The sequence below is a fragment of the Lutra lutra genome, chromosome 10 (genome assembly GCF_902655055.1).
Source record: "Lutra lutra chromosome 10, mLutLut1.2, whole genome shotgun sequence".
Classification (NCBI taxonomy): Eukaryota; Metazoa; Chordata; class Mammalia; order Carnivora; family Mustelidae; genus Lutra; species Lutra lutra.
The window spans coordinates 74427022-74670814 of record NC_062287.1 but is presented as its reverse complement, the minus strand read 5'-3'; the positions used below and the strand labels follow the sequence as shown (position 1 = coordinate 74670814).

At 38.2% G+C, this 243793-nt stretch overlaps 2 protein-coding genes and 2 non-coding genes across 7 annotated transcripts; 1 reads left to right on the top strand and 3 right to left on the bottom strand.

The window, feature by feature from the left end:
• Window positions 1-12793: 12793 nt before the first annotated feature.
• On the bottom strand, window positions 12794-143082 carry PRMT3 (protein arginine methyltransferase 3). Of its 2 annotated transcripts, XM_047690512.1 has the most exons (17): window positions 142646-143082; window positions 142260-142395; window positions 140600-140682; window positions 138962-139011; window positions 138212-138314; window positions 130754-130913; window positions 129277-129421; window positions 125253-125318; window positions 116275-116396; window positions 99463-99562; window positions 68736-68814; window positions 54246-54433; window positions 52163-52249; window positions 31923-31993; window positions 25014-25064; window positions 24729-24816; window positions 12812-12919 (listed from the first exon to the last, which is right to left on the bottom strand). In XM_047690512.1, the coding sequence occupies exons 1-17, from the start codon at window positions 142671-142673 to the stop codon at window positions 12908-12910; spliced, it is 1569 nt and encodes a 522-aa protein (XP_047546468.1). In that variant the 5' UTR covers window positions 142674-143082; the 3' UTR covers window positions 12812-12907. The 2 variants fall into 2 exon arrangements, with proteins under 2 accessions (XP_047546467.1, XP_047546468.1); XM_047690511.1 differs by lacking the exon at window positions 31923-31993 and having other exon boundaries at window positions 12794-12919; window positions 142646-143074.
• LOC125080209 (U6 spliceosomal RNA) lies at window positions 116549-116655 on the top strand. Its single transcript, XR_007121245.1, has one exon. It is a non-coding gene; the product is annotated as a U6 spliceosomal RNA (small nuclear RNA).
• Window positions 143083-145317: 2235 nt separating the features above from the next.
• On the bottom strand, window positions 145318-161419 carry HTATIP2 (HIV-1 Tat interactive protein 2). Of its 3 annotated transcripts, XR_007120832.1 has the most exons (7): window positions 161064-161268; window positions 160502-160697; window positions 157879-157986; window positions 149276-149413; window positions 147187-147248; window positions 146193-146469; window positions 145318-145533 (listed from the first exon to the last, which is right to left on the bottom strand). XR_007120832.1 is itself a non-coding variant. In XM_047690514.1 (6 exons), exons 2-6 carry the CDS (start codon window positions 160694-160696, stop codon window positions 146244-146246), a joined length of 729 nt encoding a protein of 242 aa, XP_047546470.1. In that variant the 5' UTR covers window position 160697; window positions 161275-161419; the 3' UTR covers window positions 145755-146243. The 3 variants fall into 3 exon arrangements, 2 of the variants coding, with proteins under 2 accessions (XP_047546470.1, XP_047546469.1); XM_047690514.1 differs by lacking the exons at window positions 145318-145533; window positions 161064-161268 and adding an exon at window positions 161275-161419 and having other exon boundaries at window positions 145755-146469; XM_047690513.1 differs by lacking the exon at window positions 145318-145533 and having other exon boundaries at window positions 145755-146469.
• Window positions 161420-217869: 56450 nt separating this feature from the next.
• On the bottom strand, window positions 217870-217975 carry LOC125080243 (U6 spliceosomal RNA). Its single transcript, XR_007121272.1, has one exon. It is a non-coding gene; the product is annotated as a U6 spliceosomal RNA (small nuclear RNA).
• Between the last annotated feature and the right edge of the window lie 25818 nt (window positions 217976-243793).

The following is a 243793-nucleotide window of genomic DNA, read 5'->3' as shown; positions in this document are numbered from 1 at the left end:
CTCTTAAAGGCTTCTTTCTTTCTTTCTTCCTTTCTTTCTTTCTTTCAAGATTTTATTTATTTGACAGACAGAGATCACTAGTAGGCAGAGGCAGGCAGAGAGAAAGAGGAGGAAGCAGGCTTCCCTGTCGAGCAGAGAGCCCCATGCGGGGCTCGATCCCAGGACCCTGAGATCATGACCTGAGCTGAAGGCAGAAGCTTTAACCCACTGAGCCACTCAGGTGCCCCCCCACCTTTGCCAATTTTAGAATGCACCAGATCATCTACTTTTTGAAAAGGATCAACATGCAAGTAAAGTAACAATCATTAAATGTGGGTGAGTGCGACATACAGGCTTCCAGTTACGGAATGAGCAAGTCACAGGAATAAAAGGCACAGCACAAGGGACAGTCAGATATTTTTTAATAGTGATGCATCAGGACAGATGGCAGTCACACTAGTGGTGAGTATACCATAAACTTGTGGAATCACTATGTTGTATACCTGAAGCTAGTGTAACATTGTGTGTCAACTATACAGAAAAAAACAAAAATCAGTCCTAGCTTGTTGGTTCAGAAAGCTTCTCTACTGGTAGCTTGTCCCCAAATACAGGTCTGCATGTTCTGGGGAGTTTTATTGAAAATGAAAATTCAGGGTTTTCCTTTGGGCTTAGAACAATTTGCTCGCAGAGGCTCTGAAGTTTTGTGTTTTCTTCTGGAGGGGGAGCATGACTGGGGGAAGGGATGGAGAAAGGGAGAGAGAGAGAATCTTAAGCAGGCTCCATGCCCAGCACAGAGCCTGATGTGGGGCTCGATCTCACAAACCTGAAATCGTGACCAGAGCCAAAATCAAGTCAGACACTCAACCAACTGAGCTACCCAGGCACCCAGGCTTTGAAGTTTTAAAACATCACTGTGATTGAGAAAAAAGAAACACTTAAGTGTGTACTGATGATATGTAAAAGGTCTAATTCGGAGAAGTAAAATGAAGTATTTCAGTATCACTGGCTAATTGTGGCAGACTACCAGTGTAGATTATAGGTCATAGACACTGCATTCATTTTTTTATTCAACAGATATATACTGAGGTCCTACTATGCGCCAGTGCACACTACAGCAGTTAATGAAATGGACAAAAATCCCTGTCCTCCTGGAGCTTACATTCTAGAGGAGGGAGAAAGACAATAGAAAAGATAAACTATAAAACATATAGTATATTAGAGGCATTAGGGCTCTGAGAAAAATAAAGGAGGGAAGAGAATTGGGATTGTGAGCGTGGGTTCTGCACCTTTACTCTGGCCTGGCAGAGAAATGGTGTTGAGAAAGTGACTCTTGAGCCCAAACCTGAAGGAGATGACCGAGTGAGTTAGCTGACCATCTGTGGCAAGGAGGCCCTTCAAGTGTGAGCAGCTGAAGATGAGTGGGTGGGAAAGTGTAGGAAACGGTTCCAGGGAGGGAAGTAACGGTGTGAGACTACAAAGCATTTTGTAGGTGAATGTATGGATTTTAGCTTTTACTCTGAGATATGAAGCTTCTGGGGGTGTTTGAGTAAATGAGTAACAATCTGATTTATATCTTAAAGGGATTACCTCAGCTGATGTACTGAGGACAGAAGGGGGAAGGGTAGAATGGGTCAGAAGCACAAAGGAAAGTTAGGAATGTCTTAAAAAAAAAAATCTCAGTCAGTGGTTCTCAAACTTTCTTAGTTTTAGGACCCCTTTACATCTTAAAAATCACTAAGAATCCCAAAGAGCTTTTGTTCATGTGGGTTACATCTACTGGTACTTTACCATATTAGAAATTTAAAATGAGAAACATTTACATTTGCTTATTAATTTACTGAATAATAAACCCACATGTTAAAAAAATTAATATATTTTTATGGAAATAACTATATTTTCAAGGCAAAAATATTTAGTAAGAAGAGTGATGTTCAGCATTTTTATAAATCATTTAATTTTCTGGTTTAGCAGAATACAGCAGGATTTTCATAGCTGCTTCTGCATTTAGTCTGTTAAGATACATTGTTTTGGTTGAGGTAGATGAGGAAAATAAGGATTTGTATAGATAATCTTCTTCAATACCCAACCCAAACTTGACAAGCTGTAGTTTCTTAAAGGTCATTTGCAATGTGGAATCTGAAACTTATCAGTAAACTTATATTGTTTCATTAAAATCCAGGGTTTATTTTATCCTTAGAATGAATATTTGTAACCTTACACATTTTGAGTGGGGGAGAATATTAGTTCACAGAGTTACGCAGATCTTTCAAATGTTGACACATTTCAACATTGTATAGTATCAACAATCAAGGATGTTATTATTACTTTTGATCAGGTACAGAACATGCTACCTGAAAATATGGCATATTGGCACCCTGAGTATTTCAAGCTGAAGGAATTTGAGAAATGGCATGTGCAGGAAATCTTCTTCCTCCCTCCCTTCCTTCCATTTTGTTAGCTCTGCTTGTGATTTGTTGCTTCATCAATAAATAGGTGAACTCAGTGTTCAATAGTGGCCATTAGAGTGAACATATATTTGACTGTTCTCATGATTTCTCCCACCTTCAGAAAAAACTCTCTGACTTTCTCCTTAAGCAGGTCATAAAACCCTCATGTGAGAGGGGCTCTCTAGTCCTGGGAAAAGAGGAATAACTCCAAAAACGAAGGAACACAGAGAGTATAGGCCTCAAACGAACAGGCCTTGCTGTTTCCCCCAGTTTACAACATTTAGCTTACCTTTTGTCCTATCACATCTTCCTACAACTTGCCACTCTTCATCAAACCTAGCATGAAACCCTCAGCCTTTTCTTTGGGTCTTCCTTTACTTCCTTGTGAAGGCTCCTGTGCTACGTAAAACTTAGAGGCATACATCAGAGATATTGTGGGTTTAGTTCCAGATCACCGCGCAAGAAAGCGAATATCACAATGAGGCCAGTCAGCTGAATTTTTTTTTTTTTTGATTTGTATAAAAGTTATGTTTGTACTCTACTGCAGTCTAAGTGAGCAAAAGCATTACATCTAAAAACAACATACATCCTTTAAAGATACTTTATTGCTAAAAAATGTTAACCATCATCTGAGCTTTCAGTGAGTCGTAATCTTTTTGCTGGAGAGTCTTGCCATGAGGTTGATGGCTGCTGATGTAGTCAGGGTGGTGGCTGCTGAAGGTTGGGGTGGCTGTGGTAATTTCTTAAATAAGACAACATTGAGTTTGCTGCATTGATTGACTCATATACAAATGATTTCTCTGTAGCATGCGATGCTACGTCAGCATTTTACCTACAGTAGAACTTCTTTCAGAATGGAAGTCAACCCTCCCGAACTGTCACTGCCTTATCAGTTAAGTTTATGTAATATTCTAAATCATCTGTTGTCATTTCAACAACCTTTGCCAGGGCCAGATTCTATCTCAAGAAACCACTTTCTGTGCTCAGCTGTAAGAAGGAAGTCTTTCGCTCTTCGTTTTATAATGAGATTTCAGAAAGTCACATCTCCAGGCTCCACTTCTAATTTTGTTCTCTTGCTGTTTCCACTATCTCTGCAATTTCCTTCTCTGCTGAACTCTTAAACCCCTCAAAATCATCCATGAGTGTTGGAATCAACTTCTTCCAAACTCCTGTTCATGTTAATATTTTGACCTCTTCTCCTGAATCACAAATGTTCTTAATGGCATCTAGAATGGTGAATCTTTTCCAGATGGTTTTCAGTTTACTTTGCCTAGACAATCAGAAGAATCCCTATCTGTGGCAGTTCTAGCCTTACAAAATGTGTTTCTTTCTTTTTTTAGATTTTATTTATTTATTTGACAGAGAGAGATCACAAGTAGGTAGACAGGCAGGCAGAGAGAGGAGGAAGCAGGCTCCCTGCCAAGCAGAGAGCCGGATGCGGGACTCGATCCCAGGACCCTGAGATCATGACCTGAGCCGAAGGCAGAGGCTTAACCCACTTAGCCACCCAGGCGCCCCACAAAATGTGTTTCTTAAATAAACCTTGAAAGTTGAAAGTACTCCTTGACCTATGAGGCTGCAGAATGGATGTGGTGTTAGCAAGCACGAAAACACCGATCTCGCTGTCCATCTCCATCAGAGCTCTTGGGTGCCAGGTGCACGTCAATGAGCAGTAAGTAGTATTTTGAAAGGAAGTTTTTGCTTTTTTTTTCCCCCCTGAGCAGCACATCTCTGCAGTAAGTCATGTTGTAGATGGATGTGCTGTCATCTAGGGTGTGTTGTCCCATTTTTAGAGCACAAGCAGAGTGGATTTAGCATAATTCTTTGAGCCCCTAGGATTTTTGGAATGGCAAAAGAACCCAGCTTTAACTGAACGTCACTAGCTGCATTAGCCCCTAATAAGAGAGTCAGCCTGTCCTCTGAAACTTGGAAGCCTGGCACTGACTTCTCTCTAGCTGTGAAAGTCCTAGATGGCACCTTCTCCCAACAGAAGGCTGTTCTGTTGCACTGGGAATGTTTGGTGCAGCCACCTTCATTATTATGCTAGCTGGATGCTCTGGGTCACTGGAGGCAGCTTCTCCATCAGCACTGTTAGCTTCTGCTAGCACTTCTCCCTTACAGAGAGGCTTCTATCCCTAAGCTTCACCACTCAGCCTCTGCTGGCCTCAGGCTTTTCTTCTGCAGTTTCCTCACCTTTCTCAGCCTTCACAGAGCTGTAGAGAGATAGGGCCTTCCTCTGCATTAGGCTTTGGCTAAAGGCAATGCTGTGTTTGGGTTAAGCTTCTATCCAGACCACTGAAAACTTCCTCCCTGTCGGCAATAAGGCTGTTTCACGTTCTTACAATTTGTGGGTGTGTACACGGGAGTGGCACTTTTAATTTCCTTCCAGAACTTTTCCTTTGCATTTACAAATTGGCTAAGTGGTGCAAGAGGCCTAGCTTTTAGACTGTCTCTGCCTCTGACATACCTTCCTCACTAAGCATAATCGTTTCTAGCTTTTGACTTAAAGTGAGAGACAGGTGACTTTTCCTTTTATTTCAACACTTAGAGGCTACTGCAGGGTAATTAATTTGCTTCATTTCAATATTGTTGCTTTCAGAGACTAGGGGAGGCCCAAGGAGAGGGACTGAGATGGGAATGGCTAGTCCATGGAGCAGTCAGAACAATCACAACATTTATCAGTTAAGTTCATTGTCTTCTATGGGTGCAGCTTGTGGTGCCCCAAAACAATTACAACAGTAACATCAAAGATCACTGACCACAGACCCTTATAACAAATATTGTAACAATGAAAAAGTCTGAAATATTGTGAGCGTTTCTGAAATTACAGACAAGAAGTGAGAAAATGCTGTTAGGAAAAAAAATGGCACTAATGGTGGTTGTCACAAACCTTCCATTTGCAAAAAATCTGGAGAGCACGATAAAGCAAAGTGCAATAAAACATATCAGTGTTAAGTAAATTTGTATGCTTTTCTTTTGTTAGTCTTCTTTCATTACAGAGGTCATAGCTGAGAACTCAAGAAAAGAGCATAGGAGCACCTGGGTGGCTCAGTGGGTTAAAGCCTCTGCCTTCCGCTCAGGTCGTGATCTCAGGGTTCTGGGATGGAGCCCCGAGTCAGGCTCTCTGCTCTGCAGGGAGCCTGCTTCCTCCTCTCTCTGCCAGTCTCTCTGCCTACTTGTGATCTCTGTCTGTCAAATAAAGAAAGAAAAATCTTTAAAATAAAAAAAAAGAAAAGAGCATAAAGTTGTTTTTCTTCCCCTACACCACTAATCTTTAAGTCTTTAAGGACTGGGAAGCCCTCAAGCTCATAGTGATATAGATTTTTAAAAATTCCAATTTTAGCTTGAAAACCAACATTTTATCATTAGCAACAAATTCTACCACTTGTTCTATTTGAAGTTATTGATAAGCTCATTTTTTTTCTCTTTTGCAAGATAATGCCTGCCATAGTTTGTCAGTCATTCTTCCAAGTAAAAATAATATTTCATGGAAAAAAGTGGCTAGTTTAGGTCATAAATCAATTGCATAAGTGCTTTCCCAGGAGACAAATATTATATTTTAACATGCAGCAAGTGTTTTATTAGTATCATTAAGAATATTAAAAGACACATATTCAAGGGTCAAGATCTAATGAAATTAGTATTTATCACATCACCAAGGACATTTTAAAGAGAGTATGTGGTAGTGAAGAGTAAAATGATTAGTATAGTTGGTGCCTCAATTTGTGCTAAAGGGCCAGCACTTTTACCTATAATTGCTTTTGCATAATCCGTGTAAATGCCAATACAGTGAAAAAGGCAAACAATGTGTCAGTATTACTGCAAGAGGAGTTTTGTTTTGGAGTCACCAGGGGTCTGCTGGCCACATTTTGAGAACCAATGATTGAGGTGAAAGATGATGCTGGTTTGGACCAGGATGTGGTGGTACTTAGAACTATTTTGGCTCTGGATATATTTTAAAGGTAGATCCAATAGTTTGCTGGCCAGCTTGGATGTGGAGTTGAGGAGAAAGGTCGAGGATGACCTTAAAGTTTCTGGCCTGAGCTAATAAAAGAAGAAATTCCATTAACTGAGGTAGAAAAAGACAGCAGGAGCAGGGTTTGGGGATGATCAGAAATAGTTTTGGAACATGTTAAGTTTTAAATGACCAGGAGACATCTAAGTAGACATGGCATGCAGGCAGCTGGCTATAGTCTGCAGTGGAAGAAAGACGGCTGGAGATACACACTGAGAAAATATCAACATCTAAGTATTTAAAATAGTAAGATTGGATGAAATCACCAAGGGAAGGAAGATGGGCAGAAAGATGGGAAGAAAAGAGATCTCAGGACTAAGGTGACAACATGAAAAAGTGAAGTGGTGAGGAAAAGCCAACAAAGGGGACTGAAGAGTGGTCAAGGAGGAAGAGAGTGGGGAAGGCCAAGAGCGTGATCCTCAGCATCCACTACTACTGGTAGCTCAAATAAAATGAGGGCTGAGAATTGGTCACTGGAATTATCAACATGCACACTTCTCAGGTGACCTTGATAAGAGTAGTTTCAGTGACGTGATGGAGGCAGTGCTCCTGGTGAGCACAGGCTTAAAAAAGATTTCTACACCAATGCTCGTAATGGCTCCAGCCTGGAAACAACCCAAATGTTCACCAGTAGGTGAATGGACTATTGACAAAAATAAACTTGATGAATCTCAAAAAACACTATGCTGAAAGACAGAAGTGAAAGAGTACCTACGATATGACCCCCCCCTTACATGAAGTTCTAAAACAAGCAAAACAAATTTATCTTGATGGCAATCAGGATAGTTTTTGCCTGGAAGAGGGAGTGGGGATACATGTTGACTGCAAAGTAGCAAAGGAAAACCTTCTGGGGTCAAAGAAGTGTTCTAAATATTAACAGGGGTGTTGAGTATATGCATAAACTTGCCAAGTTGTTATACTGTACATGTAATGTGTGCATTTTATTTTATATAAATTATACCTCAATACAGTTGTTCAAAAAATGGAAAGCAAGGCAACAGAGACCATGAACATGGACAACTCTTTGAGTGGCCTCAATGTAAAAGAAAACCTAGAAATGTGGCAATAGCAGAGGGAAAAGTGGGGTTAAAATTTCTTTCACCATAGGGGTACCTGGGTGGCTCAGTCAGCTAACTGTCCCACTCTTGATCTCAGCTCAGGTCTTGATCTCAGGGTCATAAGTTCAAGCCCTGTGTTGGGCTCCACATCCAGCATGGAGTCTACTTAAAAAAAATTACCATGGGTGAAATAATGGCCTATTTGTATGTTACCTTGAAAATAGTAGAGGGAAAATTTGATGATACAGAGAGACATGCTGAAGCAATTATCTTTGAACTACTCAGAGAAGGAGATGTGGGACACAGGGAGAGAGGCTAGCTTTGGCTAGAAGCGGTGGACGTCCACTTAGTGGGGAGGCAGTATACAGGCATAAAAATTGGCGGGGCATGTTGTATGGAAACCTGTGGAAGTTCTCAGATTCATTCTATTTTTCCTGATAAAATAAGAAACAAGGACTTCACCTGAAAGAATGAGGGAGGAGGTTCTATGGGCTGGAGGAGAGAAGTGTAAAATAGTCATTGAAGAGACTGTGAGAAAAACAGACCAGAAAATAAGGAATGACTTCTGGACACTGGAGATTAGGAGTCATAAATTTAAGACCAGACCATCAGTATGGTTGAGTGCCTTCCTCCAGCCTTACTGAGCTCCATATGTGCAGTCATGGGTTTGAACTAGAAGCAGAATTGTGGTTTAGCTGAGTACAGAAAAGTGAAAGAAGAGGTGAAGAAGTAGCAGTGACATGAAAGGGGGGCGATTACAATGATGGACTAGATTTTAAACTGATCCAAGAGGGAAGCGTAAACAGGAAGGGGTGAGGGACAGATGACATGTGGTATGAATGAGTGGATTTTGCTCAGTGGAGTTGAAGGACTGCTGGAATTGGATCACAAAAGAGTGTGAGCTGAAAACAGAGGGAGTTAGAATGATACTTAATGTTGAGATTTACACAGGAGTTTTGAGTTCTGGGTATGGCCAGTTCTACAGGATGACCACAGGAATGGCTGAATTTAGGAAAAGGGTAAGATCACTGGATGAGGTCAATGAGCCAAAAGGTCAGGGTATAAAAGGATCATTCACATGAAATCTTAAACTCACTGATTAGGCAGGAGCAGTGTGGGGGCAGTGGTGGCAGTTAAAACTTCAAGGAATGGAAATTAATCTGGAGATGGAGAGTTTGTGTTACAGTCCTGTTGACAGAAGATAAAGATGGGACTCTGAAGTCTTTCCTACTTTGGAGAGAATGGTCCATAACTGGCAACCAAAAGCAGGCAAGTCATCTAATGCACACCCAAGTCTAGGGAGATAAGTGGTGTGGGAGAGGACAGTCACTATTTAAGAGGTCTTCAGGGGAAGCAATATCCTCAGGAGGGCAAGGGATTTCAGAGAGAAAAGAGGAGACATACAGAACTGCACAGGGATATGAGCCTGGGATGCAGAACAAGCGGGAGGCTGGGGTTTCATCTTCCTTTACTATTTAAGTTACTGTTATCTTAATTTTAAAAAATTACAATGAACTCAATGATAAGACTATTTTTACAATATATTTAGCTATACTCTAGAGCTAAATGAATGCTAACTACTCCACGTTAGTCAAGATGTTGAGGCACTATACGAAAACCGTTTCTTTGGTAGGCTTTTTTCTTTTCTTTTAACACTGAAAACTTTATTGGAAAAGACAAGTGAATTGCTAAGATACTTTAAAAGTACTTTGCTTATTCATCATTTTGTTTGGAAAAATTTACCCTAACTTTATAGTAAGGAAACAAACACAAAATCATTAAAAATACATGAGCCTCCAAGGCTTGATAGCTGGGCAGGGTCTTTACATAGCTTCCCATGGGGCCTAGTGATTAAACACCACATTCTAGAGTGAGAACCAAGCAAGGCAGACATTGGGAGCCTCAAGGCATGTTGAAAAGTGCTGATATAAAGCAATTTCCCCAACTGTCTCTCCTAATGTTGGCAGTTGGTTTTGGGTCCAGAGCCCTCTTAGAAACCCAGAGGTTAATGGGATTCACAGAAGTCCTTCATTAGTTTAGTTTGTAGCTTGTGGGTGAGGTTCAACCATCTCTAACTTTGAAAAAGTTGTTTGTTACCTCTCTCTGTCTCATTAAAACTGTCTAGCTGAAATTGATAACCAGCTACAAAGTTTTAGTGTACTAATTTCCTTTGCACAGGACACTGTTGCAATTCCAGACATGTCTCAAGTATGTAAATACTATATATATGTATTTTAAATTAGGGTGAAGTCTTGGTTAATCCTCTAAGTTTCATAAATGAAGTACATCTGGTTGCTTAGCTTCAAGTTTATATAAAAACTACAGTGTTTGTAATGTGTTCTATTAGGTGTATATTCTCTGCCACTGCCGTTAACGAACCTTGTGAAGAAAGTCTACGTACACTATTAGCTATCTCTGCTCCAATAAAACTTTATCAAAATGGACCATCGGGTAGATCTGGCCCCAGGCCATAGTCTGCCAACCCACTGTAGGCAATGCTTGGCCTCAGCTATCTCACTGACCTTGCCTTTCATCACAGATTCAAATTCCATGACAGCAGGGTAGATTTAATACTGTTTTTGAGATATTCGTCACAGAAAAATCTGAATCCCTAGATGTTCTGGATCTATGTACAGCTTAAAGGATCATTTCTGGCATGACTGGCAGGAGCTAAATGATACATGATCCTGTTTTAATCTTTCTTATTCTAAGTTTTTAGCGGTACTGTCAGCAAGCTCGCTCCACCTGATAGCGGACTGCACACCTCAGCTCGGTAACTTCACACAATTCATTTTAGATGTTCCACTTTAAAAAGAGAGAAAGGTAGGTTAATGGAAAACACAGGCGGACCAGATTGGTTAACCTAGATTAAGTGGTAAGAAGCAAATAACCCTACAGGACCAGAATTACTTGCCCTCCTTTTCAAACAGGGGTTATTTCAAAGGGAAATGACAGCTCCCTCATTTATAAAGTGTTATAAATTTATAATGTGCTAGCAGTTGGGGCTCCTTACTGGACTACTTTGTGCAATGCTGTCCACCCTCAAGAGTTGTTTTGTTGAAACACTCCTTCCAAAATGCTCTGTTCAAAAATTACTCTTTGACTGAATAGAGATGACTAGTTGGATGAATCCTATACATTACAATGTAACAATGTTAATCTTCACAAAGAAAAATAGGAGGAAAAATGTATTTTCTTAATGGAAATGAAACAAAATCCTTGGGACAGAGTAGTTTGCTATCCCTAAATGTGCATTGGTCACAGCGAAAGGACAGTGCATTTATCACTGTCAGGGGCTATGAAGTTTTAATTGTTTGTACCAGCTTAACAGCTGAAATTCCAATCAAAGAGCTAACATTTGGACTCTCATGGTCTCATAAAATGTTTAGGTACACACATTAGAATGTTTTGGCCTGCAAAGGCAAACAGAGACATACCAACTATCGTTGGCCTATTTATAACCAGGAGAAAATCAAAAGAGCCACTGGATGAAAATCTAGGCACATCAAACAAGAGTTTTCAAAAAAAAATCTTTTATGAGAAATGCTTTTTTAAATAGTTGAAAAATTTGTTACTCACTTACATGAAGGAAAAATAAGGCAAAAAAATTATGCAGTATTTGGTTACTTTAAAAATCCATTAAATCTTTTTACAGGGCTTCCTTATTTTTATCACTCTACTATACCCAAATTTGTACCTGAAGTCTTTCCAGACAAAATTTAAAGTACTTTGAGCTAAATTATCAGCACCACACATTTCTAATAATGTTCTAAATTCAAAAACAAGCTGGCCGGTTTAACCCCGTGAAAACAGAAATTACGCTTATAGAAGAAGCCAAGACTTAAAAGACTATGATCTGAAATACATCATTTGAAGGGGTTAATTTTGCCATTACTAGTAGTCCAGTTCCCTAAGACCAAAAGACAATTTTTAAAAGAATTTTGCTATATTAATTTCTGTCAAAATATTCCCACCCATTCATGTACTTAAGGGCACTATTTGATGAAGGAACAATTCCCAAACGAATCTAATGTAGACAGCACATATTCCGTGGAAGGGATCCTTGACTGACTAATGATACTATCACGTAGCATTTAATGGATGTCTTCTATGTGTCAGGCACTGATTGAAGTAGCTAGAATGTATTAACTCATGAACTGGCGTATTCATAAAGGGAGAGAGAGGTGAAGGAACAGGACTACGATCCAACAGCAAGTAAGAGCTGTCACCAGAGCCTGCACCTAGGCACCGACCCCAGAACTCATGCGGCTCAACACCACGCCATGCTGCCTTGTGTAGGTCTTATTTTGAAAAAGAACCAGCTGTCAAACTGAAAAAAGTGTATGAGCCAGCTGTCCTTAAATCCCCGTTTTCTTAAAGATGATTCCTTTGATAAGACTTTTTTAAATACTTCTGATCTTATAAAAGGCTTTAGTATGTTAAAACATTTTATAATGTTAATGGTTGTTGTACACATTTTATTGAATGTTTTCTATTCTGCCTTTCAAATTGAGTCAATAACTGTAAACAACACAACTGTAAGTAGATTAACAGTTACATGTTTAACTTTGCATGTAAATCTAGTTTGAAAAAGATATATTAGTAAATAAGTACTTATTTTTCCTGACCTTTAAAAACTTGTATGAAACCTAGGATAAACACATTGAAATTAGATTTCCTGGGCAGTACTAGAAAACTGGCGAAATAACATCTGCAAAGATGAGAAGTTCAGAACTAGAGGGTAATCAACTAAGCTGTCTTTCAAATATGATTTGTGTGATGTTCTTTTCCATATTTTAGTCCTCCCACTTGCTCTTTATTTATACTCTAATATTCTACCAAATAATACAATTAAAAACTACTCCTCAGAGTAGAAATCTGCAATAAAATGTACAATAGTTTGTATATAGTTACTAGTTTAATAAAACATTACCCAAATAACTAATCAGTTACTAGTGTTTAAAATTTATAGTAAGAAACATTGAAAACAACAAAAGACTACTTCTTTTCAAATTTAGGCCTATTTAAATATTTTCAGTATAGCTAAACTCAGTGTAATGGTTACATTCGTAAAATCTTGCTGAGCAGACTTCCAAGACTGTGATAATAATATAGGTGGTCCACTAGGAACTGTTGTTCCCTTCCTTAGCTGAATTATATGAGATTCCAACCACATGTCTCTCATCTTGAGTAGACTCATTAGGAAAGATCCATCAGCAACATGCTCACATAAAACCCCCTCTTTCCACTCCTACCCATAACCCACTCCCATACTAAAAACTGCAAGTTAGTTGTGCTTTCGTAGCCTTTTCACTGGAGACCATAAGTTTGAGTTGAATTATTCAATGTGAGGGTCACAATGAGAGAACGTGGATCTTTCTTATTCTTGTGGACTGTGATCCTTCCTTTCAAGGCTTCACCTATGGAAGAGAGGCAAAAGATGTGTTTAAGAATTCAAGGAATACAGTATGGCAGGGAAATAATAATGTATATCTAGTACTTCTTGCTTATCATTGTGAGACAGTTCACTCATTTTGGAAAAAAATTAATAAATTTTTAGGACAATTTTATGTTTAATTTTTGAACAAAGCAGATCTAAAAAAATGAAAAAAATTAAAATTAATTTAAAACATAACTGAATATTTAAAGCATGAATAACAACAACGTATTGGGAGATAATCCATGTATAGCACCATCTGGGGAAGTGAAATTTTTCTAACAATTGCTCAAAGGATTGGAGGGGGTAAATGGAAGTAAATTACTGAGAGTCTTAAGTTATAAATGAAATGGCATACCAATGTTTGATGGTAGTCTGGTAAGCTAAAAAGGCATGCTGGGACTCTCGAGCAACAATTATAAAAACAAACCCAACACATATAGTTAATTAGCCAAGGGTGGAGATAAAATGAAATAATAAAGAGTATTCAATCAAAAAAAAAAAGTAGGGGCACGTGGGTGGCTCAGTGGGTTAAAGCCTCTGCCTTTGGCTCAGGTCATGATCCCAGGGTCCTGGGTTCGAGCCCCACATCGGGCTCTCTGCCTAGCGGGGAGCCTGCTTCCTCCTCTCTCTCTCTCTGCCTGCCTCTCTGCCTACTTGTGATCTCTGTCTGTCAAATAAATAAATAAAATCTTAAAAAAAAAAGTAACAAGGAAAAAAGCAAGAAATAACAGGGATACAGGAAAAAAAAGCAAATGACAGAATTAAATCTAGTATCACCGATACTAATATTAACTTTGAATGTAGAGACAGCATCAAAGTAAAAGGAAGGAGAACTATTCTATATAATATTCTATATAATGTAATGCTATATTAATCAGAGAGTCTGAAATGGCAGTATTAACGTCAGACAAAAATGACTTCAGGAAAAAATATATAACCAGAGATAAAGAAACACATTTCAAAATAATCATTCAAATCATAGAGACCTAATGACTTTTATGTATGACTATATGACTACAGAGCTTTAAAATGCATGATGCAAATCTGACAGAACCACAGGAAGACACATATAATCCACAATTATCACCGGAAATTTCACCTCTCCTCTGTCAATAATTGCAATAACAACTAGACAGAAAACCAGAAAGAATATGGAAGATTTAACACACTATTAACCAACTTGACCTGGTTGACATCTACAGAACCAAGACAGATTACATCTACATATGCTGGCTCATAAAACAGATCTTAATACACTTAAACATAAAGAAATCATACAGAATATGTTCTCTGACCAAAACTGAATAAAATTAAAAATTAACAGAAAGATACGTGAAGATAACTTGAATAGTCCCAAAACATTTAGGAATTAAACAAAAGACTTCTAAATATTCCATAAATCAAAATAAAAATCACAAGGAAGATACTCAAAGAAAAGTAACTTGAGGCCCCTGGGTGGTTCAGTAGGTTGGGCAATTGGGCATCTGACTCTTGGTTTCAGTGCCTATTGTGATCTTATGGATAGTGGGATGGAGCCCCCTGTCAGGCTTCACGCTCAGCAGGGAGTCACCTTAACAATTCTCTCTGTACCCCGCCAAAATAAATAAATAAATCTTAAAAAAGAAAAAAAAAAGAAAGGTAATTTACTTTCCTTTTTTTTTTTTAAAAGATTTTATTTATTTATTTGACAGAGACACAGTGAGAGAGGGAGCACAAGCAGAGGGAGTGGGAGAGGGAGAAGCAGGCTTCCTGCTGAGCAGAGAGCCCCATGCGGGGCTCCATCCCAGGACGCTGGCATCATAACCTGAGCTGAAGGCAGACGCTTAACCGACTGAGCCACCCAGGCGCCCCAAGAAAGGCAATTTAAAACACTATTACTTTGGGGCACCTGGGTGGCTCAGTGGGTTAAAGCCTCTGCCTTTGGCTCAGGTCATGATCCCAGAGTCCTGGGATCGAGCCGTGCATTGGGCTCTCTGTGCAGTAGGGAGTCTGCTTCCTCCTCTTTCTCTGCCTGCCTCTCTGCCTACTTGTGATCTCTGTCTGTCAAATAAATAAATAAAATCTTTAAAAACAAAAAAACAAACACTATTACTTATTACTTTCACTTCTTAGAATAGCGAATATTTAAAAAAACTGAATTTTGATTTGATTCCTTAGGATGAATGATTAGAGGTGGAATACTTTCAAAAAAGGCATAAAGTATATTCCAGTTTTTAATTCCTGCCATCTTCAACAACGCTGGTGTTACTTGAAACGAAACAAAAAAAATGAGTAAAAGAAAACAATACAATACTTTTGTTATTTAAACACTGCCAGAATCAGACTACTTTGATTGCATTTCAGTGTTGATCAGTGGTGATGGGTATCATTTCAAATGTTTAACCACCATCTAAAAAAAAAATCCTTTGTGCATTCAAGTTAGTGATTTTGTTGATGAGGATATGAGGTATTGTTGCAAATGTTTCTTTTTAGTGCATGTTGCTGCTGTTTGATTTAAGTTCAATCCTTAAGATAAGGGTCAAAATGGAAGTGTTCGATAGAGCTTATGAAGCAGGTCATCAAATTCTTCATTTCAAGTTTAAAGGATACATTGAAGCGTTCTATGTAGCACAAGTCAAGATGAGCTAGTTATGGATACTTTTGATAAATTTTCATGAAAGAAAAAAAATTTAAGCATCAATAGTAAACAAAACATCTGAATAATTAAAACGTCCTAACAGTAATTCCCTTATAAACTAGTATAATTTTCATGTCTTAAAATGAAATACAGGGACGCCTGGGTGGCTCAGTTGGTTAAGCAGCTGCCTTCGGCTCAGGTCATGATCCCAGCGTCCTGGGATCGAGTCCCACATCGGGCTCCTTGCTCGGCAGGGAGCCTGCTTCTCCCTCTGCCTCTGCCTGCCATTCTGTCTGCCTGTGCTCGCTCTCTCTCCCTCTCTCTCTCTGACAAATAAATAAATAAAATCTTAAAAAAAAAAAAAGAAATACAAGCAAAGTAACTATTTCTATAATAATCCTAGTTTCAAAATGAGGGTGCCAACAGCACTTATTTAAGTTAATTAAATAGCATGAAGGGTTGCAGTAATAAATACATAATTCACCCTGCTGAACTCCAGTCAATTGTTTAGGCCTGACAAAAGTGCCAAGTCAGTAGGTGTAATACCAGAAGGGATCGTAGTAATTAATCAGTGTCAAATAGATATAAAATGACTGATGCTGTGAAGCATGTGTACTGTATGGAAGCTACAAAGGACTCTCTCTGTGGAGCTGAGCGGTTACCACCTTGTTTTTATCATCGGCAGACGGCCATTAGTACCACAAAGCAGTGTTGCAGTTCAATCAAGAGCAAAATTGATTTCATTTCAATTCTGTTCTAGTGGCTTTTTAAAATTAATTTCTTCCAGAGCAATGAAATTTCATTTCCCCAGAAGGGGGAAAATTTTAAAATCATTATTATCACTATTAGAGCTTAAAGAACGAAAGAGAAAAAGAGAAATGGATTTTCCATCATATAAAAGCTTAGTAGATACATATGGAGAAAGAAAAATAAATAGCCTGACTTTAGTCATATTTTCAAAGCGAAATTACATGAAAAAGATATGGATTTTTACAATAAACACTGCCATATAAGTTCATACAGTAAAAAAATTGTACATTAAAGGAAAGGGGACAAACACATTGAATTTAAACTTTAAAGTAAGTGTTCTCTAACTACTTTAAAAGTATTAATTCTGGGAGGATGGTCTGTTACTCCCAGAATGCTAGAAGTGCTCAAATGTTAACAGCATTTCTTCTGAAATATTTTTAGATCTAGGCTGTGAATAAAATATAATAAAAAAGCCAAACACCAAACAAAACAAACTAGGCTCATTATTTTATACTTCCATTTTGCTTTTGGCCAAATGTACAAGTCTTAGTCTGAGAAATTCCTTATTCACACAACATCTTTTCTTATTTTCTAAATATCAAGTCTGCCCTTAAGGGTGGAAAAAGAGATTTACTATTACTGAAAATATTCACACACCTGCCCCCATGCCCCACAATCTAGGCAGCATAATGAAAGACATATTTATAATATTTTATTTAAAAAATCTTATCATATTAGTTTCTAGATACTAAAACAAGGCTTATATGTACAGTAAATTATTCTGAATAGACACTCTTGGCTTTATTTAATTTTATCTAATAATTTTAAAGCATATGAGTCCAAAATTACTTTTAGTTTTAATTAAACACAACTACAGAGAACTCTTCAAACATGCCAAGATAAATCTGAACACCAAGCTATTCAAGTTCAATACTATGATGAAATTTTTGAGAACATCACAGTTGACAAAATGGGACAACCAAATAAAATGGCCAGTACATGCCTTTGGCATGATGTCACCCAAGGTGATTAGAGGAAATGAGATTTCAAAACAATGCATATTACTATACTTATTGGTACATTCAGTAAAATATTTACAATATGGCAAATACTACCATCAGATCAAAAAGGAGAAAGACAACTTATCATCTATTAGAGAACCCTTTATCACAGCATACTGAGATGTACTAACACAGATGTATGCATGAAATTATCTAGGAGAACAAAGAAGACAGCAATTAATTTTCTAAGGTGACGGAAGATTTACAGAAATAAGCTGGGTAATGCAGAGAAAACTGAAATTTATCAAGTGAAAGAGGTCAAACAGCTTTCTAGGTAGACTATCTTAGACTAAGGCAAGGAGTAAGAAAAGATAGGAAAGTTAGCTAAAAAATGTGTGGTCTGTATAAGTCCATATGAGCTGGAGCATATTATGGGCTACTGATGTGGAATGTAACACACTGGAACTGGAAATGAGGAAAAATGGTCAGATTGTAAAGGGCCATGGAAAGAAATTTGGATTTTATCCTGGAAATATTGACAGTCCAGTGAGGGTGTTTTTTTTTTAAATTAACTTTAGTAAGGCATAACTGATGGTAAAACGTGCACATTTTATGTGTGCAGCAATGGGTTTTATCATTATCTCACCTTCCTAAACTTTTGCCTACCCCAAGTCTCAAAGACTATCTCTTACGTTATCTTCCAGAAGTTTTGCAGTTTTATACATTTATATTTAGGTTTTTGACCCATTTAGATTTGGTTCTTGAATACAGGATAAGGTAAGAATTAAGACCATTTTCCTGTACAAATACTTAAGTTGTTCTAAACATTATTTCTTGAAGATTATCATTTTCCCACTGAATACAGTGACCCTTTGGAAAAAAATTAACTAACTATACAAAAGTGGGTCTATTTCTGGATTCTCTACTTGTTATAATAATCTCTATGTCTATCTATAGTATAATATCTTACTGTCTGGTTTAATATAACTTTTTAGTAGTTTAGAAATCACATAGTATAAGGATTCCAATATGATTCTTTGAAAAATTGCTTGGTTACTCCAGGTCTTTTGCGTTTGCATACAAATTTTACAATCAGCCTGCCAATTTCTTTTTTTTTTTTCAGCCTGTGAATTTCTATCTTGCTGAGTTCTCTTACTAGTTCTGTAGTTTTTTTAGATTCCTTAGAATTCACTGGGGACACAATTATATTATCTATAAATAATGACAGATTTATTTCTTCCTTTCCAATGACTTTTCTTTCTTTTTTCATTCCTATCACACTGGCTAAGACCTCCAATATAAGAAAATAGGACTGGTGAATGTGAACATTCTTGCCTTGCCCCAAACAGAGGGAAAGCATTCAGTTTTGCTCCATTCAGTATGACGCTAAGCTGTGGACTTTGTGTGGATACCTTCTCTCAGGTTGAGGAAGTTCTCTTTTATTTCTAGTATGCTATGAGTATTTATCATGAACAGATACTGAATTTTGTCAACTTTTTAATTAAAGATTTTATTTATTTATTTGACAGAGATCACAAGTAGGCAGAGAGGCAAGCAGAAAGAGAGGAGGAAGCAGGCTCCTTGCTGAGCAGAGAGCCCGATGTGGGGCTCGATCCCAGGACCCTGAGACCATGACCTGAGCCGAAGGCAGAGGCTTTAATCCACTGAGCCACCCAGGTGCCCCTCAACTGCTTTTTTTGCATCCACTGATGTGACCATGTGGTTTTTCTTCTTTAGACTGTTAACACGGTTGACTGAGCCTGGTGGTAGATGTTAAGGAGGGCACATATGGCATGGAGCACTGGGTGTGGTGCACAAACAATGAATCTTGGAACATTGAAAAAATAAAATTAAAAAAAAAGAGAGACTATTAAATGATTCTAAAATACTTTTGAATTTTATATTATTGACTCAGTTTTGGATTCCTGGACTAAACCCCACTTGGTCCTAGTGTATTGTTTTTTTTTTTAAATATTGCTGGATTCAATTTGCTAGTATTTTGTTGACAATTTGTGTGTCTATATTCATGAAAGGTGTTGTTCTATAGTTTAATTTTCTTGTACAATTTTTGTCTGGTTTTTGGTATCAAGGCCCTTATAAAATTAGTTCTCTTTTATTCTCTGGAAGAGATTGTATAGAATTGGTGTTATATCTTTTTGAAGTAGCTGGAAGAATTTGCAGTGAAGCAATCTGTGCGTGGAGATTTGTTTTATGCAAGGCTTTCAGGCTGGCTGCCTGTTTTTGTAAATAAAGTTTAACTGGAACACAGCCACACCCACTCATTTACATACTATCCCTCAGAGTTTAAGGTGTTTGTGGATCCCTACTGCAGCCACTGTGCGGTTATTTGGGGGCTAAGATATAAGAGAACAAAGAGGGAAAAAAAAGAAAAGAAAAATGGGGATTTCTCTAAGCATTAGGAGATCCTTGCCCCATTCCTCAAGTTAGAATTAGAGGAGCTAGTTCATCTGTGCTGATGCCTTAATTCTGAGTTTCGGGCTGCCTGAGACCAGACTGGGGATACTGGAAGCAAACACATCATAAATTTATCACCAGTTCAGGGTATTCGAATTCTGGTTTTCTCCAATTTATGTGATATTATTTACTTTTCAGGGATCTCAAACAGCTGTTCCACGCATTCTGGTTTATTCAAGGTGCATTTCGGTGAGAAAGCTTATTTTTACTGCCCTAAAAATCCTCTGTGCTCTGCTTATTTGTATCCCCTGCCCTGGCAACCACTTTCCCACCCCCACTGCCTCTACAGTTTTGCTTTCTCCAGAATGTTATATAGCTGGAATCACAGTGTGTAGCCTTTTCCGATTAGTCCTTTCACTTAGTAACATGCGTTCAGTTTCCTCCATGTCATTTCATAGCATCAGAGTTTATTTCTTTTCAATAATATTCCATTATGTAGATATACAGACCATTTAGTTTTAATATAGTTATTCATGTTTGAATATGTCTACCATCATACCTTTTCTTTTTCTTTTTTTTTTAATTTTATTATTTGACAGAGAGAAAGAGAGAGAGAGAGTGAGAGCGAGCACAAGCAAGGGGAGCGGCAGAGGGAGGAGGAGGATCCCCAGCAAGCAGGGAGCCCAATGCTGGGCTTGATCCCAGGACCCTGGGACCAAGACCTTAACTGACTGAGTCACCCAGGTGTCCCATACCATTTGTTTTCTATTTCTTTATGATTGTATCTTCTTCTTCTTCTTCTTCTTTTTTAAGATTTCATTTATTCTTTTGACAGACAGAGATCACAAGTAGGCAGGGAGGCAGGCAGAGAAAGAGGAAGGGAAGCAGACTCTCCGCAGAAGAGAGCCGGCTCGGGGCTCGATCCCAGTACCCTGGGATCAAGACCTGAGCCAAAGGCAGAGGCTTTAACCCACTGAGCCACCCAGGTGCCCTGACTGTATCTTCTTTTGAACCAAATCTTTTTCTCAAGATTCCATTTCATCTTCACTACTAGCTTATCAGTTATATTTTGTGGCTTAATTAAAAATTTTTTTTAACTTGTTCCTCTGGTGTTTACAATATACATATTTATCATGGTTTACCATTAAATCAGTTCATGTGCAATGTAAAAACTTAATATATTTCCATTTTCTCATTAATTTTTTTGATCACTGCCATACATTTTATGTCTCTGTTTTGAAACCCGTAATATATTATTTTTGCTTTAAATTATCTTTTACAAAATTAAAAAATGAGTAAACAAAGTCTTTTTTTTTTTTTACAAAGTCACACATTTACCATTTCTGACATTTCCCATTCCTTCGTTCAGATTCCACTTGGTTATATTTTCCTTTCACTTGAGAAGCTTACTTTATCTTGTATTGACAATCTGCTGGAGATGAATTCTTACAGTGTTTTTCTTCTGGAAGAGTTTTATTTAGGCTTCATTTTTGAAATACATTTATTCTAAATATAGAATCTAGATTGACAGTTTCTTTTAGCACTTCGAAAATGTCATTTATCATCTGGCTTACATAGTTTCTGAAGAATATTCTGATATTATTCTTTCTTTGTTCCTCTGTTTCATTTTTCTCTGGTTCATGTTAAGACTTTTGATATTATTATCACTATTTATTGGCAATTTGTTTGTGATATGTCTTGGTGTTGTTTTCTTTGTATTGAGCTTACTAGGGTTCACTGAATTTCTTCAACCTGTGGGTTATAGCTTTTATCAAATGAAAGAAAATTCGGTCATTACTGTATCTTCAAATATATTTTCTGTCCCTGCTTCTTCGAGGGACTTTTTATGACATTTAAATTAGTGTGCTTCATACTTTCCCACTGGTTACTGTGGATGTGTTCATTTCTTTAAAAAGTCTTTTATCCCTCTCTGTGCTTCATTTTGGATATATTTTATGCTGCATCTTTAAGAACATGGACCTTTTTTTCTGTTAATTGCATCGAATGGCATTTTCACTTCAGATACTATAATTTCCATCTCTAGAAGTTCTATTTGGATTTTAAATATCTTCTCATATAACAGCAGTTATGTTTCAATATGCCTGTGTGCTTATTTCATTTCTGGATCTGTTTCTTTCGATTGACATTTTCCTGCATTCAGCATTTGATTGGAAGTTTAGGCCATGATGAATTTTATGTTGTTCAGTGTTTTTTGTTTTCCTTTGTTGCCAATAAAGTTACTTTGGTCCAGTTTTTTTTTTCTTTCTTTTTTCTTTTTTTTCTTTTAAGGCTTGTTTTTAAGCTTTGTTAAGGAACATGCAGGTTAGCCTTTAGTTTAGGGATAGTTTATTCCTACTATGAAGCTATGGTCCTTCTGGACTGAAGAGAGTCCAAAAGGAGTCCCCACTCTAGCTGGTTGAAACTCAAATACCCAGAGCTACATGGAATCTCTGAGAACTGTTTGTTCACAGCTGCCTCAGATGCTTTGCTTGACCTCAGGCATTTCATCCTACCTCCGTGCATCTTAGTACTCATCTAAAACTCAAGGGGCAAAAAACCAAACCAAACCAAACAAAAGCAAAAACCAAAAAAACTTAAGGGGGCACTGTGTGTAGATTTCTGGAGGCTTTTGCTGATTAGCATGTCTTCTTTAGTACTCTGCCTAGCAACTTCTGCTTTCTACTCACTAGTACTACCACCAGCGGTATTTAGGAGGGTTTAAAAAACAAAAAACAAAAAACAAAAAGGTGTTGTATTTCCTTATATAATCCCTTCTTTATACTATCATAGCTGAGAAGGACAATATTTTCCTTACTTTGAAATTTCCCTTTTAAGTTTTTCCTGGTTGTATTTTAGGGGATTCCAAAATTTTGTGGTGTACTGGTCTTACTATTTAAATATAAGCACATATACAATGGCAATGAAAGAAATACAGAATGTAGACAAGGCAATATTAAAATCATAAATCTCCTTCACAGTACTCTGAAAAAGCTAAATCAGTTACTCTAAGGATTACTGGGTAATAAGTAGTTAGGATTTGAAAATTTCACTAGAATAAAATAATATTTTGTTGTAATTAGGTAGGAGAAAATTCAAATGCTATCTTAAATCTCTCTCAAGATTTAAACATGAATGAATTAGCACTACCTTTAAAATTTAGCACTAAGATAATAAAGTGGGAACTGTGAAGAAAGCAACATTTTCAAGTTTCCAAGTATCAATCCAAATACCAAAGCTATACAAAACCCAACCAAACAAAAATAAATGAAAATGTAATAAAATTTCATTTGTGCTCATCACACTTCAGTTTTGCTGTGCTCAAGCTTTTTGGAGAAAGAGAAAATGAGACCATCAAGGTTTTATTTCCATAGCACTACAATCTTAAAGTGAAAACATGACAACAAGGTGCTGTTTTACTCTAATAGTGTTTATGTGCATTTACCAAATTCAATTTATGCACCAACAGGGAAATCAAACTATACCTGAATTTTATGGAATATTTGAAACACATAGAGAACAGTATAATGACCACCCAGACCCACCACTCAAGTTTTGTCAAATCTTAACATTCTCCCACAGTTCCCTCAATTTCTAAAAGGAATAATTCAGGTCTATGACACTGAATCCCCTTTAAAGCCTTCCCTGATCCTATTTCTATTCTTCTGCAGGGGCAGCCACACTGAATTCCCCAGTTATCATCTTTAAGTATTGCTTCTTACTTTGACTATGTGTGTTTGTACAGGAAACTGTTTCACAGGTCTTTAAACTACATATAAACAATGTAATGTAGGAATCACTCTAACTTTTTTTGCTTAACGTTGCTTCTGATATTCACAAATACATGATTAATCTGTTACAGAGATTTTACTGTATGCAACTATCATATTTATCTATCTTCTGTTAATGGACATTCAGGGTGCCTCCAATTTTTCACTTCTACAAACCATACTGTTGTCAAGATTGTTGTAGACAGGCTGCAGGGGAGACTGTTCAGAATACATCCCTAGAAAAAAACTGTGGTTTTAGCGATGGATACTTATACATCTATACTTAACTTGAAGGAAGGAAACTGTTCTCTAAAGCTGTACCAATAAAGACTATCAGCAGAAGAGTATAAAAGTTCCATTTGGCTACATGATTGCAGGTACTTGGCCTTGTTAAATTTTATGTTTTTTTTTTTTTTTTTCCCTCTAGTGATGGATAAGAAAGTTTCTTACATAGTTTTAATTGGCTTCTCTCCCTGAGTTCCTAGTGATTTTGAGTTTCTTTTCGTGGAAGTTTGTTATACATTCAGGCTTCATACAGTCAGAAAGCTTTCTGTAAAGGTGGGGGAGGATAACTTATATGTAATAAACAATTTAAATAATAGAGATTCCACAGTCAAATTCTAACTTTTGGAGCTAAGGGTATAGGTACATAAGAACTCTAGATGCTCATCATAGTGAGCAGTCGATGAGGTGCAAGACAGAAGAATGCAAAATTGGGCCAGTCCTTGAGCACCATGTAAGATTTGAGTGGGTACAGACTGGGGAGAGCCCTCTAGACACATATACTGAACACTGTAACTACTGACATATACTGAACACTGTATCTACTGAATAGCATTCTTTTAAATTTACACTTCACCTCTATCAGTGATATTTCTCTTTAGTCACTTTGAAATTGGAAGCATTTTTACTTATATTTGCAACTTAATATATACTACTAGTTAATACTTAAAGAAAAGTTGTCAGAATTACTTTGTGGTACTCAAAATAAAAGCCACATATTAAAGCATATTTTAACTGGCAGGAATTATAAATCTAATCTAAATAAGAGTTTTCTTTAAATCACTACTTTATTGAAATGATATGCCATCTAAAATTTATGTAGCTCTAATAACATCTTATCTTACTAGCATGTTGCATTGTTTCGAAGAGAGTGGGCATAGAATAAGTCACTGTAGAATGAAGGAATAATGTTTACTTCAAAAAGAATAAGACATTTCTCTCCCTTTTCTTTCTCACCTGCTTTAACGGAAAATGGCTTTTCCAATAGAAATATTGTTTGTTTCCAGTGTGTTCTGGCACTCTGGGGGCCCGTGGAGAACACGATCTGCATTGGTAAGAGTTCAAAAGTTTCTGATGAAGTACAAGATTTTTAATATCATGCTACATTAATCTACTACATCAAATACAAGCTCCGATTGCTAACAACAGCAAAATGGTTATGATCAAACACCTTGGGGCACAAAAATAAAATACAATGTATTTCACATAATTAATTCTTATGGGAAAACTCATGATACTTACCCTGCTGTGACAATTTTTCTCAAAATATATATCAAAGTAGCCAGCAATTGCCTGTTTAAAAAAAATAAATAATTATTAAACTAATTACATGACATAACAATTATTCAGTCTTTCAAGATCATGGCAAAAAGAAACCATTTCAAAGAATAGATAACTCTTATACTTATGACAGGTCACTATTATCTCCTGGAAAAGATGTTACATGTGAAAATGAAGTCATATAATTTGGCTTTCCCCACAGAAACAATATAATAATAAGGGCAACAAGGCTAATCAAATAACCAATATGTGTTTTATTAGAGAAATGACTGTGGTAGACTACTGAAAAGTGAGAGACCACATGAAGGAAGAAGCCTCAGCCAGCCCCAAGAGCTGACCCATGTTCTCCCAAAGACAGCCTGCTCTGCAGGCGGGAGCCATCTTGGAGCTCTCTGCTCCAGTCAAACCAGACAACTGCAGCAGCCTGAGAGACCTGGGGAGAAACCAGCAGAAGAACTAGAGGACAAGTCCAGTCCGGACTGCAGAATCATACACAAATAAATCTAAATGATTGTGACTTCAAGGTACTTGGTTTTAAGGTGGTTTGTGACACGGCAATAAATTTAACTTAAACATACTCTTTTATACAAAGATCTCATTTAATTTCTTCTGATCTTGTGCATCTAATTTTATTTTATTTTATTTATTTTTTTTAAAGATTTTATTTATTTATTTGACAGAGAGAGATCACAAGTAGACAGAGAGGAAGGCAGAGAGAGAGAGAGAGAGGGAAGCAGGCTTCCTGCTGAGCAGAGAGCCCGATGTGGGACTCGATCCCAGGACCCTGAGATCATGACCTGAGCCGAAGGCAGCAGCTTAACCCACTGAGCCACCCAGGCGCCCTGTGCATCTAATTTTAAAGCAAAGTACTATGAATATATTTGTAATGAGATCAACAGAATTTTTAAATGCCACTTTTTTGCTGAAGATAAACTAAAAATATAAAATAGTACTCAAATAAAACGTATGTTTAAGCATATACCCAAAGGAGAACCTCTGAGGTAACTCTAAGGGTTACTGTGATAGTATAAAACGGTCTCTAAAAGACAAATATTCAGATGAGGATATGTAATTTTCATTTCTTTTTAAAATTTAAATGATACCATCCCTTTTTATTTCACTAACAGCATTAGGTTTATCTATTTTTAAAACTGGGATTAAAAAATAGCTTATAACATATTAAAAATAGGACACCGATTATTGAAAAATCACTATAAAGCTAGCTAATTTGTGTACTCTGCTGCTTTTGTTGAGAATGTGAACTTTTATTGATCTGTGAGGTTAATATGGATTGGGCCCAAAACAAGTTCGATATTTAACACTGAGGTTCATTACGTTTTAGATACCGAGAGAATCAAAATACTATTTATAATTCCATCAAACAGACTAAATATAAAACAATGTACTACTCAGGTACAGATTATTATAGAAAACTATGTAGTTACTCAGAACATTTCTAAAACATGACTTCTATCAGTTGATTTCCTGGTACCCCTCCATAGACTAATTCAACTATTTTCTTAAATTTATTCCTGTATGCCAGTCTTGTTCACCAGTGTCCAGAGCAGTGGCTGGCCCATAGTACACAATAAATATTTGCTGAGAGAATGTGCTTATTATATACAATTCTATTATAGAACTTACCATACTACTTATAGTTAATTGTGCTATCAGACTACAATGTGTGTGTGTGTTTTTAAAGATTTTATTTATATTTGTCACAGAGAGTGAGCGAGTGAGCACAAGCAGGGGGTGCGGCAGGGAGAAGAAGCAGCAGGGAGAAGAAGCAGCAGGCTCCTGGCTGTGCAAGGAGCCCCATGTGGGATGGGATACGATCCCAAGACCGATCCCACGACCGTGGGATCATGACCTGAGCTGAAGGCAGTCGCTTAACCAACTGAGCCACCCAGGCCAGGCGTCCCAGACGGCAATGTTTTTTTTTTTTTAAAACAAAGCCTATGTGTAATTCATATTGTTGTTCTCCTTAATTTGCACAGGTCTCTCATGTAGCATGTTCTCAATACATTTCAGTTAAGATTTTCAGTTTTCAATTTCTTAAATTCAGCTAGTCTTACTGTGTTGTCAGGACACTTTATGAAATCAGTGAATAACCAGACTTAGAACTTATAATTTTCAACTGAAAAACTGAAAAAAGAGAATGTGGGAATCGTGGGGGGGAGGAGAGGAACCCTACTTTGTAGGGACCCGAAAAAGTCTCAGCCTGACCTCTGAACTACAGATTAGTTCCAAATCAACATAACAAAGGCTGAGAGAATGGAACTAAAATCTCAACCACCGGCACAGGCCTTGAAAATCTCCAATCAACAAAGATCTCCAGAACATAAGAGAGATTTGAAAAAGCTGTACAGAGTTAGACTAATCACTAATCAGGGTATGTGTAGAAGAGCCCAAAACACTACAGCAAATGTTTAAAGAACTGGACTGAGATGTGAACCACTGCCTGCCCAGACACGGTTGACAGGGCTTATGTTTTGGCTTTAACTGGGTTGACTGCCCGCTCACACCAAACACCAACAACATTCTCTAGATAATTATAACAGGACCGACAGTACGTACGACATAACACGCACAACATCCAGAAAACAATCCAAAATTATTCAACACACAAAGAACCAGGAAAATGTCTTTAAGAAAAGAGATAATCCACAAATGCCAATTGTGATATGACCCAGAAGCTGGTACTATGAGACAAAAACTTTAAAACAGAATTATAACCGTTATGAGGCAACAGAAATGGGGTTATAGAAAACACACTGAAATGAAGTGAAAGAAATTCTTGTAGAGAAAAAGAAACTACTAAATAAATGAATGAAAGAATGAATGAATAAATAAATAAATAAAACTAATGGAAGTTTTAGAATTAAAAAATGTAATAACCAAAATAAAAAGCTCCCTGGGCTGAACTGCAGAATGGAGATGACAGGGAGAAAAAAAAAAAAAATCAGTGAATGTGAAGATAGGTCAATAGTAAGTATCTAATTTGAAAAATCAGCAGAAAAAGATTGAAATACAATGCAGGAACCTCAGGGGCCTGTGCAACTAACATACGGGTAAATGGAGGTCCAGATGAAAAAAAATATAGGAGCGTGAAAAACCTTTCAAAATTCTATATCCAGCAAAAATATACTTCAGGAATGAAAGCAAAATAAAGACATTTTCAAGTAAAGGTAAACTAAAAGAATTCATTGACAAAAAACTTTAGAAGAGATGTTAGGGGCGCCTGGGTGGCTCAGTGGGTTAAAACCTCTGTCTTCAGCTTAGGTCATGATCCCAGGGTCCTGGGACTGAGGCCTGCATTGGGCTCTCTGCTCAGCGGGGAGCCTGCTTCCTCCTTTCTCTCTGCCTGTTTCTCTGCCTACTTGTGATCTCCGTCTGTCAAATAAAGAAATAAAATCTTAAAAAAAAAAAAAAGAAGAGATGTTAAAGGTAGTTCTTCAAGCTGGTGAGCAATAATACTGGGAGGAAACCTGAAACATTAAAAACAACAGAAAAACAACAGAAATGATCAACAGTTTAAGTATAAAAGATTACTTTTTCCCTCAGAATTTCTTTAAAATACTTATGAGTTTTTAAGACAAACATGATATAACATCATTTGGTGGGGTTTTCCATGTATGCTGATGTAATCACAAAGATCAGTGCAGGGGGATGGGTGGTTAGGAGGAGGAAGAGTAAAATCCCACCAACATATATAAATGTTTATAAAACTGGGATGTGAAGAAGGCTTTCTAAGCATCACACATAGGCAGAAACTTAAGAGAAGCTTAAAACTTTAGTAACAAAGCCATAATGAGATATTACCTTACACATGTCAGAATTGCTAGAATCAAAGAGGCAAGAAATAACAAGTGTTGATGAGGATGTGAAGAAAAAGGAATACTTGGCTTTTGGTGGGAATGGAAACTGGTACAGCCACTATGGAAAACAGTCTGGAAATTCCTCAAAAAGTTAAAAACAGAAATATTAAATGATCAAGTAATTCCATTGGGTATTATACAAGAAAACAAAACCGCCAATTTGAAAAGATACATGCACTCCTATGTTTATTGCAGCATTATTTACAATAGTCAAGATATGGGAGCAACCTAAGTGTCCATTGATAGATGAATGGATAAAGAAGATGTGGTACATATAAACACTGAAATATTCAGTCATAAAAAAGAATAAAATCTTGCTATTCACAACAACATGGATGGGCCTAGAAGTTACTATGCTAGGTGAAGTAAGTCAGAGAAACACAAATACCACATGATTTCACTTACATGTGGAATCTTAAAAAAAAAAAAAAAACAAAAAACAAAAAACAAAGAAACAAACAAAAAAAACCCAGACTCTTTCTAAAAGATTTTATTTTTTTATTTGAAAGAGAGAATGAGAGAGAGAAAGTATGAGCAGGGAGAAGAGCAGAGGGAGAAGCAGGCTCCCCCGCCAAGCAGGGAGTTTCGGTGTTGTACACCCAAAACTAGTATGACACTGTATGCTACTTATACTTTCATAAAATAAAATTTTAGTGTCAAATTAAAAGATGAAGAAACCTGAGAGTATTTGCAATATATATATATATATATAACAAAGGGACACTGTCTTTTTTTACATTAAGCTTACAACAAATTAGTAAGAAAACCATGTCAAAAGAAATTAGAAAACAAAGCAGGAAACTTATAAAAGAAAAATCAAATAATAAGCATAAGTAAAAGATGTCTGACCTACTTAGAAAAATAAGTAAACTAAAACAATCAGGTACAATTTTCCTTGATCACGATGGGGAAAACTTTTTTTTTTTTTTTTTGGAACTTTTTTTTTGGAAGATTTTATTTATTTGACAGAGAGACAGGTCACAAGTAGGCAGAGAGGCAGGCAGAGAGAGGGAGAGAGGGAAGCAGGCTCCCTGCTGAGCAGAGAGCCTGATGTGGATCTCAATCCCAGCACCCTGGTAGAGGCTCTAACCCACTGAGCCACCCAGGTGCCCCGGGGAAAACATTTTTTAAAAGATAATATTCATAGTTAGTGGGGAAAGTAGCATGCATACTGGGAAAATAAACTGAAATGACCTTTCTAGAGGGAACTTAGCAATACATAATAAAAGACAAAACATCTGTATTAAAAAGTAGTCACAGAGAAAATGGTACACACGCTATGATTCGATCTACATACAGAATATTCAAAAACAGCACAATTTACAGTGTTGTAAGTCGCAATAGTAGTTACCCTTCAACAGCGGTAGAAACTAGAAAGGGGTTACACGGAGGGCTCCTGGGCTGCTGGTAATATTCTGTTTCTTCAGCTGACTGCTGGATACATGGTGGGTATTCACTTTGTGCAATTTTATCAAACTACACTTAAGATCTGTGTACTTTTCTGTTGTGTAAATACATGTTATGGGCTCAGTCAAAATGTTTATATAATGCATATACTCACTGACCCAGTAAATCTTAACTTCCAAAAAATATTCTATGGAAATTTATCAAGTATGCTTGCAACGATTTATCTATAAGATGCCAATTTTAGCCCACATTTTCAACAACAGGTGACCAGTTAACAAATCATAATACCTCCATAAGATGGAATAACATTTTGGCCATCAAAAGTAATCCTATAGGTAAATATTTATCAATTTGGAAAAGCAGTCACAATATACTATTGGGTAAAAGAAGAATATAAATATTATCGGCACTTATTACATGCCATGCAAATGTGAATACATATGTACATATCTGAAAAGATATTCACCAAGCTATTGAATGTAGATGATAGATTTGGAATGTGCATATTCATCAGCCTTACCTATAATTTAGATTTCCCATAAAAATGAACAGCTTCTGTGATAATAAATTATTTTTAACACTTGAGTTAAATGATCTATAGTACTGCATGGAGAGACATTCAATTTAATTATTACCTTTTATCAGTTCCCTTAGCAACGCCCACCTCTGTACACCCAAAGGCTAGGGCAATATCTAATATGTAATAGGAACTAAATGAACTTGAAAAAAAAATGACAAGTTTTTCCAACTATAATACAATAATAATATTACTATAATACTAACAATTTCCATTATCAGGAAATGTGATCTAAATACAAATATAAATATGAATCTGTATAAAATACACAAAGCAAAACTTCATATATTTAACTCTGGTAAAAGACAGACTGGCAATATTACTATGATAGAACAAATGTAATTATAATAGAGTATATAGGTCTAAACGAAGAGGGGAGACTGATGCATGAGTTTGCAACAGAATTAAAAAAATCAAAGTATTTGAGAATACAAAGATATTTTAGAACTGTCTTCCAATCCCCAAATTGAACTATCTATGAAATTCAGTTAAAAATCAAAGAAACTCGTCTTCCCCCAAGCCCCCCAAATACAGTGAAAAGAAATACTGGGTAGTTTGGGGTAATAAAACAGTGCTAAGCCTCAAGACAATAAATAAAAATAAAGATATAATTCACTTTGATTATGATAATTTGGCAGGGGCCTATGACAAAGATAAATCTGAAGTCACATCTACTTTATAGTTCCCTCTGAAACGCATCATAGTTTCTTCAACTCAAACAGATTTACCTCCCTAATCATGTCTGGTGGAGGGTAATACCAAAATCAGTTCTACAGCACCCATGAAGCAGAAGCACGAGAAGCTAGGAAGAAATTCACCTGCAATAAAAAACTATGTGCAAACCACCCCCCCCAAAAAACAAAAAAAAACAAACTATGTGCAGATAATTGACTCATCAGACTGCTAAGATTCACATAAATGGGGCACCCTGGTGGCGCAGTTGGTTAAGCAACACACGTTTGGTTCCAGCTAGGGTCATGATCTCAGGGTCTTAAGATCGAGCCCCACCTGGGCTCCACGCTCAGTGTGGATTCTGCTTCAGATCCCTTTCCTCTGCTCTTCATGCTCCTGCTCTCTCTCTAAAATAAATAAATAAATCTTAAAAAAACAAAAACAAAAACAAACCCAAACCAAAGAAACCCCACAAAACTCCAGAAAGATTCACATAATTGAACAAGTAGAAAACTCTTGCTCTAAAAAACCCAAAGGGCATTTCTGGTTTTAAAATGGGTATTAACCCTCAAGCAGAATGCTACTGAAAGGGAAAGGGCTCCCCCCAACTTATAAGTGGTCCTTAATAATTAAAATAAGATATTAGACAAAAAGAGGAAAAAATGTCATTAAACTTGAATCATAGACTATAAAACCCAACTGAACTACGATTAGTGTTTTTATTCTCTGCGAAGCCATTACAACCAAATACGTCAGCTGATTTAGGGACAAAGCTATTTATTCTGGTGAAGAACATAAATATGCCACTATTTTTCCATCAGTTTCACTACCTTGTTACCATCACTTTGACAGGCTACCTCTAGGTCTGTTGAATGTTAATTTCACTGAACTTACACTCTCTCTGTGGAAGTCATTCAAATGTAAGAATAAACAACAACCACAGGAAACTGAAAATGATGGCTAATAGGCAATGGTAATAAGTAGTACAACTTGACATGCGCTTAAAAAAGATCAGATAGGGGGCGCCCGGGTGGCTCAGTGGATTAAGCCACTGCCTTCCGCTCAGGTCATGATCTCAGGGTCCTGGGATGGAGTCCCGCCTCAGGCTCTCTGCTCAGCAGGGAGCCTGCTTCCTCCTCTCTCTCTCTGCCTGCCTCTCTGCCTACTTATGATCTCTCTGTCAAATAAATAAATAAAATCTTAAAAAAAAAAAAAGATCAGATAGGTTATAAGGCCTAAGACTGGATACATTTCTCTTTTGTTCCACATGTATATGTTGTCAGGGGCAAAGGGAACTGCTGAGGGGAAAAAACAAGCATTAAAATAAAACATCTGTAGAAGTTGGACTAATCTGTAAAGGCAAGGTCACAGTTAAATAAATAACATCTCACTGATTATACCACCGTCAGAAAAATTTTTTAAAAAGTCCTTAGACTGAGGGGCTCCTGAGGGTGGCTCAGTCATTAAGCATCTGCCTTTGGTTTGAGTCATGGTCCCAAGGTCCTGGGATTGAGCCCAGCATCGTGGGCTCCCTGTTCAGCGCGAAGCCTGCTTCTCCAGTCTCCCACTCCCCCTGCTTGTGTTCCCTCTCTCGCTGTCTCTTTCTCTGTCAAATAAATAAATAAAATCTTAAAAAAAAAAAGTCCTTAGACTGAGAGAAGGGAGAGTCTGTGGTAATTAAGAACAACAACAGTGCTCATTGTAGAAGAAAACAGAATAAAAGAAAAATACATGCATATGCAGCAAACTTCTGGGACAGTCTGATCACATTTGTAATTTGGAGGGAATCCTCCACATATATAGGAAAATAATTCAGGCACGTAGCTTTGTTGTTCATCTTAAACATTCCTAAGCATTAGAATATAGTCTTTCAAAATGAACTGTTTCTTCTTTGTGGATTTCACAAAGAGGAAGAAAAAAACTCACAGTATGTGTAAACTGAAGATTTAAAAGTCTGTTTTAAGCCACGTTTTGTTTATCTCAGACACACAAAGGTAAATGCACTTCGTTTTTATACATGCTCATCTGAAGAACAATGACTTGGAATAAAAGTAAATTATTTTCTCATGTATTTTGGTGAGATGAGTATTTCTTTAAAGAAAATGCATCATGTGTGTATGGAACAGGATGGCAGCCAATGAAATAAGATCAGACTAGACCTTATGAGGAAGAAGGAAATTAAAAATTATCATTATCACTATCACCTGCAGGGAGTAATTTATCATTTCTGTTCTTCATTGGTATCATGTTCCAACAGCGTGTGGTTACAGCAGATACAATTAGGCAGCTGGCCACAGAAGTAGGAGGATAATGTGCTTTTGATGGAGTTTATCCAAGCATGGAGATAGAGTGTTTGTAATCCATGCAGCAGAATCACTATAACAAAAATACAATTCATTTTTTGTTGGAGTATTCCTTTCAAAATCTTAATATAAAATTCAAAAGCCAACTGATGACGAGTCTGAAGCAAGTAAAGAAAGCGTAAGAAGAAAATACATAAAAATGATTACTATAGCTTACATCACTGTCTATAAACAAGATGATAATATAAACATAAGCCATGCAAGCTGCTGCATAAAGAGTATGAACTCTGCTGTAATAACTGGTATTTAAACTAAGAAGATGAAATCAACAAATATGAAAATTGTGTATGATTTTCTCCCAGTATTAACTATACCTTAAATCATGGACTCTTTCTTCTTCAATTAATTTTCTATTTTATCCCAAGAGAAAATTTGCATCTTTTCTTTCTTTCATGATTCCTCTAGGGAACAATACATATTAAGTGCCATATACTCCTCAAGGGATATTGCCAAATTGAGTAGTGTTTGGAAATAGACCAAGCAATAGGGGAAGTAGCAAAACAGACAATAGGTCTAAAAATATTTTTAAAAAAGTATTTTTACCAAAAAACTCAATAAAATTAATTTTTGACCTACTTAAAATATTTCCAGGTTGTAACTGAAATTTCTTTTAAATTTACTTATCTGGGTCCCTTGTAATTTCAAAATTGCTTATTAAAGTGCTTTTAGCAGGAAAGAAGAGATCACCTCTTCAGAGCCTACAACGTAAGTACTTTAATTCTGACATTTCATAAATTGAGAGCTTACATGCCCTAACTGCTCAACATTTTTTCCTAACTATAAACACAAGATACTGTTCTATATACTCAATAATCACTGACATTTACTAATATTTTCACTTTTAAAAACCTTTTAAAGTACAGTGTATATGCAGAAAAGTGCACTTAAGTGTACACCATGAATTTTAAAAAAATACAACCATGAAACCCAGTTTAAGAAATGAAACTCAGATCAAGAAATAGAACATCCCAGCACCCCAATAATCCACCCAAGCCAATCCTAGGCACATCTGGCCCAAAGGGTAACTACTATTCTGATTCCCCCCACCAGCTTTATTGAGATATAATTGACATATAACATATAATTAACACACAACAATTATAAACTTAAGGTGTGCAATGTATAAATCAGATACACATATATTGCAAAATGATTACCATTAATCATTAATTAATTGAGTAATTAACCATTAATGTGATCAGCATTAGTGAAAACCTCCACCATGTCAAATAATCATCATTTCTTTTTTGTGGTGAGAATACTTAAGATCTATTCTCTTAATAACTTTTAATACTTATAATACAGTATTATTAACTGTAAGCATAATGAGGTACACTGGATCCCCAGAACTTACTCAGTTAGTATCCTCTGACCAATATCTCCCCATTTCTCCCACCCTCTATCCCGTTATTACCACTTTACTCTCTGTTCTATAAGTCTGGCTTTTTTAGATTGCACATGTAAGTGATAGCACGTAGTATTTATTTTTGTCTGACTTATTTCACTTAGCATAATTCCCTCAAGGTCTATCCATGTTGTTGAAAATGGCAAGATTTCCTTCTTTTGATGGCTGAATAGCCCTCTGTGTGTGTATATATATATGCACGTGTGTTTATCTTCTTTATCCTCTCATCTACTGATCGACACTAAGGTTGCTCCCATATTTTGGCTGTTCTGGGGGTATAGCTCAGTGGCAGAGCATTTGACTGCATATTTTGGCTGTTCTAAGACTGGAATGAATATGGCAGGGCAGCTATCTCCTTGAGATTCTGTTTTCATTTCCTTTACATATAGTCAGAAGTGGGATAGCTGGATCATATATTAATTCTATTTTTAATCTTTTGAAGAAACTCACACAGTTCTCCACAGTGGCTGCACCAATTTACCTTCCAGCCAACAGCGCACAAGGGTTCTCTTTTCTCCACATCCTCACCAGCACTTGTTAGCTCACCACTATACTGATTTCTAGATCACAGATTCATTTTCCCTATTGCATATTTCAACATAAATGGAATCATACATCATGTAGTATTTTGTGGACTGGCTACTTTCCTCACTATTGTTTTTTAGATTCACTTACACCGTTGCACATTACTTAAACTGTTAAAAGGCTGTAAGGCATATCTGACTAACAGTTTATCCAGTCTAAGACTGACAGGCACTAAGTAGGTTTTTTTTTTTTTTAAGATTTTATTTATTTATTTGACAGAGATCACAAGGAAGCAGAGAGGCGGGGTGGGGGGGAGCAGGCTCCCTGCTGAGCAGAGAGCCCAATGCAGGGCTCGATCTCAGGACCCTGGGATCATGACCTGAGCTGAAGGCAGAGGCTTTAACCCACTAAGCCACCCAGGCGCCCCTCTTCTCCCCCTTTTTGAGATATAATTCACATACCATAAAATTTTCATATTTAAATAAACTGCATAATTCAGTTTAAAGAATATTCAGTTGTACAACCATTGTTGCAATCTAATTTTAGAACATTTTTATTACCCAAAAAAAGAAATTCTGTATCCATTCCCCCTCTAATCCCAGACCCGTCTATAGATTTCCTATTCTGAACATTTCATATAAGTGGAATCATACAAATGCAAGAGCATATAAATGGAATGCTTTCATGGTTAGCTACCTGTACTTCGCATAACCTTTTCAAGGTTCATCCATGTTGTACATACAGATACTACTTCACTGTATGGATCTACATTTTGTTTATTCATTCTCCAGGTGATGGACATCTGGTTTGCTTCCACTTTTTAGCTATTATGAAGAATGCTGCTACGAGCACTCATGTGAAAGTGTTTGTGTGGACATATGTTTTCATTTCTCTTGGGTATGTATCTGGAAGTGGATGAATTTTTAAGTTAATCTTATTCATAAACTCAAAATGGATTAAAGACCTAAATGTGAGACCTGAAACCATAAAATTCTTAAAAGAAAACATAGGCAGTAATTTCTTTGAATCAGCCATAGAAACATTTTTGTTGATATCTCTCCTCTGGGAAGGAAAACAAAAAAATTAAATAGAACTACCATATTATCCAGTAATTCCACCACTGGGTATTTACCCAAAGAATATGAAAACACTAATTTGAAAAGAAATATGCACCCCTGTGCATTATCTACAATAGCCAAGATAAGAAAGCAACCCGACTGTCCATCCGTAGATGAATGGGTAAAGAAGATATGACATATTTATACAACGGAATATTGCTCAGCCATAAAAAGGAATGAAATCTTGCCATTCGCAACAATATGGATGGACCTAGAAGGCATAATGTTAAATGAAGTAAGTCAGAGAAAGACAAATACCATATGACTTCACTCATATGTGGACTTTAAGAAACCAAACAAAGGAAAAAAAGAGACCAAAAAAGCCAGACTCTTAATTAAATAGAGAATAAACTGGTGGTTATTCTCACCTTCTTTCCTTTGGTGCTCCCATTTAAAGATATATTAGGACTTTTCTTGTATCCTCTATATCTCTTGCCCTTCCCAAATCTTCCTGCTTGTATCCCTCCATGCTTCCTTCTGAATATTTCCTTTTGACCTAAAATCTAGTTCAGTAAACCTCTCTACCTCAGTGTGCTAAGATCTGCTGCTAAACTCATTTTAGTTAAGTTTCAGAATATGTTTGACTCTTTTTCAAATCTGCTATAATTCTTTTTAAATGTTTTCAATTGTGGCTTGAAATTTACAATTTCTTTTGTCCTTCAACTTCGTATGCATAGTTATTTTTATTTTTAACTTTTTAAAATAGGCTCCATGCCTAAAATCAGGTGTGAACTCACGACTCTGAAGAGCCAAATGCGCTAACGACCGAGTCATCCAGGTCCCCAAAGAGTTATTTTAAAGTCCATATCTGGCATATCTAAAATCTGGAGCACTTGGAGCTCTGTTTTTATTGCTTACTATTTCAGCTGGTTATTGATTTATGTTGTCTTGTGTCCTTGTGTGACTGATTACCTTTGATTATAATCTGTACCTTATATCTGAAAAACTGTAGAAATGATTTAAGGCCAATGATAATGATCTTCTAGAAAGAATCTTTGTGCAATGAATCTGGGGGTGCTGGCAACCCTAAGATCATCTTAATCTAATAATGGGGTTTGAGAATGTCCTGGGTCACCCAGATGATGTGAAGCTAGGCTGCAGTCCATGGAAGGGTTTATTTATCCTATAATTTTACCCTATTCTTGGGTGCAGTCTTTCATGGTCACAATGCAAAGCACTGGGGAATCACAAAGGCCCGATGTTTATATTCCTATCCATGTGAGGCTATCAAAGGGCTACGCAAATCTTAGCTGCTACTTCTGAATTGGTAAATGCCTATAGGGCAAACGCAGACCCAAACGTCAGTCTCATTTCTCTGGATTGTCTTCTTTTCTGAGTTTTAGCTTGATAATGCTTTATTAATTTATCTCTCTGATACCTTCAAACAGATAGTGTTTTATATTTTCTTTAGCTTTTGTAGTTATTCTCAGCAAAAGGGTCACTCCATTTTATGTAGTCCACCACTATAGGGGGCAGATTTATTACTGCATTTTTTCCTTGCTACTTAAGGCTCCCTGCCTATAATACTCCCCCATTCCCTAAACTAGCTTCTTCTCATTTACCATGTGTCTGTTTACACATTATTTCCTCTGGGCTTAGTCTTCTCTAATCCCGCCGAATAGATGTTTCTCTATTTCTCTCTGTAATAACACATTCCATGCTCAAAGTGCTTTTGGTTTAATTACAGAGCCCAACAGCCCTTAAGGGCAGTCTCACTACGTCTGTGCTCTCCTCCGTATCCTCACTGCCCAGGCACAACACCTGGACATTCTACCTCAACAGTGATGGCAACTGTGCAGTTACAAAGGCATGAAAGAGCCAGGAAGTGCAGGCTCTATAGAAAATTAATAAAGAGTTGCTAATTGAGAGAACTAATAAATGAATAATGAAGTGATATTATATGCTCAACTCCTGTCAGCCTTTGGGAAAAGAAAATCATGATGCTTTACTTCTCTTATAACTTCCTATTTTTTAAATTCAAAATTGCTATTAGATGTCAACTACTTTAGGGAAATATTCTTTGAAGTCTACACTGACAACAGTTATTTGCTCCCCATTAATCTAGTGCACACGGTATTAGGAAGGCTTTCGGGAAGAAGCCATGCCTAAAGTAAAACCTTAAGTATGAATAGGATTACTGAGGAAAAGCAGATAAGAGTGTGCCAGGCCAGGGGTATCTTTTATACGCCTCTCTTATTAAAGTTCTCTTATAGAATACCATAGTACAATTATCTATTTATACATTGGCCTCTCTTAAACTAAGGTCTTGGGGATCAGAGATTATATTGTGTTGTACTCGCAGTACCTAACACAGAAGCCAGAACTAGCATCCTAGTATACACAGGACTAGTATTCAATACATGTTGCTTAAATGAAAAGTTGTCTTGGAAAGCATTTCTGCATGTGTGTGCTTGCCACTAAACAACGTGCAGCCCACTGCTTCTCTAGATTTCTATCGCCTACCTACTTCCTGGCATAGCATCAGTTTCTCACTGTTTTATACCAATGCTTATTGTTCCTTATATTCCATTTTTCATGCTGCTTTTTAATGTTCCCTAAAAACTACCCACCTAAAGGCTCTATGGCCCATTCCTAGTTCCTCAAAAGGCAGAAAATAATATCAATGATAAGTAAACATTCTAAATTTTAAGCACAAAATAGGATATATATTGAATTTAAAAATCAACAAAAAACAAAAGAAACCAGTTTAATGATGGCTGAAGAGGTTTAAAACTGAAAACTCTTAAAACCCATTTTTGTTCCTAGGTGATCAAGTCCTACCAAATGCTACTTGTTTTTGTTTGTTTTTGCAGAGAGAGAGAGGGCACAAGCAGGGGGAGCAGTAGACAGAGGGAGAAGCAGACTCCCCACTGAGCATGGAGCCCCACAGAGAACTCGATCCCAGAACTCCGGGATCATGACCCAAGCCAAAGGCAGACATTCAACTGACCAAGCCACCCAGACATTCCAAATGCCACTTGTTTTTACAGGCCTTTGGGACTATAAATTGAGAGATCAAACACTGAAAGAAACTCCGACAGACAGGAAAAAGGGGGCAGGTAGAAGATGTGGTGCACTTTACTTTCCAGAAATGAACAGGGTATTTTCTCTTTGGAAAAGTGAGGTAGGGGTACCGGTGTGACTCATCGGTTAAGCATCTGACTTTTGATTTTAGCTCAAGTTGCGATCTTAGGGTCCTGGGAACCAGCCATGCATCAGGGTCTGTACTTGGTGGGGCACCTGCTTGAGATTCTCTCTCCCTCTCCCTCTGCCCCCGACTCACCCCAGCTCATGTGCACTCTCTCTCAAATAAATAAATAAATCTAAAAAAAAAAAGTGAGGTAAAAAGATGGTTTCCTCCTCCCCATCTGAGCCCTACTAAAAAAGGATCCAACAGCTGAAGTGAGAACTAAGTACTTGGTGGCATTCACTGATGTTTGCCCTTGTGGAGGCTGCAATTTTCAAAGAAGGTAATTATACCAGGTGTCATAAGTTCTGCCTTTATATCTGTAATTTCAGTGTTTTTTGACTGCTTCCTCTGCACACTGCTGGGTGAGACAATAACTTACATTTCTGGGGCCACAGGACTGATTCTGGCCCACCCTGTATCCATGAGGTTGGATGCTGAATTAAAGGATGAGCAGAAAAGAATAAGAAATCAGGTGGAATGCTACGGTGCAATCTTTTGGGACAGCCAGGACATATCCTTGTTAAAGCGAAGGGCATTCTGTAATAGCTAGGTCACGGTCTTTGTGATCTAGAAATTTAAAATGTGACTCTTTGCAAAACTGCAGGTAGAAAAGAAGTGATTTTGCTTTTAGAGGCAGCTTATTTGCATAAATGAAGCATTTTGAAGAAAGGTCTAATTTCCCCAATACATCAGATAGTCAGGTATATGGACAAATTAAAGAGTTTTCATTGCATTACCTTTGCCTGTAAAGAAAGTAGTCTTTGAGGGCGCCTGGGTGGCTCAGTCGATAAGTGTCTACCTTTGGCTCAGGTCAGGATCTCAGGGACTTGGGATCGAGCCCCACATCCGGCTCTCTGCTCAGCGGCGAGCCTGCTTCTTCCCACCCCCTCTGCCTGCCCCTCTATTTGTGATCTCTTTGCAATAGATAAAATCTTAAAAAAATAATAAAAAAATTTAAAAAAAGTACAACCTTTTCATTGAAAGTGCAACAAGGCAGGAAAACAAATGAAATATTAATTGGCTTATTTTATGGAGACTTTCTATGTGCCAGGCATAGTGGTAAGTGCTTGTGTGCATCATCTCATTTAGCACACTCAAATAATGAGGTAGGTATTGCTGTTATGATCTCCGCTTTTCAGATGAAAAATCTGAAATTCAGAGAAGTTAAATACTTCTTTCTAAAGTTATACTAGTAAAACTCAGTTCACTGGGTCTAAAGCTGAAGCTTTTTTTTTTTTTTTTTTTTTTTTATTTGACAGAGAGATCACAAGCAGGCAGAGAGGCAGGCAGAGAGGCAGGCAGAGAGAGAGGAGGAAACAGGCTCCCCAAGAGAGCAGAGAGCCCGATGCGGGGCTCGATCCCAGGACTCTGAGATCATGACCTGAGCCGAAGGCAGCGGCTTAACCCACTGAGCCACCCAGGCGCCCCCCCCCTCCTTTTTTTTTTTTTAAAGGAGGTTCCACACCCAGCATGGAGCCCAATGCAGGACCCAAACTCATGACCCTGTGATCAAGACCTCAGCTGAGATCAGGAGTCGGATGTTCAACCAACTAAGCCACACTGGCACCCCTAAAACTGAAGCTTTTAACCAGTTACATTAACACTGTTCAAACTTTCCTTTTTGATTTTAATCACTTTTAGAAAACTCTCTACTATTTCAAGATTGGCCTTTTTCTCATTCAGTCTTCTAGAAAAGAGAAAGATGGACTGATTTTGTTAACTGGTATGTTCTGAGCCATATGGTATTTGTAACAAGATTTATTTTTCCAATTCTTGATTCATCTTCCAATAAAGACTGATCCTTCCTGTGAAGACATATGCATACATCAGACAGCTGGAAACATTAGGTGCTTTAGGATGTTCAGGATTTCTGAATGCCAATTTTCGTGATGGCTTCTGCCAAAGCATGAGTCGAAGGAAATCTGAACTGAGAAGATTACTTCCTTATAGGTCATTACTCTGGGGATAACTGCCTAAATCAAAGAGGAAAATACCTGGTCAAACTCATTTATTATCACAACGTAATAATGCTAATTGGCAGCCTCTGAGATAAGTCTGGGGGAACTCCCCTGACACATCCAATAAAGAGTTCACTATTATTGATTGTGTAATAAATAAGCCATTTTTATGCTTATTGCTGTGCTTGAGATAAGTATTTCGGTCCTGCTTGAGTGTGATTATTTCTCTCAAATTTATTCTGACCTTTGGCATTGCTGATTTCAAGCATGACCCTATTCCTATCTAGAATTAAATTATGATTGTAATGCAACAGAAGAATTTCAACACTCTACTCAAATTCTATTTTAGAACAATATGATGTTCAAATCCTTTTATAATATAACTCAACTGGAGGCTTTAAAACCACTGTTAATGAACTTTCAAAAATGCAGATTCAGAGGCATTATTTACAGCATGGCTTTCAAAGGAGGCTCAAGCATAGGAATCTCTTCGCTCTAAGGACTCAAGTTCAGGGTTTCTCATTTTGTGGACTTCTGCATTCTCTCTGAGCAGGTTTAAATAATGGTTTAATACTGCAGGTGATTCATCCCGCTACTCTACTCAATGAATATATACCTCAAAGTTATTAGGAAGTGGGAAACATATCTTTTTAAAAAATTAAATTTTTCTTAATGGTACATTTCCAAGGAAAAAGTACAAAAATAGAAAGGAAGGCAACTAACCAAAAAGTAAGTGAAAAAAATCCAGATTTTAAAAAGGCTAAAATCCTCTGGGTTTTAGCTCAGAAGGCTAGACTCTGTGGTTGGGAAAAAGAAAGATACGGGGTGGGGGTCAGACAGAAGTATGCAAGATTTTATAGGCAATGCAATGGGTACACCTGGACTTTAGTCAAATACAAACAATATCAGACCTAGATAGAATCCCTCTGAATATGAGACAAAGCCCCCTTTTATAGTAGAGTCATATATTACATGAAGAATTAAGTCACATAATGGTTAAATCAAGTAATCAAAATTACTCTGGAAAATCCCTAATGTATAAACCATCCCTCAGTAAGTTCAATTCAACTAGTTTTTCTGGCAATGGTACAAATCATTTCTGGGCTCCAGATGAAGTAGACAGCTTGTAACAGAGTGCCATGTTGTATTAAAAAATATGTTTTTGTTTATTTTGTAAAAAGATTTATTTTAGAGAAAGTGTGTGCGTACACACACGCGTACATGCATTAAAGTTGGGGGGAGGGGCAGAGGGCAACAGAATCCTCAAGCAGTCTCCCCACTGACCACAGTGCCTGATGTGGGGCTCGATCACAGGCCCTTGAGATCATGACCTGAGCCAAAATCAAGAGTCGGGTGCTTAACCGGCTGAGCCACCCAGGCGCTCCATGGTGTATTTTTAAACTTTCCAGATATTTTTCTGTTCATGAAGAATTCATCCATGTTGCGGCGTATACTCAAGATCACCTTTTTTCATTGACATATACTACTCCATAAATATACTACATTAATTTATCCATTTTACTGCTGATAAACATTAAGCTTGTTTCCAGTTCGGGATTATAATCAAGTAGGCCACAATGGACACTTGTGTACATATCTTTTGGCAAACATGAGCACACTTTTGTTGTGTAAAGACCTAAGAGTGAAACAGTTAAGCCACAGAGTAAGCATGTATTCAGCTTTGGTAGCTATAATAGCAGGTCGCCGTGTCGTATGGAAACAACTTAGCACAGTGCCTTATCACTCTTACACATTTCTTAGTATGCTGTCATTAGTATTTTTCTTTAAAAACATCTACGTATAAAACATTTTAAGCACACACACAATTATAGAACCTCTGAGTACCTGTCACCCATATTCAACAGTTAGCACTATTTGGCAAATTTACTTCATCTAATCTTCCTCTGCCCCCTTATCTTTGCTGAACTGTTCTGAAGCAAATGCCCGATATGTCATTTCTCCCCGAAATACTTCAGTTTACATCTCTAAAAAATATCGACACTTTCTTTTATAACTAGAATGCCATTATCACATGTAACCATAAAGTGAATTTAAATATCAGTCTCCCTCATTTATGCTTTGTGAATAGAAGAACTGTTTTGGCTTGTTATTATATCCCCAATGCCTTCCAGCTCTTAGCACATAATGCTACTCAAAAAACAGTCTGAGAATAACTGAAGAGATTTAAGTACTGTCACCGCCACCGAGGCCTAACTACAAAGGTTTAGGTTTCAGAGAAGAGTACAAAGTTATGGACCATGCTCTAGATCTTATGGTCATTTATATAAGGAGAAATCTAAAACTGACGGAGAGGTAGAATCACATAATTAGAAATGTCCTCCCCCCAACACATAAAATTTACTTAATGAAGCCTATTAAAATATATACCAGATGTCCCACTAAAATCTATGATGCAAGTTCAAAACAAATCTTACAATTTCTAAGCAGCACAGATGTGTTTTAATAATTAGTTTCCTTAGCTGATTAGCTTTGCAAGGTCAAAATTAGGTCAATTTACACCTAAAAGTACTAAGAGCTGATTTAATACCCAAGAAATGAATTTGGAACTAGCAGGTTTCAACTGTCAGAGATTTTTCAAAAGCCTTGAAAAAAGACTTAAGAACACAATTACAAAGAAATAGGCTCATCTTAAGTTTATTTGTAAGCTATTGGAAAAATTTAAAGCTTAATTAAAAAGTAAAATAAAAACAATACTATGAGTAAGGAATCATTAAAGTTTGAATTTTAAACATTTTAAAGTTTCATTTAATAACATTTGCATTAGCCTTAAAAAAAACTGTAAACCAAAGACTTGTTTTGACTCCCTCAAAAGAATTATCAGTGTCTCTCAAATATATCTATCATTTATCAAGTATGTCATTTAAAAAAAGGCGAAGAAAACCAAAATGAGAATTGGGAGGTAACATACAATTTATTTTTTAGTTCATGGACTGAATTTATGTTCATTTACTTTTCCCAACTTTCAAAAATCTTTAACACATAAGCCCAGATTTTCCACATTGGGCTTTTAAAAACAATGCAGGCAGGGACTTCTGTTTCTAGTCAGGATGTAGAGGTTTGCAAAGGGTCTTCACATTGATATTAACAACAAAAATAAAAACACCTTCACTAAACTAAGCAATCATGTTTTTCATTAATACAGAAGAATCTTGAAGGCAAAGAAGTCTAGATTAACTATTTTCAGAGAGGAATAAGCCAGCCAGCCCCCTTTAATTGAGCAGAGAGAAACAGTGGCTTTCATACCTGAGGGCATTTATCCAATGTTGGGACCCTGGGTGGGAAAAACAGCAAAAAATGCTGTAGGCACAGCAACCTAGCTGGAACAAGGAGAACCCAGTCAATTTTTAATGGGCAGGTCTGAGCTAGTATGGTACACTAGAGTCTGGAAAAGCCTGATAGGTAGAGCTAGCAAACCCAGAAGGTGGACGAAGCTGGTAGTTGTGCTTCGAAGCAGGCAGAGGTTTTCTTGCAATGCTTAGATCCCAAAGCCAAAATCATCTACAAGCACACAGTTCACTGTCCCCATCAACATGACATTACTACTCAACTCTGCCATCTGCCTAGGAGATGAAGTTGTTTGTTTCAGGCACCTTATGAAAATCTGTCTACACCAACAGACCTTTCAACTAATCCCGAGAGAGCAAATGCCTTCTTCTTAAAAGAGAAAGCTCAACTAGACTGTTTACTCTTCAAGATACACTTTCAAACTCACCCTCTCATTGCATCTATCAATTCTCAACTAGATCATGAGCCATGCCATAGCCACATGAGGACCTTTCCTCCCGTTGCCAACTTCCTGCTCGGTACTGACAGATCCACTGATGATCAGATTTTCCAAACCTCATAAATATCCCGACTTTGTCTTTCTCCCTAAACTCAGCTGTATTTTGACTGTCTTCCCAAGAAACTGTGAGAGAGAGAGGCCTAATCCTGTGCCCCTAGTACCTAGCCCTGACCAACCTCAATTCCAAATTAGGTAAAAGGTATCAGCCCTTTAAACCTAGCTGCCAGGCAGAGGTAAGTGGAACCCCTTCTAGGGGAAAATATTACCTATTTAATCTGTATTATCCTTTCAAATAATGGCTAACACAAAATATAAAATTATGAAATATGAGAAGAAAGAGGAAAATGTGACCCATAATCAAAAGAAAAAAAGCAACAGGGGTGTGCCTGGCTGGCTTAGTCGGAGGAGTGCACAACCCTTAGTTTCAGGGTTGTGAGTTTGAGCCCCACACTGGGTGTAGAGATTACTTACGTAAATAAAACTTAAAAAAAAAAAAAAAAAAAACAGAGTAGAATCACAGTTGGCTTAGGGAAGTAGCAAATAGATCTTAAAAGAGTGATTATAAATATGTTACGAAATTTAGATTAAAAGGTTGACCAAACTGGTTTAAAAAAAAATGAAGGAATGATAACTCAAAAAATGAAAATAGAAATTATGGAACTGAAAAACATGATATTTAACATGAAAGTATTTAGCGGCTATCTTAACAGCAGAAAGACTGTAGATGAAGAAAAAAAAGTGAATTAAATAATAGGTAAACAAATTATCCCAAAGTGAACTTCTTAAATGGCTACTATACTTCAGTCTTTTCCTTCAACCTTTTCATCCTTGGAATCAGGTTCCCTCATTTAAAATAAAATCTTCTGGGGAGCGACAAAGTGTTTTTTTCTTCCTCATAGAATCTTGGCTATAGAATTTAATTACCAACTACAATATTTCCTCCAGAAAATATCTCTTTTGTGTTCCCGTTCCCAAACCACTCTGTGTATACATCTATACTCAGAATTTTATATTCATACTGAAATTTTCTTAGCCCCTGTCTCCTGTCACTTAAGTGCCTTTTCAGGACAGAGAACAGGGATGTGTGTGTGTGTGTGTGTGTGTGTGTGTTGCGTGCGCACACCTTTGTACATAGATTTCAGACAGGTGCCTGGGACATAGTATTTAATATTTGTTTAACTGAAAAATCTGTTAATATAAATCCTTATATTAATGATTTTTAAAGTTATGATAAAAATTAAAAACCTCTCAATGCCACCATACTCATATTAGTGTACTTTGATAAAATCCGGAAGACTTTACTGTAAGAGGTTTTTAAGTACAAATATAAAAAAAGGTCTGTTGGTTTTTATTTACTCCAGTGGCTCATCTTTAATTTAGCAACTGTAGTAAAAGAAAAATGCCTAGGAAAAATATTGTTCTTTGTTAAATGACGTTTAGGAATATATTAAGGGAAGTTTATGCAAACTGAACACTGTTGTACCAGTCATTGTTAGTGCACGCTAGCAGAGATGCAGAATAAAAGAAAATATAATGCTGAAATTAAAAATATAAAAATGACTGCTCTAAGAGTTAATATATCAAATAAAAATCTTTACATGTCATACACACAAGATTTATACATGTAATCTGATAAAATCATCTTAAATATTTTCCTTTTAAAGGTAAACAACTCATTTGTTACATAAAAGGCAGTATGAAGAGTCATTCAATGCATATGCTTGCCTCTATCTTTAAGGAGCTTATACACACAGATGCCAGTATAAACCCTGATGGAACACAAAGGGAGAATATTACACAATTGCATAAATGACAAAAATACACTAGAACTCACAAAATATAACATATTAGTTCTAAGTTGTATGGCTTTAAACTACTTCCCTTTGAACACTTGTAAACTTTCCACATAATAATGGACTTGATTGCTCATTTACTGCAATGTTAGGCAGCCTGTTGTCATAGTCAGATGCTAACAATTCATACCTCATCATAAAAGCAAAGGCAATTTGACCTAAACTGTCAATAATATAAGATACATTAAAAATGTTAAAAAATTGCTATGTATGTGCTACTAGTCATTGGAAAATTATCCTTTAACCAAGATCCAAGACACATATAATTATCATAACCTGTTAAATTCCCCAAAACATAAAAAAGTTTATTAATACAAAAACACTACATTAAAAATGCTATCAAATTTCTTCTGTGGTGTATGTGCCTGTGTGTGTTGGTGGTGAACACTGCAAAGAAAAGATGTTTTATTAAAGGTTCTAACAAACTTGAGAAAGCCATCTAAAATCACTATCAGTCTACAGCACACATGCTTTTGAAATTAAATGCAAAGGGGGTTTTCTTAGTATCTTGTTACTTTGAAAAATCCAATTTCCTCTAATATTTTAATTAGGCTACAAATTTAGAATCTCATTAGAAATAAATGGTTATGCATATATTTAAAATGGGCTTAACTACTCAGAGAAATCCATCTTACTTTTTGGCTATGCATTCAAGTTTTAAGCAGGAGGATTTTAATATTTTTTAATATATTTGAAGGTTTGTACTCAGCAGTAGAAAAGCAGATACTTTTTTCTTTACACTATCTAAAGAAGCCATACCTCTTCCTCCCCAAAGTAACTTTTCCATCTCTTTGGCAGGTACTGCCTTTTTTTTTTTTTTAAGTATTTTCACTAATTTTTCTTACACTATAAAGGAGAAACAAAGTTCCAATTAGGCACTCATCCTTTTTAATACCTTTGTTGTGGATTATTCCCAAGTAACCAGGCGAATAATCTATCTATTTAAAAGTAGCCTTAGAGACTAGGCTTGTATAATAGCTCCAGATGGTTGGTAGCAGAAGAGTGTACGGAGTTGGCACCACCTCAAAGAGCAAAAGATAGTTGGAGTAGATATGATGGATAGTTGGGACTCACAAATAATGAAACTGTAATAAAGGTATTACAGGCCACAAACCCTTATTCATGCCAGGATCAGATTAGGGTAAGCATGCTGGGAGGGAAAGGAAGTTCTTAAGACATGTAGATGCTTGACTGAAAAACAAAAAATACACTCTGAAAATATGAAGAAAAAAATTTTTTGAAGATCTACTTTTTCTTTGCAACAAAGAAGATGGGCTATGTCACTTACTTTATCATATAAATCTGTTAGCCCTTTCTCTGAGAAAGAGCGTATTTTGATCACACTCTCTCTCTCCCTACCAACAACTGCGAGACTATTAGCTGAGAATCACATTTTTCAGACCTGTTTCATATGCAACATATTTTAGATTTTTCAGATCTGTTTCAAATGCAACAGGCTACCTCTCTTCTTCCACACCTCAAATATCTCATTCATAAGTTTCTGTATCTTCCCTTAATAGCTTGTACAATCCTATCAGAGTTGTTTTTTAGGGGGGTCAGGATATTTCACAAGACACAGTGATTTATTTTTCTTCACCCCAAAAATGGGAATATTAGTACCTACTTCAAATGGTTATTAAGAAGACTAAATGGAAAAAAAAAAGAAGACTAAATGAAATAATCATTTTAAAGTGATTAGCATGTTGTCTGTCATGCAAGTGTTCAATGACTAAGACATTATCACTAAGACAATTTTTGTTGACAAATTATTTGACAGAATAATCTCAGGGTTAAAGTTGAATAAGTACTAAAATTTCTATGTTCAGTACCTGGCATGTATCCAATAAATATGGTTTGAAACTATACATTCCTCTCAAAGGTGATTACAGGAGTATGTTCTTCAGCAGTGATCAGACTTGTACACAAGTCCACTTCAACCTTCTACCACCTCCTACCTAAACATTAGACTTACCTCGTTTCCAGAATTTTATACTGAAATCATTCAGGCATGCTGGGAATAAAAATATTAATCTAAAAGGCTCTTTAAAGAAATAAGGTAATATAACAGTTTCTTTTGGATTTATCTTTCTTACGGAACTCTTTAGGGGAACAAATGCAGCAAGTACCTACTTGATATGTTCTTTAATACAAAAATTTCTATTACAGTTTTTGTGTTAGACTTTATGAGCTTTTTTGTGTTTGGTTTCTATTTTATTCTTTTAAACATGCAGAATAAAACCAAGATCATTAAAACGTAAGTACAATTTATTTCAACAAAAAGCTTCTTTTACTCTATGGCAAGTAACAGGAACAGAAAATAATTCTATATATGCACCGTGAAACTCTTCTGTAGCACAACACTACTGCAGCTAAAACTGCTTGCTGAGACTTTTTAATCACTAGTGTACAACTGGACCTATGTGCTGCCAGAGGTGCTGAATGAAGATCTGGACAGAGGAACTGGACAGCATGACGTGGGCAGGGGGTATAGGAACAGGATGGGAGTGAAGAACTCTGCTCATCTGGGTTCGTCAGTGGGGCCTACCGCTCACTGAGAGGGCCAAGGGCTCTCAGGTTTACAGGGTCTGCAGTGGTACAGGCCTGCTTTGTGGCCAAGCTAGTTCTAAGATGCGGTTTGAGAGTATTTTGTCTATTCCTTTAGCTCTCCCAGTATGTCTGGAATTATGTTGCTTAACTCTTCAGTAAATCACCTTTTGCTTTAACAAGCTGATTTGGACTTTGTTGTCTAAAACTAAGAACCCTGACCAATAACCCAAAAAATAAAGAACATTTCAAAAAAACTCAGTAAACTCCTCTGTCTACCTAAAGCTAAAAAATATCCACAGCTAAAAACAGCTTTTCAAGTCTTCACTACAGTTTTACATTTGCTCTCCTCTGATTCATGTGAAGGGCACAGAAAGATGACCTAAAATAATATTACTTAATAATACTGGTAATATGCCAATTTCTATCTAAGAATTCCCTTATAGATCAATCAACTGTCATTAATCAAGACATCTTTTTTTTAACTCTCAAGGATTACTAACATCAAACACAGAGCTTAACTCTAAGACTTAAAACCTTTAGTCTATAATTTCAATTGAACAAATTATTTCAGTTACTATAAAGGACAACTGGAAAATCTGGGAGAAATGAATGGGAAGAATGAAATTTTGTTTTTATCAGTTAAACAAATATAATAGGTCTCCCCAAATAAAATAAAAATAAAATAAAAAATCTGGGATCTAGATAGCTACTTTTTAAAAACTGTAAAAACAATTTCAATGAAAGGAATTCCTCAAAACATCAAAGCACACTGTTACTCACTTGATATAAAATAATTATTAGATCAAAATGAACAGAAACAATTTTTAAGAAGTCATAAAATCTTTTGTATGTCTATCTTTTAAAAAGTCAGGTTCAAGAGTCAAAGTCAACATGACTATAATCTGTTTCACACAGTTATAGATTATACAGTTTTCAGTAAAATTTTAATTTGAAGGTACAATTAGTATTTCAAAAACTATACAATTAATTTTTAATATAAATATTTGTATCAATACCACTTACATAAAATCATACTTTCTTAAGTAAAGGCTCACATTTTATTAACATTCTGAGTCTCCTGGTAAAAAATATTGTTATCTTAGTATTAATAAACAGTTAGAAAATATTTAAGAAAAAAATTAATATATTTTAATAACCTAACATTTCTGGCTACTTTGTAGGTGCTTCCACATATATTAATTCATTAATCTGTGTAACTAGTCTACAAGATAGAAATTATTACTATTTCTCTTAAAGCAGTTGATTAGTCTGAGGTATAGATTACCTAGGTAACTTGAGCAAAGTAAGGAACTAGTGAGTGCCAGAACCAAATGGGAATCCAGACTAACTTTTCTAATGCCCATTACACCAGGATGCTTCTTTAAAAAAAGGTAATTCATCATTTCTTTCTTATATTTTACAGAGGAATATAAAATATTATACCAAATGAAAATATTTTACTTCCATCTATATTGAGTGTTAAGAGTTATCAGGAGGTGTAGGACATGAACTTGTCTATGAAGATAAAGACGAGTACTCTCAATTAGTTACATGAGAGGCAATGAGGAAGACTCTATAAAGAAAAATCATTGCAAACATGGTGTCCTAGTACTTTCTCCTCTCAACTAAACTAACTTTTTTGAAGTCTACTGACCCATCAAAACAGATCTGTTCAATAGCCTAACAAAGGCAAAGATAGACTGTCGAAGGCAATAGTCTTTTTCATTCATCACAGGTCCGGTAATTAATTCATTAGCCTGCCCATCAACTGCACTGCTAGTGAGATTTGTGAAAGGAGATGAAACCGCTTACCGTGCACATGGATGTCTTTGTAATTTGCAGGGTAAAATCTGAAGAAAACTCCAAAGCTGAGACAGATGTTGTATGGCAATCTATTTGCTACCCATTAAGAAAGAGTGGAAGGAAGAATTTAGTAAAAATAGTGAAAACAAACCCAAAACCAAACAGATAAATATTTCTTATGCAAAAAGGATTACTGTAAACCAATGGTTTGCAAAGTTTAATCATTCGAACCTCACTTCTGGGTTGGTTTTTTTTTTCCCCTCTTTTTCTTTTCTGGGGTTGTTTTCAAATTTAAAGGCTACTAGCACTATCATTTAATTTTTGTATAAACCAAATGAGTATTTTTTTACTTAGACTTCTTGTAAGAACACTATATATCAAATCATGGCTCTGATGTGCTAGAGTTTTTCTGAGATACAGTAAAACATCTTCAAATAAAATTCTTTTCTTGTTTTCCAACTAAAATAATTTTGTATACCATTAGTGGTACACATTTGCTATAAATTATACATGATAAGAGTCAACATTTTTATAGAAAATGCCAACTTGAAAACATAGGCTAATGAAAAGGATAAGGTATTTTAGAATTCCTTTTTGTAACTGCATTTGAAGGAAAGTTTGTTAGATATTAGGAAAAACCGTAACAGATAAAATCAAAGAGCCAAGCCAAGGAAGAAGATTCAACTCAGGAAAACAATGGCCAAAGAGCCTTATCTTTCTGTTCTGCCCTGGTTCAATTCCTTCTTCATTTCACTTTGGAGAGCAGGGAGGTCATGAAGGCCTGACTTGCCATGAGTAGATTATGACACAGCATACACAATTCATAGGACTATGTACTTGAGCCATTACCCTCTTTTAAATAGCTTGAAAAAATTTTAAAGAAGTTACAGTGTGGCTGAGTTTTATTTATAGAGCATTGTGGAACATGGAACAAAATATATTTACCCAAGCAAACAAGTAAATAAATACTGATTAATGTTTAAAAAAAAGAGAAAGAGTATGTGTACTTTTTGAACATCTTTGTTATAAGTCTAAAATCTTCTATTTCAACTATTTATTCATAGAAGTTTTGGGCATTAAAGAGAGAGCACTATAGAGAAAAATAGTCCCTCCCCCTACTACCCTCCTCTTTCTGCACAGCCTTGAGGCTGAGTTGGCTGGAACTGTACACTCCTAGCCAGAATCAAGGAATGCAAATAAATCTCTTATTATCAGTGTACCACAGGATTCAACAGTACTATAATCATTAACCAGGTTACAGTTTTTTCTTAAAAGCTAAATGCAATTTTAATCAGCTTGCTCTTGTTGAGAAACTTTTTAAGTTTATTATAATATGCCAACTTTAAATATTTTATCTATGAAGAAAATATACAAATATTTATTGAATATCCATTCTATGCAGAGAACAATTATTGATGCTATGAAAGTGTGACAACAAATATCAGACAATGCTCTGAACCTAAAACTGAACAAACTATATCTAATTAAAACAGACAAATTAAGGATTTTTTAAGAAAAGCAATGACTTTTCACTGCAAAGTTATTATTTAACCTATGTAAATTTGACACAGCAAAATTCACAATAAAACTAAAGAGTAACATGATGAACGGTAAGATTTTAAAACACAAAAGGAATTAACTGAGAAATCTGAACAGAGTAGGGCTTCAGCTTCATAGGCAAATTCAGTGTAATTACTTAATCTGAAAAGCTGGAAGAGATTTGAACGTGAGATGTTAAACTGCATAGAACATATGACATGAATGAATAATCTCACTATAAATGAGAAACTAGAATAAGGCCATGGAGGTAGTGATGAAGCATAAATGATAATACAGCAGGACTTTTCACCTTCAAACCCCTCAGAGTAAGGAACTGTGATATACAAAAAGATAAGTGATTCCAATGGATGATACAGTCAACTGGTAAATACTGTAACCTCAAGGTACATTAGACTGGTTAATATAGGAAGGATAACCACTGTTTTGAAAGCCCATATATAATATCAATATGTTAATTTCAAATACTGAACTCATAAATGAAAACTGATAAAAATGGCAATTCTGTTAAAATACAATTGGTAAAAACACCTACCTTAATACTACAAGCATCTGAAATAAGAGTGTCTGGATCTAAAACTTCCACAACAGCTTCTGGAATAACTGCTTTCTTCATACAGGACATGTTGAAGCCATATACATTATCCCAAAAAGCAATTCTATCGGCATGTTTATTCATATCACTTACTGCCACAAGGCTGATAGTGCAAATATCAGGGTAGACTGTAACAGATAAAATTCCCAACAATTTATCATTATCTCCCTTTGTGGCAAAATATACTTTTTTTAAAAGGCTAAATACAAATCCCCAAATCATCAGTATGAATTATTAGCAATTGATTACTAGTAGTGGGGGATTAACACAGATATAGATCAGGGAAAATAACCAAGTTCCATCTTGTAGCCTCTTTAAAAAAAAAAGATTTCCATTACAGTGATGGCAAGACTAAAATAAGGATTTCAACAATGGGTTCTTATTACAATAATTAAAATAAGAGAGCATAATCAAATAAACTGGAAATGAAGATATCTGTTAATATTAAACTTATAATATGCTAACTTTACAAAGATACTAAATCTTTATACATTACTCTGAAACATGTAGAAAGAGACAAATCATTTAAAAAGGGGCAATTACTGGTGATGTAATAAATAGTAAGAAAGGGGAGGTAGAAGATACTGAGGGAGTACACAGCAAAAAATGCTAATTCAGATATGGCTATAGCAGAGCTGCAGGATAGTATATAAGAACTGAAGACCACATGAATTAGGAGCAGGGAGGGAGTGTTCTAGGCAGAGTGAGCAGCGTGCATATGGGGTCACAATTAATATACACTCCAATTGAAGAGAATGAGATATAAGGTAAAAGGTAAAGGTAAGCAGGGAGGAAAGAAAACACGGCTGGATTGACCATGTTAGTAAACTGGATTTTATTCTAAGACTAACAACAAGCCTGTGAACAATCTTACACAGAGTTACAACCTGATCAGATTTTGGTTTTGGAAACGCCAGATTGAATACAATGTGGAGAATGAATGGAAAGATGCAAGATTAAGACAAAGACAAAGTGAGACAGTTGTAATAACCTGGGTGATCTGAAGTAGAGTGATGGCTGTGGGAAAGGAAAGGGGGAGATATAAACAGCCGGCCCTTGAACAAGACGGGTTCAGTTACACATGGATTTTTTTTTTTTGATAAATACAGTACAGTACTGTAAATGTGTTTTCTCTTAGGATTTTATTAATAACACCTTTTCTCTGAAAAGTACAGTATATAATACATATACAAAATGTAATGATCAACTCTTTATGTTAAGGCTTCCAATCAACAGTAGGCTATTAGTAGTAAGTTCTGGGGGAGTCAAGAGTTACAGATTTTTGACCACACAGAGGGTGGGGCAGTTGATGCCCCTAACTCCTGCACTGTTCGACAGATATTTAGGGGGAAGAACTCACAGGATTGGCTGGCTGTGGAGGTAATGAAGGGGGAAAAGTCAAGGACAACAGTTTTTAGCTTTAGCAGTGGGGCAGATCTTGGTACTAACCCTTACATTAGGGAATAAATAAGGGCAGATTCAAGAGGAACAAAAGAGTTCAGTGCTTATGGGACAAATGGGTAAAAATATCCAATAAGCAGCTAAATAAACAGGACTGAAATTTAAGAGATGATCTGGGTTCAAGATATAAATCTGGGATGATGATCATATGAATGGAAATGTGAGTTACAGGAGCTCATGAGGTCATGTAGGGAGAGTACACGATGAGTACTAGAATTTAAAGGTTGTATAAAAGGAAAGGAGGCTGATAATAAATGGCTGAGAAGCTGGGGCTACCTAAGCAAGAAGAAAATCAGGAGAGTATTAAGAGAGGTGATGGAAGACAGTGATTTGGGAAGAAACTGTTCTAATAACAAGAGTAAAAAGTATGGCATCAAATTAAAAAAAAAATATTGGGGGTACCTGGGTGGCTCAGGTCATGATCCTGGGGTCCTGGGATGGAGCACCACATCAGGTTCCCTAATCAGTGGGGAGCCTGCTTCTCTCTCTCCCTCTGCTCCCCCCCACCACCTGTGTTCTCTCTTGCTCACACTGCTCTCTCAAATAAATAAATAAAAATAAATTTAAAAATATTTTTCTCTGACAAATAAATAACAAAATTAATTTTGTCCGTCAAATAAAATCCAGGGGATTCATATATTAAAATAGAAATCACATCTTCTTAGATCAATAAACTGAAAGCAAGTATAGATGTATCAAAGAAATGCAAAAAAGAAATAATTCCATGATTACTAACTAGTTTTTACACTTAAACAGCAGAGAAATAAGCCTCCCCTTCCTCCAAACTTTGTTTCTATCCACGGCCTTCGGAATTTATCATTCAATCATAGCAGTACTAAACTGTCTTCCTAATAAAGCCCATGATAAGATCTGTTGGCATCAAAGCGATTGCTCCTCTCAAGCCTGATGTGTGAGACACCCAGAAAAAATACTTGGTGCTATGTCATGATAAGAACTTTCTCAAGTCCTGCCTAAGGGGCACGTGAGGCAGATGTGATCAGTGCACTGGGCCACAGGACTGGGTACTGGGCTACCATGGACTGTTGAGTTACTTCTACTGTCCTCTTCCACCCACATGGTTAGGTTTCCTGACTGTTTAAATTCCTGACTAATACAAATTCTTCAAGGTATCTGTTTTGTTGCTGACTATGCTGAGCCAGCAAGAACATTAGCTATAGGAAAGCATGTTTAGTTTAGTTTAGTTTTTTTTTTTTTAAGATTTTATTTATTTGACATAGAGACAGTGAGAAACGGAACATAAGCAGGGGGAGTGGGAGAGGGAGAAGCAGGCTTCCCACTAAGCAGGGAGCGGATGCAGGATTCAGTCCTAGGACCCCGGGATCATTACCCAAGGCAAAGGCAAACACTGAACGGCTAAGCTACCCAGGCGCCCCACATGTTTGGTTTCTTAAACCAGATCCTTTGGTGAGAAACACTGAAGCAGAAACAGAACTCTAAAGTAACTTTGGATACTTGGCAACTTCTAGCTATCTTTTGTTGGACTTAATATGACAATCATACAGGGACGCCTGGGTGGCTCAGTTGGTTAAGCGGCTGCCTTCGGCTCAGGTCATGATCCCAGCGTCCTGGGATCGAGTCCCACATCGGGCTCCTTGCTTGGCGGGGAGCCTGTTTCTCCCTCTGCCTCTGCCTGCCATTCTGTCTGTCTGTGCTTGCTCTCTCTCCCTCTCTCTCTGACAAATAAATAAAAAATCTTAAAAAAAAAAAATGACAATCATACAAGTTTCACACATTTTGCCCTATAACTCCATCCTTAAAGACGAATATAATTAGAGTACAGAGCAGGGATCAGCAAACCTTTTCTGTAAAGTAACTATTTCAGGTTTTGTGGGCCATATGGTCTTCGTTGAAACTATTTATCTTTGCTGCTAGAACTGTGAAACCAGCCACAGACAATAAATAAATAAATGGGCTTGGCTATGTTCCAATAAAACTTTATCTACAAAAACAGGCAGCAGGCCAGATATGGACACCCCTGATATGGACAAGGGAGAAATGGATGAGGGAGGTCATTATCAGAGCCACCATATTGTGCTACTTCAGGGAATGCCATTCACACTATGGTCTATGGGAAACTGAGTATCCTTCCGAGTCATGTAGTGCACATTCAAACTAGTTCTTCTATTTCAGATATTATTAAAAATCTTTGTGAAAAATTTAAAATATCATTAGTCCCTATATCAAGGGGTGGCAAACAATGGCCCATGGGTCAAATTCAGCCCCTGCTTGTTTCTATAAACAGTTTAACTGGAACACTGACACCCCTCATTTATTTACCTATGGTCTATGGCTACACTGTGTTCTAGAGGCAAAACCGAGTATTTGGAACAGAGACTGGAGGGCTTACAAAGCTGAAAATATTTATTGTCTGGCCTTTGTAGAAAAAGTTTGCTGACCTCTGGCTCTGTATCAAGCACTATGATATACTAGTAATATTAGCAAGAAATAAGGATAATGTTTTCATAAGGAAAAAATGCAATTTACTAAAATAAATTTAAAAAACTTTAAAAATAGCTTGGTAATAAGTAGAAACAAACGAAAGAGGAATCTGACTTTATACTTTTTCTAGGGTTGAGGTATATTTTTCAAGTAATTACATTTCACAAAGATACAGAAAATCATGGTTTATTTGTTAGCATTTAGAAATGAAATTATTTTTTATCTTTGTTACTAAGAAGGATGAATATTCATAAAGGACCTGTAATCAGTATTATAGGTCAGTTTAGTTCCATATCCACCTCCTCACAGCTGGCTAAAATTTTGGGCCACCTGCCAGAATCCTGACTAACCCTTTCACATTCTGACACATTTGTCATTTGATTTTTGTCAGGTAGAAGCATAATTGAATAATTATTCCTTTTTGTAGGTGAAATTAACAAAGCGCTGATTGGACAAAGCACCCTCTTAACAGACCATTTATAAATTCATGGCTTTGACATCTGTGTCCTTCTCGATTCACTGCCCAGAATTCATTTGTCACTAGAACAGCTCACATGGTGAACAGATAAAGATGGGAAATCCTTTATCCCTTAGAAATGCCTCACAAACTTTAGGACGCTAAAGGGTAAGACTGAGATGCATAAAGAAATAATTCCTAGTAAGCACTGCCATCACTGCATGGATATAAAGAACCAGAGAGTAAAAAGGCTTAGAATAAAAGGAGATAGTAAGTCAAAATAAACTATTCTTTTCACAACACATGTCAACAATATGGAGAAGGATTTTAAACAGTCAATGACAAAATGATTGATATGTATAAAGGGAAGTATACTACTAAGCTACTAAATCAGCAAACATTCTGAAGTTGAATAAGCTTAAAAATCAATTTCCAATTTATATAATAAAGATATCTTCAAAAAATTCTTATTTGGAAATTGGAAACATTTTCACATCATTAACTTATAAATAGTGACTAGGCCCAGCTTAGCTAGCTGCAATTATCACTGAAAAATTATATACTGAAAAACAGTGAAAAATGATGCTACTACAATATCCCTGAACAAAACAAAAATAACAAATGTGAAAAACACAGATCTGAAGATGAGAAAGTAGACAGTGAATTATGGAAATACTAAAGGAAACCTCCAAGCACTATGAACGATGAGCAGTGACTGATTACACTGAGATAAACTGTGTGAAAGTCAAGTCTTAATAGCATGACACTTAAATTAATTTTAAAACTTATATAAAGTATAAACCTAACACTAATCTCATTTTACTAGCTATAGCTCCTTTCACTGTAAATCTGTAGTATACCAGATGTAACTCAGGAGGGGAATTAACCATTTTGAGCAATCATTTCATTTCAAGCATCTCATTTAATGATTCTGATTCTATAAAGCTAGATTATAATCCTCATTTTACAGATAAGAAAACTGAAAGTAAAGTAACTTGCCCAATTACCCAGACAACTAGTTATCTGACAAAGCAGGGATTCAACATAAGGTCTACCCACAAAGTCTGTATGCTTTCCATTATGCATGATGCTACATTTTATGCTTTTCAAATGGAAGGAGAAGAAAGAGGAGCCCCACTCCCTCCAGGTAAATGGGCACTTAACAGAGAAAGAGGAGGGTGAAAGGGGCTGAGAAAGATTGGAGATTAATAAAATGTCAGGGCAAAGTGAGGAAATGGAAACATTCAGCCTTACTTATTCCAGGTGAGTTAGGGAAGGAGATCATGGTGCAAAAAGAAAAACTAAAAAGGAAAGCAACCAAGTAGAAATGAGCACTGAGTAAGCTGTACAATTCAGCTTTCTACATAAAGAATATCAAGGAAGGCAGAGAAGCAAATGGGGACTTCATAACATATATCAGGTTTCCAGTGCAAATTCCAATGCAGAACTGTGGACAGAGACAGAAGTACTGGTGAAGCATATACTCCCCTGTATCTGCCACTCTATTTTGCTCCCCCCTTCTGAACCATTTGTGAAATTCTCTATGTTAACAAGGCAGGAACTGCCTCCTCTATGGAGGCTGAAATGACAGAAGCTTCCTTTCGCTCGCTCACTTGTAAGTTAGGCATACACATATGACCTACGTCCACCAATGATAAGCATCTAAAGTTCTGGGTACTTCTCAAAGGCAGCAATGCCTGCTGCTGGTAAGATGAGCAATGTCGTATGTCCGCTAGTGCCCAATATTAGGGTAGTGGAATCACTTCTAATGAGGTCCTGTAACATAACTTTAAACATTATTCCTGGCTGCATAGACTTCTAGCACGGTTTTCTAGTTCTCACAAGAACCTAAAAACCTACCCTAACTATCCTTTTAATAAAGTCCTGCTCTGTTGAATAGCCAAGGTAGATTTCTATTTCTTCCAACAGTAACCTCGAGTGATACAAAGGTAAATGTATATTTTAAATAAATTCTTAAAAAAAAACAAATGAATACATTCTTCTTAAAAAATATTTATTTATTTGACAGAGAGAAAGAGATCACACATAGACAGAGAGGCAGGCAGAGGTGGGGGTGGGGGAGCAGGCCCCCTGCTGAGCAGAGAGCCTTGATGTGGGATTTGATACCAGGACCCTGAGATCCAAATGAATACATTCTTAAAATAGGACTCTCCCCCTACATTTTGGTTCAAAAGGATCTGATGTGGAGCCTGAACATCCATATTTTTAACAAAAGGCCCCAGAAATTATAATGGCCCGTCAAGATCAGAAAACTCTAAGTTAGGAACTGACTGCCTTGCCTTGGTAATTGTGCATTGTATTGGATGCAGTCCTCAACTTCCTATCTTTGATAATTACAACTCAAAGATGTATATTCTGAAGAACCCCAGAAAAAAATGTGAGTCTAGTTTTGTGAGGGAGAAAAACTTTTCATTTTGCTTGTAATGAAAGGCAATACAAACAACATTCTCTTCTAGTAATGTGGAAGAAGATATCTCCCTTCATGAGCTCCTAAATTTTCTATGCAACAATTGTGATTTTACAAAACTATTACCAGTTCTAAGGATGTTTCAAAGAAATGAATCATTTCTTTGTGCCCCTATCTGACCACAATTTTAATCTGACCCATTCCTGAGAATGTCAACCCTGATTACTTGATGAAGGTGGACACTGCTAGGCTTCTAAGCTGAAATTTACTCTTTTGTAATTAGCAGTTATTTTGTGGGGAGGTTCTCAAAAACTAGGTAAACATTCCATTCTTAATCAAACTTTCAGATTATTCATTTATTTATTTATATCTCAATGGACTTGTTTCCTATATTATTCAAAGAGTTATAGCACCTCTTGCCCCCCAAATTAAAGGAAGAAAGTATGGAATGGTAGAAGTAAAAAACTGTCTCTATTTGCAAACAACATGACTGGTCACATAGAAGAGCCTAAGGAATTCATAAAACAACTCCTAGAACTATCAGGTAAACTTAGCAAGGTCACAAGATACAAGGTTAATAAACAAAAATCAATTGTATTTTTATACTAGCAGTAGTCAACTGAAAAATGAAATTTAAAACTTTCCACTTGTAAAAATGACCAAAAAAATTAAATACTTAAGAATAAACTTAACAGGGGTGCCTAGGTGGCTCAGTTGGTTGAGCTTCCGACTCTTGATTTCAGCACAGGTCATGATTTAAGGGTGGTGAGACTGAGCCCTGCAAAGAGCTCCGTGCTCAGTGCGGAGTCAGCTCAAGATTCTCCCAGGCCCTCCTTCCCCCACTCATGCACACATAACACACACACTCTCTCTCTCAAATAAACACAATTTTTAATAAAGAATAAACTTAACTGAAGATGTACAAGATCTCTACATTGCAAGTTACAAAATAGTGCCAAGAGAAATTAAAGACTTTAAAAAATGAAAGGATATATTATGTTCATGGTTTAGAAGACTTCATACATTGTTAAGATGCTAATTATTCTCAAGTTGATCTATTCATTCAAGCCAATCCTATCTTAATCCTAGCAATCTTTTTAAAATTGATAGACTGATATAGATTCAAAACTGGTAAGATTCTAAAATTTATTTTAAAAAACCACATACACGTATATACACACACACACAGACCAAACTGCCAAAGCAAATTACAGTAATTAAGACAGTATGGTATTGATGAAATAGAGACTTACAGATCAAAGGAATAGAATACAAAAACATATCCAAACATATATGGCCAATTAATTTTCAACAAAGATGCCACACAATTTATGGGAAAGGATAATCATTTCAACAAAAAGTGCTGGAAAATATTAGCATCTATCATTACCTCACACCACACATAAAATTAATTTGAAATGTACCACAGACCCTAATGTCAAAGCTGCAATGTCAAGAAAAACACAGGAGTATTCAGTGTAACCTTGAATAAGAGTCCTCAGATTGGACATTTTTCTTAAGAGGACAGAGACTGAGCACATTTTTAAGAGTCATCTGTATTCCTTTTCTGTGAGCTGCCATTCAATTCTCTGCCCAATATTCTATTGGGTTTGTGGTCTTATTTGTAGGTTATTAAGGAAATTAGCTTTTTGTTGGTGACAGGAATTGAAAAGTTTTTCAGTCTGCACTTTCTCATGTGACTTTGCATATGGCATATGCTGCCATTTAGGAATTTATTTATATAATCAAATATATCAATCTTTCTTCTAATAAAGGCATCTGAATCTAAGTTCTTGTTTAGAAAGCCACACTTCCCAAGTTTATAAAGAAATACACCTATGTCTCCTTCTAGTATTTTTACTTTTTCTGCATTTAACCTTGACTCATGTAATATTTACACTGTGCGCATTTTTTACTTCATAATTTGTGTTTTCTTTTTAAAAAAATTTTATTTATTTATTTGACAAAGAAAGAGAGAGAGCAAACACACACAAGCAGAGGGAGCAGCAAATGAAGAGGGAAAAACAGACTTCCTGCTGAGCAGGGAGCACTGACACGGGGCAACTCAGGGCTCAATCTCAGGACCCTGAACCATGACCTGAGCCCAAGGCAGATGCTTAACAACTGAGCCACCCAAGTGCCCCTGTTTTTTTTTTTGTTTTGTTTGTTTTAAATTTTAACACAGAGGGCTACCTAACTCTCTCAATATAACTTACTATAGTAAATTATATGAGATGCCATATATTATTTGGTTTATACCAGGATTCTCAATTCTGTTCAATTTATCTGTCCATTCAAGAATTTTAATTTTTTAATTTTTAATTATTGAGGTTCTGTAATATGTTCTAAATTTGGCACCACTAGCCTTCCTGTCCCCAGCTCCCCCACACTGACACCCTTCTATCTCAGTTTTCCTTTACATTACTATGAAAAAATTAAAAAATCCTAATTAAAAACACCAAAACTGTTTGTTGGAATTGCATTATAATTTTATAAAATTTATCCTACAAAAATATCAAATGCACACAAAAATAAAAGAGCATAATTAACTTTCATGTACTTATCATCTACCTTCAACAAATGTCAATGTTTTTGGATTACACTAAATTTTAAATTAATTTTGGGAAAATCAATATCCTTATGGCACTGATAGTCTTTTTATAAGAACATGGTCTATCTTTAAAACTATTTATCCTCCTTCTGTGTTTTAGTAGTAAAGCTGTTTGCATATAAATTTTATTTCTAGTTATGTTATTTTGTGGCTCAATAATGTACTAAACTATTTTATTATTTGTTATCATTTTTCAGTTGATTCACGTGAAGTGCCTAGGTCTGAATCACAAAATCTACAAAAAAATTAGTTTAATCTACTTTTCTTTTTTTTTAAAAAAGATTTTATTTATTTATTTGACACACAGAAAGATCACAAATAGGCAGAGAGGCAGGCAGAGAGAGAGAGGGGGAAGTAGGCTCCCTGCTGAGCAGAGAGCCCTGTGTAGGGCTCAATCCCAGGACCCTGAGATCATGACCTGAGCCAAAGGCAGAGGCTTAACCCAGAGCCACCCAGACGCCCCTTCTCTCCTTTGTGATTTATCTTCTATGTTCTAACAGTACTGACTAGTACTGTTGGTAAAATATTAAATAATGGTGTAATAGTAGCCATCTAAATTCTGTTTTAATTATAGAGGAAATGTGTTTAGTATTTCCCCATTAACCATGATACAGATTTTCAGTTGAGATAAGTATACTTTATCATATAAGCTATTACTGATATTTATTATATTTAATTTATTATATTTATATTTTTAATTTATTATATTTATATTTACATATAATATATTTATTATTGATATTTATCATTGATATCTCACTATTCATATTTTCTCATCTAAAAAAATCAAGAATATAAATTGTATTTTATCAAAAACCTTCTGACTATCTATGAATACGGGCATGATTTTATGTCTTAGCTCTAAGCCCTACTCATATGATTGATTATACAACATTTTGCTCCAATTCCCTTTCGTCTGGTATCAATAACACCATGACTACTACTTTCATATGAGGGGATTAGCCTATCCTTTTTCATCCTTTAAACTTTTCCAAATAATTTTGTTTTAGATATGCCTCTATAAAGTATAGAGAATTATGGTTTGGTTTTGTTTTTTGTTTTTTTTGTGATCCAAACTGAACTTTTTTTTTTCTCTAAATAGGTGAGTTTAACCCGTTTACATTTATGGATATGACAAACATTTTTTTGGATCATCCTTTACCATTTTATATTATCTTTTCTGAATCTGTAATTTTTCTTTTGTTTTTAAGTAATTCACTACATGATCTTTTGGACTTTTTCCCAAGGAATACTTCTTACATTTAGGAAATTTGTGTTTTTGTTTTCATAGCTAACTTTGTAATTACATTAAAGAATACTTTCAGTTCTCTATTTTCAACACTATTAATCTCCTATCATGAACAATGATGAAATTAGTATATTTCTTTATTCCTCTCTTCCCTTTTTCTCATACTTTTTTTTAAATTCAAAAGATAGATGTATTGATGATACTAACAGCGAATACAGAAGTGGGCACAGAGTTAATACGCAGCTTAGTAGAAATCAAACCATGTCATAGTCCAACTGACTTCAAGGTGGGAAATGGCACTTCACATTTTTAAAATGTCACTATTATTAAGGTATAATTTATATGCAATAATAAAACTTGCTCTTGGGGCGCCTTGATGGCTCAGTGGGTTAAAGCCTCTGCCTTCAGCTCAGGTCAAGATCCCAGGGTCCTGGGATCGAGCCCCGCATCAGGCTCTCTGCTCCACAGGGAGCCTGCTTCCTCCTCTCTCTCTGCCTGCCTCTCTGCCTACTTGTGATCTCTGTCTGTCAAATAAATAAATAAATAAATCTTAAAAAAAAAAGAATTGCTCTTTTTGGCTTTTTTGGTGTATTATTGTGTGTGATTTGATAAACACATACAGTCATGTAATCACCACTACAATTGATATAGATAGAGTCTCTCACCACAATCCTCACCACTAGATTGTAATCAATACTACTATTTTAATATTAACTCTGCAGTGCTAAATGTGCTTACAATTCTATTACTTGATTTGTCAGCTTTAAATGAGATTCCATGAATTCTTGCTACTAAAGATAATGCAACTCAAGTATATAAGCTTCTTCCCACCTGCCTCCTGCATTCTTTTTCCAATTTTTGTAAAATGTAGTATTTGACACTGTTAGGGTATAAAATAAATAAATAAATATATAAATATATAAATACACACACACACACACACACATTCTAGGTAATCATCCTAAAACATACATTTGTTTTTGTCTTAATTCTAGTTGTAGAAATATGCATAGGTCATAGCACATCATTCTTTCCCCCCAATTTTTAATTTAAATTCCAGCTAGCTAACATACAACGCAGTATTAGCTTCAAGTATAGAATTTCATAATTTGTCACTTACGTACAATACCCTATGCTCATGACAAGTGCCCCTTCTTATACCCATTAGGTATTTAACCCATCTCCCTGTCCACAGCATATCATTTTCTTAGTTTTCCTCTTTATTTATTTATTTATTTATTTTTTTAAAGATTTTATTTATTTATTTGACAGAGAGGGATCACAAGTAGATGGAGAGGCAGGCAGAGAGAGACAGAGAGAGGGAAGCAGGCTCCCTGCTGAGCAAAGAGCCCGATGCGGGACTCGATCCCAGGACACTGAGATCATGACCTGAGCCGAAGGCAGCGGCCTAACCCACTGAGCCACCCAGGCGCCCCTTTCCTCTTTATTTATAGGTTAGCTGAATGTAAAACACTATGGTTCCTGAACACAACTTGTGCTTTATAAATATTAGCTAAAAATAGTAGAAGCAATCTTTAGTAAATACATTTCCATTAACTTTATAAAATCATTTTTATTAGTAGTAATAGTGGTCAATAATACTGGAGAATTTGCTTGGTGATAATAGGGAGAATATACACTCTGGCTGACTATGTTTTATAAAGGACTTCCTCCATACCATCTTATATATAATGAGACATAAACTGTACCTAAATTCATGGAAAAATATCAATTGTGGTCCCTTCATGCTTATATGAATCTTTAGTATTTCCCCCTCTCTCATAATTCAATCATTCTTTTTAAACAATGATTGCATTAACTGCTTATTAAGTCTTTCTTTCAGAAAAACATAAAAGAAAAATTTGCTTTGTAACAGAAGAACGAGCACCTCATGACTGGTGATATTCATTAGGCATACTCAAACACAAAGGAAGTTAAATGGTCTACTTCACGTTACTCATTTCTGACTTTGCCTTCTTTTCTCAATTCTGTCAATAAGCAACATTCAATAGCACTGCCTAGGCAGCTAAATGCTGCCCTCTCTTCAATACTCTGCTACTGTTTCATCAACTATAACCTCATTATTTTCATGCTGTAAGTTCTTAATGAATTTCACTGAGAGTTCAATTTAAATGCATTAAGTTGCTGTCAGTCCTTCAGTAAGATCAATGAATACCATTTGGGGAGGTGTGGAAACAGTTTCCTGAATCTTCCCTAGAATGTCAAGGCAAGAATCAGAATAAAAAAAGTACACTTTAGTAGGGATACAAAAAGGGATTCTGAAAAGAACATGAATATTGGAATTGGCAGATCTCAGTTTTTAAAAAAAAACAGTCAAAGCTTGACCACTTAATATGCATCCTCTAGGACACCTTTGTTTCTAAGATTCAGAGGGCTGTTGTGACGATTATACATGTAATAATATAAATAAAAGTATAGTATTAAGCAGCTAGTAGACAATCAACAAATGGTAGATGGTATTAGTTTCAGTCACTAAGTATAACAGTCATTTAAAAAAAGCCACTCAATTATAGATAGATGTAGCCAATTTTTGCAGGGTAAAGTATATCTAAAAATTCTTGCCAGGTTCATGTCAGAGATCAGTAATACATCTTGAAATGCTTGCAGGAAATATAGTGATAAAATAAATGAAAGTATTTTGAAAAAGAAAGGCAAACCATTTAAAAGCTATTATAAAAGAATTCTATTGTACTGGAGAATTTTCCGCGCTTTGTTTTGGCCTCACTGATTTTTATGGTACCATAATTGCCAAAGTGATTTCACAGAATATGGATGGGCAGGAGGCATAATTATGATCGAGGCTTTATGTCACTAGTTCAAAATGTCCAATTTTCATCTACCTTTTTTTACATAATAATTTTTCAGATTTTATATTTTATTTATCTATTTGAGACAGAGAGAAAGCATGAGATGAGGGGAGGGGAGGGAAGCAAAGGGACAGAGGGAAAGGGAGAAGCGAACCCCCCACTGAGCAGGGATCCATCTCAAGACCCTGAGACCATGACCTGAGCTAAAGGCAGACACTTAATCAACTGAGCCATCCAGGTGCCCCTTTACACAATAATTTTAACAACTGTACTCTGGCCACAGAAACCACTTGTTGATCTTGAAGCTTTGAGAAAGTGAAGGTTCAGGGAGAGGTGAATGAAGGGAGACAGATGCCATTCAATTCAGTTGAATAATAAATTCCAAATTTATTGGGATCCAATAAAAAAATACTGATAAAAAATCCAGAATGTCCAGTATAAAAAATACTGATTGGGTATGCTGCCCTTCATAAACAGTCATTTTTTTAAATGTTCTCATTAAATTACAGAGATGACAGGTTTATATATTTAGTGAAGTCACGGAAAATTTTCCAGTAAAGTAGGTACTTTCCAACCTAGTATGAAATACTCTTTTAGAAAAAAACAAACACCTGGATGTCATAAGGATTAAAAATCAAAAGGAGTTTCTGTTAAGGTTTTGATTTCAACATCAAATAGCTTCCAAAGCTAGTCCTACCACTAGTATTTTTATACAAAGCATTCTTGAAATACCATTAACTTAGAGTCCTCCATATTTTCTATAATGTTCTACTATCAACAGTATAGTAAACGACTGTCTTCAAACTTCATCTTATGGAAACATCTTTCATTTCTATTGGGAACTTTCTCAGTCATGCATAGTTTATTTGAAATCCAAAGGTTCACTTAGTTCTGCCAGACTAAAATTACATTATTAAAACTAGAATTTTTACTCACCCGATCCTCCTTTTGCCAAGTATTTGTTCTTTGCATAAAGGACAGAATCTAACATAGACTCAAAAAGAAGAAAATAGCCCTGCATAAATAAACACAAAAAAAGGATTTTAGAAATGTGTAATCAATATCCTCATAAGTATATCAACTTAAATATCTGGGCTACTCTTTCTATAAAAGATTATTTTTTTGTCTCTGCCATGTAATTTTCTACAAAGTTTGAAGTTACATTTTGCATTAAATTCTCCAAGTACATTTAAAAAATCATGGGGCGCCTGGGTGGCTCAGTGGGTTAAGCCGCTGCCTTCGGCTCAGGTCATGATCTCAGGGTCCTGGGATCGAGCCCCGCATCGGGCTCTCTGCTCAGCAGGGAGCCTGCTTCCTCCTCTCTCTCTGCCTGCCTCTCTGCCTGCTTGTGATCTCTCTCTGTCAAATAAATAAATAAAATCTTTAAAAAAAAAAATAAATAAAAAATCAGGCCAGGGTATAAAGAGGACCCAGACAGTTTATTACAGTCAAATGTACTGAACCTTCTTAATCTGTGCTTCTGCTTTCTAGACCATTGTTTCTTCCTCATTAAAAGGAAAATCTGAGACAGAAATTGTTAATGTACCCCCTAATTACCGAGAATATTGCAGTATTAATCCAGACAGTGGCTCTCAACCAGATTTTTGTCCACTGGAGGACATCTGACAGTATCTAGTGCCATTTTTGATGATCACAACCTGGGGGGAAGGAAGGATGCTACTGGCATCTAGTCAGGTAAAGCCAAGAAATGTTGATAAACATGCTACAATGCGCAAGAAGCTCTATGACAAAGAATGGTCCAACCCCAAAAGCTGATAGGGCTAAAGTTAAGAAAGCGTAGTCTAGGGGCGCCTGGGTGGCTCAGTGGATTAAAGCCTCTGCCTTCAGCTCTGGTCATGATCCCAGGGTCCTGGGATGGAGGCCCACATCGTGCTCTCTGCTCAGCAGGGAGCCTGCTTCCCCCCCGCCTCTCTCTGCCTGCCTCTCAGCCTACTTGTGATCTCTGTCTGGCAAAGAAATAAATAAAATCTTAAAAAAAAAAAAAAGAAAGGAAAGAAAAAGAAAGCCTAGTCTAGAATAGCATTTCCCAAAGAGCTTCTTATCCAGTGAGTTTCTCTTCTGTTAAAAAAGTAAATAAATAAAGAAAGGAAGAAAGAAAAGAAAAAGAAAGAAAGAAAAAGAAAAGGGAATCTTTAAGAAATCCCAGATGCTTTATCCTCCTCTTGAGATTCATAATGCATGTCATCACGCTGATAGTTCTGGGAAGTGTTACGGTAAAGAGGACTACTGAATATATCTTAACTATGTGTTACCCTTTTGCTTAAAAACCTCTTTTCCCCCCTACTTTACACCTATCAATACCTTACACAACTAGTGTACTATGTTCATGAAATACAGCTCTACAGTACTCCAGATTTTAGACACCAGTAATGAATCCTCCACCAAGAAAGGATAATCGTAGCACAGGTGAAAAGAAAATTTACCACTACTGGTATCATGAGTAAGGGATCAATGACAGCTTGAGTCAGTCTTTCTCCTTCTAGAGTCTACCCCGCTCCCCACCTGGAGCAGCAGGAAAAGTCAAGTAATCAGTACGGTGCTTAGCACAGCAAACACTTTCTTACTGCTTAGAGTAAACCAACAGGAATTCTGACCTAATGACAGCATTCTAAATAAAAACTGTTCTCACTTACTCATTTGTTCTGTGCACAAATAACTGTTTGACAGGATAAATGCAATACTCTTTAACCACATGAACAAAGACTTTTTTTTTTTTTAAGATTTTATTTATTTATTTGACAGAGAGAGATCACAAGTAGACAGAGAGGCAGGCAGAGAGAGAGAGAGGAGGAAGCAGGCTCCCTGCTGAGCAGAGAGCCCGATGCGGGACTCGATCCCAGGACCCTGAGATCATGACCTGAGCCGAAGGCAGCGGCTTAACCCACTGAGCCACCCAGGCGCCCTGAACAAAGACTTTTTAAAGGGGTCTCTAGAATAGGAAAACCTGCAAACTTGAGATGGATAATCTTCACAAGGGATTATTATCATTATTTTAAGAGATTTTATTTATTTATTTGAGAGAGACTGAGAGAGAGAGGGAGAGAGCATAAGAGGGGGGAGGGTCAAAGAGAGAAACAGACTCCCTGCTGAGCAGGGAACCCCATGCGGGACTTGATCCTGGGACTCCAGGACCATGACCTGAGCCAAAGGCAGTCCCTTAACAAACTGAGCCACCAAGGTGCCCCAAATCTTCACAAGAGATTAACAGCACATTTAAATTTATAGAAAATACAGCTCACAAACCTGAATCACTTTAAAAAAAACCCACCTAATTAAACTGCCACTAGCAACTCTATATTGATGTTTACCCACTCCCAGCAACATACCAATTCACTGAAAAGAAAATACTTGTCTACAAAAGAAAAACTTAGCGACAAAGCCTTTTATTAATTTGTTTACATTAGGAAAATTAAGGATTTGGTGGAAGCTGTTCTTCTGGTTAGAGCATCTCAGTAATATGTCTAACTCTTACAAGTTTGTTCACTATTAGTATCATCTGCGTATTCAAAGAACAAGGAACTTTTGGAAGTTAACTAAGCAATCTTTATCAATCTGACATAATTCATGCAGATCTATGCACACAACTCCTTATAAATAAGCATTCATGTGTTGATTAAAGTGAATTTTAACTGAATTATTCAAAGAGAAGTCTTCTGTTTTCCTCCTATTACTTCTTTTTTTAAGATGAGCCAAGACTATGTGTATGTGTGCACAGACAAAGGAAAAAGATCAGCTGGTAAAACAGGTTGATAGGGAAAAAACAGTCCTTATTTGCAAGACTGCTGCATGTTAAAACATTCATTTAAATAAAATAAGTTAATTCACATTTTGATACATACTAAATATTCATTAGGATGTCTAGCCTTTTTTGGAAGGGGGCAAAAAAAATTAGTTTGTCATTGATTTGACACTGTGTCAAACTGTTTTTAGTATTAACTTTCAAAGTAGTTGGCAAAAAGCTAAGTATTTTGCTTCCTATGTCCAAACTGTCTTACTTCCATGTACTACAAATAAACCAACCTCTTTTCCGTCAGTAACTGAAAGAAGCTCCTTCTAAAAACATGCTTATTTACTGTTTCTATGATAAAGTTATTATTAGCTATCCATTAGAGATTAAATTGTGGCATGTTTTAAACTGATGCTACAGTCAATGCCAATAGTGGTGAAAAGGGTATACTCCTGGGTTTAAATCCCAGTGGAGTCCCTTTTTTAGAAAAGATTTTATTTATTTATTTGAGAGAGAGAGAAGAGACCTTGAAAGCATGAGTGGGAGCGGGGAGGCGGCGGCAGGGGAAGAAGGAGAAGCAGACTCCCTGCTGGGGCGGGGGCTCGATTCCAAGACTCTGGGATCATGATGTAAGTCTAAGGCAGACACTTAACTGACTGAGCCTCCTGGGCACATCACGGAGCCCCCTTTCTCTATATGACCTTGGACAAATTAACATCATTGTGCCTCAGCTTCTTCATCTGTAAAGTGACAACTATGGTATTCTACTTTATAAGGCTGTTCCAAAGATTAAATATGTTAATACATATAAAAGATTAGAAAAATAAATCTTATAAATTTAGCCTAAAATTTAAGAGCTATTTAAAAAATATATTTGTGAAGGCTTGTCAAAAGTTTAAAATTATATTTAATAAATTAGAAAATAAAGTTTTACCAGGCTGTCCAGAATCATCTCATTGTTTATTTAGTCAATGGGTTCTATATTACAACCCATGAGTCAGAACTGGAATTCCTCTTTTTTCTTTTTCTAGGGGGTTTAGAGAATACATTTTCCTGTGTCACTTCTTTCAGACCAGTGAAGATTATGTATATGTGTGCACATACAAAAACATATAAAACACTCAAAATTTCTTTACATTAAGAAAGAGAATTTTAAAACCCCCCAAAAGTAATTTGGTCATATTGGCCAAATTAGTGCCAATTCCAACTTCAAGATTCTTCTCACAAAGATAATCACAAGGATTTTTTCCCCGCAAGGCAAAAAAAAAAAAAAAAAAAAAAATCAGCTTTTTTTAATACTTCAAATTTTGGTATTTACACTTAAGACACTCCCATATATCTGCTTCTATTTAAAATAGTTAACATCAATAAGCATTTTTCCACATAGCCTATAATGATTACCTTAGCTAAGCTTACAATTCTGATTAAACCATATTAGAGATAGTTCCTATGGTCTTAACTATTCAAACAACCTAATATCACATTACAGACCTCAACAATAGAGAAATTCAATGCCTTAAGTCATATGACTGGATGAATAACACTGGACGATTTTTTGCTCCCCTTAGAAAACACTGGTTTTATGATTCAATTCCTACTGCTGCTAAATTCAACAGTAAAATCAGGTGCAAACAAACAAAAGAAACATAAACATCCTTGGCAGCAAAAATACCCTTTCGATAAATGCCACGTTTTTCCTTCCCATTTTCTCAATCAGTCATCATTACTGATCAGAGAATCCCTGAAAGCAAACAATCAAATGCTTATGTTGACACAGGTAAAGGACTCAGCACAGTTCTTGGCATAGGGTTAACATATAAAACCTGTGAAAAACTGTATCATATAATTCTTTAATTTGGTAGAAATCACTATGTGGGCTCAGCTACCATGTCATAGAATTGGGCTAATATGGATGGAAGCAGAAGGCTGATGCAAGTCTTTCTTCTTTCATCTTTCCCCATTTTTATCTCCCTTTTCTCTCTGCATTGTTATACAATTAATAATGGTATTCTATATCTATAAATTTTTTACTTCAGTATTCAGAGGTATTACTTATGTAAGTATATGATGAGGCTTCTAATCTATCAAAGCAGTTTGTAAGCCTTAACTTAAAGACTAGCTGAACTACTAAATCAATGGAAAAGCATTCCTTCAAACCAACAATAGATTAGTATTTCTTCACATTTAGACTCAGTGAAGACTGACAATTTCATTGGTCATTCATTTCACTCAGCAGTCAGAATTCTGCTCAATTATTACCTCCTCAAAAAGGATTTTCCTGATGTCTCCACATAAAATAGCACCTTTTTCCTCTATTACGCTCCATCTATTTACCTTACTTTGTACTTCACTGTGACACTTATGAATTAAAATGTAGTTTATTTTTGTGTTTAACTCTTGACTAAAATGTAAGCTTGAAGAGGAGCAAGGACTTTATACTGTTTGAAGGTACATTCCTAAGGGCTATAAATGTGGCTAGTAGATTGTAGAAACTCAGTAAAAAACTTTTGAATGAATAAAAAAATAAGAGTTATTAGTATCATACATCATTATATTTGTTAAAAATGAAACAGTACCCGCTTTTTATTTTTCTCGTACTTAATAAAACTGTGTATTTTAGGAACCCTTTTTGAGCCCAACACGGTGCCTGCACTCACAACCCTGAGAATAAGACTTGGGCTGAGATCAAGAGCTGGCATAAACCATAGGACTTAAAACACAGCTCACAGTCACAGGAATAATTGAATGACCCAGAATTTGAACCTTGGTTTAATTACAGAGTCACGTTCTGAATAACTATCATATATTGCTTTTTTACTAAAAAGAAAAAAATTTTATTTATTTATTTATTTGCAGACAGAAACACAGCAAAAGAGGAAACACAAGCAGGGGGAGTGGGAGAGGGAGAAGCAGGCTTCCTGCTGAGAAGGGAGCCCGATGTGGGGCTCGATCCCAGAACCCTGGGATCATGACCTGAGGTGAAGGCAAACACTTAATGACTGAGTCACCCAGGCACCCCCCATGTTGCTTCTTAAGCTGATATACCTAACTGAGAATAAGATTTAGTGTTTGTATTATATTATACTACCTTTGTAATTAAGGACTCGAGTGTTCTGAAATGAAAAATTTCCCATTAAGCATATCAAACAAGATTAGAATTTATAATAGGTATTTGAGTCATAATATGCCAGAGTGATAGCTTAGTTGGCAACTGGGTATAAGCCACTGTACATTATGAAAATTATCAGTTTAGAAAATCAATGCAAATATTAGAATATATGTAGAACCAATATATGACATATATGAGATAAATTAACATATCTGGCTTTAAATATTAGCAGATGAAAAGATTTATATATGTATTGCTAACTGTTGTCCTTTCTCTCAACTTTCCACTGTGCTAAACTTCATTTTACTATAGGCTCTCTAGGTGACAGAAGAGCCTTTAATTTCCTGGGAACTGTCCTTGGTTCTGAACCAAGTCATTTATTACTGATATCAGAAGGCGCTCCTCCAAATGCCCGGCTCATCTGCAGTGTAATTCAGACTGTAATTTCACAGGCTGCTGCCTCACCTGTAGGGGTGCCATCTGGAAGAGAATTATACCCAATATTTTCTCCCATGATGCTCATGGAGCACTCTTTTCTCCAAAGAGACATTTACTTTTTTAAAATTAAAATTTGCATTTGTACTTCAACAATTAGTTACTACAAAAGAAACACATTGGATTAAATCTGGGACTAAGATATTAACATTATTCATTGAAATGGGAACCTTATTTTTAAAATGTCTGTTCATATCTCCTTAGAATAAATTAATGATAAAAGATACTTCTGATACCTTCAGTATAAAGTTTTCTCTCTCTCTTTTTTTTTAGTACAAATAACTGAGTTACTGATACACTCTTAGGCAGAATTAATCATTAAAAAAAGAGAGGCAGGGGAGAGTTACAGATCAAATGAAGAGTTAATCTGTAGAAAGTCTAGTGACAAATAATAACTGAATTTATCTAAATATAAAAATAAAAGATTAGTTTTAACAAATAAGCAAGGCTATAAAAACTAAACCCAATTTTCGGTATACTTCGGAAGCATAATAAATATTTCATGACACTTTTTTCCAACACTACTCTCAGTTTTATAAAATTTACTGTAGATAGAACTGTTACCTACAGTGACTAGAAGTATTAATTGGTTGTTAACTGAAAACAATATGCTTTAAGAAAAAAACACAAATAAATGTAGTTATGTTTACTAATACTCTTTTTAAAAAAGATTTTGTTTATTTATTTGACAGAGAGAGACAATACAAGCAGGGGGACTAGGAGAGGGAGAAGCAGGCTTCCTGCTGAGCAGTGAGTCCAATGCAGGACTTGATCCCAGGACCCCGGAATCAAGACCTGAATGGAAGGCACACACTTAAGGATTGAGCCACCTAGGCGTCCCTATTTACTAATACTCTTTAAGGGCGAATCTATCATGAGGATTGTCACAATTTTCCTTGCATAAACCACACTTACAAAGTACTGTAAGTAATTTCCAGTTTGGGTTATTTTAAAATAGAAAAAAGAATCTAAGGGTACCTTGCCAAGTGGAAAATCTCTGAATTCCATAATTCCCACCTACTCGCTTCTATTCTGTCACAATCGTTTTACTCACTACTTTACTCAACAGGAATCTTTTTTACAGTCCTGTTCAATAGTTTATGCTAATATTAACTGATATTATATAAAAAAGCAGGGAAACAAACACAATAAGCTCTTGGTAAACCTATAACACAACTAATACAAGCAAAACAGGAGGAGCACACTGAAGGTAATTTACCTGCTTTAAGTGTTCAGTTAGCCATTGAAATCTAGCATGTTATACAGAGAGAACGCAGAAAATCATTAATTTGCTGAATTAAATGCAGACTGGTTAAGGAAGTATCTATTGTATATCTGTGTGACAAAATACATTCTTAATGATAATATCTTTTAAAGAAAATCTTCCTTGATGTCCCATATTAGGTCAGGTGCCCTTTATAATATGACCTCATTTAGAAGTTGAGTTATTATCAGTGCATAGGAATGAGAACTAAAGGGTTTCTCAACCTTGGCACTACTGACATTTTGGGCCAGGTAGTATTTTATTGTGGAGACAATCCTGTCCACTGTATGATGTGTGGTCGTACTCCTGGCTTCTACCTACCACAGGCCCACCAGCACTCTCCTCCTGTCTCTCTTCCTCCCTAACCACCTCCCCCCACCCCCCTGGCTATAAAAACCCAAGATGTTTCCAGACATTTCCCAATGCCCAAATATTCCCAGGTGGGCAAAACTGGATACCCTTCACCATGAGAACCGCTCTAAAGACATCCAAAAGGTAATCAGATAAGTACTTTCTCCTAATCTACAATGCTCTCTGCTAAAAATGTACCAAACTTAAGTTTTTACAGGATATAATATAATCTTTGTTTATTTCACTGTTAACATTTATAATAGCCTTACACACTGAATACCTGAATTGTAAAGTTTTTTCAGTGATTCCCTAGTCTATCTCTTGCCTCTTTCAACTTAACATGTGCTAATGCAAATGAATGTATCACAAACGTGATAAAGAAGATACTGAGATACTTTCCTTACTGACAGCTCTACAATGACTGAGACAGGTGTTACAGCCACACACTTGGCAAAGGCAAGGTGGCCGCTGTTACCATGCAACAAGAATACTGTAGGTTTTGCATTTGTTTACTGTGGAATAGGTAAGAAAAATAATGTTTTGAACATGTATATGTACACACATACACACACACAGACATCTTTTCAATGTTTTACATACATGGCTAAGATAAACTTCTTAAAGCAGAATTTATGGATTAAAAGACATGCACATTTAAGATTTTGATCTGTGTCATCAAAATCACTCCAGAAAGACTGACAATTTTTATTCCCACAACTATCTAAGTGAATTAAAGACTTACAAATAGCTTAAAAAGTCATAAAGTCTGTGGAGAATATTTTCATGTTCTGGGGTGGGGTAGAAGTATTAACTATAAAGAAAAAGATGTAAGTTTGACTAGATTAAAATTCAGAACCTCTGTTCATCAAAAAAACATAAAAAGAATTAAAAAGGCAGAGTTTGAAAAGATACCAAACACACACATATCTTTACTTCCCACAAAGAACACTATTCATTAAGAAAAAAACAGGTAAGGGGCGCCTGGGTGGCTCAGTGGGTTAAGCCTCTGCCTTAGGCACAGGTCATGATCTCAGGGTCCTGGAATCGAGTCCCACATTGGGATCTCTGCTCAGTGGGGAGCCTGCTTCCCCCAACCCTCTCTCTGTCTGCTGCTCTGCTACTTGTGATCTCTGTCAAATAAATAAATAAATAAAATCTTAAAAAAAAAAAAGAAAGAAAAAAACAGGTAATCCAATGGAAAATGGACAAAGAATTGTACACAATTACTATACAAAACAGGAAATCCAAAGAGCCAATAATCACATATAGAGATGGTGAACCTCATTACTAATTTAACACAAATAGAAACTACTACTGACTAGTAGAGTGGCAATAATTACAAAGCCATACAATGTCCAGTGTTGACAAGTCTATGGAAAAATAAAAAAAAGTTTCACAACCTTTAATAAGAAAAGTTTGGCATCATCTAGTAATGGAGAAGAGCAGCACGCCCTGTTATCTAGCCATTCTACTTCTAAATAAACGTGTAGAAAAGCACGCTTGAGTGTAATGGCACACATGTACCTGTATACAACAGCACTATTACTTGTCATGGTGAAAGAACTGGAAATGATCCAGTGTCCACCAACTGTAGCATAATAAACGTACTGTTAAACAGTCACATAACAGAATATACAAAAATGAAAATGAACAAATGATCCATACTGGCATTATTGATGAATGTTACAAACATGACTTAGTGAAGAAAGCAAAAAGCTATTTTTAAATACAAAAACATAGTTATATTTTGATTCCATTTACATAAATCTCAAAAACTAGAAAATATAAACTAAACTGATTAGGAATATAAATGTAGTGGCAAAAACATAAAGCAAGTAAATGACTACCACAGAGGTCAGTAGAGTAGTAAGCTCTCTGGGATGGGAAAGAAGTTGTAGCAGATACAATTAAAAAAATAAAAAGAGAAATTTAAATAGATTTGAGAAGATATGTAAAAAAAGACATTTGAAGATGAAATTAGTATATAAAGATATTTGAAGAAAGTTGAAAAGATACTTGGCAGCTGCTTTCTATCTACCTAATGATTACACAGGTGTTCATTATATAACTATCTCTTATACTCGTCTGTAAGTTTATCCTATCCTCTGTGCATGTTGTATTTCACAATTTATTAAAAGGAAGATTTTATAACTAGTTATATAATATGCAATAGTTGGGAGAAGGCAAAAGAAACACACACTCAAATCTGTTTGTAAATGTTAAAATGTGTCTGGAATAGTACACAATTAATGAGGAAAGTGTTAAAGTAAACTAAAGGACCAAATTTAACAGGGACAAAGAACAATACTTCATAATGATAAAGAAGCCAAACTTTATCAATAATACATAACAATTCTAATGTGTATGCACCTAAAAACTACATAAAAATATCTGAAGCAAAAACTGACAGAAGTCAAAAGAGAAACAACTCCTGAACTATAGGCAGAAACTGCATTACTTTTCTTTTAGTTGTTAATAGAACAGATAGGCTTAAAATAATAAGCACTTAAAAGATTTGATACAGGGGCGCCTCGGTGGCTCAGTGGGTTGGGGCCTCTGCCTTCGGCCCGGGTCATGATCCCGGGGTCCTGGGATCGAGTCCCACATCGGGCTGTCTGCTCCGCAGGGAGCCTGCTTCATCTTCTCTCTCTCTCTCTCTGCCTGCCTCTCTGCCTACTTGTGATCTCTGTCTGTCAAATAAATAAATAAAATCTTAAAAAAAAAAAAGATTTGATACATACTATGAATCAACTTGACCCAATTGACAAGTATATAACAGTCCATTCAACAACAGCAGAATACACATTCATTTAAATGAATGTGGAACACTCAACAAAACAGACCATATTCTTGGTCTGAACAAATTTAATGTAATGGTAACATACACATTATGTCCCCTGATACCAACCAAATTAAATCATAAATCATTAACAGAAAGGTACCTAAAAAATTTCCAAACATTTAGAAATTAAGCAACACACTTCTAAATAATTCATTTACCAAAGCAGAGATCACAAGGCAATATTTTCAGTTGAACAAAAAATTTATGGGATACAGCTACAGTAGTCATAATGGGAAATTTATAGATTTAAAAGAGAAGAAAAAAGCAAGGTGTAGGATAATATGCAGAATATGCTTATTCTAAACTAGTTATAAGGGTGGGGCTTGCCATCTATTTTGTTCACTGCTTTATTCTGCCGAGAACAGCCTCAGCCACATAGCAGCCACCCAATATTTGTTGAAGAAATGAATGAACGTGCCAAGAGGTAGAGACTTATGTTATAACTTATTATAATGTTTCAGAAAGGATACACTAGAATTTGGTAACAGATTTTGTTGGGGGATTCAGTGTAGGTCCTAGGTGGTAGTGTAAAGACAAGATGAAATTTGTAACTTCTATGTATTACACAGTCAAAAAGCATTTTACATGTATATAACAACTATTTGTCAGAGCAGCTCCTATTTTATTACTTCACTTGATTACTTTCCATGCAAGAAGAATGAAAATAATAATAATAAAATAATAATAATAATAATAGTAGCAGCTACCATTTATTATGTGCTTGCTACTCTTTGTCAAGACTACTTCCTTCCTTCTGCATGCTCTTCTGAAATTTGAAAAACTTCTACCATCTTAAAGGTCTTTCCCCTAGGTGGCACTCTCACTTAATGAACAAAAGACGGAGAGTCAAATTGGTTCTTTTGTTCAAACTGCCGCAAAAAGTCCAATAAGCAAGACTATCAAAGGTAAAACCAGAGGTGCCTAGGTGACTCACTCGGTTGAGCGTCTTACTCTCGGCTTCAGCTCAGGTCATAATCTCAGGGTTGTGATAGGCCCACAGCCGGCTCCACAGGGAGTCTGCTTGAAATTCTTTCCCTTACCCTCTTCTGCCCCTCTCCCTGCTCACATGCTCCCCCCAATCAATCAATAAATAAAATCAATAAATAAATCAAATAAATAAATAAAAAACAAATAAATAAAAAAAATCAATAAGTAAATCAAATAAATAAAAAGATCTTAAAAAAAAAGAAAAAGGGACGCCTGGGTGGCTCAGTTGGTTAAGCCGCTGCCTTTGGCTCAGGTCATGATCCCAGCGTCCTGGGATCGAGTCCCACATCGGGCTCCTTGTTCTGTGGGGAGCCTGCTTCTCCCTCTGCCTCTGTCTGCCACTCTGTCTACCTGTGCTCGCTCTCTCTCTCTCTCTCTGACAAATAAACAAATAAAATCTTAAAAAAAAAAAAAAGGAAAAAGAAAAAAGCAAAACGGAATCATCTCAAGATCTTTCCAAATGCACATATGGGTCTTACTCCAGAGTTACAAAATCAGTTTCCAAGGATAAAGGTATGAAATGCAGTATTAATTTTTACTTTTTAAAAAAGGTTTTATTTCTCCAATGTGGGGCTCAAACGCACAACAATCCTGAGATCAAGAGTTGTGTACTCTACCAACTGAGCCAGCCAAGTGCCCCAAAGAATATATTTTTTTAAGATTTTATTTCTTTATTTGACAGAGAAAGCACATATAAGAAGGGGGAGCAGAGGGAGAAGCAGGCTCCCCACTGAGCAGGGAGCCAGATGTGGGACACAATTCCAGGACCCTGAGATCATGATCTGAGCTGAAGGCAGATGCTTAACCCACTGAGCCACCCAGGCACCCTGAATATTAATTTTTAAGAGTATTCTCAGCCCCCATACAAGTTGGAAAAAACCCATTAATTATAACTGGCTATTCTACTTTGAAAATTACAACTAAAGTATTAGCTAGTATTTTTATTAAAGAGAATTCTATTGGAGTACATATATATATGTATATATATATATATATATATAACAATTTATAAAATATGCTAACTGTTGTTTAACACAAGAGTGAAAATATAAATACATACATATCTAATATTTTTTAAATAAGTCAAAACCATAAAAAAAGGTTATTCACTAAGGGACAAAAGAAATAGAATTACATCATTTGTTCATAAATAAAACACAAAATTAACTAAATAAAGGAAGAAACAATGTCCCAAATTGAAGAACAGGAAATAAATAAATCTGATTGTATGTCACATTGGCTACCTAACCAGTGAAAATAATTACTTCAAATGACTTTCATACACAGTACGCTGTGCATTTCCTATGATATATTCTAGAACAAAAGAAATTACAAAGAAATCTTCAACTGCATGTAGACGCCTTACTGTTAGTAATAAAGGTGGTATAAAATTTGTGAAACTATAATAGGCAATTACATGATAAAGGCAATAAGTAATTAGCATTATCTTAAAAATCAAGATTTTCTGTAGAGAAGAAATAGAAGTATAAAATTAAAAGCTTTAAAAATTCCATAAGCTTAATTTGGAAAAATCAGTATAAACTCAAAATTTTTCATACTAAAAAAAAATAGCTACATCTGTCCACGAAAATAAACATACAAGCAATGACATTGTAAAGATAATTCATTACTCTGAAAATGGCAAATAAATAGGAAATATTGAGATTTTATCCTATTTTTCCTATTTAACTACGGTTCATAACCAAATATTTGATGAGAGAAAGTACTTCAGAAATAATTTCAGCTAACAAAGAATAATTGGTACAGGTAGAATATCATAATTTGGCAACTTTTAATGAAATAATGAATCCGAGAAATCATTTTCAATGCTTCTAAAACCATTAGGTAGGTTTATAATGAATAGATTAGCCTGATAGCTCCAAAAAGCCACTGATCAATTTTAGCATAATAGAGAGAGACAACCAGAGGGGGTATAGCTCAGTGGAAGAGCATTTGACTGCAGATATTGAGTCCCTTGTTCAATGCAACAGAAACTAACCACCACTGCTCCCCATGAAGTATTCTGGGGAAAGGGGGACAACTTTAATATGTTAAACCTCTATTTCTGGACCCCATATTTCTGGTTTACAAGAAATACAAAGGATAGAAAAACATGTTAAGTTACACCATGAGGATGCAATTGTCAAAATCTAGAATGCAGAAAACTCTACAGAGCAACTGACTCAGTCTCAAAGAATGGCAAGAAAAAAAAAGGAGAAGGTGAACCTATAGACTATAGATTTTAGACTTGATACCAAAAGCATGATCCATAAAAATAAAAATTGATAAATTGGACTTCACCAAAATTAAAAACTTTTGCTCTGTGAAAGGCTTTGTTAAGGGGATTGGCTACAGATTGGGAAAAATATCTGCAAACCACATATCCAATTAAAAGCTAGTAAAAAAGAACTACCAAACTCAGCAGTAAATAATCCAATTAGAAATTGAGCAAAAGACACAGACATTTTATTGAAGAAAAGACACAGAAGGCAGATAGATATACATATGGAAAGGTGTTTAACATCATTAACCATTAGGGAAATGCAAATTAAAATTACAATAAGATATCACTATACACATATCAGAATGGCTTCAATTAAAAAATAGTAAGAATATATAATGTTGGCAAGAATGTAGACAGATGTTGCCACTGGAATGGTCATGTATTGCCTGTAAGAATATAAAATGGTACAGCCCCTCTGCAAAACAGTTTGGCAGTTTCTTATGGAACTAAACATTACCATAGGACTAGCTATTGTACTCTTGGGCATATACCTGAGAGAAAGGAAAACTTATGTACACACAAAATTATATACACAAATGTTCATACAGCTTTATCTGCAATAGCCCCAAACTGGATATTCTTCAAAAGTTAAATGGTTAAAACAAGTATGGTATATCCATACCATGGAATACTATTAAGAAAGAGGGGAGAGACTATGGAAATGTACAATAATTTGGATGAATCTTCAGGGAATTAAACTAATGAGAAAAGCCAACCCGAAAAGGCCATATACTGTACAATTCCATTTCATTCCTGAAATGACAAAATTATACAAATTGAGAACAGATTAGTGACTGTAAGAAGTCAAGGCTGGGGAGTGGAAGAGGGAGGTGGGTGTGGCCATAAAAGGATAACAGAAGGGCTTCTTGTAGTGGTGAAAGTTCTGTATCCAATGGTATCACTATCAATATTCTAGTTGTGCTGTTGCACCATAGATTTTCAAGCTATTATCATTAAGAGAAACTGGGTAAAGAGAATAAGGCATTTCTCTATTATTTCTTACCACTGCACGTGATATAATCTACAATTATCTCAAAATAAAGAGCTTAATTAAAAAAAGATTTATAAGACAAATTAATCATATCCTGATTCAAACAAATCAAATGAATTTTATATATACATATATATAAATAAATATATATATTTATATATTATTATATATATTATATTATTATATATATTATATAAATATAAATAAAATATATATATAAAATTCATGAAGCAATCAGGGAAATGTGGACACAGCCTGAATATTAGGAATTTTTTTTGTAATATGGAATTGTGCCTATATTGGTAATTTTGTTTAGGCTCAATGACATAATACATAAAGGCATAATAAATATGGATTTTAAAAGTCTTTATCATTAAAAAAGATAGCAAAAAAATGTAATAGTGCAAAGATAAATAAAACAAAAACGGCAAAATATTGATAATTGTTGAAGCTAGGTGATAGGTGCATAAGATTCATTGAAACATTCATTCTGAAGTTTTTTCATTGGAAATTTTCCCTAATAAAGTGTTTTTTAAAATTAAAAAGAATAAGTGACAGTAGTCTGCATTTGTAAATGTCCCAGGTACACAGCAAAACAAATGTCAAATCATTTGGGGTAAAACCCAAGCACCAAAGAGTTTTCCATAGATAAAGTTCATTAGAAAATAAATGGCAGAGTATCGAATAGTACTACACACTCAAATAAACAAGCACCAAGCACCATGAATGAAGGCTAGTAGAAACAACAGTCAGCAAAAGAAGACCTGCACAACTGCTGGTATTGTTTACAATTTATGAGATTAAGAGGCTTGAAGATAAAAGTAACAAGCAAACAAAAATTTAAAAGAACCTAAAGAAAATTCCTAGAAGTTAAAAAAAAAAATTTAAAAAGAGATAAAAGAGAGAAAACTCAATAGATGAGTTTAACAGATAATTAGAAAGATTCAGAAAAAATTAGTTAAAAGTTGTAAGACTGAAGAAATTATCCAGAATACAGTCAAAAGAGTCAGAACAACAGAAAATATGAAGCAGTATAAGAGGCATAGAAGATAGATAAGTCTAATAAACATGTAATGGCAATTCTAGAAAGATTTATTAAGCAAGAAACAAAAACTCAAACAATAAAAGAATTCTGGTAAACTTAAGACTGTCTTATTCATCAAATCACACCAAAAAATAATGCAATGACAAGCCATGTGCTGCTAACAAACATAATTGATAGGGAATCCATCAGTGGTATCCATCAAGACAAGCTAGGTTATCCTACCTTAACAAACAGTTTCCAAATCATCATCAAAAACAAGATTTATTTCTTATATTACAGGCTGACAAGAGTCATTGCTTATTATAATTCCCCAGGAGTCAGGCTGACAAGCTTCCACAGTAACTGATGCATAGAAAGGGGATAAGGCAAACTGTGCACTGGATATTAAACATTCTGTCTGGATAGGACTTTCACTGGCCAGAGTAAGCCACAGGGCCACATCTGACTTCGAAGGGGACAGAGAGTTAAATTCTAATATGTGCCCAGAAACCACGAGATGCAGAAAACATAAGAAGAGTCCTAACAACAGCCTGGCAACTCAAATACATAAGGAGTGCTCAGAAAAATAATAAAAAAATAAAGATCTTCAAAAGAAATATAGCCAAAAGAAATTGACTGAAATTTCACAGAATGCCAAAATGAGCCATAAACACACTGAATGTGCGAACTGTTAGTTCTTAAACATTATTAAGTATTAGAATTATGTAGTGCCTCTCAAATTCTTACACAATTACACTCCAGAATCCTTCTCTGGTTACATAATGAAATGGAAAAAACTAGGAATTAAAAACAGTCACAAAATTTATTATTTTTTATCTTGGGAACAAGCTTGTAATGGGCTCTATCTGTTGGCCATATAAAAGAATGAGATTTCTTTCTGTCTTTGCAATCTCTTTGTGATTGCCTGTGATGCACATCAGTCTGGCTTACTGCTTATCTAACAAAAAAAACCTGTGTGTGTATTTTCTCTTCTTAAAAACAGTAGTCACAATAGAACTGAACAAGAAAAGAGAAAATGATATCAAAACTGATATCCATAAGAACACAAATATAAAATAGGTGCTCTTCAGGGTTTACTGGTTCTGCAATGAGGGCTCCTTAGAGCACCTCATCAGCTTATGTGGAGAACAAGGGCTCAGTGCCTTTGTTTTATTAATGGTAGATTATCTCCCAAATATAATACTTGAGTGTTTCTTCTTTTAATAACAGCATAAAGGGTAATAATTCAGGAAAAAAGTAATACTTAAAACAATTTTTAAAAATCACTTGAGATGATCCCAGAGTCCTGGGGCCCAGTCCCACACTGGGCTCCCTGCTCAGCAGTCTGCTTCTCCCTCAGCCCCTTACCCCACTCTCGTGCTCTCACTCTCTCTCCCTCAAATAAATAAATAAAATCTTTAAAATAAAAAAAAAAATCACTTGACTGTTGGGACACCTGGGTGGCTCAGTTGGTTAAGCGTCTGCCTTTGGCTCAGGTCATGATCCCAGGGTCCTGGGATTGAGTGCCATATCGGGCTCCTTGCTCAGCAGGGAGCCTACTTCTCCCTCCACCTGCCATACCCTGCTTATGCTCTCTCTCTCTCTGACAAACAAAAAATAAAATCTTACCAAAAAAATCACTTGAATGTGGGATTCAGCTAAATCAGTACTTAGAAGTATTAGCTTCAAATGCTAAATACTAGAAAAAAAAAGTTGGAAATCAATGATCACTTCCTTTTCAAGAAGCTAGAAAAGAGCAGCATATCAAACTCTAAAGAGAGTAGAGGGAAATAACAGAGACTGAAGCAGGAATCAATACAATAGAAAACAAATGTTGATTGAGAAAAATCAATAAAGGCACAATTTGGGTTCTTTGAAAAGAGCAGTAAGTGACAAACCTTTAGCAAAACTGATCAAGACAAATTACATGTCATTTCCTAATAACAGGAACTAGTTTAAGCCTTGAGTTTGTTTCTGGTCGCTTGCTTTTATTGGCTAGAAGTACAAATTAATAAAATTAAGACTGAAGACTGAATTCCTGAGAAGGTCCTCACATTCACTCAACTTCATGTTACTTTAAATTGGGTATTCCCAAATAAATGTTCTAGTATTAAAAATGGATAAAGGGAAAAAAATGGATAAAGGGAAGAGAATGGAAAATGGAGCAGACCAAATCGATGTATCACCACTACTGAAGTATTTACTCAAAATATATAATCTACCAAAAACAGGTCAGAAAAAAACATTCATTCATTAGAACAGATCAAAATTTACTGTAACTCACTCCTGCCCTAATTCTTACTTCACCTAACTAAACAGTGACTTTATAGCTCTACCATCTAAATTTTACCAATTTGGAGCCTCCAGTAAAGAAAATATAACATGTAACAGATCTGTACTCCAAGAGAAGAAAACCTCTGAGGACCGTTATCTTCATCAAGCCTTTTTTTTCTTTTTAAAATTTTTAAATAAACATATAATATGTTTTTATCCCCAGGGGTACAGGTCTGTGACTCGCCAGGTTTACACATTTCATAGCACTCATCATAGCACATACCCTCCCCAATGTCCATATCCCCACCACCCTCTCCTGTCCCCACTCCCCTCAGCAACCCTCAGTCTGTTTTTTGAGATTGAGTCTTTTATGGTTTTTCTCCCTCCCAATCCCATTTTCTTTCATTTTTTTCTTTTCCTACCCCCCAAACCCCCCACAATGCATCTCCACTTCCTCATATCAGGGAGATCATATGATAGTTGTCTTTCTCCGACTGACTCACTTCGCTAAGCATAATACCCTCTAGTTCGATCAATGTCGTCACAAATGGCAAGATTTCATTTCTTTTGATGGCTGTGTAGTATTCCATTGTATATATATACCACTTCTTCTTTATCCATTCATCTTTGATGGATATCTAGGTTCTTTCCATAGTTTGGCTATTGTGGACCTTGCTGCCATAAACATTCAGAGCACCACGTTTGTATCTTTAGGATATATACCCAGCAGTGCAATTGCTGGGTCATAGGGTAGCTCTATTTTCAGTTTTTTGAGGAACCTCCACACTGTTTTCCAGAGTGGCTGCACCAGTTTGCATTCCCACCAGCAGTGTAGGAGGGTTCCCCTTTCTCTGCATCCTCGCCAGCATCTGTCATTTCCTGACTTGTTAATTTTAGCCATTCTGACTGGTGTGAGGTGGTATCTCATTGTGGTTTTTTTTTTTTTTTAAGATTTTTATTTATTTATTTGACAGAGAGAAATCACAAGTAGGCAGAGAGGCAGGCAGAGAGAGAAGGAAGCAGGCTCCCTGCTGAGCAGAAAGCCTGATGCGGGGCTTGAACCCAGGACCTGGGATCATGACCTGAGCCGAAGGCAGCGGCTTAACCCACTGAGCCACCCAGGTGCCCCCTCATTGTGGTTTTGATTTGTATTTCCCTGATGCTGAGTGATGTGGAGCATTTTTTCATGTGCCTGTTGGCCATCTGGATGTCTTCTTTGCAGAAATGTCTGTTCATGTCCTCTGCCCATTTCTTGATTGGATTATTTGTTCTTTGGGTGTTGAGTTTGCTAAGTTCTTTATAGATTTTGGATACTAGCCCTTTATCTGATATGTCGTTTGCAAATATCTTCTCCCATTCTGTCAGTTGTCTCTTGGTTTTATTAACTGTTTCCTTTGCTGTGCAAAAAAGCTTTTGATCTTGATGAAATCCCAATAGTTCATTTTTGCCCTTGCTTCCATTGCCTTTGGCAATGTTCCTAGGAAGAAGTTGCTGGGGCTGAGGTCGAAGAGGTTGCTGCCTGTGTTCTCCTCAAGGATTTTGATGGATTCCTTTCTCACACTGAGGTCCTTCATCCATTTTGAATTTATTTTTGTGTGTGGTGTAAGGAAATGATCCAATTTCATTTTTCTGCATGTGGCTGTCCAATTTTCCAAGCATCATTTGTTGAAGAGGCTGTCTTTTTTCCATTGGACATTCTTTCCTGCTTTGTCGAAGATTAGTTGACCATAGAGTTGAGGGTCTATTTCTGGGCTCTCTATTCTGTTCCATTGATCTATATGTCTGTTTTTGTGCCAGTACCATACTGTCTTGATGATGACAGCTTTGTAATAGAGCTTGAAGTCTGGAATTGTGATGCCATCAACTTTGGCTTTCTTTTTCAATATTCCTTTGGCTATTTGAGGTCTTTTCTGGTTCCATACAAATTTTAAGATTATTTGTACTATTTATTTGAAAAAAATGGATGGGATTTTGGTAGGGATTGCATTAAATGTGTAGATTGCTTTAGGTAGAATAGACATTTTCACAATATTTGTTCTTCCAATCCATGAGCATGGAACATTTTTCCATTTCTTTGTGTCTTCCTCAATTTCTTTCATGAGTATTTTATAGTTTTCTGAGTATAGATTCTTTGCCTCTTTGGTTAGGTTTATTTCTAGGTATCTTATGGTTTTGAGTGCAATTGTAAATGGGATTGACTCCTTAATTTCTCTTTCTTCTGTCTTGTTGTTGGTGTAAAGAAATGCAATTAATTTCTGTGCATTGATTTTATATCCTGACACTTTACTGAATTCCTGTACAAGTTCTTGCAGTTTTGGAGTGGAGCTTTTTGGGTTTTCCACATATAGTATCATATCATCTGCAAAGAGTGATAGTTTGACTTCTTCTTTGCCGATTTGGATGCCTTTAGTTTCTTTTTGTTGTCTGATTGCTGAGGCTAGGACTTCTAGTACTATGTTGAATAGCAGTGGTGATAACGGACATCCCTGCCGTGTACCTGACCTTAGTGGAAAAGCTTTCAGTTTTTCTCCATTGAGAATGATATTTGCTGTGAGTTTTTCATAGATGGCTTTGATAATATTGAGGTATGTGCCCTCTATCCCTACACTTTGAGGAGTTTTGATCAGGAAGGGATGCTGTACTTTGTCAAATGCTTTTTCAGCATCTACTGAGAGCATCCTATGGTTCTTGTTCTTTCTTTTATTAATGTGTTGTATCACATTGATTGATTTGCAGATGTTGAACCAACCTTACAGCCCTGGAATAAATCCCACTTGGTCGTGGTGAATAATCCTTTTAATGTACTGTTGAATCCTATTGGCTAGTATTTTGGCGAGAATTTTTTGCATCTGTGTTCATCAAGGATATTGGTCTGTAGTTCTCTTTTTTGATGGGATCCTTGTCTGGTTTTGGGATCAAGGTGATGCTGGCCTCATAAAATGAGTTTGGAAGTTTTCCTTCCATTTCTATTTTTTGGAACAGTTTCAGGAGAATAGGAATTAGTTCTTCTTTAAATGTTTGGTAGAATTCCCCCGGGAAGCCGTCTGGCCATGGGCTTTTGTTTGTTTGGAGATTTTTGATGACTGTTTCAATCTCCTTACTGGTTATGGGTCTGTTCAGGTTTTCTATTTCTTCCTGGTTCAGTTGTGGTAGTTTATATGTTTCTAGAAATGTATCCATTTCTTCCAGATTGTCAAATTTGTTGGCGTAGAGTTGCTCATAGTATGTTCTGATAATTGTCTGTATTTCTTTGGTGTTAGTTGTGATCTCTCCTCTTTCATTCATGATTTTATTTATTTGGGTCCTCTCTCTTTTCTTTTTGATAAGTCTGGCCGGGGGTTTATCAATCTTATTAATTCTTTCAAAGAACCAGCTCCTAGTTTCATTGATTTGTTCTATTATTTTTTTAGTTTCTATTTCATTGATTTCTGCTCTGATCTTTATGATTTCTCTTCTCCTGCTGGGTTTAGGCTTTCTTTCTTGTTCTTTCTCCAGCTCCTTTAGGTGTAGGGTTAGGTTGTGTACTTGAGACCTTTCTTGTTTCTTGAGAAAGGCTTGTACCGCTATATATTTTCCTCTCAGGACTGCCTTTGTTGTGTCCCACAGATTTTGAACCATTGTGTTTTCATGAAGTTTTTCAATTCTTCTTTAATTTCCTGGTTGACCCATTCATTTTTTTTAGAAGGATGCTGTTTTGTCTCCATGTATTTGGGTTCTTTCCAAATTTCCTCTTGTGATTGAGTTCTAGCTTCAGAGCATTGTGATCTGAAAATATGCAGGGAATGATCCCAATCTTTTGATACCAGTTGAGACCTGATTTATGACCCAGGATGTGGTCTATTCTGGAGAATGTTCCATGTGCACTAGAGAAGAATGTGTATTCTGTTGCCTTGGGATGGAATGTTCTGAATATATCTGTGATGTCCACCTGGTCCAGTGTGTCATTCAAGGCCTTTATTTCCTTGTTGATCTTTTGCTTGGATGATCTGTCCATTTCAGTGAAGGGAGTGTTAAAGTCCCCTACTATTATTGAATTATTGTCAATGTGTTTCTTTGATTTTGTCATTAATTGGTTTATATAGTTGGCTGCTCCCACCTTAGGGGCATAGATATTTAAAATTATTAGTTCTTCTTGTTGGACAGACCCTTTGAGTATGATATAGTATCCTTCCTCATCTCTTATTATAGTCTTTGGCTTAAAATCTAATTGATCTGATATAAGGATTGCCACCCCAGCTTTCTTCTGATGTCCATTAGATTGGTATTGTTTTCCACCCCCACACTTTAAATCTGGGGGTGTCTTGGGGTCTAAAATGAGTTTCTTGTAGGCAGCATATTGATGGGTTTTGTTTTTTTATCCAATCTGATACCCTGTGTCTTTTGATTGGGGCATTTAGCCCATTAACATTCAGGGTAACGATTGAGAAATATGAATTTAGTGCCATTGTATTGCCTGTAAGGTGACTGTTACTGTATATTGTCTCTGTTCCTTTCTGATCTACTACTTTTAGAGTTTCTCTTTGCTTAGAGGACCCCTTTCAATATTTCCTGTACAGCTGGTTTGGTGTTTGCAAATTCTTTCAGTTTTTGTTTGTCCTGGAAGCTTTTTATCTCTCCTATTTTCAATGATAGCCTAGCTGGATATAGTATTCTTGGCTGCATGTTTTTCTTGTTTAGTGCTCTGAATATTTCATGCCAGTTCTTTCTGGCCTGCCAGGTCTCTGTGGATAAGTCTGCTGCCAATCTAATGTTTTTACCCTTGTATGTTACAGACTTCTTTTCCCGGGCTGCTTTCAGGATTTTCTCTCTGTCACTAAGACTTGTAAATTTTACTATCAGGTGACGGGGTGTGGACCTATTTTTATTGATTTTGAGGGGCGTTCTTTGCATCTCCTGGATTTTCATGTTTGTTCCCTTTGCCATATTAGGGAAATTCTCTACAATAATTCTCTCCAATATACCTTCTGCTCCACTCTCTCTTTCGTCTTCTTCTGGAACCCCAATTATTCTAATGTTGTGTCATCTTATGGTGTCACTTATCTTTTGAATTCTCTCCTCGTAGTCCAGTATTTGTTTGTCTCTCTTTTGCTTAGCTTCTTTATTCTCTGTCATTTGGTCTTCTATGTCACTAATTCTTTCTTCTGCCTCATTTATCCAAGCAATAAGAGCTTCCATTTTTTTATTGCACCTCATTAATAGCTTTTTTAAATTTCAATTTGGTTAGATTTTAGTTCCTTTATTTCTCCAGAAAGGGCTTTTATCTCTCCAGAGAGGGTTTCTCTAGTATCTACCATGCCTTTTTCAAGCCCAGCTAGAACCTTGAGAATCGTTGTTCTGAACTCTAGATCTGTCATATTACCAATGCCCGTATTGATTAGGTCCCTAGCCTTCGGTACTGCTTCTTGTACTTCTTTTTGTGGTGAATTTTTCTGCCTTGTCATTTTATCCAGATAAGAATATATAAAGGAGAAAATAAAATGTTAAAAGGGTGGCAAAGACCCCAGGGAAATGTGCTTTAACCAAATCAGAAGAGACCCCAAATCGTGGGAGGGAGAAAGGGGATAAACAAGAAAAAAAAAGAAAGAAAACAAATAAGGAAAAAATAATAAAAAAATATATATGTATGTACAAAAAATACAGTTAGATACAATGGAGGATAAAGTATGACTATAATAATGAAGGTTCAAAAAAGATTATTATTATTTATTTTTTTTTGGTAAGGTATCGTTAAGGTAAACTACTTTAAAAAAAACGTTTAAAAAGGAAAGGGTAAAAGTTAAAAAAATTAGCAGTAGAAAAAAGAAAAAAAAAATTAACTGCAAGACTAAAGAAACATAGGGAGAAAGCCATGAATTCTTGCTTTGCTTTCTCCTCCTCTGGAATTCCGCTGTTCTCCTTGGTAAGTGAAGTTGGTCTTGGCTGGGTTTCTTGTTGATCTTCTGGGGGAGGGGCCTGTTGTAGTGATTCTCAAGTGTCTTTGCCCGAGGCGGAATCACCCCGCCCTTATCAGGCACCGGGCTAAGCAATCCGCTCAGGTTCGCTTTCAGGAGCTTTTGTTCCCTGAGCGCTTTCCGTAGATTTCCGGAGGACGGGAATGATAATGGCGGCCTCTCGGTCTCTGGCCCGGAGGAGCCGAGAGCTCAGGGTCCCGCTCCTCAGTGTGCCCTCAGAGAAAAGCACCCAATTGCTCCTGTCTCCCTGGCCTCTGGTCTCATTTGGAGAAAAGCACTCAGTCGCTCGCGCTCGGAGAAAAGCGCCTGGTCACTTCCTCTCCCTGGCATCTGGCCGCACTCTGAGCTCACCCAGCCTGCAACCGGTTCAAGGTAACCCCGAGCTGAGAGCTCACTCCTCGGCTTTGTCGCTGTAGCTGGTTTCCCCGCTCTAATACCTGCAAGCTCTGTGACACTCAGACACCCCCGGTCCTTCTGTGACCCCGCGGGACCTGGGGTTATGCTGACCCCACGTGGGCTTCACCCCGGTTTAGCCTCTGGAGCGATGTCCCTCCGTGGTGCAGACTTTTAAAAGTCCTGATTTTGTGCTCCGTTGCTCCGCCGCTTGTCAGGAGCCGGCCCTTCCCCTCATCAAGCCTTTTTAAATCAGTTTCAAAAAGCAGTGTAAGTCATGGCTTCTTAAACTTGTCCCTTGAAGTAGCTCTAATGGCAAAAGAGAATGAACTGAAACGCCAAAGGAACTAGGAAGGACTTAGTAAAATCAGCCCTGGGAAGACTCAAGAAGCTATGAAGGCTAATGTTTTATCTTAAAAATTTGTGAAATTTTGCATTCCGCTTCAAAGAAATACAAATAATGCTTTTTCCCTCCCAAATTTTCACACAATACCTAATCTGTTATTTCTCAAACACATGATTGGCAGGTTCTCTAAATCCAGGCTGAGGTGTGTAAGAAAGTTTTCTTTATTACAAATTGGTGACATTTATATGATTACTCAATTCTTGTGAATCAAGTATCTGTTCACGCATAATTTTTGAGAAGAAACACTTCACACTAATCATAATAATTACCACTGTGCCACCTCAGTTACATAGGATCATCTAAGTGAGTTTATATTAAATGTCCAACTGTCTGAAAATGCAAACTAGAAATTTTAGGAGCTTTCTTTCACTCACAGGTAGAAGTAAACAGCATTACTTCTTCTGCTTTAACGGAGGGCTCATACACCAAGGGGAAAGCACTAAGAATGTTCTTCACCTAAGTGTTAATAGTCTTTACATCAAGTATATTATCATTTTCAAATTTTACTTACTGAATAACCTAGCTAGGCAGTTCATTCATTAGTTAGTAAGTGCTTAACAGACTATACAACTTTCAAAACTAAATAGCTAACTGAGATTCTATTATGCGCAGAAACTGCTTCAAGAAATTTTTATCTATTAATTTATTTAATCCTCACAAAAACCCTATGAAGTAGGTATTACTATTATCTTCATTTTATAGAGAAAGAAACTGAGGCACAGACAAGTTGTAACATGCCCAAGGCAGCAAACCCAAGCAGCAAAACAGGGTGAAGGGTAAGGCAGTCTGACTTCAGGGCAACATGGTTAACCCTCTCATATGTTTCCTCCCTGACTTCATGTGCCGTATAGCAAATTGTAAATAAGATCATATCTATGGCTAGTGAATTTCTACATGGTAAAGTTCTCTTGTGGTGTACATTCCCTCATCATTTACTAATGCTAAGCCCTGTGATAGAATCTGGCCATACCAAGTAAATGCTGGCTCCCAGTCTCAGGAGAATGGAAAAAAAGGTACATAAACAATTAATTACAATACAGTGGAATCTGTGTTGTTAAAAACCAGACCAGGAAAGGTCACCTGTCCTCATGGCAGTTGGCTGAAATGGCATGGCTTCACTGTCAGACTAAACTAAAGATGACAAAAACATTTCAACACCCACCAGTTTAAAATGTGACCTATGACAGGCTTCCTGGTCACTTTTTGGATTGCTGATAAGCCAAATCACAAGCCATGTTGTTTTTTAAACGGTATCTTGAAATGCTAGTCATTAATTAAGGGTATTAAATATGAACAGACAATATCACTATGGGTGTGTACATACATGTCTATAACACAGATACACTTGTGCTGGTGAAGATTGGGTAGGAAAGTTAATTCCTAAATTTCAAGGACACATCCAAGAATATTTGAGTGAAGAAAAATTTTAGGTAGCTTCTGTGAAAACAAGCCGAGATAGAAAAATTGGAACAAGGGACCTTAGGCAATTTGAATGCAGGTCAGTACTGATCACTATAATGAAATATAATGTGTAATTCTGCCGATAATCCTGATGACAGAGAAAAATAAAGGTGCAAACAAGAATCATTGCTGGCAATCATATCATATGATGCCAGGATCTTATCTACATATTTATAAGGTGGTCACGCTAAAGACATAAATGGAAAATACGAACACCAAATGAGTTAATCTGGCTTAACTGGTCTGTAGCACAGAATTAGGAACACTTGGGCGCCTGGGCGGCTCAGTGGGTTAAGCCTCTGCCTTCGGCTCAGGTCATGATCCCAGGGTCCTGGGATCAAGCCCCACATCAGGCTCTCCGCTCAGCAGGGAGCCTGCTTCCCCCTCTCTCTATCTGCCTGCCTCCCTGCCTACTTGTGAGCTCTATCAAATAAATAAATAAAATGTTTAAAAAAAAAAGAATTAGGGACACTTACTTTGAATAGTTTTATTAGGCAATCAGAAATAAACTGTCATAAAGAATGGTTTTATTGGTGGAGTAAATTTATGGAAAATGAAAGGGAGATACTCATGGGCATAAGTATTAACATCTTGTAGAGATTAAACTGACTTAACTCATATTTATTTTAGTTATTTATTTAATATTGGCTAATTTAATATCAGTTATTTATTTAATATCAGTTATTTATTTAGCTGACAAAAATTTTAACAAATGGAAATTCCATTCAATAAAAATGAAAATGTAAAATTAAAGGAAAGCCTAAATCTGGAAATTCTTAACTCTAAGAGGCAAGTGATGGCCTATTAAATAATACGCTAATAGCAATGATTTGGCTTTTAAAATTACATCCTTAACTAAGGACATCTTCCAAAATAAAGACAAAGTTCATGAATAGTTGTAGACAAAAAAATAAATCTAGATTAACATGGATAGTTAGGGGACTACAGGAGAAGAAGAGATGTACATCTCTGTAACATATGATACCTACATTGCTACATTAAACATCTGAGTCCAATTTTTATGCAGAGTATGTATTTTTTTGTCTTTTCTTGTTGAACTTTTAAAAAAAGAGAAAAAAAAAAGTATGCTATGGCTTAAAATTGTGTGTTTCTAGATTTTTGTATCATTACCACCATATGTTTTAAAAAAAAATAAGGAAAGAGGATTCTATGCAATGTATTTTAGTTTGAAGATGCTGGTTAATGGAAATGTGCGTTTAAAATAGATTTAAAATACTCAATGATTGGGGCGCCGGGTGGCTCAGTGGGTTAAGCCTCTGCCTTCGGCTCAGGTCATGGTCTCAGGGTCCTGGGATTGAGCCCCGCATTGGACTCTCTGCTCACCAGGAAGCCTGCTTCCCACTCTCTCTCTCTGCCTGCTGCTCTGCGCCTACTTGTGATCTTGTTCTCTGTGTCAAATAAATAAATAAAATCTTTGAAAAAAAAATACTCAATGATTTACCACTTGCCCACTATTTCAGCCAAAGCAGAAATATCTGGAAAAATGTTAGATATATTTTAAAAAGCGTATCTGTTCTTCCTGTTTAATTAAATTAGGTCTTTGGAATTTTCCAACTACTGAGCTCAGAAATCCTGGAAGTACCCAATTTAAAAAAGAACTTATAGGATTTAGAAAGTACTATAAATGATTATTACCAATCCACAAAGTTGACTCAAATATTCCAGCACAAACCTATTTAAAAAGCTTAACGCAAATTTTATTAGAGAAATAAGGCTATCCGAAGTTGACTGCCTTAGAATAACTGCCATATATTTGAGTCTAGTGCTCCACCTGACTCGTTTAACACCATCTGCTAGACTTCAGTTCCACTGACACCTATACGGAAAGGAGGACAGTAAGATAATGCAAACTCTTAAGTTACACCCTTGTAAAGAGGAATAAGGAAAGTTCTTAGTTAACACTTCCTGAATACACTGATTTATTTCTCTTAGGGAAGGGCTTCTGAAAGCATCTTGGTTCCAAACAACTGGTTTTCATTCCGGGTTCCTGTGACTCAGAATTATCTGTATTATACTGCCTTCCTAATAAAGGCAGAGATCATATCTGACCAATCCTCCAAAATGAGAGGTACCCTTTACACCAATTACAGTCTAGGAGACCAGAAACCTTAGGTCATGAAATAGAGAAAAATGAATGCAGGAAGTTGTTACCTTTTACAGAAAGGGTAAAAGATACGATACGGTAAGTGATCAAGAAGAGACAGAGACAACTGGACACCAGCAGACACCAGGAAGGAACTACTATTCCTTGGCTACAGAGACAAAAGGAAGAAGCACTGCTACAAGAGTCCCGGGCCAGAGTCACACAGTCACTGGAATTAATGACAGACTTATCCAGTGGGAACTGGAATCACAAAAGAAATAGCTTCTGCCAGCAATATAACTAGAGGCAAACAGAAGCAAAGAAATGTCCTGACTTTTCCCTTTCTTTAAATCCCCCATCAGTGTTTCCCATTGGGTTTCTCAAACCCCATGGAAGATGGCTGTCCCTGGAGCCTAGAAAAAGCAGCCTGCAGAATTAGCCCTCCTTCAGTACAGAAGCAAGTAGGAGAAGAGTGTAAAATGCACCTGAGGACAAATAAGCCCAAGACCAGCACAGCCTTTCAATAAAGTTCATATTGTAAATGTGACGATCTCACAAATTCAGTCAACCCAGTTAATTTTTTGCTATTATACCAACTGGCTCTAAGATTTCAACAGAATATTCATACTTCTAGATCATCTTTCAGATTTTAAAATGAAAATTCCTAGAACATCAATATCTAGAAGTATAATTCTGCTAGGCAGGGCAAGAACTATGCAACTAGTTATACCCAGATATGCAAAAATGTTCAACTGGGGTGACAGGAAGTTTAGTAAAGTCTGTTTCAGTTTGCTTATATCCTAATTTGGAGTAATTTAAGAGATATATTTTCCAAGAAAAGCAAAATGGTCCCTGGAGAAATGAGGATGTTAGCCAACATTTAGTATATACTATTATAAATTATTCCTGAGTAAATGCCTTAAATGTGCTTCTACAAAGCCCCTTTAAAAGATGCTGGATTTTTAATTATATGTAACTAAACCCCTATCTTTTCACCCAATTCATAAAAGAAATCAGAGTGCTAATACAAATTCTTTGGTATAAGATAAATAATGACACTGTGATTAAAAAATATTAAAAGCCAACTCTACCATAAAAAAATCAACATACTCTTTCATGTACAAAAGAGGTACTGCTAACAATGGTGACTGTCACCAGCTCTAGACCGAAATTTACTTATACATTAAATCTAAACATTTCAAAAGGTCCCTGAATCCCTCCTATTTTGCTAGAATTATTGCTATGTTTATTCAAAATGTACAGATAACATAAAGCATAATGCATTTTTTCCCAAAAATTTTTGATAAGTTCATTTAGTGACAATATATGTATCAAATACAGGTTTTTTTAAAAAGGCTTAAAAACCTTCCAAATACTTAAGAAATCTTTATTTAGAAATACTAGCTTGGCTTCATCAAATTGGCATTATCCACAAGTCAAATTAGTTGTTGAATACCATTAGTTTTACTTCATAGTCATTTAAAAATAAACATTCTGTACCCTGACTTATGATTTCCAAAGCAAATTCTAAAACTATATAACATATCTTAATTTTATTGTGTCATAAAGGACACCGAGTACATGGCCTGACTTAAGAAAGACAGGACATTCAGTATTACAGCAATACTGGCAACATCATGTTAAGTTTGATCAAACAGTCCTACTAAGTCCTTACTAGACCTCAAAGACTTTTCAGCAAACATATGTAGTTCTCTACAAATTTAGAAAACAGAAAAATAATAATTCCTTATTATGATTTTAAAAGTAAAAAAGCTAATTTATTCTCTTTTTAATAAGATTACAAATAGCCAGTAAGTGCCATATCAGAATAAACTACCATAAAAAGATTGTAGCTATTTTTAAAATAATGCTGTTTTCCTGCCATTTATCAAATATAATTAAATGCAGAAAACTACTACCTTATTCATTGCTTTCTTTTTTTAAAACCAATACAAGTAGTTTTTTCTGCAAACACTTACCATCCACTCAGATATAATAACATCCACTTTTTCTACAGGAAGGCAAACTTCTTCAATCTTTCCTTTAATTAGTATAATAGTATCTTCCAGTTTATTTAGTCTGAAAATTATCATAATGAATTAAATTAGTATATTAGACTCAGAAAACTAGTCAAATTACATAATTTCTTGGTAACTGTTTGGGTTATTTTGTATGTTCTAAGTTTGATTACTCCCTGAGCACTAGAATTAATTTTTGATCACTGCATAAATGTCCACAAATGTTTCTGATTAATATGGCAATATCCTGAACCAATATTGAAAACTTCAGCCTGAAAAGAAATCTGAATTTTATTAAGAATGTATGTCAATAAAGTTACTGTTTTGTTTTGTTTTGTTTCCAAAGGGAGGGGTAGAGAGACATACAGAGCAGGCAACAAGAGTATATTTTAAAGGCAAGCTGTGTTTCACAGTGGAGAGAGAATTAAAAGCCAGAAACTCTTTATTTGAACCCTAGATCCTTTAGTAATTGTCAGCTAAGTGATCTTCATCAAATTATATCATAATTTTCTGAGCCTGTGTGCTCATGTGTAACAGAGAATGATGATGCCTGCCCTATCTACTTCACAGCCTATTATGAGGATCAAATATCTGTGAAAGCAGCACATACATCCTCAGCACGTTATTTCCTCAAAATATTGTATGCTGCACAAAACCTGACTATCTACTACCCCCTTAAATTATTTAACCTTGTCCACTGACACTCAATTAGGTATTTTTATATGCTTGGTCTAAAACTAGCACATATTTTTCACCTTCCTTTTAAAATATGAAGTAGACAACGGAGTTAAGGAGATAATTTCAAAAAGTTAAAAGCAAGCTGCTAAGTTTATATCTAGTTAAATAAATAAACTCTCAATCCTCAGAGGATGTACATCTGAATTACAAAGGACTTTTTCTGCTAACAAAGGAGGATGTCTTTTCCCAACTTCACTGAAGTATCATTTACATAAAACTAAGTGCATTCATTTAAAGGGTAAATTTTGTTGACTTTTACAAGAGAGACATTTGAGTGATCAATATCATCATCAATATACAGAACATTTCTACCTCCTCGAATTCATTAGTACTCTTTCCCAGAAAATCCTCCTGTTCACAAGCAAACACTGACTTTCCTTCTTTCATTACATACTAGATTTTTATTTTGTAGTTTCTTATAAATGGAATGATAACAAATGTACGTTTTTGTGTGTGGTTTCTTTCAATAAGCATACTTTTTAGATTCATGTATACTTTTGTGTATATCTCTAGTGCATTCCTTATTGTTGCTTAGTATTCCCGTGTGGATAAAACAATTTTGTTTATCCATACATCCATGGATGGAATTTCTGCCTGCTGCTCCCTCTGACTGCACTCTCTCTCTCGCAAATAAATAAAATCTTAAAAAAATATGTGTTCATAGGGATACCGATCTGTAGTTTATTTTCTTGGAATACGTGTTTGACTTTAGTATCACTGTTTAATAGCCTTTTAAACTATGTTGTGAAGGGTTCTGTCAACCTCTAAGAGTTTAGTATTAATTCTTCATTAAATGTTATAAGAAATTTGCTATTTGAGCTTGCAGTTTAATTTATGGGAAGGATTGTAATTACCAACTCATTTTCTTTTTTTTTTTCCTCTTCTTTTCCTCCCCCTTCCTTCCTTTCTTTTCTTTCTTAAGATTTTATTTATTTATTTGAGAGAGAGAGAGATAGCGAGAGATGAAGCCCAGGCAGGGGGAGAGGGAGAAGCAGGCTCCCTGCTGAGTAAGGAGCCTGATGCAGGACTTAATCCCAGGACCCTGGGATCATAATTGGAGCTGAAGGCAGACACTTAAAGGACTGAGCCACCCAGGCGTCCCTCATCCTTGATTTCTTCAAGGGTTTTTTTTTTTCCTGTTCCTTTATTTCTTTTCTTTCTGTGACCTCATTTTTTTCTATTGTAGATCTTCTCACTATGTTCTTTGTCTTAGCTATGCTTCTGTAGTGCTCTAAAGCGAGTATTGGCAAACCTTTTTGTAAATGGCCAGATTGTAAATATTTTAAACTTTCTGAGTCACTTGTGCTGCTTCCTTCTTCCTTCTTAACAACCTAAGCCTGTGAACGTACAAAAATGGGCACAGGCTAGAAGGCCATAATTTTACAGTCCTTGTTCTAAAGATTCAATTCAAAGACAATTATGTGTAACACCCAGTGCTCTACATCAGAAACTAATGATGTTGGCTAATTGAACATGATTTTTTTTAAAAAGGCAGATAAATAAACAAATAAATAATACATAAATAAGTACATAAAAAGACCGAGATTGTCAGACTGTATAAACATAAGACCCATCTGCTTTCTAGCTTCAAAAAAATCCAGTCTAAATACAAAAATGCCATAGATTAGAAGTAAAAGAATGGGGAAAGGTAATGGTATGAAGACACAAATAATTTATAAAGCTGAAACGAATATATAAATATCATATAAGCAAAACATTATAAAACTTTAGGAGTTCAGAAGGGTATTTCATAATGATAAAGAGATTAAATAATCAAGAATATGTGATAATACTAAACCTATAGTTATCTAACAAAGGCTTCAGAATACATGAAGCAAAAACTGACAGAAATTAAAGGGGAAATAGACAAGTTTATAATCATGTCAGGAGATAATCAGTACTTTTTTGTCAATAATGGATAGAACAAGTAGATATAAAATGAATAGAAGTATAGAAGATCTAGTTGATACTTACATAACACTTTATCAAAAGTAAAATAATATTCTTTTTTTTTTTTTTTTTAAGAGAAAGATCATAAGTAGGCAGAGAAGCAGGCAAAGAGAGAGGAGGAAGCAGGCTCCCCGTTGTGCAGAGAGCCCGATGCGGGGCTCAATCCCAGGACCCTGAGATCATGACCAGAGCTGAAGGCAGAGACCTATCCCACTGAGCCACCCAGGAGCCCCAGAATGATATTCTTTTTAAGTGCACATAGAACATTCATCAACGTAGATTACATATAAGACAATAAAAAGAAGTCTCAATAAGTTGAAAAAAAATTTAAATCTTAGAGACTGAGCTTCTTGGCTTACTAAAATTTAATTATAAATCAATAACAGAAAGATATCTGATAGATCCAAAATATTTGGCAGTTAAATAACACATTTCTAAATAAAGCATGGTTCAAAGAAGAAATAACAAAAGAAAGACTATAGAAAATATTTTGAACTGCATTAAAAGCACAGTGTATCAAAATTTGTGGGATGCAGCTAAAGCCATACTCAGGAGGAAATTTAGTTTTAAATGCTTATATTAGAAAAGAAGAAGTTTTTAAAACCCATGATCCTAATGTTTCATCTTAAGATATGGTAGAGAAAGAAAAGTGAAATATACCAAGAAAGAAAGTAAATTATCAGAGGTCAGTGCAATACAAAACAAAACAATAGAGAAAATTAATGAAAACAAAATATATTTAAAGAAGATAGCATTAATAAACCTCTAACTGGAATTATCAAGAAGAAAAAAGAAGATACAAATTATCAGTATTAGGATTGAAGAGGGGAACATCACTATAGATCATACAGACAAAGGATAATGAAGGAATATTACAAACACCTTTATGCCAATAAATAATAACAATTTAGGTAAAATGGAAAAATACTCTGAAAGTTCTCAAAATTGATTCTAGAAGAACTAGAAAATCTGAATATACCTAGATCTAATAAATTAAATGAGTTGGTGGGTGCTTGGGTGGCTCAGTCTGTTAACTGTCTACCTACGGCTCAGGTATCAACAGGCTGCTTCTTAATAGCAATAACAGAGGCCAGAAGGTAATAGAATGATAATACCAATGAACTAGAGCAGAGGTGGGCAAACTTTTTATTAAATTGCCAAATAACAAATATTTTAGACTCCCAGGCCATATGGTTTCTGCTTGCAACTACTCAAGTGCTATTGTTGGATAAAAGCAGCAATAGACAATATGTAAACAAAAGGGCATGGCTATATCCTAACTTAATTTACAAAACATGTGGCTGGTCCATGGCTGAAGTTTATGGACTTCTATACTAGAGCATTATGACACCAATCCAGAATTGCCACACAGATAAAATATCTCCAAGATAGAAGCAGAATATATTTTTGAACAAACCAACACCATTTTGATTTTGTTTGGCTACAGCCATAAGTACACAATGAAAAAAATGTTAAAGAATTAGTTCAGGAAGATGGAAAATGATCTGAGATACTGAAATATGAAGGAATAAGAAAAGAGGATGGACTTATGGGTGAGTGAATACAAAGGATCATGAACTACAGATTTTACCCAGGGTCAGGCTTTACAATTTCAAAAATATATGCAATTTAGAGGTTCTAATTAGGGAGAAGTTTGGGACATTAAGGGCAGCTGCTTTGGTCTTTCCTTCTCTATGTCAGGCATGTATTCTCACCCAGTGTAGACATGATCTCTAAGTAAGGAGCTCCTCTCCATGTACCAGATTGTTCCCTACTACATGAGTCTCTTGACTGAGTCTCTTTGAAATTATTAATGAAGCTCACTACTGGGTAATATCTCTGGGTAATCAGATTTGTGTGAGTCTACTGGAAAATAAGTTAGCTCAGTGTGGTGCTAGTAGAACTCTCATACAGATCCATAAATCACAAAGGTTCGGAGCACTTTTAAACCAGGAAAAGGAGGGAACTAAAAAAATAGAAAGATTAATCCTCAGATGGTTACCTAGGCATCTTTGGTATGAAATGGGAATACTCAGACTCAGAGAAACTGGCCATTGGCCTGGCAGGCATCAGTAGGTGGAAGGGAAGACAGTGAAAAGTTCTATTCTCTGGCTGTTATTAGCATGTCTGAGAAATACTAGTCCTTTCAGGGAGGAGAGAGAGGCAGGAGAAAAAAACCCTGCAAGAACAATTTTTCCTCTCACTGGAAAGCCTCCTTGTGCTTATATGGCTACTTGGGGAGATGAAGTATCCATTAGGAAAGTAATGAATTTAAGGCTATGGGTTATCCCAAAGGTAGGTGGAGGACAAGGTGAGAGGACTCCTGAGTGCTGAGAGTATTTTGTGAAAGAAATAGGGCATTTCACAAACACATACCAGAAAAGCCTAGTGAATCATTACTGGCATGGACAATCAGGAGGATGCATCACTTATTTTACATACAACAGATCAGAAAGGATTACTTGAGCTGATGATAGATTCCTATGTTGCAGTGAACAGGTGCTTCGAGGTGGTACAACAACTAAATGCTCAGTAAGTAAGAGCTGGGCTACAGTATACCTACTCCATGAGGGTAACTGCTCTATCCTCTTCCCAACACACAGATAGCCCTCTAAAGCAGAAGGAATGCTGTGAGTGCAAGTAAATTTAGACTGGCTTTATAAGTAACAATATATCGAATGACAGAGATGATGATGTGGAACTCAGTGACTCCTCATTCTTGAGCATTTTATGCAACTTTGTAATCAAGATGTAGTTTCTGATTACATTAATTACCAAGAATGGGACTCCATGATGTTGCTGACATACAAAAGAAAGGGGGGAGGGGAATCAACAAAAGAAAAAAATGGGAGTAAACAAAAACCAGCTCATTGAGAAGGACAATTTAGATGGCTTTGGAAAAACAGTGTGAAAAAGAGGAATTAGATAAGTTCACTACTACGGAGTTAGTAACAAGCTTTGTAGAGGACGGTTCATATCTTAGTAGGCTCATTAGGGTCTTTATAGGCTTATTCTTAGCAGAAATTATTGCAGAAAATGTTAGAAGAAGAAGTTAAAACAGCTGACTTGTGATTCATGTATAACCTTTACTGGGGGATATTCAACTATGGGTAAATTTTCCATTCAAAGTGATTTAATGTCTTTGAATTATCTGGGAAGTTAGAAATTAACAATACACTTGGATATATTTTAATTTCCAATGTTTAAGTGTTTCATGTTCCTTACAGAAATACAACTGATTATTTTTAAGTTACGTCAGTCACTATACAGTATATCATTAGTTTTTGATGTAAGGAGGGCATGTATTGCATGGAGCATTGGGTGTTATGCGCAAACAACGAATCATGGAACACCACATCAAATACAATTAATTTTTGTATATTAATTTGTATTCAGCATCTTGATAATTTTATTATTGGAATAATTTATTTATCATTTATTTCTGAAGGGCATATTTATAAACATACCATTAGTAAATATGAATAGTTTTCTTTTCTAATTTTCAATTCTCGTAGCTTTCTTTTTAATGCCTTGCTGTACTGGGATCTCCTTTACAGAGTTAGAAATAGTGACAGCAGATATCTCTGTCCTGTTCCTGAACTTAAATTGAAATGCTTTCAATGCCTCATCAAGACATGGGCCTTAGGGCTTGTGTTTTTTTGTAGGTACTATATCTCATGTTAGGACATTCATTTTTAGCTCTAGTTCGCTAAAAACTGTAATCCATTGATATACTGCATGGATATGGAATTTTATTAAGCCATTTTTTCTGCATCTAGTGAGATGATCTCAATAGACTGTTCTGGCTGATGTTCTCATACGTAACCAACCTTACATTCTTGGGGTAAACTTTACCTTTCAATATATTGCTCAATTAGTTTTCTAATATTTTGATTAAAATTTTTGCATATATGTTCATGAATGAGTAACCTGTAATTTTCTGTTCTACTGCCTTAGTAGAATTTCAGTATAAAGGTTATACTGCCCTCATATATGGGTGCTTGATTCTTGACAAAGATGAACGACACTGCAAAGTGGAGAGGAAAGAATGGTCTCTGTAATAAGTGAGACTGGGACAAGTAGGTCATTTAAACAGATTACAAAAAATAAATAAATAAATAAAACTTTCATCCCATATACAAAAACAATGCCCAAGAAATCACAGGGCTAAATGTAAAAAACACAACTATAAAGTATTTACAACAGAATATAGGAGAATATCTTGATAAGCTCAAAAATAGCCTTAAACAAGAATGTTGCTGTGTGAAAACTGAGAATTCAGTACATCAAAAGACACTATGAAGGGGAAATGCACACAAGAACGAGAGAAGACATCTGCACTAGATAAAACCTATAAACAGCTAAAATTTTAAAAATATAAAGATCTCCTACAAATAAAGGAGAAGCTCCAACTCAACAAAAATCTGAGAAAAGATATCAACAGATATTTCACAGAAAACTCAAATGGCCAGTAATCACTAAAAAGGTGCTCAGCCTCATTAATAACCATAGAAATGCAATTTTAAATTGTAATGAGGTGCTCTAAGACCAACTGGAAAAAAATGGAAAAGATGAGACAATACCAACCAGAACCAGTATATATAAAAAGTCTGTAACAGAATTTTTCGTAATAGCTCTAATCTGAAAAATCTAAAAAATGACCGTCAAGAACAGATCAGAAAATTGTGATAGAGTCATCAACTACGGTCCTTACAATAATAACCATGAATGAACTCCAGTTACACATACCATGAATGAACACTAAAAAAAAGTGTTGAGCAAAAGAACCTAGACAAAAAGAATGCATAATATATCAATTTATTTATTTAAAAATCAAGAGTTGAGTAAACTAAACTATCTTTTTTTTTCAAGATTTTATTTATTTATTTGACAGAGAGAGATCACAAGTAGGCAGAGAGGCAGGCAGAGAGAGAGGAGGAAGCAGGCTCCCTGCTGAGCAGAGAGCCCGATGCGGGGCTCGATCCCAGGACCCTGAGATCATGACCTGAGCCAAAAGCAGAGGCTTTAACCCACTGAGTCACCCAGGTGCCCCTAAACTAAACTATTCTAAATGGATGGCGATGTCAGTGGTTAAAGTAGAAAGCAAACAAAAGAAGTAATTACTATCAAAGTTAAGATGGTAACTCAAATAGGCAAGGGCAGCATCTGACTGAAAAAGGGCAAATGGAGGTGGGTGGGATTCTATCTACAATGTGGTAATGTTCTATTTCTCGTTATTTATGCACATTTAATACGTATGTTATACTTCATGCAAAAGTTAAGAAAAAGGGATTGTTTATCATATTTGGGTTTTTTTTTTTTCAAATAAGTACTTAATAAAATTCTGATAAAACTGCTGTGGTTGCTTACTATTTACTGAAATATTTATATGGTTCTAACAGTTACAAACACTTCAAAAGAAACAAAAGGTGAGCTTCCTAAAAGAGCAAAATGTTCCCATTGCCTAGAAATATCTTCAGAATACTAATGCTGAAACAAGATGTGTTCTGTAAAAGGCCATCTGCTCAGGCTGTTTATTGTCTGCTACAAGTCATAATCCTATTTGCATCAGTAATTACTTGTTCAAATATAAATATAATAGGAAAAATTAAGATTTCCGGCAATACACAGAAAAAAAGACAAAGGCCATAATTCCCAGTAATTCTGTATTAAACAACTCAACACAGATATCATTCACATAGATAACCTCTTTCTTGAGACTGCTCATCTTAATCACCACCTGATTTCCCATTCATGAAAAAAACTATACATTTTACTGACTTTTCTCAAGTGTCTACTCACTAAACCTTTCTTTAGCATAAAAGCATGCCAAATGAATTTTATCTCTAGAATCACCTGCTCAGAAACTAGCTTTAATCTACAGAAATACAACAATGTAATAAGAAGAATATTTTAAGTAAGTCTCTTAACTCCAGTGAGTACTCCAGGGAGTACTGAAACCATCTATTTTCTGAGTGAAAATTCTGTTAGGAAATAAGATGGGAAAATATTGGTCATTCTATCATAAAAGTAGCAATTTTATTTCACGATTTGGAATATCAGCATGATTATCTTATACTGGGCATATAGATTTGAAAGACACAGTCCACCCATTTAAGAACATGGTCTAAGGGAGACAGAACAGTAAGCAGCATAGGGTACCACAGAAGCTTATATAAAAAGCCCGTAAGTGAGGGACATTTGAGTTTAACCAGGAAAAGACAGAGCACCCACAAAAACATGTGTGTCTTTGTGGGTAAGGGAGGGTCATCTGTGTGTGTGTGTGTATAAAAGAGAAATGCAAATCCGAAGAACTATAAATAGCTCGATATGATTAGTGCAAGAAGAACACAGTGACGAAGTTGAGAGGTAGAGGTGATACTGAAGAGTCTAGATTTTATTTAAAGGCAGTGAAGAGTCATTTCACGATTTTTTAGAACGGGAAACATAGGATCAAATGCGTAATGTACTTCTGTCCAATGTGACTTGAAGACCTAGTCTAGTCCAAAGAAGAACATGGTCTAATAGGGAGATAAATGCAAGCAGCATAAAGCATCAGAGAAGTTCCTGCAATGAAGACCTGTAGTCAAGTAGGTGGCATTTAAAGTTTGTGACAAAGTAATTATGGAGTTCATCTAGAAGAATACATGAGTGCTAGGGAAGAGCAGGGAGGGAATATCCTGATACAAAAATATATACAGTTTACATAATATTACTTTGCTTTCATTTCACTGTGGTACCCAAGCACAGATACTTCTCTTTTGTTCCCTAAGCACATGGAAATGACAATAAAGCAACGTAAAATACAACAATAAATTGATAAATGTGTAAAGATTTTAGGAGTTGGTATCAAAGAAGCAAAGATTCTAATAAATTTAGTGGAAGAAAAAAGGGAATTAAAATTCTATTGGTAAACTTGTCAAGAAGGCTCCAGGGCTTGGTGTACACAGCAGAGATTATAGTGGAGGTGGAAGCCATTCTTCACAATGGCTTTTTTTTTTTTAAAGATTTTATTTATTTATTTGACAGATAGAGAGACAGAGAGAGAACACAAGCACGGGGAGCTGTAGACGGAGAGGGAGAAGCAGGCTCCCCCCCCCAAGCAGGAAGCTTGACGTGGAGTTGGATCCCAGGACACTCGGATCATGACCTAAGCTGAAGGCAGACACTTAACAGACTGAGCCATCCAGGTGCCCCCCAAAACAAGGATTCTTAACCATTTGAGACCAAGGGTAGATGTAAGTATATCCCATGAAAAATAAATACACTACCAGGCAGATCATTTCAAATGCAGGCCCCTGACATGGAGTCAGAATAAGGCGTGTATTCCTTGAATACAATGAACTGCCTCCCTCCCAAATTATCGTTTGTGTTTACAGGTGTGTAGCTGTGGAATTACTAACACTGAGAACATTTATTGTTTAAAATTAGCAATAATTCAGCTTCTAATATAACAAGAAAAAATGATGAAGAGAATCATCTAGATTCAGGCACAGAAAATGGGCTTTCAGGGTTGATGTTGATTTACCTTTGAATGTTTGATGTCCCAGGTCTTAAAAATTTATTAATTTATAAATACATTCATTAAATAAGTATTTAAGTTGAATACCTACCATGTGCCACACACATCACCTTTCCTGGTGGCAAAAAAAAAAAAAAAAAAAGGAAAAATCCCTGTCTAAACTTGAGGAACTGAAATTCTGGAAAAACTTGCATTTCTATGTATTTCATCTCCTGACCTAAAGCTTTAAAAAGACTTACCAAGTGACATCTGGGTGGCTCAGTGATTAAGGCCTCTGCCTTCGGCTCAGGTCATGGTCCTGGGGTCCTGGGATCAAGCCCCGCACTGGGCTCTCTGCTCAGCAGGGAGCCTGCAACCCTTCCTCTCTCTCTGCCTGCCTCTCTGCCTACTTGTGATCTGTCAGATAAATAAATAAAAATCTTTTAAAAATAAATAAATAAAAATAAAAAGCCTTACCAAAATGCTGATAGTGATCTCTCATACTAGGATCACAGAAAATCTTTAGTTTCTTCTTTATCCTCTCTGTGTCTTCCCAACACAAAACACATCCTTTTCCCCTACTTTTTTACTTAAAGGGGAGGAGAACTGAGTAGGGAAATCAGTCCCACTGCCCCGGAGAGAATGGCTGACAGCTGCTGGAAGCAAAGGCAAAGTACAAATAACCAAACCGGTTACATGCAGCTGTATGAGTTTAGGTGAGAAATGTAAGAATGTGAATTAAGACATGGATTCAAGACATGTCAATGATAGATGAGGGATGGATCTGAGAAACAGTAAGGATTCTCAGTTAACAGGATTCTCTCCAACAGGAATGTTGGTAAAAAAAGAAGCAAAGGTCAAGTATGAATCCCAGGTTTTCAATTTTTACCTGTGAGAAAAACACCAATGCAGATCTATTCTCTCAGGTCTTATCTCTGTAACTATGGCAATAATTCTTGACCAGACTCTACAAAACTCCTGAACACTCACATAGTTGGAGGGTAATGATGCTCTTCTATATGCCCCAAGCCATGGACCAAGATAAACCAGCCTGACAGCATGTTTAAAGCAAACATGAATATTCCTGATGCGTACCTGGGGTCTGACATGCATTTACACCATGGTGGTTGGGGGGCGGTCACAGAGCAGGCGCCTATATGACCAGCTCTCTTTGAGAACTATGGACTCTAAGACTCAAGCAAACTTCCTCAGGAAGAGACATCTTACATGTGTCTCTGAGGTTTGCAGCTAAAGAGAAATGTACATTTTGCGTGACTCTTGCAAAGAAAGGATTACTTGGGAGCCTCAACATGACCTCTTTACTGAAGGGTATCTTTTTCTTGCTGTCCCTGAACTATGTCTTTTGCTATGTATATAAATCTTAACTGTGAATACAACTCTATATTGAATGTAAGGAGTTTTCCCAGTGAACCACTGAACTAGAGGGCAGTCATGAGACCTTCAAAACAGGATCCCTGAGTGGACAGGAAATTAAGAATTTGGTGGGGTGGGAGAAAAAATGAATTTAGTTTTCTTGTACTGTGTCTTGATCACCTTCTTTACCTTCATTAGAATTCTACAGTTTTTGAGCAGCAAATATGTTTTTTGCCATTTTAACTTCATTAGCAGTTCAAAATTCTCTGCAGCTTTAACTCACTTTTCTGTGTTATTTCCATTAAATTAGGAACAAAATGTGAAGGAACATCCTTACTTCAAGAATTTATCCTGGTATATTTTGTGATCTTATTCCAAACCTGATATAGGGGTCACCACTATCTTTAAAATCATTATGTTAACTCTTCTCAAAGAACTTTACCAAGCATCTGCCATGAATCAGACACTTTGCTAGGTGTTCAGAATAAAACGATTAAGAAAATATAGCTCCTGTCCTAGAATCCAGAGGACAACTAAAAAAACATGACAACAGATCAAATATTCTCTAGGCTTTTCTTAATGTTTCATTTCTAACAGTATTCTAGATACAGGCAATATAAAAGATTGCATCTTTAATGTCATGGTGACACTGAAAGCATTGCACCATGGCTGTATGATGGATCAACCTTCTCCTGGAAGCTCCTGTGCAACAACATGCAGCACTCTGAATAATGAGCTATTCCATGGCTGAGTCAATGAGAAGCCAAAGGCAGCCTAAGTTACAGCAAAAATTTTACCGGATGCTACCCCTGCTTCCTGAGGGTGAACACAGTATACAATTGTCTGGCAATTCCATAGCTTTGCTGTCCTTAGGTAAATTTATGTTTCTAAAATGATCATTCACTGTGGAGTTCGAAGTACGACAGCACGAATAAGAAACAATTTTTCATCCTTCCATATTTCACTTGGAGTTCTATTTGGCCCTGCTAATACAACATCTTTGAAAACCTATATTCTACTTTATATCATGTCTGCAACCTCAAAACTGCAAGCCTGACCTTCATCTTAAGCCCAAATATACATTTATGTGTAATATACATTATAAACCCTAATATACATGTCAGTTTACATTAAAATCATTATTTATTTCATTCTAAACACATTTCTTTAGAAATATTAAATCTTTTTTAAATAAAGGGATACAAATTGTTTTTATCACATTCTGAATGTAATTCAAGGACTGAACACTAAATATATTTAAAAATAACGAAAAATGCATTTTAAAAGTGTCCCTCTTAGAATTTAAAGAGTTTTTTTTTTTCCCCCAAAGACTCCATCTATCTATTTGACAGACAGAGATCACAGATCACAAGCAGGCAGAGAGGCAGGCAGAGAGAGAGAGGGAAGCAGGCTCCCTGCTGAGCAGAGAGCCCGATGCGGGGCTCAATCCCCTAGGATCATGACCCGAGCCGAAGGCAGAAGCTTCAACCCACTGAGCCACCCAGGTGCCCCTTTAAGTGCTTTTTTACAGATATCAGCTTACAGAGTTCTATAGAAATTCTACTGTGTACAGTTCGCTGATGTAACAGTCTCAGAAGAGCAAAGACTCAGAACGTGCTAACTCGAAGAGTTGTTTTCACGGACTGTGATAATTCTGGAAAGCTCCAACATACAATAATAGACAATTATAAGAGAAGTTGAGAGGGGGCACCTGGGTGGCTCTGTCAGTTGAGCATCTGACTCTTGGCTTGGCTCAGGTCATGAAATCCAGCCCCATGTCAGGCTCTATGCTCAGCATGCAGTCTGCTTGAGAATCTTTCTCACTATCCCTCTGTCTCTCCCACCCACCCCATGGATGCAGGAGCTCTCTCTCTACAGAAGAAGAAGAAAAAGAATGAGAAAGAGGAGGAGGAAATAATCTTGGGGGGGGGGAGAGAGAAGTTGGGAGTAGATTTCAAGGGAAGAGAGTGAATACAGAATGAAACTGGCCAAAACTTGAAGTTTAATGGTTTAAGAGAGTAGAGACTGTGAACAATTGGGAAAAAAAAAAAAAAAAGGCAGAAAAGAGAGTCATCATATTTTGGGGGGATAGCTACAATAAATGATATTTTAGAAATATAACCAACATAATATAAAATATTACTTGAGGCACTGGTGCCAAGCTAAACATACCACTACTACTACTAATGAATAATATTACATTTACTGCTAAAATTTAGTAAGCAGTTACATGTCAGCCATTTTGTAAACCACCATGAATAGATTCAATCCTTATAACAATGTAACCACCATCAACCTCACTTTATAAAGGAAGAAACCGGAGATTAAAGAAGTAATTTGATCATTACTATGTAGCTAATTAATCAAAAAGCCAAAACCAGAAATCAAGTCATGTGTTTCCAGATGCTGAGAGAAATATGCTAGATTGCCTCCTCATCTGGTAGAACAATTAGCCAGTAAACTGTGGGAGTATTAAAAGTAAACTGTCTCCTACATACCTTTTTAGGGAGATATTCACAAATAGAAAAATAGAAGTTCTTTTACCCAACAGTATAAATTTCAAATTTTCAAATGGAAGACAAGGGAGAGATGCTTATAGACACTATGGATGTAACTATCTTTTTCACAAAATAAAACAGGCAAAGGACAAAATCTCTTCAGAAACAGTATAATGTTGGTTTAGCCAAAACAAAATTTATCTAAAGCAAAAAGGGCTGATTTTCAAATTCTATGGGTTCTAAGTAAAGCAAATTATTGCATACAACTAACACAAGCCCTGTAAGTAGTTAAACGGATATACAGCCCAGTAAATCAGCTGTGAGGATGAGGAAGTCAAGCTGCCCGGGATCTAACCCTGGCTCCACCACAAATAAGGAGACTTACTCAATCTCTGCTGCCATTTCTTCATCTCTATAATAAGGATAATCATATACTGTAATTATATATACCTCAAATGAGATTCAACAGAGAGTACTAAATTAAGGTCAGCAATTTTTATTATTAAAATGAAGTACCTAAAACCGAGTGCTAAGTCATTTTCAATAAATGCCCTTATGCAAAATTTCCATACACTGCAGCACTACATTTTATATACAATGAATGTGAATATAATCATTGTGTAAAGATATTTCTAAAAAGTCACTAGGCATTCTCTGTGAAACAAAAATAAAACAATATAAAATAAAAGGACTGTTATCACCATCCTTTTCCTTTTTTTTTTTTTAAAGATTTTATTTATTTATTTGACAGAGAGAGATCACAAGTAGACAGAGAGGCAGGCAGAGAGAGAGAGAGAGGGAAGCAGGCTCCCTGCCGAGCAGAGAGCCCGATGCGGGCCTCGATCCCAGGACCCTGAGATCATGACCTGAGCCGAAGGCAGCGGCTTAACCCACTGAGCCACCCAGGCGCCCCATCCTTTTCCTTTTCTTCCATAAAGGAATTAAAATGAGAGCACTTTGTAGAAACCAAAAGTGAAAATTAACATGTAAATGCACATGGTCTTTTATAAGATTAGAGCTTCAAGTAGAAATATCTTACCATAATCTTCCTACCAACAATGTATTTTTGATAATTGTTCTACAACAATCTCTTCTTGAGAACACTGGTTCTCATATTTGTTTGGACGGCAATGCACAAGCAAGTGAGGGTGTTCTTTATGGAAACTCCAAAATGATAATGATGTCCTTACTGGCATCCTAAGAACTAGGAAAAACTTCACTAGATTACAGAGTTGTCTATATACATGCAACACATATGCCATTTTCTCCAGTATGAAAAGAATAAGCACAAACCCAGAACTATGAAAAATCTAACCAAGACTAATGTAATTTTTCATTAACATCAATTTGGTACTTGTTAATAATAGTAGCTGACTTTTGAGTACCTATTATGGGCCAAGCAATACGCCAAAGAGTTATATGCGTATCTTACTTATAACTTACCTTGCTCATAATCATGAGGTATTCATTATTATTTTAATTTTGACAGTGAAACAGCAGGTGACGAAGAGGTTAGATATAATTTAAGTTCAAATAGCTGGTAAGCAGGAGTGAGGATTCAAACCAATCCTGACTCAAACCTTGCACTCTGAACCACAACACTAAACTCTACATGATACAATAACATCTACAAGTTTAAACATCTTACATAATTACATTCAAATTTAATACTAATAAGGAAGAATTAATATTAATCAATTTTAACAACAGAACATGAAGTATCGATGGGAGGACCACTGAAGAACTGCTGTTGGGGATGTAATGTATGCAGGTAATTATAGTTAATGATATTGTATTTAAACACTTAAAAGTTTATACACTTGAAAGTTCCTAAGAGAGTAGATCTTAAATGTTTCAACACAAAAAGAAATGGTAGTAACATGATGCAATGGAGGTGTTAGGTAATGTTAAACGTAGCATACACAAAGGTATGGAAGCAATACATTGTATATCCTCAACTTATACAATGTTGTATGTCAATTTTATCTCAATAAAGCAGGGGGGAGTCACAAGGGGAGAGAATTGCTGAGAAGCTCCTATTCGTTATTCACTCTGAAAATTACTCCTAAGTTCCAAGTATAAGGTGCTTTGTTAAGAACACCGCTGAAGAAATCTAGTTCTCTAAGCCATAGTTCAAATAAAGTCCTTCTTACTATGACATAAGCCAATTGTAAAGTCAATCCTTGATCAATTAACCTAACTCCTCAAAGAGAGGAGATATTCTAGAGAATAAAATTAAGTTTTAGGAGATAATCTAAATCCACTCTGCTTTGTTTGTAATCATTTCGGAATTTACTTATTTAAATTTGAAGGAGGCACAAATGTTAGTGTTGCAAAAAAGAATATAACCCTTAGTCTTTAGTCTGATTGCTATTTGCTGAATATGAAACGAATATTTAGTTTTGTTGTGTCCTCTAACAATATTATCTTATATGTCGATTTCTAATTTTGTACTATTATAATTAGCATATTTATACCCATAATTGGAAAGATAAGAAATTGTATAAAAATAATTGTCATCAGTGAGAACTGTGAAACGACTGTTCATACCTCAAACATGCCTAGTTCAATCTAACCTAAAATCTTATTATCTGGAATGAATTTTTACTAAAAGACACATATCTTGAGTCTGCTTCAGATAGCTAATAAAGACAAGAGGATTAATCATCATATTTAAAAATAATCTTAAATCAAGCCTTAAAATAAATCTACCTTATGATATCCATTGCCTGGTAAAGTATTTCAGACTGATCAACTCCAAGAACTTTCTTTGCCCCAGCTTTAGCTGCAAACATAGAGAGAATTCCAGTTCCACAACCAACATCCAAAACCACCTAGTGTAATAAAAAAACAGATGTTATTGAGAAGGTCTAGTATTTTAAGTTCTATTTATATATATGACATTACCGGGAAGGAACAGATCACAAAATTTAAAATTTTACAGATCAATGATAGTAGTAATTTCTATTAAAAAAAAAAAAAAACTGTGCTCGCTTCGGCAGCACATATACTAAAATTGGAATGATACAGAGAAGATTAGCATGGCCCCTGTGCAAGGATGACACGCAAAAAAAAAAAAAACTGAAGATATGACTAAAATGGGCTGTTTTAAATTCCTTTTTTTGGGGGGGGTATATAAGTTCTGTGCCTAACATGGGCTTGAACTCATGACCCCAAGATTAAGAGTCTTGTGCTCTACTGATTAAGCTAACCGGGCACCTTGGTTGTTTTACATTCTCAATAGCATATCTGGCTATATTCTGCTACAATCAGATGCAACAATGTAAATTAAGAGATGTTTTATATGAAATATGTGATTTGTATAGATTTCATAAGGAAGTATTCTGTTTATAATTTCCCTACTGTATGTATGCATGCTCTAATTTAGGTTTAGTAGTTCTAAATTTTAGCCGAAATAAACTTTCTCAAGTTTGAAAGGCAGGAATTAACTTAAGCAGGATAAGAACCTGATTCAATACAGTTAGCAAATGCTTATAAAGGAATCCTAGATGTAGAATATTGTCATATCCCCTCCAGATCCAAAATTAAATATTCAACTCATTTAAATAATACAGATATATTAAAAATACATTGGCTTCTAGAATTCAGAACTTCAATATAAGTTTTAAAAATGATCCTCGGGGCTCCTGGGTGGCTCAGTCAGTAAAGTGTCTGCCTTCGGCTCAGGTCATGATCCCAGGGTCCTGGGACTGAGCCCCAAATTGGGCTCCCTGCCCAGTGGGGAGTCTGCTTCTCCCTCTCCTCCCTGCTTATGCTCTCTCTCACTATCTCTGTCTCTCTCTCTCTCTCTCACATAAATAAAATCTTTAATAAGTAAAAAATAAAAATAAAAATAAAAATGATACTCATTATCATTAGTGAAGGTAATAAAAATCAAAGTTTAAGATGATACTGGAGGGGCACCTGGGTGGCTCAGTGGGTTAAGCCTCTGCCTTCGGCCCAGGTCATGATCTCAGGGTTGGGGATTGAGTCCTGTATCGGGTTCTCTGCTTGGCAGGGAGCCTGCTTCCTCCTCTCTCTCTCTGCCTGCCTCTCTGTCAAATAAATAAATAAAATCTTAAAAAAAAAAAAAAAAAAAAAAAAAACAAAAACAAATTGCTGAGGACACACATTAGGCAAAGTACTCAGAGGTATACTACTCTGTGAAATTACTGAAAACTGTAGGGCCTTAAGCCTTCCATTATTGGTGGTCTAAATCCTATGTACTTATCCCAAAATATGAAATGATTTCAGTATTCTGTAAATATTAGTACAGTTAAGAGCAGGCATTGATCACAGTAATGGGATACGGCCACAAACAAGACCAAGCCCCTGTCTTAAGGAAGGTGAGATTCTCTTGTGGAGAAGACCAATGAATGAACAAATATAAAATAATGTCAGGTGGTAGTGTTATAAGGAAATTCAAGCACCAGAGTAGAGATTAGAGCAGGGAAAAGAGAACCATCTTTTCAGAATTTTAAATAGGTCTGTGAATATGTTTCCCCACATGTGAGCACAGAACTGAAGGCAATAAAGGAGCATACTATGCAGAGATCTGGAGAAGTGTCTTCTGGCCACGGAGGATATCAAAGGCAAGGCATGAAATACCAGGCAAAGCTAGACCAATGTGGCTAAGCTGGGTGAGAAAAGGTGGAGGTGAGGACAGAGATTAAGAAGGGACCATATCACACAGAACTTTTGGATTTTATTCTGAGTAATGGGAAGTTACCGTAAGAAAAACAGAACGAGAATTAAGAATTTATTAAACTGTTCAAGAATTATTTTATTCTTCAGCTAGGTAATATAGTCAAATAGTTTAGACATAAAAATTGTATTTCTTAGTTATCCTTCAAGAGACTTTCTATGCAAATGTAATGCAACACATTTTTTTTCTTTCCCCTTTTGCCCTCGCTCCATACTGCTTTTCGTATTTAACAATGTAATGTAGAGATCTTTCTGTATCAATTTAGGGAACTTCTTTCTCTCATACAGTCGTATAGGATTCCATATTATGGCTGTACCATAATCTACGGACCTAGTTCTCTACTCATGGACATTTAGGTAGTTTCTGAAATTTTACTAGGATAATCAAAGGTATAAATAATCTTATACCCAACTGCATTCACACATGAGTAAATCTATCAGAGAGAATATACTTATTTGTAATCATGGCAGACATAATCAAATAAATTCTCTTCCTTGAGCCAATCTGACCAGCAATGTTTAAGTGCTGATGTCCTTATAGGTGAGACTAGCCTATGGAACATTCGGTCACACTTTTGGCTATTTCCCAATCTTGCAAGTACAAAATAATAATATACTGGTCTAGTTAAAACATGTATTTCCATTATCATGAGATTTAACATCGTTCCTTACGTTGTAAAGTCATACGTAGTTCTTTGTTTAGAAACTATCTACTTATATACCCCTCCTCTATTTTTCCAGTTAAGTTTTTTCTTATCAAATTTCTAACCAAAATTTTCTTAATAAATCTTGCCAAACAATTCTTTGTAAGTTAAGGATATTAAACCTCCATAATAAAACCTGGAATGTTTCTCTCAGCATATATTTTTTTAAGGAACTCTTGTTTTAGTAGCTATGAGAGATTATATTTTTAAAGATTTTTAAAAATATATTTATTCTGAGAGAGAAAGAGAGCATGAGTAGAAGGAGGGGCAGAGGGAGAGGGAGAAGCAGACTCTATGTTAAGCATGGAGTCTGATGCGCGGCTCAATCCCAGGACCCCAGGATCATGACCTGAGCTGAAGGCAGACAGTTAAATGACGGAGCCACCCAGGTGCCCCACTCTCAGCATATATTTTTGTCTTTTGATTCAGCTCACAGTGACTATTGTTATGTAGAAATTCTTTACTTACAGTAAAACTCATCAATCATGTCTTTTATGGCTTCCTTCTGGATTTTCATAATTAGACTGACCCTCCCCATCTTCCCTATTTCATCCTCATACATTTCCTTCTGGTATATTTATGGTTTCATTAATATACTCTGTTTTTATCATAGTTTATATTAAGAGATATGGTTTCAACCTTACTTCTGTTCAGATGGCTAACCAACTGTTCCAACATGCTATTAAATAGTCTGTTTCCCTTACTAATTTGATATGTGACTGTTAAGATCTGCTGAATATCTGTGTCCTTCCAAAATTTATATGTTGAAATCCTAACCAAAAGTGATGGTATTAGAAACGAGGGTCTTTGGGAGGTAATTAGGTCATAAGGGCAAAGCCCTCACGAATGCAATTAGTACCCTTATAAAAGAGGCCCCAGGACAGATTCCTCTCCGGAGGAAGAAGGCATTTTATGAACCACAAAGCAGGCCTTCACCAGAATTAGCCAGTGCCATGATCTTGGACTTTCCAGCCTCTGTAACTGTGAGAAATTTCTGTTGTTACAAGCCACTAATAAGTTCATGGTATTTTTGTTACAGCAACCTGAATGGGCCCTGGAGCATTAAATAAAAATTATGTATATATTTTGGATTTCTATTCTGCTCCATTAGTTATATAATCATGTGCCAGCAACTATACTAATTACAGAAGCTTTACAGAATGTTTTAGTACTTAGTAAGGCTGGTCCACTCTCTGGGCCACCCTCACTACAAAATTTTTTTCACAGTGTTTCTGGAAAATTTTGTATATTTATTTTTTTCATAAGAACAAGAGAACAAACTTGTCTAGGCTTTTAAAAAAAATCTTAGTATTTTTATGGGGATTGAGCTAAAAATTCTAAGTTAATTTAGGGAAAATGGACAATTTGAGTTTTCCTACTCGAGAACACAGGCTTTCAGTTTGTTTAAATTAGCTATCATGTTCTTCAGATTTAAAAGTTTTTTTCATATTAGCCCTGCACATTATTTAAGTTTGTTCATATGCATTTTATCTTCTGTATTGTTTACTGTCATGAGTGGAGTGCTTCATTCCATTATATTTTGAAAACACAATTTACTAGAACTGACTCCAAAAGAGAGAAAATCTAAACAGCTTGATTTTCACTGAAGCAATAAAGTTGTCAAAAGTTTACTACTCTGTGTCTCCTATCTTGTGCCCCTCAAAGAAGGATAAGGCCCGGATGCTTTCATCTGGAGAGAATCTGTGCCCTGTCTGAGTTGAGTCACCACATTTTAACATAGCTACTTTAACAAAAAAAAGTTAAGGATTTTAAGATGGAAACTACATGTCATTGCAAACAAAACTAAAACATATTCTTAAGTTACAAATATAATGTGTTAACCATAACAGCAAGAAAATACTATAATAGGTAGCATATATGCTTACAGTACATTAGTTTGAAATATATGGCATAAAATAAAAATGGAAAAATATGTAACACAATCGTAAGTGCTAAGTTCCTAGAAACTTTCACTGAAATAAAGTATCTGCAAAATTTCAAAATTAAAAATAAAAAGTCAGTGTGGAATTTAGAAGTTTGATACTATAGTATTTGGTAATGGTGACTGGGAATATCAACAGTCACACACTGTTTATGGAAAGACAGGCTGGCAGCACTAATACCATCTAAGGTATAAATAATCTTTTTTGACTCAGTAAGTCTACTGCTAGGAATTTATCTTATTATTGTACTCTTACTTATATTAAAAACAAATTTAAGTATTTTATATATATATATATTTTTTAAAGATTTTATTTGTTTATTGGACAGAGAGAGATCACAATTAGGCAGAGAGGCAGGCAGAGAGAGAGAGGAGGAAGCAGGCTCCCCACCAAGGAAAGAGCCCAACGCGGGGCTCGATCCCAGGACCCCGGGATCATGACCTGAGCCGAAGGCAGAGGCTTTAACCCTCTGAGCCACCCAGGCACCCCTAAGTATTTTATATTTTTAAATGAATTGTTTCTAGTATTAAAAATTAAAACTTATGGACATTCTTACATTGGACATATGAGCCAATGTTAATAAGGAATCATCTCTAAGGAAAGTTGCTGAATAAAGAAAGCTTAGTACAGAAGGATATATATTATGCACTCCAATTAAAGTATGTGTTCTTTTGTAACACTATATACACACACACACAATTTATATACACATGCATACATATATGTATGTGTGTGTGTGTGTGTCTTAATGCTCATTTTGCAAATGAGGAACATGAGAGAGTTTCAGAGAGAGAGAGAAGGGTATAGGTCAGGATCATAAAGTGGATAATTTGCCAAGCTAACATGCAAACATAGGCCAATCTGCTTCTAAAGCTATATTTTAAAAAATATTTTTAATTATATATTAACTACTTATTATACCTAGCTCAAAATTAGGTAATAAACTAAAAATATAATCAAAGGAAAGTAAAAATGATGACAGAATAAACTAACATTATTTTATAAAATGTTGAAGGAATTTGATTCCTTTTTCTGAAAAAAAAAAAAGGAGAAGAAAAAAAGTGAATCAATTTAACTGTAGATAATAATCAAAAGCATAGTGAAGGCACTTAACTGTGAATTTCTTCAATGGATTACAAATAGAAATTATGAGTGCGTGATAACACGATTAAATGCCACCCAAAGTTAAATTAAATCTGAGAAACCATATGGCCTCCACAGGAGGTTTGTGATTCAAACAATAATAAGAAAGGAATAGAGGAAAGAAGGCAAGAAGGGGGGTGAGAAAGAGAAGCAAGGAAGAAATGCATTTTTAATTATAAGCACCTTTTTGAAAAATAAATCTCTACTATGCACTACATAATATGATATAGAAGCTAGGGTTGTATAAAGTTTGTCTACCTAATACAGATAAAAGCAAACAAAAACAATGTTAATAAAACTTAGGAAAACTAGTTATTTCATACATTTAAAAAAGAATTCGATTTAAATAATTTTATGAACATATCCTATCATGGCCCACAAAAATCATATGACTAAATATGAAAAATAATGTCAATTAAAATATAACTAAGGCATCCCACTCTAATTATTCATTCTATCCTAACATAATGGTGTTTCAAGAGCAGTGGCATAGGCTTAAGGGCACCAAACTAGGAGTAAAAACCCTCAGGTTTATTTTTATTTTAGCTACCTGTTTTAGGGCAGGTCAATTAACCTACTGGTCTCAAATATCTACATGTGCAAAATGAGATAAACACTTGCCCTGCCTAGTTATAGGCATACTGTATAGTGACAATGACACAACATGTTTGAAAGCAATATATAAATTATCAAATGCTACTTAAATATATGATAGTAAATTTTCTAAATCTGTAGCCACAGTATAATAAAGAAAAGTATCCCACATCACTTAAAAATATGAAAGCTCTAGATTATTTAATATTGTTAATTACAGAAATTAAACCATGAAAGTGTTCTAAGGAATTAAAAATTGATAGGTATAATATTTTACATTGCAATATGTTTTTGAGAAGCCATAAATGCCAAGCAAAACTAATTACACATTGATTAATTTAAATGAAAACATTTTAGAGAAACTGCTAAGGAAAAACAGTCCCAAATTATTAATAAGCTGTTTTCTGATTTTGGCAGATTTAACATCTTCAGTAGGAGCAGTAAGTAAAACACAAAATAACTGAAACATTATCTATTTTCCATGGGCATGTATTTTGTCTGAAAATGTGTAACAAATATATATAACATTTCTATAATACCATTAAAATAAAAAACTAGATGCAGAAGTGACTGTGTATGTCTCTGAATCCACTAAGATGCATTCCACACATGTAGAAATATTCAGAATTACTTAATTTCTCAGTGAATAATCTTCTAATTACAAATATTTGTGCCTTTTCAGTAGAGTCTTGGAAATCTACTGGAAAAGATGCTCTTAACTTACTTTCACTTAACAAATTCTTACAGTATTTATATCAAAAAGTATTATGAAAGGATGGCTCAAAAACAGTGCTTTTGCAATTTAAAAAAAATCCTAATATCTTCAAACCAGAAGGGGTTAAAATGATTTCATTTTATAGATGAGGCCCAAAGAAATCCACCCACTTCTCTAAAATTATTATTTATCTGGTTCCAGAGAAGCCAGGCAGGACTAATGATGCCCAGACCAGTACATGCTTAATTTCTCTAAAACATATTAATGAAAAAAATAAAATAAAAATCTGGGCACAGTCTACCTACAAATATAAAGCAAAATTTTTAATAGTAACACATTTGCTTCATGGGAAACAAAATGGTTTTTAGGACATATTAAATAAATTGTTCCAGCACTTGGTATAAATATAAAAACTATAAAAAAATTCTTAGTCTCTGCTGTAATAACATGTAAAAAGCACACAAAAAAGCTAAGTACAAAGAACTGATAAAAACCAAGATTTTAAAAAAGAAATCACCTATTTGTGTATACAGGGGATCAGTAAATACAAAGAAACACATACTGTCATAAACCTTTCATTAGGTAATGCTTTGGTGAAGATATCAGAGAACCATATAAATTCCAACTGTCTAGCTCAGTTAAGTCACAAGTAAAACACAGCCTCTTGGGAAACAGATATGGAAAATGAAAAGCCAATCTGTATTATATTCCAAACAAAATGCAAATCAGGAAAAGGATTTTTTAAAATATAAAGATTGCTAGCCACTGCTGCAATATCACGTAAAGCTTATAAAATAACCTTCGAGAACTATCTTTTAAAATGAAGGTGAGGGACGCCTGGGTGGCTCAGTTGGTTAAGCAGCTGCCTTCGGCTCAGGTCATGATCCCAGCGTCCTGGGATCGAGTCCCGCATCGGGCTCCTTGCTTGGCGGGGAGCCTGCTTCTCCCTCTGCCTCTGCCTGCCATTCTGTCTGCCTGTGCTCGCTCGCTCTCTTCTCTCTCTGACAAATAAATAAAATCTTAAAAAAAAATAAAAATAAAAAAATAAAATAAAATGAAGGTGAAAGGGGAATTATAAAAACCTGGTATGTTATCAATATACATATTCTTGAAGTGGAAAGAGTGGGGGAAAATGCCCAAACAAAGTATATATGCGGCAGAAATGATAGTATTTTTTATTAAATTAGTGGACTAATTTCCACCAAGAAAGAACAAACAGAAAATCTGAACTTTTAGGTAAACATGCCAACATAGAAAAGGAGGGAAGGAGGAAGTGAAGAAAAAATGAAAACAATTCATAAGGGAGGAAATACAAATGACAAAAATTTCAAACACACACACACACACACACACAGTGTGAAATTCCATCTTTAAAAAAACCTGAAATAGTATTAAGACTAAATATAAAACACAAAGTGTCTTATAAAGGAGCAGATGAGGTCTTAAAAGAAAGCGCTTAAGTTCTACCTTACAATATTTAACTCTACTTATAACTTCTTAAAATTATTAATTTTTAACTAATTAACATATACTAATCACTGAAAGTATGCTTTGGTACAGGGCTTATCTGATACATTTGAAATTCATAGGAATTACAGTACATCAACAATATGTTTAAGCAAAATAATCTGGATAAGTAAAGTTTAACTAAACCATGTTACTGTAATTAATGAATCTCAATTTTAAAAAAATCTGTAGACTGAATGATAGCACCAATCAGCATTTCTGCTATCAGGATTCTGCACCACTGAGAAGCGTCATAAAAGTCTCCCATGAAATAAAGCCAGAGTACACTAAATCAACTGATAGCACAATGAGACCCAAATGAGGACTTCTACCGCCCAAGAGCCTTGCAAAAGGTACAATTCTGTAGCCAATGCTACTCACCTTGTCTTTGAAGATATGTGGATTTTGATATATAAAATCTCGGTAACTTTCTGTTCGTACTTTGTCCTAGAGTGGAGAAAGAAAAACATTCTGTTTATAGGATAGACCAAAAATATAAAATTTCTAGGAAGATATTTGTTATTTTATCACACATTGCTAGTTTGCTTGGAAAGCTAAGCTTAATTTCTTTGTTCTAAAAGAAAACAATAAAAAATAGAAACACCAACAACACACAAAGAAAATTACTGAAAGTTGGATAAGGTCTAAATTCTTAAAGATGTACACATTTTTGTCTTGATACATGTTATCATTTCAAGACTTCAACTGATAATTAAAGCTAACAGAAGCTGAATATGATGTTTTGCTCCATCAAATAGGGCCTGGAGTCTAGAGCCTGACAACGTATAATAAAGGGAGTCTACTAGGTTAAATGTTAAAATGCTATGTAAAATATGGGAGAAAAAAAAGCCAAAACAGATAAATGTTAAAAGTTGTGGTTACATATAAAAAATGAAGCCACACGGAGTATGGTTTTTCTAAGAAAGTCACTGATCAGCACCTATCTGATTTATAATCCTGTTTTGTTTCTAGAAATGTCTGTAGTAGGAAATGATGCTTAAAAGCCTATAATCCCAAAAGTAAATCATTTGAGCCCTGCAGCTCACATTTGAGACTTCTACACTCTGGAGTCTCACATGACCTGTGACTGACGCAGGCATCGAATGTGAACATTTATTTTAGTTCATGAATAGAGCCGATTCCCTTTTCAATTACTTTAGTTGAGACACATACAGACAGCAAATTAAGCAGAAAGGGCCTCTGCTGCCAAGTAAATAAAATGAGCACAATAAAAATAGGATAGGAATTCCAGCTTTATTTGGGTTTCACACTAGGTAAAAAGAAATGTTACAGCAAATACTATGATATCAAAATTCAGGCAATCCATACTGTTCAAAAAACAATTTTAGGCCAAAAAAACCCCCCAAAACCCATATAATGTCTCAAATTAAAAGCCAAGTTGTTCTACTTAATTACAAGATATAAAAAAATGGGGAACTGCAGAATTAATTCCATGTTTTCTGATGGAATTATTTCTAATTGCTTTATATTAAAAAAATGTATACCATTCCATACATTTGTCATTTTTATACTCATCTTGTACTACAGCCAGTGATTTTTGGTGGGTGAACATCAGTCTAGGAGGCAGTCACTCGGAAAGCTCTCGCCAACCACACTGCCTCATCACTGCTCCAACTTGATCACAAGCACCCGAACGCCTGTCCTAAATCCATGCACCACTGCTCCCTCAACTACAGTCCTTCATCCGGGCTCTTTTTACAGATCCATCTGCTTTCATTCATGTGCAATAAAATCCAAAGTATACCAGAGTGCCTTGGGCATAGCAGAGCTTCAGTTTAGTAACTGAAGTCTTGAAAGGAAAACCACTAAAAATGAAAATGCAGGCAAATAAAATGTAAAATAACCACCTGTAAAAATGGATTCTAAGAAAACACAAACACTTCAATACAAAATAAGATAATAGAAATTTTAAAAATTATTTTTTTCACCAGCCTATTAAAACTAAGGAACACAAAAGAAGAATAAAATCAGAGCTCTAATACTAAGAAGCAACATCATTTTCGAAGACTAGTAAAGTGCCATGGAATTATTCCTACAAATACAAGAAAAAAATTTAAGAATGAGACTACAGAAAAGTATATATTACGAATTTTATGTATATATAACAGTATGTTTTAAATGTATAGGCTCATGGAGGTAGAAGGAATGTATGAGTCGGATGGAGATACAATCAGAAGAATGCACTAAAGAAAAGTTATGTAATGGTACTATGATCTGTGATAAATGTTTACCAGGATGAACAATATTTTTCTTGGAAAAAAAGAGAGTGATACATCTCAGATTTACAACATTAGTCAAGAATGACGGTTCTTCAGAAAGATAAAGTGGCAAAGGATTTTGAAAGTTCATGTAATCCATTCTTCCATCAGCTGTTAGCTCTGGAATTCAGAAATGTTATCTTCATCCGAACGCTAGAAAGTAAGATCACAAAGTACCTTTATTTCTAATTATAATCACAACATATGCCATCATTGAAATACCTGAGACTAAGCAACCAAAAAATCCAAATACTCTTCCCATAAAAGCAAGGCCAATTCTAAGCATAAAAATAAATCCTATCCATGGTTTCTCAATTTTAAATTATCTATAAATATCAAATGAGATTGTGGTAATACTGCAACCTTAAACAGATTATGTGAGCTAAGAATTGCTTTGATAAGAAACAGAATATTGCTTGATACACAGAACATTTCCTGCTCACCTACAGTATGTAAGTTAGCAAAATATAAATTGGAAAAATAGTTCTTTTTGCATGGAATATATGCTATTTCTTATGAATACTTAATCAAGTCATCCCCAAGGAGAGGTAATTACATTGTGTAACAGCTAATGGGAAGTGAGGCATGGAAAATTACATTAATAGGGATTCTTAAACGATTCTCTAAAAGGGAAAAGGTAACACTGAAAACTTCAAGGTGGAATTTCTTAAATCCATATGTACATCAAAAGGACTTAAAGATATATGACCAGGTGTAAAGATCCTCTAGTTATGGATATATAGCGACAAATGTCCAGGACAGACATTTGGAAATAAGTAGTCAAAATGGATTTCCCTGATGATTGTATCTAGGATATGTTTCTGCCCCACCTACTTGGAGTCTCAGTAACCTTATCTGTCTGAAAACCCACACAATTTCCATACTAAAGGCCTTAAAGGTTCATGGCATTTAAATTGATGGGGTGATTTAAAATGACAAACATGGGCTTAAGTGAACCCCTTAAAAAGAATTCTAGACACAATAAAATTAATTTTAACAAAGAAAACAGAGTAAATCAATTTCTTTTAAACAAACTCACTCCAACTTAAAATAATTTATCACTTAAAACTGTTATTTATAATGTTATTTATAATGCCATTACCCAAGTGACAACAAAAAGCACAACCTACTGTGACATGTCATTATTAAAGGAATGACATAACACTGCTTTAACAGACCCCAAGTAATTACAATTACTATTAATCAGGAGACCTCCACCCTGTGATCTTGCAAACCTGACTCAACAAAATACATACATGTTATTATTAAATATCCCTGGTTATTTTAAATCTATCTGTGTCAGAGGAACATGGTCTCCAGGCTTTCCAAAATAAAACAATCTTGTGAGGAAGGATTTAGGAATGCATTTTTTGTTGGCTGGATTTAAGAAAAGGCAGTGGCATCTAAAATTCACAGAGATGAACATCTAACACTTTCATGAAGTTTTTTACATTCCAACACTTGTTCTACTATAGTTTTACCGAATTAAAAAACTAGATGTTACTATTTTACAATCTGTAATACATAATCAAATGTGTAATTACTACGTATGGCTAGAAACTTATTTATATTTTATATGGACATTATCATTATAAAAATTAAAACCAACCAAATTTAAAAACTTGATTTGACCAATTTAGGAAATTCTACATATCGATGATTTCAAATGTAACAAAATGTATGCTATGACAATTATAAAAATTATTTACAATTAAACTTTTTACCAAAAAATTATTTGCCCAAACTGAAGTCAATATTACTATTTAGAACACTAAAATTAATCATCCCCTTTGTACATTAAAAGACAAATGAATAATTTGTTACTATTTAATAGTTGCTCTTGAGAAGATGAAAACCAGCAGCAGTTTTCTCCAATGTTTTATTTCAAGCAAAAGTAAAGATTTCATAAAGATTAAGAATGATCTTAAATCGAATTTACAGTGGCTGTGATGCTCCTGTAGTCTTTTCAACCCAAGATGCGCTATTAGGCACCAAAGAGATTTAAAAAGCAGTTCTAAGAAAACGCCAAAAAAACCCCAGTTCTCCTACAGAATATATACTAAGAACTTGTTTTATTCGGTTTTTCCTTTAGTACGGATTTGGAGCACTTTGTGCTCTTTTCTAACCTTTAGCATTTCTTCATGTATCCCATAATGCCCGTATGAGCTGAAATAAACGCCATCCTCATCTTCCTGGAGGTCTGCAATGGCAGTAGTAGATGACGAGCAGGTTCTGACATCTGCGTTCATCACAAAATCCTGAGCAAATTGTCTGTAATCAATTTGAAATACACCCTTGAGACAGGTTTATTGGACCATGAAAAAAGGAAAGGCTAGAGGTTGAGGGAGAAGAAAAGGGAGGGAGTCTGGTATGCAGTGTGATGAGCCTCTAACTCAACATTCTATCTGAAGCAACGGAAAGCTCCCCCTGCTGGATCTTAAGCAACAGCATATGCAAACTCAGACGTAAACATGCCTTCTGTGAACCACAGAAACAGATTATATAGCTGTTTGTATCTTTCAACTGAACAAAACCATATTATTTTGATTCAATTTTATTATTTCTATTGTTCTAAAATCTTATTTTAGCAGGTGAATGAATCAGTGTGGTATATTTCAACACTATTAATATTCTTTGAAACCACAATATTTCATCAAAGGGTTATATGGGCAGAAAGTTGACCCAAATTGAGAATTATTTACCTACACCACCACCACCCACTGCAGCTCTAAAACTCAATTCCCTCTCTGATGACAACATATTAAGTATCTATAATGTATGCACGGGGGAGAGATGCTAAGCTGGGGGGGGGCCGACAGTGAAGTTGTTGGTTACTAGATTAACCAGCATAAAATCTCAAAAAGGAAAGGGAACCACAGTCAGCTACACTTTGTTCCCTGGACATTCTAGCAAACCATCAAACGGGTACTGATGGAATGGCAACCAATTTACAAAAATCCAACAGCTAAAGCGATACTTTGGAGAAATGCAGAATCTCAGGCCCTACTTCAGACCTCTAAATCAGAATGTACAGTGTGACAAATTCCCAAGTGATTCACATGCACATTAAATTCTGTGAAGTATATTCTGTGAAGTAAACCAGTAGAAGGCTAATTTACTCACTGGACAAAATCATCCTATGTATCTCGTTTTCTAATAATTATACTTTGGTTCTTTAAAAACAAAAATTTCAACACTGTATTGTCCCCAAACCTAAAAAATATTAATTACTCCCCCTTAAAAGGCTAGGAGAAAAAGAGTAAGTGGAGAAATCTATTAGATTCTATTAGATTACCGAGTAATTCAAAGGAAGGCAATATCAAAGAACAAAAGCACTCAAGAGGATAACACTCCTAGAACAATAACCGCAAGCACAAAAGTAATTATAAAGAATGTGGAAACAGGCAAAACCACAAAATTCTGTTAATCAACTACAACATATAAAAATGTTGCATCACATTAATTAACTTAAAATAAATTTAAAATTAAATACCTACATTGTGCTTTCCAATACATGAAATGTTTTACCATATTCCACCTTATTATTAGCAGTATTACTTTGGGGACCTAAATAACTAATATTCTGTAAGATTGATAAATTACTTCATTCTTTGCAGATCCTCACGCGCTCTAGCTAATGCAGCTTCAGCAGACAGTGCCCTGGCTTCCATATGTTTCAATTTTTCAACAACAGATGTGTTTTCACTGAGTCCATTGGGGTATGAGAATGGGACTGACACTGGTTCATAAAGATCTTCTACATCTAAAGAAATAAATGGACATTATTATCATGCCATCTTCTAACAATGAAGCAAATATAAACATATTATCAATAAATATATACTAAGGGCCTATTTGCAGCCAACTGAGAAATAGTTGTAGAAGTACTTCTAGTTAAATAAATAAGAAGTACTTCTAGTTAAATAAATCTTTAATATCCAAACTGTTTCCATTTAAATTTAAAGAGCATTCTGTTAGTCTAACTTTTTCATTAGGTGGCTAAATTAACCATATATTAAAGCATTAATTATACTGAACCAAACTTAGAAGCAAAAAAATGGAAGGAAAAGCCCTAATATGTATTTTTTTTAAAGATTTTATTTATTTATTTGACAGACAGAAATCACAAGTAGACAGGCAGACAGAGAGAGAGGAGGAAGCAGGCTTCCTGCTGAGCAGAGAGCCCGATGCGGGGCTTGATCCCAGGACTCTGAGATCATGACCTGAGCTGAAGGCAGAGGCTTTAACCTGAGCCACCCAGGCGCCCCCCAATATGTACTGATCACCAGATTTCTTCCAAGCACATACATTACATCTTATTTCTTCCTCAAAACAAACCTAAGATATAAATATTTATCCCTATTTTAAGGCATGGGAAATATAAATTTCAGAGAAATTAAGGGAGCTGCCCAAAGTCACTTGGTGATTTAATAAAAAAACTAAGGTACAAACCCATGCCTGCCCTCCTAGTTCATATTCTTGCCACCACACTAGGTCCCTTCTCAGACTCTGAGTCTTTATCTATAGAATAACAGGCATTACATTTAGATATTCACTAAGGACAGTGTGTACATAAAGAATTCTATACATTCAGTAACTTTTTTATCCTAAGTAATGGGTAGTGTAATCTATACACCAATGTCTTATTGCTGGTATTATGACATCCTAATTCTGAATATCAAAAGACTTAACTTTAATATCTTGATGTATAAAGTCATTAATTTCCACTGTAGAACTAACAACTCTGCAAACAGAAGTTAATGTATAGAGTTAGTAACTGTGGTCAAAATCCCAGGGTCTATTAATCAGTCCAATTAACCTTCTGATCAACTTAAAACAATAAAAATGATGCAGATATATTTTCTCTTCAGTACAGCACTGGAAGAAATATGGCTTCATTTTTCCATATTCAGTTTTTAGTTGTGACACTTACAGAGTTGAGAAAAAAGAACTAAGCTTAACAAATACATGAGAATACAACTTAGAGACTAGAGCCTACATCGAACTTCTTCTAAGAGCAGTAGTACAATATGCCACTAACCTCCAATTAGTCAGAATACTGAATTATTGTTTTAAAACAACTATGGATTCATTTGCTATTTACTTCACCAAAAATTAATGAGAACAACAAAATATGTTAAGGACAGTACACCATATTTTCTACTTCTTACTACAACTCATTTTCAAACTTCTTCAAACTGTTTACAAGCCAGCTTGTTGGTCTAAATTACAGATGAGAACTGAACAAAGGAATTGACTTCTTTGTTTCAGCAAGTTTCTCTGTTTGCTTTTTGCTGCAATAAAAGACAGAGTAATCTTTCAACACTAATAATATGTAGATAATCATATAAAGGAAATGTTGAAAAGGAGAAAGGATTCAGTCAACATTAAGATCCATAACTAAAATTTATCAAAAGTCTAATTCATAGTTCTAAACCATGTTCAGGAAGATGAATTTCCACATCTACATTCTGTCTCTGGAGGTCCAGATCACCTGGATACTTCATTTTGGCAGCTGAGAACTACCACAAAGGACGGTCAATTCATCAAGAAGGCATAACAATTATAAATGAGTATAAACCTCATAAAAGCAAAAACTGATAGAATTAAAAGGCAAAAACAGACAATTCTTCAGTCATAGAAATGTAAATACACCCCATCAATGACTGATGAATTAGAGAAATTCAAAAACATGTAAGAGATCACAACTAAAATATCCAACACCTTGAACTATTTCTAGACTAGTGGACCCAAAAACGTATCTGACACTCCTGTAGAGTACTGATTTTACAGTCAGTCTGTGAACTTGAGTTTGTCTGATGTTTTTTCATTATTGGAATAAAGTACAGCAGAAAAATGATGTTCTATCCTGAGTGCGTTTTTCCAAAGTGTCAATAGGACTTATTAATGGTGACGTTAACCTTGATCAGTCAGTTGTGGGAGTGTCTGCTGGAAAAAAAGTTAACATCTCCTTTGTATTTAAACTTCTTGGGGAGGGGCGCCTGGGTGGCTCAGTGGGTTAAAGCCTCTGCCTTCGGCTCAGGTCATGGTCTCATCAGGGTCCTGGGATGGAGCCCGGCATCCGGGCTCTCTGCTCAGCAGGGAGCCTGCTTCCTCCTCTCTCTCTGCCTGCCTCTCTGCCTACTTGTGACCTCTGTCTGTCAAATAAATAAAATCTTTAAAAAAAAAATAAAAAAAAAAATAAACTTCTTGGGGAGATATTCTGAACTATGCAAATGCTATTTCATATTAAATTTTTACCCACTGATCTTAGTGTCCATTGGTGCATCTTTTCTGCAAGTTATTACTATGGTGTTTGCATAATGGTCATTTTCTCTCTTCCCTTCTAAAATTTTACTCTAGGTTTGAGCTGCTCCTTCTCCATTTATTTATTTAGTTGATTACATCAGTATGGATTCAGGTATATTTATTCTATCCTATGAGCTAAAACCCAACACTATCACTTTGTGTTCCTCAAATTCCTCCAGATTTGGCCATGAAGAGTCCTTCAGGTTGGCTCCTATATTCTTGTGTAAGTCCCCTCTTCCCACCCCCACCCCCCCTTTTCTTTTTAAGCACTTCCTTACTCTGTGGAGCAAACTGTTCCAGAGTCATCTTGTATCGCCCTATGCCATCCATGGAATCAATTACTTCTCCAAACTTTTTAAAAATTTTTTATTGGACAATGGTGTTAAAATCTGGGCAATAGGCATGTTTACTGCTACTGGGGTTTTTCTAAGCTTTCTCAACAGAGCCAGGAAATACATGTGTGTATACTAACCCATACATGCACAGACACCTGTATTCCCATACCTATGTGCACGTGTATTAAAAACTGAGTTGATACTGATACCTCTGATTCCAATCTATCACTATAGGACTCATTTCATCCTTCTGTACTTCCTTATCTGACACCTCCTTCCCAACAGTGAGAAACCTAGCTCTTATTATGCGTAATATATTTACTTACTTGTCCATGCTATTACAGACAATACATAGTCCCAGAATTGCTAGCTCAAACCTTACGAGAAAAACCTTTCCTGACTAGATTACAGAATTTATGTAGTCTTTTTTGCAATATCCAGTCAAGATTTTAGTGACTCAAACAACTCTTTCCTTCCCCACCCCCTTCAGCAGTTACATTAGTCCTGTGTTAATACAGCTGAGTTCATTCGTTAGTGTTTGTATTCCATTTTGCACCACCACTACCCTCATACCTCCTGGTTGCTTTGTTGGTTTTTTTTCTTAATTACATGAAGGCTATGAGAAATAAAATACCTCTGTCCTAAGAGTGGGGGCTATACAGAAGGTACATTCTCCAAGAAATGTCACTCCCCCATTATCCCTGTTACGTCTACCCCACTGTGCCCTTCTATCGCTGTCCCACTAAACCCCATACGTAACTGCTCTCTTTAGTCTCTAGTTTATCTTTACTGTATTTCTCTTGCACAAATGAGCAGACACATGCATTTTCTCAAATCCCTTCCTTTCTTACATGAAAAGAGTATCATACCATAGATACTCCTTTGAGCTTTGCCTTTTCTTATTTAACCGTATGTCTTGGAAATCACTCTATCAGTTCAGAGAACTTTGGGTTGTTGTTGTTTTTTTTTTAATAGATGGTGTGGACCTACCAGAGTTTACTCAATTACTCTTCTATGTATGAGCACTTAGGCTGTTGTCAATATTTAGAAATTACAATGTTATCTTGAATAATCTTGCGTACATGTATTTTCAGAATGTTGGACGTGTACCCTCAGAGCTGATTCTTATCTGTGAAACTGCTGTGTTAAAAAGGGCACATACAGTTTAGTTAGGTGTTGCCAAATTTGCATTCTACTAGCAATGTATCAGTGCCTGTACCTTCACTGTCAACAAAATACATCATATTTTAAAACTATTTACTGGTCTGATAGGTAATAAAAGGTATCTCACTGCTGGGCTACTTTCGAACTCTTTGGTGAACTGTCTCATCATGTATTTTTCCTATTGTTCTACCAAGTGTTTGATCCTTTGTCCCTCAAGGTTTAAAGGTTCTTTGTTTATAAAAGAATACTGACATTTTGTGGAATATTTTCCAAATATTACATTGTACTTAAAAAAAAACACCTCATTACTAAACAAAAGACTTGACAGGTCAGCTGACCTTTCTGTAAGGAGCCACATAGTAAACATTTTTGGCGTTACAACAAGGCAGTTTCTGTCACAACTTTTCAACATTTAAAATGTGATATAAGTAGCTACAGAGAATATGTAAATGAATTGATGTGGCTGCTTCCCAATAAAACTTGATTTTTAAAGGCAAAAAAAAAACAAAAACAAAACACCTCATTTTATTTACTCAGATTTCATTAGTTTTTCCTAACATCCCCTTTCTGTCCCAAGAGCCTATCCAGGATACTATAATTCATTCAGTTGTCATATCTCCTTAAGCCTCTCTTAGCTATGACAATTTCTCAGATGTTTCTTGTTTTTGATGTCCTTGATAGTTTTGAGGAGTACTAGTCAGGTAGTTTGTAGAATGACCCTTACTTTGTGTGTCTGATGGATTTTCATGGTTTGACTGAGGTTATTGGGTTTGGGGAGGAAGACTAGAGGGAAAGTGCCATTCTCATCACAAATTATAAAGAATTTATAACATCAACGTGATTTATCACTGATGTGATTATCTGGCTATGCTAGTGTTTACCAGGTTTCTCCCTTATAGTTACTTGGCCTCCCCTTATACTATACTTGCATTGCCTATTTTCTTAGTCATCTTTTTTAATTAATTCGATCACCTTTAAATCCTCAAAGCCTAATACTTAGCAGATGCTTGATAAATATTTATTGAAAGGCAGTGGAGGTTCAGTGGTCAATAAGCTTGGAGCCAAGACAGCAATGACCTTCTCTTCCATCTCTCTCCACCAAGGGCTAGGAGCACTATTTGAGAGAACGCAGGCAGCACACTCAAGGACATGCCCAGTTCAAGTTCTCCCTTTTTTACTGGCCTCTTTGAGTGTTCCAGATCACAGTAGTGGCTTCTTCATCCAAACTCCTGTAGACTTTATTTATTTACTAGTAACAATAAATTCTCCTTTATTAAGCAGTTAACCCTCTGACAGGTACTGCGCTAATATGCATTATCTTCGCAACAATTCTACAAGGTTAAGTGTCATTACCACCTTTTTACAAATTAAGGCTGAAGGAAATTAACTTAATATTCCTGTTGGAGAGTTAGATTCAATGCCAATCTGCACCCACAGTGACCAACATACAACAAATCTCTGTTGATATAACCTCTCCCTCTTCTGAACAATACTACCTTTTCTACTTCTCACAAAACTTATCATATCTGACCTCATAATACAAGACAGACATTTAAAAACAAAATACTCTTAAGACTGTGGCCTCCCTATGGGAAAGAGACATTTCTTCATGTTTCTAAGGCATTTGATGTACCACTTTTATCCTGTGAGTGTTCAGTGGGTGATTTTGAATTTAGGAAGTCATGAAGAGCACTTAGTGTGCACTTTGTCATTTATCAAAGAGATCACTTTGATCACTCTGGGGAGAAATGAGATTAGAGAGAATTTGTAAAAACAGGAAAAAATCAATCCGGGACTCACCAAATTTTGGAGCCAGAAAGAATCTCAGATGAAAACTTAGTAACAAAAAGTTCTGTCCAGGGTAAAACAGTTCCTGAATCCAACTTCAAGGTCCTAACTACTACATCACAGTACCATACAACTTAATGATTGTCCTTCTCAAGGAAATGAGTAGTTTTCTACAGCTCTCACTAATCAGAGAACTGCTCAAGTCCACACTGTCAAACTTCCGTATGTGAAGGGACATGTCCTTTTAGAATGGTCTTACTGAGCTGAAGAGAGCAAATGCTTTACATTTAAATATGGTATAAATAAGGGGGAAAAAAGTATTAACCCTGATAAGTTATAACAATAAAGTATCTATAAGAAGCCAATAGAATTTTCCCAAGATCCTTGTTTAATAAGGAATGAGCTGGGGTGCCCAGGTGGCTCACTCAGTTAAGAGCCTGACTCCTGATTTCGGCTCAGGTCATGATCTCATGGGTCTTGGGATCAAGCCCCACCTTGAGCTCCACACTCAGTAGTAATTCCGCTTGAGATTCTCTCCCTCAACCTCTCTGCCCACTCACATGTACACACTCACACTCTCCCTCTCTCAGATAAATAAATCTTAAAAAGAGTAAAATAGGAAATGAGCGAGTGCACAGAGCAAATAAGAAAGCTATAGTCAAGAAATGAAAGTAGCCCTGCCACAAGGAAGGCTGTAGAGTTAATGTATGTAGATAAGCCCTTGGAAATTCAAGTGGAATCTGTTTTGCATCAAAACAAAATCTCAATAAATTAGGTGTCTTAAATTAAGTCAATTATCTGATCTAAATGCATCAGACAAAAGCAGCAAATACGATTAAAACTACTTTAATGTTATGTTGAAGCAGAAAAAAATTTAAAAGATGATTTTGAATCAGTAGATTTAAAAATTTTGGTTAATTAAAAATAAATTTAAAAATTCAGTTAATTTTAGTTAAGTTAGCTAAATTAAAATTTTAGTCAATTTTAGTAGACTAAAAATTAGTCTACAATTAAAAATTATTGGGGCGCCTGGGTGGTTCAGTGGTTAAGCACCTACCTGCCTTCCACACCGGTCCTGATCCCAGGGTCTTGGGATCGAGCCCCAAATCTGGTTCCCTGCTCCTCAGGAAGCCTACTTCTCCCTCTCCTACTCCCCCTACTTGTGTTCCCTCTCTCGCTGTCTCTCTCTCTGTCAAATAAATAAATAAATAATCTTTAAAAAAATTATTTTCTCAACTGTCCCTATGTTTCAGAACATCTTACACAGTATTAAAACAAACTTCTACCTCTAAATTTCTCTCTAGTAATGGTCACTGTAACTATCAAACAGCTTTTGTACTGAAACCAACTACCTGGTAAAGTCTTTAGAGAATTAAGGAGATGATATATTTTCTTAGAAAACTTAACCACTATTTGCCATTATAAATGACCCCGTGTTAAAGAAGACCCAGTAGGCTCATCTTACCAAATTGAAGTAATAGGTCATCTTCTAATACTGGCTTCAAATACTCTTCTTTCTCCCAAGGCACTGGGTTGTATATGGAATTCATATACTCAACTGTAGGATTCTGGATGTAAAATTAATTGCATGTTTTTTCATTGTATATAGTATTTCATTGTATATAGTCACAACGCCCCCACCCAGCAAAAAGTAGAAAAACTAAGCAAAAAAAAAAAAAAAAAAAAGGGAACCATGTCTACCTCACAAAAAATCTGTATTTAAGGAGTCTATGTGTCACCTGTCATTTCATTAACTTGACTGGATGATTGCTTAGATTAAACAATATGGTTTCAATGCACCTTTTTATTGTTTCGATTTGGGGAAAGTAGCATCATAAACATTCATTGGAATAGAAGCGAAAAAAGGATTAAGTATTTGAAAAATAGAACAAAAAGACAAACACAGTACTTGAAATCACACTAGTAATTATTTCTGATTCAGGGAAATCCCGTGTATCAGTATTATCTGACACTGAATTATTTTTTCACATAGCACCAATTCACCTCTTGGACATAGTTAAAAATGATACCTTACTAAGCATGGTGTGTATTCATTTACTTGGTGCTTGTATGTCGTACTAGTTCCTAATGTCCATGATTACCCCAGTATGATTACATAGCAGTTCTCTGTATTCTTCTAAAATCAACACCCCAACAGGCACTGTGGTATTTCTTAAGTTTCCAAACAAAACTGTAAATTAAGCTACTGACTTACCTTGAGTCTAATAAAATTTATTAGCTTAATGTATCCATAAAATTCAAGTCCTAATGAGGAAAAAAAAGATAATTCACCTATTTTAATATGCATTTTGTTTAAATGACATATTCTACAGAGGCTTCTCTGATTAGATAAAATATTTCTGTTCTCTAAACTACAATTTTAAGTATTTTGAATTTCTCATTTAAGAATTAGAAATAACAACTTTAATACTTCTGAGTATTTTAATTGAGAAACAGCCACAAGGATAACAATTTCTAATGTTTTTCTTGCATTTCTGAAAAAGTAAGAAATTAATTTTTAGAATTCAAATCTTCATTTGTAAGAACAATACAAATCAGGAAAATTTGGTTATAGATTTTAACAAGTATTTGGCAGCTGATAATTAGAGCCAAAAGTCTCTAAATCCCCTATTTTTAGGGTGCCTACCAAATTACAATTTTGCCTGGACATGGAGTATTCAAATGATACACCAGCTTTTGCATTAAGTGATATAAATTAAAAAACAATGAGGCTTGTTCTCTTTCCAGAAATGAAGCACCATTTAAAACATGGAAAAGTAACAGGATATCCAACCGAGTATTATTTGTTGTGAAAAATGTTATGAGAAACATTAACAGCATTGAAGATGTTTTATAAGCATAATAGCATATAAAAATCCCTATTTGTTAAGTAAAAAAAAATTAAAAAATTATAAAGTATGATTCCAATTTAGTTTAAAAATGCACATCAAAAAAACCCCAATAAATCACTCATGTCTTATAAAAGCAGCCACAGTTGAATTTATGATTTATAAACACATTTTATCACACATTGAATGTCTTTTCTAGATGACAGCAAATACAGGGACTAAAAAAACCCAACCCTGGGGGCGCCTGGGTGGCTCAGTGGGTTAAGCCACTGCCTTTGGCTCAGGTCATGATCCCAGGTCCTGGGTTCAGGCCCCGCATCGGGCTTTCTGCTCAGCGGGGAGCCTGCTTCCTCCTCTCTTTCTGCCTGCCTCTCTGCCTACTTGTGATTTCTCTCTGTCAAATAAATAAATAAAATCTTTAAAAAAAAAAAAAAAAAAACCCAACCCTGTATTTAGTTAATTTTAGTGGAACAGTGTAGCTCTTTTGCATACATTTGAAAAAGCAGACCTTAATTATAAGGGAAGTATGTTCAAACACAAGTTTCAAAAGAATCATCTAAATATTTTGTTTACCACCTTAACTTCATCACTCCTTTTTCTATACTCTTACCAAACTCAACCTTTTTGCCCTGAAGTTCATGTTATGCTTTGAACTGGTAAGTTGTCTTTTTTCACAATGACCCACCTCCTTTTCCAAAGTCCACCTCTATCCTTGCTCTCCCTAATTCTAATATGATAAAAATGCAATCATATGCCAAGGTTGCTTTTTTCCCCCTTTTTAGTTGTACAGTCAATATAAGCTTAAATAGAGTGAATCTCATCTAGAAGAATTATTTATAATTAGTCCTCCTTCGAAGGCCACTTGTCAAAAAAACTTCATAAGAGAGGTTTTGTTGTATTTTTCATGACACTGAACTTGTGTAGGAAAGAAAAGGTCTGGAGAAATACAAAGTTTGAACTTAAATTTCACAACTAAAATTTCCTTTATTCTAAAAAATACTCACCATGTTTATGGACCATGTTATCAATATTAAATTGATGCTCAGACTTACAGTGTGAAAATGTTTCTTCAGCAGATGTAAATAACCTGAAAAACCAAACCATAACTTCATGAAACAGTTCCCTCAAAAGTCTAAATACTGATTTCAGGTGAAATACACACTCCCCCCACTTCTGCTAAGTCCTGTTTTATATCCAAATAAGAAAAAGCAAACATACCTGTAGATGAGAGGGACCCAGCATTTCTAAAGGGAATTAGTACCTCTGTGTCCCACTGTATACCCTACAAACTACATTTTAAATGTCAAAGTTAATTTATTTGCCAAATAATAGCACTGAGTTTATCAAAAAGCTTTTAAGGACAAGAACTCCCTTTGATAGTTTCTGTCAAGAGATGAAAACTCCCTACAGAAGATTCTTTTCTGCTCTGTGTCAATGCTGCTTCCAGAGGCTTTGAACTGCGAGAGCTCAGACTGCTTTTAGAAATAAAGCATAAAATGTAATTTTTACAGCTGGCATAATCCCAAAGTGCTTATTCCAAAGATGACCTTGCAGTGTTCTGAAAGTACTTGTGTTACAGACACTGTGAGGACCAAGCCTCTTCATTACCTGACCTGTGAAACTGAAGGATACTGGAGATAAGAACACACAGCAAGGAGCTACCTATCCCCTCGGCAGGCCTAGCACCTCTGCAGCCCTTAGTTTTCAACAAATGTTTACCTTGTTGTACTTATACGGCTTATCACGAAGTACATCCCTGATGCTCAATAAATGTTATTTTACGGCAACGAGTGTAGTAGACATTCTGTACCCACGCAAATGGCGCTACATGGGAGAACAATGACGAATCAAGAGGAGCTAATATGCCACCAATCAGCATCCTGCCTAGATTTATGGGAGACTGGAAAATGTTTGTTCAAGTAACACTGGCCCATGCCAAGCAGGCCTCTTTCACACCCACTTCCAAAAGGCTGACCAGAGTCAAAGCTTCCTGAGATGAAAAGGCAGAATTTTAAGTGGAAAAACGTGGATTTGGATATACGACAAACCCTTTGTGAACGAGTTATTGATACCATAGCTTCTTTCTCCCTAAGTGAAAAGGGCATCAATTCCTTTCCCTTCAAGAGATGGCGAGCCCCTACCTAAGAAAGGTGATACTTCAGATGGCTCAAGGGGAAATAGTACACCTGAGAAGCTCTGTACTCATTAATGAATTATAGAGCGATAAAGCTGGAAGGGCCCTGAGGGATGATCTGGCTTAGTAACTGGCAAACTTATCTCATTAGAATCATCTCAGAAAATGCCTTTACAAAAATGTAAGATTCGCAGGTCCCACGCCTGATTTGGAAGGGCGGAAGCGCCGGGTTGAGCATCCTTAACGTCTCAGGAGACAAGGGTGCACCGCTAGACTTGGGAACCACAGATTCAGAGTTCGCGCACGGGGAAACTGAGGCCGGCGGAAGAGAAGCTAGTATAACGCGGTTTCCAGTTCACGGCTCTTCCCTCTACAGCACGGTGCTTCCTTCTCAACAAACCCTCACTCCACACCACGGGCTCAAGGATTCGTGGGCAGGCCGCTCGGGCCGGGCGTCAGACGAACGCACCACACGGGCGCACCGGGCGTGGGCACCCTAGGGGTGGCGCCTGGCACGGAGGCGGACGAACCTGTCACAGAACAGGCAGGGGGTCTGCTGCTTGTCGTGGGGGGGCTCAGCATCGTCCTCATCCTCCCAGGCGGCCTCGTCACCGCTGTCGGACAGCTCTGGCAGGTCGTCCTCGTCCTCCACAGCGCCCCGGCCGCCTAGCACACGCAAATCATCAGCCCGGCCCCAGACTGACGCCAGTGCTAGCCGCACGCACGAGGAGCAGGGTGGGGGGTGCGCCGCCCTCCTCCCCGCTCCCCCGCGGCCCTCGCCAGCGCCTCCCCCACTCCCAGCCAGGCCCCACCGTCCCGCCCCGCAACCGGTACGGGCAGCGGAAAGCAGGTCTTTCTCCCGCCCCGCGGGCTGCGCGCCGGGCGAGCAGGGTGCTAAGTAGCCAGGGATACCCACCCGCAGCGCCCGACGCTAACGAGCACATGGCTGTGTTGCCCCGGAACCCCGCGCGCCTGGGGGCGGGGACCCGGCTGGGCAGCGCGCGCGCAGCCGCCGCCGAGCTCTCCGGGCCCGGAAGCCTGGGAACGAGCGCGAGCGCGCGGCAGGGACGGAACTCGCGGAGCCTCACAGCCGCCCAGAAATGCGAGAACGCGCGCGCGCGGGCTTGGGAGCGCTTCCGGCCCGGAGGCCGCGGTCGTTGGTCACGTGAGTTGGGTGGGCGGGGCGGGAGCCTGTTCTCCGCTTCCTCCAGCGCCAAGGTTCGTGTATCGCGCGCAGATTCGGCGATGAATCTGGTACTAAGTGTCGCAGGCTTTGATGTGACTTTTGTCTCCTCCTCACGCCGCGGCAGGTCTCACCGGGAGGCCTTCGCCTGCGCCCCTGAACCCAGAAGTTCAGAGACCCGCCGCCGCGGGTTTACAGTGGGCACCGCGCCCTCTGTGCGTCTCTAACTCGACGAATGGGCTGTTAGTGGAGGGGGTGGCCGGCCCGCGGCGCCCTCTGGTGACAGAGGCGGCGGAGCGCCGTCAAGGACCTCAGACTCCACTGATTCCTGGGGTCTCTGACTCCTTTGGGGTCCAGAGAGGACTGCAGGAGCCAGTGTGAGCGTACTAGAGCACTCATAGGTGCCAAAGCCTGGCGGACCGTTTTAAGGATTTTAGTCTTTTAAGTGCAGTGGTTAAGTGAGAGCATGGACTCAGATCGAACCCATTTAGTCTGAATCCTATTTCTGTCACTTTGTCAGTCTGATCTTGAGCAAGATCAAGACTTTTCACCACCTCCACTTCCTCACCTACAAAACAGGGATAATGAATGCACTAGCCATAGAGCCACTGGATAAAATAACTTAATACGTGTAAAGTGCTTAGACAATAAGTGTTAACTTTATCCTAAACAATGGGAAGCAGCTGACAGAGTGGCTCTTCGATACCTTCAGAAAGTGACATTATGGCTGCTGGGTGGGAAGAACACAAATGTTCTGTGCTTCATGCCTTTTTCCCCCCTTTCCTAACATGTACTCAAACTACAGAACGCTTTCTTGGGAGTGTGCAGCAGTAATTTCTGTAGGTAACTGACCAAGCTTTAGTTCCAGAGACTAGCACGTTTATCCAATTAAATTGACTACCTTGGTGTACCAGACTCCACATAATCCTACCTGATTTCCATATCAACCCAACTCTTCAGCCTTTGATTTAGGGCTCATCTTCCCACCTCCAAGCTTTTGCTAAGAATTCTCCACAAATACGAACCATCATTTCTCAAGAAGTTTCCACTGTCTTTCCAGCAGCCCTCCATTAGTTTCTTTCTCAGCATGTACCATTATCTTGTTTGTTTGTTTTGGTTTTATCCCCAATGCTGTACCATGAGGGTAAGGGCCTTGTCTCTTTGCTTTCATTTCTCTGGCACATAATAGATGGCCTAACTCATAGTAGGTACTTGGTGAATTTGCTGAATGAAAATGACACCTTCTATTGCTAAACTCTTCTGAATGTACTCCTCTTATCTGTAAACTATAGGACAGGATCTATCAAATATTAGTTTTGAATATTTGTCCTTATACTGCCGGGATAGCTGCTGGCTCCAACAGGTTAGACTTACTGTTCATTAATGTATCTACACTTCCTGTGTGTCCAGGAGCACTTAGGAAGCATTCAGTATGGTGAATGAATTCAAGGCCTTTTGTGACCTGGGCCCATCCACCTTTTTGCTTCATCCTTCCAACATAACTCCTTCTCCAGCATGGGCCATCTTCTCCGTGTGTGTGTAACATTTGGAGGGAAATCTGCTAAATTCCTTTGTAACACCCAGTCAACACTAAAGTAAGTAGCCCACAGTCTAGAGGGGTGACCGAGCCAGAATCTCGTCTCTTAAGTTTGTGTCTCACCACGATGCTGGGCTTGGGAAGGAACCACTTTCCTCTCTACTCCACAGACAAACACAGACTAACCCTCCCCCTAACATCCCATCTCACTATTGAGGCCAGAACAAAAAGTTGAACATGACCTGACAGAAGGTTTTGTGGGTAAGAAAATAACATAGAATAACTTAAAATTGGCCACTGGGGGTAGCTGCTTTTAGAGCCCACAGGCCTTAGGATGTCCTCATGGGGTCCCCTCACTTCATGCCGCTCTTTGGAACCCATGCCTGGCAGGAGGAATGTTCCATCTCCTTCCTAAAGTCCACATCCTAAGACCCCACCCCTTCCTAAAATACGTCTCTTTCCTGGGTGACTGACAATGGGACTGTCCAATCCCTTCTACAGATATACAACCCCAATTAAAGGAGATGGCCTTTATCCTCTGGTATCTCCTGAAGCTTGAAATGTACTTGGCATACTACGGACCCTGTAAAAATGGACTGAATCATTCAAATCACTGTTTCCCTCAGCATAGATGTTAAGACAGGTTTCACCACTATCCTTTGTTCGTGGATCGAAACTAACACTGGCTAGTCGACTTTGACCCTCCTTCCACATCTTTCTTTCCTTTCCCATAGTTTTTAAAGTGTGGCACTTTGACATACACTTCTACGGGCTTTGTGAACTTTTTGTGGTTAATCACTACTGGGATCCTAGACCCTATAAAAGAAACAAATATTTCAATTTTATCCATCCATAGCAAGTACTCATCCAGTCACTGTTAACTGGAACTTCCTGGAAATACACGGCTACCAGAGGCTTTGGAGAGTGGTTTAAAATAATATAAGCTATGGGTCAGGCTGACTTGGGTTAGAATCCTGGCTTTGCCATTTCCAGCTTCAGGTCTTCAGCTTTGGTCCCTTGGGCAAAGCACTTAACTGCAGTGAGCTTCAGTTCCCCATCTGAGACATGCGGATGATAGTAGCACCTGCAAGGATTGTAAAGATTGTGGAGGGTTACAAGACAGAGAGCTTGTGTAAAGGCTGGCACTTAGCCAGCACCAGATAAATACTAGCTGTATTCTATCATCCAACTAGCCAAAATGCTGCGTATCAGCACTGACACTTGGACATTTCCTAACAATCACCCAGGACTTGTCCATTTATCTTCTTTCCTATATTTAATTCTCCCATGAATCTTACAAGCTCGGTTATATAATGGCTTTTATTATATGTTGTAAAGAAGTAGTAAGGCAAGACGCCCACTGATACAAATACAGCAGTCTGCAGCGGGTAACTCAGAGACACAAATGACAATTTTAGAACAGAAATCATCTGCATAATATAAGGTTTGTGCAGACAAGCCTTTCAAAGCAGGCCTCCCCACCAGTGGCACCAGAACCACTAGGGGAAGCTTTAAGAAAAACAACAGGTTCCTGTGCTCATACCCTGAAGATTCTGCTTCAGGGATCTGAGGTAGAGCCTACGGATCTCTGTTTTTGAAAAGCTCCCTGGGCAATGTATTGATCCGTCCGACCAGGCTCTGCACTGCTGGTGCAGGACACAGTAATTTGTTACTGGATCCAGCAGCTGAAACTAGGGAAACCACAGTTAAAGCACACTGACTTTTTTTAGACCCTGAAAGTACCAATTAGGCAGTGGGTGTTGAGTTCCAGTAGAAAGCGTTTCTCCGGTGCGGTCATGGCGTGAGAGAGCTATCGGCTCTCCCCAGGTCATGGATGGCCTTATTATCCAGAAGTTCCTTCTTCTTGCCACTTGGGTTCACTGCGTTGTTCAGCATTGCCCTAACCACAGTCGTCACTGGCACAGAGTGCCCACTGGCCCAAGATTCTGGTAAGGAGCCAAAGAATTTCCTAACCAACCACTCCCCCGGGCGAGATTCTTGCCTATCGCACAGCAGAACTCTAAAGAGAAAAAGAAAAGCAGAGGAAGAGATGGTTTATTGTCTTCAGACCATACAGGGTGTTATGAACTGTACTGTGCCCACCAAATTCATGTTGAAGCTCTAACCCCCAGTGAGGCTGTATTTGACAACAGTGCATTTACGGGGTAATTCAGATTAGTTTAGGTCGCAAGGGTGGGACCTTGATCTGACAGGACGGGTATCCTTACAGGGGAGGGAGAGATTTCAGATACCTCTCCATACGCACGCAGAGGAAAGACCATGTCAGGGCACAGAGAGGAGGCCATCTACAAACCAGGAAGAGAGGCCTCAGCAGACACGGACTCTGATGGCAACTTGACCTTGGATTCTACCCTCGAGAATTGTGAGAAAATAAATTTCTGTTGCTTACACCACCCAGTCTGTGGTGTTATTCTGTTACGGCAGCCTGAACAGATTAATACAATGGGTGAAAGGTTTTATTTGGCGAATGAAGAGGATTTTTTTTTTAAGGCAGCAAAAGCGACCCAGGAAATTCCAGACTACTCTGAACCTGGCACCAACAAACGGTCTACCCTTTCCTTCAAATCCAGAAGGCATGCTCTTCAGAGGAGCAATTCAACTCTAACCAACTTCTTTCATATCTTAGAATATCCTAGTTGTCAGCCTCTTTACATGAAAAACTAACTTCTAGGGAATAACGAACAGTAGCGTACTATTAGGGAGTATGAATACTTACCCAGGCCTAAAGACAGAGTAACGATCAAACTGTAATTCTTCAACCCTAGCTTCTACTTCTCCCTGTTAATAAAAACCACTTGTATTTAATCAAGAAGACCAATTTACTGTAATGCTTATGAGGGGATAACTTGGGGGTTTGAAGATAATCTGCTTCCGTGGGTCTCAACAATTGTAAATATTGTTATCTGGAATTTTCGAATCTGGGAAGTTAAGGAAGAGATCGTTTATCCTGATAGGCAGTGTAGAGTTATAAAAGATGTCCTGAATGAGAGGATGGCTGCCTAGTCAGTCCGGCCTCTCATGTGACTGATTTTAGAACAGATCCAGAGAGTAGGTAACCTGTTAGGAGCTCAACCATCAGTGAGTAACTTCTCCTTAGTCTGGAATTAACATTGCAGGCTGATGAACATCAACCCTTTTTTGGTTTCTAGATAGTTCCAGTGGGTCAGAAGATGCACAGACTCTCTCTATTACTGTCTTCCTTACAAATCCCATCAGATTTCAAGAGACAGTGAGATGACATCTATACGATGGCTTTAAATTAAATTTGTTAAACAAACCATGAATTTTCATGCCAGGCATCTCTAAGAACAGAAGTGCCAGAGGAGCTCAGGCCACAGGGACATCTGAAGGCCTTGTGAATTCAGTGGCATGCTCTCCTCTTTCCTGGCCTGTTCATACTGTTCATTTGGTGCCTCACCTGACACATCACATCATCTTGGGTAGCTTTTTAAAAAATTCATTAAAAATTAATGCTTTTTAGTATATTCACAGATATACTTCACCACAACCTAAGTTTAGAATTATTTCTTCACCCCTGCAAAAAACCCTATACCAACTAGACTTACTCCCATCCTCTCCCCCCCCAGCCCTAGCCACCCATTAATCTTCCTGTCTCTATATTTGCCTATTCTGGATATTTTATATACACAGAATTCTACAACTTGTGGCCTTTTGTGAAAGGCCTCTCTCTTTTAGCATGATGTCTTCAAGGTTCACCCATCTTATAGCATGGATCATGCCTTTTTACAGGTGACTAATACTCTTTCCTATGTATGTATCAGATTTTATTCAACCATTCATCAGCTGATGGATATTTGTGTTGTTTCTACTCTGGCTATTGTGAGTAATGCTGCCTCGACCATTCATATACCAGTGTTTATGTGGACAGATCTCTTAGCTTTTATGAAGATAGGTTCTGTCTCTATTAGCAGGGTGCATAGAAGAGTTAACATAGCAGGCGGACACTGTTACCTTAGGAAGGCCTGCCTGCGAGGTGACCTTTGATTTGTGTCTGGGAACTTGGATACTATCATTTCCTAACTGATAGGGTGGTTTATATTGCCTCAGCTATTTGTACAAATTATGTGGCTTATGCTGAACACTTGCTTTACCTCTGGAAGTTTATAATTTTTTTTTTCCACACTCAAGGTGCCAATGTGATTGACTCCATCAAAACTGAACTCTGGCGCTCAGGCGGATTTCTCTCATTTCTCAACACTCATTGCTGAAGAAATTTAGCACGTGTGACTCTACTGAGAGAAGACTCTTGGAAGCTCATACCCATTTCCTCCGACTTCACTCCATGAACTCCTTCTCTTTACTGACTTTGGGCTTCACAGCCTTTTATTGTAATAAATCATAGCTATGAATCTAACTATATGCTGTGTCTTGCGAGACCTTCTATCAAATTACCAAACTCCGGGCTAGCCTTGGGGAATCTCCAAACAAGCAGATTAGAGTTACCTTGAGGGCAAGAGCCATAACCAATACTACAATGTCATCTATTCTGGGAAAGTTTAAGAATCACGGCCTCAAAGTCTCTTCTAATACTCAGATTCCATGCTGCCATTCAAGACCAGAGCTGTCACAACTGATTTTGTGATTATCAGGTAATCAACACAGGGAAAGACAATGGATTTCAAATCACGCCTGTTTACTAAATATATCCATGCAAAAACAGTACCTGCTGCTATGAAAAAATGGATAATATAGTGCATTTCTATCACTTAGCATTTTATATTACTTAGTATTGCCAATTAGCCAGGGTTCTCCAAAGTATATGAAAGACAGAAACGTGCACAAACCTTAACTTGCAGATATAAAAAACTGCTTGACTTATCAGCTCCCTTAGAGGACAGCAAGTTAAAATGTTTACACCCTCCAGCTTTTGCCAGCTCTGCAGACTTGAGGACATAATCTCGATCAACACGAACAAATCCTTCCTGAGGGGGAAAAAGGGTATGAATTATTTCCAAAAAGTTATGCGTTCAGCTCAAAGATGACGACTCAGGTTGGGCGACAGGCTAGGAGGCCTGCAGGAGAATGGGGATCTAAATAAAATGCATCCAAGCAGAGGCTCCGGGAGACGCTCCAAGCATGATCCTCAGGACAGACAGACCAGCTGCGGCAGCAAGGCCAGTGAAATAATAAGAACAGTGACATTGAGACAAAAACACCAAACAAATCTGCAAGGAACAAAAGGAATAATAAGACCAGGCCAAGAAATGGCTTGAAGTCACACATCTCTTTGTCTTTTAGTAACCTTCTGATTCTCAATTTTCTCTGTGTCAGCTCTAACGGGCAGGGATCTTGGGGCATAGCTGAGAACTCTATCCAGGCACTATCAGAACAAAGTCTATTTAATTTCCCATTTTTGTGTATGTTTTACAACATACTTCATATCCCAGGAAAGAGTGAATCCTCACGTTTTTTTTACTGATGGGTATATAATCGAGAATGTTGGGGCGCCTGGGTGGCTCAGTGGGTTAAAGCCTCTGCCTTCGGCTTGGGTCATGATCTCAGGCTCCTGGGACCAAGCCCCGCATCAGGCTCTCTGCACATCGGGAAGCCTGCTCCCCCCCTGCCCTTCTCTGCCTGCCTCTCTGCCTACTTGTGATCTATCAAAAAAAAAAAAAAAATGTTTGGGGACCCCTGGTCTAGACTTAGTCGGGTGAGTGTAGGAACAGGGTATTTCTTCTTAATTCAAATCTCAGCATTAATGTATGCTCAGCACATGACAGGTAATCTCAAAACATTTGAACGGATGAATAAAAGTCCAATGAAAGCAGAGAAAGCCAAATCCAGTTAGAAAACAAAACAAAAAACAACTAAGTGGCAATAAATGGGAGTGGAGAGAATGGTACAAACAGTAGAATGTAAACTCACTTCCAGGGTCTAATGGAGGGACACATGCCTATACCCAGACAAGGGAAAGCCGGAAGCAACAGCTTCTCAGGACCACCACGAATGCCGGCATCCTCAAATTCCAGAGTGCTGGAGAGGAGTCTAAAGCCTAGTAAACTTTAGACCTACAACTACATAATGAGGTTTTCTATAAGGACGATTCCAAATCAGAAGACTACGTTACCACCATAATGATATTTTTTAGTTCAAGATTTGGCCTAGGGGACTTATTGATCCTAAATATTTTATTTCATAAGGAGAGGTGGGTCTTGCACCTCCAGAAACCATATCCAACCGCTTCATTGAGAGATGTGAAAACAAGGGCCAGTGACCTGGTGAACGTCCGGTCTGAAGAGAAAACTGAGAGCGGAATGCTGATTCTTGCCTCTGAGCCATGCTCTCCACTGTGCCCAGTACCTGCTCATCTCACACTGCCTGCAGCTAATTCAGAGGGCTCACTCGTAACTGGGGTGGCCCCACAAAGATGTCTGTGTGCCTTTCCCCGTACCTGTGAATACGTTAGGTCATACAGCAAAGGGAAGTTCAAGCTGCAGGGGAATTAAGGTTGCTAATCAGCTGACCTTAAAATAAGGTTATTCTGTGTGATCCAACTGGGCCCAATGTAATCACAAGAGTCCTTAAAGGTAGAAAAGGGAAGCAGAAGAGAAGGGATGAGCTATGCAGTGTGAGGAGTACTCAGTCCCCTGTTCCCCCCGCCCCGAAGATGGAGGGAGGGGATCGCACACCAAGGAAAGCAGGTGGCCCCTAGTAGCTGGAAAATGTAACAATGGATTCACCCCACCCCCCCCACCCAGAGCTTCCAGAAGGGAACACAGCCCTGTGGAACCCTTGATTTTTCCTCAGCAAAATCCATGTTGCATTTCTTACTTATAAAACTGTAAGATGATACATTTACGTTGTTTTAAGCCACTAAAGTTGAGGCAATTTGTTACAGCAGCCATAGGAAACTAATCAGATTTCAATTTTAAAACAACGGGCCCAAACTTTTCCAGATTTGTATGGAAGTCGGTCATAAAAGAAAAGTAAGCATATTGTAAGTATAGAGCTCGGTGACTTTTCATCAACTGAACACCCTCTGTAGCCAACCCCCAGATCAAGAACTAGAATGTCACCATGACCCCAAAAGCCTTTCCTATCTTCCTCTGTCAGCAGTGACAGTATCTATTTTTTAAAAGATTGTATTTATTTATTTGACACAGAGAGAGAGATCACAAGCAGGCGGAGAGAGAGCGAGCGAGAAGAGGAAGCAGGCTTCCCACCGAGCAGAGAGCCCAACGCAGGGCTCGATCCCAGGACCCTGGGATCATGACCTGAGCCAAAGGCAGAAGCCTTAACCCACTGAGCCACCCAGGCGCCCCAGTGGCGTATATTTTTAACCACACCTGTTACCTGCAGAGCAGTGTTAGGTCTCATGTGACGTAACATAAACGTCACTGGTCACCACACATCACCACCCCTTTTTCCGTGTTGTACATGTGCACGTTTGAGCCTCACAACAGACTCGCCTACTCGCTGACTCCAACTCACGGTGCTGCTCTTCCACATCTGTGTGAAGCAAACCGCGTTCCTGCCCTGCCCCTCAGGGAGGGTCCTGAGTCTCCTCAGAGCCAGTCTCGAATTGAGATTTTACATGCGCTGAAGGAATCCCCAAACTCTGATTCCGAGAACAGGTCCGTTATTCACAATGAAATCCCAGCGCTGACTAGTGAAATCAATTCCTTTTCATTGTTGCTGCTGTTTTAGCCCTATTTCTTGGAAGCGTCATCATAGTTGTCTCTGTTAAAATGCTTTTTTTTTTTCTTTCATCAGCTTCTTTAAAAAATAAAGGAAAGATTCAGCCAATCACAAGTCCCTGGACCGACGCTGTCTCTCTCGCTTAATCCAGGGCCAGTAAAGGGATAATTTGATTAAACTGAGACCCTAATTTATTTGGCTTTAGTTCTGGATCAACCTCTTCTTAATAGAGTCCTGCCATCTCCAATTGTTTGATGAAAATTAAAGTGACATAAATGCCATGGGACTTTTTCAATCTGATTAGTCAGCGAGAGCACGTCAATACCAACCTAGCCATCAGACTCTGGCGTCCTTCCTTTCACGGGCCTGGCTAACAACTGACAACCGCTCCGTGAAGGACGAGCGCCCACGCTGCCGCGCAGACCCCCACACTGGGCCCGTCATCCCTGTTCAATGGGCCCTGTTGACGAGGTGCCCATACCTTTCTCCACTGCTGTTCTCTGGACAAAGCTAAATATTGTTTTATTAGCAATCAATGGCTGTTAATCCAAAATGATTTCACAAATCCTCTGAGCCCCCAAGCTGATTATAAATACGCATTTTTCTAAGCCCACAATTTTTGAATTTCACTTCCCCCACCCTGATGCGTGGCCTTTTAGCTGATGAATGAAACTCGAAAGCAGAGGGGTCAACGGCTTTCAAGGACTTAGAAACCAAACTAAAGCGTGGATCCTGGTGACAGACTTGGAGATACCGACACACACCAATTTTCTCTGCAGTGAGGAAGATTCCATTTAGAGATAGAAGGAAGCTGTCTTTAAAATCTAATTAACATCCTTTCTTATTCTCTAGCGGTGCAGATAAAAACAACAACAACAACAATAGAAGAAACAAGCTAAAACAAGCTATTTCATAACCCAGAAACACAGTTTTCATGTGTTTTCCCAGAAAAACCATATTTAGTTTCCCAAACCATATGGCAAGAGAAAAGACATCTCTTCTGAGAGCATTACAACCATTCTGTTGCAGTGTCTTTATGATTCTTTACTCAGTGTATCTTATTTTAAGCTAGAAATCAGAGTTTCTTCCAGAAAAAGGAACTGATTAAGTAAGTTCCTACTATAAATTTCCTTTCCCAGCACCCGCTCGAAAGAATAAACACAACGTAATACAACTTGGCAGAATCTCCACAGGCTCCACAAACCATTTACTCTTCAAATCTTATTAAAATCCAAAGCTAATAAGTATTTCTTCTAATCTTCTTTACACATGCCTATAAACTAGGAACACACCAGCTTACAAACAACTTCTCCTACTGAGGTATTTCGGCACTGACGGGCATGACCAGAGAGCACCCCACAATGACTCAACATCCGCGGTTTCCTTTTCTAAGGAGGAAGGATCTGTCATTGTAAAGGGGCGCACTTAGCCACATTCCTGCTTCAGATTCTTTCTGCTTTACTCCCATTTCAACCCAGCCCTATAAATTAGACTAGAAGACAGAGATGCAGACAAACAACAAATGGTATAATCTTAAGACCTCATTGGTTGGTGTTTCTGGAGGGCATCTCTCTATTTGATGTACAGTGGTAGAACCAAGATCCCGGTTAGAGAAAAAGCTCTGGATAGAAATCAAATCAAACAGATAACTGAGATTCCTGAGTCTATCTCTTATGTTCTCACATAATGTTTCCATGTGGGGTCTTCTTTTCTCTGGGTGATGGAAGTCAAAGAATTCTGCAGACTAACGGGGGTTTCAGTGGCCACCTCCTACTCAGTACTGACGAGGAGGCACCCGCCCATGGGAGCAACCCAGCACACCCAAGCTCCCATGGCTATCTGGTACCAAACACAGCCTCAAGCCACGGAGGCCCTATGACTTCACAAGCCCCCTTCTAGACATCGAATCAAATGGTACACATGACAACAGGCGGCAGCAAACTTTTCTCATAAAGGATGAGAAAGCAAACCCTTTCAGATTTGCAGGTTTTTGTTATAGCAACACAGCTCTGCCATCACAGCAGCCACAGATAATACATAAAGTAATGAGAACAGGAGTGTTCCAATAAAACTTTATTTATCGATACTGAAATTGGAATTTCTTAAATTTTCACTTGATATATTATTCCCCTTTTGACATTTTTTAGCCATTTGAAAATACAAAAACCTTCTTAGCTCCATGGGCTATACAAAAACACATAGGCTGTATGTGGCCCACAGCCTTGGTCCACAAACCCCTGGATTCGAAGGATGTTTCATTAGAATCAGAAGCCAGGAGACTCTAACGAGGCCTCATGAATGTTACAACGGCTGCTTTAATCACATTACTGGCATTGTCCATTCAACAGAATCCAAAAACCTGAACCGTGAAGAAGCCAATGGAGAGGCAAAACCTTATGACACCACCTCGAACTCACTAGCCACATCCTTCTCTGAATACAAATAAGGGGAAAACGCTATTCTCAGCGACATCTTCGAGTTTCTGCTCTACACCCCAAGCCAATGTAGATCTGGTCTTCAAAGAGTATTGCAACCTTTCCTAGCACACAAGTTGCTTCTTATGGCCAGGTGAAGGCCATCTGGGACTCCAGTACATAGAAAAGCAGCAGGAGAGGAAGACTAACACACCCTAATGCCTTGAGAAAGCAGCTCCAACAAGAGGATGGTTGGCTTCGTCTAAATCTCCCAAGATGCTACAAATAGTTGCTAAATTTCCAGCCTTGGAGTTTCGGACCCAGTAGATATGGGGCCAAGTAAGGAAGCCACTGCACGGACTGGAGAGCTGGGGCCTGTGAATGTGAAATCATCTAACACGATTTAAAGAAATGGTTTTCCAAACAGCTGAAAGGGCCAACAGACCTATCCCTACACCAGTTTCAGAGGAAATCTGAGAAGTCTGAACTTTATGGGTTGTAATATTTTCCCCAAAACTCCCATGTTGAAATCATGAGTTCTAGTATCTCAGAGTGTAACCTTATTTGGAAACGGGTCACTTATTTGGAAATGTCACTGCTGATGACATTAAGTTAAGGTGAGGTCATACTGAGTAGGGTGGTTCTTAATCTACTTGGACTAGTGCTGTTGTAAAAAGGAGATATTTGGACAGAACCACACATACTTGGGAAAAACACTGAATGAAGAGATAAAGATAGAAGGAGGTCATCTATGTCATCTATGAGTCAAGAAGAGAAGCCTGGAAGTTCCTTTCCTCCCAGCCCTCAGGGGAACCAAAGCTGCCAATGCCTTGATCTCAGACTTCAAGCCCCTAGAGCTGTGAGACACTAAATTCCTGCTATTTAAGCCACCCCAGGTATGGTGCTTTGTTATAAGAGCCCCAGCAAATTCACACACTGAAGATCAGAGAGAAACAAGATGGCTACTCAGAGGGTGTCAATAATGAGACAGAAACCGGTAATTTCTTGACATTTCTATACTGGAAAGTCCTATTGCTAAGGAAAACTGGGGGATGTTCCAGTTACAAAACAGCTCCAGAATGACACCAGGCTTGTACCAGCTTCTCAGTATCTATCTGATGAGCTTTTTCTGTAGACAGGGCTGCCGACCCAGAATACCAGTAGGATGAGCTTGGAAACCCACAGTCCCCATCAAACAACTATTACTACCTAGCCACTTGGAAACTGTCACCTCTTTCGAATTGCCTAAAGTTATCACAACCTCCAAATTTTGTATTGCATCCAACCTAAATTAGCATCAAATTTCTTTAAAAAAGACTTTCTGGAAGAAATGTCAGTTTTCTTTCTGTCACTATCCTCTTGAACCATTTAAACCCCAACTCATTTCTGAGATTACATTTGGCTTGCTAGTTTTTTTCTCTGCTTACCCATTAATCCTTATATCTTTTCAAACCGATTTTGGAAAACAAACTGATTTTGGAGCCTGAGGGGTAGAGAACCAACTCCATCTTTAAAAAAATAGTCTGGAGAGGGAAGACATCCGATTCCTCTGATTAAAATTGCTTTACACAATTTCAGTGCAACAAAGCAATGTAGACTTTTTCTTGGGGCACCCTATAATGAGATTTGCCTTATGTCATGAAAATCAACTGCTCTATGCCTAATGCAGTGGTTTTTATTTTGCTGAGTCACTGTCAAAATCAGGCTGGCACTTGAGACAGTTCAACTTGCGGTGTACTAGAACAAAAGTTTGTCAATGCTTTTTGGAGGGCACACTGCTTGTGACTCTCCCTGGGACAGAAACTATACTAGATGCTGAGCAGGAAAATGACCCTTTCTAGGAGACAAAATGTGCTAATTCCTGGGAGATTAAACTTCTCTATAATCCAGACTTCCCAGCACAGAGCTCAAAACCCAGCTGGGTTCCAAAGTGGACATGATAGAACCGCAGAAGATTTGGAAATACATCCCTACCAAAAGCATAAATAGAATTATTCTTTGAATCACCAACAGGGCCAGAGAAATACATCTGAGCTGAACTCCTTAGTTGGTATGAACCAACAGTTCTTAACCACATGCCCTCCTAATGATTCTGATACACAAGCCTGTTCATAAATCTATGATAAGGCCCCACAGCAGCATCATGGTCCTGCATATTTAATAGACACATTTAGGCACCTATGTGGCTCAGTCCGTTAAGCATCCAACTCTTGCTTTTGGCTCAGGTCATGATCTCAGGGCTGTGAGATGGAGTCCCACTTCGGGGCTCCGCAATGGGCATGGAGCCCGTTGGGGATTCTCTCCCTGTGTCTCTGCCGCTCCCATCTCCCTCCCCCTCCCCACTTTCACTCTTGCACTCTCTAAAAAATAAATAAATAAATAAATAGATAGATGAATAAATAAACAAACACATTTAGCTCCAACAATTTTCTGCCAGAGGAATAAACTATAGTCAAGGTATAAATTAAGATGTATTAACACGTGCTGAGGATCTACATAGTAAGCAATGACTTTTTTTTTTTTTTAAGATTTTATGTATTTATTTGACAGAGGGAGAGATCACAAGTAAGCAGAGAGGCAGGCAGAGAGAGAGGGGAAGCAGGCCCCCCCGCTGAGCAGAGAGCATGATGCGGGGCTTGATCTTATGACCCTGAAACCATGACCTGAGCCGAAGGCAGAGGCTTAACCCACTGAGCCACCCAGGCACCCGTAAGCAATGACTTTTAACTAGATAGTAACCTAGGACCTCTGGACAGAGGCCGATGTGATTTAGAACACCATTAAAAAGAAGATAAAACGTGGATTAGAACAGTTCTGCTTCAGTTAGGGCTGAATCACCACTAAAGGCTGAGTCATCACTAACGGCTAGCTGAATCGTGCCTCTGTTCTGATGTTCTGTATCTTAAGTTTAAAACTTGGCATGAAAATAGGTTGATGTAAATCATTCATGTGAGAGAGAACGCTTTAAGTTTAAAACATTTATAAGAAAAAAAAAAAACTTATTGCTAACAGCATGAGCCAGTTACTTTTACTCAGACATAATGCTTTGCCTTAGTCAGGGGATGTAAAGATAGCAATATTTGTAAGAGGCAAGACCTTGTAAATATTTATGATGTCTCCAGCACGAAGGTCTGAACTCAAGGGTTACTTTGAAGGAAAGATGAATTTATCAGTACTATTCAAAGTACAGCAAAGGCTACGGCAGTACATGAAATCGTAAATGATAAGAGCTTATTACATGTAAGCACTACGGATGTAAAGAAAAAGAGTAACCAAGAAAGGAATCATTGATATTACCAGCCAGCGAAAGAGAAAGGGGTCTATGTCTTCCTTACCGCCCCGGCTTTTTTTCTGGTAGTACCCAGGCAACAAAATCCAACATCATGACCTTGAAAGGCAGAAGCGTAGTCATCCAACTTCTCAAAGTCCACAACTTCTTGATTCTAGACAACAAGGACACAGCTGTATATAACTTGATGTTATTAAAAAAGAGGGGAAAAATACTCCTCTAGATTTAAAGAATAAATTACAGAACATTACTGAACAGGCTGCTCATTTATCATAAAACTTTGCAAGCTCTCTGCTCTGGCATCTTTTCTCCTGCCATTCTTCTTCTATCTTTTCCATGCAAGTCTACTTAGGAAGGCAGATTCCTACAGCATGAGAATCATAATTCCAGAGAGTGCTTATTTTACCTAGTAAGAAACCTCTGATAGAGCTAGAGTGGCACTGGTGCAGAGTGGCAAAAAACTGGGGCATTAGATATTAAGCATGGATACACTTAATAATGTACATGATATTAATAAGGTACCGGGTAGTTTTTAAGACTTATGAGCAAGTGACTGTTACAGGTACTGTTCACCAAATGGATACTTTGCTGGGAGACAAACCAGGTTTAATAATATAATTAAACAGAAATAAAATTAAGGAAAATGCATAATCATATTATAAAAATTTTTTGCAAGCTCATTTTTTTCCCACTAAAAAGCAATTATCTGAATTCAAAATCAACAATGCACTGTATGTTCATGGTACACATAACTGGACCATAAGTGATTCGGATCTCTAAAGTCAGGTTCAATTTTAATTTTCTCTCTGGAAACATAAAAGACCTGTCTATACTACCAGGAGGGACACCAGTGAAGTACAATGTCAGGGCAAGTAATGGTGTTTGGGATCTCAAAGACCTAGGTTCAACTCCCGAGCCTGCTACTTAGTAAGCATGTAATTTTGGTCAAGTTATATGCCTCAGTTTTTCCAGCAATAAAATGGGAACGATAATCTTTCCTTCAGTCCAATTCATGAACCACCTGTATTAGAATCAGCCAGTGAGTGCTTGATAAAAAGGCATATTAGGAGGTGTCACACCAATACTTCTGAAGCAGAAAATGCATTTTTTAAAAAGATTTTATTTATTTATTTGACACACAGAGTGAGTGAGTGAGAGAGGGAATACAAGCAGGGGTAGTGGGAGAGAGGAAAGCAGGCTTTGCACTGAGCAGGGAAGCCAGATGCAGGGCTTGATCCCAGGACCCTGAGATCATGACCTGAGCTGAAGGCAGATGCTTAATGACTGAGCCACCCAGGCACCCCAGAAAATGCACTTTTAATAAGCATCCTAAGTAATTCTTGTGCTCACTCAGATTTAAGAACCTCCATGTAGGGATGCCTGGGTGGCTTAGTCGGTTGAGGGTCTGTCTCTTGCTTATGGCTGAGGTCATGGGGAGATCAAGCCCAGTCCAGCGGGGAGTCTGCTTCTCCCTCTCCTTCTGACCCTCCTCCTGCTCATGCACTCTCTCACTGTCTCTCTCTAAAACAAATAAATGTTTAAAAAAAAAAAAAAGAACCTCCATGTCACTTCACAAGTTTGTTGTGAAACTTAAAAAAGACAGATTGAGAAGTTCTCATCATCCAGGAATTCAAATAAAATGTAGTTTTCCTTCCCTACCATCAGCTCTTTCAAAACAATTTTTCTGGCACTGTGAACATGCTGAAGAAAAATATGTTCCCATTAAGTGCATAACCCAAAGACATGTTACCAAAACTCAATTATCAAAGCATGGAACTCAGTATCAGTTTCTAATTACCGGAGGTATTTGACACACTCCATGAAGCCAGTTGTGAAGACCACATATGAACTAAGTCTGAGCAAAGATGTCCATTTTAAACAGAAAAGTCCTGATGGACACAGAATAGATGTAAAATGGTCTGACCATGGACCTACAGGGGTTAAGAACATCTATTTGTGAGACCACTTGTTGTTTGGGATGTTCTACCTGTGAAGCCCGTGGGACCAACTTCTATAGCTATGGGGATCTCGGGATCACACTATAGTTTAATTTACTGTATTTCACAACTCCCTTTACATGGGGAAAGGGATCTCCACAGAGCTCAGACTGCAAGTATTTAGGGAAAGTCTGGCATATCCTTTGGTTAACCATGAAAGTGTGACAATGAAGAGAATATTCCATTTACAAGGCTACAGCCCTGGGACGTTAGGTGCGGCAATTCTCGTAGGTGAATAATCTCACCTTTATTGCCATAGACCTTGCCTGCAATTAACTGACATTAATACTGAGTGGGCACGTAAATAAAACAGGCAAAATGGTTGAGAAAATGGCCCCAGGTTATCAGGCGGTCTCCAGAACCCAGCTTGAATGGCTCTGAAAACTGGCTCTTCTCTCTTCTGAGCCCTCATTACAAGCCAGGCTGGCCTTATAGGGGTCTAGATGGAGAGAAGGGCTTTGCCCAAGGTCATATAGTGAGTGGGGAGGCCAACCCCGGCCTGTAACCAGGACTCCAGCTTCCAGGAGGGGCTCTCACACACCATTCTGGGCCACACTGTGATCACCTCTCCTCCACCACAGGCCAGGAAATGTTCAGCCTTTAGACATGAATATATGTTCACTCCGAAGAATCACTGCTATTATATTTTTGAGTCCCAGCTCAAATACCCACCACATTTTTATAAGCATCTTCATCTAAGGTGAGCTTTCTCCGGCCAATGAGCGTGACTTTGGAAAACAGGCTCTGTTCCAAGATTTCTTTTAAGAGCACTCTGCCGGTTTCTCCGCTGGCGCCCAGAATAAAGACAGATTTATTTTGCATCCTGAAGTCTTCCCGAAGCTTCGGCAGTGCCTCAGTCTCGGCCATGCTGCAGAAATAACATCGATAGCTGCTGGTCTTGGGATGTTTAAGGGATGGCCCTAGCTGAACCGGGGTAACAATGGTGGTTTATTTGCTCTGGGAAAAGGTATATTATTCTCCGAAGTCTGGGCCCAGCGGAAAGTGCTGAATCGCCAAGCGGAAAGTGCTGAATCACCCGCAGGGCGTGGCACCCTGGCCGTCGCCCGAACCTGAGCCAATCTACACCTCCGAAAGGACCTAACAGAAGAATACGCCCAGGTGCCATGGCACCCAAAGGCCTCGTTCCCGACGCTACTCCGGGTTCCAACCCCATCCCTCCTCTCCCCCACTGGGGTGCAAGGGCCCAGCTCGGTCCCCTGCGCGGAGGGGTTACCTGGAGCCAGGCCCCGACCCCCCGTCCTCACGCCGCAGCAGGAGCAGGGCGGCGACCAGTATCACCGCCGCAGCCGCCACCGTGCTCAGCGCCGCGGGCCCGGCTGTCTGGGCTTCACCCCCTCCCCGCGGTTCTTTGTCCCCTCGCCCCATTCGGCAAGTGCTCCTCCCAGGTGGGCCCGGGGGTCGCCAGCAGCAGAGTCTGCGCCTACCCGATTACGTCTTCGGGTGACTTCGCGACGCCGCTTCCTCGCCCCGCCTAGCGGGGCGGGGCCTGGGGGAGGGCGGGGCGTGGACGGGTGTTTGGGCGCAGGGCCAGGTCGGCCGCCAACACAGGCGGTGTCGCGAGCTTGGAGACCGCCCCCTAAACGTCAGCAATCGCGAGCACCCTCTTTCCGCGCTCCTTGCACCACCCAGGCTGAGCTCGCCCCATCCATGGCCTCAGCCAATAGACTGGACCTTTGCTGGTTTCTAAAACATGTTTCAGTTGTATATTGGACAACTCTGTCTCAAGTTCAGCACGTCAAAACCTTAACCTTTGCCACCCAACCACCCCAAACAAATGAAACAAACCTACTCCTTGCCTCCCCTGGGTTTCACTGTTCCTATATGCATTCTCACACTCCTCACCCCTCCCTCCTCTCCCAAGTCAGAAATTTGGGCGGTCCCCTTTGACTCCTTTTCCTGGCTTTTCCACAATTCATTTTAATCAAGTCTGTCCTATCTGCCTTTCAGATACTTCTCTTGAGTAAGCCTTGCTCTCGCCATAGCTCACCAGCATAACCAGTTTCCCTGCCCGGTCCCAGGCGGTGAGCCAGGGTGACCTTCCACACCGGATCCTGAGGTTCGCTCTCCCAAGCCACATCAGCAGTGTTTAGAATGTAACAGTCTACACCGGACAAGCTCTGGATCTTGGAAACCCTGGACAGGAGTTAGAATCACAAGCAGGAATCTAAACGACAGAGACAGAGTGTGTTGTTGGTTATTTGGGGCTGCCCAGGACTCAAATTCTATCCCTATTTTTGGGAATTCCAAAATAAGTGGGAGGCAGGACCCCACCTCCCACTCTAGAAGCCAAGAGAAAGCTTTGATCTCTCACCCAACTCTTTGGTATTGTATGTAGGTGAGACCTGAGCTCAGTTCATCAGACACTGACAACCAGGTTTTTCCGCTTTGCAGGGAGTATTAAGTAGATGCAGTGGAAGCCTGAGATAGGGTTTGGCTGGGTGGGAAAAGGTATAGGATAAGAGTATCCTCTGATCTGTCAGCCAGCTGATGGTGTGCTCGGTTCTGTGTTTTGCCTTCTTAATTCTGGACTGTTTTCAGAGCCTGTTCTTTATAGTTTCTGTTATTCTTCTAAAAATTTCGTTTCCTGCTTAATAACCAGAGCTACTTTCTCTTGCTTGCAATAAAAAAAACCTTGAATGATACAGAGCAGAGTGATTTGTTCCCCACTGGCCAGTCATGGTGCTAAGACCCCTCCCTTTGAGTCCTTACAGCTTTTCTACTAAAATGCAACTTAAAATCTTGTCAGCTAGCCCTGTCTCAAGAATTCATTCATCTTATCTGTTGCAGAGATTATTAACTTTCCTCTAGTGTACATTCTTCTTCTCTTCCGTATTATTTTTTAATTGTGGCATAATTGCTATACAATAAAATGCAACCATCCTAACAGTTCAGTTCCATGATTTTAGACAATTGTGTATACACCTAGGTAACCCACCTAAACCAAGATCTAGAACATTTCAGTCATCTTGGAATCATACCTTCATTTCTCTTTCTAGGCAATCCCTCCCTATCCCAGAAGCAACCATTTTCTGATCTATTAATACAGATTAGTTTTGTCTGCTACAGAAGTTCATTCAATAAAATCATACAGCATATACTCGTTGGTGCCTCAAGTTTTTCTGCTCAACATAATGCTTTTAAGACTCATCCGTATTGTTTGTAGGGTTGCATTATTTTTTTTTAAAGATTTTATTTATATATTTGGAACAGAGAGATCACAAGTAGGCAGAGAGGCAGGCAGAGAGAGAGGGGGAAGCAGCTCCCTGCCAAGCAGAGAGCCCGATGCGGGGCTCGATCCCAGGATCCTGAGATCATGACCTGAGCCGAAGGCAGAGGCTTAACCCACTGAGCCACCCAGGAGCCCCTCTAGGGTTGCATTATGACCTTCAAAGGTCCTAGTGACCTTGTGGGCCCCTTTCTTAATAAAAAATAAAGTTAGGGACGCCTGGGTGGCTCAGTTGGTTAAGCAGCTGCCTTCGGCTCAGGTCATGATCCCAGCGTCCTGGGATCGAGTCCCACATCGGGCTCCTTGCTTGGCGGGGAGCCTGCTTCTCCCTCTGCCTCTGCCTGCCATTCTGTCCGCCTGTGCTCGCTCTCTCTCCCTCTCTCTCTGACAAATAAAAAAAAATAATAAAGTTAAAAATTCATCTCTTATATTTGTGTTACTATAAAAACAAATATGTCTGTATTAATTAACATTAATAAGATGTTCTCTTCAGGCTTAAAGTTCATTTTTTCCTCCTGATAGTAAAGAAATTGGAACATTCTCATGGGCCTGGGCACTGCACCTGCTGTGCCAAATGGGTAAGACAGCCCTGGTTGTTTCGTGTATCAGTACTTTGTTCCTCTGTATTGGGGACTGGAGTTCCATTGTATGAATATCCCATCCCAGGTTGCATTATCCTCCTCTTGATGGACATTATTCTCCTCTTGGTTTGTTTCCTGATTTTGGCTATTATGAATAAGGCTCCTATGAACATTCTTGTACCAATCTTTCTGTGACATGTATTTTTATTACTCCTAGGAAAATACCTAGGAGAGGAATGACTGAAGAGTTCGCTCAGCTGAACACATCTTTTTATTCTCCTACCCACTTGGCATCATCGATCTTTTTAATTTTAGTCATTTAGTGAATGTTAAATGATGATATGGCTCCTCGTCTTTCTTTTAGTATAGAGTCCCAAGTTATATTGGACAACATGGCTGTCCATTTAGATTCTATATTTCCCAGTCTCACTTGCAAGCCAATGTGACCATGTGACAATGTTTTAGCTGATGAGTGGTGAGCAGATATAATATGTGCCTGTTTGAATCACATTCTATTTCATTTATTTTTGCATTTTTTTAAATTTATTTTTTTATTTGAGAGAGAAAGCATGAACGGGGCTGGGGCCGGGAGAGGGAGAGAAAGAATCCTCAAGCAGACTCCCTGCTGAACATGGGGCTGGTCCTGGGGTTTGATCCCACAGCCCTGAGGTCATGACCTGAGCCAAAATTAAGCCAAAATTTAGCCAGGAGGCCTAACTGACTGAGCCACCCAGGTGCCCCTTGAATCACATTTCAAGAAGGAAGTTCCCTGCTCTCCCTTCACTTTCCCTTTCCTCCTATCATTAGGCCAGAACATGAAGGTGGTGCATTCTGAGCCACTGAGCCACCTGGTGAGCCAGCTCTGACCATGGGAAGAAAAACGCCCCAGGCCATGGCAGAGCAAGAAGTTAGAACCTGAGTCCCTGGACGACTTCCTAGAACAGAGACATTTACCCAGCCTGGACTGTCTGCCCTCCTGTGGGCAGTGGGAGAGAAGTAAAGGTCTGTCATGTTGGAACCACCTTAATTTTGTTTCTGCAGCTTAGCTGACCGTTGCCTAAAATCCTTTTAGTCAATCTTGCCAATGGGTACTTAGTGATTTTTTTAATGTGAGCTAAATACTGTGCGAGGCACTATAGATTTTTCCAAGATGAATCAGATACCAGATACAATTACTCTCTCCTGAAAAGGCAAGTCATGAATAATACTTGAGGAGTCAAAAAAAGTACATGATAACATTCTTAAGCACCCCCAAAACCTTCATAGGGTTTTGCACATGCTAAATGCCAAGTGAGTATACAAACAAGTGATGGAAACTCAGAGAAAGACAAGCCCATGACTTTTTTCTCTGACAGTTGGTAAGCATCAAAGCCCTGAGATAATGTGACATGTTCTCAGTCACAAAAGTCCATGGCCAGTGGGGAAAGAAAAGCATAAAGGAAGGAGGAGAAAAGGAACATGGAAAGATCCTGGGTGAGAAGACCTGTCTGGCAAGTTCAGGTTTGACATCACCTTTACTTAAATCAAGTCTTTTCATCATCTTGGCCTCCATTTTGTTACCTGTAAAATGAGAACTGTTTTATTAGGTTCATTTTGCTCCAAGGAGCAGCGACTCTCACCCCTGCTATATTGTAGGTGAGTACTGTAAGGACACACATATTGTGTAGGGGAGACTGAATCTCCCAGAAACCTGAAATATGATCTGCCATAGGGTTTGGCTTCATGGAGACAGAACTGAAAGGGTCGTTCCGTGTTTGGCTCAAATGGAGATTCTTTAGGGTCAAGAATCCATGCATCTTCACTTTTCAGCTATATTTTTTTACTTATACCTTAATTTAGACTCTTTCTGTTTATAGCAATTGAAATACCAACTCAAAATGCTTGGAGCAAAAAAGAAAATATACTGACTCATGCAAATGAAAAATTAGTGTGCGTGACAGCCGTGGGCATAACCTAGAGTCAGGTCTTAGCCAACAGGGCCAGGACTCAGTCCTTTTGGCTCCCTTGACTCTGGTCTCCTTCAAGTTGATCTTCTCTCAGACCCCACAAGATAACCTGAAGGATGTGAGCAGCTCCAGCCCTTCACCCTCTGTTTTAGCGAGGGTCAAAGATAGGAAAGCTAATGGCACTCCAAGTGGGTAATCTAGGGTAAGTGTACTAAATGGATGGTGTTTAAAAGATCAAAGGTGGGAGAGATGTTGAGTCGCTAGAACTTAGGACTATCCCACAGGAGCTGTGATCTTCAGTGGAGGAGACTCCACTGGGGAGAAGCTAGGGGAATAATGCCTCAGACTTTCTCTTCTCCCTCCCTCTGGTCTCCTGCTGGTACTTCTAACCGGCTGAATTCAACTAGAAGTCAGGGGGAACGTACATGGTGCAGACTAGGTTTCTCAGGGGCATAGAGCAGGGGGAAGAAATAGGAGAGTGGATCATTCAAGACATCAAGTGCATCCTCCCAGATTCAAGTTTAACAGAAAAGGGCACAATTGTAAACAAAAGTCCCCAGTTGTACCTCTTCATTCTGATTACATTCTGACCATCACTGTGGCCAATGGAATGGAGCCTGGATGGGGGTGAGGAGGTAGACCCCCCCAAGGAAAGTAGATGTCACTATTAAGAGAAGAAAGGAGAATGGATGTTAAATGGCATCTAAAGTGGTCATACTTGTCCATTTGTTATCCCATTTATCCATAAATATCTATACTCGATAATTTTTTTTTTTTTTTTTGCAAAGGAGGGCTATACCTGAATGTAGCATGACTGGGACATCTGGTTGGGAACAGAGAGTTTGGATTTGGTAGAGATAGGTTTTTGGAAGAAAATTTTGCAGTATTCCTCTGTCACAGAACATTGCAACCATGAATTGCATTCAACAGTTTAGGTAGCTGATTTAGTATATCTACTTATGTTCTTGACGGTGTTTTTTTTTTTCCCTCCTTTTGAAAGCTGTGGGAGTGGAGAGCTCTTGGCATATGTGCCCATGTTTCCTTTCTGGCCGCCATGCTAATTTTTTTTTTCATTTTATAGGTGGAGAAACTGAGTCACGTATCTGTTAAATATTTGATCTAAGATCATAAGGTTAAACTTTGGTGTCAGGACAAGAACCTAGATATCCAGATCAATAACAAAATATTTAGTGATACTACTGCAACTCTAGAATCTTTTTTATGAAAGCATAGTTCTTCTTGTTTTTAGCTGATTGTCCTATATTTGTTGTTGTAATATTCAGGTTCCCTAGCATTTTGGAGTGTATTCTGTCAGTGATCTGTGTTGAGGGAATGTGGTAGGTGGGAGTGTGGCTGGTTTTGAGGGGCCAAAAAAATCAATATGGCTGTAATGGGAGGATGAAAGCATATGACAGGGACAGAGGAGAGGACACTGGAGAGGCAGGTAGGGTCTAGACTGTACAGGACCTCCTAAGATAATTTATCATTTTAATTATTATTTATTTTTTTAATTTAGTAAACATAATTTCTTACCATTGTACTTTCAATGGTTTTCTTCAATTTAAAGTAGTAACATATTAATTTAATTACTATTAGTACATTTATCAATACTTATTACTATCAATACATTTAATACAGCATGTAAGAATGAGGAAATTTTAAAAATTTATTAAACATTTTAAAAAATATTAAGAAAAAGGGAGTGTATAGTACATGCAGGATATGACGAATTCATGAAGATAGTACTTAAATGAGTACCATTTGGAAAACACTGGTTGCTGGGCATTTTTCATTTATCCCTGCAGACCTACTTTTCATCCTGCATCCTTTTCCGTGACCCCAGACCTGACCTCCAAGGCACTCACTATCTGGTCTCCCTTGTCCTCTGGTTTCTGGTGGAATTTGGCCAGTGGGAAGCACAGGTGGGAGATGGAAGGAGGAGAAGTGTGAATTTAGGGTGTTTATCCTCCCAAGTCTCGTCTTACGGGTTGTTGTGGGTTGGCGCTCTAATAGAGAGCACAATTCCTGCCTGCCTACCTCCCTTGCAGTTATAGGCACTCTCCCAGGTTTTTGGTAACCACCTCCTGACATCACCCATTCAGACCCTAGTGTGGTAAAGCCTCCTGCTAGTGCTGGCATTGGGACCCAGCACCATCCCTCGTTTGTTCTTCTTAACCTTTCCACACCCTTGTAACTCTTCTCTTTTTAAAAAGCTCTTCCATTCTACCATTTGAACACACTATTATTTACTGCCAAAACTCTGACCAGTGTACCAGTTACATTGGAATTCCTGAACTTTGAAGTCAGGCAGAAGTAGATGTAAATCCTGGACAGCCTCTGAATAGCTGTGTGGTCTTGGTCAAGTCCAAGTGGCTAAGCAAGTATCCATCAACCCAAGAAGCGTCTACCTTATGAGGTCAGGCACCACATCTATCTCACCACCAGAGCCCTAACTTTGGGGGCAGTGTTTAGCACTTAGTAGGTGTTCAAGAAAATTTTGGTGTACATGGATTTTCTATATAGGAGACCTAGAAGAGAAAGAGGTCAGCTTGTCAAATACCCTTACTTTACAGATAATGCTCAAGAATGAGGCATGACTTGTGCAAACAGTAAGCCTCAGGCGTGCTCTTTAATAGTGACAACACAGGGAAGGGTGAAAAGAAGAGGAAATATGACAAGGAGCTCATGGACAAAGGTGCCCTGCCCATACCACCCCATGTCCTTGCAGAGCTCATCTCCTTCCCCAAATCACAACACCTCAAAAGACAGCTCCCTTCTGAGGGGGAATTCATTGGGTTAGCACATCTGCTTTCCAGTAAGAAAAAGCAACATGAGGCATGCCTGCGAGGCTCAGTTGTTTAAACGTCTGCTTTTGGCTCAGGTCATGATCCCAGGGTCCTGGGATTGAGCCCTGCATTGAGCTCCCTCCTCAGCAGAGAGCCTGCTTCTCCCTCCCTCTCTGCCTACTGCTCTGCCTACTTGTGATCTTTATCTCTCTGTCAAATAAATAAATGAAATCTTCAAGAAGAAGAAGGAGGGGTGGGGAAGGAAGAGAAGAAGAGGCAGCAGCAGCAGCAGCAACAAGAGGGAAAGCACATTAAGGATCCGAGGGTCCTACACAGAAGACCATGAAGGGGAACCAGCCTGGAACAGAGGGTTTATTTGAGACACTGGGCTGGATGAGTGGGGAAGCCACAGATGTCTTGAGCCCTAAAAGTCAAGAAGAAGTGAAGGCCTGGTGCACTAGTGTTCTAGGGCCACCATAACAAATCACCAAAGTAGGCAGCTTATAACAACAGAAATTTATTCTTCCCCAAGTCTAGAGGCCAGAAGTCTGCAGTCGAGGGGGCAGCAGGGCCACGTTCCTGCTGGAGGATGTAGGGGAGAACCGTTCCTTCCTTCTTCCAGCTTCTGGAGGATCCAGGCATTCCATGGTTGTGGCTATAGTATTCGCACTCTGCCTGTCTGTACATGGCCTTCTCCTCTGTGTGTCTGTGTCTTCTGTGTTACAAGGATACTTGCTGTTGGGTCACCCAGATAATCCAAGATGATCTAATTTGGAGACCTTTAACTTAATTACATCTGTCAAGATTATTTTTTCCAAATAAGGTGACATTCACAGGGGTTGGGATGTGGACATATCTTTTGGGGAGCATCATTCAACCCACTACAGATGGCAAACGGGACAAATGTTCGTCAAATTTAAGCAAAAGAGTTGCTCGATAAGCTCTGCATTTAGTGGGTGAAGGTGAAGCTGGCAGGGGTGTGCAGAGAAGGGATAAATACAGAAGAGGGCTTGTGGTTGAAGCCCTCGCCAGAGTAACCCAAAGCGGGAAGGTGTGGACCAGAGAATCACAGCAGGAAAGAGAAGGAAGTAAAGCATATGAGAGTCTTTCTAAAATAACTATCATCCTTGGTTATTCAAAGTTCTGTGCAATAGAGAGCATAGGATTTCAAATTATAAGCCCCAGCTTCAACGTTGACTTGCTGTACATTTGGTCAAGTCTTTCTTTGTGGTCTCCTCACCTATAAATGGGGGGATAATAGCAAAACCAGCTGACTGCCCAGATTAATGGCAAAGTTCCAATTAGACAGGACATGGGAAGGCAGAGGAGGCTAGTTAACTGGATATGCCATGGGATCAGTGCACCTGGTTTAAAGTCCTGGCTCTGCCACCAGCAGCTGAGTCACTTTCGGCAATTTCCTTAGACTTTCTATTCCCTGGCTTTCCAATCTGTCAAGTGTGAATGATGGTAATTACCTAACTCATGGAGGTTTTGGCGGGGGGTTCAATGAGATGATGCAAATAAAGCACTTAGTATCTAGCATTTGACAGGCACTGAATGCATGTCTTATTACAGGGAGGAACTTTGCAAACTTTGTTTTTAAAAAAAATCTAAGTACTGAGTGACTTGTCATTCTGACTACTCTGAACCATCTCTTGAAGCTTCAGAAAGATGTAGATAGCTGGGTCTTGCCCTAGACCTAGAATTAAGATCTATCGTTGTTGTTTTTTTTTTTTTTTAAAGATTTTATTTATTCATTTGAGACATTGATACAGACAGAGAGAGAGCTGAGTGGGGGGGCGGGTGGCAGAGGAAAAAGGAGAAGCAGGCTCCCCACTGAGCAGATAGCCCTACATGTGGTTCGGTCTCAGGACCCAGAGATCATGACCTGAGCTGAAAGCAGACCTTAACCATCTGAGCCACCCAGGTACCCCAAGATCCATAGTTTTTAAAGCTTCTCAGATGAATCTGCTGCACGAAGGAGAAATTCACCATAGCAGAACACGTTATTAGGACCCATTTCCTAATATCCATAAGGAGAACAAACAGTCTTTACTTTAAAGAGACCATGTAAGTGGCCTGAAGTATCCTGAGCCTAACTCCTCCTTTAAAAAAAGTGTAGTACTTATTACATGTCAGGTACCATTAATGACTTCTTATGTATTGACTCATTTAATACCTACAACATCCTTACAGAGCAGGAATTTTTGGTATTACAGATAAGGAAACTGAGGCACAGAGAGGTTAAGCAGCTCGCCAAAATTCACCCAGTTAGAAACGTAGGTAGGTAGCACCTGTGTTGGAACAACAGTCTTCTGGCTCAAACAACGACCCCTGACAGATTCTCTCAAAGCTGCAGTGTCTCTCAAGAACGTGACCTCTCTAAACCTCAGTTTCCTATCTGTAAAATGAGGATTATAACATGACTTACTTCACAGGGGACTCGTGAAAATTAAGCGAGATGCTGTACGCAGAGTACTCAGCAATGTATTTAGAATCTACTAAGCACCGATTGAAAGTCAGCCATATTATTCATAATTTTAACATAGGATCACTAATTGTTTAGTTATACGGAAATATAAGGCAGGTTCCAACTTCAGTGTAAGAAGCTTTTATTTCCCAGCTGCCGGGGCAGGACACCTGATTCAAGGCCATGTGGGAATCTGTCACTTAAGTTTACCTCCTAAGCTCTGTTCGAGTCTAGCACTGGCATGTAAGAATTCTTTGGTGTGTGCAAGAGGGCTTGAAGAGCTAAAAGGGCCATTTCATTAGCGAAGAAACACAAACTGCCCGACACCAAAGGACAAACCCCTTTAACTAAACTGAAGGAAAAATGAATGGGGAACAGCTGAGTCTTCTTCCAAAGAGAACTTCCTGCAGTTTCAACTTCTCAGGGAATTCAGAGCCTTAGCCTGAGGAAGAGGGAGAGACCTAGAGAGGCCAGTGAGAGGGTCCTGCCAGATAACACGTGATACACACTTCCCCTACGTGCCCCTTACAGGCGGTGTGATTCTCTAGGTATAGGAGCCAGGGGAGAAGTCAGACTGGTAAAGGAGATCACAGGTCCTAGAGGGACTGGGGAAGCCCAGGTCGCATAATATTTTACAACTCCTGACACAGGCACTGGTTACAGTAGCGTGCGGAGAGACAAAACAAAGTGTGGTCTGTAAGGGTGCGTGCTCATCCTGTAGGAAACAGATCCGGTTTCAGTTTCACGCCCCTCCACTCCCCGCGCCGGGTCAGCACCCTTGATTAGTTTCCGCCACAAAGCACCAGGGGGCGCCAGAGATGGCGGAAACGTCAGTCTTCTCGGGACCCCCAGTGTTAGAAAATCCTCTCTGATCTTCATGTAGTGAAAGGACGCTCACTATTAGTTCTTTTTATTTTTTTATTATTTTTAAAATATTTAATTTATTTATTTGACAGACGGAGATCACAAGTAGGCAGAGGCAGGCAAAGAGAAAGAGAGAGGGGGAAGCAGGCTCCCCGCTGAGCAGAGAGCCAGATGCGGGGCTTGATCTCAGGACTCTGGGATCATGACCTGAGCAAAAGGCAGAGGCTTTAACCCGCTGAGCCACCCAGGCGCCCCTGATTTTTTTTTTTTTTTAATGAAATGACTATAGGCATAAGTTTACTGGCTAATACTTTTGGGCGAGGTCAGTAGTTCACAAATGAAAAAATAATTAAGCATTGTTGGAGAATGCAGAAGTAAAGGAGATTGCTAGGGATGAACTAATCCATTTGTCAAACATCTATTAGCTGCTTTCTGTGTGCCTGCTGGTTAGATGCTATCGGGGACACAAAAAGTGAACACATGATTTCCCCCTGAACTCCTTAGCAACTCACAAGTCAAAATGTTTATAATGCTCTCTGGAACTCTCCTTAGCCTCTTCATCTATTCACCATTAACGTCTTCAGAGGAAGTCTGTGGAAGGGATAAGCACAAAGGCCTTGGAGTAAGGCAGCTGGGTTCGATTCCCCGCTCTGCCACTTTCTAGCTAGGAAGCTGCCTGGGCCCTACTTTCCTCATTTGTAAACTGAGGAGGTTACAATACCTACCTCGTTGGGTGTTACGAGGTTTCACTGAGATAATTCATGCAAAGTGTTTGGTACCATGTCATATTTAAGAGCTCAGTGTCTGTTCATTCTTATCCAGGTACTACCTGTCCTTGGGAGTCCACCTGAAATCACAGAGAGATTAGGTCCCAAGGCATTGTCTCATATAATTATGCAGGCCAATAAACTCTCTTTTGGTTCAATCACTTGCAGCCGAAAGCATCCTAACTTATATGGTAGCTATATTTATTAATTCTCAAATCTGTGTCACTTTCTGTGCAAAGTAATTTCCATGTCTTTACTGTCTTCTCTTTTAATCCTCATAATAGCTCTATGAGATAGAGATGAAATGGGTACTGATATGATTCTCATTTTATAGATGAGGAAACAGTAAAAAGCATTAAGTAGCCCATGTAAGTTCACACAGCTAAAAATAGAAGAATCAAGATCTGAAGCTGTTTCTAGTCCTACTCTTACTATAAAATCGATGTTCCCAGAAATGACAAAACCATGTGCTTTTGTAGCATGTTAGAAAGTATGACCTCAGTCATTTGAGACTCCATGTTACAGGCACACTTCCATACACTAGAACCTTCACTGACTTTTCCTGTCCCTGAGTACTGGTCAAGGTCACTATCAGAGCCCTCACATTTATCCCTCAATTACCCACCATGCACTCCTATTTACAGTCTTACTAGAAGGAACAGTCCACGAAGGCAGGACTTTGTGTTGTCCTCTGTTATGTCCCCAACACCTAGGAGGACACTTGACACAATAGAGGCACTAAACAAACATTTTCTGAGTGGCTGAACAAACAAATATGGTTCAGCTTTCCTTGACCACACTGGACAACTTGGAGACTAGATTACTTCAGAACATTATGCATTTGGCAACATTGGTCAAAAATCTCTTTGCGGGGGGTGCCTGTGTGACTCAGTTGGTTAAGCATCTGCTTTCAGCTCAGGTCATGGTCCCGGGGTCCTAGGATCGAGCCCCACATCGGGCTCCCTGCTCAGCAAAGAGTCTGCTCTCTTCTCTCTCTGCCCCACCTCCCACCCTCTTGAGTGTGTGCTCTTTCCCCCTACCTCAGGTAAATAAATAAAATCTTTTTAAAAATCCCTTTTTGTTTCTTTCTTTCATATCATCTCATCATAGGAGCTAAATGCACATGCGTACACATGTTGACCGATAGATATTTCAACTCTATCCTTAAAATGAGCTCCTTTCCTTCAGATTCCATAGCAGGATCCTGTGAGCACCTGCTTAGTCCACCTCAACCGAATGTGAATGTTCTCACCTCTGTTCTAGGCTCCATCCTTAAGGAAAAAGCAGGGTTTACATTCTTGTCACTGTTATGATGCAACTGGCCACAGCATAGAGCCTGAAAGATTTGCAGTTCTCATCCCAGCCTTGCCACTACTCCTTTAGCCTCACTTAAAACTCCATTTCCTCAGGTGTAAAATAGGAATGATCTCTCAGCTTTCTGTGAGGATCAAATTATACGGTTATGAAAAGGCTGAAAAACCTAGCAAGATATCCAAAGGAAGGCATAAATTTAATACATACACACTATTTCTGGGTAAAAGAGGTTTAAAAATCTCATTTTGATGACTGAATGTCTTATATTGATTGGCTTGTAAGGGTAGCATAGGATCTGGCCAAATGCAAACTGGAAATAATTTAGCTACATAGAATTTGGAAGAAAGCTATTTGGTTGAAATTAACTTAGCTCCTAGGACAATTTCATCAAAATATGGTTTGGTGAGCAAACTAAATTAGGAAAAAACCTGATTTTTCTCCGTTACTGGTTTTACAAAAATTGGTTGTTTTGGTTTACTTTGGGGAGAGGGTTTTTAAAAAAATATATATCTTTTAGCATTTTTGTCATTTTGAGGGATATATGTTTCTTTTCTTCTGAAGTCATTTTAAGTACGCCTTTGAGTTGGAGTTTTCATCATTTTGGCCATTTGTCAAATGTGTTTCCTCTCAGGAGATCCACTGGACAAGGATTAGTTATTTGTAATGGGAATTCATAACTGAGTCATTATAAAAACAAATTGTCAGAACACAGTCAGCTACTGGACAACTATTGTAGTTTGTCTTTCAAACATCAGAGCTCTTAGAAACTGGTTGGTTTGAGGTCTTTTTACCACTTTTATGCAATTTACTGTTAAGAGAGCAATGACGGGGAGAAGGTCTTGAGTGCAGGGGAGGGAGCATTCAGGATTCCAGTGTGGACAAAGACACCATTATCTGCGAAGAACCTTCTAAAATCTCAATTTAAATGTAAACTCAACTGTTGAAGTGGAAAAGGAAAGATTACGTGGGAGGAAGGCAGTGAGGGGTTTTTACTGGTCTTGGTGTTGTCAGCTTGGAGGAAAGCACAAGGGGGCAGTGCAGTGCTAAGTATCTCAGAGCTGACTGCAGCGACAGACCGTCAGGAAAGGGAAAAAGTCAAACTCTTAGAATAGGATGGTGTTTGTCAGGACCTGGGAGGTAGGGGGATGTGGGGAAGGTTGGTAAAAACGTACAGACTTCCTTTAGAATGGATGCCTTGGCACACAAGATTCTTGGGACGATTGGAAAGGACAAGGGACAAGGAAGTGCTCAGGACAAAAGAGCTGCAGCAGAACTGATTACTCTTACTGCCAAATTTTATTGTTACAATGCTACCCATTTCTGAGCAAGACAAGTAATATGCAATCTGATTACGATAGCAGACAGCTCATTTTGCTCCTTTTCCTGGGCGAAAAGAGTAATTAGTTTAGAACATGCATTCTCATGGTGAAAAACCATCTATTGACTATGGAGATCAGTATAGTATAACTCATTGGAATATAGAAATTAGAGTTTCTGCAGAAACACAACAGATGAAAATGTCCTATTATATGTTACGATGTTGGTAAAGAAAGTTTATGAGGGGTGCCTGGTTGGCTCATTTTGTGGAGCATGTGGGGTTGTGAGTTTGAGCCCCATGTTGGGCATAGAGATTACTTAAATATGAAACCTTAAGGGGCGCCTGAGCAGCTCAGTCAGTTTAGCTCAGGTCATGACCCCAGGGTCTTGGAATTGAACCCCACATAGGCGGTCCTCTGTTCAGCAGGGAGCCTGCTTCTCCCTCTCCTCCTACTGCTCCCCCTGCTTGTGCTCTTGCTCTCTCCCTGACAAATTAACAAACAAAATATTTTTTAAAAATCTTAAAAACAACAACAAAGTTTATGAGTAGAGCACAGCAAGTCAAGAATTCATAATCCCGGGGCGCCTGGGTGGCTCAGTGGGTTAAGCCTCTGCCTTCGGCACAGGTCATGATCTCAGGGTCCTGGGATTGAGCCCCGCATCGGGCTCCCTGCTCAGCGGGGAGCCTGCTTCCTCTTCTCTCTCTGCCTGCCTCTCTGCCTACTTGTGATCTCTGTCAAATAAATAAATAAAATCTTTAAAAAAATACACATAAAATTAAAAAAAAAAAGAATTCATAATCCCATTTTTCTTGTCAAATCCCAATACCTGTTCTAATAACAGTAGTAACAATAATAATGTAGTCCTTATTTTTTCAATATAAAAGACTGCCAAGCCTTAATTGGTGAAAAGAATTCACCTGGGCATACAACAACCATCCTTCCATGACTTCAATCATAATAAATCACTGTGCTATGGATATATCAGTCAGCAAGTCAATGTTGTCTGGTGAGACTTTAAAGAAAAAAGAACCAAGGACCAGAAGGAGTCCCTGAAGCTCCCTGGTCCCCTAGAGATTGTTGCATGGGAGTCTAACACTTCATAGGGGTAAATATTCTGCAGATTCAGGAAGATTTCTACCATCACTACCGACCTGGAAACATCCAGGCTGAATCAAGAATTCATCTAGGAATTCAAGTAGAAAGACTTTAATTTATTTTCAAATTGTACATAAGCAAAAAGATGAGTGCAATATCAGCCACTAGTATTTTGGGTTTCTGGTGATCTGAAATACTCTCTCTATATGCCCTTTAGAAACCTTACTTTTTAATTAAAATGTAGCATCCTACCTTATGTCCTTTTTGGTACAAATCCAGCTACATGTAAATGATTGGAATGAAATGCAAACATAGTAATTAGATCTTAAGATAAACATGTGCTTGTTGTGCTAAAATAATTTTACATGCTTATTAAGATAAAACATCCAAAATATAAGCATTTATTTGAAGTTAATTTCAGCAATAGTCTGGTTGTGCTAATACAACAAAAAATAACCCCCACACAGCCATGTTATACTGGAGAGGATTCACCATCCTCCCCTGTAACCTCAAAAGCACCTGCTTTAATTCACTCTGCTTATAACAAAATCATCATTCAGTTTTCTTTTTTTTTTTTAAGGTTTTATTTATTTATTTGTCACAGAAAGGGAGAGAGAGAGAGCACAAGCAGGAGAAAGGTCAGGCAGAGGGAGAAGCAGGCTCCCACTCAGCAAGGAGCCCGGCAGGAGACTCGATCCCAGGACCCTGGGATCATGACCTGACCTGAGCCGAAGGCAGACGCTGAACCGACGGAAACACCCAGGCGACCCATCATTCAGTTTTCTAATATTCTACAAAAATGGATATCAAAGCTGCTATCTTAAATGTATTGTGCTTTGGTAATGAAATGTGCACTGCAGGGACACCTGGGTGGGGGCTCAGTTGGTTAGGCATCTGCCCTTGGCTCAAGTCATGATCCCAGGATCCTAGGATTGAGCCCCACATTGGGCCCCTTGCTCAGCGGAGAGTCTGCTTCTCTCTCTGCCCACCTCTGCCCCTGCCCATGTTCTCTCTCTCTCTGATAAAGAAATAAATAAAATCTTAAAAAGAAATGTTCACTGCAACTATCTGAGTTGCAAGGACTATATGTTTATAGGAGAAAAGAAGAAAACCAAAAATATGTTCTTTGTAGGAAAACTAGTGATTTATATCAAACCAATTCTAAGAGAGTAATGGTTATCAACTTGGATAGTTATGGCTAGTGGCCACATGAAGGCTTCATCTGCCAACTAAATTCCTCAATTTAAAGTTGGATGGTCCCTTCCCTTGGAACTGCATGGGGGAGATCACACACTTCCGACAGGGCCAACATCAATTCATTTGGTTGGTATTCCTCTTTCCCTGGGATAAGACGGACTGCCAGAGAACATTAGTTCACTCTGCAGTCATGGTTCAAAAGTGAAACTAATTGTTAGTAAAACATGCTAATTGTCAGAAACAGATGCTTTAATATGGGTAGGTCATTCTTAACAATGTAATCAAAGCTCTTGGAATGATGATCTGCCCTTGAAATATGGATTCCAAAACTCCCGAATTTAAGAGTTGGAGTTTTTAAGGCGTTCCCGCAGCCTCTTGGGATTAAGGTGGAGACTCTTCTGACCTTATAAAACTCCCCAGGATTCTATTCCTATCTTACTAATTGATTCTATGTGCCTGCTCACATGAATGTTTAAGTCCTTTCCTGGAGTCCAAAGTAAATCTGATATACATGGAAAAAGAAGACCACTGAATTTGGAATCAAAAGATCTGGACTTGACACTTTCTATTTGACCTTTGGCCAAATCCTTTATCTTTTATGGGTTTTGGTTTCCTCATCCGTAAAGCTAATAGTCCTCACCTACCTCAAAAGAGATGTGAGAATCAAATGAGCTAAGGTATGGGAAAATATTCAACAATCACAAAGCTGCAGACATTTAGGAAGTTTATAAAAAACTAAAATCAGGTTTAGATCTTAAATAATTATGCTACTAGGAATTTTGGTGATGATTATTCTCCATCTACATTAGACATTCCACTCACTCAGGGATCTGACACCCAGGACAAAGTTCTACAGAATTCCCACATCTATCCACTGCTCCTACACTTTCTAAGCAGTTGGGGAACTGTCAGCCATTACACAAATTAAGCTGTTACTGAAATGACTAGTACTATTATACTAAGAGCTCATGAGCCACCTGTTTCAGAAAAGCCTGAGGCTAAGTTGTCTAATAAGGCCTGAGCTGAGGAGCTTCGTCTTGGAACGTAAAATGCATATCCTTTATGAATAAATCTAGCTTCCAAAGAATGTGACCGTCTAGAGAATCAAGCAATCCTAACATGCTAGTCAGCAGCCCCAAAGTCAAAGGCCCATATTGACAAGCAAAGTAGCAGGGAAAGTATCTGCCACTTGCACAGGGCTTTCCAGTTTTCTATGCATTTCCATATGCTACAAATGGAATGTGTATAAGACTCTTATTATAGGGGCACTGTCAATAATTTGAGAAGTGGCAACAACAACTAAGGAAGGAAACAGAATGAGTTAAACGCCTCACAAATATCTTAAAGCAAAACTGTAAAATAGATTAAATACACAGACGTATACCAAATTGAGCTATGATATTAATATCAATCAGAATATGAAGCCATGCTTGTACACAATGGAGCAAAGATTTGTGTCCACTCAGTGTTTATTTCCTCCTTCCTCCCTTAGTTTCCTAACTCTCCCTTGGGAAAATATTACTCATTTTCTAGTATCTATGTACTTTCGGTAATACTGATCTCATCCTTTGGTCTTGGGGTTAGCCCTGATTGCTCTATACCAATCTGAATAATCCTGACCTCTGTCATTATTCAGGAGTGCTCCCATCATGAGAAAACTTAGAAATTTTGTTTGAAGGTTATAGGAAGCACCTTTCTTCCTAGATGTGAAGGAGAAAGTCCACAGCCCAGGATACCACGGGCAGCCATTGTAAAACTAAGAATGAAACCAACCTACCAATAAATACACCTACTAGAAGAGCAGAGCAGAGCTGTACACAGAAGAGGGGTGGAGCCTAATCCATCTCAGGGCTTTCCAGTTATGAAACCCAATACTTTCCCTCTACTTGGAAATTTCTGTTCTTGCCACACAAATCACCTGAAATGATATATTTAATAAAGTACTTTAACATCATCTCTTGCATAATTGGACCCTCACAGTGACTCAGTGGAGTGGGTTTTAGTGTCATCTCTACTTAACAGTAGAGGAAAGAAGTCTCAGGTTCATGACCTGCCCAAGTCCATCCATACCGCGATACATGTTACAGCAGGAAATGGAATCAGGTGTTCTAGTCTAAAACAATTGCTGTCTAGTCCACCACGTCATGTTGAAATGCCAAGTTAAGAGCACATTTTGAACTTTTATGACTTAGGCAACATATAAGGTTCTATAATTATTAATATTATTAAAATATAGTAGGCATATACTATAAAATCTAGAATCTCAATCTTTGGTTCTCAGCAGTGGTTAGATTCCTTAATTTTTAAAATCTTTTTGCCATATGGGTCCCAACCTGTGGTCTGAGCATGGTGTGATTTTTACTGAGCGTAAGGCAGTTCTTGCTCTGTGCTGCACAACAAAGCAGAAATACTGATCTTAAATTATGTGAAAGTTCAGCTATAAACATCTCATGGTTAGTGCGACTGGCACTGATGCTAAGAGCATCACAAAGAATCTTCAAATTGCTCAATCTCAAAGCATCTGTCAATCTCAAACCATTATTCTTTGAAGCTAGATAATAAGACCCTATATTAACCTACTGTTAGTTTCTCAGTGTTTTGCTAAAAAGCCGGTTCTCCAATGTCATGGATATGAAGTCTCATTTTAACAGAAAGGCTCTACTGATATTCATTCAGCAAAAAATCTTAAGGACAGACTATGTGTCAGAAACTACTGGAACTCAGTTACACATTTGAATAAACCAGTTTATTCTACCCTTGCGTTTCCCTGTCCTTTTGTTTTAATCCAGTCAGCCAGTAATTAGCAATCTTCTAGGTCGAGCATCTTCTAGGGAATGTGAGGGATTCAAGAAATGCTCTTTGTCTTTGAGAAACTCACGAGAGAGTTGGAAAAAAAAAAAAAAAGAAATACTGAAACATAAAACCATGTAAGAAAAACTGAATTACATGCTCATAATGAATATCAGAATGGACCCAGTTTTCAGAAAAGACTTCAGGAAGGTAGTAAAACACAAAATCAGTATCAATAGGGGTAACAATCCTATTTTCCTTAATAGAGGGTCACTATGCCTCAAGAAGACCTACCTCTATAAATTATGCTCACTTTATGCAAAGATTCCTGCTTTTTTTTACCTGGTTTAATCATCTGATAAGAGGAATAACACTAAAACCTTCTTCATGGGTGGTTGTGATTATCCACTCAGATGTACAAGATGAAAGCAGTTTAATACCAGTTAGGATGCTTTCAGTTGTAAGTAACAGAAAACCAATTTTAATTTGAGCTTAGATGATACAAGGAATGTACAGGCACCTGGGTGGCTCAGTTGGTTAAGCTTCTGACTCTTGGTTTCAGGTTGGGTCATGGTCCTAGGGTCGTGAGATGGAGCCCTACATCAGGCTATACGCTTAGCACAGAGTCTGTTTGAGATTCTTTCCCCCTCCCCTTCTGCTCCTCCCCCCATTAGTGCTCCCTTTCTCTAAAATAAATAAACGTAGTCTTAAAAAAATAATACAAATAATGTATTCTCTTTCTTAACTCCGTAGTGGATCAAACTTTAAGTACAGCTTGAAGAGGGCTCTACCATTGTTTCTGTCTGATGTTCTTGAATTTTTCCTTCTTTTGTGTAATGTCTTCATCTTTAAGTTGGCTTCCTGTGCTTTTCAGAGTTTAAAACCAAAACCCTCCTCATCAGAATCTCCTACTGAAGTTGAATCTTTGGATGTAGGATGGGGAGAGGGTGTCCAGCATGTTTATGTATGAGCAATATCTCAGGTAACCCTAAGGCACACTAAAGACTGGGAACCACTGGATAGCTCTGAAGGAGGAAGGTTGAAAGAACATAGTCTACTCCAGATTTTCCTATCGTAGGTTAGAATAACTATAAAGCTTTAGCTAACTACTTTAAAGCACAAGTCCATTTATTCTTATTCTAAAGGTACTCAGAAAGGAACTGAAGTCTGAGACTCTGTAAACATGATGTTTACCTCCAGTCCCTTGCCTGTATCCTTCCCTTCAGACATTTAGCACATCCACCATTTTCTTTGCATGAGAAACTATAGAGGGAGAGGCAGATGGAAAGTGAACCTGCAGAGAGTATCACTGGAATTTTTTAGAGGAGCAAAGAAAACAGACTCTGGCTATATTAAGGAAAAATGAAAGAAGTCCATAAAGTAGACACTAAGTGCTCACAGAATTGCCAAGAGGCTGAGAGACCAGGCTTGGAGACAGTGAAGGAAGCATGAGACTCCTGGGAGGGTAAGCATCAGGAATGGCCACACCAATAGTCCAGTCCAAAGTCTACTCTGCAATGCAGATGATGTCCATCTCTCCCAAATCCTTGCACTGCTTGCTCAAGATTGATCCACCAGAAGTCACACGTCTATTATATCTTACATGAAATGGAGAGTGAAATCTAGCACCTTGGGCTTCTAGGATAGGAGCTAGCTACTATCTCCTACCAAGACGACACACAAAAGGGAAGTATCCAGAAATGAAATAAGAAGTGAGACTACCTACAATTCAATATCAAAAAAGCAAGTAACCTGATTAAAACATGGGTAAAGGACATGAACAGACATTTCTCCAAAGAAGATAAATGAAATGGCCACTGAGGCATGAATATATGCTCAACATCACCCATCATCAGGGAAATGCAAATCAAAACCACAAAGAGCTATCACCTCACAGAAGTTAGGAAGACAATTATAAAAAAGGAAAGATAAGCACTGGCAAGGATATGAAGAAATTGGAACCCTTGTACAATGTTGGTGGGAATGTAAAATGGTGCAACTCCTAAGGAAAACAGTATTGAGGTTCCTCAAAAAATTAAAAATAAACTTAGCATGTTATCTAGCAATTCTACTTCTGGGTATTATATATAAAAGAACTGAAATCAGGATCTCAAAGATACATCTGCACATCCATGTTTGCTGCAACATTATTTACAGTAGCTGAGATATGGAGAAAATCCAACTATCATTAACAGATGAATGGATAAAGAAAATGTGGCATTTACATACTATGAAATATTATTCAGCCTTAAAAAAGAAGAAAATCCTACCACTTGCAGTAACATGGATAAACCTGGAAGATATGATATGAAGTGAAATAAGCCAGTCTCAGAAAGACAAATACCGTAGGGTTCCACTTATATTAATAGTCAGACTTACAAAAGCAGAGAGTGGGTTGGTGGTTGCCAGGAGCTGGAAATAGGAAATTGTTGTTCAATGCTTCAGTTATACAAAATGAGTAACTTCCAAAGGTCTGTGATACAACATAGTGCCTGTAATTAACATGGTCTTGTGCCCTTAAAGATATATTAAATGGGTACATCTCATAGTAAGCGCTCTTACCACAAGAAAAAAGGAGGACACAAAAAACTTTTGAAAGTGAAGGATATTTATTACCGTCATTGTGATGGCTCCATGGGTGTATGCATATGTCTAAACTCATCAAATTGTACATATTAAAAACGCACAGTTCTTGGTTCATAAATTATATCTCAATAAAGGTGTTAAAAAAAAAAGTCGTGGGACTAAGGAATGGCTGGGCAGCCAAATAATGGCAAGTGCCCACTACAGGGGCTTCTGCACTAAAGCATTTCCAAAGAACCTGGAGCCTGCCATCCAGAAAAGAACCCCCCCGCCCGGGTTTAAACGGTTTAAACAGTAGCATGACAGGCGGCCATACAGCATCACTGATGAGTACCAAGAAGGGACCAAAGGAAATTCCAAATTTTCACCCATCCCATTTAGGCGACACGCAGGGCATCTAATGAGCAGAGAAAACACCTGCAGTTCGGGAAACGTCCAGTGGGGAGGGCTGTTTTTCCTTTCCGATAGTATTTATTTCTGGGAGTCACATTTATGTCTAGTGAGACTTAAATTCAGAACTTGGGAGTCTTCCTAGGATCCTAGAAACTCTAGTCTGTGAAAACCATTGGAGATCAAATAGCACAGTGGTTTGAAAAGGTCCTTGCTTCAGACGCCCTTCTTCACAGCCTGGTATGTAAAGTAGATCTAAGTACAGCTGCGGTGGTCGGTGGTCGGAGTGGGGTGCAGTTCTGAGCCGCCTGCGTGGCTTCCCCCAAGTAATCCACACCCTCCCAAACCCCCGTCCCGATACCAGACAAGCCCCTCGAAGCACCTGTGCCACCCTAAGTTAGTCACCTACTGCTGCAATAAAGCTGCATAGTAAACCAATCCTCAAACTCGAGGCGTTGTAACCAAGGGCATTTATTTTATCTCACAGTTCTGCAGAATGCATGGGGTCTTGCGTGGATTAGGGGAAGGAAAGGTAAGTAACTGTTTAGAGTTTAAGGGAAGCCAAGAAGGCCCTGCTGCCGTAGTGTATACTGCAAATCCTTCCACTGGCGATCCCTTCCTTCAGGTCCTCTCCTTCTTCTTCTGTTTCAATCAGATTCTGTGAACTTACAGACTGTCTGCTCTGTTTTTGGTCCTATACTGGGTACTTGAGAAGCAGAATTCAACTGATGGTGGGAGCCTTTTCACGAATTTACGCTAAAAGTATGAATGATTTATTGGATCTGTTCGCCTCATAACTTATAGCCACGGAGAGCACAGATGTCCACGTGAATGAAGGCAGTAGGGCCCTTTTGGGCAGAAGGGCAGGACACAAACAAAGTTGCTGAGGATTCCCTCAGCCTAATGTGCAAAGATCTATATCTTATACTTTTTATATTTCCCAGGACCCCTAACACAGTGCTGTGTATTCAATCGATGATCAGTAAATGCTTCATTAATTTGTTCATTTGATGAATTTTCATGCACCTGTTGTCTCCCAGGCAGCAGGTACTCGTCAACTGATTGGTCTGTCTGGCAAAACAACTCCAAGAGATCATCACCATTCTTGACTCACTACTCCCAAAAGGCATTGGTACCATAGGTCCAACAGGACTGTTACATAGCCAAGCTCTGTGAACTAGAGAGTGTTGCACAAATAACCAGGGATTTCCCTTATTATCAACATCAATATGGAGCAGAGATGAGAGGCTTAAAATATGATCCCTGCTTCGGGTTCTAGAAGGATAGAGTTCTTAGATGAGGAAGGAACTCCAAAACTATTTTTTTTTATCATTTGATCATTTACGATATCCCCAGACACTATGGTAGTTGCTAAGAGTATGGCAGTGAACAAGGCTTCACATCCTATATCCTCACAGAACTCGCAGTCCAGTGTGCTGAGGGCTGAGAGCCATGTGGTGATTGTGATTTCTCTAAGTCAGTCTGTACTGAACCTTCTGTCTGTGCTAGGCCTGTGCTAGGAGCATAAGTGTTTACAAAATAAAGCAAAGAACAACCACAAGCCATCCTTGCTTCTAGGCTACTCAGAGACAAGCAGCTAGAACGCTAGAATGAGGTGCTGAAATTGCTATCATCCAGGATGTACTTGGACAGCTCCAGGACACGGAACAAGCTGCTGTGTCTTCTAATTGGAGACTGGGTGTCAGAGGAAGCCCCACGGAAACACTGACATGGGCCGAGCTTTATCAGAAGCGGAGTTCACCAGAAGGATCTGTGACTGTTAAGACTTCACCCTTACGGTTAACACTGGACTATTCAAAACATACCACTGCGGAAGACACTCAGACACAGAAACCACTGCAGCAAGGTAGACTTGGGCTTAAGTTGGCTCATTTATAAGTGCAGTTACTTAAAAGTTATTTTTCCCCTGATTTTGTGAAAATGTCCCCACTGAGACCTTGTCATCCATAACACATCACTCTGGACATCAGGTGTTTGTCGACAAATGTGGTTGACAGTCCACTGATTTTCCTGTTTTAACTTTGTCTCTCTTAGACGTTGTTTACCAACCTGAACCATGACAAGTGGAAAGAGAGAATGTGGGGGAGAGGGGGAGGGGAGAGAGAGAGAGAGAGAAAGAGAGAGAAGGAGGAAGAGGAGGAGGAGGAAGAAGAAGAGGAAGAGGAGAAGGAGGAAAGGAGGGAGGGAAGGAGGGAAAGAAGGGAGGGAGGAAAGGAGCGGCGGGAGGGAGGGATGGAGGGAAGGAAGGGATAAGATCCATTCCAGGGACAGATTCATTTGGAGATTAGAATCCAGTACAAAAGAGACACTAATTTTAAAAAAAGACATCATGGCCTGGCACCAACAGATGTGAGACAAGTAGGTTAAAGAGCCAAGAGAAAAACAATGAAAATAAGCAGCTGAAAATAACCGGACAGCAGAGAGTCAGAGAAGACAGGTGATGGAGAGGCACCCAGAGGAGGTGACCTCATTCCAAAAAACAGGCAGAAACTAGGCTGTTGCTCTACTTACTAGGAAAAAGAGTAAAAAGTATGTAAAATTTTACCCCTGTGCATACAATCACCTAAAAATAAAAATTGCTTCAGCAGAGGTAAAGTGGTTAGAAAACTGGCTGTTCGCAGAGAAGGAAAACGACCATTTCCTATCCTGTGCGCAGTGAGCAGTCTGAAAACTGTCTCCCCAAAGCCCGTTGAGAGTGTGCTTTGAAGGCCCTAATGGTGGATGGGGGTAAGAGGAGGGTGGGGAGGTAGTTTCCCCACCCCTCTACTGAGCTTTTGTCCCAGGGCAATTTCGCACTTTGATGATGGTTCCTATTTGTCACTAGCTTGAGTTCCACTAAGAAGTCTTTTTCAGCTATTTTGCAAAAGAACAGTTGGAATAGATTTCCAGGTAAGATGACAAGGCCTATTTCTGGTTGCTGTGGCTGACTTCTAGAAAGTTCCATCCCTTGAAATGTTCGGATCCCAGGCAGCTGCACAGGACTTGATTTTCAAATAGAGCCCAGGGACCGTCACTTCCCCCGGGGGGATTTGCCCTTTAAGCTGCAGAGCGACAGGCGTCAAACGATACCCATCCTGACGCAGGGAGCCCAGGGAGAAATTTTACATTTCACAGCTGAACCAAAACTTACAATGCGCCAGGGAAGAATTGGTAAAAGGTTGAGCTAGAGCTACGGTCTTCAAATTGGAATACTAATGATGACCTTTAATGAAGCCTGACAGTACAATCTGTTTCTCATTGTTGCTTAAGGGCCAGCTCCCAAGCACACCCTGGCTTTCAAGGAAGGGACAGACTGGGATAAATGGACCCTGCTGCTGAACAGGCCTGAGCACAGCTGATCCTTCAGCCAGGATTAAATTAATTAAAGTGATTCTCTCAGCCAAAGAATTAGTCTTTTTATCTGTCATTATTGTATTGTTTATTAATCTCCAATGGGGGCTAATTGGTATCTGAGCTTTTGGGGACAAGGGATCTTAGAGTGATAGGGATGAAATTGTTCTCATTTGGAATGGGGTGAACAGGAAGGGTTGCCTTAGTTCTAGATGTGAAACGAGCTTGTTAATTTAAGACCTTCATCAAAAGACTACAACAGCCCAAGGCAAGGACAGTAAGGCAAAATGAACCTATATGGAGAAAGGTTTAGCTGTGTTGGCTTTGCCCCAGATTAGTAATCAATGGATAGTCACTAAGAAACTGACAGCAAAGGTGGCATGGTGCCAGGGAATTAGAGGGACCCATTCATATGCCATGGCTCCTAAAATAGGGTGCACTTTAGTTAATGAGATGCCCGAGTCCCATGCCCCAGAGGAATCTGGGAAAAAAAAAAAAACAAACAAACTTGAATACCCATCTAGTTCAAACTCCCAATTTAACAGATAATAAGGAAATTTCAATCAGTCGTGAGGCAGTTTCTCAGGGCTGGGGTATTTCTTACAGTGGGAAAAACATAATCAGGCCAGGCTTCAACATCCAGATGTCACCTGGGTCCAAAGGGAATATGATCCCTCCTCCTTCTCTGCTTTCAGTTCTACTCTCAGGGCTGGGATGAACGTGGAGGGATGATCCCCGGAGATCTTGTGCCTGGGAAGATAGGGGAGGAGTAGGTACATGTCTTGAGCCATCCTAGCCTAGGAAAAGAGAGAAACAAAATTCTGCTGGGGTTAGTAAAGGCTAAGTTTGCAAGTGGGGGAAGTTCTACTGTCCCATGCCTCATGGCTGCTCCAGGAAGGTATACTCTGGGAGATTCCTGTTCTGAAGGCTGCCCTGCCTTAGCAGTCCTCTCCTCTTGCTCTGAGCTCTGGCATCTAGGGATTGCCAAAGAAGCAAATCGATTTCAAGACATTATTTTGCAAGCTTGCCATCTCTCTCTGGCAATAACAACCCTTAAAACCATGGTGGGCTGCGAGATAGTTTGTGTTCTGTTAGTGACAGCAGACAAAGGTCCAAAGCCAGAAATTCTGTTCATGATCCCTGAACACAGACACCACCCTCATGGTTTCTGTCTCTCAGCAATAGTCTTGCTACTCTATTCCCACTCTGATCACGTGGTGCCACCTTGGCCCCTGCAAGCAACGTAAAAGCCTGAGGTAGGAAACAGTCCAGGCTGCCTCCCAGTGAATGGCTGTTTATAACAGAGTCAAGATAAGGAGTACATAGCAGCAGGTGTCTGGGATCAATAGAGAGGGTCAGGCTTCCCTGTCACATGGTTATACTGAGACCCCCAATATTATTTTTTATTCTGTATTCTGTCTCCTTCCTTTGTTTATACTATCCAGAACACCGATAAGGATTCAGCTTTTTCAACTCACGCAGGTACGGTCGTCTTAAATTACTGGCCATAGCAGGAAGAGCATCTCAGTAAAGACCCTCTGTTGCTGGTGCTCACTTGATGTATGCTGGAAACTCACAAGGGCTCTGCCCTGTGGTGAACACCTCTGCCCATGTCAATGGAGCTCGCCTGGTAAAGGGCAGGGACAATTTCAGAAGCTGCACACTACAGGGGCCACTTCTGCTGCTGCTGTCACTGGAGAGGAAATGCGACCTGCTGTTTCCTTGCTGGCTCTCATTCAGAGGAGAAAAGTTAAAAGACTTGTGTCCCACAGGACTGCCCCCTCTAAGCCATCTGGTTATAAAGCATGGGCTTTTCTTAAAGGCTTTCCCATCTGCACCCACTTGTAGTTCTAGGTTTTAGGCTGCCCTAGAGCCCGGGACCAGGATACCTAGGAGGGAAAAGATAAGCAACCTTGGAGGTTCACGGCTGGGTTGTCCCTCAGACACTGGGTTTCCCCACAGTCTGCTGTTCTAGCCCCCTCCCAGAGTCCTCTGAGAGTTGCTTTACACATTCTGTCCAGGGTTTTAGTTGTTGTCAGTGGAAGCAATGGAGTGAAGGAGGCTTGTTCCATCTGGATCAAAACCAGAACTCTTCCGTGTCTTTTTAACATGTGTCCATTATTCTTTAACATATCCTTGTTTCTGATTAAACAAGGCTCTGGGCTCATCTTAGATCGTCTTTGCCCCAGCCCTTGAACCAGTCATTTTTCAAAGGAGCTCTGGTTCCTTTTAGCAGAGAACAGTATTGGGGAACCAAGATCCAGGCACTAGATTGCTACTGCTTTTGGGTTTTGCTTCTTCTAGGCCCTTTCCTGCTCCCAGGTTTTCTTGGTGGACAGACCTTAAAGAAGCAGCCTCAGAGCCACAGATAATTGTGCTACCCGGCTATTTGGTTTTAACATTTTAAAATAAAGTTACATTAAAGTAAGTAAAATTAGGGGCGCCCGGGTGGCTCAGTGGGTTAAAGCCTATGCCTTCAGCTCAGGTCATGATCTCAGGGTCCTGAGATTGACCCCTGCACCTGGTTCTCTGCTCAGCAGGGAGCCTGCTTCCCCCTCTCTCTCTGCCTACTTGTGATCTCTCTCTCTCTGTCAAATAAATAATAAAATCTTTAAAAAAAATAAGTAAAATTAGAAATTTATTCGACAATACACCAGTTGCACTAACCAAGTTTCAAGTGCTCAAGAGCCACATGTGGACAGTGACAACCGTATAGAATATTGCTGATATGGAACATTTCTGTCATTGCAATGCTGGTCCAGATTTCAGCCATAAAAGTGATTATCTATATTGTTTTTGAAAATAAAGCATAAAGGCTACATCAGTGTTTTCAGAATATCTAGAGCTTAGATCAAATACACAACATCACCTATACACAACCCAGGATTTGCCTTACAGCAAAAGGATGGTCGATACCTTCAAACAATCAAGGTGCTTTTGAGGCCAGCCATTTATCTGTTTAAGTCAGCTTTCATTCTCAAAGAAGACCAGGGATTATAACAGCATCTTCTCGAGAATCCAGTGCAACCAGTTTCTTACACCAAACACAAAAATAAACTCGAAATGGATTCAAGACCTATATCTGAGACGTGAAACCATGAAGCTCCCAACAGAAAACCCAGGTGCTAATTTATTTGACATTGGCCTCAGCAACATCCTTCTAGATATGTCTCCACATGCAAGGGAAACAAATGCAAAAATAAAACTATGGGGACTATTCAAATAAAACGTTTTGCACCATCAACAAAACAAAAGGGAACTTACTGAATAAGAGAAAATATTCTGATAAGGGGTTAATATAAATTGTATCATGAACTTATACAACTCAACATCAAAAAGACACAAAAAACCCGATTAAAAACGGGTCAAGGGGAGCCTGGGTGGCTCAGTGGGTTAAAGCCTCTGCCTTCGGCTCAGGTCATGGTCTCAGGGTGCTGGGATCGAGCCCCACATCGGGCTCTCTGCTCAGCGGGGAGCTTGCTTCCCTTGCTCTCTCTGCCTGCCTCTCTGCGCTTGTGATCTCTCTGTCAAATAAATAAATCTTTAAAACAAAACAAAACAAAACAAAACAAAAACGGGTCAAGCACTTGAATAGACATCTGTCCAAATAAGACCTACCAATGGCAGAGAGACACATGGAAAGATGCTCAGCATCACTAACCATCAGGGAAATGCAAATCATAACCACAAGAAGATACCATGTTATACTTGTCAGAATGGCTAGAATCAAAAAGACAAGAAATAACAAGTGTTGGTGAGGATGTGGAGAAAAAGGAACTCTCATGCTCTGTCACTGGGAATGTAAATTGGTATAGCCATCATGGAAAATAATATACAGGTTCTTTAAAAAATTAAAATATAAATACCAGACAGAATGGGAGAAGATATTTGCTAAAGACATATCAGATAAAGGGCTAGTATCCAAAATCTATAAAGAGCTTAGCAAACTCCACACCCAAAGAACAAATAATCCAATAAAGAAATGGGCAGAGGACATGAACAGACATTTCTGCAAAGAAGACATCCAGATGGCCAACAGACACATGAAAAAATGCTCCACATCACTCGGCATCAGGGAAATACAACTCAAAACCACAATGAGATACCACCTCACACCAGTCAGAATGGCTAAAATTAACAAGACAGGAAATGACAGAGGCTGGCGAGGATGCGGAGAAAGGGGAACCCTCCTACATTGTTGGTGGGAATGCAAGCTGGTGCAACCACTCTGGAAAACAGCATGGAGGTTCCTCAAAAAGTTGAACATAGGGTTACCCTATAAAACAGCACAGTGCATAATGTCCTTCCTGTCTGAGTACCTTAGGATGGAGACTTTGATGTCTTGATGAAAACTGTTGAAGAAACTGATAATGTTCTCACTTTTTCAGCATTCTTACTAAAGCATCATAATCCAGGCCAGCTGACAGTGATTGTTTAGAGAAAAAGCGAAAAAAAAAAAAAAAGTCTCAAAATTGTGTCATAGAATAAAAGATGATAGAGCTACACCAGGAATTTAAAAAAATATATAGATATAGATAGTCATTAAATGAGATAGATCTATCTCATTTAATGATATATTTATCATTATCAAATGTTATTCCATATTCAAATATTATATTTAATATTTATATTAATAATATAGATAAATATTTAATATTAAAATGATCTATTTATCATCATTAAATGAGATAATGCACATACAGAGCTTAGTATAACACTTGGCACAAACAGTGAGTTTTCGTTACATTTTAACTATTCTTTTGATTCCTTTTTAAAAAAAATAGAAGTTTAGTTTCTTTTTTAAAAAAAGATTTGTTTTAGAGAGAGAGAGCATGAGCAAGGGGAGAGGCAGAGGGAGAGAGTGAGAATCTCTTTTTTTTTAAAAGATTTTATTTATTTATTTGACAGAGAGAGACGTAGCGAGAGAGGGGGCATGAGTAGGGGGAGCAGCAGAGGGAGAGGGAGAAGAAGGCTGCCCACTAAGCAGGGAGCCCCATGCAGGACTTGATCATGACCTGAGCCAAAGGCAGCCACTTAACCAACTGAGACACACAGGTGCCCGGAGAGTGAGAATCCTAAGCAGACTCCATGTGGGTCATGGAACCTGACACAGGGCTCAATCCCAGAACCCTGAGATCACTACCTAAGCTGAAATAAAGAATTGGACGCTCAACCATCTGAGGCACCCAGGCACCCCAGAAGTTTAGTTTCTGAGTCCGAGTATATTCTCTTTCCTCCTTCTCTTATGGTGACGAATTTCACAACTATGTGGAGCCCTTTTGGTAAGCTCTCTGTATATATTATCTCATTTAAACCTCAAACAACCCAGTGAGGTAGGTACCATTATTATACCAAGCTCCAGTTAGAGTAAATATCTTGCCCAGAATCACAAAGCTTGCAAGTGGTAGAGGAGCGATTTTGTGCATATCATCTGGCTCTAGAGCCAGGACTTCTAATCTCCGTGTAAGAAATTCCAAAATGAGTTGCAAAATCCTTTCACATTAATTTATTACGTGAAAAGGTTCAGAAAATATTGATGCCAAAATATAAAGCCTTATATATGATAAGACAAACTTTGCCTTCTAACACCTAGTGCAAAAAGAGGTTGGGGACATAGATTTAGAAACAATGTTGATGCTCGATGATGACAATGATGATGATGGCAAACACATATAGTACTTATTTTGTATCAGACACTGTTCCAAGCACCTTATATATACTAACCCATTCAATTTTCACAATAACCCTATAAAGTAAGTACTATTATTATAACAATTTTTCAAAAGAGGAAATGAAGCAGGGAGGTTTAGTGACTAACACAAAACTTCACAAAACCAGTAAGCTTGAATCTGGGATTTGAACTCAGATAGTCTGACTCTAGAGTTCACACTCCCACCCACCATACTATATTGTCCCAGTGCCGCTATCCTACAGCTAGTGATCTCTGTTACTGAAGAAATCATTCAACCGTGACTACCCCTGCCATGTTGAACTTAAAATTCCTCAAAATTGGGGTGCCTGGGTGGCTCAGTTGGTTAAGTGTCTGCCTTTGGCTCAGGTCATGACCCCAGGGTCCTGGAATCGAGTCCCACATCAGGCTCTGCCTGCTGCTCTCCCAGCTTGTGCTCTCTCTCCCTCCCTCTCTCTCCTTCTTTGACAAGGAAATAAATAAAATCTTTTTAAAAAACTTCCTCAAAATTGAGGCTATAAAGTCATTAGCTTTATCCGAAGAGCAGCATATAAATAGAAAATTTAAAAGAGCATATCCAGTTGTTGTGTGTAATCTGTTCCTTTAGAGGCCACTGGAATTCCTATTCTCCTCCAGGCCCTCCCACATTTGCTTATTATTTATCATTCACATAAACACACACACACACAGCTCCTTTAGAAAAACTTAACCATTATGTTTGTCTTTCTGAATTATTCTGACTCTTTGCACTTGAGACTTGTAGCTCCTTGAGTCCCAATATGCCTGAAACAAAAGAGGAGATCAGTTGAAAAACATGAGTGGATTTTCTTAGAAAATTGCATGCTTCCATCACAGGCCTGTTGCAAGGATCAAAGTGAGAATGTGCGTGATCTCTCTTTGAAAATTCTGAAGGCCTTCAGAAATGTAAGGGATAGTTATTGTCACCATACGAAAAACAAAACCCTGAGCTCTCTTCCCAAAACAATTCCCCAAACACAGTATCAACAGAAAGGCAGAGCTGTGGCTCACAGTCTTTCTTTTTATTGGGTCGGACTTTAGAGTATTTTTTTTTTTTTTAATAGCCATTAATATTTGTCTCCTTGGAGTTGCACAAGGCTTGCACAAGCTCACGGAGACTGTGCAATAAGATTCGTTTATGAATTGGCCAACAGATGACACCTTTTTTTCAAGGAAATTTGCATTTGTCATTGCAATAATTGAATTCACTGCTCAACACATGAATAAATTCCTCAAAGAAGTCTTTGTGTTGTGCTTGGGATTAAGAGTACTTTTTTCTGTCAAAGCAAGGCAAATTCTGCCTGAAATGAGTTTCTTTCTGCAGCACAAAAAAAGTGAGTCGGTGAAAAGATGTTAAGACAATCCTTTGCATATGAAGACCTCAGTTGAACCAACTTCCCCTATGACCTGAATAAAGTCAGAACATTTCTCTGGACCTTAGTTTTCCTAGCTACAGAATGGGGAGGATGGCCTAGAATTCTGTGATCCCTTCGGACTCTAATATTTTATGATCCTATGAATCTTCCCTCCAGAGATGCCCAAAAAATTAAATATGGTATATCTCACCCTGACAATGGAAAACCTTAGTGCTCCAGAAGGAAATGTAAGACTTCATTCTATCTGCACTATAATAAAAAAGTACCTCTAACTTTATAGTTCACAGAGTGTTTTCACATATATTATTTCATTTGATCCCTACCATAAATCTTTGAAATAGCAATTTTCATTCCATTTTACAGATGACGAACTTGAAACTTAGAGCGAGTTGTTAAAAGTCTCTTCCAAAATTCCACACTTAATAAATGGTGAGTCCAGGACTCAAAATGTGGGTCTGGAGTAGTATAATTTCACCTCCTACTCCATGATGCCTGACAACTTATTACAGGAGATTTTTATTCCTTCTTTATGGGTTGCAGATGTTGGTATTGAAAATCATGCCAGGGACGCATATATTCTTGCATGAAACGATGATAAGAAACTGGCTGAGCAAGAAAGTTGAACTCTTACTGAGCCTATTTCATAAGCATCATAAAGGCGAAGGTCCCACAAGCAAACGAAATGCTAAAATGCTGTATGTCTACATTCACTCGCTTCTTCCTTCATTCATGAATTCAGCACATATTTGCAAGCCATTCAGTATTACTAGGCATGGTGCTAGGAGACAACAGCATTGAATAAGACAATGTATAAAATATATAATACAACAGGAAAAACAGACAAATAGGAATTGTTACGAATCTTCTGCTAAGCAAAATTTAGAATGTTATAGGAACATTGAGAAAAAGCATGTGACTGTCTGCAGCCTTCCCAAAGAACACGGCTTTCAAAATGAGAACTGGAGGAAAGGCAGACCACTGCTCACATAAGCAAGAGGGAGATGTAAATAAGAGGGAGATGTTCTTTTTTTTTTTTTTTTTAAGATTTTATTTCCTTATTTGACAGAGAGAGAGAGAGAGAGAGAGCACAAGCAGGCAGAGTGGCAGGCAGAGGGAGAGGGAGAAGCAGGCTCCCCGCTGAGCAGGGAGCCTGATGTAAGACTCCATCCCAGGACCCTGTGATCATGACCTGAGCCAAAGGCAGATGCCCAACTGACTGAGCCACCCAGGTGTCCCGAGGAAGATGTTCTATGTAGAAAGAAGAGCATGTGCCAAGGCAATCCTTGCTTTTACTTTTAAAAAGTTACTGCCACTTTTGGGGCGCCTGGGTGGCTCAGTGGGTTAAAAGCCTCTGCCTTCGGCTCAGGTCATGATCCCAGGGTCCTGGAATCGAGCCCCGCATAGGGCTCTCTGCTCAGTGCAGAGCCTGCTTCCTCCTCTCTCTCTGCCTGCCTCTCTGCCTACTTGTGATCTCTATCTGTCAAATAAATTAAAAATAAATAAATAAATAAAATTAAAAAAAAAGTTACTGCCACTTTCAAAAATACGTTTCTAAGATTTTAAAGTACAAAAATGATGAGTGTGTTGTGTCAAAGGAAATGATACAAAGATCTATAAAGAATAAGTTAATATTCTAGCTCTATCCTCTTCCCATTTCTACTTAACCAGTATGAATTGTTCTTGTGTAGAATACCCCACTTCCCCCCCATCATACTGTTATGATGTAGCTAATTCATTTCAAAGTGCTTGAATCCAGACAGTGTGATTTTAGGTCGGGTTCGTTGGTTTAAGTCACAAGCCAAGCCAAGTCAGTTGCCCTAATTCAGACGTGGTTACTATAATTGCATCAGTTATCTTCATCTTTGATCAACACAAAGACATTTCACTGATCAGTCTAGTAAATGTCAGAAATGGGTTTTTCACAGGTGAAATTAGTAGCTTATTAGCATCATAGATGTTTAAAATGGGTTCTCATTGGTGAAATTGGTGGTGTTCAATTACATACAACTGATCTAAACTCTTTTAGAGACACCCCACTTCCTTGCATGGATAGGGTTTAAATGTCTAACAAGGTCTGCAGCCTGCTCCCTCAGGGGTGGTGTCTAAGACTCGATCCTAAAGAATACTGATCCAGCGGCACCTGGGTGGCTCAGTCGCTTAAGCGTCTTGCCTTCTGCTCAGGTCACATTCCCTGGGTCCTGGGATCAAGCCCCAAATCAGGCTCCTTGCTTAGCGGGGAGCCTGCTTCTCCCTCTCCTGCTCCCCCTGCTGTGTTCTCTGTCAAACAAATAAATAAAATCTTAAAAAAAAAAAAAAGTACTGATCTAGTTTGTTTGGGAGGATTTCTGAGTGCCTGATACAGACCACAAGGAACATAGAATCCTTCCCTGCCATATTGTCACATCTGGCTCAAGGGAACCTGTCATGCAAGATGGTGAGTAAAACAATTAAAGGACTGAGCGGAACTTAGCTGAGCTTCTATGACTGGTGATATGCCTGTGTGCGCTTGCTTGTTATAAACGTTCATGAATGAAGTGGGATTGGGTCTGAGACTTGCTAACTAAACCTACCTAAAACTTTCTTTTTTTAAGATTTTATTTGTGCATTTAATAAATATTATCAAAGAGAGAGAGTGCCTGTACGCGTGCTTGTTCAAGCAGGGAAGATCTGAGGGTGAGGGAGAGGGAGGAAGAATCTGAAGCGGACTCTGCCCTGAGTGCAGAGACCAGACTCGGAGGGCTCCATCCCACCATCAGGAGATTTCCACCCATGACCAGATCTCCCCTTCTGAACTCCACCAGAGCCAAAACTAAAAGTTGGATGCTTAACCAACTGAGCCAGCCAAGTGTTCCAAACCTACCTGAAACTTTTAAGAGGTTAATATTATTTACTAATATCACCCTAGTCACATTTAATGCATGACTAAATTGGCTTAGATAAGTTCATAGTACACACAGATAGCCTCACGCACACATACTTGTAAAATTTTATAAAGTAAGAACGTATCATACCAGATTCATTTTTTTTATTTAAAAATTTTTTATTTACATGGGATGCATCTAGGTTAAGGGGGAAAGATATAATGTAATTTGTTTAAAGACTGAAAAAGATACCATAGAGTAGATATACTCGTTTGTTCTACCATTTACCAGATACCACTATTAATGAATATTTTCCGTTTTATTTTTGTTTCTATGATTATAAGGATTGCTATAATAAGCACCCTTGAACTTAGAACCTTATTTTAATGTTTTTATTTTTATGGAGTGTATTTTTTTAAAGCAGGATTGCTATAGGTAATGGAAGTTTAATACACTGAAATGAAGTCTATTTTAATATGTATCACCAGATTACTTTCCAAAAAGCCTGTAATAATAGACACATTCCCATATCCCATTAATTTATGGGAATAGCAGATTTCTATCATCTTCTCCAAGTCACAATGGTATTGCTCTCTTAATGTTTTGCCAATTTGATGGGCAAAATGATGCTTCATTGTTACTATGTTTGGCATCTCCCTGATTACTGAGGTTAAGTCTTTTGTCTTATGTTTTAGGACTTTTGGATTTTTTTCTTAAGTGAATTTCCTGTTTATATTATTTGCTCAATTCTAAGGTTTGTTTTTTAAGATTTATGGGAGCATATAGAATAATAGAAAGATTGTTTTGTTTGTAAGGTAGTTCTCATTTTTTTCTAGGCTACCACTGCTTTTTAATTTTGTCATGGTGTATGTGTCACTTTAAAAAACATCTCTCCCTTATATGTTTATAAAAAAATTTAAAAATTTAAAAAACAAAAAACATCTCTCTTCCATCATAGCTTCAGGGTCCTGTGAACAAAAAGGTTTCCCTCATAACAGGTTTCTATAAACATGTTTCCAAACTTTCTAAAATTTTAATTTTATTTTAAAACATTGAAGAATGCAATCCCTCTGTAATTTTTCAATAAGTTGTGAGTAAGGGGGTCTTTTTCTTCTAGGAAGGTAGTCAGTACCATTTATAAAATGAAACATGTATTTTTCCTAAAATTGAATGCCACATCTCATATCTTTTTTTTTTTTTTTTTTTAAAGTAGGCTCCATGTCCAGCATGAGGCCCTACACGGGGCTTGAGCTCATGACCCTGAGATCAAGACCTGAGCAAGAGTCAAATGTTTAACTGACTGAGCCACCCAGGTGCCCCATAGATCTTATATCCTAAGTTCTCAAATGCACAGATCTCTCTCTCTTTTTTTTTTTTTAAGTTTTCTATTTGACTCCAAAGCTTGCTTGCTTTTTTTCTTTCTTTATATTTTTCTATGTTCCTGCCACTCTTACACTGTGAGAACAACAGACTTATAATATAAGTCCTACTTTCCTTGGCTGGTTTTTATTTATTATGAAAAATGAATTAAGGGCTCCTGTGTGGCCCAGTCGTTAAGAGTCTGCCTTTGGGTCAGGTCATGCTCTCATGACCCTGGAAGAGAGCCCTGCTTTGGGATCCTTGCTCAGAGGGAAGCCTTCTTCTCCCTTTCCCACTTCCCCTGCTTGTGTTCCCTTTCTTGCTGTGTCTCTCTCTGTCAAATAAATAAACAAAATCTTAAAAAAAAAAAAAAAAAGAAAAGAAAAGAAAAATGAATTAGGTGAAATAGCAAATTATTTAAATTTTTAAAGTTTATTATTCAAATGAGAAAGGAAATGGAAAACAGGTCGTAAGTCTGGTTTACCTAACTAAGAGACTCTGGAAATGTCCCTGACTTCCCTCGCCTTGCTCATCTGCAAACTTGGCATTTATAATTTCCACTTATTCCACGGGTTTATTTTAAATAGCTAAGGAAGTTAGACACCAAAAATAATGTGTAAATTCTAAATGGCATTACACATATCAGTTACCCAATGTCATGTAGGATATCATATGTGGGATACCTAATTCTTTATGGGCTATGCTTGGATCCGCAAGCATGACCACCTCTTACAAAGTGTCACGAGCCTGCTCTCGTGTCTCCCTGTCAGAACAGAGGAATGGTCTATGAGACATTAAAATCACATGTGTTTTCAAGGCCCTGGCCAACTAATTGGGAGGAACTATAGAAAACGAACGGCAATGATGAACAATGCGGGGTAGAAAAGCTGCCTCCCCAAATCCCCAGGTTAAATAGACTTAAGAATCCCATGTTGTGGCCTGGCCTGGGGAGGATTCTAAGAGGATCATTCCCCCATGGCAGCCTGGGTAAAGGGTGAAAGGTTAACAGGCCAATCCCAGGACAAGGTGTTGGCCCAAATTAGGTGTTTAGAACATTTGCTGAAGGACTTAAGTCTGCTGAGTTCTTTATTTCCAAGAGAAAAAGTGTTTAGGGAACAAAAAAAAGACTTTTGTAAAGAAGAATTCATGAAATCTAGTTGGGTCCTCTCTTCTCCAAGGGAACCAAAAAGGTTAAAAATCCCCCCCCAATTTCAAGGAGATGATTACAAATAAAAAGCAATAAAGCTTGTTTTGTGTTCTGGGAACGAACATAAATTGGTTAACAGCTCCCTTTCGTTTGGAATTACTCTTCCACTGAGACCAAGCAGAACCACCAAGAAGTACTTATGATTACCTAGCACTCTAGCATCTAAATACTTCCAATATCTTTTCTGCATTTTAGGACAATGAATTATCCAGGGAAATCCAGGTTTGGAGCAAGGGCAGGAAGAAGGAGATATTTTAAGAGCTGGAGGAAAGAAGTGTAATTGGACACCTGCCTCATGCTATAACCCCACACACTCCAAATGCCAGAAGAATTTTCTGCAGTCATCCTGCAAAGTACTTAGGCAATGACTTTGGCTATGCTCTTATCCAAAGATGCAATTCTATAGCGATGAGATCATGCGCCTGGAAAATGACATTTTTGAGGGGGAGAGAAAAGCATTTCTTCAGGCATTTTTTTAAAAATATTTTATTTATTTATTCAATAGAGAGAGAGATCACAAGTAGACAGAGAGGCAGGCAGAGAGAGAGAGAGAGGAGGGGAAGCAGGCTTCCTGCTGAGCAGAGAGCCCGATGCAGGGCTCGATCCCAGGACCCTGGGATCATGACCTGAGCCGAAGGCAGAGGCTTAACCCACTGAGCCACCCAGGCGCCCCTCTTCAGGCATTTTTGTACAACATGCTCTGAAAATGTGCCTGGCCAATTTCATCTAGCACCAGAACTCTCATATCATCTCTCTGAATTCTGATGATGTCGGCATAGATAGAACACAAAGAATCACATCAGTAAATTCATGAAACGGGCACCAATCGAGTAAGAGTTTACCCCGATTTTGCAAGAAAATTTTAAAAACCGTTGCTGTGGTACCTCAAACTAACTCCAAACTCCATAAACTACAAAATTTAGAAAATATCGTGTATTAGATTCAGATAAAAAGGTAAGTAGTGGAGGGACAGTGGTGGTGGCAATTATTCTGTTTACAGAAGGAACTGTGAGTAGAATTCTTTCAGATTGCAAGATGCCTTTATGGATTTATATGTGGTATATAGGAGGCAAAAATGTGATTTATGACCTTCTGTGTAAGATAAAATAAAATGCTTCAAAGGCATTCAAAGATGATGAGCCTGAAACCCCAATCCTTAGCAACATGAAATCCTTCTCATCTCTGGTCTCTTGTAACCAAGTGCACATTTTCAAAAAATGCTTGCTGGAGGTTGAGGTGCTGCTCTCTGTGGAAGATGGAACAAGACCATCTCTCCTGGAGAGCCATCCCAGGTGGTCCCACACATCCCTAGCTGCTTCTCCCTGTGTTGCTGCCCTCAGACACCTGCAGGGAACACTTCCCTCCGGGTGTCCTGCCTTCCTCCCTCCAGGGCGTTTTTGGTCTTTGTTTCCCTGTACCTGGTCGAGAGCCCAGGACGTACTAGTTTTGAAGTAGAGAACTGAGAAGTCTCTCATTTTATTTTATTTTTAGATTTTATTTATTTATTTGAGAGACAGTGAGAGAGACAGCTAGAACCAGAAAGAAAGCACGAGTGGAGGGGAGGAGCAGAGGCAGAAGCAGAAGCAGACTCCCCACTAAACAGGGAGCCCAACACGGGGCTCGATCCCAGGACCCGGGGATCATGACCTGAGCTGAAGGCAGACGTGTAACCCACTGAGCCACCCAGGTGCTCTGGGACTCCCATTGTAGAAAGGGTTTGACTCTGCTGTTTTTCTGCTAGGCCCCATTGACTCATGTTTCATATTTTGCCTCTGAATAAGCCACAGAAGCTATGTTCCCACTCCAAGCAGGAAACAAGAAAGTTTATCCTAAGCCCCAAACACCTGACAATATCTAAGAAGAACCAGATCCCAAACATGTTCCAAGACACCAGCTTCAAACAAACCTCAGCTGACACTGGCATCAATGTCCCCTCCTTCAGCAATTTAGCAATTAGCAATTTTACACATTCCCTGGACCCTTATAAATCCCTAATCCCAAACAATGATGAATCTCATTGTTCTCTCCTTTCTCAATCTCCCACATACCCGGTCTGCTATTCCCTGTCGCTCACACTATTCAACAAACTGTTCCCACTTTCTCTGGCTTGCACTTGATTTCTACCCTGTGTGAAGCCAAGGACCCTCTTGGCTGGTCCTGTGGGACCCTCCCCTGTGTTCCTGGACCGGCCTGGCCGCATCAGTTTGATTAAATTTTGTTAAATAAAGGTGCATGAGCATCTAACCTCTTCAGGAGTTGTGGGAAAAGGTGGGAGCAGAGGCTGTATTTATTCCGCAAATAGTGATTAACGACTTATGACCTGCCAGACACTGTGCTGGGTTGTGGGGATAAAGACAAGTGAAACTGGGTTTCTGCCTTCAGGCAGTTTATAATCCACTAGATCACCGAAGCCAACACAAGTCACCGTGGAGAGGATGCAGCAATGAAAAGAGGAAGGGGATGTGTATGTAGCCTGAGAAAGGAGGTTTGAATCCTTCCTCATCATTCCCAACCTAGCTAACTTGATAACCAATTTGTGTTAGTGTAGCCTCTACTTATGCCACATAACCTCCGTGGTCCAAGTCTGAATCATACCCACTTTAATAAGTGGCTGGTAAGAATCATGAAGAGAAAGCATGCTACGACATCCAGCCATCCCTGGCACCCCACACACACTCGGGTGGGTTCCTGTTCCTCTTCACTTTAATGAAAAGTGAGGGTAGAATATAAATTTATTTCTGCGCTATGATGACAGCTATGTAATCATTATGCATGCTTCTGGGCCAACACTAGGAGAGAGAGTGCATGAAAAAATAATAAAATCCATGTAGAGGGGGATTAGAGGTGATTTTTCTCCCCTCCTCCCCAGGCTTTTTATTATGTTTCATTGATCCTTGGAAAATAAAAGTTATAATTTTTAAAAGTCCAACTTATTGGGGGCACCTGGATAGCTCAGTGGGTTAAAGTCTCTGCCTTCGGCTCGGGTCATGATCTCAGGGTCCTGGGATCAAGTCCCGCATCGGGCTCTCTGCTTGGCAGGGAGCCTGCTTCCCTATCTCTCATTCTCTCTACCTGCCTCCCTGCCTTCTTGTGATCTCTGTCTGTCAAGTGAATAAGTGACATCTTAAAAAAAAAAAAAGAAAAAAAGAAAAAAAAGTCCAACTTATTGTAAGATGAAGAGAATAAGAGATATCCTTATGGAAACAGGCATGAAAATTTGTTATTTTCCCAGTAGAGATAGTTTGTAGAAAATTAAGTCATAACATATAAAAGTCTTTCTTCACCATGAGAAAATTAGAGAAATCTAAAATTCTCCAAGCCTGATTTTGTTTTTTCCACAAGCCTTCCTTCTGTTCTTTCACTGGCATTTCAAAAACCTCAGCCTTAAGAGAACCCTGGCAAAGCACAGAAGAATTCCAGTTTTGCCCAGTCAAGAGAGTATACCCCTGGTTGAGCACCTCACCATTTCCCCATGGAGGGCTTCCTTCGGTTTACACCAATCTGAGGACTAGGAAGATAATATAAACACGGGGGGGGGGGGGTGAGCCCACAGAGAAGGAGGGGACCTCAAACAATCCAGCTGTTAAATTCTTAACTATCAGAACACAGTACCAGCTGAAGAAAATTTCTGAAGTTAGACTGCCACTCAACCAGTCTTTGGCTCCTGGTTAAGATGCCTGGGGTCGAAGTGATCTTTCTAAGTTGTAGGTCAGGTCATGAATCTGCTGAAAGGCTTCCTGTGGCTCCTGGATATCACGAAACAGATAGGCGCTAATCTCACTGAGAAAGTCTTTATATTGGGACATGTCAAATTCACGATGTGGGGATACAGCTTTCTAAAGTTTTGGTTTCTGCTTGAAATCTCAAATTTCACCATTAGCCACAGGTGCTGTGAGTTGGTTTTCTTGAAATGACAGGTCCATCGCATTCCTTTGCAAGAAAATGTCAAGTGCCCACGTCTGAATGAGCCCAGCTTGTTGCTCTTTCATGTAAAAATGTCATTTCATGGAAAAAGCCACTAGTTCAGCACAGAACTTCAACCATCAGACAGGGCTTGCCTTGAAGTAATCATCACGTTCTGGTAAGAAGACGTGCCTCGTATGCACTTCCTAGGCCATCACACAGAATATTAAAAAGATATGGACTCAAGGGTCAAGATTTGATCAAATTAATGATTTTCACACTTCATTCTCAAGAGAGGCTGGGATTTTTTTTGTTTTCCGGCAAGTGAGGCGTGGTGAAAAACACAAAGATTGTTCTAGCCATGCTGTGCGCTGGTTTGTGCTAAGCTTCCGGATTTACCACCATTGTTTTTGCACCATTAAGGTACATGTCAACCTATCAAAACAGGCAAATGACATCTGAGCATCCAGTAAAAATAGTTTTGGGGCGCCTGGGTGGCTCAATTGGTTGGGCATCTGTCTTCAGCTCGGGTCATGATCTCAGGGTCCTGAGATCAAGCCCCACATCCGGCTCCCTGCCCCGGGGAGCCTGCTTCTCTCCCTCTCCCCCACCCCAGTTCATGCTCTCTCTCTCTCTCTCAAATAGATAAATTAAAAAAAAAAAAAAAAAGTAAAAATAGTTTGACCTCACAGACTCACTTTGAATGACTGTGTAGACCGCAGGTCATGAGGGCCAGGCCTGTGTCCCATGGAGCACTGAAGCCTGCTCATACTGGCATGCAAGAGCTGATGGTTAATTTTTTGAGAATTTTTGCAAGACGCTTGACGTCACATCAGCGGTTAGACATGATCCATGGTAGGAGCCTTTACTCCGTGGAAGTGAGTGGACTTACAAATCAGGGTCTTTTTTCTCTTCCAGAGACCTGTTTGTCCTCCGTCTACCAATATACCACTGTCTCTGTCCCCATTTCCTTGTGAATCAAAGTGGTGAATGATATTGAGTCAAACTCCCTCTCGCTGCTCCCCAGCAGTTTCTCAGGCCCTTCCTCCTGGGGGGAAAGAAAAAAAGCCCCTACCAGAGGCCACTCTCATGTCGCTGTGTATGCCTAAACACCCAATGGCCGGATTTATTAACTTCATATCTTTAGCGAGGAGTTCATGTCAGACCTACCACAGGCCTAAAGATGGCTCCTGCTGGGCCCCCAGGACGAGGACAAATGTTTAGGCTAAGAGTGCGAGCGCGGCGTGAATAGACCTAAATTAGGCCGGGTCTAATAACCCGTTTACTAACACCTGTATTAGTCCTCTATCACTAGGGGTGAACTGCTGTCGGACAAGGCATAATCCCATAAGCTTTCCATTTGCATATCCCTCATTAGCTGATTAAAACCTGAAGAAGGCAGGTTTCTGCAGCTGGTGGGCCCATTCCTTCACACTGTCTGCCTGGGTGGTTTTGGGTAATGAAGTCATGTGGGTGGATGTGAGGTTTATATGTATGGAAGGGATTAAGAGCATTAGGATTTGTGTGAGCTGATGTTGCCATATTCTCTCTACTGGAACCCAGTAATTGGATGGGAGGAGAAATGGCAGACCCATTAGTTTTGTCTGTTTACTCAGGAGCAGGGTGCTAGAGATTCAATTTTGCTTTCTTTGGCTCCCTCGCCTTTGTGCAGCAGGCCTGCTTTGTCTCCTCCAGCCCTGAGCACCTCCAAACGCCAGCCAGTCCCACTAAGGCGATTCAGCCACAAAGGAAAGACGTCAGTGCCTCGGGGCCCGAGGAAGAGAAAATGCAGCCCCGACTCAAGTACTACTTGAAGGCAGTCCCATCCTGCTAGCCCAATCCTGGGAGACAGAGCAAGAGATAATTGAAATTTATCAACACTTCTGGAGTCCTTTTTTGATTATTTTATTAGTTCTCCACGTTTGGGATTAACAATCCTCAGCATCAAACGCACCGCAGGCTCCTTACTTGGGAAATGAATGGTTAGACATTTCGGGAGTCTTAACAAAGCAATTGTTGTATTTGCCGGGTTTGCATAATTTTAATAGACGAAAAATAACACGAAGAAAAAATCCATTTCCTGTGCTGTTTGTACAGCTGGAGACAGAGCTCCTTGTGCTTGATGATGTAAGAGATGCACCATTGTCTCGCCCCTAACCCCGACAATGAGGTCCCACTAATGTCGTTAACAAAACCAGACCAGGCAATTCGGAAAACTTTGAAGCTGAACATTGTCTCCAAAGTGTATGGGGCGCCACAGACAGAACTATGTTTATTCATCAGCAGTGCTGGGGTTTGCAAAGCCGGGAGATGACTTGCACCAGCAAAGAGTGAAGAAGGGAAATGTGGGCGGATCACAAGGCCCGAGTTTGAAGCCAGGGAACAGAACAATGTGGATGAGGAATTTTATTTGTCTTCCATAAAAATACTGGAGTAGTATAGGAGAATATTTCAACGTACTTAGATTCTGTGAAGGTTTATTTTGTATTTTTAGTTTCCTTTATTAAAAGCCACAGCCCCTACACAGATCACCCCCTCCCAAATTGTAAAGTGAAACTTGCAGTGCAAGTACTTTCACCAATTGCTGACATATTCCATTGCAACTGGGTTTATGCTGTGGTATGTCTTTACTGAGGGGACACATTAAAAAATCCACCAAATGCAAGTCTGAGTGTTTGAGCTGGGTCATTTGCAGGGTTTTTAGTGACAGCTTGTTTAGCGAGATTAAGGGATCGAAAGAGACCCTCAGAAGCAACAGAGAACCAGCAATACCTATTATAAAAGGTTTCTCATAGTAAAAGCAAATCTTCAAAAACAAAACAAACAAAAAACCAACAAGCAAGCCAGAAAAACAAACAGATGAATAAAACCCCACATCCTAACCATCCTGTGGGCATATTTATGTGTGTTTCACCAAACTGCGAAACAAAACTCTCCATTCCTATCTCCCTCCGCCTCTACTATTTTTAATTATTTTGTCCATTCCTGGTAACATTGTTAGTAAAAGCAGTTGGATCCTCTGTGCTACATGCTCGATTCGGCTAATGTTTTTGAGCCCCTACTCTCTGTCGTGTTAGGGTTAGAACACACTCAACAAAGCATGCCTACTTTCAACCCCCATTGGGCATTACCAGTATGTATGAAAGGAAACATAATTAGAGAGATAGAGAGAAAAAGAGAGGAAAAAGTTTAAACCTGGTTCATATGATCCTTGATGCCAGAGATTTGTCAAATCTCAAGAACAGAATGAACCTTAAAGGTCCTCCAACCCAACCATGCAACCAACCCTCTAAATCCCCTCTTAGCAAAAATTCAATATACCCCCTTACATGTTCCAAGCGTTTGTGACCTAGTATGTCCTTAAATCTTTGTAATCCTGATTTACAAATTGATCTTCTAGCCACTTTGCCTCCCACCAAAGCTTATCTTTGCATAATATATTCTTCATGGGGAAAAATTTAGCATTTTTTGAGCCCTCACTTACCATACAGCATGCCAAACATACAGCATCCTGTGAAGTGGGAATAGTCCTTCTCATTTGTAAGTAATGAAACTGAGGTCAGCGAGGCTAAGCAGCCTACCCAAGGACACACAGCCTCTAAGCAGATCAACCTCCTGTTACATAACAAACCACTTCCAAACTCATGGTTTAAAACAACAGCTGTTTTATTATTTCTCGTGATTCCGTGTTTTGGCTAGAAGATTATGCTGCTCTGGGCTGGGGTGGCTGGGGCTGGATGGCCTAGGAGAGCCTCACTTACAGGTCTGGGCCTCAAGTGGGATGATGAGGATGGCTGGTCCAGATCATCCTTAAGGAGGCTAATGTTGATTTGTTTAGATAGTGACACCCTTTCAAGACAGTGAGAGCAGAGGCTACAAGGCCTACTGAGGTCTAGGCCCTGAACTCATAGCTACTTCCTTGTATTCTGTTGATCAAAGCAAGTCACAAAGCCAGTCCAGGCTCAATGGGTGGGAAAATAGAATCTACTTCTTGATGGGAAGAGCTGTAGAGAATTGTTGGCCATTTGCACTTGAACACGTGGTCTGTGATCCACACTCTTAACTCTAGAACCAGAGAGTCTACATGCACATCTTGGCCTTGCTAGGTGTTATCATGATGCCTTGGGAAATGTAACTGACCTCTTCCCATCTGTTTCCTCATCTGTAAAATGAGGATAATAACAGGACTCTTCTAGAAGTGTAGTTATGAGGACTGAATGAGTGGATATATATAATGCGCTTAGAATACTGCCTGGTACAGAGTCTGCACAAAGAGTGATGATAATTATTATTGTTGTTAATAATCCATATGTTGTACTGGCTATCTCAATATTTACTAATGTTTAGTATGTGCTAAGAGCTGGGGACACAAAACAAAGGAGCTCAGTGGGAAACATTTAATCCTCATTTCCTACCTCTTTATGTAGCCTCCACGTTGGGCACTTTACAGAGAGTTCACTTAATTCTTATAAAAATCTAGTAGTTTAGGTGTTATTCTCCCTGGTGACAGGTAAGCTGAGGCAACAAGACATGGTCTTTTTTCTCAAAAAGCTCAGATTTCAGAGTGAAAATCTTTACCAAGAAATGACATTTGTTAGGTTATTTCACAAGACACAGTTGTGTATTACTAACTCACTGGGGCTCAACAGCAATTTGTCACCTCTGTTAAGCAGATGAAGACCCTGGTATGCAGAGAAGTTAAGTCTAAGAGAGGTCCACAGCTAGCACAGAGAAGAGGCTGGGCTAGGACTGGTGTTTCAGGCACTCCATTATAAGCTTTTCCATGATGTCCCAATGTCTCACTTACTTAGATCAGTAATTGTCATGTGGGGAAGAAAAAAGATGCCCAGAAATTGCTAAGAAAAACTTGGCTAGAGGAAGGCAGAGCAATGAAATGAAGCATAACATGGCTGTCTCTGGAACCTTCCACACCCTGGCATAACACTTCCAGTTGTTTGCTGAGATCAAGTTTGGATGTGGTATGCCTACTGAGCAGATATGACATGAATGGATCATAGCCCTTTCAGGACTAGAGTCAGGGAGCCCAGTTCATAAAAGGAAATAATTCCATGGCCAGCTTGGTCTGGCATGATCTCACAGATCTCATTAATCAAAGACTAGGACACTCATGACTGGAATAGCTTTTGAAAGACTGGGGATCTTCCACTTAATTTAGGGTTGCAACAGCTCCCAGTCCAGGGCTGCCTGGCATGTGTGGACTCCCTTTATACTTTGGAGGGGACTGATACATGCCATAGAAAGAGCAGGGTTGGAGTCAAAACAGACCTAGAGTTTGATCCTGGTGGCATGGCTATGCACTGGGCAAGTCCGTTGCTCTGTGACTCCTTTAGATGGCTGCTGTGTGGAGTATGTGAAGTCCTGCATACACAGTGCTGAGCATGGTGCCTGGCACACGGTAAACTCTTTGTATTTGTGAAGGAAGAATTGATATAATCAGAGTGACAAACCCAGGCATCGCTAAATCCTGCCCTGCACTCTCCCTTCCTTCTGAGGGAGTTAAACATGTGAGGAACAAAAGTGGAAGGAAATCAAAGTGCCCTTTTGGCATTCGCTACTGGCACACCCTTGTTCTCACGTTCAGAAAGGCTTTGGTGGAGCTTGAGGACGAAGCACAGACTTTGCATTCTCCTCTCCTCCCAAATTTCAATCTCAGAATCATCTACCTTCTGGGGGATTTACAGGAAAAGGAAGTCAAGCAAGTGAAAGAAAAAAGCTGCCCAGATTTGGAAAGAAGGAAAAGAGGGAATAAAAAGGGATGAAAGAAAGAAAGAGGAAGAAGCAAGGGGGGAGGGGAGGAGAGGAAGAAACAGAGAGAGAGACAACTGGGCCCACACTCATGTGCCCAGAACCCTGCCTGGATCTGCTCACCACACAGAGGTAGGAGGAAATGGTAGTGGTGTTTTAACACAGCGACCCTGTCTATTGATAACCATGACCCATTCAATGTTTCAGATTCTTGTTATTCATTTAGCAATGCTTCTTCCCTTGACCGGGTTATGGAAGATGGTGAGTGGAGGCAGGCATTGGGAGACAAGGCTGGAGACTCACCTACCCTAAGGCACCCAACACGCTATAACTATAATCACTGTCATTGCCATGGCTGCCATTGTTATACTCCTGTGCTTCAGTGTCCCCATTACCAGTGGAAAGGAAATTGAATCATAAGGACTTCCTTTCAGCTCTGAATAAATTATAGCAATATTTCAGAAAAATGTGAATAAAAACCCATGTAAACAAAAATTTATTTTCTAATGATACACTGAGAGATAGCATGACATAAAAATAGAGCAGAGAATCCTACACGGGCATATTATTTAACCTCTCTGAGTCTTCGTTTTCTGATCTGTAAATAAGAACTAATGATAACTATCTCCCAAATTTGGAAGAATGTGTTAATGGAGAATAAAGTTTTATAGGTGCCTAAGATTCAAGACATAGTACTTCACTGTTATTATAAATATATAAGAGTTTATCATCAGTTCACACCTTCATTATGCTATTCAAGGTACTCCTATTTTTCAGCTTTAAGTGTTTCATTCCTTACCCACTACCACCCCAGGTCCAAGAGGAGCACTAGAGTAGAAGTAGTATCAGATTCAGATTCAGTAAGAACTTGAATTGAACCTATGATCTGCAGTTTTATGGTTTTGTGACTTGGAACAAATCATCTACCTTCTCTGAACTGCTTCCTCAACTAGAGGATAATTGTGTGGGAAAACTTCTAGTTATCAACCCCAGGATCCATTCTCTTCCTTTTTATCTGAGCATGCTGCTGCCTGATTAGAAGACTACATTTCCCAGCATCCTCTGCAGCTAGCTGTGTTCATATGACTGAATCTAGGCCAGTGAGATCTAATTAGGAGGGTTCCATGCCCTTCTTTAATTTTTCCTAGTTGTTGGAAAAAGGCATAATGGCTAGAACTCAACAAACTTCGTGGTCCCTGAAGATGACTGAACAAAGAGCTAGAGGAGCCTAAATACTGAGACAGTGTGACTCCCGTGCCAGCCCTACAAAGACTACCTCTGATTATCCTTATGGGTAATTAAAAATAATCCACCTATTTAAGCTAATTTTATTTTGAGTTTTCTGTCAGCTGTGGTCAAACCTTTATAAGATAATGAATGTTAAAGTGGTTGGTACATTGTAGGCCCTCAATAATTTTAGTTTCCTTCTCTTATCTTTCCAGCAATTTCATTCTTCTTACAAAGCCAGAGAGCCTTTCTTAAATTCAAATATTAAACACCAAATTCCACAGATATGCTCATGTTATCCCCATTTCAAAGTCATTGATGGGGTCATGATGAAGGTCAGAGGAAATACTTCTGTAAAAGTACTTTGTACATTGTAAATCTCCTTCTATACAGGAGGTATGAAGACCTTTCTCAGTATGGCCACATCTCTGACCAGCCTTGTTCCTGTTCTCATCTCCTGCCTAATCTCTCCTATCCTTTCCTAACATCTCCTTCCAGACATCTCATTTTCTCTCTATACCAAACTGAATGCCTCATGCATAAATCTTAACTTTTTCTACTTAAGGCAGAGAAGAATAAGCACAAACCCCAAGAATATCTGGGGACAAAGCCTGAAGCAGCCTTATAGAAAAGCCCAGAATTTCTTGGCAGCATTAGACTTTATCTCAAAAAATTAATTTGAATTTTTTTCTCCTTTACTATATACTCCTGTTTACATTAAAAAAAAAATATATATATATATATATATATACTATTTAAATCACTCATCCTTGAGTAACCTGTTGTTTTGAGAACGCAGATCCAGATCTGGGGAAGGAAGGCCACATTTGTCATATCTGTGCTTTTTGTGCTGTTTCTTCTGCCAGAAACTGTCTTTCCCTGAACTTTCTTCTTCTTAAGTCTCCTCTGTAAACATGTTCTCAATTCCTTCAAGCAGACTGAATCACTCTCTGGCATGTTGTACACTCCTCTCCTATAGTACTTGAGAGATTATATCTGAACTGGTTTTCGGGGCACATGGTATTGGAAGTGAGATGGCTATATCTCCCATTAGTCTATAACATCCTTCAGGGAAATGACTAGAATTTTGTACCATCATCACCATTATAACCACCACATACCCATCCCAATATGGCCTCACACTGTGTCTAGTCCATAACAGATGCTTGTTCCAAATTAGATGCAGTGAACAAACTGGTGAATGTTCAACAAAGAATTCAAAAGAAGAGATATCTTTGTGGACCTTAGACTTCAAATTTCACCCCCATGCATCATCTAGTTTGGCTTAGGTCAATGCCAGCTGTGACTTCCTCCAGATATATGGCTTAGTACACTTCTAAAATGGACCCTGAACCCTTCTACATGTACAATGGATAGATAAAAGCAACCATCTCCAACTCAAGTCAGCCCAGCCAGGAAAATCCACTGCCAAAGTCCCAGTGGTTTCCGAAATGTCAATACTATGAAGGTTGACGCTAAGCTCCGCACACCCCCACATTATCAAATGCCCGTTTGCTTCATGTTTTGTCTGGTCTGTCAGCACCATTTACTGCTGAGCAGGTCCCTTATCTTTATTGATCACTTAATTTATCTTTTCTTAACTTCCCTTGCACCGTCTGGTGCCGTGTGTCCGTCTGTTGAGGCTGTCATGACTGGTTTGCTCTTGAAAAATAATAGGGGCAGCAGGTGGTGTGACTAAGTCGCCCCTTCGCAGAATGGGGGACCATTCCCAGTCCCTGTCTCAACCTGCCAGTGTGTCTACACCCTCCCAGCTGTTCCACATTAAAGCAGTCAACTGTGACTTTACAGTCCGAGTTTTACACAACTGTTTTACAAACTGGGAAGAAGGTCTTTTGTCACAAATCCTTTGTCAGGCAGTAGAATGGGGGGAGAGAAAGCCAGTTCTGAGACTTGGTGCATTTTAATGATTATGCAGATAGATGCATACTCCTTTGCTTTGGTAAAAAGGGGTGTGGGCTGGGGGTTGGAGGCTGGCTGGGAGGAGAGAGCAAACTGACTCCTTGCTCTTGGGACAATTTAGTAAGGGGAGCAACTGCTCTTTCAACACTAGTTTCAGCTTCAAACACTACTCAGTGAAAACCTTCGTTCCTCTTTTAAAGTGAGAATAAGGGCAATTAGAGCCCTATGTCCCAGGGTCAGTACTCTGGGGGCAAGTGTTTGCAATTGAGAAAACAGCAAGAAAATTATGCCTTTGGGATTTGAAAGCCAAGTGCCTTTATGACTTGGGGCTTGTAATCACATGTGAGAAGCCATGAGACAAAGTGAAAAGAGCAGAGACTTTTGAGTCAGACAGATCCCAGCTCCAAAATTCAGTGATTTTGACATATCTCACTGTTGACAATATGGTATATTTGAATTCCTATTTCTTTTTTTTTTTTTAAGATTTTATTTATTTATTTGACAGAGAGATCACAAGTAGATGGAGAGGCAGAGAGAGAGAGAGAGAGAGAGAAAGAGAGAGAGAAGCAGGCTCCCCGCTGAGCAGAGAGCCCGATGCGGGACTCGATCCCAGGACCCCGAGATCATGACCTGAGCCGAAGGCAGCGGCTCAACCCACTGAGCCACGCAGGTGCCCCTGAATTCCTATTTCTTAATACAGAAAGCTTTGATATGACATTTATCTCTATAACCAGGGGTTGATTAATCAAAACATTTAAATAATGAAAACCCATCTCTCTCTCTCTTCTGCTCTACACACACCCACACACCTACCCCTTCACTTTGATTATAAGCTAAAAGGCAAGGGAAAGACAATGTAAACTTATCATTATGGAAAGAATATATTAGGCTAAGAGTCAAGAAATCTTTCATTCTCTCTTGTCAACACTAACGAGCTGGTTGAGTTTATGCATAGCACTTAAGCACTGCGAGCTTAGTTAGGAATAATCAGAGAAAGATAATTATCATATGGTTTCACTCATATGTGGAATATAAGAAATAATGCAGAGGACAATATGGGCACATAGTGGGAAACTGAGTGGGAAGAAATCAGAGAGGGAGAACAACCATGAGAGACTCTTGACTCTGGAAAACAAACTGAGGATTGTGGTTAGGGAGGCGGTTGGGGGGATGGAGTAACTGGGTGTTGAACATTAAGGAGGACACATGATGTGATGAGAACTGGGTGTTATATGTAACTAATGAATCATTGAACACTATATCAAAAACTAGTGATGTACTATATGTCGTACTATATGTTGGCTAATTGAATTTAAATAATAAAAAAAGGGAACTATCAAATGTAGTTTATTTCTAAGGTGGGTGAATCCAGAAAGTGGATGGTAATGGTAGAATGAGCAGAGAAGAATCATTGTCTTTCTTTTTCCTCATTTATATAGGTTTGCAGAGACAGAATTTCTACTTTCTTCTAGATGTTAGAACAACAGTTAATCCTTCCTCCTAATGACTACTCTCTAAGGTGGGAGAGGGCTAGATTCTCTGCAGTCACTTCTCTCTCCTGGGTGATGTGGGGCACTAAAGGTTGCTGACGCCTGTCCTTTTCTCTTTCTGGTTGGCTGGCCCAGAGGTCACAGGTACTATACTCTCCTTCCAGTCCTCATCTCTTAATCCTTGTGGTGAACAAATCTGGGTTAGAACCCAGGTCCCATCAGCAAAAGCAGAAATACTCAAATGTGACCTGCTGACCCAAACGTTTATGACCAATCCATGATAAGAAATGAAGACACTGTCATTAAGCATTTAGAAATCGGTCAATTCAACCTAAGCATGAAGCAAGTTCATTTTTCATATTAAAAACTAAATATTGATATAGCCAAGAGGAAAATATACAGCATTAAATGTTTATATTGGAAACTAAGTAAGATCTTTAATCAATAATCTAAGATTCCATTTATGAAATTTAAAAGAAGGGATCAAATTAAAACCAAAGCAAGCAAAGGGAGGGACACAATGAAGAGCAGAAATCAATAAAATTAAAAAAATAGAGACAAATCAATAAATTTAAAAGTTATCCCTTGAAAAGATCAATAAAGTTGATAAACTTCTAGCCACGTTGATCAAGGAAAAAAAAGAGGAAAGACACAGATTACCAATATTAGCAATGAAAGAGAGGACATCAATATAAACCCTACACAAACTAAAAGGATAATAAGATAATATTATAAACATCTTTACATCAACGAATTGATAGCTTAGGAGAAATAGACAAATTCCTTGAAAGATATAAAGTAATCAAGAAGAAATAGATAATCTTAATTGTCCTTTATTATTTTCTGAACATTCAGGCATGATACTCTCCAGTTTATATTCTAGACCCTAGATTATATTCTTTTGGTGTCCCCCATAGCTCCTCAGTGTCTTACTCATAGAAGGCACATAGCTATCTGTTTAATGAGTGCCATTTTAAAATTTATTTTTATTTTTTATTTATTTTTCTTAAGTAAGCTCCAAGACCAATATGGGGGTTTGAACTCACAACCCCAAGACCAAGAGTCACATGCTCTACTGCCTGAGCCAGCTTTATTTATTAAAGCAAATGAATTTGTTATCCAAGCTATGCTATAAACAATCTTCAGGCCTAGAATGGGTTCACTGGTGAATTCTACCAAACATTTAAGGAAGACATATGCCAATTTCATACAAACACTTACACAAAATAGAAGGGACAAAAACATTTCCTGAGTCATTTTATGAGGCCAGCACTATCCTGATAGCAAACTCAGAGGAAGACATTATAAGAAAAGAATTTCATGAATACAAACACAGAAATCCTTAACAAAATTTTGTCAGATTGAATCCATCAATATATAAAAGATTATACATCATGATCAAATAGAGTTTATCCCCAAAATGCAAGGTTGATTTAATATTTGAAAGTTAGCCAGTCATGCCAGCGAACTAAAAACAAAATGCTCTGTGCTCATATTATAGGTGCAAAAGAAAAAAAAAGTAGTTGGCATTATATGTTTATTAAAAAAAAAAAAAAGTAGTTGACAAAACACCAACATCCATTCATGTTATCATAACATTTCAGCAAGCTAGGAATAGGAAGGAATTTCCTGAACCTTATAGAGACCATTTATAAAAACTTGTAACTAACATTGTACTTAGTGGTAAGAAAGGGGATAATATTCTCACTAAAATCAAGGAGGCAAGGATGTTTTTGCTCCATTATACTGGAGATTGTAGCCACTGCGAAGATGCAAGAAAAATAAATAAAATAATTGTAAAAGAAGAAATAAAACTCTTTATTTGCAGACAACATGATCATCTAGTAGAAAATCCACATAATCTATTTTTAATGGTCCTAGAAGTAATAAGTAACTTTAGCAAGGTTTAATATGCAAGTCAATTTACAAAAATCAATTATATCTATTTATTAGCAATGGACAATCAAATTAAATTTTTAAATCTCACTTGCGATAGCATCAAAAAACATGAAAAAAAATGAAATAAATCTAAGCAAATATGTGTAAGATTTATGTGGTGATACTATAAAACACTGATAAGAGGAATTAAATACCTACATAAATAGATATACCATATTTATGGATTACAAGACTCAACACCAGGAAGATGTCAGCTCTGCTTAAATTGGTCTATAGATTTAAATAAATCTCAATCAAAATACCAGTAAAATACTTTACATAAAATATAAATCAAAAGCTTATTCTGAAATTAATATAGAAAATCTAATACCTAAAGTAGCCAAAACAACTTTGAAAAAATAGAACGTCAACTGATTTTGAGGAACTCTGTGCACTAAAATATTAAAAATATTAAAAATAGAAATATCATATGACCCAATAATTCCACTATTGAATATTTACCCAAAGAAAATGAAAACACTAATTTGAAAATATAAATGCACCTCTATATTTAATGCAGCATTATATACAATAGCCAAGATATGGAAGCAGACCAAGTGTCCATCAATAGATGAATAGAAAAGGAAAACATGGTTCTTATATAAACAGTGGAATATCATGCAACCATAAAAAAGGATGAGAGCGAGTCATCTGAAATAACATGGATGGACATAAAGGGTATTCTGCTAAGTAAAATAAGTCAGACTGAGAAAGACAAATAACATATGATCCCATTCATAAGTGGGATCTAAAAACAAATAAGCAAATGAATAAACAACAACAACAACAAAAGCAGAATCAGACCTAAATACAAAGAACAATCTGATGGTTATCAGAGGGAGGGGAGTGGGAGAATGAGTAAAATAGGTGAAGGGTAAGGGAGATATAGCTTTCGTGTTATGGAATAAATAAGTCACAGGAATACAAGGTACAATATAAGGAATACAGTCAATGATATTGTAATAAGGATGTAATGGGACAGACGGTAGCTATGCTTGAGATGAACACAACTTAATGTACAAACTTGTTAAATCACTATGTTGTACACCTGAAACTGAAATCGTGTGTCACCTAAACTTAAAAAAAAACTTACTATAATGCTACACTAATAAAGATAGTGAGTCAAGTATAGACATATAGATTAAAACAATAGAGGATCTACAAATTTGCCACAGACATAGTCAACTGATTTTTCACAAAACTGTCCCGGTTATTCAATGGGGAAAGTGTAGTCTTTTCAGTAAATGGTGCTGGAAATAAATCGAACGTTCATATGCCAAAAAAATTAAAATGAAATAAAATCTCAATTTTTAGTCACCACATAAACAAAAGTTAACCCAAAATGGTCACGGATGTAAATGTAAAGACTAAAACTATAAAATCCCTAGAATAAAATATGGGAAAATACCTTTACTATTTTATATCAAGCAAATATTTCTTAAATTTAAGACACAAAAGCCATGAATCATAACAGAAAAAAAAACTGATTAAATGGACTTAATAAAACTTTTAAATTAATATTCTTTAAAAGCCATAACTAGGGGTGCCCGGGTGGCTCAGTGGGTTTAAGCCTCTGCCTTCGGTTCAGGTCATGATCCCAGGGTCCAGGATCAAGCCCTACATCGGGCTCTCTGCTCAGCAGGGAGCCTGCTTCTCCCTCTCTCTCTGCCTGCCTCTCTGCCTACTCGTGATCTCTGTCAAATAAATAAATAAAATCTTAAGAAAAAAATAAAAGCAATTACTAGAAAAATTTAAAAAAATCAAACCACAGAGACAAAATATTTACAAATAATTTGATGAAGGACTTACATTCAGAACATCTAAAAACTCTTTTAACTCTTTATAATAAGAAAAAATTTTTGGTAGCAAACTATTTGAACATACACATCACCAAAGAAGAGATGTGAATGACCAATAAGCACATGGAAACATGCTAACATCATTAGTTACTAAGGAAATGCAAGTTAAAATCACAATGAGATGCCACTTGTTAGAATGGCTTAAAGAAAACAAAGCCAACTGTAGGAAGTGCAGGTGAGGATGTAGAGCAAATGGAACTCTCATACATTGTTGGTGAATATACACAACAGTGTAGTCACTTTGGAAAACAATTTGACAGCTTCATATAAAGGTAAGATTTGTGCTTACCATATGACCCAGTCATTTCACTCCTAGCTATTTACCCAAGAGGAAGGAAGACTCACATACCAATAAAACCTATAGTGACTGGTGCTGGCAACTTCATCCATAGTCACTAAAAATCAGAAATAACCCATATGGTTTATCAACTGGTGAATGGATAAACAAAGTTTGTTAAATTCAACCACTCAACAATTAAAATACTACTCAGCAATGAAAATGAATGAACTACTGATGCATATAATAACATGATGAATCTCAAAAGCGTCATGCTGAATAAAGAAGTCACACAAAAAGGCTCCATGCTGTATGGTTCCATGTATATGACAATTTATTACTTGTTTTATCATTGTTTCTGGAGATTTTCTATTTCTTTCTTGTCTTTGTCACTTTTGGTCTTTCCTTTTCACTCAAAGAGGCCCCCTTAATGTTTATATGACTTTTTGAAACAATATGAAATTCTTTGCATATTTGTGTGTCATTCTTGCTCAGGGGCCAAACTAATTTTTCTGTTTCATTCCAATTTTAGTATATGCACTGCCCAAACAAGCACTATATGATATTTCTTTAAAAGGCAAAACTAGGGGCGCCTGGGTGGCTCAGTGGGTCAAAGCCTCTGCCTTCAGCTCAGGTCATGATCTCAGGGTCCTGGGATCGAGCCCTGCTTCGGGCTCTCTGCTCAACAGGGAGCCTGCTTCCCACTCTCTCTCTGCCTGCCTCTCTGCCTCCTTGTGATCTCTCTCTCCCTGTGAAATAAATAAAATCTTGAAAAAAAAAAAGATACAAATTTCCAGTTATAGAAGGAATAATTCTGGGGATCCAATGACCAGCATAGTGACAAGAGTTAACACTCTCTGTCAGAGACACTCTCTGTCAAATAAATAAAATCTTTAAAAAAAAAAATAAATAAAAGGCAAAACTATAAGCAATGAGGTCAGAGTTGCCAGGAGCTAGCATGAGATAACATTCTGGGGATAATCAGACTATTTTATATCTTGAGTGGTTGGTGAATTTTAAAAATGTTTGAATGTACACACAATTGTACAATTGCATCCTTTACAACTATTAAAATGACATTGAAAGAAATATATATATATATATATTTATAACTCTGTGTGTGTGTGTGTGTGTATACAGAATTTTTTTTCAGAGAGGAAATAGGGGAGGACAAAGAGAGAGGGAGAGAAACTTAAGCAGCCTCCACGTCCATCATGGAGCCTGACACAGGGCTTGGTATCACAACCTTGAAATCATGACCTGAGCTGAAATCAAGTGAGACATTTAACTGCTTGAGCCACAGAGGCACCCTTATTTGGGCATATTTTTAAAAGCGTGATGCAATATACACAAGAGGGTTTATTTTAAAATTTCTAAAATGATTCAACATAAAATAATCTATTTTTTTCATAAAATAATCTATTAACATCCATTCCTGATTTTAAAAAACCTCAATAAACAAAAAAAGTAATAATGTAACTTACTATGTTACATTCCTCAAAAAGTTATGTTACCAAAACATAACTTTATGAGGAATTACCTGTAATTCTCAGCCAAGGTTCTTCTAAGTAATAAAATACCAGAAAAAGAAATGAAATGAAAAATCAGAAAAGTAGAGACAGTTATAATTATTTATAGATTATATAATTTGCCATACAGAAAAACCAAGAAAACAAAGACAAGGAAATGCTGTTACATGTTTCAGCATAGATGAACCTTGACAACACTATGCTAAGTGAAATAAAGCAGTTATGAAAAGATAAAAACTGTGTTCTCCCACTTATATGAAGCATCTAAAGTAGTCAGACCAATTAAAAGAGAAATTACAGATAAAGGGCTAGGAGAGGGAAAAGGGAGTTGGTATTCAGTGGATATAGAGTTTCAGTTTTGCAAGGTGAGAGGTCTATAGATCTTGTTGCACAACAATATACGTATAATTAACACTACTGTATTATACACTAAAATGGTTAAAATTATAAATTTTATCTTATGAGTTTTTTAACCAATATAAAAAGTACTATTGGAACTAATTACACTATTTGTCTATTATTGAACAATAATTTATGAATAGAATGCGATAGAAAAGTAGCAACCAGTTGGAAAATATCATGGAAAAATAGGTGCCAGTAGTAATAACAAAAAGAATGATATAATACCTTGGGTGAAGCAAAACTTGCAGAACCTATTTATTTATTTATTTACTTATTTATTTAAGAGGGAGAGAGAGAGAAAGCACAAGCAGTGGGAGGGGCAGGGGGAAAAGCATGTAGGGCTTGATCCTAGGTCCCTGGGATCATCATCTGAGCCAAAGGCAGACACTTAAGTGAATGAGCCACCTAGGCACCCAAACCTATTTAAAATAACTATAATTTTCTAGATATGTTTAGCAAAATTTTTCTAGATATGTCTCTTTAGGTAAGGGAAATAAAAGCAAAAATAAACTATTTTCAGTTACAACTTTTTTTAAAAAAGATTTTATTTATTTGACAGAGAGAGATCACAAGTAGGCAGAGAGGCAGGCAGAGAGAGAGAGAGAGAGAGAGAGAGGAGGAAGCAGGCTCCCTGCCTAGCAAAGTGCTGGATGCAGGACTAGATCCCAGAATCCTGATATCATGATCCAAGCCGAAGGCAGAGGTTTAACCCACTGAGCCACCCAGGTGCCCCCCTAAAAATAAACTATTTTCAAAATAAAAAGCTACTGCACAGAGAAGAAAACAACAAACAAACTTAAAAGGCAACCAGCTGAATGGGAGAAGATATCTGCAAATGACATATCCAATAAAGGGTTAGTATACAAAACATATAAAGAATTTATATAAATCAACACCCAGAAACAAAGAATCCAATTAAAAAATGGGAAGAAGAAATGAACAGACATTTTTCCAAAGATATGCAGATGGACAAGAGACATATAAAAAGTGGCTTAACATCTCATCAGGGAAATACAAATCAAAACTACAATGAGATATCACATCAAACCTGTCAGAATGACTAAATTCAACAACACAAGAAACAAGAGTTGCTGAGGATGTGGAGAAAAAGGAACCCTCTCACACTGTTGGTGGGAATGCCAACTAGTGCAGTCACTGTGGAAAACAGTATGGAGGTTCCTCAAAAAGTTCAAAAAATAGAACTATCTTATGATCCAGTAATTATGCTACTGGGTATTTACCTACAAAACACAAAAACACTAATTCAAAGGGATATATGCCCCACTGTGTTTATAACAGCATTATTTACAATAGCCAAATTATGGAGGCAGCCCAAGTGTCCATCGATAGATGAATGGATAAAGAAGATGTGATACACACACACACACCACACACATACAGGAATATTACTTAATTATAAAAAAGAATGAACTCCTGACATTTGCAATGACATGGATGGAGCTAGAGAGTGCAATGTTAAGTGAAATAAATCAATCAGAAAAAGACAAATACCACACACTTTCACTCATATGTATAATTTAAGAAACAACAAAAGAACAAAGAGAGACAAACCAAGAAATAAACTCTTAACTATAGAGAACAAACTGATGGTTACCAGACGGGAGGAGGGTACAGAGATGGGTTAAATATGTAATGGGTATTAAGGAGGGCACTTGTCATGAGCATCAGATGTTGTACGTAAGTGATAAATTACTAAATTCTTTACCCGAGACTAATATAACATTGTATGTTAACTATACTGGAATTAAAATACAATAAACAAAACTACAAAACTTTACTGAAGAACATAAATGAAAACTTGAGTAAATGGTGAGACATGGCGTGTCCTTCAATGATAAGGCTGATTATATTAAAGATGCAAATTCTTCTCAGATTAATCTATAATTTAATGAAATTTCAATAAATGTTCCAATTGTATATTTTAAAACTCAAATATAATTTTAAGTATATCCAGAACATTAAGGTCTGAGAATAGTCTAGAACATTTTTTAGAAGTATTATAAACAGTGTAAAGGACACAGAGGTCGTTGTCCTAGATATTAAATATTAGAATATATTAAAAAACAATAGTAATTAAAACAGTGTGGCACTGTGCATTTTCGTTTTCAGAAAAGAAGGAAATTTTTGGAACACAATGATAAGTTCAGAAACACACCTTTGTATATAATGAACTTGATAAGTGATTCAAAATATTGAGGAAAAGATCTAAAGTCCATTATCAATAAGTAGAGGTGGGACAACTGGCTCATCATTTGGGGAAAAAAATGTTAAATCCTTATTCTTTGTGACATATCCAAATAAATTCCAAATGCTCCATTTATTTAAATGTGAAAGATAAATATCCAGCTAATTATAGGGTGGAAGAGGACTTGACAAGGTTCAGTTCTGATATAGATCTATAAGGAAAGGTTGACAAGTTAGAAGAAAGTTAAAACTTCAATGAAGAAAATATTAGGAACATAATGAAAAGAAGCAAATGACAACAGAAAACACATTTGCATTACAGTAGATCATCAAAAGAAAAAGAAACTTCTTACAAATAAATGAGATGAATATTTAACTAGAGATATAGGCCATGGACATAAGGAGAAATCCATAATATAATTCATAGAAATAGGAAATGCACATCAGAAAAAATATCCAACTTCCTAGTAATCAAATAAATCCAACTTAAAATTGGAATTTGGGGGCACCTGGGTGGCTTACTTGATTAAGTGTCCAACTCATGGTTTTGGCTCAGGTCATGATCTCAGAGCCATGAGGTGGAGCCCCACGACGAGCTCTGCAATCAGCATGGAGTCTGCTTGAGATTTTCTCTCCCTCTCTCTCAAGTAAATAAATAAATCCTTTTAAAAAATCTTAAGAGAAAATCGGAATTTGTTTTAATTTTAAAAATATTACCTGCAGATGATGGTAATGATGATGATGAATCATCAAACATCAAACATGATGAAAGATCTTTGTTATGCTGATGGTAGATATGAATTTATACCACTTTATCAGGAAATCTGATAATACCTTCTAAAAATTCAGAAATATTTGTATCTTTTGACTCAGAAATTTCCCTGCAAAAAATTTATATTAAAGAAAACATTAGGGGCACCTATGTGGCTCAGTGGATTAAGCCCCTGCCTTCAGCTCAGGTCATGATCTCAGGGTCCTGGGATCCAGCCCCCATTGGGCTCTCTGCTCAGTGGGGAGCCTGCTTTCCTGTCTCTCTCTGCCTGCCTCTCTGCCTACTTGTGATCTCTCTCTGTCAAATAAATAAATAAATTCTTAAAAAAAAAAAGAAAACATTGTTCAAGAGTGCATTCTGCAAGGATATTCAATAGAACATTGTTCATAAGTATAAAAACTTGGAAACAGCTGAAACAGATTGGTTTTAAAAATGTCTGACTGTACGCAAGATTGCATCCTTTGCAACTATTAACATGACATTGTAGGAAAATATTTAATACCATAGAAAGCTGCTTAAGGAGAAAAGTAGATGCAGTATGATCTCATTTGGTAAATTAAGAAAAAATACTCACAAAGAATGGAATATACAAGTCAAAATGTTAATAATGACTTTTCTCTTTTGTATCCTGTATTATCTAAATTCTCTAAAGTGAAAAATTCAATTTAAAAATGATCCATTGCTTATTTTGTTTATATTGTCCTTATGTTGCAGAGTAAATCTAACCATCTTCATACATACGTGATTCTACATGTCAAGTTTGGGCCATATTTTTATCATATCATATTCCAATTATTTATTTAAATGCCTATCTCTAGCAGACCATGATGTCTTTCAGACTTATTCATCTTCAGTATGTAATATAATATTCCTTACACGTGATGAATAAATATTTAAATTTGAAAAAAAAATGATGCTTCACCAAGTAAGAGATTGGGGAGACAAACACATGTCAAGATGCTCACTTTCAATAGTTAAAGAAATACAAATTAAAACCACAATGAGATACCATTTCATACCCATTAGAATGACTGAAGGTTTTTTTAATGACAATACAGAGTTCTAGTGAGCAATGAACTCTCATATATCACTGGTAGGAGTGCAAAAATGGGAAGCTACTTTGGAAAACTTCGACAGTTTCTTAGAAGGCTAAATACACAACGTGCATAAGACGCAGCAACCCCAGGTATTTACTTAAGAGATATGGAAACATGTGTCTTTCATGCAAATATATATAGCAATTTTATCCATAATTAACCAAAACTAGAGACAACTCAGTGGTCCCTCCACTTGCGCATGGATAAATAAATTGTACTATGTCCCATACAATGGAATACTGCTCAGCAGTGGAAAGGAATAAATAACGGATACAAACAACAACACAGCTGAATCGCAAAAGCAATATGTTAAAGGAAAGAAGCTAGACGTACGTGGCTACATAAGACACGGTTTTATTTATATGTCATTTTGGAAAGGAAATATCAGTGGTTGTCAAGGAGGGAGTGGTGAGGGGGTTTAACTGCAAGGGAACTTTCTGGGATGATGAAATATTCTATACCTTTATTAGTCCCATAACTGTATACCTTTATTCTTATCAGACTGTGCACCTAAAAAAAAAGTGTGAATTCTGCTGTATGTAAATTATACTTCAATAAATTTGACTTATAAAAACTATTCATATACACAATGTGTACTCAAAGTATGCATATAGGCATTAAATGTGGGGAATTGCTCTTTTACTTATCATTTTTATTTTATTATGATTTGGGAGTGGCAAAAAGTCATGAGTGTACTAGTAATTTTATTTACTAATTGCCCAGAGGCACCCTTTTGATGAACTATATATATAGTTTTGTATTTCTTCTACTTCTGTTGTTTAATTACATTAATGGAAACCTAATTTTATACCTAATAAACACCTCAATTTGTGTTTTCTATGTCTTTGCTTTCTTCATTTCATTTGCCTAGTACTCCTTTGCTACTGCATTTGATACATTTAGAGGTCAGTAATAGATTGGGAATAAAAAAAAGAAAAACTGGTTCTTCAGTACAGATAGTTCTAGAAGCACCATTCTGGAGGCAGTGAATGTAGAGCCTTGCCCCCCTCCCTTGTCTGTGTGTGTTGTTTCCCTTGTAACTGGTTTGGATCACTTTCCATCCTGCAGAGCCAATCTCCTCCTTACAAGCAGGTAACAATTTTAGAAATTCCACTGGGTCTCAAGTTCAAGATTATTTTCCAATGCAGCTCTACTGACAATCTATGACTAATTCTCAACTCTTTCTGAAATTGGCATTTGACGATGGAGGGAATGATTGGACACATCAAAACTTTAACATGAAGATCCTTCCAGTTTAAAAACCCTGAGATTCTACCAATCTCCACCAAATAAATAAATTTATTTACTTAAAACAAACAAACCGTGCTCTGGGGTTTTGCCAGTGTCAGTGCATAGAGAAACCTTCTTACCCTAGTTCTTTTCACCATTCCTGGACACTTCCCTTCAATCCAGCCAACGATTACAGATACTTCTTCTTTATCAGGTCCCTACTCATGTAATAAGTTTATAACAGGGAAGATAAACTAAAATCCGTGTCCTCCAAGAATGTGTAGCTTATCTTATGATAAGAATTGTTTTTCAAAACAGTGATTTCAAAGCCAGTAAGGTCAGTAATTATCAAGAAACATTCAGTTGGGTTTTCTTCCTTAGGTAATTAGATAATTAGCTTGATTTTTATAAACTTCCGTTCTCCTATTGTCTTAGGCTTTTGTTTAAAATTGTTTTGTATTTACTTATATACTTAGAGGTTTTTCCGTTGAGGTAATAGACACAGCATTAATTTCCTCTGGTTTGTCGATATGTTCAAGTATTGGAAGATAAGGTGTATACAGAGATCCCCATTTCCAATCTTTTTCTCTGCTGAAACATTAAGGCCAGGACTTTAAGAGATAATGATCTAAATGATTTTTATTTTGAAACTAATTGTTTAAGTCCAACCACCAATTAAAAAAAAACAAACCTTCTTTCTGGAATTTTTTATGAAAAGTTCTGACTTTCCTGATAAGCCCCCTATTTTTGTATATTACAAAATGGGATTTATGTAATTTATCATATTTCCCTTTGGTTTAAGCCAAAGATTATATCTCCAGTTTATAATTACTTAATCCTCCCTTTATATGATTTTTTTTTTTTTAAAAACTGTCTCGCAACTTTATTTAAGCTATCTCAGAACTTCTGTGGAAGATAGCAGGTATACAGCACTCAAAAGTAGAATGATTGAGGGGAGGAGTCAAGATGGCGGAGAAGTAGCAGGCTGAGACTACTTCGGGTAGCGGGAGATCAGCTAAATAGCTTATCTAAAGATTGCAAACACCTACAAATCCAACGGGAGATTGAAGAGAAGAAGAACAGCAATTCCAGAAACAGAAAATCAACCACTTTCTGCAAGGTAGGACTGGCGGAGAAGTGAATCCAAAGCGACGGGAAGATAGACCGCGGGGGGAGGGGCCGGCTCCCGGCGAGCAGCGGAGCAACGGAGCAAAATCAGGACTTTTAAAAGTCTGTTCTGCTGAGGGACATCGCTCCAGAGGCTTAACTGGGGTGAAGCCCAGGCGGGGTAAGCGCGGCCTCAGGTCCCGCAGGATCGCAGAAGGATCGGGGGTGTCCAGTGTCGCAGAGCTTACCGGTATTAGAACGGGGAAGCCGGCTGCAGAGACAGAGCCGAGGAGTGACTCTCAGCTCTGGGTTGCCTTGAACCGGTCGCAGGTTCGGTCAGCTCGGAGCGCGGCCGGAGCCCAGGGTGACGGGAGTCATTTGGCGCTGTTCTCTGAGGGCGCACTGAGGAGTGGGGCCCCGGGCTCTCGGCTCCTCCGGGCCGGAGACCAGGAGGCCGCCATCTTTATTCCCGTCCTCCGGACTCTACGGAAAGCGCTCAGGGAACAAAAGCTCCCCAAAGCGAACCCGAGCGGATGACTCAGCGCGACCCCGGGTAAGGGCGGTGCAACTCCGCCTGGGGCAAAGACGCTTGAGAATCACAACAACAGGCCCCTCCCCCAGAAGATCTATGGGAAACCCAGCCAGGACCAAGTTCACCTACCAAGGAGAACGGCAGAATTCCAGAGGAGAAGAAAGCAAAGCACGGAACTCATGGCTTTCTCCCCATGATTTTTTAGCCTTGCAGTTAATTTAATTTTTTTTTCTTTTTCAATTTTTTTTTCTTTTTCTCTTCTTCTGCTAAATTTTTTTTAACTTTTACCGTTTTCTTTTTTTAACGTTTTTTAAATAGTTTATCTAATATATATATATTTTTTCCTCTTTTTATATTTTTTCTTTATCGGCTTTCTTTTTTTTAATAGTTGTTTTTTTTTTTCTTTCTTTCTGAACCCCTTTTTATCCCTTTTCTCCCCCCTCACAATTCAGGATCTCTTCTGATTTGGCTAAAGCATATTTTCCTGGGGTTGTTGCCACCCTTTTAGTATTTTACTTGCTCCTTCATAAACTCTTATCTGGACAAAATGACAAGGCGGAAAAATTCACAACAAAAAAAAGAACAAGAGGCAATACCAAAGGCTAGGGACCTAATCAATACAGACATTGGTAATATGTCAGATCTAGAGTTCAGAATGATGATTCTCAAGGTTCTAGCCGGGCTTGAAAAAGGAATGGAAGATATTAAAGCAACCCTCTCGGGAGATATAAAAGCCCTTTCTGGAGAAATAAAAGAACTAAAATCTAACCAAGTTGAAATCAAAAAAGCTATTAATGAGGTGCAATCAAAAATGGAGGCTCTCACTGCTAGGATAAATGAGGCAGAAGAAAGAATTAGCGATATAGAAGACCAAATGACAGAGAATAAAGAAGCTGAGCAAAAGAGGGACAAACAGCTACTGGACCACGAGGGAAGAATTCGAGAGATAAGTGACACCATAAGACGAAACAACATTAGAATAATTGGGATTCCAGAAGAAGAGGAAACAGAGAGGGGAGCAGAAGGTATATTGGAGAGAATTATTGGAGAGAATTTCCCCAATATGGCAAAGGGAACAAGCATCAAAATCCAGGAGGTTCAGAGAACCCCCCTCAAAATCAATAAGAATAGGTCTACACCCCGTCACCTAATAGTAAAATTGACAAGTCTTAGTGACAAAGAAAAGATCCTGAAAGCAGCCCGGGAAAAGAAGTCTGTAACGTACAATGGTAAAAATATTAGATTGGCAGCAGACTTATCCACAGAGACCTGGCAGGCCAGAAAGAGCTGGCATGATATATTCAGAGTACTAAATGAGAAAAACATGCAGCCAAGAATACTATATCCAGCTAGGCTATCATTGAAAATAGACGGAGAGATTAAAAGCTTCCAGGACAAACAAAAACTGAAAGAATTTGCAAATACCAAACCAGCTCTACAGGAAATATTGAAAGGGGTCCTCTAAGCAAAGAGAGACCCTCAAAGTAGTAGATCAGAAAGAAACAGAGACAATATACAATAACAGTCACCTTACAGGCAATACAATGGCACTAAATTCATATCTCTCAATACTTACCCTGAATGTTAATGGGCTAAATGCCCCAATCAAAAGACACAGGGTATCAGAATGGATAAAAAAACAAAAACCATCTATATGTTGCCTACAAGAAACTCATCTTACACCCGAAGACACCTCCAGGTTTAAAGTGAGGGGGTGGAAAAGAATTTACCATGCTAATGGACATCAGAAGAAAGCAGGAGTGGCAATCCTTATATCAGATCAATTAGATTTTAAGCCAAAGATTATAATAAGAGATGAGGAAGGACACTATATCATACTCAAAGGAACTGTCCAACAAGAAGATCTAACAATTTTAAATATCGATGCCCCTAACGTGGGAGCAGCCAACTATATAAACCAATTAATAACAAAATCAAAGAAACACATCGACAAGAATACAATAATAGTAGGGGATTTTAATACTCCCCTCACTGAAATGGACAGATCATCCAAGCAAAAGATCAACAAGGAAATCAAGGCCTTAAATGACACACTGGACCAGATGGACATCACAGATATATTCAGAACATTTCATCCCAAAGCAACAGAATACACATTCTTCTCTAGTGCACATGGAACATTCTCCAGAATAGATCACATTCTTGGTCCTAAATCAAGTCTCAACCGGTATCAAAAGATTGGGATCATTCCCTGCATATTTTCAGACCACAATGCTCTAAAGCTAGAACTCAATAACAAGAGGAAATTTGGAAAGAACCCAAATACATGGAGACTAAACAGCATCCTTCTAAAGAATGAATGGGTCAACCAGGAAATCAAAGAAGAATTGAAAAAATTTATGGAAACAAATGATAATGAAAACACAACAGTTCAGAATCTGTGGGACACAACAAAGGCAGTCCTGAGAGGAAAATATATAGCGGTACAAGCCTTTCTCAAGAAACAAGAAAGGTCTCAGGTACACAACCTAACCCTACACCTAAAGGAGCTCGAGAAAGAACAAGAAAGAAACCCTAAACCCAGCAGGAGAAGAGAAATCATAAAGATCAGAGCAGAAATCAATGAAATAGAAACCAAAAAAACAATAGAACAAATCAACAAAACTAGGAGCTGGTTCTTTGAAAGAATTAATAAGATTGATAAACCCCTGGCCAGACTTATCAAAAAGAAAAGAGAGAGGACCCAAATAAATAAAATCATGAATGAAAGAGGAGAGATCACAACGAACACCAAAGAAATACAGACAATTATAAGAACATACTATGAGCAACTCTACGCCAACAAATTTGACAATCTGGAAGAAATGGATGCATTCCTAGAGACATATAAACTACCACAACTGAACCAGGAAGAAATAGAAAGCCTGAACAGACCCATAACCAGTAAGGAGATTGAAACAGTCATCAAAAATCTCCAAACAAACAAAAGCCCAGGGCCAGACGGCTTCCCGGGGGAATTCTACCAAACATTTAAAGAAGAACTAATTCCTATTCTCCTGAAACTGTTCCAAAAAATAGCAATAGAAGGAAAACTTCCAAACTCATTTTATGAGGCCAGCATCACCTTGATCCCAAAACCAGACAAGGATCCCAACAAAAAAGAGAACTACAGACCAATATCCTTGATGAACACAGATGCAAAAATTCTCACCAAAATACTAGCCAATAGGATTCAACAGTACGTTAAAAGGATTATTCACCACGACCAAGTGGGATTTATTCCAGGGCTGCAAGGCTGGTTCAACATCCGCAAATCAATCAATGTGATACAACACATTAATAAAAGAAAGAACAAGAACCATATGATACTCTCAGTAGATGCTGAAAAAGCATTTGACAAAGTACAGCATCCCTTCCTGATCAAAACTCTTCAAAGTGTAGGGATAGAGGGCACATACCTCAATATTATCAAAGCCATCTATGAAAAACCCACCGCAAATATCATTCTCAATGGAGAAAAACTGAAAGCTTTTCCGCTAAGGTCAGGAACACGGCAGGGATGTCCGTTATCACCACTGCTATTCAACATAGTACTAGAAGTCCTAGCCTCAGCAATCAGACAACAAAAGGAAATTATAGGCATCCAAATCGGCAAAGAAGAAGTCAAACTATCACTCTTCGCAGATGATATGATACTCTATGTGGAAAACCCAAAAGACTCCACTCCAAAACTGCTAGAACTTGTACAGGAATTCAGTAAAGTGTCAGGATATAAAATCAATGCACAGAAATCAGTTGCATTTCTCTACACCAACAACAAGACAGAAGAAAGAGAAATTAAGAAAGAGAAATTAAGGAGTCCATCCCATTTACAATTGCACCCAAAACTATAAGATACCTAGGAATAAACCTAACCAAAGAGACTAAGAATCTATACTCAGAAAACTATAAAGTACTCATGAAAGAAATTCAGGAAGACACAAAGAAATGGAAAAATGTTCCATGCTCCTGGATTGGAAGAATAAATATTGTGAAAATGTCTATGCTACCTAAAGCAATCTACACATTTAATGCAATTCCTATCAAAGTACCATCCATTTTTTTCAAAGAAATGGAACAAATAATCCTAAAATTTATATGGAACCAGAAAAGACCTCGAATAGCCAAAGCAATATTGAAAAAGAAAGCCAAAGTTGGTGGCATCACAATTCCGGACTTCAAGCTCTATTACAAAGCTGTCATCATCAAGACAGCATGGTACTGGCACAAAAACAGACACATAGATCAATGGAACAGAATAGAGAGCCCAGAAATGGACCCTCAACTCTATGGTCAACTCATCTTCGACAAAGCAGGAAAGAATGTCCAATGGAACAAAGACAGCCTCTTCAATAAATGGTGTTGGGAAAATTGGACAGCCACATGCAGAAAAATGAAATTGGATCATTTCCTTACACCACACACGAAAATAGACTCAAAATGGATGAAGGATCTCAATGTGAGAAAGGAATCCATCAAAATCCTCGAGGAGAACACAGGCAGCAACCTCTTTGACCTCAGCCGCAGCAACATCTTCCTAGGAACATCACCAAAGGCAAGGGAAGCAAGGGCAAAAATGAACTTTTGGGATTTTATCAAGATCAAAAGCTTTTGCACAGCAAAGGAAACAGTTAAAAAAACCAAAAGACAACTGACAGAATGGGAGAAGATATTTGCAAATGACATATCAGATAAAGGGCTAGTGTCCAAAATCTATAAAGAACTTAGCAAACTCAACACCCAAAGAACAAATAATCCAATCAAGAAATGGGCAGAGGACATGAACAGACATTTCTGCAAAGAAGACATCCAGATGGCCAACAGACACATGAAAAAGTGCTCCATATCACTCGGCATCAGGGAAATACAAATCAAAACCACCATGAGATATCACCTCACACCAGTCAGAATGGCTAAAATTAACAAGTCAGGAAATGACAGATGCTGGCGAGGATGCGGAGAAAGGGGAACCCTCCTACACTGTTGGTGGGAATGCAAGCTGGTGCAACCACTCTGGAAAACAGCATGGAGGTTCCTCAAAATGTTGAAAATAGAACTACCCTATGACCCTGCAATTGCACTGCTGGGTATTTACCCTAAAGATACAAACATAGTGATCCGAAGGGGCACATGCACCCGAATGTTTATAGCAGCAATGTCTACAATAGCCAAACTATGGAAAGAACCTAGATGTCCATCTACAGACGAATGGATAAAGAAGATGTGGTATATATACACAATGGAATACTATGCAGCCATCAAAAGAAATGAAATCTTGCCATTTGCGACGACGTGGATGGAACTAGAGGGTATCATGCTTAGCGAAATAAGTCAATCGGAGAAAGACAACTATCATATGATCTCCCTGATATGAGGGAGAGGAGATGCAACATGGGGGGTCGAGGGGGTAGGAGAAGAGTAAATGAAACAAGATGGGATTGGGAGGGAGACAAACCATAAGTGACTCTTAATCTCACAAAACAAACTGAGGGTTAATGGGGGGAGGGGGTTGGTAGAGGGGGTGGGGTTATGGATATCGGGGAGGGTATGTGCTATGGTGAGTGTTGTGAAGTGTGTAAACCTGGCGATTCGCAGACCTGTACCCCTGGGGATAAAAATATATGTTTATAAAGCTGTAAAAAAAAAAAAAAAAAAAAAGAAAGAAAGGATGAATCCCCAAGTTTTGTAGCAACATGGACGGGACTGGAAGAGATTATGCTGAGTGAAATAAGTCAAGCAGAGAGAGTCAATTATCATATGGTTTCACTTATTTGTGGAGCATAACAAATAGCATGGAGGACAAGTGGAGATGGAGAGGAGAAGGGAGTTGAGGGAAATTGGAAGGGGAGGTGAACCATGAGAGACTATGGACTCTGAAAAACGATCTGAGAATTTTGAAGGGGTGGGGGGTGGGAGGTTGGGGGCACCAGGTGGTGGGTATTGTAGAGGGCACGGATTGCATGGAGCACTGGGTGTGGTGCAAAAATAATGAATACTGTTATGCTGAAAAAAAAATAAAAAAAATTAAAGTAAAAAAAAAGTAGAATGATTAAATTAATAATGGCAGTTTAAGAATGGGTTCTATTAGGTCTTTCCTTTCTTTGTACTACTTTGTTTAATTACTTAGATTTCAAGGACTTTCAAGAGCCTAAATGTATTACTTTTAATGAAATCCTATAATGATATATAATCAGGTACGAATATTTATTACATCAAAATTGGATATTGTTTATTATTTCCCTCCTAATGAAATCAAGGATAACTTATTAGGTTTCTGGTGTGGGGGAGATAATTTTTTTTTAAACAAAAATAAAAAACTTCATAAGTAACTAAAACCATGTAATGGGGAATTCTATTCCCCAAGAAAATCCTAGGTAAAAATTTGAAATTAGGCTTTAAGAAAAAAATTCAAAATAGTATACAAGAGATCTTGGCAACATGAATGACAAGCAACATGTTTTCTTAAGTACAGCGTCAAAAGTTTTAAAATTTTGACCTATAACCAAACTCTGAGCTTCAGGTTTACCATGGAATACAAGCTTCCTCAAAGATGATCCTATTTCCAGTATCTCTTACACCTCCTGCATCAGTAGCGAAACAATGTGAGCAAGCAGCTGAAATACTTGCCATCACACCCTGAAAGTTGGACTTTTTCTGAACATCGTCATTTAAAAGTTCTCCAGTTGGTGTTATTTACTGTGGTCAGGCGATCAAATAGCAGGGTCTCTCACCTCAGGGACCCAGGGTGTAAATTAGAGAGAAAGCACAAGTGAACGGAGTTTGGTGGTCATTTGAGACCCTGATGGACATTTGTCTACCTCACAAAAGCGTCTGTACAATTGGGCTCAATTTGTCACAACTGACAGTTTCTGCTCTAAAGAGGCCCAGATCTGGAGTGGCACAGATGTTATAGTTTTTCTCATTCTTCCGTTTGACACAGGGACGAAATTCACCCAGCAGACTTAATCCTTCCAAGCAGTCTGCACAACCCCAAACAGGAACCTTTTCTCTTTTCTTCCTCTCTCCGCGGAGTTCTGGTCAGTTCCCTTAGGAAGAGAGAAGCCGTCCCCGCTGCCAAGGCCAGTTCGGAGCAGCAAGAGCCCTACAGAGACACAATCATCTCAGGAACCACTAGAATGGGGCTACAAATTGCCAGCTGAGAGAACTTCCCCACAGAAGTCTCTGACCTTCTGGAAGGCAGAGCCCAGCCTATCCATTGCTGTATCTCCTACCACAAAAGTCCAACTTGGTTGATCTCAGAATAGGCTGTCCATAAATGTTACATGAAATTGACCGAGGAGTTTGACATGTCACCTTCTATGTCAATGAGCCCATCTCAAATTCCCCTTACACTAGTTGCAAAGAAAGCCCAATTTGTAATCAGGTATCTACAGCAGGGTCCTAAGAAGGTACAACTGCAATAGTTTCTAGTAGCAAAACTCAACAAATGCCCGTGGTTTTTGTTCCCAGAAAAATGACCCAAGAAAACAAAAATGGTTGCGTAGGTACCTTGCAGTGAGTACAGTTTCCAAATAACTGTCTTAAGTGTAATTGAATCTGTCCTTTAACAACTCACAAATTATCTCCTGACAACTTGAAATAATAGACCTTTTTGTTAAAAGGAGAAAGCTTGTGGAGACCAAAGGTTAAACAGGTCTTTTCATCATGATAAATCACTGGTTAGTGAGGTCACTATTGTTGGGTATTATGACCATTCCCTTTAATGCCATTACCTCCTGGTTGTAAAGCTGACACTACTAATGGTCTTCATTCTTTGAACTTCTCCACAATATTGACTGGCTTCTCGGAGCAGATGTTCCTTGGATGACATTGCAAGAGGGACTACAATTCTTAATCATGGAAAGAGTTTCAGGCAAGCTAATGGAATCCAGGTGGTCTAGGCTTTTGCAGAAAGGCAGTAAGAGGTAGCAGGAAAAAAACAAGGACACGGCTTTAATTCTGGTATAATAACATCAATTTGCCGTGAGGACCTGAGGCAATGTAATGTAGTAACTAGCACCAAGAGCTTAATGAATGCTCATTAATTAGAAGTAAGGTGACAAGTGCAATTAATATTTGTTTCGCTCCTTAAACATCACAATAGCATACACCGTCTCACTTATCCTTATGAAATCCCTGGAAGTTGCATACATTGCCACCACTCTTAGATAAAGAGGCTGAGATCCTGTAGAGAAATTATTTCCCTTGGTCCTGCAGATACCAGATGATAAGGAACACGAACTTCATGCTCTCCCATACAGCCATGGCCGCCAGGAGAAGAAATTAACCAGTTATGCCCCAGACTGTGTAGTATCAACAAACTACTCCAAAGAGTTCCTTTACAAATGCCAAGTGCTCAAGAGAGTAGTTCTTCTTTTGCATTTGATCAATGAACAGAAATACAACTATCTAATTTTCATAATAGAAAGATTTTAGAGATCAGTGATGTAAGGAATACAGGCAGGCAGCTTAGCAACACTTGAAGTCAGGCAACAATGAATGTACCATCAATGTCAAATCTTTGGCAACATTCTAGGGACAGAATGGCTTCCAGGGCACTGTGCAATTTTTGAATCACAAAGATTCCTTTCCTTGTTGTTGTTGTTGTGTTGTATTGTTTTGCTTTATTTTGTTTACCCAGGTCAAAGAATGAAAACATGAATGAATAATCCAAATATGTTGCTAATATGAAGTCAAATAAGTGTGATACCTTCCAAAGCCACACATGATTAGTATTGTGTAGACAAGAGATACAGAATTTTGGCATGAATTATACATCCTATCCAACAACTCCACTGCCTTTGTTGGAGGAAACAGCAGCAATGCAATTGTGGTCACCTGAGGGCTAGTAGGCACTTGAAAAATTTGAGTGAAACTGAAAAATAGTTGTATGAATTTATACCATTTTTGTTTCATCAAAACTGGAAGCATTGAAAGAACTTAAATGCTTTACTCTTTGGGTTGCTAATAAAGAACTTTTCTCCTAGGGGAATGAATGTGGAATCACCAATGCTTGCTGCCTTTTCTCCCCTCATAAGTAATTGTATCCACAGCTTTAAGCAACCTTTGTTACTTCAACCCCCAGTCCAGCCAAAACACCGTGGGTTTGCACTGCTTTTGAGAGTACACTGAAGATTTGGGGATGGGAGGGGGGAAGAGGGTGATAAAAGCAATTTAAAAAAAGGGAGAAGCAACAGAACCATCTGTATCCAGCATACTGGACTCTCACTAAAGATGAGGACTGTATTTTATTCACTTTTCTACCCAGCAGACAGAAAGCATTCGATACATGTCTACCGAAGTAATTAAATCAATACATCAAGATACAAATGCATGAATGAAAACTTCACAGATACACTGTAGATAAGAGCTTAATTACTTTAGACTTTCTTTTCTAAAGCTGGCTCCCTTCAAGTACTTAATTTGTTATCACAAGATCCATGCGTCAGTTAGGTGGGGAATCATCCTGTCTATGTCGACAGAAGAAGAAACCGGTCCACAGAGCAGGGAGCAAATGACCTAAGAGTGAAATGTTAATTTCAACAAGCTTTTGCTCTATTTTATGTATTTTTTTTAATTGTGAAAGGGAAACCATCCAAAGGAAAACTGATCAAGTAAATGCAAGAGACAGTCTCAGTTGTGCATATGCCTGCAAAGAGGAAAGAGGTTTCCGTTCTAGGAAAAAGAGTTAAAATCTTCCCTTTTGCACAACAAAGAACGGAACATGGTATTGAAACATTGAGTTAATCTCCCAAGTGCTTTGTCTCTGCACCATCAAAGACACCGAAATGGGGGGAAATGCTGGATGTCTGGACTCTCATATCAAAGCCTAATAATTAGCTCTTTTTCACTTTTTTTGAGAACACAACCCTGGAACCACAGGGGGGATTAGGCAAATGTTAATTAGTAGGGCTTAATGTCCAAACCAAAGCTCAGACCAGGCCTTTTCAGCCTTCCGATGAAATCTGAAAACAAGTCAGGAACACTTTGCAATGTTTCAAAATATATGAATACTAAGTCCTGTCTTGGTAAAATGGATATCCTGCTTAATTTCATTTTTCACCCATTTAGGTATCACAGAGAATCTAAATTGGAGATTAAACCCCATTCTTTTCCTTTCAGGGTTTGTACAGACTCAGTCTCTAATTAACTTAAATAAGTAATTCCGAGAACCTCTGGACAAGTCAGTAGACAGAGACATGCTGGGAGGCTGGCAATTTACATTTTGCTTGAACTCAACAACAATCCTGTATGGTGTTAGGTTTGGTTGGTATAATTACTCCTATTTTAGATGAAGGAACTGAGGCTCACAGGTAAAATGAGGCTAGGACATAACAACTACTAAAGAAAGACCCTTGCCTCTCTGCTTCAAAGATTATGGGACTTCCCCTGTCAACAGCTCAGTTTGGTGGTCAGAAGAATGGGGTTTCCAGTGTCTGCCGCTCCTTAAAATGCCTCCATCTAATCTGTGTGATAGTATGGAGGGGCCAGATAGCTTCAGCTGTAACTCCAGGGGGATCAGCTCACAGGTTGTCAACAGAGCACTACCCACGAGTGGTGAGCTAACGTTATCTCAGAAAAGATATACTCCAGAAAAGGCCAAGTCATTCTTGATCGATAATTCACACTTTGCTAACTAGCATAGGGAAGTCAAACAGGGGAACACCTAGCAGTGGAACAAACATCCTGTTAAACAGTATTATAAATGTTAGGAAATCAGCTCTCATTGGTAAAGTGAGAGGCAACCAAGTTTCAGGGAATGGGCTAAAACAGGTTAGGGTTAGGGTTCCATCCCATGCTTATGTGAACATGGTGTAAGAACCTACTGAAGCTATTTTCTGAACCCCGAAGGAATGCACCCATGGCTTGACCTCTAATTGGTCCTGCATTCAGCCATTGCTTTAGGAGGGTTTCTGATTGTGCGATGCCAACTAGAAGGCAGAGAACACTGCCCAGAAATGCTGCTGTGTCTGATGCAGGTGAATCTTCCATATGCATGACTGTTGGAACACCTGACAGAACAGAGAGCTGGCGACTAATCAGGCTCTCAGGTCAGAGTACAGAAACCACACAGAACTGTTAGTAAATATCTGTATGTGTCCAGAATTTAGTCTAAGACTTACCTACATTACAATCTTATAACACAATTTGGGAGAGAAGCTAACTTACCCATCACTAACTACAACTATCTACCAAAATAAATCTGAGTTATTCAAGGATCGGACTGGGTCAGGTCCATTCATAACAACAGGCATTAGTGCGAACCAGACATGGGTTCAAGTGCAGCTTTGCAAATCAGTCACTGAACCACAGTTGTGGTTTCCTCGGTGAGACTTCTGGCTCTGTGGTTCTTTGATTGCACATGAGCTCTGGGTGAGGATTTCTGTTAATGACCTAGACAGTTACTTCACTCTGCATTTTCATTTCCCCATTTACAGATCCCAATTCTTTCACTTTATCCAAGACATGCTTTCTCCTGGAGGGAAACACCCTAGGAAAGAGGAGGTTCTGCAGAGATGAGAGGCTAGCCTCTACTAGAAGGCTCAACCCTTAGTTTTCTGTGAGTTGAATGATTCCCCACTCTGCGAAAGCCAGCTGGCTGAGCCGCCATTCTGCCTAAAAGTCCTACAGACCATGGTGCTCCTGGTCCCTCTGTTTCCACCTGGAGGGCTTAGGAGAGAAGGGAAGCAGAGGTGGAGTTCAGGATGCAAAGGTACCCCTGAAGTGAGGCAGGTGAACACAAGAAAGCATATTACCCATTTAGCCTCCTTGGGTTTCTCCCACAGTGCAGAAATTTATTGATAGGAAGAAGGCATTTCTTCAATCAGTAAGTCATTTCAAACAACTGTAGCAGACATTTGCCATTGTTTTTGGTTAGTAAGCACCAACCTCCCTGTCTTTTGGGGAAACCACCTCCATGGTCTCAGCATGAGCCCAGATCTACTTTTCACAGCAGAAAATGATGAGTCAGATATGCCCTCTCCTCACACGACCAATGCTTCCATGGGGCCTCACATAACCAGGGGTACACACGCCTGCAGCAACATTGACATCCAAGATCCCCATGAGACTACTGCCACAGCACCGATTTTAGCACTATTTCTTGCTGCTTCAACCTCTTTCTGAGCCTGGTCCCCCAAGTTGCCCATTAATTTGGTGATCTACCTTGTTCTTTAAAGCATGTTCCTCTTTGGATTAAGTTTTCCAGAGATATTTTCTGTGGCTTACAGCTAAGAGCCGAGGCTGATTTACCAAACTATTATTGGGCACCCCTGATGCCCTAGTCACAGGAGCAAAACAGAAGAGATCCAAATACCCTGAGAAGCTTGCCTTTGAGTAGGGGTAGAAGACAGGTACCCAATCCATCAGACCCTCCCTGATGCATCACTGTGATCACTTAGTGCCTACCCTGCCCATAACATTGCCTGTCAACAGGATATATTCTGATCTTCAGATTCATTATATTCCCAGCATTTAGCACAGGGCTTGGCAGGGAGATGGGCTCAATATGTGTTTGCTGAAGGAGTGAATGAGGAAATGAAAAAATATATTACAATGTGTCACCAGGGGTCAGTCTTCCCTGATATTACTACGCTGATCCAATCATATAAGGAAGGTAGGATCAATGTTTTATTCTCTCCCTTTATTTATTTAGAATAATGAGCTGGTGCTTTAGGATCTTCCAAAGATTACACATGAAGTTCTGTTTTGGAATCTTTTGATTAACACTTTGAATTAGGAATTTAAGTATATTTAATGTATTCAACCCGTTGCTGTTATTAGTCTCATTGATAAACAAATCGGGCCAGCTTTGGGCAGTAGAAGGCTCTTCAAGTTGGCCCCATTAAACAGCTGCAGAAAATTTAATAATGCATTTGAAAGTCTGATCAGCAATTGTTTAAAACTTTTTGATTGTCTCTATTTTTCAACATTAAAGGTGTTTTTTTTTTTTTTCATTTAAGAAAGTTATAAAAATTGCTCTGTGTTCAGCCTGGTGAATGGTGCTTGTAAGTGTCCATATATGTGTCTCTCTTAGTGTCCTATCTTGACTAATAGAGGGTCTTTCTCCCAGACACAGTCCTTTGCAGGCCATGGCAACCTGCAAGCATTGGGCAGTCCTAAACTGTACCCATGAAATGACACAGATGACAATCACACGGACACAATGAGACTAAGGTAGTGGTCCTGGGGTTGAAAGAGGTTAAATGAAACCAGGAGGCCATTAGACTCTGGTGGGCTCTAATGCCATGGCAGCCTACATAAGCAAACCAAAATCTAAGTCTTATAAATGCTTCAAAGTTATAGCATCAAAACCTAAGGACAACCAACTGGAAAGAGTCAACTAGGCTTTGAGCTAGAGCCAATCAAACAATTTCCTTGCTTCGCTTGCACCTCATTTCTAAAAGTCCTCACCCAACTCCTGTTGGTGGAGGACTCCTAACCACCTCTGGTTCGGTGTAGCCAACTGGAATCACTTCTTAAAAAAATTTTTTTTAAACTCTTAAAAAAATTTTTTTTAAAGATTTTATTTATTTATTTGACAGAGAGAGAGAGAGATCACAAGTAGGCAGAAAGGCAGGCAGAGAGAGAGGAGGAAGCAGGCTCCCCACTGAGCAGAGAGCCCGATGCGGGGCTGGATCCCAGGACCCTGAGATCATGACCTGAGCTGAAGGCAGAGGCTTTAACCCACTGAGCCACCCAGGCATCCCAACTCTTAAATTTTTTTTTTAAAGGTTTTATTTATTTATTTGACAGACAGAGATCACAAGTAGGCAGAGAGGCAGGCAGAGAAAGAGGAGGAAGCAGGCTCCCCGCTGAGCAGAGAGCCCGATGCGGGGCTCGATCCCAGGACCCTGGAATCATGACCTGAGCCGAAGGCAGAGGCTTTAACCCACTGAGGCAGCCAGGCGCCCCACCAAATCTTAAAATTTTTAATATGCTTCCATTTACCTTTAAACAGGAAGAAATGATGATAGCCCTTCTGATAAGAGTAAATTAGGAAAAACTGGGGAGAGAGGGGTGACAGTTGACCCAGAACATGAAGCAAATGCATGAGATTGTGACAAATGATGTAGGTAAGGCAACGGACAAAGGCGACCACAATGGTAGGGGAGCAGCGTGGGCAAGGGTCAAGGGTGGAATCTGGGGGAGCTCAGAGCCTGCTCAGGAGGAACCTGGAAGGCTAGGGGATCTACTGTGAAGGACAGAAAGTGCCCACCAGAGTACATGTAAGCATTTTTGCTTTTTCAAAGGACTTGTCTTATGCCGGAAGTCTTCCCTGGATCGTTGCCTTGTGTAGTTCTGGTTAATGTGGGCTCTTTCCTACTTTCCTTTGCCTCTGATTTCGGAGACAACTCCCCTGTACCCCCAATACGGATCATTCTCTCCTCAAAAAGGTGAGTATATCTGTTTCATTCCCACGAAGACAGCCCACACTGGCTGCAGCCCCGCCCACAGATGCAGAGAGCCCCAAGTTGAAGACCCAACTGAAGAGTTGGCCATGGCCAGGCAGGTTCTGCCAAGCCCTGCCTGCATGCAGTGTCCCCCCAGCTGCATGCCTCTGCTGAAGAATGTGGCTCTACAGGCTCCGCTCATTTATCGGGTTTCCAAGTGAAAGAAGTAAAATTTGTAAAAAAAAAAAAAAAATTGCTCATTTCATGTACACTGATGAGCATAAAATCGTTCCTTTGTCTCAGCTGCTAAGAAGGACAATGGCTGGTGAGATGGTCCCTCTCCCTCCCTCTGTCCTGAGTACAGCAGGCCAGGCCACACAAAGACCGCAGGGAACCAGGATCAGCCAGACTTGTAACTGTGAACACCAAGAGGACGGTGCTCTGGCCTGGACCTCCTTCGTCTCTAGACCCAAGTATAAAACAGGACCTGGACCCCTAGACACAACAGAAAATACTCCTCCCTGAAGTGCAGCTTCTGCTCTCATTCAGGAGTTGAAGGTTGAGACATCAGACACTTCATTTACTCATTTATTCTTTTACTGTTTCTGCACTGGCTTCTGTGCCCTAGACACTTACTAAGTACTGATTTGTCCAGACCTTTGAGAAAGAGACGGGAAACAGCAAATCAAGCCAAGGATTTTTCCAAGAATAACTTGGAAAAATTCAGCAGCTCTGTGATGTTGAGATCCAAATACACATATTCGATTCCCAAATGCACAATTTTTTCTACACTTTAATATCACTCAACTAGGGATAAGTCCTATAACCAGTAGCACCTGAAAATTCTAAATGGCAGGAATTTTCCTTTCTTGGTGGTATATAAAATAACAGTGTGTATAGCAATTGAGGGTGTCTTGGATTGGGGGGGAAAACCTCACAAAGTCAATGGTAAAACATTTGAAATCAATAAACAGAGAAAAGGGGCACCTGGGTGGCTCAGTGGGTTGAGCCTCTGCCTTCGGCTCAGGTCATGATCTCAGGGTCCTGGGATCAAGTCCCGCATCGGGCTCTCTGCTCAGTGGAGAACCTGCTTCCTCCTCTATCTCTCTCTCTGCCGGCCTCTCTGCCTACTTGTGATCTCTCTCTGTGAAATAAATAAATAAAATCTTTAAAAATAAATAAATAAATAAGTAAACAGAGAAAAAAAACCTGGTAATGGCAAACTCTGCCCATCTTAAAGGAATTTCCCTCCCCATCCCAATCCATCAAAGAAATATTCTCCAGTAGGCAGAATTTTTTTTTATCAATCTGAATACGAGACTGTATATGTAAAATTCCCTAAGAGCATCTGCTTCCCAGCAAAAGAGCATGGAAACAGAATCAACTCTGGGCACACAGACTTTGTTCTTACCAGACCACACAGATTTGGTACTTACTATTCACTTTCCATTTGGAAGCCTCTCTTACGTTATCTGGAAAAGGTAGACGACAACATTTCCTTCCCAGAAGTTGTGGGGTTAAGTGACATAAAGTGTAGCACATAGGAGATGCTCAATAAATGCTACTTCTCTTTTTATATAGAATTATGTGTTATACTTGACATAAGAGCTTAAAAAAAAAAAGAAAGCTTAAAAAAGAAAGAAAGAAAGAAAGAAAAGCTCATTCAATTGGCAAAACATACCCATCAGGCAAGGAACTGGTAACCTGAACAAGGTCACACATCTGGTAAAGGAAACGTGGCTGGGTTTCCAAACAGTCTAGTTCCCTATTTTCTAGACGACGGCCAACTCCGTCAAAACCCTTATCGCAGGCCCCAAGCCCCACACTCTGGTTCCTAAAGAGCCCCAACCCATTCAAAGGACGAAGCTCAGAATAAACAAACCCAGAGAATGACATTAAAATGGCTAGGCTCTTTATAAGACATTGATTGATTCTAGTGAACATCTGTGTGAGTTATTGTGTCAAAAATGCAGGGGTCATCATTAGCTCTGATATGATCCGATGCCTGTGACCCTCTTCCTCTGACATCCTCTGGGGGCCACCAGTTCTGCCGACACAGCTGCCCTGCCACCCCAGTTTGCGGCTATATTGACACAGCCATTTTCATGGTAGGCCTGTTGTAAATTTGTTGTTACATGGTGCGTCTGCCCCAAATTGCACGGTGTACGTAAATTTTTGTGTGTGTGGCGGGCCTGGCACGGGGGTTGGGGGGGTACCGGGACTGAATGGAGCCTGTGATGGGGCAGCCCGCAGGAGACCTAACCCTGATAAATTGTTTATTTGTTAGCAATGGGGCTCAAGAGTGGGCCGGGGGCTGCAGGCTCAGCGGGACAGACGTAGAAGGTGGACCCACGCCAATTACCAGCCATTGTGGCGTCGCACCCCGTGATTGACACCAATGTCTCCCCTCTCACCATGGGTCCTTTTACTATCCCAGACCCAACACAAGCCCCACTGTGCTAATACCATGGTGTCTTCAATTTCCTCTGCTGCCAGTGAAAATTAACCTAGGCCTCCGGCCTGCAGAAAACCTAAGGCCTTTATTTTATTACGCATTTTCCCCCAGTTTTTCAAGGATGAGTTAAAAAATAGAGGTTGCTAAGGCCAGTTGGGCAACAAAGGAAGCAAAGGGACAAACATTATCTTTGGATGACTGACTTCAAAGTTAATGATCTTCCCCACTGAATTGCGCCCTCCACTCTTCAATGAGGTCTACGCCATCAGATAAAGAAGCGCTTCTTTAATCCACGAACACTCCTTTGTCCCTTTGTGGCAAAATGATCATTTCATCAGTTTCGGGTACTCTCTGCCCGGAGAGTTTTTAGCCTGAGTGATTCAGAGCAGGAGAGACAGAGAAGGGTATTTCTCTACTGCATTTTTCCTCAAGTGACGGCTGAATAACTATGCAAAAAAATTAAGGCATAATGACCCAGCAACAGTGACAAAACCTAATTAGTCACGGAGGCCACTGGGTAATGAGCCGCAAAACCCAGCTCTTGAGTGTGTAATAACTGTATTTTTCTCCATTTCTTCCCCTTTAGTCACAGCCTTGTGTGGCATTTTTAACAAACTAAAATGGCACCAGATGCAACAGGGTTCAGACATTT

What these genes read in the sequence shown, in the direction of transcription:
- PRMT3 (XM_047690511.1), bottom strand. Translation starts at nt 142,673, where the DNA reads ATGTGCTCGTTAGCGTCGGGCGCTGCGG. An exon ending in TGACCTATTACTTCAATTTG is followed by an intron (nt 130,914 to 138,211) that starts GTAAGATGAGCC and finishes TTATTTCTTTAG; the next exon opens with ATGTAGAAGATCTTTATGAA. An exon ending in TACATGAAGAAATGCTAAAG is followed by an intron (nt 125,319 to 129,276) that starts GTTAGAAAAGAG and finishes TCTCCACTCTAG; the next exon opens with GACAAAGTACGAACAGAAAG.
- HTATIP2 (XM_047690513.1), bottom strand. Translation starts at nt 161,215, where the DNA reads ATGGGGCGAGGGGACAAAGAACCGCGGGGAGGGGGTGAAGCCCAGACA. An exon ending in GGGTCGGGGCCTGGCTCCAG is followed by an intron (nt 160,698 to 161,063) that starts GTAACCCCTCCG and finishes TTATTTCTGCAG; the next exon opens with CATGGCCGAGACTGAGGCAC. An exon ending in CCAGAAAAAAAGCCGGGGCG is followed by an intron (nt 149,414 to 157,878) that starts GTAAGGAAGACA and finishes TTTCCCCCTCAG; the next exon opens with GAAGGATTTGTTCGTGTTGA.